This window comes from Balaenoptera ricei, chromosome 4 (assembly GCF_028023285.1).
Source record: "Balaenoptera ricei isolate mBalRic1 chromosome 4, mBalRic1.hap2, whole genome shotgun sequence".
In the NCBI taxonomy this organism is placed as follows: Eukaryota; Metazoa; Chordata; class Mammalia; order Artiodactyla; family Balaenopteridae; genus Balaenoptera; species Balaenoptera ricei.
This window is the reverse complement of record NC_082642.1, coordinates 33068020-33347517: the sequence shown is the minus strand read 5'-3', so window position 1 is coordinate 33347517 and position 279498 is coordinate 33068020. Positions and strand designations below refer to the sequence as shown.

General features: G+C 40.8%; 4 protein-coding genes and 1 pseudogene across 5 annotated transcripts; 2 read left to right on the top strand and 3 right to left on the bottom strand.

The window, feature by feature from the left end:
- Positions 1-50685: 50685 nt before the first annotated feature.
- On the bottom strand, positions 50686-153808 carry KAT2B (lysine acetyltransferase 2B). The gene is made up of 18 exons (XM_059920402.1): positions 153417-153808; positions 120258-120384; positions 105223-105368; positions 99946-100038; positions 98478-98659; positions 90741-90932; positions 84558-84664; positions 79103-79228; positions 76747-76883; positions 74090-74298; positions 72748-72874; positions 66132-66242; positions 63297-63440; positions 58504-58618; positions 56916-56952; positions 56610-56673; positions 56427-56511; positions 50686-52747 (listed from the first exon to the last, which is right to left on the bottom strand). Exons 1-18 carry the CDS (start codon positions 153711-153713, stop codon positions 52554-52556), a joined length of 2493 nt encoding a protein of 830 aa, XP_059776385.1. The 5' UTR covers positions 153714-153808; the 3' UTR covers positions 50686-52553.
- Positions 124934-125202, bottom strand: LOC132365256 (small nuclear ribonucleoprotein E-like; annotated as a pseudogene).
- Positions 153712-194109, top strand: PP2D1 (protein phosphatase 2C like domain containing 1). Its single transcript, XM_059919946.1, has 3 exons — positions 153712-153782; positions 176432-177489; positions 193301-194109. Exons 1-3 carry the CDS (start codon positions 153712-153714, stop codon positions 194107-194109), a joined length of 1938 nt encoding a protein of 645 aa, XP_059775929.1.
- Positions 194110-194269: 160 nt separating this feature from the next.
- RAB5A (RAB5A, member RAS oncogene family) lies at positions 194270-225303 on the bottom strand. Of its 2 annotated transcripts, XM_059920400.1 has the most exons (6): positions 224916-225301; positions 221630-221885; positions 200758-200909; positions 200328-200450; positions 198773-198866; positions 194270-195716 (listed from the first exon to the last, which is right to left on the bottom strand). In XM_059920400.1, the coding sequence occupies exons 2-6, from the start codon at positions 221790-221792 to the stop codon at positions 195601-195603; spliced, it is 648 nt and encodes a 215-aa protein (XP_059776383.1). In that variant the 5' UTR covers positions 221793-221885; positions 224916-225301; the 3' UTR covers positions 194270-195600. The 2 variants fall into 2 exon arrangements, with proteins under 2 accessions (XP_059776383.1, XP_059776384.1); XM_059920401.1 differs by lacking the exon at positions 200328-200450 and having other exon boundaries at positions 224916-225303.
- A 5477-nt stretch (positions 225304-230780) lies between these two features.
- Positions 230781-278585, top strand: EFHB (EF-hand domain family member B). Its single transcript, XM_059921946.1, has 13 exons — positions 230781-231701; positions 245399-245461; positions 245920-246063; positions 246758-246938; positions 249224-249334; positions 252912-253041; positions 258993-259076; positions 259669-259736; positions 263660-263814; positions 269877-270084; positions 273063-273275; positions 275154-275335; positions 278371-278585. The coding sequence occupies exons 1-13, from the start codon at positions 230781-230783 to the stop codon at positions 278542-278544; spliced, it is 2634 nt and encodes an 877-aa protein (XP_059777929.1). The 3' UTR covers positions 278545-278585.
- The last annotated feature ends 913 nt before the right edge of the window (positions 278586-279498 follow it).

Genomic DNA, 279498 nt, shown 5'->3' with positions numbered 1-279498 from the left:
AATTCAGCCCTCTGCCTGCTTTCATATGGTCTGAAAATGTTTTTTATGTTTTTAAATCAAAAACTTGCTATCGATTCTGATGATAGAAAACACTAACTTTGAACCCCTATTAGTACTTACATAATATCCTTCATTTTGCCTCTTGCAAAGGCTTGCAAAATCTTAAAATATTTACTCTTGAGGCCTTTACCCCAAAAGCTTGCCAACTCCTGCTCTACACCTTTGACTGCCTTTCCTATTACTTTATAGATCTTTCTCTTCTGGTGTTTTTTCATCTATCTGATCCTCACCTTCCCTTCATCTCCAAAATCAATTATTTTTCTAAATTTGGTGGTTTTATACTTTTAGAGTTTTCGTATTTTAATATTTCTTTATTCTCATTGTAGCGTTTATCCATAGACTTAAGATTGTTTTGTGTTTTAACATTTTACATGAATGTTATATGGTATATATCTTTTTGCAACTACTTTTAGCTCAACATTGTGTTTTTAGATTTGTCCACATTGGCAGATATAGATTATTTTCATCAGTGTACAGAATTTTATTATATAAATAAACCAGACTTATTCTTGTTTTGATAAACATTTTGCTTCCACTTTTTCATTATTATAAATTAGTGCTGCACTGAATATTCTACATTCTTGTATGTGTGTAAATAAGTTTCCGTGGAGTTAGTACCTAGAAGTAAGGTTGCTTTCTAAATGGTTGTACCAATTCTCCAGACACAAGGAGTATATCATTTTCCAAACAGCAAATTTTTTTAATTTAAATATGTATTTACTTTTTTTTTTGCAGTATACTTGATTTACAATGTTGTGTTAGTTTCAGGTGTACAGCAAAGTGATTCAGTTATATATATAACCTATAATGGAGATTCTGCTTATAGGTTATTACAAGATATTGAATATAGTTCCCTGTGCTATACAGTAGGTCCTTCTTGTTTGTTTTATATATAGTGTGTATCTGTTAATCCCAAGCTCCTAATTTAACCCTTCCTCCCCTACCTTTCCCTTTTGGTAACTATAAGTTTGTTTTCTTTGACCGTGAGTCTATTTCTATTTTGTAAATAAGTTCATTTGTATCACTTTTTAGATTCCACACGTAAGTGATATCATATGGTATTTGTGTTTCTCTGTCTGATTTCACTCAGTATGATAATCTCTAGGTCCATCCATGTTGCTGCAAATGGCATTATTTCGTTCTTTTTTATGGCTGAGTAATACTCCATTGTGTATATATACCACATCTTCTTTATCCATTCATCTGTCAATGGACATTTACATTGCTTCCATGTCTTGGCTGTTACAAAATAGTGCTGCTATGAACGTTGGGGTGCATGTCTTTTTGAGTTAGACTTTTGTCTGGATATATGCCCAAGAGTGGAATTGCTAGATCATATGGTAATTCTATTTTTAGTTTTTTAAGGAATCTCCATACTGTTCTCTATAGTGGCTGCACCAATTTACATTCCCACCAACAGTGCAAGAGGGTTCCTTTTTCTCCATAGCCTCCCGAGCATTTATTATTTGTAGACTTTTTGATGATGGCCATTCTGACTGGTGCGAGGTGATACCCCATTGTAGTTTTGATTTATATTTCTCTTGTACTTAGCAATGTTGAGCATCTTTTCATGTGCCTTTTGGCCATCTGTATGTCTTCTTTGGAGAAATGTCTATTTAGGTCGTCTTCCCATTTTTTTATTGGGTTGTTTGTTCTTTTTGATATTTAGCTGCATGAGCTGTTTCTATATTATGGAAATTAAGACCTTGTCTGAGGCATCCTTTGCAAATATTTTCTCCCATTCCATAGGTCGTCTTTTCATTTTGTTTATGGTCTCCTGTGCTGTACAAAAGGTTTTTAAGTTTAATTAGGGCCCATTTGTTTATTTTTGCTTTTGTTTCCATTACTCTAGGACAGGGGTCCCCAACCCCCGGGCCGCACAACAGGAGGTGAGCGGTGAGCGAGCAGAGCTTCATCTGCCACTCCCCATTGCTCACACTACCACCTGAACTATCTCCACGCACCCTGCCCCAGTCTGTGGAAAAACTGTCTTCCATGAAACTGGTCCCTGGTGCCAAAAAGGTTGGGGACCACTGCTCTAGGAGACTGATCCAAAAAAAAATTGCTGCAGTTTATATCAGAGAGTGTTCTGCCTATGTTTTCCTCTAGGAGTTTTATAGTTTCCAGTCTTACATTTAGGTCTTTAATCCACTTTGTGTTTATTTTTGTGTGTGGTGTTAGAGAATGTTCTAATTTCATTCTTGTACATGTAACTGTCCAGTTTTCCCTGCACCACTTATTGAAGAGCCTGTCTTTTCTCCATTGTATATTATTGCTTCCTTTGTCATAGATTAATTGACCATAAGTGCATGGGTTTATATGTGGGCTTTCTATCCTGTTTCATTGATCTATGTATATGTTTCTGTGCCAGTACCATACGGTTTTGATTACTGTAGCTTTGTAGTTTGCTCTGAAGATAGGGAGCCTGATTCCTCCAGCTTCATTTTTCTGTCTCAAGATTGTTTTGGCTATTTGGAGTCTTTTTTGTTTCCACAAAAACTTTTAAATTTTTTGTTCTAGTTCTGTGAAAAATGCCATTGGTAATTTGATAGAGATTGCATTGAATCTGTATATTGCCTTAGGCAGTATGTCATTTTAACAATATTGATGTTTCCAATCCAAGAACACGGTATATCATTCCACCTGTTTGTGTCATCTTCAGTTGCTTTCATCAGCGTCTTAGAGTTTTCAAAGTGTGGGTCTTTTGCCTCCTTAAGTAAGTTTATTCCTAGGTACTTTATTCTTTTTGATGCAATTCTAAATGGGATTGTTTCCTTAATTTCTCTTTCTGATAGTTCCTTCTTAGTTTATAGAAATGCAACAGATTTCTGTATATTAATTTTTGTATCCTGCAACTTTACCAAGTTCATTGATGAGCTCTAGTAGTATTCTGGTGGCATGTTAGGATTTTCTATGTATAGTGTCATGTCATCTGCAAACAGTGACAATTTTACCTCCTCCTTTCCCAGTTGGATTCTTTTTCTTTTTTTATCTGATTGGTGTGGCTAGGGCTTCCAAAATTATGTTGAATAAAAGTGGCAAGAGGGACTTCCGTGGTGGTCCAGTGGTTAAGACTCCATGCTTCCACTGTAGGGGGCACGAGTTCGATCCCTGGTCAGGGAAGTTTCGCATGTCACGTGGTGCAGCCAAAAAAAAAAAAAAAAAAAAGGTGGTAAGAGTGGGCATCCTTGCCTTGTTTCTGATCTTAGAGGGAATGCTTTCAATTCTTCACCATTTGAGTATGTTGTTAGGTGTGGCTTTGTCTTATCTGGCCTTTGTTATGTGCAGGTTGTTTCCCTTTGTGCCCACTTTCTGGAGAGTTTTTATCATAAGTGGATGTTGAATTTCATCAAAAGCTCTTTCTGCATCTATTGAGATGATCGTATGGCTTTTCTTAATGTGGTGTATTGCATTGATTGATTTCCGGATATTGAAAAATCCTTGCATTCCTGGGATAAATCCCACTTGACTATGGTGTATGATTCTTTTAATGTATTGTTGGATTCTGTTTGCTAGTATTTTGTTGAGGATTTTTGCATCTGTGTTCATGAGTGATATTGGCCTGTAATTTTCTTTTCTTGTGATATCTTTGTCTGGTTTTGGTAGCCTCATAGAATGAGTTTGGAAATGTTCCTTCCTCTGCAACTTTTTGGAATAGTTTCAGAAGGATAGGCGTTAACTCTAAATGTTTGGTAGGAGTCACCTGTGAAGCCTTCTAGTCCTGGACTTTTCTTTCTTGGGAGTTTTTAAATTACTGACTCAATTTCAGTACTGGTAAATTGTCTGTTCAGATTTTTTATTTCTTCCCAGTGTAGTCTTGGGAGATTGTACCTTTCTAAGAATTTGTCCATTTTTTCTAGGTTGTCCATTTTATTGGCATATAGTTGCTTGTAGTACTCTCTTATGGTCCTTTGTATTTCTCTGGTGTTGGTTGTAACTCCTACATTTTCATTTATGATTTTACTGATTTGGGCCCTATCCCTTTTTTTCTTGATGATTCTGGCTAAAGGCTTATCAATTTTGTTTATCTTTTCAAAGAACCAACTTTTAGTTTCATTGATTTTTGTAATTGTTTTTTTAGTCTCTATTTCGTTTATTTCTGCTCTGATATCTTTGTGATGTTGTTCCTTCTACTAACTTTGGGTTTTGTTTGTTCTTTCTGTAGTTGCTTTGGGTGTAAGGTTAGGTTGTTTGAGATTGTATCTCTGTAAATTTCCCTCTTAGAACTGCTTTTGCTCTATCCCATAGGTTTTGTATTGTCGTGTTTTCATTTTCATTTGTCTCTAGGTATTTTTTGATTTCCTTTTTAATTTCTTCAGTGATACATTGGTTGTTTAGTAGCATATTGTTTAGCCTATATGTGTTTGTGTTTTCTGCAGTTTTTTTTTCTTGTAGTTGATTTCTAGTCTCCTAGTGTTGCAGTCGGAAAAGATGCTTGATATGCTTTAAATTTTCCTAAATTTACCAAAGACTGTTTTGTGGCCTAGCCTGTGATCTGTCCTGGAGAGTGTTCCATGTGCACTTGAAAAGAATGCATATTCTGCTGCTTTCAGGTGGAGTGCCCTATAAATAGCAATTAAATACATTTGATCTAATATGTCAGTAAAGGCCTGTGTTTCCTTATTGACTTTCTGTCTGGAAGTTCTGTCCATTGATGTAAGTGGGGTGTTAAAGTCCCCTACTATTATTATGTTACTGTTGATTTCTCCTTTTATGTCCGTTAATATCTACCTTATATATTAAGGTGCTCCTATTTTGGGTGCATATATATTTACAGTTGTTATATCTTCTTGAATTGATCTCTTGGTCATTATGTAATGTCCTTCTTTGTCTCTTGTAACAGTCTTTATTTTGAAGTCTATTTTGTCTGATGTAAGTACTTTTATATACTTTCTTTTGATTTCCATTTGCATCTAATAGCTTTTTCCATCCCCTCAGCTTTCAGTCTGTATGTGTCTCTAGATCTGAAGTGAGTCTCTTGTAAGCAGCATATATATGGGTCTTATTTTTGTATCCGTTCTGGTAGTCTATGTCTTTTGGTTGGAACATTTAGTCCATTTACATTTAAGGTAATTATTGATATATATGTTCTTATTGCCATTTTTTAATTGTTTTAGATTTCTTTTTGTAGGCTTTTTTTCACCCTTTTATTCTCTTGCGATTTGATGACTGTCTTTACCTTTGGATTCCTTTCTGTTTTTTCTGTGTATATCTATTATAGATTTATGTTTTGTCTGTACTGTGAGGTTTTTGTTTTAAGTTGCTGTTCTCTTAATTTCAAATGCATTTTAAAATCCTGCATTTGTACTCACCTCCCCTCACGATTACTGTTTTTGATATCATATTTTACATCTAATTGTTTTCTGTATCCCTTAACTGCTTATTGTGGATACAGATGATTTTACTGCTTTTGTCTTTTAACCTCCCTACTAGCTTTGTATGTGGATGATTTCCTACCTTTATGTTTGCCTTTACCAATGAGCGTTTTCGTTGGGTAATTTTCCTGTTTCTATTTGTGGCCTTTTCTTTTTTCCTAGAGAAGTTCCTTTAACATTTTTATAAAGCTGGTTTGGTGGTGCTGAATTCTTTCAGCTTTTGCTTGTCTGTAAAGCTTTTGATTTCTCTATCAAATCTGAATGAGAGCCTTGCTGAGTAGAGTATTCTTGTTTATAGGTTTTTCTCCTTCATCACTGTAAATATATCATGCCACCCACTTCTGGCCTGCAGAGTTTCTGCTGAAAAATCAGCTGATAGCCTTATGAGGATTCCCTTGTGTGTTATTTGTTGCTTTTTCCTTGTTGCTTTTACTATTCTCCCTTTATCTTTAATTTTTGTCATTTTGATTACCATTTGTCTTGGTGTGCTCCTCTTTGGGTTAATCCAGTATGGGACTCTCTGTGCTTCCTGGACTTGGCTGACCTTCCTTTCCCTGGTTAGGGAAGTTTTCAGCTTTCTCTCTTCAAATATCTTCTCAACCCTTTCTCTCTTCTCTTTCTGGGACCCCTATAATGTGAATATTAGTGTGCTTGATGTTGTGCCAGGAGTCTCTCAAACTGTCCTCATTTATTTTCATTCTTTTCTCTTTTTTATGTACAGCAGCATTGAGTTCCACTATTCTGTCTTCCAACTCACTGATCTGTTCTTCTGTGTCATTTAGTCTACTATTGATTCCTTCTAGTGTATGTTTCATTGCAGTGATTTTATTCTTCATCTCTGGTTGTTCTTTATGATTTCTAACTCTTTGTTAAAAACTTCTAGGGCTTCCCTGGTGGCGCAGTGGTTGAGAATCTGCCTGCCAATGCAGGGGATACGGGTTCGAGCCCTGGTCTGGGAAGATCCCACATGCCGCGGAGCGGCTAGGCCCGTGAGCCACAACTACTGAGCCTGCGCGTCTGGAGCCTGTGCTCCGCAACGGGAGAGGCCGCGACAGTGAGAGGCCCGCGCACCGCGATGAAGAGTGGCCCCCGCTTGCCGCAACTAGAGAGAGCCCTCGCGCAGAAACAAAGACCCAACACAGCCATAAATAAATAAATAAATAAATTAAAAAAAAAAAAAAAAAACTTCTAACTTCTCACTCTGTGCATCCATCCTCCTCCTGAGTTCTTTAATCATCTTTATGATCATTACTCTGAACTCTTTCTCCAGTCAATTGCCCATCTCCACCTTGCTTAGTTCTTCTGGAGTTTTATCTCGCTCCTTTATCTGGAACATATTCCTCACCCGCCTCATTTTGTTTAAGTTGCTCTTTCTATTTTTATGTATGCGGTAGGTTGATTATCGTTCTCAACCTTGGAGCAGTGGCCCTCTATAGGAGGCATCCTGTGCGTCCCAGCAGGGCACTCCCCTCTCATCCCCCAAGCGATAAGCTCTAGGGGTCCCTCTAAGAGGGCTGCCTGGGTCCTTATGTTGCGGCGGGCTGACTATGTGGGTGGTCTGGTAGGCTTGGTTGGCCCCCACTCTGGTTGCCAGGCCCTGCCTTGTGAGGATGCTGCTGGCTGCTGTTTAGGGGCCTGGTTACAGGGAGGCTGGTTGTGGAACACTAGGGCGCCCCAGGCCTAGTACTGGTCCACTGGTGGGCAGAGTTAGGGTCCCAAAGACTCTGGGACTTTTGCCCACACACTGGCAGTTGAAGCCACACCCTGGGGTTAGTGCCGGACCACTGGCAGTCAAGGCTAGTTCCTGGAGTCTGGCTGCAGGGCCCTGGGGTCCCGAAACTCATTTCAGATCGTTGGGGGAGGGAACAGCTCCTGACACTTGGGTATGAAGTCCGGGGTATCCTGAAGGTTGCTTTGACCTGCTAGTGGGCAGAGCCACGGCCCAGCTGTTCCCAGGGAAGGGTCTGGCCTGAATTGGCAGACTGGCTGCACAGGCTGCAGGATCATACTTTTCTTTCTGCTGGTTCTACCCCCTCACGGTTGAGGTTGAAATAGAGGCTTGAGTAGGCTTCCTGGCAGGAAGAGCCAGTGCCTGCCCATTGGTGGGTGGAGCTGAGTCCTGGCCCTCTGGTGGGCCAGGCCATGTCTAGGGGCGCTTCTAGAGGAGGCTGTGTGCTTAGGAAGTCTTTATGCAGCCTTTCTGCTTATGGGTGCGTCTATGTTAGTAATTTGGCCTGAGGTATCCCAGCACTGGCACCTACTTGGGTGGGGCCAGGTCTTGGCACTAATGAGCCAAGACGTCAGCCACCAGGAGAGTTCATGTGGTTGAACGTTCCTAAATGTATCTGCCACCAGTGTCTATGTCCCCAGGGTGAGTCGTGGCAGCCCCTGCCTTGCCAGGAGACTCTCCCAAGACCAGCAGGTAGATCTGTCCCAGGCTCTTATTAAGTCACTGCTTTTGCCCTGGGTCCTGGTGTGCGTGAGATCTTGTGTGCACCCTCCAAGAATGGAGTCTCTGTTTTTCCCAGTCTTTTGGAGTTCCTGCTATCACGTCCTGCTGGCCTTCAAAACCAAATGTTCTGGGGGCTTGTCTTCCTGGTGCCAGACCCCGAGGCTGGGGAGCCTGACATGGGGCTCAGAACTCTCAGTCCTGTGGGAAAACTTGTGATATAATTGTTCTCTAGTTTGTGGGTCACCCACCCAGGGGGTATTGGATTTGATTGTATCGTGAGTGTGCCCCTCCTACCTGTCTTGTTGTGGTTCCTTGTTTATGTCTTCAGCTGTAGAAGATGTTTTCTTGTAGGTTCCAGTCTTTTTCATCGATGGTTGTTCTTCTGATACTTGTGATTTTGGCGTGCTTGTGAGAGGAGATGAGATCAGGGTCTTTACTCCACCATCTTGGCCACCGTCCCTAATAGCAATTTATAAGTTCCAGTTTCCCCCAGGCACGATCACTTGGTATTATTGAACAATAAAATTAGCCAAGCCAGTGAGTGTGAAATGATTTCTCATTAATTACTTATGAGATTTTTATCTCATTGAGTTAGTTGTGACAACTCAAGTGTCAATGGTCATTCTCATTCCTTCTATGAATTGCTTATTATAACTCTTGCCTACTATTCTACTAGAATGTATTTTTCTTAATAAATTGTATGCTTTCTTTATATATTCTAGGTACTGTTCCTTGTCTTTGTTTACATGAGTTATAACTGTCTTTCCTCAGTTTTTACCTTTTTTTTTTTTTAACCTTGTTTATAATGTCTTTTGATGTTCAGGAGTTTTATTTATTTAATTTGTTTTTGGCTGTGTTGGGTCTTCGTTGCTGCATGTGGGCTTTCACTAGTTGCAGTGAGTGGGGGCTACTCTTCATTGCAGCGCTCGGGCTTCTTATTGTGGTGGCTTCTCTTGTTGCAGAGCAAAGGCTCTAGGCACACGGGCTTCAGTATTTTCAGCACGCGGGCTCTAGGGCATGCAGGCTTCAGTAGTTGTAGCGAGTGGGCTTAGTTGCTCTGCAGCATGTGGGATCTTCCCAGACCAGGGATAGAACCCATGTCCCCTGCATTGGCAGGCAGATTCTTAACCACTGCGCCACCAGGGAAGTCCCAGGAATTTTAAATATTAATATCCTCTATCACCTTTTTCATTAAGGTTTTTGTCTAAAATTTGTATTGTTTTGCTTTTCACTTGGGTCTTTAAACCACATGGCGTTTTGAGGAGTAAGGATCTAGTTTTTTTTCCACACATGGGAATAGCCAGTTGTCCCAGCCCTATCCATTGACTAATCTATCCTTTCCCCACTCAAGAATATTGCCACCTTTGTCATATACCAAGTTTCTTTCCATTGGTTTGTTTACCTTTGGGTTGGGTACTGTATGGTGACAATTTTTTTTTTTTTTTGGCAGTCATAGATAACTAACTTAAAATCTATTTTATTATTTGGATCCTGTTTAAGTGTACAGTTCAATGACATTAAGTACACTCACATTGTTGTGTAATCATCATTACCCATCTCTAAAACTTTTTCATCATCCCAAACTGAAACTCTGTACCCATTAAACAGTAACTCCCCATTCACCCCTCTCTCCTTTCCCCATTCCCTGGTAACCACTATGCTACTTTCTGTTTCTATGCATTTGACTATTTATTCCAGATGCCTCACATAAATGGAATTAGACAATGTTTGTCCTTTTGTGTCTGGCTTATTTTACTTAACACGGCATCTTCAAGGTTCATCCATGTCATAGAATGTATCACAAATTCGTTACTTTTTAAGGCTGAATAATATTTCATTGTATGTATATATCACATTTTGTTTATTCATTCATCCATCAATGGGTATTTGGGTTGTTTCCCCATTTTTGCTATTGGAAATAATGTTGCAATGAACATGGATGTACAAATATCTGAGTCCCTGCCTTCAATTCTTTTGGATATATACCTCGAAGTACAATTGCTATATCATATGTTAATTCTGTTTAATATTTGATGAACCACCATACTGTTTTTCAGAGCAGCTGTACCATTTTATATTTCCACCAGCAATGCACAAGTGTTCCATTTTCTCCACATTCTTCCTAATACTTGTTGTTTTCTGTTTTTTTAATAATAATTATTCTAATGTGTGTGAAGTGGTGTCTCATTGTGGTTGACTTGCATTTCCCTAGTGATTAATGATGTTGAGCATCTTTTCCTGTGCTCATTGTCTATTTGTATACCTTCTTTGGAGAAATGTCTATTCAAGCCCTATGCCCATTTTTGAATTAGGTTGTTTATTTTTGTTCTTAAGTCTTAGGAGTTCCTTATATATTTTGGATATTAATCCCTTATCAGATGTATGATTTACAAATGTTTCCCCCACTATATGGGTTGCCTTTTTACTCTGTTTTCCTTTGATGCACAAAAGTTTTTAATTTTAATTAACTGAAATTTATCTATTTTTCCTTTTGTCACCTGTGCTTTTGCTTGTCATACCCAAGAAATCATTGCCAAATCCAATATCATGAAGCTTTTCACCTATGTTTTCTCGTAAGTCACATTTTTAAAAAAATACATAGATGGAGTTGGTTTGCTAGTATTTTGTTTAGAATTTTTTGTATGTATGATCATAAGTAAAAGTTGCCCATATCCTTTCCCATATATATCTTGTATTTCTGGTAGCAAGACTACTAGCCTCATAAAATTAGTTGAGAATCTTTTCTTTCTTTTTGCTTTATGGAACAAATGGGACTTATTGAAGATTTGGTAAAACCTACCACTAAAATTATTTTGTCCTGTAGCTTTTGTGAGAAAATTTTTGCCTCATTTTTAAAATTATAAGTCTTACAGTTTCTCTAATTCTTTTTTTATTTTAATTAAATTAATTTTATCAGGAATTATGTATTCCATCTGTTCTATTTAATGGTATAAGTTATTTATTGTACTTAAATATTTTCTAATCTCTATACTCTCTGTAATTATGTCACTTTTAAAAATTGCCTGTGCCTGCTTTCTCTTGTATTTGATCCATTTTTTTCATTGTTGTTAATCATTCTTAATCTTTTCTGTTTTCTTAATCTTTTCAAAGGACTAGCTTTTGTTGATCCTCAGTTTTTTCTTAATTTCCTACTTTATTACTTTCTGCCATTGTTAGTTTTCTTTGTTCACATTCTTTGTGCCTACATTGTTGTTTTTATAACTTATAACCTAGCCCATTGATAATGTCTAGCCTTCCTTACTAGAACTAGTTTTTGTTTTTTGGGGTATTTTTTTGGCCTGCATTGTGTCTTCATTGCTGTGTGGGCTTTCTCTAGTTGCAGAGAGCAGGGGCTACTCTTCATTACGGTGTGCAAGGTTCTAATTGCGGTGGCTTCTCTTGTTGCAGAGCACAGGCTCTAGGCACACGGGCTTCAGTAGTTGTGGTGAGTATTCTCCATAGTGGCTTCACCAATTTACATTCCCACCAACAGTGTAGGAGGGTTTCCTTTTCTCCACACCCACTCTGGACATTCTGACCGGTGTGAGGTGATACCTCCTTGTAGTTTTGCTTTCCATTTCTCTAACAATTAACAATTTTGAGAATCTTCTCCTGTGCCTTTTGGCCATCTGTCTTCTTTGGAGAAATGTCTATTTAGGTCTTCTCCCATTTTTTGATTGGGTTGTTCAGTTTTTTGTTTGTTTGTTTGTTTTTTCTATTGAGCTGTATGAGCTGTTTGTATATTTTGGAAATTAATCCCTTGTTCTCACATCATTTGCAAATATTTTCTCCAATTCTGTAGGTTGTCTTTTTGTTTTGTTTATGGTTCTCTTTGCTGTGAAAAAACTTAAATTTAACTGGGTCCTATTTGTTTAGTTTTGATTTTCTTTCCATTACTCTAGGAGACAGATCCAAGAAAATATTGCTGCAGTTTATATAAATATATGTTCTGCCTGTATTTCCCTCTAGGAGTTTTACAATATCTGGTCTTACATTTAGATCTTTAATTCATTTTGAGTTTATTTTTGTATATGCTATTAGAGAATATTCTAATTTCATTTTTTTTACATGTCACTGTCCAGTTTTCCCAGCACCATTTATTGAAGAGACTGTCTTTTCTCTTTTGTATACTCTTACTTCCTTTACTGTTGATTAATTGATCATAAGTTCATGGGTTTATTTCTGGGCTTTCTATCCTGTTCCATTGATCTGTACGTCTGTTTTTATGCCAGTACCATACTGTTTTGATGACTGTAGCTTTGTAGTATAGTCAGGGAGCATGATATCTCCTTCTCCATTCTTTGTTCTCAAGATTGTTTTGCCTGTTTGTGGTCTTTTGTGTTTCTATACAGCTTTTTTAAATTTTTGTTCCAGTTTTGTGAAAAATGCCATTTCTAATTTGTTAGGAATTGTAATGAATCTGTAGGTTGCCTTGGGAGTATGGTCATTTTAACAGTATTTATTCTTCCCATGCAAGAACATGGTATATCTTTCCATCTGTTTGGGTTGTCTTTAGTTTCTTTCATCAGCATTTTATAGTTTTCAGAGTACAGCTCTTTTGCCTCCTTAGGTAGGTTTATTCCTAGGTATTTTATTCTTTTTGATGCAATCATAAATGGGATTGTTTTTTTTAAATTTCTCTTTCTGTATTTTGTTGTTAGTGCATAGAAATGCAACAGGTTTCTGTATAATTTTGTATCTTGCAAAGTTACCAGATTTATTGCACTTTTCTGGTGGCATGTCTAGAATTTTCTATGTATATATAATATTTTGTCATTTGTAAACAATGACAGTTTTACTTCTTTCCCATTTGGATTCCTTTTATTTCCTTTTCCTCTCTGGTTGCTGTGGCTAGTACTTCCAAAACTATATTGAATAAAAGTGGTGAGAGTGCACATCCTTGTCTTTTTCCTAATCTTAGAGAAAATTCTTTCAGCTTTTCACCACTGAGTATGATGTTAGCTGTGGGTTTGTCATATATGGCCTTTATTATGTTGGGATTGTTCCCTCTGTGCTCATGTTGTGGAGAGTTTTTATCATAAATGGATGTTGAATTTTATCAAAAGCTTTTCTACATCTATTGAGATGATCATATGGTTTTTATTTTTCAATTTGTTAATGTGGTGTATCCCATTCATTGATTTGTGGATATGAAAAACCCTTGCATCCCTGGGATAAATCCCAGTTGGTCATGGTATATGATCCTTTTAATGTATTGTTGGAGTCAGTTTGCTAGTATTTTGTTGAGGATTTTTGCATCTATGTTCATCATTGAACATATTGGCCTATAATTTTCTTTTTTTGTAGTATCTTTGTTTGGTTTTGGTATCAGCATGATGGTAGCCTCATAAAATGAGTTCAGAAGTGTTCCTTCCTCTAATTTATTGGAATAGTTTCAGAAGGATAAGTGTTAACTCTTCTCTAAATGTTTCATAGAATTCACTTGTGAAGCCATCTGGTCCTGGAGTTTTTTGGGTTTTTTTTGTTTGTTTGTTTTGGTTTTATTTTTGGCTGCACTGCGCAGCTTGCAGGATCTCAGTTCCCAGACCAGGGATTGAACCCGGGCCATGGCAGTGAAAGCACCAAATCCTGACCACTAGACCACCAAGTAACTCCCTGGTTCTGGACTTTTGTTTATTGGGAGTTTTAAAATTATTTACTCAATAACAGTACTGGTAATTTGTCTGTTCATATTTTCTATTTCTTTATGGTTCAGTCTTGAAGATTGTACCTTTCTAAGAATTTGTCCGTTTCTTCTAGGTTGTCCATTTAATTGGCATGTGGTCGCTCTAGGTAGTCTCTTAAGATTCTTTGTATTTCTGTGGTGTTGGTTGTAACTCCTCCTTTTCATTTCTCCTTTTATTGATTTGGGCCCACGTCCCTTTTTTTCTTGATGAATCTAGCTAAAGGTTTATCAATTTTGTTTATCTTTAGAAGGCTCCAGCTTTTAGTTTCATTGATCCTTTTTATTGTTTTCTTCATCTCTCTTTCATTTATTTCTCCTCTGTTTTTATATATTTCCTTCTACTAACTTTGAGTTTTGTTTGTTCTTCTTTCTGTAGTTGCTTTAGGTGTAAGTTTAGGTTGTTTATTTGAGGTTTCTCTTGTTGCTTGGAGTAAGCTTGTATCTCTAAATACTTCCCCCTGGAAACTGCTTTTGCTGCATCCCATAGGTTTTGGATCATCGTGTTTTCGTTTTCATTTGTCTCTAGGTATTTTTTTTTATTCTCTTTTTGATTTCTCCTGTGACCCATTGGTGGTTTATTAGCATGTTTTTTAGCCTACTTGTGTTTATGGTTTTTGCAGGGTTTTTTTGTAGTTGATTTCTAATCTCATAGTGTTTTCATCAGAAAAGATGCTTGATATGATTTCAGGTTTCCTAAATTTCCTGAGGCTTGTTTTCTGGTCTAGCATGTGATCTATCCCGGAGAATGTTCCATGTGCACTTGAGAAGAATGTGTATTCTGCTGCTTTCAAGTGGAATTCTCTATAAATATCAGTTAAGTCCATTTGTTCTGATGTGTTATTTAAGGCCTTTGTTTCTGTATTGATTTTCTGTCTGGATGATCTGGCCATTGATGTGAGTAGGGTTTTAAAGCCCTCACTATTATCGTGTTATTGTCAATTTCTTTTTTTATGTCTGTTAACATTTGCCTTATATATTGATGTGCGTCTGTGTTTACAATTATTATATCTTCTTAATTTATCATTATGTAGTGTCCTGCTTTTTCTTCACCAGTATATAGGGTCTTTCTTTGTCTCTTGTAACAGTCTTTATTTTAAAGTCTATTTTGTCTGATATAATAAGTATTGCTACTCCAATTTTCTTTTGATTTCGATTAGCATGGAATACCTTTTCCATCCCCTCACTTTTGGTCTGTTTGTGTCTCTAAATCTAAAATGAGTCTCTTGTAGGCAGCATATACACAGATCTAGTTTTTATATCCATTCACCCAGTCTGTGTCTTTTGTTTGGACCATTTAATCCATTTACATTTAAGGTAATTATCCATATTTGTGTTCTTATTTTCAGTTTGTTAATTGTTTTGAATTTGTTTTTGTAGGTCTTTTTTTGCCTTTCTTACTTTGGTCTCTTCTCGCGATTTGATGACTCTCTTTAGTGTTGTGTTTGGATTCCTTTTTCTTTTTTGTGTGTATATCTATTTTAGATATTTGGTTTTTGTTTACCTTGAGGTTTTTGTATAGAAGTCTCTCTCTGTATATATACGTTTTTGTTTTAAATTGCTGATCCCTTTATTTCAAATGCATTTAAATACCTTGCATTTGTACTCTCCTCCACTCACAATTATTGTTTTCTATATCATATTTTACATCTAATTGTTTTCTGTATCCCTTAACTGCTTATTGTGGATACAGATGATTTTACTGCTTTTATCTTTTAACCTCCATACTAGCTTTCTTTGTGGATGATTTCCTACTTTTACTGTATGTTTGCTTTACCAGTGAGCTTTTTCATTCCATGATTTTCTTGTTTCTAGTCGTGGCCTTTTCTTTTTTGCCTAGAGAAGTTCCTTTAACATTCGTTATAAAGCTGCTTTGATGGTGCTGAATTCTTTCAGCCTTTGTTTTTCTATAAAGCTTTTGATTTCTCTGTCAAATCTCAATGAGAGCCTTATGGATAGAGTATTCTTGGTTGTAGGTTTTTCCTTTCATCAAATATATTGTGCCATTCCCTTCTGGCCTGCTGGGTTTCACCTGAAAAATCAGCTGATAGTCTTCTGGGGATTCCTTTGTATGTTATTTGTTGCTTTTCCCTTGCTGCTTTTAGTATTCTACCTTTATCTTTAATTCTTATCATTTTTATTACAATGTGTCTTGGTGTGTTCCTCTTTAGTTTGATCCTGTATGGGACTCTGCACTTCCTAGATGTGGTTCACTGTTTCCTTTCCCATGTTAGGGAAGTTTTCAGCTTTTTTCTCTTCAAATATTTTCTCGACCCTTTCTCTCTTCTCTTTCTGGGACCCCAGTTTCTGTTTCCCCCAGTCCTGTGGAGCTCCTGCACTAAGTCCCCTCTGGCCTTCAAAGCTAAATGCTCTAGGGCTCCTCCTCCTGTTGCTGGACCCCCAGGCTTGGGAGCCTGACATGGGGCTCAGAACTCTCACTCCTATGCTAGAACTTCTGTGATATAATTGTTCTCCAGTTTGTGGGTTGCCCATCTGGGGGTGGGGGCAGGGGGTATGGGATTTGATTATATCCTGAGTGTGCCCCTCCTACAGTCTCAGGTTTCTTGTTTATGTCTTGGATGTAGAATACCTTTTTTGGTAGGTTCCAGTCTTTTTCTTCAATCGTTGTTCTGCTGAGAGTTGTGATTTTGGTGTGCTTGTGAGAGGTGAGTTCAGGGTCTTTTTACTCTGCCATCTTGGCCTCAGTCCTTTGCCCTCAGTCTTGATTGTTGAGTGTAGGTTGACCATTACCTCCCCCAGTATTTAATTTTCTTATGGTCTTAATTTTCTGGTTGAGAAGTTTTTGTCAGTCTTATCTTTGCTTAGATTTTGTCAATTTATCCTAAGTGTTTCATGTTCTTGACTTATTATAAAAGTATTTTTAAAGTTTGCTTTCACTTGTTTGCTGCTAGTTTGTAGAAATGCAATTGATTTTTATTTATAGAACTTGCTAAATTTACTCACTTGTTCTAGTACCTTTTTTTGTAGATTCCTTGTAGTTGTTTTTATGTACCTGATTTTATAGTCTACAAATATAGTTCATTTCTGTATTTTTAAGTTTATGCCTTTTCTTGCCTTATTGTGTTGACTAGACCCTCTGCTATAATGTTGAATAGAAGTGATGAGAGTGGACATCTTTGTCTTGATCTCCACCATGGAAACATTTGGTCCTTCAGCATTACTATGACGCTGGCTGTAAGTTTTTATTCATAATCTTTATCATATTGAGGAAGTTTCCTTTTATTCGTTGTTTACCAGGAGAGTTTTTTTCTTCTTTCTTCTAAATCATGAATGGATTGAATTTTGTCGATGCTTATTTAATTAATTAATCTGCATCTATTGAGATGAATATGTTTATTTCTCCTTAATTCATTCATATAGTTAATTACATTAATGGATTTCCACTGGTAAACCAACCTTCATTTAATGTGATGAACCCCACTTGCTCACAGTCTATTATCCTTTTTGTATATTGCTGAGTTCCATTTGCTAATATTTGTTAAAAGATCTTCTCACCTATGTTTGTGATGGTTATTGCTGTATTGTTTTCTTATAATTTCTTTTTTTCTGGCTTTTGTACCAGGGTAATAATACTGGCTTCATAAAATAAGTTCAGAAGTCTTTCCACCTCTGTTTTCTGAAAGCTTTTGTGTAGGATTGATATTACTTTTTCCTTAACTGTTTGGCAGACTAGTGAAGTCATCTGTGCCTTAAGTTATCTTTGAAGAAAAGTTTTTCATTATGAATTCAGTTTCTTTAATTGATATAGGGATTTTTAGGTTTTAATTTCTTCTTTAATCAGTTTTGCTAATTTGTGTCACACAAGGTATTTGTTCGCTTCATCTAAGTTATCAAATAGACTGGCATGATGTTGTTGACAGTATTTCCTTATCCTTTTAACATCTTGCATGAAAGACCCTAGTAATATCCTCTTTCATTCCTGATATTGGTAATTTGTGCTCTTTTTTCATCATCAGTCTAATGAGAAGTTTATCAGTTTTTCAAAGAACTAGTTATTAATTTCATTGATTAATCTCTTTTTTGTTCATTCATTTCCTGTTTCATTGACTTCTACTCTTTCATTATTCTTCCTTCTTCTTTGGGTTTAATTTGCTTTTTTCCTACCTTAAAGTAGGCAGAATTAAGACCTCTCTTATTTTAGTGAGTATTTTAATTCTGTGATTTTTCTTTTAAGCACTATATTAGCTGCATCCCACAAAGTTGATATGTTGTGTTTTCACTTTCATTTAGTTCAAGATATTTTCTAATTTTGTTTATGACTTTTAGTCATTTTTCCCTCTATGCTTCATTTTGTATACCTTCTATTGCTGCATCTTCAAGTTTACCTGTTTTTTCTGCTTTGTCAAATCTTCCATTGATCCCACCCAATAAATTTTTTATGTTTGACACCATATTTTTTCACCTCTAGAAACTCCATATGGGTCTTTATATATATATTCTATTTTCCTCCTCATTATATTCATGTCTTTATATCCTTGAGCATATTTATAATGTTTATAAAAGCTGTTTTAACATCCTTCTCTGCTAATTCAATTATCTCTGTCATTACTGGATCAGTTTTTATTGGTCAATTTCTCTTTTAGTTATGTATCACAGTTTCCTGCTTCTATCTTGTAATTTTTTTTATTGGATACTGTACATTGGGAATTAAACATCCTTATAAGCTGTATTTTATTATAGACCTTTAAAGAGTTTTGAACTTTGTTTTGTTGAGCAATTAAGTTACTCGAAGATCAGCCTGATCTTTGTAGGCTTGGTTTTAGGCTTTGGGGGGCAGGTCTAGGGTAGCTTTTACTCTAGGGTTCCTTTAGCCCCAGTACTAAGCTTTGAAGCATCTGAGGTCTCCACTGAATGTGCCATGTATCCAACAAGATCTGTCCCCTCTGTCTGCTGAATGCATGAATGACTCCCAGGCCTGTGTGAACTCTTAGAGTGATTCAGCTTATGTAATTGTTCTTTACTCCACAGCTGTTCTTTCTCTAGCTTCATGAAGTTTCATCCTACACATATGCAGACTAGTATTCAACTAAGACTCAAAGACCCCTGAGTAGAACTCTGGAGCTCTTTCTCTGCATGGCTCCTTCCTCTCCAGTACTTTGCTAGCAAATTCTAGCTTCCTTGAAACTTCAGTCTCTATCTCCTCAACCCAGCGATACTACTGGACTATTTGGACTCCCCCTCCTTTGCTACAATTTGGGAAATTGCTTTGGGAAGAAATTCATAGGGCTTGCCCTCCTTATTTTCCGTCTCTCTAGGATCATAATCCTGTAATACCTATTGCCCAATTTATAAAAACAATTGATTAATATACTAAGCCCAATTTTCTCATTTATAGTGGGTAAAGAAGTCCTATAGTCATTATGTCTTCATAATGATATAATGGATTCAACTGATTATAAATATTCATGCCTTTTATTGATTGTAAAAAAAATTCTTAGTTCATTAAATATTGCCTTTTCCCCATTCTCTCCTTACCTCTTATAATTACTAGACTTTGATTTAACTAATATTCAGCACCAACTGTGCCAGACACTGTTCTAGGCATTCAGGATACTTCAGTGAGCAAAGCACATACTCTGCTCTAATGGAATTCACATTGTTTACAGCCTATCCTGCCCCTTAACTCCTTTTTCCTATTTTCATCACTTTAGCTGTGTTCTTTCTGTAATATTTTATCAGCTCTGCATTCTAATTCACTCACTGTATTCTTGGCTGCAACATAGTCTATTTAACCAGTCCCTTAATGTTTTCTTCTCGTTTTAACAATTATAAACACTTATTTTCTTTCAGCGCATTGGTGTGTTTTCTCACTTTAGGTGTCTAAACCTGGTATTTGTTTGATCTTCTGACTTTTGATTATGATTTGTTTGCACATGTTTCCCAATTTTTTGTGAGCTCATCTTTCAAGGGACTTATTTTTTCGTTCTGAGGAAAATCTGTGGACTAGGTTGTGGAAACATCCCTGTAGATTGAGTTTGTGTTTTACCAGGAGCCCTTAGAGATATCATCTGCCCAAGAACTAATTTTTACTTTATGTTATGCTTGGGGATTTTTTAGGGATTCCTAGATCAGGTAGGAAAAGTAAACTTGAAGCCCAAGCCTGGTTGAGGTACAGTCTTAGGGCTTCAAATCCTTAGGAAACTTTTTAGCCCATGCTTTCACTAGTATGTGCAGACCTTTATAGATTCTGTCTTTATGTGTCTGGGGTGGTGGTGGTGGTAATAGCTTGTTTTGATCAGTTCACAGACATATTAAAACCTAAGACCCTTAATTACAGAGATATCAATTTTCCCAGAGTGACCAAAGAATTAGTACCAGTGTTGATGCCCCTGTTTTTAATTTCCTATTAGTTATGTCACTTCATGATTGCCTTTTCCTCCTTGTAAACTCAGCTATGTCCTTAAATTTATTTCATTTTTATCCAGCATTTCCAGGTATTTTTAGGGGGCAAGGGCTTTCGTTTTTGAAGTATAGTTGATTTACAGTGTTGTGTTAGTTTCAGGTGTACAGCAAAGTGATTCAGTTATACATATACATGTAGTCATTTATTTATAGACTCTTTCCCCATATAGGTTATTACAGAATATTGAGTAGAGTTCCCTGTGCTATACAATAGGTCCTTGTTGATTACTTATTTTATACATAGTAGTGTGTATACGTTAATCCCAAACTCCTAATTTATACCCCTCACTTTCCACTTTGGTAACCATAAGTTTGTTTTCTATGTCTGTGGGTCTGTTTCCGTTTTGTATATAAGTTCATGTGTATCATTAATTTTGGAGGGGTGGGATTCCACATATAAGTGATATCATATTTCTCCTTATCTGTCTACCTTACTTCACTTTGTATGATCATCTCTAGGTCCATCCATGTTACTGCAAATGGCATTATTTCATTCTTTTTAATGGATTTGTCATATTCCATTGTACATATATACTACATCTTCTTTATCCATTCATCTGTCAATGGACATTTAGGCTGCTTCCATGTCTTGGCTATTGTAAATATACTGATATGAACATTGGGGTACATGTGTCTTTTTGAGTTAGAGTTTTCTCCAGATATATGCCCAGGAGTGTGTTTGCTGGATCATATTGTAGCTCTATTTTTAGTTTTTTAAGGAAACTCCATACTGTTCACCATAGTGGCTACACCAATTTACATTCCCACCAATGGCATGGGAGGATTCCCTTTTCTCCACACCCTCTCCAGCATTTATTATTTATAGACTTTTTAATGATGGCCATTCTGACCAGTGTGAGGTGGTATCTCCTTGTAGTTTTGATTTCCATTTTTCTAACAATTAGCCATTTGAACATTTCTCATGTGTCTGTTGGCCATCTGTATGTCTTCTTTGAGAAATGTCTATTTAGGTCTTCTCCCATTTTTTGATTGGGTTGTTTGAGTTTGGTTTTTTGTTTTTTGTTTTTTGATATTGAGCTGTATGAGCTGTTTGTATATTTTGGAAATTAATCCCTTGTTGGTCACATCATTTGAAAATATTTTCTCCAATTCTGTGGGTTGTCTTTTCATTTTGTTTATGGTTTTCTTTGCTGTGCAAAAGCTTTTAAGTTTAATTGGGTCCCATTTGTTTATCTTTGTTTTTATTTCCATTACTCTAGGAGACAGATCTTAAAAGATACTGCTGTGGTTTATGTCAAAGTGTGTTCTGCCTATGTTTTCCTCTAGGAATTTTATAGTATCTGGTCTTACATTTTGGTCTTTAATCCATTTTGAGTTTATTTTTTTGTGTGGTGTTAGAGAATGTTCTAATTTCATTCTTTTACGTGTAGTGGTCCAGTTTTCCCAGCACCACTTATGGAAGAGACTGTCTTTTCTCTATTGTATATTCTTACCTACTTTACTGTCGATTAATTGACCATAAGTGAATGGGTTTATTTCTGGGCTTTCTATCCTGTTCCATTGATCTATATTTCTGTTGTTGCGCCAGTACCATACTGTTTTGATTACTGTAGCTTTGTAGTATAGTCTGAAGGCAGGGAGCCTGATTCCTCAAGCTCTGTTTTTCTTTCACAAGATTGCTTTCGTTATTCAGGGTCTTTTGTGTTTCCATACAAATTTTTTTTAAAAATTGTTCTAGTTTTGTAAAGAATGCCATTGGTAATTTGATAGGGATTGCATTGAATTTGTAGATTGCCTTGGGTATTATAGTCATTTTGACAATATTGATTCTTCCAATCCAAGAACAAGGTATATCTTTCCATCTGTTTGTGTCATCTTTGATTTCTTTCATCCGCATCTTATAGTTTTCAGAATACCAATTTTTGCCTCCTTAGGTAGGTTTATTCCTAGGTGTTTTATTCTTTTTTATGTGATGGTAAATGGAATTGTTTCCTTAATTTCTCTTTCTGATAGCTCATTGTTAGTTTACAGAAATGCAATAGATTTCTGTATATTTTTTATCCTGTGACTCTACCAAGTTCATTGAAGAGCTCTAATAGTTTTCTGGTCACGTCTTTAGAATTTTCTATGTACAGTATCTTGACATTTGCAAACAGTGACAGTTTTACTTCTTCTTTTCCAATTTGGATTCCTTTTATTTCCTTTTCTTCTTTGATTGATTTCTTCAGTGATCCATTGGTTGTTTAGTAAAATATCATTTAGCCTCCACATGTCTGTCCCAACTGGTCTCACAGTAGGTTCTGATCTGTGTTGCAGACTCAGTTCTGCAGGCAACTGGAATGTAGTTTTCTTGCTTCTGGTGTCTGGCCCCTGGTGGGTGATGCTGGGCTACAGGCTTGTGCAAGGTTTACAGGTGGGAGGGCTTGGTGCCTGTCCACTGGCGTAGCTGGTTCTTGGCCCTGTGGTGGCCAGGGCCATGCCTAGAATTGGCTGTGGGCTCAGGAAGTCTTTAGGCAGCCTGTCTGCTGATGGATTGGGCTGTGTTCCCACCCTGTTCCTTGTTTGGTCTGAGGCATGCCAGCACTTGAGCCTACAGGCTATTTGATGGGGCCAGGCCTTGGTGCCAAAATGGTGGCATCCAGGAGATCTCACACTGATGAATATTGCCAATTACTTCTGCCACTAATTTCCTTGTCCCCACAGGTCATCACAGCTACCCCTGCCTCCCCAGGAGACCCTCCAATACCAGCAAGTAAGTCTGGCCCAGGCTTCTATGAAATCACTGCTTTTGCCTTGGGTCCTGGTGCACATGAGACCTTCTGTGTGCCCTCCAAAAGTGGTGTTTCTGTTTCCCCCAGTCCTGTGGAGTTCCTGCACTCAATCCCTGCTGGCCTTCAAAGCTGAATGCTCTAGGGCTCCTCCTCCTGATGCTGGACCCCTAGGCTTGGGAGCCTGACATGGGGCTCAGAACTCTCACTCCTGTGCGAGAACTTCTGTGATATAATTGTTCTCCAGTTTGTGGGTTGCCCATCTGGTGTGGGGAGGGGGATTATGGGATTTGATTATATCATGAGTGTGCCCCTACTACAGTCTCATAGGTTTCTTGTTTATGTCTTGGATGTAGAATACCTTTTTTGGTAGGTTCCAGTCTTTCTTTTGATGGTTGTTCAGCAGTCAGATGTAAGTTGGGTGTTTCTTGTGTGAGGAGGTGAGCTCAAGGTCCTTCTACTCAACCATCTTGTCTGTGTAAGAGCAAGGGTTTTAAGTTATTCTTTGCTCTCTTGCAATCAGAAGTCTCTGATCCAATGTGAAGATTTTTTTTTAATCACAAAATTTGATTATTTTAACAGCCATTTCCTATTTCCTGTGAAATTAAATCCCATCTTCTTCCCATGGCCTATCATGGTCCTATACCATCCCACACCACACCTCTTTGCTCCTCATATTCCTGTCCTGTTGGATTTTCTCAGTTGATTTTTGACTCCCTCGAGGATTTCTCACCCTGTATTGTTTCCACCTGCCTTCCTCCAGATTGTGCCTCAGTCACTCCCCATTCACTTCAGCACACAACTTAAAAGACACATCCTCTGGGAAGCTCTCCCTTAATTCCCTCTTAGCAGACTGTGCCTTCCTTTCCATAGCCTCATAGCACTATACTAGTGGAAGCTCCAGAATTTCTCTGTAGATGGGGCCCAGAGGTGATGGTTTTGTGAGGTTGGGGGTGAAGTCACATTTGCTTTACAGGTATCTTTTTAACTTGTATATATATTTTTTATTGTTGTGTTAGTTTTAGGTGTACAGCAAAGTGATTCCATTTTATGAATATGTATAGATTCTTTTTCAGATTCTTTTCCATTAAGGTTTATCAAAGTACTGAATATAGTTCCCTGTGCTATACAGTAGGTCCTTGTTCTTTATCTATTATTTTTGAATTTTTGAATTTTATTTTAGTTATTTTTTTATAAAGTAGGTTCTTATTAGTTATCCCTTTTATACATATTAGTGTATATATGAAAATCCCAATCTCCCAATTCATCACACAACCACCCTCCATGACGTTCCCCCCTTGGTGTCCATACATTTGTTCTCTACATCTGTGTCTCAATTTCTGCCTTGTAAACTGGTTCATCTGTACCATTTCTTAAGTTCCACATATATGCGTTAATATACGATATTTGTTTTTCTCTTTCTGACTTACTTCACTCTGTGACAGCCTCTAGATCCATCCACGTCTCTACACATGACCCAATTTCGTTCCTTTTTTATGGCTGAGTAATATTGCATTGTACATATGTACCACATCTTCTTTATCCATTCGTCTGTCGATGGACATTTAGGTTGCTTCTATGTCCTGGCTATTGTAAATAGTGCTGCAATGAACATTGGGGTGCATGTGTCTTTTTGAATTATGGTTTTCTCTGGGTATATGTCCAGGAGTGGGATTGCTGGGTCATATGGTAATTCTATTTTTAGTTTTTTAAGGAACCTCCATACTGTTCTCCACAGTGGCTGTATCAATTTACATTCCCACCAGCAATGCAAGAGGGTTCCCTTTTCTCCACATCCTCTCCAGCATTTGTTGTTTGTAGATTTTCTGATGATGCCCATTCTAACTGGTGTGAGGTGATACCTCATTGTAGTTTTTTTGTTTTTTTGTTTTTGTTTTTAAATTTTATTTATTTATTTATTTGGCTGTGTTGGGTCTTTATTTCTGTGCGAGGGCTTTCTCTAGTTGCGGTGAGCGGGGGCCACTCTTCATCGCAGTGCGCGGGCCTCTCACTGTCACAGCCTCTCTCGTTGGGGAGCACAGCCTCCAGATGTGCAGGCTCAGTACTTGTGGCTTACGGGCCCAGTTGCTCCGCGGCATGTGGGATCTTCCCAGACCAGGGCTCGAACCCATGTCCCCTGCATTGGCAGGCAGATTCTCAACCACTGCGCCACCAGGGAAGCCCCCTCATTGTAGTTTTGATTTGCATTTCTCTAATAATTAGTAATGTTGAGCAGCTTTTCATGTGCTTCTTAGCCATCTGTATGTCTTCTTTGGGGAAATGTCTATTTAGGTCTTCTGCCTATTTTGGGGTTGGGTTGTTTGCTTTTTTAATATTGAGCTGCATGAGCTGTTTATATATTTTGGAGATTAATCCTTTCTCCGTTGATTTGTATTGCAAATATTTTCTTCCATTCTGAGGGTTGTCTTTTTGTCTTCTTTGTAGTTTCTTTTGCTGTGCAAAAACTTTTGTTTCATTAGGTCCCATTTGTTTATTTTTGTTTTTATTTCCATTACTCTAGGAGGTGGATCAAAAAAGATCTTGCTGTGATTTATGTCAAAGAGTGTTCTTCCTATGTTTTCATCTAAAAGGTTTATAGTGTCTGGTCTTACATTTAGGTCTCTAATCCATTTTGAGTTTATTTTTGTGTATAGTTTTAGGGAGTGTTCTAATTTCATTCTTTTACATGTAGTTGTCCAGTTTTCTCAGCACCACCTATTGAAGAGACTGTCTTTTCTCCATTGTATATCCTTGCCTCCTTTGTCATAGATTAGTTGACCATAGGTGCGTTTATCTCTGGGCTTTCTATCCTGTTTCATTGATCTATATTTCTGTTTTTGTACCAGTACCATATTGTCTTGATTACTGTAGCTTTGTAGTATAGTCGGAAGGCAAGGAGTCTGATTCCTCCAGCTCCTTTTTTTTTCCCTCAAGACCAATTTGGCTATTTGGGGTCTTTTGTGTCTCCATACAAATTTTAAGACTTTTTGTTCTAGTTCTGTAAAAAATGCCATTGGTAATTTAATAGGGATTGCACTGAATCTGTAGATTGGTTTGGGTAGTATAGTCATTTTCACAATGTTGATTCTTCCAATCCAAGAACATGGTATATCTCTCCATCTGTTTGTATCATCTTTAATTTCTTTCATCAGTGTGTTATAGTTTTCTCCATATAGGTCTTTTGTCTCCCTAGGTAGGTTTATTGCTAGGTATTTTATTCTTTTTGTTGCAGTGGTAAATGGGAGTGTTTCCTTAATTTCTCTTTCAGATTTTTCAGCATTAGTGTATAGGAATGCAAGAGATTTCTGTGCATTAATTCTGTATCCTGCAACTTTACCAAATTCATTGATTAGCTCTAGTAGTTTTCTGATGGCATCTTTAAGATTCTCTATGTATAGTATCATGTCATCCGCAAACAGTGACAGTTTTACTTCTTCTTTTCCAATTTGTATTCCGTTTATTTCTTTTTCTTCTCTGATTACTGTGGCTAGCACTTCCAAAACTATGTTGAATAATAGTGGTGAGAGTGGACATCTTGTCTTGTTCCTGATCTTAGAGGAAGTGCTTTCAGTTTTTCACCATTGAGAATGATGTTTTCTCTGGGGTTGTCGTATATGGCCTTTATTATATTGAGGTAGTTTCCCTCTCTGCCCACTTTCGGAAGAGTTTTTATCATAAATGGGTGTTGAATTTTGTCAAAAGCTTTTTCTGCATCTATTGAGATGATCATATGGTTTTTCTTCTTCAGTTTGTTAATATGGGGTATCACATTGATTGATTTGTGTATATTGAAGGATCCTTGCATCCCTGTGATAAATCCCACTTGATCGTGGTGTATGATCCTTTTAATGTGTTGTTGGATTCTGTTTGCTAATATTTTGTTGAGGATTTTTGCATCTATATTCATCAGTGATATTGGTCTGTAATTTTCTTTTTTTTTAGTATCTTTGTCTGGTTTTGGTATCAGGGTGATGGTGGCCTCATAGAATGAGTTTGGGACTGTTCCTTCCTCTGCAATTTTTTGGAAGAGTTTGAGAAGGATGAGTGTTAGCTCTTCCCGAAATGTTTGATAGAATTCACCTGTGAAGCCATCTGGTCCTGGACTTTTGTTTGTTGGAAGATTTTTAATCACAGTTTCAATTTCATTACTTATGATTGGTCTGTTCATATTTTCTATTTCTTCCTGGTTCAGTCTTGGAAGGTTATACCTTTCTAAGAATTTCTCTTTCTTCCAGGTTGTCCATTTTATTGGCATAGAGTTGCTTGTAGTAGTCTCTTAGGATGCTTTGTATTTCTGCAGTGTCTGTTTATTTTTTGTTTTTGTTTTTTAATTTATTTATGGCTGTGTTGGGTCTTCGTTTCTGTGCGAGGGCTTTCTCTAGTTGCAGCAAGTGGGGACCACTCTTCATCGCGATGCGCGGACCTCTCACTATCGCGGCCTCTCTTGTTGCGGAGCACAGGTTCCAGACGCGCAGGCTCAGTAGTTGTGGCTCACGGGCCTAGTTGCTCCACGGCATGTGGGATCTTCCCAGACCAGGGCTCGAACCCGTGTCCCCTGCATTGGCAGGCGGACTCTCAACCACTGTGCCGCCAGGGAAGCCCTGCAGTGTCTGTTTTAACTTCTCCTTTTTCATTTCTAATTTTATTGATTTCAGTCCTCTCCCTCTTTTTCTTGATGAGTCTGGCTAATGGTTTATCAATTTTGTTTACCTTCTCTAAGAACCAGCTTTTAGTTTTATTGATCTTTGCAATTGTTTTCTTTGTTTCTATTTATTTCTGCTCTGACCTTTATGATTTCTTTCCTTCTACTAACTTTGGGTTTTGTTTGTTCATCTTTCTCTAGTTCCTTTAGGTGTAAGGTTAGATTGTTTATTTGAGATGTTTGTTGTTTCCTGAGGTAAGCTTGTATAGCTATAAACTTTCCTCTTAGAACTGCTTTTGCTGCATCCCATAGGTTTTGTACCATCGTGTTTTCATTGTCATTTGTCTCTAGGTGTTTTTTGATTTCCTCGTTGATTTCCTCAGTGATCTCTTGGTTATTTAGTAACATATTGTTTAGCCTCCATGTGTTTGTGTTTTTTACGTTTTTTTCCCTGTAATTGATTTCTAATCTCATAGCATTGTGGTCAGAAAAGATGCTTGATATGATTTCAATTTTCTTTAATTTACTGAGGCTTGATTTGTGACCCAAGATGTGATCTATCCTGGGGAATGTTCCTTGCACACTTGAGAAGAAAGTGTAATATGCTGTTTTTGGATGGAGTGTCCTATAAATATCAATTAAATCTCTCTGGTCTGTTGTGTTATTTAAAGCTTGTGTTTCCTTATTAATTCTCTGTTTGGATGATCTGTCCATTGGTGTAAGTGTGGTGTTAAAGTCCCCCACTATTATTGTGTTACTGTCGATTTCCTCTTTTATAGCTGTTAGCAGTTGCTTTATGTATCGAGGTGCTCCTATGTTGGGTGCATAAATATTTACAATTGTTATATCTTCTTCTTGGATTGATCCCTTGATCATTATGTAGTGTCCTTCCTTGTGTCTTGTAACATTCTTTATTTTAAAGTCTATTTTATCTGATATGAGTATTGCTACTCCAGCTTTCTTTTGATTTCCATTTGCATGGAATATCTTTTTCCATCCCCTCACTTTTAGTCTGTATGTGTCCCTAGGTCTGATGTGGGTCTCTTGTAGACAGCATATATATGGGTCTTGTTTTTGTATCCATTCAGCAAGCCTGTGTCTTTTGTTGGGAGCATTTAATCCATTCACGTTTAACGTAATTATCAATATGTATGTTCCTATGACCATTTTCTTAATTGTTTTGGGTTTGTTTTTGCAGATCCTTTTCTTCTCTAGTGTTTCCCACTTAGAGAAGTTCCTTTAGCATTTGTTGTAGAGCTGGTTTGGTGGTGCTGAAATCTCTTAGCTTTTGCTTGTCTGTAAAGCTTTTGATTTCTCCATCGAATCTGAATGAGATCATTGCCAGGTAGAGGAATCTTGGTTGTAGGTTCTTCCCTTTCATCACTTTATCATGCCACTCCCTTGTGGCTTGTAGAGTTTCTGCTGAGATATCAGCTGTTAACCTTACGGGAGTTTCCTTGTATGTTATTTGTCGTTTTTCCCTTGCTGTTCTCAATACTTTTTCTTTGTCTTTTTTTTTGCCAATTTGAATACTCTGTGTCTCGGCATGTTTCTCCTTGGGTTTATCCTGTATGGGACTCTGCGCTTCCTAGACTTCGGTGGCTATTTCCTGTCCCATGTTAGGGAAGTATTCGACTGTAATTTCTTCAGATATTTTCTCGGGTCCTTTCTCTCTCTCTTCTCCTTCTGGGACCCCTAAAATGCGAATGTTGTGTTTAATGTTGTCCCGGAGGTCTCTTAGGCTGTCTTCATTTCTTTTCATTCTTTTTTCTTTCTTCTGTTCCACAGCAGTGAATTCCACCATTCTGTCTTCCAGGTCACTTATCCATTCTTCTGCCTCAGTTATTCTGCTATTGATTCCTTCTAGTGTATTTTTCATTTCAGTTATTGTATTGCTTATCTCTGTTTGTTTGTTCTTTAAGTCATCTAGGTCTTTATTAATCATTTCTTGCATCTTCTTGATCTTTTCCTCCATTCTTTTTCCGAGGTCCTGGAACATCTTCACTATCATTATTCTAAATTCTTTTTCTGGAAGGTTGCCTATCTCCACTTCATTTAGTTGTTTTTCTGGGGTTTTATCTTGTTACTTCATCTGGTACGTAGCCCTCTGCTTTTTCATCTTGTCTATCTTTCTGTGAATGTGGTTTTTGTTCCACAGGCTGCAGGGTTGTAGTTTTTCTTGCTTCTGCTGTCTGCCCTTTGGTGGATGAGGCTATCTAAGAGGCTTGTGTAAGCTTCCTGATGGGAGGGACTGGTGGTGGGTAGAGCTGACTGTTGCTCTGGTGGACAGAGCTCAGTAAAACTTTAATCTGCTTGTCTGCTGATGGATGGGGCTGGGTTCCCTCCCTGTTGGTTGTTTGACCTGAGGCAACCCAACACTGGAGTCTACCAGGGCTCTTTGGTGGGGCTAATAGCAGACTCTGGGAGGGCTCACGCCAAGGAGTACTTCCCAGAGCTTCTGCTGCCAGTGTCCTTGTCCTCACTGTGAGACACAGCCACCCCCCGCCTCCACAGGAGACCCTCCAACACTAGCAGGTAGGTCCAGTTCACTCTCTTATTGAGTCACTGCTCCTTCCCCTGGGTCCCGATGTGCACACTACTTTGTGTGTGCCCTCCAAGAGTGGAGTCTCTGTTTCCCCCAGTCCTGTTGAAGTCCTGCCATCAAATCTCGCTAGCCTTCAAAGTCTGATTCTCTAGGAATTCCTCCTCCTGTTGCCAGACCCCCAGTTTGGGAAGCCTGACGTGGGGCTCAGAACCTTCACTCCAGTGGGTGGACTTCTGTGGTATAAGTGTTCTCCAGTTTGTGAGTCACCCACCCAGTAGTTATGGGATTTGATTTTGTTGTGATTGCGCCCCTCCTACCATCTCATTGTGGCTTCTCCTTTGTCTTTGGGTGTGGGGTATCTTTTTTGGTGAGTTCCAGTGTCTTCCTGTCGATGACTGTTCAGCAGTTAGTTGTGATTCCGGTGCTCTCGCAAGAGGGACTGAGAGCACGTCCTACTCTACCATCTTTGTTTATCTATTTTATATATAGTAGTTTGTATCTGCTAATCCCAAACTCCTAATTTATCCCTACCCCCCCTTTCCCCTTTGGTAACCATAAGTTTGTTTTCTGTGTCTGTGAGTTTCTTTTTGCTTTGTAAATAAGTTCATTTGCATGTTTTTTTTACATTCCGCATATAAGCAATATCATATGATATCCGTCTTTCTCTGTTAACTTGTATGTTGATTGAAGCCACCCTTTGTGCCACCTCTGCAAGCTCCACCTCCCATTGTAGCTCTCCTGACACTTATAATTTCTCTTCCAATGTCTGACCTCCCTGTGAAAATGTAGTTGCAACTTTGATCATTTGGTATGTACACACACTCTCGTGGGCCTACTATTTCAGCAGCTCTCATGGTCCTACTATTAAAGTCCAGCCTCCTTAGCAAGGTGTCTCATGACCCATCCAACCTGACCCCCACAACACGTTATCAGCCTTCACCCCAACCTCACATTAATCTCACCTCTGAATTCACAGATGTTATACCCTGTCACATGGCTTACATTTCATGTCCAGTAATAGATTTTAGTCTTAAAAAGCTGGCAACTCACCTTTGTATCCTTGTCATTTTATACACAAGAGATGATGTTTAATAAATGTGGAATATGGTAAGAATTCATAGTATAAAAGGAATTGGAACTACAGTTACTATCTAGATACATAATATCTAGATACTTCATGCAACAAACTAGGATAATTACTCTTTAGCTGTACGTGTGGTTGGTGTTGCACAGAGTTTAAGAATACTGACTCTGGATCAAGAATCCCAGCATGTTACTTCTTAGCAAAATTGCTTCTCTGTATCTGTTTTTATTAAATTGTTGCCAGGATTCAGTGACTTAATATGCTTAAGTAAAATGCTAAGAAGAGTGCCTGACACCTAGTCAGTGCTTCATAAGTGGTACATAGTGAGGAAATTACTTGATTATATGAAGCCAAGTAGTATTCACAGATTGACAATCTGCTAGTTCAAACCTACTTTGTACCAATGCAGATTTTTTAAAAATTCGCATTATGTTAACAATATTCTAAAACTGTTTTAGGTAAAAGGTCTTTCTAATTTGTAAATTTGTACTATTAGTTTAAACATTATATAATGTTTCACATTTATTTCAAAACATCTTCACATACATTATTTAAACACATCCTCACTACAGCTTTGAACAAAAAGGTGTGTGTCTAATAAGGCAATAGACACAGGAAGGTGAATTGGCTTCCCCAGAGCTATACATTGTGCTGCATATAGGAAGTGTGCTGAAAATCCATTTATGTGATTCAAAGAACAGATGAAACTGACCTATGGTAACTGGAGATGGGGTTGAGAATTGACTGGAAAGGGGCACAAGGAAACTTTCCTTCGGTGAATTGAAATGTCTTCTTTAGGGTAGTGATTACAGTAGTGTATACAACTGTTAAAAGTCATCAAACTGAACACCTAAAATCTGTGTATAATATTGTATTGTTAATTATGCTTTGATTTTTTTTAATGTTAAAAAGATATAGGAGGAGGGACGATCGAGATGGCAGAGTAGAAGGATGTGGAGCTCACCTCCTTCCACAAATACATCATCAAAAACACATCTACATGTGGAACAATTCTCATAGAATACCTACTGAACGCTGGCAGAGGACTTCAGAATTCTGAAAGGCAAGAAAGATCTCCACATAACTGGGTAGGAAAAAAGAAAAAAACAAGAGAGAGAGAGAGGAATCAGGAGAGTACCTGCGTCCCTGGGAGGGAGTTATGAAAGACTAAAAGTTTGTGTACCCTGGGAAGCCCCCTCACTGGCAGGGAGATCAGCCGGGACAGAGGGGGAGTTTCAGAGCCTCAGAGGAGAGTGCAGCAACCAGTTTATGGCAGGCAGAATGGAGAGAGACCCGCACAGAGGGTCTGTGCTGCTGCCTGCCACTCCCCAGCCTGAGACGCACATCTGCAGGGATGGGCGGGGTCTGGGTGCTGAAGCTCAGGCTTCAAAGGACAGACCTGGGGAGAGGACTGGGGTTGGCTGTGCAGAGACAGCCTGAAGGGGCTGGAGTGTGATGCCACCGCAAACAGGAGGGTACACAGAGGGAGCTGGGACCCACCACAGAGGCAAGGCTCCATTGTTGGGTGCACAGAGGGAGGGCCGGGGCCCACCACAGCAGCCTCTTTCTCCACACACATGCAGCCAACAGGGCACCACCTCCACGAGCTCCAGGAGTGCCCACCAGCTGTTGCCTCCTTGGACTCCAGGAGCTGATGCCAGCCGCCACCACCACCATGGGCTCCAAGAGCAGACACCAACTGCTGCCACCACCACTGCTGTGGGCTCCAGGAGACACCTCTGCACATCCCCATCAAGGGGATAACGGCCAGCACAGGCTGAGGTAACAGTGGAAGGCATCCACTAAACAGTCCTCACACCAAAAATATTAAACCCACACAAGCTACACAGGGACACTGCCGCATAAAAATAGCCCTCCAAGACCACAGTAGGTAATTTTTTCTCCAACACTCACAGAATAAGGGAAATATAAGTAAAATTGAGAGGGACTTCCCTGGTGGTCCAGTGGTTAAGAATTCATCTTCCAATGAAGGGGACATGAGTTTGATCCCTGGTTGCAAAAGTAAGATCCCACATGCCATGGGGCAACTAAGCCTGTGTGCTCTATAGCCCGTGCACCACAACTAGAGAGCTTGTGTGCCGCCACTACTGAGCCCATGTGCTCTGGAGCCCACGCACCACAACTAGAGAGCCCACACACTGCAACTACTGAGCCTGCATGCTCTAGAGCCCACACACCACAACTAGAGAAAAGCCCGTGCACTGCAATGAAAGATCCCGCATGCTGCAACAGAGATCCCACGTGTCGCAACTAAGACCCAACACAGCAGAATATATATTAGGAAAAAAGAAAACAGCTTTTGCACAGGAAAGGAAACCATAAACAAAATGAAAATACAACCCTCAGAATGGGAGAAAAATATAAAAACAAAATAAAGTAAAACTGAGGAGCAGAGGAACACTCCCAGTTAAAAGACCAAGAGAATTCCCCTGAAAGAACAACAGTGAAACAGACCTCTTCAGTCTAATAGACACAGAGTTCAAAAGGAGATAATAAAAATGATGGGATTAAGAAAGGCTATTGACAGAAATGCAGATTGTTGTAAAAAGGAACTAGAAACTATAAAGAGGAGCCAAGAAAAATTAGAAAACTCATTCGCCAAGACAAAAGCTGAGCTAAAGGCAATGAATAGCAAAAAAAAGCAAAATGAAAGCAATACAAGAGACCTATGGGATAATATAAAGCATGCCAACCTACACATAACAGGGATTCCAGAAGGAGAAGAAAAAGAAAAGGTGATCAAAAATGTATTGAAAAAAAAATGTATTGAAAGAAATTATGGCTAAAAACTTCCCAAACCTAAAGAAGGAAACAGATATCCAGGTACAGGAAGCACAGAAGTTCCCAAACAAGATGAACCCAAACAGACCTACACTAAAACATATTAAAATGGCAAAAGTTAAAGAGAGGATTCTAAAGGCAGCAAGAGAAAAGCAAAGAATTAATTATAAGGGAACCCCCACAAGGCTATCAGCTGATTTCTCTACAGAAACGTTGCAGGCCAGAAGGGAGTGACAAGATATATTCAAAATTCTGAAAGGGGAAAAATCTGCAACCTTGGATACTCTACCCAGCAAGACTATCATTTAGAATAAAAGGAGAGATAAATAATTTCTCAGACAAGCAAAAACTAAAAGAATACAGCAATACTAAACCTATCCTAAAAGAAATATTGAAAGGTCTTCTCTAAATAGAAAAGAAGCAAGAAGATATAGGAAAGAGAAAAATCACAACTGAAAAGCAAATCACTTAAATAAGCCAGTATACAGATTAAAAAGGAAAAAAAATTTTTTTTTAATTTTGTAAAAGTGATAACCACAATGAACAGCAAAAGGATGAACATGAAGATGTAAAAGAGGACATAAAAACCATAAAATGTAGGGGAGGAGAGTAAGAAAATGTAGATTTTTTTTTTTTTTTTTAGAATGTATTTGAGCCTATATGACCATCAGTCTAAAGCAAGTAGATATAGGAAGGGGTTAACATGCTTGAAAAACAGGGTAACCACAAATCAGAAACATACAACAGATTCACAAAACCAAAAGGAAGAGAACAAAAGCATAAAATAATAGGAAATCAAACCACAAAAGGCAAAAAAGAAAAGAAACACAAAATCAACTGGAAAACAAGGTTTAAAATGGCAATAAATATATATCTATCACTAATTACCTTAAATTTCAGTGGACTAGGGACTTCCCTGGTGGCACAGTGGTTAAGAATCTGCCTGTCAATGCAGGGGACACAGGGTCAATCCCTGGTCTGGGAAGATCCCACATGCCGCAGAGCAACTAAGCCCTTGTGCCACAACTACTGAGCCTGCACTCTAGAGCCCGCAAGCCACAACTACTGAGCCTGTGTGCTACAACTACTGAATCCTGCGTGCCTAGAGCCCATGCTCCACAAAAGAGAAGCCACTGCAATGAGAAGCCCGTGCACCACAACGAAGAGTAGCCCCCACCCACCGCAACTAGAGAAAGCCCATGCACAGCAACAAAGACCCAACGCAGCCAAAAAATAAAAAGTAAAATAAAAATTAAAAAGAATATATATTTTTAAATGTCAATGGACTAAATGCTCCAATCAAAAGACACAGAGTGGCAGGTTGGATTAAAAAAATAAGAACCTACAATATGCTGCCTACAAGAGACCCACTTTAGGGCAAAGGACACACATAAATTGAAACTGAGGGGATGGAAAAAGATATTTCATGCAAAACAGAAATGACAAGAAAGAGGGGGTCATAATACTCATATGAGACAAAATAGACTTAAAACAAAGGCCATAAAGAAAGAAAAAGAGGGGCTTCCCTGGTGGCGCAGTGGTTGAGAATCCGCCTGCCAATGCAGGGGACACGGGTTCGACCCCTGGTCTGGGAAGATCCCACATGCCGTGGAGCGACTAGGCCCATGAGCCACAATTGCTGAGCCTGCACGTCTGGAGCCTGTGCTCCGCAACAAGAGAGGCCATGATAGTGAGAGGCCCGCGCACCGCAATGAAGAGTGGCCCCCGCATGCCGCAACTAGAGAAAGCCCTCGCACAGAAACTAAGACTCAACACAGCCATAAATAAATAAATAAATAAATAAATAAATAAATAAATAAATAATTTTTAAAAATAAATAAATAAAGCAAATAATTTTTAAAAAAAGAAAGACAAAGAAGGACAGTATATAATGATAAAAGGATCAATACAAGAAGAGGATATTACACTCGTCAATATATATGCACCTAATATAGAAACACCCAAATACATAAAACAAATACTACAGACATAAAGGGAGAAATTGATGGGTATACAATAATGGTAGGAGATTTTAACACCCCACTCACACCAATGGACAGATCCTCGAGACAGAAAATCAATAAGGCAACAGAGATCCTAAAGGATACGACAGAACGGTTAGACTTAATTGATATTTTTAGGATGTTACACCCCAAAAAACCAGAATACACACTCTTTTCAAATGCACATGGAACACACTCACTATGATCACATACTAGGGCACAAAACAAGCCTCAACAAATTTAAGAGTATAGAAATTATTTCAAGCATCTTTTCTGACCACAACAGCATGAAACTAGAAATCAACCACAGAAAATGAAATGAGACAAAAACAACATGCTAATAAAAAAACCAATGGGTCAGTGTTGAAATCAAGAGGAAATTATCAATTAAAAAATACCTTGAGACAAATGACAATGAAAAGACAACCATACAAAATCTATGGGATGCAGCAAAAGCAGTTATTAGAGGGAAGTTCATAGTGACACAGGCCTTCCTCAGAAAACAAGAAAAATCTCAAATAAACAACCTAACCTACCACCTAAAAGAATTAGAAAAAGAAGAACAAGAAAAACCTAAAGTCAGCAGAAGGAAGGAAATAATAAAGATTAGAGAGGAAATAAATAGAAATTAAAGTCAAGAGGTGATTTTTTGAAAGGGTAAACAATATTGACAAACATCTGGCCAGGCTCACCAAGAAGAAAAGAGAGAGAACCCAAATAAACAAAATAAGAAATGAAAAAGGTGAAATAACAACCAATACTCCAGAAATACAAAAAACCATAAAAGAATACTATGAACAGTTATATGCCAACAAATTTACTAACCTAGAAGAAATGGACAAGTTTCTAGAAACATACAGCCCACCAAAATTGAATCAAGAAAAAATAATTTGAACAGACCACTCACTAGAAGTGAAATAGAATCTGTAATTTAAAAAAGCTCCCTACAAACAAAAGTCCAGGACAAGATGGCCTCACAGGCAAATTCTTCCAAACATAAAAAGAAGAACTTATACCGATCCTTCTCAAACTCTTCCAAAAGACTGAAGAGGAGGGAACACTCCCAAAGACATACTATGAAGCCACCACCACCCTGATACAAAACCAGACAAAGATACCACCAAAAAAGAAAATTACAGTCCAATATCTTTGATGAACATAGATGTAAATTTCTAAACAAAATATTAGCAAACCGAATCCAACAAACACATAAAAAAGACCATACACTACGACCAAGTTGGATTCATCCCAAGTTCACAAGGATGGTTCAACATATGCAAAATCAATGTGATACACCACATTAACAAAAGAAAAAACAAAAACCAAATGATCATCTCAACAGATGCAGAAAAAGCATTTGATAAAATTCAACATCGATTCATGACAAAAACTCTTACCAAAGGGTGTATAGAGGGAACATATCTCAACATAATAAAAGCTATTTATGACAAACCCACAGCCAATATAATACTCAAGAGTGAAAAGCTGAAAGCCTTCCCACTAAAATCTGGAACAAGACAAGAATGCCCACTCTCACCACTTCTGTTCAACATAGTGTTGGAAGTCCTAGCCCCAGCAATCAGGCAAGAAAAAGATATAAAATTTATCCAAATTGGAAGGGAAGAGGTAAAACTGTCATTATATGCAGATAACATGATACTATATACAGACAACCCTATAAACTCCACACAAACACTACTAGAACTGATAAACAAATTAAGCAAGGTAGCAGGGTACAAGATTAACATACAGAAATCAGTTGTATTTCTTTACATTAACAATGAAATATCAGAAAGGGAATGTAAGGGAAAAATACCTTTTAAAATTGTACCCCAAAAAATAAAATACTAAGGAATAAACCTGACCAAGGAGGTGAAAGACATATACTGAGAACTATAAAACATTAATAAAGGAAATTTAAAATGATTCAAAGAAATGGAAAGATATCCCATGCTCTCGGATTGGAGGAATTGTTATTGTTAAAACAGCCATACTACCCAAAGCAATCTACAGATTTAATGCGATCCCTATCAAATTACCCATGACATTTTTCACAGAACTGGAACAAATAATCCTAAAATTTATATGGAACTATAAAAGACCCAGAGTTGCCAAAGCAATCCTGAGGGAAAAGAACAAAGCAGGAGGCATAACCATCTCAGACTTCGGACAATACTACAAATCTACAGTAATCAAACAGCATGGTATTGGCACAAAAACAGACATATGGATCAATGGAACAGAATAGAGAGCCCAGAAATAAACCCACACACCTATGGTCAATTAATCTTTGACAAAGAAAGCAAGAATAGAGGATTAACCAAGATGGCGGAGTAGAAGGACGTGCTCTCACTCCCTCTTGCGAGAGCACCAGAATCACAACTGGCTGCTGGACAATCATTGACAGGAAGACACTGGACTTCACCAAGGAGGATACCCCACATCCAAGGACAGAGGAGAAGCCACAGTGAGACGGTAGGAGGGGCGCAATCAGAGTAAAATCAAATCCCATAACTGCTGGGTGGGTGACTCACAGACTGGCAAACACTTATACCACAGAAGTCCACCCACTGGAGTGAAGGTTCTGAGCCCCATGTCAGGCTTCCCAACCTGGGGGTCCGGCAACGGGAGGAGGAATTCCTAGAGAATCAGACGTTGAAGCCTAGTGGGAATTGATTGCAGGACTTTGACAGGACTGGGGGAAACAGACACCCCACTCTTGGAAGGCACACACAAATTAGTGTGCGCATCGGGACCCAGGGGAAGGAGCAGTGACCCTGGGGGAGACTGAACCAGACCTACCTGCTGGTGTTGGGGGGTCTCCTGCAGAGGCAGGGGCTGGCTCTGTTTCACCGTGAGGACAAGGACACTGGCAGCGGAGGTTCTGGGAAGTGCTCCTTGGCGTGAGCCCTCCCACAGTCTGCCATTAACCCCACCAAAGAGCCCAGGTAGGCTCCAGTGTTGGGTTGCCTCAGGTAAAACAACCAACAGGGAGGGAACCCAGCCCCACCCATCAACAGTCAAGTGGATTAAAGTTTTACTGAGCTCTGACCGCCACAGCAACAGTCAGCTCTACCCACCACCAGAGCCTCCCATCAAGCCTCTTAGATAGCCTCAAACACCAGAGGGCAGACAGCAGAAGCAAGAAAAACTACAATCCTGCAGCCTGTGGACCAAAAACCACAGTTACAGAAAGATAGACAAGATGAGAAGGCAGAGGGCTATGTACCAGATGAAGGAACAAGAAAAAACCCCAGAAAAACAACTAAATGAAGTGGAGATAGGCAACCTTCCAGAAAAAGAATTCAGAATAATGATAGTGAAGATGATCCAGGACCTCGGAATAAGAATGGAGGCAAAGATTGAGAAGATGCAAGAAATGATTAACAAAGACCTAGAAGAATTAAAGAACAAACAAACAGAGATGACCAATACAATAACTGAAATGAAAACTACACTAGAAGGAATCAATAGCAGAATAACTGAGGCAGAAGAACGGATAAGTGACCTGGAAGACAGAATGGTGGAATTCACTGCTGCGGAACAGACTAAAGAAAAAAGAATGAAAAGAAATGAAGACAGCCTAAGAGACCTCTGGGACAACATTAAACACAACAACATTCGCATTATAGGGGTCCCAGAAGGAGAAGAGAGAGAGAAAGGACCAGAGAAAATATTTGAAGAGATTATAGTCAAAAACTTCCCTAACATGGGACAGGAAATAGCCACCCAAGTCCAGGAAGCGCAGAGAGTCCCATACAGGATAAACCCAAGGAGAAACATGCCAAGACACATAATAATCAAAGTGGCAAAAATTAAAGACAAAGAAAAATTATTGAAAGCAGCAAGGGAAAAATGACAAATAACATACAAGGGAACTCCCATAAGGTTAACAGCTGATTTCTCAGCAGAAACTCTACAAGCCAGAAGGGAGTGGCATGATATACTTAAAGTGATGAAAGGGAAGAACCTACAACCAAGATTACTCTACCCGGCAAGGATCTCATTTAGATTTGATGGAGAAATCAAAAGCTTTACAGATAAGCAAAAGCTAAGAGAATTCAGCACCACCAAACCAGCTCTACAACAAATGCTAAAGGAACTTCTCTTAGTGGGAAACACAAGAGAAGAAAAGGACCTACAAAAACAAACCCAAAACAATTAAGAAAATGGTCATAGGAACATACATATCGATAATTACCTTAAACGTGAATGGATTAAATGCCCCAACCAAAAGACATAGACTGGCTGAATGGATACAAAAACAAGACCCATATATATGCTGTCTACAAGAGACCCACTTTAGACCTAGGGACACATACAGACTGAAAGTGAGGGGATGGAAAAAGATATTCCATGCAAATGGAAATCAAAAGAAAGCTGGAGTAGCTATACTCATATCAGATAAAATAGACTTTAAAATAAAGAATGTTACAAGACACAAGGAAGGACACTACATAATGATCAAGGGATCAATCCAAGAAGAAGATATAACAATTATAAATATATATGCACCCAACATAGGAGCACCTCAATACATAAGGCAACTGCTGACAGCTATAAAAGAGGAAATCGACTGTAACACAATAATAGTGGGGGACTTTAACATCTCACTTACACCAATGGACAGATCATCCAAAATGAAAATAAATAAGGAAACAGAAGCTTTAAATGACACAATAGACCAGATAGATTTAATTGATATATATAGGACATTCCATCCAAAAACAGCAGATTACACGTTCTTCTCAAGTGCGCACGGAACATTCTCCAGGATAGATCACATCTTGGGTCACAAATCAAGCTTCAGTAAATTTAAGAAAATTGAAATCATATCAAGCATCTTTGCGAACCACAACGCTATGAGATTAGAAATGAATTACAGGGAAAAAAGCGTAAAAAAGACAAACACATGGAGGCTAAACAATACGTTACTAAATAACCAAGAGATCACTGAAGAAATCAAAGAGGAAATCAAAAAATACCTAGAGACAAATGACAATGAAAACACAACGACCCAAAACCTATGGGATACAACAAAAGCAGTTCTAAGAGGGAAGTTTATAGCTATACAAGCCTACCTAAAGAAACAAGAAAAGTCTCAAGTAAACAATCTAACCTTACACCTAAAGAAACTAGAGAAAGAAGAACAAACAAAACCCAAATTTAGCAGAAGGAAAGAAATCATAAAGATCAGAGCAGAAATAAATGAAATAGAAACAAAGAAAACAATAGCAAAGATCAATAAAACTAAAAGTTGGTTCTTTGAGAAGATAAACAAAATTGATAAGCCATTAGCCAGACTCATCAAGAGAAAGAGGGAGAGGACTCAAATCAATAATATCAGAAATGAAAAAGGAGAAGTTACAACAGACACCGCAGAAATACAAAGCATCCTAAGAGACTACTACAAGCAACTCTATGCCAATAAAATGGACAACCTGGAAGAAATGGACAAATTTTTAGAAAGGTATAACCTTCCAAGACTGAACCAGGAAGAAATAGAAAATATGAACAGACCAATCCCAAGTAATGAAATTGAAACTGTGATTAAAAATCTTCCAACAAACAAAAGTCCAGGACCAGATGGCTTCACAGGTGAATTCTATCAAACATTTAGAGAAGAGCTAACACCTATCCTTCTCAAACTCTTCCAAAAAATTGCAGAGGAAGGAACACTCCCAAACTCATTCTATGAGGCCACCATCACCCTGATACCAAAACCAGACAAAGACACTACAAAAAAAGAAAATTACAGACCAATATCACTGATGAATATAGATGCAAAAATCCTCAACAAAATATTAGCAAACAGAATCCAACAACACATTAAAAGGATCATACACCACGATCAAGTGGAATTTATCACAGGGATGCAAGGATCCTTCAATATACACAAATCAATCAATGTGATACCCCATATTAACAAACTGAAGAAGAAAAACCATATGATCATCTCAATAGATGCAGAAAAAGCTTTTGACAAGATTCAGCACCCATTTATGATAAAAACTCTCCAGAAAGTGGGCATAGAAGGAGTCTACCTCAACATAATAAAGGCCATATGTGACAAACCCACAGCAAACATCATTCTCAATGGTGAAAAACTGAAAGCATTTCCTCTAAGATCAGGAACGAGACAAGGATGTCCACTCTCATCACTATTATTCAACATAGTTCTGGAAGTCCTAGCCACGGCAATCAGAGAAGAAAAAGAAATAAACGGAATACAAATTGGAAAAGAAGAAGTAAAACTGTCACTGTTTGCGGATGACATGATACTATACATAGAGAATCCTAAAACTGCCACCAGAAAACTGCTAGAGCTAATTAATGAATATAGTAAAGTTGCAGGATACAAAATTAATGCACAGAAATCTCTTGCATTCCTATACACTAATGATGAAAAATCTGAAAGAGAAATTATGGAAACACTCCCATTTACCATTGCAACAAAAAGATAAAATACCTAGGAATAAACCTACCTAGGGAGACAAAAGACCTGTATGCAGAAAACTATAAGACACTGATGAAAGAAATTAAAGATGATACCAACAGATGGAGAGATATACCATGTTCTTGGATTGGAAGAATCAACATTGTGAAAATGACTATACTACCCAAAGCAATCTACAGATTCAATGCAATCCCTATCAAATTACCAATGGCATTTTTTACGGAGCTAGAACAAATCATCTTAAAGTTTGTATGGAGACACAAAAGACCCCGAATAGCCAAAGCAGTCTTGAGGGATAAAAATGGAGCTGGAGGAATCAGACTCCCTGACTTCAGACTATACTACAAAGCTACAGTAATCAAGACAATATGGTACTGGCACAAAAACAGAAACATCGATCAATGGAACAAGATAGAAAGCCCAGAGATTAACCCACGCACCTATGGTCAACTAATCTATGACAAAGGAGGCAAAGATATACAATGGAGAAAAGACAGTCTCTTCAACAAGTGGTGCTGGGAAAACTGGACAGCTATATGTAAAAGAATGAAATTAGAATACTCCCTAACACCATACACAAAAATAAACTCAAAATGGATTAGAGACCTAAATATAAGACTGGACACTATAAAACTCTTAGAGGAAAACATAGGAAGAACACTCTTTGACATAAATCACAGCAAGATCTTTTTTGATCCACCTCCTAGAGTAATGGAAATAAAGACAAAAATAAACAAATGGGACCTAATGAAACTTCAAAGCTTTTGCACAGCAAAGGAAACCATAAACAAGACGAAAAGACAACCCTCAGAATGGGAGGAAATATTTGCAAACGTATCAACAGACAAAGGATTAATCTCCAAAATATATAAACAGCTCATTCAGCTCAATATTAAAGAAACAAACACCCCAATCCAAAAATGGGCAGAAGACCTAAATAGACATGTCTCCAAAGAAGACATACAAACGGCCACGAAGCACATGAAAAGATGCTCAACATCACTAATTATTAGAGAAATGCAAATCAAAACTACAATGAGGTATCACCTCACTCCTGTTAGAATGGGCATCATCAGAAAATCTACAAACAACAAATGCTGGAGAGGGTGTGGAGAAAAGGGAACCCTCTTGCACTGTTGGTGGGAATGTAAATTGATACAGCCACTATGGAGAACAATATGGAGGTTCCTTAAAAAACTAAAAATAGAATTACCATATGACCCAGCAATCCCACTACTGGGCATATACCCAGAGAAAACCGTAATTCAAAAATACACATGCACCCGAATGTTCATTGCAGCACTATTTACAATAGCCAGGTCATGGAAGCAACCTAAATGCCCATCAACAGACGAATGGATAAAGAAATTGTGGTACATATATACAATGGAATATTACTCAGCCATAAAAAGGAACGAAATTGAGTCATTTGTTGAGAAGTGGATGGATCTAGAGACTGTCATACAGAGTGAAGTAAGTCAGAAAGAGAAAAACAAATATCGTATATTAATGCATGTATGTGGAACCTAGAAAAATGGTACAGATGAGCTGGTTTGCAGGGCAGAAGTTGAGACGCAGATGTAGAGAATGGACATATGGACACCAAGGGGGGAAAACTGCGGTGGGGTAGGGATGGTGGTGTGCTGAATTGGGCGATTGGGATTGACATGTATACACTGATGTGTATAAAATTGATGCCTAATAAGAACCTGCAGTATAAAAAAACAAACAAAACAACTAATACTAAACTTTCATTGGGTTATTTGTATGGAAATATGTTAATATAAATGTTTCAGACATTACATGAAATTTCTAAAAATCTTATATTTGTATTTGTATGGAAATATGTATGGAAATATGTTAATATAAATGTTTCAGACATTAAAAAAAAAAAAAGAAAGCAAGACTATACAATGGGAAAAAGTGTCTTCAGCAAGTGGTGTTGGGAAAGTTGAACAGCCACATGTAAATCCATGAACTTAGAACACACCCTCACACCATACACAAAAATAAACTCAAAATGGCTTAAAGACTTAAAAGGAAGGCATGACACCATAAAACTCCTAGAAGAGAACATAGACAAAACATTCTCTGACATAAATCATACCAATGTTTTCTTAGGTCAGTCTCCCAAGTTGATAGAAATAATAGCAAAAATAAACAAATGGGACCTAATCAAGCTTTTGCACAGCAAAGGAAACCATAAACAAAACGAAAAGATAACCTATGGAATAGGAGAAAATATTTGCAAACAATGTGGCCTACAAAGGCTTGATTTCCAAAATATACAAAGAGCTCATACAACAGAACAACAAAAAACACAACCCAATCGAAAAAATGGGCCGAAAACCTAAAGAGACATTTCTCCAAAGAAGACGTACAGATGGCCAACAGGCACATGAAAAGATGCTCAACATTGCTAATTATTAGAGAAACACAAATCAAAACAACAATGAAGTACCACTTCATATCAGTCAGAATGGCCATCATTAAAAAGTTGACAAATAACAAATGCTGGAGAGGGTGTGGTGAAAAGGGAACCCTCCTACACTCTTGGTGGGAAGGCAGGTTGCTGCAGCCACTACGGAAAACAGCATGGAGGTTCCTCAAAAAACCAAAAATAGAACTACCATATGATCCTGCAATCCCACTGCTGTGCATATATCCAGACAAAACTATTAATTCAAAAAGATACATGCACCCCTATGTTCATAGCAGCACTATTTCCAATAGCCAAGACATGGAAGCAACACAAAAGTCCATCCACAGATGAACAGATAAAGAAGATGTAGTTTATATACTGGGTTGGCCAAAAAGTGCCTTCTGTTTTTAAGTAAAAATAAAAGACACATTTTTCATTTTCGCCAAGAACTTTATTGAACAACATATTCACCCTTTTGTTCCACTACCTTCTGCCATTTCTCAGGCAACTTCATAATTCCATCTTTCCAAAACTTTTTACCATTTTGAGCAAAGAACTGTTCCAGGTGCATTTTACAGTCTTCCAGGGAATTGAAATTTTTTTCATTAAGACCATTTTATAAAGACCTAAATAAATGGAAATCCAAAGGTGCAATGTCCAGTGAATACGGCAGATGAATCAGAACTTCCCAGCCAGGCTGTAACAGTTTTTGCCTGGTCATCAAAGAAACATGCAGTCTTGTGTTATCCTGATGGAAGATTATGCATTTTCTGTTGACTAATTCTGGACGCTTTTCATCAAGTGCTGCTTTCAGTTGGTCTAACTGGGAGCAGTACTTGGAATTAATCATTTGGTTTTCAGAAGGAGCTCATCATAGAGGACTCCCTTCCAATCCCACCATATACACAACATCACCTTCTTTGGATGAAGACCGGCCTTTGGTGTGGTTGGTGGTGGTTCATTTCTCTTGCCCCACGATCTCTTCCTTTCCACATTATTGTACAGTATCCACTTTTCATTGCCTGTCACAATTTGTTTTAAAAATGGAACATTTTCATTACGTTTAATTAGAGAATTGCATGTGGAAATACAGTCAAAAAGGTTTCTTTCGCTTAACCTATGTGGAAACCAAACATCAAAGTGATGAATATAACCAAGCCGGTGCAAATGATTTTCAGCACTTGATTTGGATATTTTGAGTATGTCGGCTATCTCCCACATGGTATAACGTATTGCTATCAACTTCAACTGATCTACCTGATGGTAGAGCATCGTCCAGCGAGAAATCTCCAGCACGAAACTTTGCAAACCACTTTTGACACATTCGATCAGTCACAGCACCTTCTGCACAAATCTTTTTTTGTGTTTCAGTTGTGTTTTTACCTTTCTTGAAATAATAAAGCATAATACGTGAAAAATGTTTCTTTTCTTTCATCTTCAATATTAAAATGGCTACACAAAAATTCACCAATTTTGATGACTTTTTTATTTTTAAAAAATTTTTTATTTATTTTTAAAATTTATTTATTTGGCTGCATTGGGTCTTTGTTGCTGTGTGTGGGCTTTTCTCTAGTTGCAGCAAGCGGGGCTTCTGTTGTTGCAGAGCACGGGTTCTCGGCACGCGGGCTTCAGTAGTTGTGGCTCGTGGGCTCTAGAGTGCAGGCTCAGTAGTTGTGGCACACGGGCTTAGTTGCTCCACAGCATGTGGGATCTTCCCGTACCAGGGCTCAAACCCATGTCCCCTGAATTGGCAGGCGGATTCTTAACCACTGCACCACCAGGGAAGAGCTGATGACTTTTTTTAAATGCACGCTGATATGACAGCTGTCACATACAATCTAACAAAACCGTTTCAAATGAAGTTAAAGACAACTAAGTGGGGCTTCCCTGGTGGCACAGTGGTTAAGGATCCACTTCCCAATGCAGGGGACACGGGTTCGAGCCCTGGTCCAGGAAGATCCCACATGCCGCGGAGCAACTAAGCCCGTGCGCCACAACTACTGAGCCTGTGCTCTAGAGCCTGTGAGCCACAACTACTGAAGCCCGCGCGCCTACAGCCCATGCTCTGCAACAAGAGAAGCCACCGCAATAAGAAGCCCGCACACCACAATGAAGAGTAGCCCCCGGGCTTCCCTGGTGGCGCAGTGGTTGAGAATCTGCCTGCCAATGCAGGGGACACAGGTTCGAGCCCTGGTCTGGGAAGATCCCGCGTGCCGCGGAGCGACTGGGCCCGTGTGCCATAATTACTGAGCCTGCGCGTCTGGAGCCTGTGCTCCGCAACAAGAGAGGCCGCGATAGTGAGAGGCCCGCGCACCGCGATGAAGAGTGGCCCCCGCTTGCCACAACTAGAGAAAGCCCTCGCACAGAAACGAAGACCCAACACAGCCATAAATAAATTTAAAAAAATTAAAAAAAAAAAAAAAAAAAAAGAGTAGCCCCCGCTCGCCGCAACTAGAGAAAGCCCGCACGCAGCAACGAAGACCCAACTCAGCCAAAAATTAATTAAATAATTAATTAATTTTTTAAAAAGACAACTAAGTGCTACTACAGCCATCTTACAGAAAAAACTGAATGAACCTTTTGGCCAACCCAATACAATGAAATATTACTCAGCCATAAAAAAAGAATGAAATAATGCCATTTTTAGCAACATGGATGGAACCAGAGAGTATCATACTAAGTGAAGTAAGTCAAAAAGAGAGGACAAATATATTATATCACTCATATAGGGAATCTAAAATATGACACAAATGAACTTATCTATGAAACAGAAACAGACTCACAGATATAGAGAACAGATTTGTGGTTGCCAAGGGCAAGGGGGTGTGGGGGAGGGATGGTGTGGTAGTTTGGGGTTAGCAGATGCAAACTATTATATACAGGATGGATAAACAACAAGGTCCTACTCTATAGCACAGGGAACTACATTCAATATCCTGTGATAATCATAATGGAAAAGAGTATTAAAAATGTATATGGGACTTCCCTGGTGGCACAGTGGTTAAGAATCTGCCTGACAATGCAGGGGACACGAGTTTGATCCCTGGTCCAGGAAGATCCCACATGCCGTGGAGCAACTAAGCCCGTGTACCACAACTACTGAAGCCTCCGCACCCTAGAGCCCGCGCACTGCAACTACTGAGCCCGTGTGCTGCAACTACTGAAGCCCACGTGCCTAGAGCCCGTGCTCCACAGCAAGAGAAGCCGCCGCAATGAGATGCCCACGCACTGCAACAATGAGTAGCCCCAGCTCGCTGCAATTAGAGAAAGCCTGTGCACAGCAACGAAGACCTAATGCAGCAAAAAAAAATAAAAGCATATTATCTATCTATCTATATATATAGATATAACTGAATCACTTTGCTGTACAGCAGAAATAAACATTGTAAATCAACTATACTTCAATTTAAAATATATATATAAAAAATAAAAATAAAATAAAATATATATATAAAATATATACATAAAATACATATATTATATATATATATGGGATGTTAAGTTGTGCACAGAGCTACAGCCATACAAGTGTGTTTGGGTATGTTGAGGAGAAGCGGTGCTGATGCACTGACTTACTTAATAGCACTCTGTGGGAAAAGATGCGAATCAGAGCTTGACCACAAACTCAGTATGAACCAAGTGTGTGTTCTACTCAACTCTAAAACAGCCAACATCAACCCAACCTAAGGACTTGATCACCTTTGCCTGTGTTTGTTGTTGAACTGCCCTATCGAACAAAAAGGCAGATTCTCTGTTCCTAGATATTTTTAGCATAAATTAGATATCCACCTAATAACTGTCAAAAATGGGAAGTTAACAGAGCAAAGAAGAGAGACCAGTGAATTTCAGGACGGGTCCAAGAACCAAGTGAGCCAGTATGCAGAAGGTTTGTGAACATGTGCATTATTTTGAGAAGGTCCTTTGGTGCAACAAATTCTCCAAGGGATTTCTTTAAAAGAACTTCAAACCTAGATAAACAAAAACTGATAAACCTTCGTTTCAGCTCAGAAAATTACACACACGCAAATAACATTTTTTAAGCTAACTCTGCCAAGGTGGTACTGGGCTTCCCAGTAACAAGAGGGGGCAGGAAGGTTGACTTGTGCTTTCCTGGCTTTTCTCTGCTTTGTTGAAATTATTGCTTTTAATAAACCCAAAGAAAATCTCCAGCTTTGACATTGTTAGCTTCCTTTTTCCACAAAAAAAGCAAAGATGCTCCCACACAGAAACCAAGGCATAAATATACATGAATTACATCTGAAAACTTTTCCTGATACTTACAGGTGTTCTCTCACCTCTGAAGTCCTCTGCTTACTTTGTCGAGAGTCTTCCTCCAAAGTGCACCTGAAAACCTTCTTCCAGTTGTTTTTGTTTTTCTCTTTAACTTCATGTTCATCTCTTGACCTAACGGGGACGTTACTGACACTATTTTCCCCTGTCAATCTCCATCCAATACTAATATTAATAGCACCGATGCATCCAAAGGAGAAAGTCCAAGAGCCTGAAGACTCAAGTAAAAGCACCGATTTCTCTCCCTGCTGCCACCGTCCCCACCCACAGACACCACCTCTACCTTCTTTTCTGCCAAGAAAAAAAAGTTTGAATAGTCAATAAATCTAAACATATGTTTCAAGACGATTTAAGAAAAAAAAAAGTCATCTTAATTACTGCCTCTTAAATAAGAACATGCAGCCAATATGACCTTTGATATTCCAGAGTAGTTGCCCTCTTCTCTTGGGGTTTTCTACTTTGCTAAGTAAAGGTAAGGGCCAGAGCAGAACAGCTCAGAACAAATGGGAAAAGGCCAAGGGCTGCCACCAGTAACCCTTCCTTGCGCAGCTCCTAGAAGCTTTTAAATAAACACCAAGGGGCTGGTCTGAAGAATATCAGCTTAAAGGGATGACACATTATTAACCTGTCCATAGTACCTCAGTCTGATCCTGTTTCTACTCCTTAGGTTCCAAAATTATAAATTTTACTTCCAGGTAACGTGAAAACCACAAAGTCGTCTTTTCACTCTTTTCTTCTGATGAATACAACCAGAGTTGAGATTCTTGACCATGCATATATGGGCTGGGATGGGAGGGCAACTTAGTCTCCGTTCCGGATGTTTACTTTTCCGTAGAAGGACGTCCCTCAGCCCTGGTTTCCCTCTGCCCTTCATGCCTCCCTCCCCCGGGAGGAACCTGCCTCATTGATGAATTAGGGGAAGAAAGTGGCCTAGTTCTGCTCCTTCCCCACCTGTACCTCTTTGGAGGTGACCTGCCTTCAGACAGCATCATTGTCCTGGGCCGTGCACTAAGCTTAAGGGTAAAAGGCCCTGCCTTGGTAGGGGGACGTCTGCAGTGGTGCAAAGCTGCTGGCAGCTGGCGAGTCAACCACATCCTGGGGTTCCATATCAGAAAGCCCATTTTCCATAGATACACAAGTCACAACCTCCAAAATGCATTTTATTATTTATAAAGATGTTTTGGCCATCATGTGCCTTAGTCTGTTGACTGCTTAGCCGGTTCAGAATTCAGAAAGGAAGCGGTGTGCTCTTTGGTGGGTACTCACACCCCAACAGGATAAAGTTTACTTTCCTACACTCAGCACTTTGAGTAACAGTAGAAGCTCATATGGGAGATGTCTAAAAATCAGCTGTATTTTTGTCTGTCCCTCTCCTCATTCATCTTTCTCACAGATGCAAAGTAGAAAAACTGGGGGCGAGTGCGGGACTGTTTCTAAAACCATAACACTCTTCTTTAGCTAGATTTTTTTTCCTGAGTGACAATGGGCAAGATGCAGTGGATCACTCCAGAGACACAATAAGTGTCTCTCCTCTCGAAAATCTCTCACCGATGGGCTGTGGATTTTTATGAAACTTCACACAAGTGCAACAATTCTGAACACCTTCCTCAACATGCTTACGACCTAAGAACTAAGGATGTAATCAGTCATCAACCAGATTGTACATTTGCCTTGTAAACTCAATCTGCCAGAAGAAGAAAACACACCACCAGATTAAGAGCTTTTTAAAATATAATTTAAAACTATTTTGTACCAGTACAATATATTAATTTTACAAATGTAAAATTTTATCTGCTGTTAAAGCATTTGCAAAAAACCACACATCCTACTTCAGCTTTATTGCACAGTATCTATAAGAAAATATTAATTTTTAAATTAGAAAACATAAAAATGCTTTCAATATAGAAGAGACAATCTGATTTTAAAGACAATACTCTATAAGGAGGTCTACCCAGAAAATAACAAACTTTCACAGGATACCAAGCTGGCCAGATGCTTCGGCAGATCCAGTACAAAGCACTGTTGAAAACCAGTCCAAGTTACTTAATCCAAACTGTATCATCCTTCTTCATTAGAAATCCAGATGCCACTCAAGGTGGTTTCTTATACTTTAAAAAGTTGAGGCATTTCTCAGTTGTGAGCATTCTGAATATATCTTACATATGAAAAACAATCCTTCCAACTTCACAGCCATCTGCAGGGTTTTTTCCTTCATGCAGATTATCTCTGGCAACTGTGTTTAATGTCTATCAAATAATCATTTCAATTCTTTTATGCTGATAGAAAACATCAAGTTAAATATACCTTTAAACCTAGTCCTTTACAAAAATCAGTTTATAAATTTGTATCATAAAAATTAGTGTCGAGACCATCAAGGTGGCCTTCGTTTGTTTTATATGAGTTGGTTCTCCCAGAGTTGGGATGGTGGATGTCCCACTTTTCAATGTAGTGTTAATCAGGAAATAAATCCAAGCACTAAGCTGGAATCCCAAGATGGGTTAATGAGGTTGTATGATGGATTTTAGTGGGATAGTATTACCCTGGGTATATATACCAATGTAGGTATTAAAATACTGACAGCAAATCTTGGTGGTAATTTAATTCATCTCCGACAATGAATATAATCTGGAGATGCAAAAGGAAAAATGTTCATAAGTACATATCAGTTGTGTGTATTGTAGAAAGGGAAAAAAATCCTTATTTAGTAGAACAAGGATTCAATAAATTTGATACATTAAATAGATTATACATCTTTTTTTATTAAAGTATGTTAATTCAATCTCAAGTGTTTGCAAATGGATGCCTTTGTGGCCCAGAAAATTGCCTTTTGGAAATTATGGCCTGCATAAGCAAAGTCAAATATAGTACTACACACTCGTGTAGAGAAAGTAATTATTAAAATAGTGGTTATGCACTCACAAGTTTGTTGTAGGTAGACAGAATTATCAAAAACCCAGATGCTTATAAAAAAGTTTGCATTATTTAGAATTTCTTCCTTAGGAATCAAAGCAGTTGCTTTCTGGAACTGCATTTTTTCAGAACTGTTCAAAGCACCTCATCTAGATGAGTGTTTTTTAAAAATATATATAAAAAGTCTACCATGAGACTTCAAACATCACATATTTCACCTTTTACGGGCTTTTTATCATGCATCCCTTCCTTTAAAGTCCTTCAGAATAAAATAAAAATAAACTCTCACATTCCATTAGAAAAAAAGGGAAACATTCACGGTCTGAAAATTTTCTGCATTCCCCCAAATCTTGGTACTATGTGCAATTTCCTCATATACAAGTTTTGAGGAAACCCCTGATCATCTATTACTGAATATTCAGCTAATGGACATGACATAGAAAGTTGACATTAATTGTAGTGAATAGATTAAAATCTATTCCATAAAACAAAAATGTTCTATGACTTCAATTTAAATACATATCTAAAAAGCTAAGAGGAGGTGTTCTGTTTTGTTTTTTGAAAGTGCTAATTATTACAAGTATCTTCAATACATTATGTCCAATTCTTTGTAAAACTAAACCATGCTTTAGGCACACTGCTTGATGAGTTTCTAAGAAGCAGAGGAAAAAAAATATCACTTGTCAATTAATCCAGCTTCCTTAATTTTACTGAAGAAGAATTTCTCCAGGATATTGGCACATTTGTAGTATTCACTCTCAGGGGGGTTGTACTCTTTGCAATTGGTAAAGACGCGCTGTAAGTCTGCCATGAATAATTTCTTAGACACGTAGTACCTATTCTTGAGGCGTTCGCTCATGGTTTTCAGATCTGCACAGGAAAAAAAAATATTAGCCATCTTTGACTCCTTTTAAACACCAGCTGACAAAAGTGAGATCGGGAAAGAAATCTATGTCATCAGTTTGATCACATTTGCACCATCCCAATGCCTTTCTTTAAGAGAAGTTCATATGATCAAGGAAAACAGTTCTTGAATCTTATGTTCTTCCTTTTGTGAGGGTATCCTGTGCAAAATCACAGTGTTTTAACATTGAAGGGACCATTATTAGTCATCTGGCCCAATCCCCTCTCCAGCACGAGGAAGCTAAGTAGATTAGCAGCAATAAGTACGATGAACTAAGTACTGTTAGCTCTTCATTCAGAATTATACAGAAGAGGCTTTGTCTATACATGGAGCAGAGCAGGTGGAACATTAGTATCGAATCATTTCATTACTTAAATCAAAACAATCAGACTGAGTTTGTTTCTCTAAATTCACAGTTGTTCTGGTGCTGCAGAGGTAGAACTAAAATGGAGAAACAGATCATAAATACATCTGCAAATACACCAATGACCTTGCAAGTAAAATGGTTCCGGTGAATTTAGTTTCATGCTCCATCAATGAAATAAGAATGACAAACTTTACTTAATAATCTATTTTCTAAAGCAAGTAAGCCTTGCGAGACAATTGTCAAAAAAGAATATTTTCCCAATATATCTACTTGCTTTAAATTATTTTACAAAGGAAAACAGAGCTTCATCTAAACTTATAAGAATATAATGGGGCTTCTTTCGTCCTCACTCTCAGAACCACTTTAAAGAATTCCATGAAGATTAGAAGATGCTAACATTTGTCTATTTATAGGTCCCTAGTTGTCTCTAAGCCTGGTTCTATCATTAAAAATTATATCAACTATTAAATTGGATTAGCAGATACACACTACTATATATGAAATAAACAAGGTCCTATTGTATAGCACAGGGAACTGTATTCGATATCCTGTAATAAACCATAATAGAAAAGAATATGAAAAAAATTATATAAACTATGCATGAAAAAATAAGTCAAAATCACTAAAGAAATACTTCTGACTACCAACAACCCAAATTCCCACTATATTATCAAATTTTCCAGAGGGAGAGAAACTGACAACCAAATACACTGGGATTATCATTTAATAAGATAAATAAACTTATGTGCAACATCCCAAAATGGGGAGAAATTCATTTGCATCAAAATCCTAAATCTACCACAAAACTCCAAAGGAAAAATAGGAAATATCTGCTTTCGCCTATTTCCTTTGACTAAAGCCTTTTTTTTTTTTTTTTTTTTTTTTTTTAATAAAGCCTATCTTGGTTAGAAGTATGTCATCACATCTGTGAATTCAACTTTCCATTTTCTTTCTTCTCTAACTGAAACAGTTTGGAGGGAGAGAAAAACTGAAAAGTGTTGAGCTACACAAAGGCTTGACAAACAGCCCAGTAAACGTGTCACCTGAGTGTAACTGAACAGCTGAAGAGGTGCTCTCATTGAATAAAGAAAGAGCAGTGGCACCGGCCTCTCTGGGTAAAACTGTATGCTTACCCTCCCCCCACCTAAATGCCCACCACTTAGGATGTGCTGCCTGATACCATGTTTACCATGTTTAGAAGGAAGAGACGTGTGACCGAAAAAACAAAAATTAAAAAAAATAAAGGGGGAAAAAAGAATGAAACCTGACACAAAGAAGTTTATGCAAAAGCTTTCCCCACTATTTTTTGGAAGGCAGGAGGAAAGGAGCGATGGGGAGAGCCTCAAATACAGCAGAAACAAATCATGAAAGTGTCTGGAGCTTTCTGAATAATTACAACCAACTCTGCATGTTTCCTTTCTCTATTTCCTTTCCATTCTGAAGTTATAGATAACGGCTTCCTTCCTCTGGCCTTCTTAGAAGCTTCTGGTTGACCAAATGGCCTGGGTTACAAAAGAAGGTGACTGAACACTAGTGAAAACAAACATGGAGACACCACGAAATTATTCATTAAATCCCCAAAAGTTGGCAATTCTGGGTAAATAGGAAAGCCCTGCCTAGCTATCCATGTGTGGGAAGCTTGGGCCGCTCCTCAGACGCTGTACTGAATGCCATTTCCTTAATGAAACAGGTTGGATCTCATCCATATGGAAGAAAAGAGGTTTTTTTTTTAGGGCATGGGGGGGAAGAGAAGAAATGTTTTTTTGAAAAAGCCATGAAGGCAATGGCAGAAGAAGCGGACTTACTGATTGTCAGTCTTGTCCTCAAAGACATGACCATCTTAGGGGCAAGGGCATCCCAAGAAAAAAAAAGCATTGCTCCAAGCAAAGAGTACCATTTCCTGTTTTCATTAACGCTGCTTACACACACCTCAGCCCACCACTGGCCTTGCTCAGTGGGGTCGATTGTCCCCTCACGAGCATTCAGCTGTGCGCGCAAGTGGTGTCCAACTGGCGAGGTTCCCACCCTCCTCTGGCTGGACCAAGCAAAAAAATTCCAGAGAGCAGGCTGTGAGTAGGCTATGACAGACAGGACCCACGGGACCTGCCACCGCAGGGCTTCAGAGTGCACGTGGACAGGGCCGAAGACCGTTCTCCCCAGGCTCACGCAACCTCCCGTGAGCATTTCACAAAAGAACCTGAGGCAGCCCAGGTGACGAGGATGTAAAGGTCAGGTAAGTCTGGAAATGGACTTGAAGGGTTTTAGCATATTTTTCACATCCTGGGAGATAGTGATTCCCAAGTCACCCTTCCAGTCAGAATTCTACACTCCTTCAACCCTTACTCTGATTTTCATGTACTGAAATACACAGAAGCGAGGCATAGAAAAGGGAAAGAAAAGCGTATGGATGTGTGTCCACTTTAAGGACCAGAGACTACTGAAATCATTACCACCACTATGTAAAACATTCGTGTGATAATGCCACAGAAAACATCTACAAATAACTCTGTTATCGGGGAGCTAATGGGTCCCTTTCACTCTTCCTTTCACATCTTAATACCTTCTTAAGCACCAGGTAGAAAAGGGACAGAAGATACAGGCTCTCTCCAGAAAAATGGCCACACAGCTGATTGGAAAAAAAAAAAAAAATTCAGCTAGTGGTCTGTCATCTGCACAATGCCAAATTAGTTTAATTTGGGGATTCTCAATTGACTCAATTAATCATTCCTTTTAGCCTGGTGCAGACACAGCAGCAAATTCCACAATTCTACATTTCTAAAGGCATTTTTTTGTTTTGGGATGTGGGACAAAGCTTAAAATAGGAGTATAATTAGTGACACTCAGTCTCCTTCAGGAGCATGGAAAATCAAGAGCTGCATTAATGATGACTTCTCCATCGAAGAGTACAGCAGCCAAGCGGCTTGATCTAACTTCGTCTGTTTACCTTCAAAATTTCTCAGACTCTCCAAGCATATCAAGAGGACAAGCTGATGTTTTTCCATTTGCAACCAAACAGAATATAAGCAAGGTTATGTCCACACAGCTGACTCTCATCCCTAGTGCTGTCTGCAGCTGGCACTGATGGTGTGGGCGCCACAGGGCAGCAGCAGGAGCCTAATGAACACGGCCATCCCCATCCCTTTACCCTCCTGCTCTGATTCCACCGGCCCTCCACCCTACAACGGAAGAGTGCACATCAACCTCGGCACCCTTTCTGTCCCCCACACCGCCATCCAGAGAGTTTTAAATCTATACTTAGAAAATGTTAATGGCATTACCCATGGGGAACCTTATAACTTCATAATATCCCGGAGCTTCTGTTCTCTTCACGGGTTCCATGAAGGGCCAAGCGCTTTGATGGCTCTTGGGTAAAGAAAAAAGTAAGGTATCTAATATGGAAATGCCATGTGGGAAATCATTTCAAAACATTTGCATGAGGTGAAGGAAAAGAAAACACCCACCTTCACCTGCTGGAGAATGCTCTTGAGCGTGCTGTAAAGCTGGTCGGGGTCTCTGGGCTCTTTACTTGAAAGGAAAAGAATAAACAAGAAGGAACAATGATTAGTTTTCTCTTCTCTTGCCAAGTGGTTCCAGCTCATGTTTACATAAACTTAAAATCAGAACCATTCCAGAATTTTTCATGAAAATTGAAAGCTAACAAGTGTTGTGACGGTGACTACAGTCAGTTTGCCTGTTTTCTCTAAGTTTCTGGGAGGGGGAAAAAAAAAAAACACTTGCATTAATATCCTCTGGCCCATCATACTTACCTTTTCTCTTTTCCACTCGGTTTCCAGCCTGTCTCTCCTATATATCAACAAAATTAAACACTGAATGAGAACTGCTTTTGGTCAAGAGAATAACATATTTAATAGTTATCAAAAATACAATAAATTATAGCCACGACTCAATAAATGTCTGTATCTGAAAAGAGACTGAACTTAACTACAGTTAATTCTTTACTTCCTCATACACCTAACAATACAAAACATTTCCAAGACTGACACTGCTCTGTCGGTTAGTACTTTTTAAAGCAGGAACTTCAACCTTTCGGAGGAAAGCATAAAAGACAAATATGTCTGATACTGTGGGTGTGCATTTTTTTAAAACCCTAAGTTGCTGACCACCCTGTGAAAGAGTTAAGCTGTTGTTTGAGGTTGGAACAAACTCTGTCCTGGTCTCTAGTTTATTTGGGGCAGACCCTGCTTGTAATGCAAGATGGTTTAGTGTAGCAGAAAGAAGACACAGCCTGGAGTCCAATCGACCTGGACTGATTTCTTGTTCTCTCCTTAAAAGCTAATGTACCCGAGATAAGTTAGTCAACCTTTGCCTCTGTTTATCAACCTATAAAACAGAACTCCAAAACTGAGCTGATGTGATTCCTTTTGAGATTAGTTGATATATGTAAAAACACACAAAACAAACAAACAAACAAACAGAAGAATGCCTGGCACATGTAGGCATTCAGTGACAGGGTAGCTATTAATAAGGATAATACATGGAAGCAAAATTTCCAGGTCTGACAAGGAAAGTAAGATCTGCTGTAGGGTGTACTCTGTAATGAAGAAATATATCTTGCCCATATAATGTCTTATTTTCTCTGGAGAATTTTAGTTTGTTTGCTTTGGTTTTGTTTATATTAAATCTTCAATATACTGGATGATCCTGGATTTGAACCCAATGAAAGCACCGATATTCATAGCTTTTGATCTACAAAAACAGCTATTTTATATGTTTTAACCCAATACAACTCACCTCTAATATACTCACAGAGAAGAACCCTTGGGAAAACTACTCTAAAATAGGGAACTTGAAACAAAGTACATGCTTTGCAATCATCTTGTTTAGAGGTTTGCAGAAACTAATTCAGCCCAAGCACAGTTCTATGCAGGTTGCACCCAGGAGGGCAGTGAGGCAGGGTGCCAACAGCAAGATGTCTAGAAGAGGCCAGGATGGGGCTGCTACTATTCCTGGCGGTCAGTGGCCACGCGCTGTTTAAGGTTAAAGGGCTTAACCATCCTGAGGCTCAACCTTCCCCTCTGAGTAGAATTCCCTGCCATCAAGGTCACATACGGGGAGTGTCCAGCACGGTGCCACAAGTAACAGGCTCTCATAAACGATGGACATTAACGGCTACAACAAGAGGTCGACTACGTTCTCTTCGATTTGCTTGCACTGGGAAACAGAGAAAAGATGTAAAAGGAAAGCATCTGCTCCCTTCTTAAAGACTACAGTAACACAAATGGAGACGGACGGGGGGAAAAAGCTTTCCAAATCACTGCATTCTGGCATAACTGTTTCCAACACCCTCATGGCATTACCAAAAGGTTTTGCTTTTAGAAGAAGATCTATACATACGAATTCCAGGAATGCTTTCTATCGGGATCTGCCGGACTCCATCTTTAAAACAGGAAAGTCCCGGGTAGACTTTCCGGATCTGGGCTTGTTTTCTTTCTATCAGCTTTTTAATGATCTGTAAAGTACAAGAAGAAAATATGTTTAGTGACAGAAGTCTGTGGCTACAGTTTAAGTCAGTCAGTCTAAGGAGTCATTTTCCTAACAAAATTAAGTCTTCAGGAAACAAAAGGGTGAATGCTATTAAACAGTAAGACATGAAAGCGTTCTATTATACCATGCCTTTAATGTCATTCACCCAGCCGTCTTTGAATACTTGTCCTCTGCCATTGAAAAGAAGCCAATACTGAGAGAACACACCGTCCCAAGGGCCCACTGTCCTCTTTAGCATAAGCGCCAAATGTTTTGCCCCCTCCCCTGGGAGCCTCGGCTGCAGCAGCCCAGGCAACGTCGGAACCTCTTCACATCCCACGACCAGGAGCTGTTCCCTTCTACTCGAGGGGAGGACAAACTCACGAAGTCCCCAAAGCCTGGGAGGACGGCCTTCCTATTATTCACATTTTTCAAGGCTTGAGCCCCAACCTATGCTGTCCGCATCCAAAAAGCAGCTCTAAAGAGCAAAGGCAACACAACCAGGATGGGGGCCACCAGAACTGATTAGGGAATTTTGAGAGGTATCCGTTTGTTTCATAAAATAATTCCTAATGCCCTGAGGTAACTATTTCCAGAGCAGTTCTCCCTTTAAAAAAGGAAAGGAAAAAATAAAATAAAATAGCCCTCAAAAATCACCATCTTGAGATTAACCATATCATAACTGAATTTTGGAAAACACAAAACAGTAGCAGTCATTAATTGAATTCACAAAGGAAAACAAAAAAATTCTAGTTCCTAACTGCTTGATCTCAGACATAAGGCTGGTAAATGCCATAGCATGAATGCATAATCTTAACAATTAAACATAGGACTCCATAAAATGAATGGGACTGACAAAATATATTCCTGGTAAATCTACTCAGGGCTGTCCAATAGAAATATCATGTAAACCACTCATGTAATTTAAAATTTTCCAGTTAACTACTTTAAAAAAAAGAAAAAAAAAGTAAAAAGAAACAGGTGAAATTTTAACAATATATTTTTATTTAACCCAATATATCTAAAATATTATCATTGCAGCATATGTTCAAGAGAAAAAAATTATAAGATATTTTACATGTTTTTATTCACACTAGGTCTTCAAAATCAGAGTGTATTTTACACTTACGGCACGTCTCAGTTTTGACTGGCCATGCGGCAAGCACCCAATAGCCACGTATGGCCAGTGGCTACCACCTGGGACAGAGCAGATCTAAATGGATGCTCTGCATTTATTTGTAAGTCCAAGTCTTTTTAAAAAAGAATCTCTGGAAACAACCTAAATGTCCACTGACAGATGAATGGATAAAGAAAATGTGGTACATACATACAATGGAATACTACTCAGCCATAAAAAAGCATAAAATAATGCCATTTGCAACAACATGGATGGACCTAGAGATGATGATACTAAGTGAAGTAAGTCAGACATAGAAAGACAAATATCATATGATATCACTTATATGTGGAATCTAAAAAAATGATACAAAGGAACTTATTTGCAAAACAAAAACAGACTCACAGGCACAGAAAACAAACTTATGGTTATCAAAGGGGAAGTGGGGGAGGAATAAACTAGGAGTTTGGGGTTAACATATACACACTACTATATATAAAATAGATAAACAGCAAGGTCCTACTCCAGAGCACAGGGAACTATACTTAATATTCTGCAATAACCTATAATGAAAAAGAATCTAAAAAAGAATAGATGCGTATAACTCACTTTGCTGTACACTTGAAACCAACACAACACTGTAAACCAACTACGCTTCAGTAAAAAAAATTTTTTAAAGAAAGAATCCCAATGACAATTTCTTATCTGAAGGCCTTCAGAAAATATAATTTCAAATATAATTTTGAAAGTTTTTTCTCTTCACCAAGGATGCCCTCAAATGTGCCAGCCTAGCAGGTGGCTTCCATACCCTCAGGTAGCACCTTGAGGTGACTGGTAATGGAGGTGGGGCGCGGGGGGCTTCGCAACCTCTCTGCGCCTCTGAGATCACTTTGGAGAAAGAAGACATTTCACTTCCGTTCCAGTCTCTTACCTTCACCTCCCTAGAAAATGTCTTCACTTCATCACCATGTTGTCATCTTTCTCTACTCAAACCCATCTCTCATTCCACCGCTGTTGGTGCTAGTCTTCCCAAACAAAAAATTGGGGGGAACGCCCCCATCTTTAATATTTCACCAAGTTTTAGGATGTCTTCCTACAAAGATCCCATTGCTTTTCCTCACTCTTACTTTGGCCCCTCCAAGCCCAGTCTCAGGTAGCCTCACATGTGAGCTGAGAATTAAGAATTACCCCCGCTTCCCAGCCCCCCAGACACACCCACACTCAGTCCTGCCTGCTCACGGCCTGTTCACACTTTCTCAAATAGTGGCCTTCATCACCCACACACCTACGGTCCCAGGTGTGCAGGTCCCCGTGAATCCACTTACGTTGGACTCTGAATCTCTGCTCATGCTTGATTCCCGTCCAGGCCACCCCGCTCTAGACGCGTGTCCCATGACGCCACCTCCGAAGATGCGAGACGATGCGAGGGTCGCTGCATCCCACCCTGCCTTGGAGTCCTCACTCCCCACAGCACTCAGCTCCCACCCGCCGCTCCGCCTGTGCAGCTGCACTGGTTCTCTCTCCACCCCCGCCAACCACAACCACAACTGACTGCTCTGTACGCTTCCACGGCGGGGAAGGCCGTCCACCTCCCTACAGTTTGTTCCTTCCCACTATTCATCCCTCCCTTCCCCAAGGGGGTTTCCAGAGTTGGAATGAATGACACTTGTAAAACATCACTTGAATTCTGTGGAAGAAGATATTATGTGAATCCAAATACCTTCTTAGGGCGACCTCCGATCTCTCATGCATTCAGTGGTGCACCTGTTAGGGAAGGCTGGAGGCTGAGAGGGAGGTGGCGGGGGAGGAATCCAAGGGGAGAGAAAGGGGAAGGGGACGGGGCACTGTCTTCTCAAAAGCTGAGGCTTTGCTGCCATCTAAAATAGCTCTGCGCAGAGGGCTTCCCCTGCATGCAGGAAGGGCCCCCTGATCTGGACTCTGAATTTGCAAACCCCGCAGGGGGGATCCTGCTCTTGGCTTCTACTGCGGAGATGAGCTGGAGAAGGAGGAGCACGGTGACAGGGGACAGCATGAGGACGGCTGCCCTCGGCTGGCAGCCTCTGATTGCTGCACAAGGGGCTGCGAATTCGGACCTGCTCCTTAAGCCCAGTGGAGAACAGGGAAAGGAGCCTTCTGTGCTTTTATTAACTCTCCAAGCACCCTATGTGGAATTCTGTCTTAGGCTGACGTCTCTGACCAAGAAACAACAGAGGTTGTTTTTATTTTCTAATTTAATAAAAGCCTTTTGCTCACTTCCACGGGAAGCATAAGAACAACTCTGAGCTACTTTAAGTAAAAGGAAAATACTTAGTGAGCACCTACTATACACCAGACACTGCGTAAAGAGCTTTACATCTGTTATGTCAGTGACATCTGACAAGTAACTAAGAACTGGGATCAGGGAAATGAGCAGAAACCAGAAAACAAAGATAGGTTTAAGGCAGAGGTCTTTTTTGTTACTCGCTAGAGAAAAGTACACTCGAACGAGTAACAGAAGTATAAAGTGGGACTGATGTGGGGTGACCCAGGTGCAAATTCCCAGTTTTTGAACTCCAAGAACTAGGGGGACCAAGGGGATGATCCTGGGCTCAACACATAGAGTTCCTTCATTTAATAAACGGCTTCTGTTACACTCCCCTAATTATGATCTCTGTAATGTTTCTTTTCCCTGACTTAGAGAAATGTAAAAATTCCTATGTAGTCAAATCTATCAACGTTTCCTTTTACTGCCTCTCTTTTAGTTCATATGCATAAAAGACTTCACCCCAGCATCAGATACCAAATCACTTGGTACTTCCCTTGGCAGTCCAGTAGTTAAGACTCCACGCTTCCACTGCAGGGGGTACGTGGGTTCGATCCCTAGTCGGGGAACTAAGATCCCGCATGCCATGCAGTACGGCCAAAAAAAAAAGAGTCCTCTCCAGATAACAAATCACTTACTATCCGGAAGTATAAGCCTTCAGAACTTGCAATGCAGAAGGAGACGTGAATACAAACTAAGGCAAATATGGAAGGTAACGACTAACTGAAATTCAAATGAGTGGATCAAACTAGTGCTCAAGAAGTTCAAAGAGGAACGGAAAACAGGAGGAAGTGGTCCCATCTGTGTGTGTGTGTGTGTGTGTGTGTGTGTGTGTGTGTGTACACGCATTGGGAGAGGAAGTGGGTAAAGGATGAAGATACGAAGCAAGAGGGTTAAAGCATCAGTAACAGCCTTTGGAGATTAGTTTAGAAAGGGAAATAAAGAGGTGGGTTTGAGAAAGATGCATGAGGCCAGCATGTAAGAGGCCTTGAAGGTGAAATTAAGATTTACTATCATATTTTACAAGTTTTGTATTTTACACCAATTTAACAGGTACTGACCCCCTTAGAAGTGGTGATTTAGAGAGGAGATAAAGGATACCTTCAAAGAAGAAATCTAGACAAAACAGAACAAACCGAGGTTATGGTACCCAGCAGACCCACACCCACAGAGCCCAGGGACGCACACTTCACCCCAAAAGAGACCGGTCTGCACAGAGGGAACCCGAGTCAGTCATGTACTTACCTCCTTCTGCTTCTTAATGATGACAGAAAATTCCGTGTATGGGATCCGTGGATTTAGCTCACATCCCATTAAAGTGGCTCCTTCATAATCCTTGATGTAGCCAACATATTTGGTTTTAGGGATTTTAATTTCTTTGGAGAAACCCTGCAAAGTCAATAACTTCATTTATACAGGGTTGTGCATCAAACATCCTCTGAGTGCTAACTATGTGCTAGGCCTGTCTTGGTGCCCAGCACACGTCCAAGCTCTCATCCTATTATCCTGGGGAGGATTAGCAGGAAACCCTTCCAAGAAGTTCAGAAACATCAAAAATCAACTGTGCAAACAGGAAGCAATTCAACATAAAAAATAAACCTAGTAAAACACCAATAATATTAAAAAGTCTTTAACAAAAATGGCTATTAAGTAAAAGTAAGGTTTAATTTTGCATTAAACTGCACAATTTCTCCCAAAGTAGAGAGGGGGGCCTCTAGGATGCTCCACAAATCAATAACTAACATTGATCTAAATTCTGAAAGCAAAATTTGTCCAAAAATATAAGAATAAGAACCTTGATGTTGAGGAAATGAAACAACTACTTGACAGGCAAAAAAATTCCAGACGGGCTTCCCTGGTGGCGCAGTGGTTAAGAACCTGCCTGCCAATGCAGGGGACACAGGTTCGAGCCCTGGTCCAGGAAGATCCCACATGCCACAGAGCAACTAAGCCCGTGAGCCACAACTACTGAGCCTGCGCTCTAGAGCTCGCGAGCCACAACTACTGAGCCCACGTGACTAGAGCCCGTGCGCCACAATTACTAAGCCCGCATGCCTAGAGCCCGTGCTCCACAACAAGGAAAGCCACCGCAGTGAGAAGCCCGCGCACCGCAACGAAGAGTAGCCCCTGCTCCCCACAGCTAGAGAAGGCCCACATGCAGCAACGAAGACCCAACGTAGCCAAAAATAAAATAAAATAAATAAATTTATTAAAAAACAGAAAAACTTCCAGACCATCACGACAGTGGTTGTTTCAGTGGTATTAATGCTTTGCAGTATATTCATTTACATACTTTAAGCTGTAATAATATAGTTATACAGGGCATACAGTCATATAACGACTTTCTTTATGGTGCCTACTTCAAATTTTTGCAGAAAATTACTTGGACTTTAAATTTCCTGCCTCCTCTTTCAGCAAAAACTTATTTTCCAAGCAATTATTGACATCAGCCTCAAAGAGGACCACAGACAAGTCATTTATTTAAGAAGCATGGCTGAGATTTCAGCTCTACAATGTCGTTACTGCCTAGGAAAGCTGACACTCAAGCCCCTAGTAAAACAAACCCACTGAGTTCTCTCTAGTGAGTTTTATTATGAAAGTCACAAAGGCATCCTAAAGAATGAGGAGAAAATAAATAGGAGGTTACTTATCTGACATCAGAGGAGTGAAAGCTTTCTAGTCATATAAGGACTTGTATTTTAAAAAGAGGTTAATAGATTTTATGTAATAAAATCTTTAAAATTCTGTACATTAAAAAAAAAATCCATAAGCAATGTGGAAAAACAAATGACAAATGGGAGAAAAATCATAAAATAAAAGGTTACTATCTTTATATATATGAGTTCTCATAGATCAATATAAAAATAAATATTTTAATAGAAGAGGCAAAATGCAATGAATTGGCAATTCAAAAAAAGAAGAAATACAAAGGGTCAATGAACAAGGAAAAACAAGTCAAACTTCACAATAATCAAATAAATGCAAACATGCACAATTTGTCACCTAGGAAAGGGGTAAAAAAAATTTTTTTTTTTCAATTATGAACTTGTTTCCTGAGCCCCCTTATACACTGCTGACAAGAGGAGAAATTATTTGGCAGGGCATGACAAAACCTTAAATACTTCTGGAAGCGCACATTCACACATGGACACTTAGTTAAAAAAAATACCTAAATGTCCCCCAAATGTGGTATTGGTTTAATAAATTATTCTCCATTTATACAACAAAATTTCAGAGAAGCATCAAAAATCACATTTGAAAAATCAGACTATATTAAGTTAAAAACGTAAGTGATTAAATTACATGCAATAATGAGCCAATTTTTGTATTTATATACAGACAAACACACACAGAGAAAAAATATTAGAAGGGTATCTGTCAAAACGTTAACAGTAAATTTCTCTGAGTGGTAGAATTACAAGCAATTTTTCTTTTTTTCTTTGTGCTTCACTTCATTTTCCAAAATTTCTACAGTAACTCTACGTTACTTTTGTCATCAGAAAAGTAAATGGAAAGTGTTTAGGAATTTAGAATTACAAAGCACTGTTAAAAAATATGCAGCAAAGTATAATCCTCAGAGTGCCGAGACGGAAACTTCTGACAGAAAGAACTAAGATGCAACCAAGCTCCCAGCCGCCTGTGTGCTGTTGCACCAGGATTGTCGGGAGCCCTTTGTAAACATTAGAATTTCCTCTCTGCTGTCATAAAGGAAGGTCTTCCAGAGACTGAATCTATTTGTCTCATTCATGGAGAACTCTAGTCCCCCAGCAATGGGAATTTCTCCTTAGCCTGGGGATAGCACATTTTAGAATGTCCGGATGTAACATTACACTTCACCTACAGATGACGTTCATTCATTCACTCAACAAACATTTATTCAGTACTTACAATGTGTTGGTCATACCCTCTAGTCCAGAGTGAAGCTTACCTCTGGCTTAAGGCTTGCAAAATAAATGGACGCCCCTCTTATAAGCAGAAAACAGTGGGGGGCGGAGGGTGGGTACTTATTTGCATGAAAGCTACCTGAGTGCGTATTAAGAAAAGGAATGACAGAACAGGGTTGCACGTGAAAAAACCCACCTGCTTCTTGAAATATCCAATTGCATATTCATCTGCATAGGTGAGAAAGTTCAGGATGTCATGTTTTATGTGATATTCCTTCAAATGGTTCATCAGGTGTGTTCCATAGCCCTGTGGGCAAGTCAGTATGCAGACAAATATATTAGGTTCTGGAGAAAAGAAAAGTCCCATATTTTCACCGGGAAATACTGGTAAATTTAGGAGTATGTATTGCCAAGGTAGCACCAACACCCTTCTTGCATTTCTGAACTTTGAAAATGGGCTGTAAAACCAAACAAATTCAAAATCCTTGAATGGAGATACAATCATCTTTTGAAAACACAAGTTTCTGGCTCTTCGAAAAGAACACACCAAGGCTACAAGCTGCTCATTCAGTCCTAGAGATTACACGCTGAATATTAATAAAGAGGTTTCTGGAATAAATACTGATTATGAATTTCTGCTTATGTTTAAAGTATTTGAGAACCTGAGATGAAAAGAGCAATGTAAATGAGAAGGGCTAATCTCTACTAGAATATTAACTAATCCAGGTGTTTCCTGCATACAACAAATCAGCAGTCCTTCCAAAGAACTGTATCAGCACGTACATAGGATTTTCAACCTGGTCTTATCAGACCTTTCCAAGCAAAGTCTGAGAAGCCCCGAACCTCTAAGTCAGCCAGAAGACATTAGGAAGTAACTAAAAATAGTGAACAATGTTAAATAAATTAATGATTGAAATATGAAAAAAAAAGTAAGTACCAGGTTTTTTGGTGATGTACAATGCTTAGAGAAAAATCTATAAACTTAAAGGGATGGTTTTAGAATCTCATAAAAAGAAGATGAAAGTAAATCCAAGCATCCAGATACAAATATCTTCACATCAATATTTTAGAATTTGGTGACACGCTTTTCTGAAGAACTCAAACATGCTCATAGGTATGTTATCATGGAACTATAGGCCCACAGGGGAGAAGGATCTTGGGAAGTCATCTGGTCTGATTCTATCCCATGTGACACTAGAAGTCTCCTGCCATCTACCCTGGACAGGTGAGCTGCTAGAACACCTGCAGTTTAGGGTGCTTGCTCAGTCCTTAGACCAATTAATTTTCAGCCACTGTTATGGTTGGGAAGTTCTTCCTATGTTCACCTGAGATCTGACCCCTCGTTCCTTCTACCTATTGACCTTAGTTCTACTCCTAGAATAACAAAGACTGGTCCCCGCTTTTAACAACTCTCCAAACCCTTGAAAATTATCCTCCCTCACCCATGCCAATTCCTACCTCCCAGGTCCCAAGCCAAGCTTCAGTTGTTCTTCATATGGCATGATCGGAAGACCCTTTCTCAATCTAGTCACACTTTTCAGGGTTTTCTCCTGTATAAGAGGGGTCTCCAACCCCTGGGCCGTGGACCGGCACCGATCCGGGCCTGTTAGGAACTGGGCCGCAGAGCAGGAGGTGAGCGGCGGGCGAGAAAGCGAAGCTTCATCTGCCGCTGCCCCATCGCTTCCCACCGCTCGCATTACCGCCTGAACATTCCCCCCACCCCTCCCACGGTCCGTGGAAAACCTGTCTTCCACGAAACTGGTCCCTGGTGCCAAAGAGGTTGGGGACGGCAGCTGTATGACAATACCCTTCTAAAGCATGGATCCCAAGACCAAGCATAATAATATTCAGGGGACAGTCGGTCCAGTACATAGGAGAAGAGTATTACCATCTCCCCTATTCTGGAAATTATTCTTCCATGGATATTACCCATGGACATGTTAGCTTTTCCCAAACATATCACAACACTGACACATTGTGAGTTTGAATAAAACTCGGATAAAAAGACGAATGAAATCTCTCTCTTCTTGAGAAGACAGTAAAATGGGGAAGACAGACATATAGAACTCATAATTACATATACAACTGGCTGTTCAATATGGTAAGCACTAGCCATGTGTAGCTTTTGAGTGATCAAAATGTGACAAGTCCAAATGAGACATACAGGTGTAACATACACCCAGGGGAAAAAACTCTCAGTAATGACTTTTAAACTTATTGCATGTTGAAATGGCAGTATTTTGGACACATTAGGTTAAATAGAAAATATCAAAATTAATTTCACCTGTTTGGTTTTACTTTTTTTTTTAATATGACTATTGGAGATTTTTAAATTACACATGTGGCTTGCATTTGAGGCTCACAGATGTATTTTTATTGCACAGCACTGGTACAGAGTGAGGTATTTGTACCTATAACAGAGGAAGAGGCTATAAGATATTTAAGAGGGAGAAGGAAAAGAAGATGTGTAAGCTAAGCCTTAAAGAAGTTTTGTCAAGTGGTAAGAAGACAGATTGGAAATCTAAATGTAAGGAAAGGGCTTCCCTGGTAGCGCAGTGGTTGAGAGTCTGTCTGCTAATGCAGGGGACACGGGTTCGAGCCCTGGTCTGGGAAGATCCCACATGCCGCAGAGCAGCTGGGCCCGTGAGCCACAATTACTGAGCCTGTGCGTCTGGAGCCTGTGCTCCGCAGCAGGTGAGGCCACGATGGTGAGAGGCCCGCACACCGCGGTGAAGAGTGGCCCCCGCTTGCTGCAACTAGAGAAAGCCCTCGCACAGAAACAAAGACCCAACACAGCCAAAAATAAATAAATAAATAAATTTTAAAAATAAAATAAAATAAATGCAAGGAAAAATAAACCTATACAAAAGTATTATAAAAAGATACAGGAAAGTGGGTTTATAACCTAGGGATACAGAAAGGCTTCTTAAAGAAAATATAAAATGCGAAAGCATAAAGGACTGATTATTAAGTAGACTACTTCAAAGGTTAAAACTTCATCAAAGGAACAAGCAATAAATATAACCAAGAAATTAAAAAAAAAAAGATGTTTGATCCCAATAGTAATCAGAGCACTCCATCATGAGATGCAGTATTTCACTCAGCACTATGCAAATTTCTTTAAGGTTGACAGTACCCAGGGAAATGGTACTCTGCAGCACCACTGGTGAAAGTGTAAATTGGTAAACCCACTGAGAAGGGTGATCTGGAAATAATTTTTTAAATTGAGACTCTGGCCATAGTCATTCCTACAGCAATGCCACTTTTCAGCGTCTAGAAATCATTTCCAAACAGAGCACTGTTAGTGATAGAAAATAAACATGAATGTCTTCCATAGGGAACAGTTACATAAATTATGGTCCGTCTACATTAGGCAAATCTATATAAAAAGAATAAAGTAGTTCCATATTAGCACTGTACAATAGGGATTTCTGCAATGATGGAGATAACCTTCATCTATGCTATCCAATATGGTAGCCATTAGTCACATGCAGCTACCAAGGACTTGAGTGACTAAGGAACTGAATTTTAAATTTTATTTAATTTTAATTGATCTAAATATAAATTTAAATAACCACGTTTATGTACTAAAGTTGAAAGATCCCTAAGATAGAATGGAAAGGCTTTTTTTCAATTATGTAGAGTATGAATTCTAGTTATGTAAACAACAACACACCACACAGGTACATGTTCATGTACATAATATAGAGAAGCACCTAGAAGGATGCACACCAGGCTGACAATGGCTGGACGGCAGGGGGAAGGGGGGATGGGATTTTTGCTTTCTCTGAAAATGTATCTGTGCATGACCTATGTAATTAAATATTATTTTTAAAGAAAAGTGGGGGGGGAAAAACTGGAGAAAAGGGAAGGGTTGCCTACTGCATGTGCACAAGAATAGTAATATCTAGGAATCAGTAAGAAACGTGTCTTCTGATGAAACTCACTCTAACCTAGATGTGAGTTTAACCTAGATGTGGTTGATGGAAGAGAGTTAGGCTTTCACTGTATACACCATCTTGTAAGGAGCTAACAGAACTATACATTTTCTCCCCTTCACCCACAATCCAAGGATTTTACTCACGAAGAAGAATAATGGTTCTTTTGTAAATAGCTTCTCAAAACCTGCATAAGATATTCTTCATCAACAGCCACTAATCTGTCATTTCTCCAAAGAAATTTTCCAGATTCCAACTGCTTGTGAGTAGGGACTGTGCCTTTTAACGTGAATCCTCTCTGTGTATTTCCTTGGTTAAAGAGGCACTAACACTGTTAAGCTATTATAGGCAAATGTTTAGATTTTTCACCCCAGAACTATTTCCCTCCTTTGTATGCCTTTATTTTCAACTATCACCAAAAGGATTCCTTTCCAAATCCACTTGGTAACTTCAGTGTTTATTTAAATACTTACTATGGTAAATAAGTATTAGCCATGTAACTTTAAAGTTGCATATAATGTCAAACCCAAGTAGTTCTTAGATAAGCTATTCTAAAACCAGGTGAGGAGCTTTAAGTAAATTCTCAAATGTTATCTTGCATGTGTTTTGAGCAAGATAAATTCATATACAAATCTTATTTAAAGCATTCACAGGAATTTGTATATAAGCTTAAGTCTCCAAAATGAAAGTATCATTTAGCCAAGATTTTTAATATCTCAAATCAAAACTGTAAACCTCCACTTATGAACTTTCTGTTTTCACAAATAAGTGCTACCAGAATTGACTTCCATCAGATGCATCCATTCTATCCAGTTTTGAAAGATTAATCTTCATTTTCTAAAACTAGTTAAGTCACTTACAAAAGGTGTCTTTTCTTTTAGTTTTTCCTACTCAGTTTGTGATGTTTGGCCACCTTCCTTCAAGTCTTTAGAAAATTATATGGTTTGGGGAAAAAATATACACTGCCCTTCTGGGAAGTAGTAAGACAAAGCATCCAATTCATATTAAACAGCTTTAGTTTCCCTCTGGTATCCTAAAAGTGTCCAAGGCAACCTTAACCAACCTTTCCAAACAAGCTGCTTGGTGTAGCTTTCTTTGCAAACAAAAATTAGGCAATCTTCTTCTGAAATTATAAACCAAGGACATATTTTCCAGCTCCTCTCCCTATGAAAAGCCAAACCAAATTTTTCTTTTAAGTAAGTTCCTAAATTCTGGACACTTATTGTTTCTCACTTTGGCTAGGGGGAAATAAACCTGTGATAAGCACAGCAACAGTACCATCTAAAGACATATAGTCAAAGGTCCTTGAAAAAGAGCCAGAGATCGGTTTCAGGTAAATGTTTAGGGCCCTCACCTTCTCCAGTCAGAATGATGAATTTGATACTGATGAATTTTGTCTGCCCTTGGGTGTTGAGTGCTGTGAGTCAAAGACAAAAGCCCCATTTGTGCTTTGTGAGAGGAAACCACAGCAGCTGTAATTGGCACCGTGACCATTACACAGAGGAGAGCCGTTAATGAAGCCAAAAGCACCCATGGCCCTGGTTTCAGCCGGCAGGCAGCGCATGACTCCTTCCAGAGATCCATTTTTGGTTTCTGTAACTGGCATTGCTTCATTGTAGCTGAAGAAGGCAACAATGTCCTTAGGCCCGCACTGTCCAAGCCCAGCGAGCACCTGAAATGTGGCTAGTCCAAACTGACACAGGTGTGAGTGCGGAATACACTCTTGATTTCTGAGACTTAGTACAGATCAAAGAATGTAAAATGTCTCAATAATTCTTGGACGCTGAGTACCTGTCACAATGACAACACTTTGGATATACTGAGTAAAATAAAGTATATTTTTTTAGAATTATTTTTGCCTATTTTCTTTTTTTTTTTTTTAATGTAGCACTAGAAAATTCAAAATCACATACATGGCTCACATTTGCACGTTGCATGATATATCACTGGACAACGTTGCTTTAGACCTGCCAATAGTTTTTCTCAGCAGCCGTTAGATCCTGAGCTACTTATCTTTCCACCAACTGCCATATTTTTGCATGATTTTAGGGCTCCCAAAGTACCAAATGAATTATAGTCTGAAGACACATTTCTGGTTCCACTTTCACAAAAGCAGCAGAGGAGGACACAGCACAATCTAAATCTTTCTGACAATTGAGAATCTGATTTATTCCAGTCGGACTGCAACGCCAACCACGCTATCAATAAGACAGTCTGGTTCCTGGGGAGGAAGGGAGCCATGCCAAGGACAATCGGGAAGGCAAATCAGCCACACACGCATACATACACACACACACACTCCAAAAAGACTCACATTCCAAACGTGCATGAATATTTCTGAAACTCAGTCATAAATTTATTCAAATATGTCATGACTTCCCCGACAGAATTTCTTTAGTCCTTGTCCCCCATTAGGCACAAGGTCGTAAGAAATCTTTCTGAGGTGTGAGCCACCTAAATCATCTCCCTAATCCACATCGCACCACACCCCTTCTGGTGGTGCAGTGTCCCCAGGGGTGTGTAGATATGTCTGCACGTGGAAATGATCAGTAACACTGAGACGTGTTTTCAAACATCTCTTCACTGGCTGTAAACTTTGCCTGAGTTGTACCAGGGGCTGTGTGGTGTCCCCAGACCCTGCGCCCAGGTCCAACAAAGCCCGGTAGAGCCTGACTGTGGATACAAGGAAGCGTGTACGCTACACACACACACACACACACACACACTCATCCACCCGCAGTGAGAGGGTGCTCCTCGGAAAGTCCTGGGCTCCACTTGGAACCTTCTCTGGACCTGGAGACCCTGCCCAGCTCTGCGGCTTTCGTGAGAAGCACCACATTCTGCATTTCTTCTAAGACCTTGGGTCACTCTTACCTTGACTTGCTCATTTGAGGTTACAGCACAGAAAACAATCTCTGTGAATCCTTGGGATGGGAACATTCGGAAACAGATACCACCAATAACACGGCCGTCTTTAATTAAAGCAAGGGTTTTGTGTTTCCTGCAAGAATAAGATTAGGTCAAAGTTTTACTTCTCTTGGTTATACAAATATACTGTTTGGGGTGTCCCCCTCATGAACCAGCCAGGAAAAGCAGGGGGTTGTTTCTTCTTGATTTTTCCATGGAAACCTCCTCTCTCTGGCCACCATCTCACCAGACCGTTCTTTACTGTGGACTTCTTAGAGCAAGCTTGCCTGCCTGAGATGGCACCAGAGCTTCCGTGAGGACAAAGGCCGGCCACCTAAGGAGGCTCTGAGGTTACAAATAAAGAACAGAGCATGTGGGGAGGTGCTGACTGGTGCTGGAACAGGGCCACCCCTGATGCCCATGGACCCACAGTGGGAGTCCAGAGGGAGAGCACAAAGGCAGGGACAAACATGGGATGTGTTTCTGAAGAGTTTAGTCTCACTCAAAAATAGCACGGAAACAATATGGAAAAGAAAACCAAATCCACAGGTACAATTTGCTGAAACCTGCATTCCAGAATCCTATCGGGCCTGCAGTCTAAAACGTCACTCTGAATAGTCACATGCACGGATCACAATGCACGTAGGCTACTGGGTTCCATGTGTTAAAATACATTCAAGTAGGGAAGTTTACTTTCTTGTTTCTTGCTTTTTTTTTTTTTTTTTTTTTTTTAATGTAATGGATTGTCAAAGTTAACCTAATACCCCAATAATCTTCTCAGGGCTTACAGACCCTGGCAACAATGGTACCTAGTTAAGATACCAAAATCAAGAATATTTTGACTATTGAAAAAGTGGGACGCCTGCTTAGCGTTTATATATTCCTTCACTGCTATAAGGAACGAAGCACAGGATGGTCACCCGCAACTTAAAATATAAAGCCTCATTCACAAAAAATTGACGAACTGTTGAAAAATTAATCTTAATGCCTTTAGCCATGGCAATTATCGTGATGCCACTCTACATCCACAGTGTGACGAGAGGCCGCAGGACTCGGTGGGTGACTACGGCTGACTTTCACTGTCTGAGTAGCTCCTCTTTCATTTAAAAGGGAAAAAAGGGGACAGGTGATCCCTGGTGATCCAGCGGTTCAGACTCAGGGCTTCCACTGCAAGGGGCACAGGTTCAATCCCTGGTCGGGGAACGAAGATCGCATGTGCCACGTGGCACGGCCAAAAAAATAAAAAAAAAAAAAGAAAGAAAGAAAGAAGAGGGGAAAAAGGGAGAAGGAACAGCAGAGCACAACTTACGGGTCAAAGACAAGCCGTGTGATGTACTCCTTTGGCATCCGGGGCAGCTGATGGGAAAACACATTCTGCAGCCCCACCAGCCAAATCAGTATCTTCTTGTTGGGCTTCTGGTTCAGGGAATTGCCCACTACGTGAAATTCAATCACACCCCTGCGCTCCTCCATCCTTGCCGCTTCGTCCCTGGCTGAGTGTGCTGACAGAAAATTGGTCTGGGACGCGGGAGACAGGAAAACATTACACAGAGCTCTTCTCTTAAGACAGGAGGGATAGGACATACCAATGCCTCTCTTCTGTGTTCTAATAAGACGCACGTTTGTGGATTTTCAGGGTCCCAACCAACACACACAAGTTATGAAAACAAAATAGGTAGGTAGAGCATTTTGAGGGACCAGAGTTTTCTACGTGTACACGGAGATTTGGTGTGGATCAGGAGCCACCAGACTTTCTGTAAAGGGCCAGGGAGCTCATATTTTAGATCTGCAAGTCATGAGGTCTCTGTGCCAACTCGCCAACACTGTTGTAGGGTGAAAGCTGCCGCAGACAACACATAAATGACTGGGGCAGCAGAATTCCAATAAAACTTTGCTTAAAAGGGGGGAAGGCAGACTGGATCTGGCCTGAGGGCTATAGTTTGCCAGTCCCTGGTTTTTAGGAACTCCATCTGGCTGAGCATTATAGCACCCTCGGGATGACAGATCCCAGTACAGGCCCAATAGTGGCAGTCTTATACTGTCAGCACCTCTTCTTGGAAGATGGTTTTCTTTGCACAGGAGTCGCCGTTGACCACTCTCAACCACAGCTCGCAGCACAACCTTGTGCCAGCACTCAGTGGGGTGCAGGTCAGTGTTCAACCAACAGCTCCCCAAGGGAGAAAAGCCCACTGGCGGCACGTGCTCATTTCACTGGTCTATGGCCGGTGCCCAGGTGCCCGGATGCCACTGTGGTCAATTTCAAGCTACCAACGTATTTAACAACCAGCACACAAAATTCCTGAAAATGTAACAGTTGCCTTGCACACACCAGTACAAGTCAACTCCAGGACACTACTAAATCCACCCAACACATCCTGAAATGTGTGACTACATCCACACTTTATAGCTGAAAAAAACTGAGCTAAACTAATCCGTGAAGTTACTAAATCCCCGAAAGACAAGTACACAAAAGGTACTATAGTCATAAGTCCCCAGGACTGGATACCTAGAAGGAAATGGAAAGAACAATTTTATAAGAAGATCTCTCTCTTAACAACATTCTGGTTCTCTGACTTATCCTCACTACCATGAAATAAACCTCTAAGGAAACATGACAAATTAAAAATGGGTACTTTGATCTAGCAGAGCCATACTAAAAAAAATTTTAAAGATGTTTTGCAAAATAATCTCCGAGCCATTCCTTCATTTTCTGGAAGCTGTCAGAAACGTCTTAAACTGCTTTGCCCCTGGATAGGACACAATGAGACTGACGGCAGTACTTTTACCAGGATTGCTTTACTTGAATCTAATCATGGGTAAACAGACAAATCCAGGTAGAGGGACATTATGCAAAACCAGTGACCGGGACTCTGCAATAACAGTGCTGGCACAAAAGACCAAAAGAGGGCTGGGGAACTGTTCTAGAAAAAAGGAGACTAAAGAGGTGAAGAGGGGAAGTCCCTGGTGGTCCAGTGGTTAGGACTCCATGCTTCCACTGCCGGCGGCACAGGTTCAATCCCTGGTCAGGGAACTAAGATCCCGGAAGCCACACAGCGTGACCAAAAAAAAAAAAAAAAAAAAAAGAGGTGAAGAGATAAGAACTAAATGCAGTTTATGCTCCCTGACTGATCCTCCAACAACAGCAGCAAATGTTATAATGGACAGGATTTGGATATACGGGAAATTTGGATATGGGCTGTATATTAGGCCAAGGGTCTAATATAACTTTGTCTAAGCAAACTTTTCTATAAAGGGCCAGGGGACAACTATCTTAGGCTTTGCAGTCAGACTTCCCCTATCTTAATAATTCAGATCTGCTCTTGTAGTGCAAGGCAGACACAGACAATACACTTCAATTAAACTTTATTTACAAAACCAGCAAGTGGGCTGGATTTGGCCCGCAGGCTGTAGACTGCCAACCCAGACATTAGATTATACTGTAACCTAGCTAAATTTGCTGGAGGTGATAAGTGCATCGAGGTCATGTGAATGAACAGTCTCAGTCTTAGGAGACACATGCAAATATAGTTAGGGGTGAAGTGTTATGACATCTGTATTGAATTCTGAAATGGTTCCTAATGCTTCACAGGAGAGAGAGCGAGACAGAGGGAACGTAAATGAGGCATGTTAACAACTGGTGAATCTAAATAAAGAGTCTCTGGATCTTTATCATGGAGTTTTTTGCAACATTTATGAGGGTTTAAATTTTTCAAGATAAAAAGTTGAAGGAGGAGAAATGCCTTCAACTGCATGAGATTATGTTTCCCCGTGATGTGACAGTCATCAAGGGGAATCAGCTCTCCATCAGCTTTTCTTGCCTTTCCGACCCTGACCACCAGGCAAAATGCAAACCGGGGTAGCATGACATGCTCTCTCTCGGCAATACCATCCCCATTCCCAGCAGCTGGAGTGGCCCGGAGAGCAGAAGGGGTCCACCAGCTGGCTGCCTAGGTTCACCCTGCTGACCTCTGGCCCGAGCATCGCTGCAGGGTCCGTGATGGTGGACATGACCTCGTGGATTAATTCCAGTGGAATATCGCCCATCACTCGGGGTTTCTTGGCCTCCTCCAAAACATGAGAGTCATTCATTTTCCTCTTTTCTCCTTGAGGATCAAAATAAAAGGGTAAACGATGGGTTATTTTAACCACAAAGCACATGCCAACTAATCCAACTAATTTTCTAATAACACTGACAGGTGTGGACGTCAACCCTCCGTGTATCGGGGGAGGGGCGCAGTGGAAGGCGGGAGAGAGAAGGGAGGAGGTCTCACAGTAACTGCCAACCGTTGATCTATTCTAAATAGTTTCTATTTTCCATGATAATTTTTTAACTTGACATATGAGTTATTAAGGCATGTGTCTCTTCACTTGCGTATTAAGGGGTGAGTCTAGTTATCACTTAGTGGTCAGAGAACATGGTCCATATGATACCAAAGGTCAAAATTTTTCGAAACTTGCTTTATGGACGAAGACTTGACCAATTATTTGCAAATTAAGCGTCTTCTTGGAAAGAATGTGTATTTTTCCGATTTTGAGTGCTCTCTAGATTAATCTTGTTGATCGTGTTTGCAGGGCTTCTGTCCTGACAGTTTTGTCTGCTTGATCTATGAATGAATCAGAGATGTTTCTTCCAGACTTCAACTGTTGGTTGGTTTGAAGTGATTATTTCTCCTTGCAGTTCTGTTAATTCTCCCTCTTTCATATATGTTTGCATGTACGTATGTCTAGATATATGTGGTCGTATGCATGTCATGTACATATGTCTATATGTTTGAAATATACTCATGAACTGTTTTATTTTCCTGGTGAATTTAATTTTTTCATCACCAAATGACCCTCACTATCTCTCACGATGCTTTTTTGCCTTAAAATGGTGCCTCAGAAAGTGAGCAGGGCCACTGGTCTCTGAAGTGGATACACTCTCAATATGTCACATGCTGGGAAAGGCCGGGCAAAGGCAAGGAGAACTCTCTCCCACCTTCCTCCTTAGATTACATGGTGGCTTTCTGTCCCTTCTACTAGCATGTTTGGTTTTTCTTTCTTTCTTTTTTTTTTCCTTCTGTCATAATGCATTTATTTTTACAATTAAAATTTTTTTAATTTTTAGATGTTCAAATCTAATTTATTCCTCAGGTGCGAATCCCACTAAACATGTTGCATATAGCATTCCCATCAACTTTAGCTAAAAAGGAGCAGAGCAATGGCAAGTATCTCGTCTATACAAGATGCTTCTCCAAATATTACATGTTACTTACTAAACAGTTTTGGTTGAGTTCTTGTTTTCATAACTTTTTACTTGTTGTGACTGGAGGTGAGTGAGAATATTTTCAGTCATTTGACCAAGAAGCCTTCAAATTCCAAGATTTCCCAAGATTGGCATTGTGAACTATTTATTTTGGAGCTAAGGCTTATACCCAATATGCCCCAAACTTGATAGATTGCTAATAGTGATGTGATAAGAAAGCATCTTAGGCTGCATCCAAGCTCACTCGCAAAGAGTTTGCAGATTAATTAGTGATGTCTCCCTTGGAAGTGGGAGAGACAATGGTGGCACCAATGCTAAATGCTTAGTACTTCATACAAAATCCTCTTCTCTCCCCCTTTTATGTCATTTCTTTAATGTCAAACTTTGGTCATGCCCAAGATTTGTCTGAGGTCAAGCCTGCAGACAGAAATGCAACCTTCAAAACATTCTGTAACTGTGAAATGCCTTTAGGATTAAGAGATGTTTTTGCCCACATGGCAGATTACATTCAAGGCCAAATTCTTTCCCCTCTTGTATCCACGCTCTGCTATGTGATTTTGCAGCTCTTCCTATAAAAGGAGTAGGGTACATTTCCCCACCCCTTTACTCTGAGTTTGACCATGTGACTAGCTTTAGATGACAAAATGAGGCAGGTGTGATGGGGTACCAGTTCCGAGTTTAGGCTTCAAGTAAGCGTATTTCTTCTTGCTTTCTGGTGCTTCTGCCACCATAATAAGGACATATTCTGCCCCAAGGGAAGGAGAAGAAACCCAATGGTCCTAGAAGGAGGATGAGAAATACGCAAGCCCCGCCTGAAGGAGACCAGCCAGGATTAGCCACCTCCCAGGCAACACACAGGATGAGTGAGCTATGATAATAAAAGATTACAGTTTTAAGACTCTGCACTTTGAGTGGGTTTGTTACATAGCAATAACTAACCAATACAGCTCAAAGTGAGTTCCAACCATTGAGATCCTGGACATGTACAATCTGTTTAAAGTCTACCTTTGGCACGCCTCAGAAAATAGAGCTTCTAGGGCAAATTGCAGTCCTCCATGATGCCCTCGAAGAGCTTACCTGGGTTTGCCTCAAGCCCAGAAGCGCCTTTACAGGAAGGACTGTTGCTCCCTCCATTCTGTTGCTCAAGGGACGCTGAGTTTGAATTGAAGGTAACTGTCCCGGCCACAGGAGGTGGATTGATAACTGCCCCCAGGAAAAGGAAAAGAAGGTATTAAATGACTTCTTTCTTAGGCAATAAGGAACCAAGTGCACATGACACCATCCCATTCCTGCCCATCACCCCGAAGAAGTCATCTTTAAAATAAAAACTATGGGGCCAATGTGGGCATGGTAAGAAAGATAGGGATGGATTATAACCCGCTGGATAGAATAAAGATAAACGAGTCCAAATTGATAAGATAATAAATGCATAAATAAATAAGTGGGGAGAAGGTGAAACTCTTCGTACAGGAGAATGCCAACAAATAAGAAAGGAATGATGGAAGTTGGCAGGGGCCAGGGGAAGCAGCCAGTATATAATAATTGATTCAGGGAAGAATCATCTGTACAGTCTAAACCTTGTGAATATATATTTTTTTGTATTTATTTTTATTTATTTTTGGCCGCACTGGGTCCTCGTTGCTGTGCGCGGGCTTTCTCTAGTTGTGGCAAGTGGAGGCTACTCTTCGTTGCGGTGCGCGGGCTTCTCATTGCGGTGGCTTCTCTTGTTGTGGAGCACGGGCTCTAGGTGCGCGGGCTTCAGTAGTTGTGGCACGTGGGCTCAGTAGTTGTGGCTTGTGGACTCTAGAGCGCAGGCTCAGTAGTTGTGGCGTGCAGGCTCAGAAGTTGTGGCTCATGGGCTCCAGAGCACAGGCTCAGTAGTTGTGGCACACGGGCTTAGTTGCTCCGCGGCACGTGGGATCTTCCCAGACCAGGGCTTGAACCCATGTCCCCTGCATTGGCAGGCGGATTCTTAACCACTGCACCACCAGGGAAGTCCCAATGAATATAATTTTGATAAAGACAGGGTAGTCTCAAAGTATCTCCCCACAAAAGTACTTTTTTTTTTTATTACAAAAGGAGAAATGATAACACTGCAGTGGAGAAACCTCATCAACCCCACCCTAAGCCAGTGATCAAACTGCACACCAGCAACAATGGGAGAGGCCAACGTTACGTGCCTCCCGATGTGACACAAAAATTGCTATAAACCACATCACTGAGATGAGGGGCAAAATGGAAAATAGCACATAGATTAGATAATAATATTGCATCAAGGTTAAAATCCCGTACTTTGATAACTATACTGCGGTTAAATAAGAAAACGTCCTTGCTCTTAGGAGATACCCACTGAAGTCAGTAAAGGGGCATGACGTTTGTAACTTTCAAATAGTTTAGAAGACAAAAAACATACACATATGCACACATATATATGGAGCGAGACAGAGACAGAGAAACAGGAGAAAGGATGAAGCAAGTATGGCAAATGTTAACAATTTAACAAAGAACATACAGCACACAGGACTGCTTTGTCCTAGTCTTGTAACTTTTCTGTAAGTTCGAGAGTACTTCCAAACAAAACCTTTTTGTTTCGCCTTTTTTCAAGAAAGCCATCATAGGAAGCAGGACGTTGTTCGCTAGTGTGTTGCTGATCTGTAGCTGATGAGGCGAGACTGATGAGGGACACGGGCATTCCCAGTGCAGACAGATGCCCAGAGAGCACGTTCATCCTGGTGTCAAGGCAGCCACAGTGTGGTCTACTACGGGGGACCTTCCCCGCAGCCAAGAGAGTGATGGAGTAAGTAAACCGAGCCACGGAGAGACATGGACCCATAGCACTCCTAACTGAACAGCAACTGGTATGTAAAGAATCAGAATACACTGATTTACAACGGTGTGTTAGTTTCAGGTGTACAGCAAAGTGAATCAGTTATACGTCTACATATACCCACTCTTTTTTAGATCCTTTTCCCATATAGGTCATTACAATAAAAAATTTTTTTAAATAAAACGTAGGTGAGGAAACCACACCTCCCCCAGAAAAAAAAAGAAAAAAATGGGGGAGCAGAATATACTAAAGCACCAGGCTGTATGGCTTTCCTCCCAGCAAACAAGCCTTCCGAATTTCTAAGTACACTGGAGCGATTCTACACAAAGGGGAAGGAAGCTCTGGTGATTCAGAAGACATCTGAGTACCTTGCAAAAGTTCAGAGCCATCATTATGAATGTCATTTATCACAGTTGCATAGATATGCAGACATGCCAATTAAGTAGGTGATTACACTTGTCTTTTCCCCCAGAGAACACACTGCAATTACTGCAGAACAGGAGAAGACAGCCTGCTTCCGACGGCGGCAGGTAATCCTGACAGTCCAGCTGAACTGCGTGACAACCTGAGACACAGAGATGAATCTGAAATTCCCAGAGGGTCAGAGACGACCCGCCTTCTCCACCTTGTGTGATGACAGACAACACAACGGAAGTGGGACAGACTGGGATGCGTCTTGAGCAGGTGAGGGTCAAGGGAAGTCTTCACCCAGAGAGGAATCCTCTCCAGAAGTCCCTCCAGAAAAGAACTAAGTTGACCCTGCCGAACAGCTCTGGTGTCCCCGGCCCATGTTCTTCACTCATTCCTTCCACACGTGCTTGCCTGCACATTTGCAAAGCACACTGGGGCCGTGCAGAGCAGCGGTTAGAGCTCTGGCTCTTAACGCAGTGCAAGAGACAGGAATTAGACCCAGTGTGAAGCTCAGTCCCATCACTCACGAGCTCTGCTTTTGGGCAACTGGTTGGTCCCCTCTGAGCTCTCATTTCTCATCCACGTAAAGGGGATAATCACACCAACTTCTCATGGTTTGTGCTAAGGCTCAAAGACAGGAAAGCAAACCTCAGGGCAAGCACTTACTGGAAGTATCAGCTATTCTCGCGGCAAAACTGGGTCTCTGACCATGCGGGAGTCACGCTCACAGGAGACAGAGACGTACAGAGAAAAGGGGGCGAGGGTAGCAGGAGGTGAGTGCTGTGTGACTCACACTGCTGTACATCAGGTCACCTGAGGAGCTTTTAAAGTCTCGATGTCCAGGACACGTCCTTGGCCACGTCCAGGCCATGCCCTTGGCCAATTACATCACACCCTCTTGGGAGGGGCCTCAGAAATCAGTAGTATTTTTTTTTTTTTTACTTAAAATAAATCATTTTGTTTTATTTATAGCTATTCTCAGTATCTAAACCAGTGCCATAAATACTATAGAAAATCAGGAGATAAATGTGGGAAGGAAGGAAATTACTTTCAAACATACAGAGGCATCTACTGGCAAAAACTGATAGAAGCAATTCTTAACTATTTATTGAAATAAGAACCTCTATATGGCATATTTTACTGAGTCACTAAGAGCCAGGCTATAAATTTAGGTGGTTTCTAAACTTTTTAAAAATTTTTTCTAGATTTTTAATGTAAATTTTCTTTCCTTCCTTGAGAGCATCCCAAATTAATAAAGTTCTATAATTAATCATACCACAAATAAATAACACTATTCGAAATCAGTAGTATTTTAAATCACATGGGTGATGCCACGGTGCAGCCAAGTTAAAGAACCGGCGATAGGGCTTCCCTGGTGGCGCAATGGTTGAGAATCTGCCTGCCAATGCAGGGGACACGGGTTCGAGCCCTGGTCTGGGAAGATCCCACATGCCGCGGAGCAACTAGGCCCGTGAGCCACAATTACTGAGCCTGCGCGTCTGGAGCCTGTGCTCCGCAACAGGAGAGGCCGCGATAATGGGAGGCCTGTGCACTGCGATGAAGAGTGGCCCCCACTTGCCACAACTAGAGAAAGCCCTCGCACAGAAACGAAGACCCAACACAGCCATAAATAAATAAATAAATAAAAATTAAACTTAAAAAAAAAAAAAAGTTAATCGATAACATTAAAAAAAAAAAAAAAGCTTCCTTAAAAAAAAAAAAAAAAAGAACCGGCGATAGGATATTATCAAGGTTCCACGAACGTTTGGAATAAAGGAGATCCAGCCCTTACTAGAAGGCGTGGGGAGAATTAGGAAAGGGTTTGTGGGAGAGATGCCATTTGAAAGTTAGGTAAGATAAAGACAGAGACAAAGTGAACAACATGGGGACAGAGAGAGAAATACAGAACACACATCCAGGTGCTACACACAGCACGTCCAGGAAATGCTGACACTCTGGTCTGGAGTTCTGTCCATGCACAGAAGAGCCCCAGAGCGCTACAGGCTTTGAACCAGAGAAACATGAAATTATATTCTACGACCTAAGGAAAAAACAGCACAGAAGATGTTTCTGGTAACAAGAAGCCAAACAAAGATGGTTTGATCCAAACCAAAATACCTCATTCCCTAAGTACACTGCTTGGAAGGATTTAATTATATGCATCCAAACTTGGGCTCTAGATGAAAAAAAAAAGTTTTAATCACCTTCTCAAATGCAGTATGCTGAGTGAAAGAAGCCAGAGTCAGAAAGCTATGATTCCACTCATATGGCATTCTAGAAAAGGCAAAACTACAGGAACAAAAAACAAATCAGTGGTCGCCGAGGCTGGGGGTTACAGCACCAAATGGACTACAAAAGGGGTACAAGGGAATTTTCTGGGGTGATGCAGTTGTCCTATATTTTTTTTTTCTATATTCTGATGGCAGTGGTAGTTACACAACTAACTATGTGTGTTTGCCAAAATTCACAGAACCACATACTAAAAAGGTTGCCTTTCATTGTACGTATTCAATTTAAAAAATTGCGGGGTGGGGGAATGGCGAGAATAAAATTACCCTTTGCTGGAGGCAATACTTAAGAGCCCCCATGTTACACATTGAACTAGATCTACTAAAAACTCGACATCAAAATTCTGCATTCTATCTTTCCCCAAGGCCACAAACAAATTACTGCCTTGGCATCTCTTGACAAACTTCTCCAAATTTTCCGAGCATCCAAGGCAGAAATTCAGACCCTCTTTCTAGGGTCAGTGTGACTCCAGAAGTTACACATCTTCCTTCCTCACAAAATGCTCGCTGAGGCCACTGGCTGACCCGAGGCAATGCCGGCTGACGCCCTGACCCCACTTCACGTCCTGAGACTCACCATCCTACCATTATCCATGAGAGCAACTTGATGCCCAAACCAGACCCCACAGATTCAGAAACCAGACGGAGACATGATTCCTGGGCATATGTGGCCATTGACCGAGACTGTAAGTGTCTTCAAAAAGAGCCAGCATTGACTGCAGACCTGAGCCGCCTGGGTTTAAACCTCCCGTACAGCTGTGAGGCGCGGGCTGAGCAAACTCCCATAGCAGAAGCAGCAGCTGTTGTTATTTTAACTGTTTGGTTTGCACCTGCTCTCCTCACCAACAGAGATGTAGACGCAAGATTTGCCAGAGCTTTTACTTTTTTTTTGGCTGGTGCTAGTCTTCAATTCTTGATGAAAAACACAAATAAATGCAGAGTGAACTGCAACGAACACTTCCTGGTTGTTTTCTGATTTATGCAAAACAAAAATTTTTTTTTTTACCTGTTTGGATTCCTAGCTGGCTGGTTCTGGAAGAAGCTGAGAGAAAATCCTGATCCCAGATGGGAGAGTTTTGACTATAAACTTCTTCTTCTAACATGGACAGAAACCTAGGCACAAGAGTAAAGGCAAGCATGAGATCAAAACTAATGCATTACTAGAGGGACGAAAGCCCCAACCACCCACGGCAATCACATGAACACCAGCATCCTATCTTCAATTTAGAAATATGCTAGTCAATTATGACTCAAGTGATGATTTAGTTGGGCAGCCCTGGTATATTCTAATAACAGAATGCATTTCTACAGATGTATTCTCTTTGGGCTCTGCATAGATGGATACGAGCTAGACTACACAGAGCATTACATGAGTGGAAATGCATTCCACCCAGCCTCCCTCAGGGAATCTCGGAACCAGATTCCAGCCCTCCATGGATCGGTCACTGTCACTGTCATTTCCATCACAAAAGCCGCTATAGTATTTATGGAATCCTTGCCATGTGCCTGCATTGTCCTAAGAACTTCTTTTTTTTTTTTTAATTAACCTTTATCGGAGTATAGTTGCTTTACAATGTTATGTTAGTTTCTACTGTACAGCAAAATGAATCAACTATACACATACATATATCCCCTCTTTTTTGGATTTCCTTCCCATTTAGGTCACCACAGTGCATTAAGTAGAGTTCCCTGTGCTACATAGTATGTTCTCATTAGTTACCTATTTTAGACATAGTATCAATAGTGTATACGTGTCAATCCCAATCTCCCAATTCCTCCCAGCAGCCCCCCTTTTCCCCCTTGGTATCCATACATTTGTTCTCTACTTCTGTGTCTCTATTTCTGCTTTGCAAATAAGATCATCTATACCATTTTTCTAGATTCCACATATATGCGTTAATATACAGTATTTGTTTTTCTCTTTCTGACTTACTTCACTCAGTATGACACTCTGTTGGTCCATCCATGACTCTACAAATGACCCAATTTCGTTCCTTTTTATGGCTGAGTAATATTCCATTGGATATATGTACCACATCTTCTTTATCCATTCCTCTGTTGATGGACATTTAGGTTGCTTCCATGTCCTGGCTATTGTAAACAGTGCTGCTATGAACATTGGGGCGCATGTGTCTTTTTGAATTACGGTTTTCTCTGGGTAAGAACTTCTTATTGAATCTTCACATCAACCCAATGAGTTACGTATTTTAGTTTTATTTATCACACACATACATAGCTCTTACTATAGGATAGACACTGCTTTAAGTAGTTGGTGTATATTAACTCGTTTGATCTTCCTAACAACCCTATGAGATAGGATCCATTATTGTACCCATTTTACAGATGGAAAAACTTAGGGCACAGAGAGGCTCAATAACTGGTACAAAGTCCCACAACCAGTAAATTGCAGGGCCAAGATCAGAACATGTGATTAATTACTATGTTATTATTTCCTGTCGTGTTATAAACAAACAGATCTCAAGTTTTGGGGGCCCACAGAAATCACCCGAATACCTTGGTAGGAGTATAGATACCCAAAGCCCACCTACGCTTACTGAATCGGAGTCTGGGAGAATGGTCTGGGCAACTGATTTTTGATAAGTACCTTGGACAGTTCTTATGTGCCCCAAAATAGAAGAACTATGATTAAAATACCAACACAAATCTATACTTCTGGTACTGGAATGTCTTCCTGAAAGCCTCTTTTTAAGGCACATTAATTCTCATGGAGGGGTATAGAATAATGGCTAAGAGCTTGGGTTCTAAAATCCAATTACCAAGCTCACCACTTATTATTTGTGTGACCTTGGAACAAGTTCTTAACTTTCCTCTTCCTTGGTTCCACTTTTATAAAATGGAAATATCAACAGTAACTCCTGCAGAAGGTGGTAGTGAGGAGTACACTAATGCCATGCTTCAAATGGTGCTGACCCCTTAGGAAGCGCTCATTCATTCACTCAACAAACACTGAATGCCCACCACATGCCAGGTGCTGTGCCAGGTGCTGGAGGACAGAGGGAACACAACCTCGTCTTGCCCTCAAGAAGTTTACACTGCAATGATGTAATAAAGGTTAGCTACTGTATACGTCTACTATCCTGTCTCTGAAATTTTGAAATCCAAAAGCCCTTAAAAAAAGTATTTTCCCTAATCCATTTGGCAACAAAACATACGTAAGACTACTTATAGTCTTTATAATTATAAATGGATTTGCTTCGGGGGACTTGCCCCCGCCCCTAAAGCTATGATAATGTATAGTCCATGTGTTATGTTACCTTTATAAAGGTGTCAAGTTACCTTAAAACTTGAACTGAGAAACATACCAAGTATGGATAACTGATCAAGGACATACATTCACATCATCATCAGCATCACAATTACTGAAAGTGCCACTAGTCTTCTCATTAATCAAATCCGGCAACACTGTTGAAGGTCTCGGGGTGGGAGAGGTTGGGTTTTTGGAAGTGAAGACAGGTGGGGAAAGGTCCTGAGGATCTTCTGACGTGCTACTCATACTCAGAAGATTTAAGAATAAGGTACCATTTGCGTGAACATCTACCTGCACTCAGTTGTGTAATTCATGGTTTACAGAAATGACATGAGTTACCTTTGCCAAGCAAGCCACCATTAACTTATGCTTTAAAACACTTTAGTATGCTTCTTATCTAACACAGAAAGACGGACAGCAACAGGAGGTAAAAATCCTTACTAAGATCACATTCTGACCTTGCTGACAAGAGGGAAGGTTCTTGATGCATTTCCCCCTTTTGCTACGCAGACCCTGCCTTCACCTCACACAGCCCTCAAGATTTCCCCAACTGCCCTTTATCACAGAAGTAAATTTCCTTTCCTTTTCCAGGCTCCTTCTTTATCAGTAATTATATAATGGGAACACTTCACAAAGCCCTAAAGAGACTCACCAAAGAAGAATGCCATTAATAATTTAGGAAAATAATCATGTGTGTGTTATATAATATATATATACATATATTTAGTTATTTCAATAAAATAAAGAACAGGCTCATCTAATGCTATGAGAAAACACTTGTTTTATATACAGAGGATACAAAATTGTATGTAGAATAAAAGAACACAATAAATTGATTCTTTATCACAGTCCACTATTGGTTGAGGCCTTGTCATGTTCTCATCTAGTTCTTTGAATATAGCATCTTTCAATATAATCTGATTACATTTATTGGATCTGCTTTAAAATCATTGCTAAATTTAACAGCTGGGTCCCACTCGGAGACAGTTTCTTTAGACTGTTTCAATTTCCAAGTATAGATATTACGTCCTTTTTTCTTTGTACATCATATAATCTTTTGTTAAAAACTGTGCATTTTACAAAATATATCTTAGCAAATTTGGATTCTGATTTTTTTTCCCCTGAAGTTTGTTGTATTGTTGGGGATTTTGTTTTTGAATAATTTACTTGGACTTAATCTGAGGAATTTCTCTCTCCTGGACTGTAGCTTTAGGCTAGCAGAACTCTATTTCCCCATTCATTTCTTACAGAGTTTGCTCTTTTTATTGAAATCTTCCCTGGGTGTTGGTATTTAGCATGTTGCTACCAATCAAGTCAGCTTCCTCAGCTTAAAACCGTGGTTTTCATGGGCATTCCCAATCCTGCTACCTCCACCACACCTGCTGCTCTGGGTTTTAGGGTGTTTGAAGGGGTTATGTCCATTCAAGAATGCCATAGATTTTTGCTGTTTTTGGCCCAAATTTCATCAGCTTTTTATGAGTAAATACTTCTCAACTTTTTTGAATTAATTTCCAGAAAACTAAAAAGATTGTTTTTGTATTTTGAGTTATTTGGGGGGACGGGAAGAAAGGTGTTTTCTCTTAGTATAGAATCATAGGTTCTATACATGGAGAAAATATTGAAATATCTAAAAGCACAAAAAGTATATCACAGTGGTAGGGTTATAGTGGTCTTTTGCTCCTTTGTTCCCTGTGAATCAAATTTTCATCAACATGTCCATTTATCACTTTTAGAATGAAATGTACATACTAAAGTTTTTAAAAGCAACCGTGTAAATAGGTGGATGGGGGTGGCGTGGGGGAAAGGCACACGTTAAAGCCAAGCAGAAGAAAGGGCAACATATGAAGAGCAGGAAGATAAGGATGTAAGCTCTGAAGATGCATCTGAGAATCACGGCGACCTCACCAGGTGTGAGAAGCAGTCTGCAGCCCTCGCCTTGAGCTGGTGCCCAAGATCCAAATGGCACCTCCGGCTTCAATATGAGATTCTGCCGCCAAATCTGCCCGTATAAATCCCTAACAGCCTCAAATGTTGTCAGATTCAATGAAAAGGGATTAAAAGGAGAAGTGGGTGGTAGTTTTACCCTACCATTAGTAACAGAGATACAAAGAAAGCAACATTGATTTTTCAGCTGAACAGCATAAGCATGCCAGAACTATGGGCTGAACGAACAAAACACTATAATTAGCAAATATCTGTAAGAAGCAAAATGAGTTTGCTATGGGAAAAAAAAAATTGCTACTATGCAAGGTAATTAAAATTTCTCTTTAAGCACCACAAAAGGTGTGGGGGGGGAGGGGAGAGGGGTCCTCTTTGTCCCTTGGCTTAGAGACAGAATGACAACTATAATCTGAACACATGAAATGCTACTTATGTGGCAAATGTAATAGAGAAATAAGAAAACTGCTTTACTCTCTATGGAAAGAAGCTTAGAACAGTTAAAAGGCAGCCACTGAAATACATGAACTTGCCCAGAGTTCATTACCCATTGAGGGGCAACATTCAAACTGCAGTTTAAGTGCTTCTGAACCTTCCTCCCTGGAGGATACCAAAGGGTCCATGTCCTGCCTCAGTCTCGTGTGCTGGTTGCCTTCAGGAAATACTGAAAATCAGGTGGCTAGGACTTATGTGCAAATATTGGACGTTCAGCTAAAGCTCATTAGAATTATCCTCTACCTAACGTTTGAGATTCGTGTTAAACTGCAAAAAAAAAAAAAATTTGTTCGGTCCATTTTCATCAGAAAACCATTTTTGTTGTTGTTTTGGGCCTCACTTATTTTTAAAAATTAAATCATCTTTCCTGAGATACAAATTGGGTAAACCAGAAATAGTAACAATAATAAAAATCCAGTTTCTCAGATAAAACAGGATTTCATCAGTCTTTGCTCAAAGACTATAATATAATGGCTCCTCTCTGAAACTCTGCTATCTCGCAGTTCTCCCTGGCAGAACCCTATCAGACCTAGAATGCCTTTTCAAATGATACCTTCCATCCCCGCAAACCAGTGCTACTCCAGGCAGAATGAACTCCCTCCTTCCTGTCACTGCTCCGTGACAAGTCATCACCTGCGTCCCCAGGCTCTCAGCAGCACCCAGCCTCTTAGCTTAAATTTTGGGTCCTTCGCGCTGAAAATTCATTTCCAAGGCCAATGGTGTGGCACTGCAACTTCCTATCCCTTTGACACGTTTCATGTATTTGAAAAATATTTAAATGATTATTCACATGTTGGAGTTCTGGCAGGTGCGAGAAGCAAGGTGCACAAGAGCATGCACATTCTACAAGAAACTGAGTACAGAGGCACAAAGATCATTCTGCAGGAGGCCTCTCTGTTCCCGGCCGGCCCCGCTCTTGGGGTCTAGTTCACTCTAGCTGAGACGGGACTGATCCGCCAATCTTAGCAAGGGCTGGATGGGACTTCCCTGGAGGTCCAGTGGTTAAGACTCCGTGCTTCCAATGCAAGGGGCGTGGGTTCAATCCCTGGTCGGGGAACTAACATCCCATGTGCCGCATGGTGGGCCAAAAAATTAAAAAAAGGAAATGGCTGGAGACGTGGGACGGAAGAAACAGCCACGTGACTTCTCCTGCACCACTTCTGGGAAGATGGAAATTGCTTCTGCACCACCTTTCCCAGCCCCCACTAGCATCCTGGCAGCCGAATATACAAAACAAAGCATCCCCCCACCCCCCTGCCTCATGAGACTCAGGTGGGATGAGGCGAGGCTGAGGCAGCAGTTGCACAGAGTCAAACTCATCTCAGATGGGCTGGAAAGTACCCACGGAGCCTCCCAGAGGGAGCTGAGAAGGATGGGGTCCCGCTTTCCTACCCCTCCTGATCGTGTCACTGAGGCAGGCTTTGCTGTGTGCATCCATCAGTCTCAAGCCCTTGCATCAAACAAAGACCCACAAGAGCACTCCCTTACTTTGGGAAATGGGTGAGGATTAGAGTCCGTTTCTCGAGTGGCAGTTTGTCTTTCTCCTGCCTCGCCTGTTCCAGGAGCTGTCGTCTCATCACGGTGAAGACAGAGCGGAGCAAGGTTCTCCCGAACACCTGGGCGGTCTCGTACCGAGGCAGACTGTCACAGAACTGGGGCACGTTGCAGTAACACAGCCACCTGCAACCAGAGGAGAGCACGCCATCAGTATCCCTTAAGCCCCAGACCATGTGGAACACCCAAGGATGGCTACTCTGTATCCTCAACCTCAGCAGGAGAAACCAGGTCTGCAGTGACCAGCAGAAGTATCACCACCAGCTAGTAAAACGTGGGAATTAGGTTAGCTCACCCTGCCATAGCCACTTGGGTCCGATTCTACTAGAATCATTCCATTCTGCAGCATCCTTTAAATAGGAGGAGGAATTAAAGGGGAAACCGAGGAAGTCCCTTTTGTAGAAGAATAAGAACTCCCCCATCTAATCCTCTAAGTAAAATTTAAGGCTTCTTTAAAATGCCTACGCAGCATTCACACACCTCCACAGCTTTGGTGGGAAGATAAAGATCTTCAAGACTGTTCAAAACTCAGTCAAAACGCAGGAAGTAATGAGCTTCCACCATCTGTGGCTTAGGTACGTTTTCAATGACTCAGACTCAAAGTCAAAAATGCATTTCAGCGTTGCACACGGCTGGAGGAGTTCCCGGGACCCAGAGGGAAACCAGGGCTTTCCTGAAACCTGGTCACAGTTCTGGGGCACACGGGCTACGTAGAGCATATGATTGAGAAAGCTCGTTCAGCCAAGAGAAGCTAGAAAATGAGCATCCATCCACAATGGACCCACCTTCTCCAGGGTCTCCCAGAGATGCAAGCCCTGAAATTCCCAGCAACATGGGCACACAGTGGGGCCCAGAGGGCAGCAGAGACCAGGGTCAAGGGTCGAGGTTTCATTGCCCAGCTCCCGCTCCTTGGTAGCAGATCCAAACATCCGCTTCCAGGACAGGACTGCTTTCCCCAAATAAAACCCTCTCCTCCCTGTGTGCCTTCCTGATCTCGTTGAAGATGGGGGGCCGTGCTCCATTGTGCCCAAACTGCTGAAGGACGCCCCAATGAACTGTCAGCCCCTCAATAAAGAGTGGAACAATATTCACTTACTCACGCTTCTTGACTTATTTTTTATCTTATTCTGTGTTACTTCTTAGTTCTCCTGTGTATGGGGTGGGACTGTTTCATCTTTGGGGAAGAAACCTTTCATCAGTGTTAGTTCATCCACCTAGATTCAAAATTAACCTTAAAACCCTGCAACGATTTCTGTTCTCCTCTCAACTTTTCTGTCCTAATAATTCACACCCAAATGTCATTTTATGACGCGATACCCAGATGGGCATCTTAAGGGCTGCACTGTATCTTGTCAAGTCGGAAACAGTGACCTTGGGAGTAGAAAAAGCTAGGAGGTGCATTGATTTTGTAATTCATAAGGCACTTCATATAGAAATTCATCACCTTCGAAGCCAATCTTTGCTGGAAGTTAGCCTGTGGCCACTAAATGAAGTTAAAATATTTGGAGTGGAAGGGAGGCCAGCTCCCAGGGAACTAATGATGAAACTACAAATGTAATCACAAACCATAATCATCAGTTCAATTTCATGAGACTTAGGCTATCATAAGATTGTTTGTAAATGTTAATGATATTAAAAGTATGTCCAATCTGCTGCAATGGAAGATATATAAGGATTTAAGGATTTAGACCAGTACTGTCCAATAAAGCCTCTATGATGATAAGATTGTTGTATACCTGTGCTGATAGCCACCAGCCAGGTGTAACTACTCAGCACTTGTACAAATGAAGAGCTTAATTTCTTTTTTCTTTTTTTTTTTTTTTTTTTACTGAAGTACAGTTGGGTTACAATGTTATATTAGTTTCAGATGCACAGCAAAGTGATTCAGTTTTATATATACACATATATGTGTATATACATACATGTGAATATATAAGTCTTTTTCAGATTCTTTTCCCTTACAGGTTATTAGAAAATATTGAACATAGTTCCCTGTGCGATACAGTAGGACTCTGTTATTTATCTATTTTATATATTGTAGTGTGTATATGTTAATCCCAAACTCCTAATTTATCCCTCCCACTCTTTCCCCTTTGGTAACCGTAAGTTTGTTTTCTTGAAGAGCTTAATTTTTTTTTTAATAAATTTATTTATTTATTTAATTTTTGGCTGTGTTGGCTCTTCGTTGCTACGTGCGGGCTTTCTCTAGTTGCGAGAGGGAGCTACTCTTCGTTGCGGTGCGCGGGCTTCTCATTGTGGTGGCTTCTCTTGTTGTGGAGCACAGGCTCTAGGCACGCGGGCTTCAGTAGTTGTGGCGCACGGGCTCAGTAGTTGTGGCTCGTGGGCTCTAGAGCGCAGGCTCAGTAGTTGTGGCGCACGGGATTAGTTGCTCCGCAGCATGTGGGGTCTTCCCAGACCAGGGCTCAAACCCGTGTCCCCTGCATTGGCAGGCAGATTATTAGCCACTGCACCACCAGAGAAGTCCCAAAGAGCTTAATTTTTAATGTTACTTAATTTTAATCAATTTAACATTAACTTTCAACCAACAAGGGCCTACTGTAGAGCACAGGGAACTAGCCTATGATAAACCATAAGGAAAAGAATCTGAAAAAGAATAGATTTATATATATCAATATATCTGAATCACTCTGCTGTACACCTGAAACTAACACACCATTGTAAATCAACTATACTGAAATTAAAAAATACATAAAGGAAAAAATAAAAATAAAATAAATAAAATTTACTTTCAAATGGAAATGCTGTGAAATATTTTTCCATTAAACAAAACTTTACTGTTTTGGTAGAACCCCATTTATCTTTAACCACTTAAAATTTAGTGAATGAATTTAAATGTGCTGTAAGTATAAAACACACACTGGATTTGGAAGACTTAGTACCAAAAATACAAAAGTAAAATACATCATTAGTAATTGTTCATATTGATTCCATGGTGAAGCGATAATATTTTTATATATTGGGTGAATAAAACATTATTAAAATTAATGTCCTGTGTTTATTTTTTTAACTGTAGCTACTAGGAAATGTTAAATCACATATGCGGCTCACTTTTGTGGATCATATTATATTGTATTTGGCAGTGCTGATTTTGTGTCTAAAAGAGCATTTCCATCTATAGGGGTCACAGATGTCAGAGACCCTACTTAAAGACAGATGCTCTTTCTGCTATGGCAATGATAGGCTATAAATATTATCATAAAATCATAAAATGTTGTCCCAAAGTGCTTAATAGGTCATTCACTCTCCCCAGAGTAGAGGAAGGCAGCATAGATTATCATCTAGTAAAAATTTTCAAAGAATAGGTTGCCATTCATTTCCTCTGAGAATTATTTTTATAGACCTCAGTTTACACTTTGTAGTTTAGTTTTGTTTTTACTTGCAAGACTAATCTTATTTTATAAATCTGTAAGGGCACAGTATGAAAAGACAGGAGATGAGTCAGCGTGTGGTGTTTCGGGGACTGCTCTAGTAACTGACACAGTCCAGGCGTGTGGTGAGACAGAAAGAAGGAAACGAGAATGAATGTGTGCCTTGTCACTACTCACACGCTCCCCCAAAGACTAACCTAGAGGAAGAGATTATACCTAAACGACTGGTTTCAGGTCTTCTCCAAAGAAGTGAAAGGACAGCTCAGGGATCTTTGTACGCCTAACGGTGACGGCATGGGCGTGCAACTGCCGGACTGTTCAAACAACTGTCTCTGACTTCTTAACGGCATCGTGATTTGCAACCACCTTGCTCTCTTTAAAACGTGAATAGAATTGGAGAACTTGACTGCAGAAGACCATGTCATCCTACTTACTTGCTGGACTGAAAATCCTAAGGTTTTCAGGAATTAAGTGACCTCTCCCAGTTCTCCCAAACTAAAAGGCTAGTTACTTTTAGAGACCAGACTAGAAGCTAGGTCTCCCGAGTGCCAATCCACTGTTCTTTCCACGCTCCATGATAAATACTGCCCTAGATTTACACACCTAATTATGAATGCCCAGGAAGCATGGTGACAGGCTATACCTCATACAGCAGTAGTTATATACAACTGTTTCACCAAAATCAATTTAGTTATATCTAACTTGCTCAGTATTCTTACAAAGCATCTCCCCAATATAGGCATGACCTCTAATTCTGAGAAGGTCTGCACAACCGAGAATCTAAGGCTAATTATTTGCCACTTTCCTTTAGCATATTCTGTTGGTCAGATGTATTTTAAGAAGTCGTATTCCTTTGACACTTTATTTTCCAGTTATTTCCTCGTGAAATTATATTAGCACACCATCATGGAATTCAGGGAATTTCAAAATATTTGTCCAGATTTTTTTCCAACACCACAGTGATTTCTGGGGGACGTATAAAGGTATACTTAATTTATACTTATATAAATTATTAAGGTTAAGTATTTTAACATTACTATACCAGATATTTTTAACATATAAAATATTTACGTTTTTCCTTAAGTCAGAACAGAGAGGATAAGTAATTTAAGCAGCTCTACTGTTCAGTCTGCATTTAATTTTTTATTGGCTAGATCCTCACAGGTTAGCTTTGTGAGGGATATAATCGTTTTCTGAGTCTATTCTCTTCCACGGAGAATCCTGTTTCTCCCCATCTTCATGCTGATGTGCACGCCACGAGTTTTCCGCCCCTCAGTGCTAATGGCTACAACTGCTATAAATTACATGCTGAACCAGCAGTCCAGCGCCTGACGTTCACTGACACGTCACCTGGTACCTGCAGCTGTAACAGGACCTATTTTGGAGAAGATGGTATCAGGGAGACACCATGCCTCGGCGGCGTGTGGTTTTTTAAATTCCCACGTGGTCGAAACAAGTCTCGCTTCTGATAATGTTCACAGGTTGTTCCTCTCTGCTTCCCTTTCTTCCTCAACACGGCGGTGGGGGGGAAGCCCGGGGCGGGGGTGGGGGTGGGGGGGGGCGGTTTGGGAGGCACATCTACCTTCATTCCCTTATTATTCAGACAGGCTCCTGATCTCCGGCCCGCCTAGAAATCGGCAGGTTGCAGGACGCGCTCACTCGAGGACCTCGCCGCTTCTCTTCCCTACATCCGACTCCACCCTTCCGACTCCACCCTTCCGACTCCACCCTTCCGACTCCACCCTTCCGCCCTCGGCTGGGGCGAGGAGGCGGGGCCAGCCAGGACCCTGAGGCTGTCTCCCGGCGCCCTTTCTAAAGTGACCCTCAGGGCTTCCCTGGTGGCGCAGTGGTTAAGAATCTGCCTGCCAACGCAGGGCACAAGGGTTCGAGCCCTGGTCTGGGAAGATCCCACATGCCGCGGAGCCGCTGGGCCCGTGAGCCACAACTACTGAGCCTGCGCGTCTGGAGCCTGTGCTCCGCAACAAGAGAGGCCGCGATAGTGAGAGGCCCGCGCACCGCGATGAAGAGTGGCCCCCACTTGCCACAACTGAAGAAAGCCCTCGCACAGAAACGAAGACCCAACACAGCCATAAATAAATAAATAAAAATTAAAAAAAAAATAAAGTGACCCTCAAATCGCTACCCTCTCATCCCACTGCACACACTCCAGCAGAAGAGTCGCACGCTGGCAGTGACTGAGCTTTTGGAGGGCGTGTGTTGGGGGGAAAGCGTGACTAGCATCTTCCCAGCGCCTGTGCTGTGCGCCAGACGCCATGCACGGGTCACTTCAGGGGACACACAACAGCCATGGGACCGGGCAGAGGAAGAAACAGGAAGGTCCAGGAGGCGAGGTGAGAGCTCTAACACACACACAGAACTGGGGAGGGATGGAGCCATGGTTCAAACCCATCGCTCATTCCAGAACTCGACTTCTATTTTTTACGACTCCTTGAGTATTCATAAGTGCCGCCCATTTCTTGGTAATTCCCAAAGTGCTACATAGTATTTTTATTCTGTTTTCTAAAATACAGCATTAACTCCCGTGCTGCTTCACAATTAATTCTCCTTCTTGATGAAACAATTTTTCCTCTCTTAAGGGCGGCAAATATTGGGAATTCCCTGGCGGTCCAGTGGTTAGGACTCCGTGCTGCCACTGCAGGGGTCACGGGTTCAATCCCTGGTTCAGGGAACTAAGATCCCACAAGCTGGCACGCCCAAAGGAAAAAACAAACAAAGACAGACAGAAAAAACGACAGAAAGAGAGGCAAATATTTTCAGGGATTTGGCTTTGACAAATATTCAGCTTTGTCAATCGTTCACAGATGGAGTTAAAAGACACGTAGAGTTCTATTATCTCAACTCATTTTAAACAAGAGTAACAATACTATAGGAACTATTGTTAATATAAAACTCTGAAATGAAGGTGTGAAAATGAAGACATAATTTAAAAAGTTGATTTTGAAGAAATCTGTAAATCTTTACAATTATTAAGATAAAATACTTTTATAACTCAAATTATATATATTGTAAAAGGGGAGAAAAAGAGGGAAAGGGGGTTTTAACTCATGAAATCAGGTCAGTGATCAGAGAGAAAAGCTTATCTTCAACTACACCCATTCCTCTTTGTCATCCGCTGTTACAGAAAATAACCTGGGTACAATTGGTCTTTACGAGCTGTCAAAAAACACTGCCTATTTTAAATTGGGGGCGGGGGAAAAACCCTGAAGCAAGCTTGATGTGCCTATAAAATATAAATGGGAAAAGCTATAAAAAAGGTGAACAGAATGGATAATACAAGTCCCTGTCTTACTTAAATAAAAATAAATGTAAGTCATTCTATTTTGTAGGGCCCGTGTTTATGACTCTTAAGTCAATTCTATTATTCTGCAAGTCATAAGTAATAAAAATAAATTCCCACTTTAGAAAAATGTGTAATTCTTGGATGTGTAATCCAAGAATATGTTTGATGTCCACCAACAGGGACATGATTAGGTAAATTACATTACATCAGTTCAACAGACTGTAATACAACCAGTAAAACGTCTGAATGCGGGACAAAAAGGATGCAAATTTTGTATTTTCTTTCATTCTAACAAATGGAAAATATCTATTTAAAGGGACAATGGCTGTAAGACAATATGTGTAATGATACTATTTATACCATGCTGCTGGGACTATGGTGATCTTTCCTTCTTTAAAAAAAAAATTTTAACACTATTATATTCACAGTCATTGCTTTTTTTTTGTAATGATGTCTCTATATAACAATTACAGAGTCATAGTATAATTATCTAGATCAGCAGTGCTCGATAGAAATACCATGCAAGCCACACATGTAAATGTAAGCCACGCATTTAAATTTCCCAGTAAGTCACGTTAAAAAAGTAAAAAGAAACAGGTGAAATTAACTTTAACATATTTTATTTAATTCAGTATTTCCAAAATATTACCATTTCAACACGTAATCAATATAAAAAACTATTAAACTATTAATGAAATACTTGACATTCTTTTTTTTTTTTTTGCACAATCTTAGAAGTCTCCATTCATGCCAGCCACACTTCAAGGGCTCAGTTCAGGTCTAGATGATTTGGATCCCTCACCCTCCAAAACATCATGCTATTAATGAAGAGTAGGAATCTGGGGAGTTAAATTAGACGTTCTCTCTAACTGATGGAGTCCCGTGATAACCGGGCAACCCTCTGCTTGCAGAGGCAAGTAGCAATGTTATGTCTGCAATGTACTTTATGGGCCAGAGAAGAAGAACCGGCCATCTGCTTACCTTGTATAGTTCTCCTTGTATCCAGAAATATCATCGTTGGGAGATCGCAGTCTTCGTTGAGATGGAGCCTCCAGATGCCAATAGTTGATGCGGTTCAGGAACATTTTTGCCAACTCAACTATTGTTTGCCTTTCTTTGGATGGCAGGTGACTAAATTTGTACTGTACAAAGTTATTCACACCCTTAAAAGGAGGAAAGGCAATTTATTCATGCAGCTGTGCAGTCCTGAACACTCACACAGTCAGCCCCGTTGGTGGTCATTAGCAAAAGAAAAGACATTTCTCTATTCACAAAAAGCTCTTCCTTTTTCCCTGTTAGAAAACAGGCACGCCCAGAAGGAATCATGCCTCAGATCACAGTCTATGAAAAGTGACAAGACACAGAGGCTGTGAGTTGCAATTCTATGCCTGCTGCAATCGTGACGTGCTGAAGGAAAGTTCAAAATCGCGGACCGAAAAAGTCAAAACCCCATAAACAATAAAATATGGCTATCTTGCAGCATAACGCTTGCTGTACTGTCAACACAGTAGCTCACATGTAATGCGATTCTTGGATAAATATATAATGTTTTTACATTCGTAAAATTTTAATTTCTGAACTAAACCACTAGAATTTGAACTTTTACTATCACTCTGTCGGTTTCAGTAAACCTACCAAAAGAAAATTCTTATTCAGAATTATGGCCTTTTAAAATAATCTGTGGATTTGTGGATTAACTTAATCTTCCTTCAGAACACTCCCATCTAATTTAATTTCAAATAAAGGAACTATGAATTCTTATTTCGTAGGGATTGAAGACAACGTTTTTTCTATGAAAAACTGACTGATAAAATACATTTATTTGTTTCTGATATCATGTCTTCTGTAATTATTCTTATCAAGAAATGCAGTCCAGAGTATCTGAGATTTACTTAGGCGAACAATGATGGGCCAAAAAATTGATACTGATGAGAGATACTGACAACACCTAATAGAAAAGGTCTATACATATCAACAGATTCCCCAAGTAAATCTCGGCTTCTTTGCAGGAATCATAATGTACCAGGAAGCCAATTTCTGGAAGCAAAATCTCATTTCTTTTCTGTGCTTTTTACTTGACTTACAATGTTTTTCACATTGCTCCTGAATTCCCTCGCCTCAGTAGACTTTTCAACAGTGCAAACAGAGGGACAAAGACTTAATTTTAAAACATCAACACCAAGAAAAAGCCCATTTCATGTGTTCTGACGAACTACATGCTCTACCTAATTTTTTTCTTTCCCAAACACACAGTGAATTCTGAGCATTCAGCAACCCTAAGAGACACAAGCTAGATCATTTATTACATTAAGTATTCACTTCTGATCCAAATGGCCCAAGACAATTCCTACAGACTTTGAACATCTCTAAGCCAGCAATGAGGATGAAAATGAAAACGTTTGTTCAGCCTTAAAGCAATAAAAAAGGGGCTTCTCTTGTATCTCTTTACCTGTTCAATGCTAGGTTTCTCAAATGGGGGTTTCTTCTCCAAAGAGCCTTCAACCACAGGTTTTCCTCTTTGTAAAATAGACTTTCTCAAGAGCTGTAAGGAAATCATTTAAAAAAAATCAGTCAGTGTCACATACACACACACACACACACACACACACAGACACTATGGAGTCTCCAAGCTTACAGTCTTGCTGGGAAAAAAAGGCCACATTAATCTAGAAAAATTGTACAGATGAACTGGTTTGCAAGACAGAAATAGAGACACAGATGTAGAGAACAAACTTATGGACACCAAGGGGGGAAAAGGAGGATGGAATAAATTGGGAGATTGGGATTAACATATATACACTAATATGTATAAAACAGATTACTAATGAGAACTTGCTATATAGCCCAGGGAACTCTACTTCACTTCACTGTACAGTAGAAACTAACACAACATTGTAAAACAACTATACCCCAATTAAAAAAAAAAAAAAAGATTACAAACATTTTCTCCCATTCTGTTGTTTGCCTTTTAGCTTTATTTATGGTCTTTATAATTTTTTTTAATTTTAATTTACTTAATGTGTCAACTCTTCCTCTTTTTGTTTATCAGAATTTAGGTCTTAACGATATTTCTAAATAATATTAATAATGTTGTCTTGTTTAATACTAATAATATCATAAAAGTATTACAAAACATTAGAAAAAAAAAAAGAGGCCACATAATGGAGCTGGGCCAGGCCATACCATGCTGTCTTCCCACATACAAAAGGAAAAAAAAAAAAAAAAGTTTGGAAGAAGAGAAATTCCAAATAAGTTGCAAAGGCAGTAAGTGCAGTATAAAGCCCAGAGGATGAGAGCTCAGAAGTCTGCCTTACCGAGGGAAGATGTCACAGAAGAGGAAGGGTATAAACTGAGTCTGGAAGGGAGGACAAACATGAAACACAACAAGAGGACGGAAAAGCATTTGCAGGAAGGTGAGGTAGGAGGTCAGCCTTGGAGGGAAGTTAAGGGCTCAGTACAGTTGAGGCTACATCAGTTGGAGGTTAGAAGCCCCGTTTAAACTTTGATGTTATTTTTTTCCTAAGATATTTAGTCAACCAAGATGTGGATTAAAAGTAATAAGAGTAGGGCTTCCCTGGTGGCGCAGAGGTTGAGAATCTGCCTGCCAATGCAGGGGACACGGGTTCGAGCCCTGGTCTGGGAAGATCCCACGTGCCGCGGAGCAGCTGGGCCCGTGAGCCACAACTACTGAGCCTGCGCGTCTGGAGCCTGTGCTCCGCAACAAGAGAGGCCGCGATAGTGAGAGGCCCGCGCACCGCGATGAAGAGTGGCCCCCGCTTGCCACAACTAGAGAAAGCCCTCGCACAGAAACGAAGACCCAACACAGCCATAAATAAATAAATAAACAAATACTTTAAAAAAAAAAAAAGTAATAAGAGTAACAAATTTAGTATTCTTTTTTGTTTGTTTGTTTTTGTCTTTTTGCTTTTTTTTTGGTGGTGCGTGTGGCATGCGGAATCTTAGTTCCCTGACCAGGGATTGAAACCGCGCCCACTGCAGTGGAATGAATTCCACTGGACCACCAGGGAATTCATTTTAACATCTTATTTTGAGACATTTTAAGCTTAGGCTTTTCTCTAAAGTACACAGTGTCTCACACACACACACACACACACACACACACACACACAGCCTTCGAAGGGAAGCTACCATATTCTATTTATCTTAATTACACGTTAGTAAATCCTGAGATCAACAAAATGGGTGACTACCAGGTAACCCAATTTGCCTTCACGCCCATGACCAGAGCTGTGAGGAGCTAAACACTTTTCGTGTTCTGGGCAGCCGGAAGCACACAGCGGCGCACCACACACCTTTCCTGCTCACCCTCCCTTCCCCACTCTGTTCGTGGCTTCTGCTGGCCCAGAGGCTGGTGGACACTGCGGCCTCTGCACACGCCCATCCAGGCCACTGCAGGTGTGCTCACGCTCTGGATGGCCTGATTTAAACCCCTGAAAGGCCGAGGTCCACTGCGTACGCAGGGGCTGTGTGTGACGGCTGCGTGTCGCACACATAATCCAGGGCCCAGGCTCTTCGGGAAGGAATTCTGTAGGGCTCTCAATTGGCAACTTTCACTGTTGAGGTCTTTTTTCATTTCCTCTCCATCCACAGAATGTGGGCCAAGTGTTCTGGCATCTCAACGCCCATAAAACAAAAACGTTGCTCTTAATCCCTGCCATTGGAATTTAAAGCCCTCAAAGAGCAAATATCACAGAGAAAAAAGAACGCGGAACTACTCATTAAGACCTAGTTTGAAAATAAATTTGATCTTGAAATTCTTTACCTTCAACCTTTGCTTGAACCTTCAGTAACCTTTACACATGGGCCAGTTATGATATACGACCATGCATTCATTCATTCATTCACTCACTCACTTATTCATTACATATTTATTTATTTATTACACATTTATTTACATCTTTCTCTCCTTTGTCCACTGATTGCCTTTTCAATGGAAACAAAACATGGCAAACTTTCTCCCAGGAGTTAGTGGAAATAGACGAACCCTCAAGGTTGAAGAACACCCTGTGTGCCCCCTGAGCCGGGTCTTATAAGGGCCTCATTTCCTTCTAGAGGTGCCATATAAATTACTCATATGTAGTATTTGCTGATCTTATCAATGTATCATGCCCATCTTTACAAAAATAAAGATGCCATAATGATAAGTTATTGTATGTGTTTCTAAGGATATAAAAAGACTGATTACCAAATTTAGATACAAATAATTCTGGCTGCCTACTTTTTTGTCCAGTTAAAATAAGACCTTTTGGGAACTTGACCCACTGGCGGTTTCAATTTGGAGGTGGACTGATGAACTGGGGAGATGTCGAATCTCCACTTCTTCATCTACAAAAGGATGAAGCTGGGATAAATAGGTATATACGAAGACTTTAATAATAGCAGCAAGCATTTGCTTCCTGACTTTTGCCAGGCACTGTCTGTGGTTCTTTATCTGTATTACCTCATTAATCCTCCTAACAACCTCTCAAAGTAGGTGCTATCATTGTCTATAGATAAGGAAACGAGACTTGCCTGAGGTCACATTCACTAAGTGATGAAGCCAGGATTGGAACCCAGCTAGCTGAGCTCCAGAACCACGCTGACAAGCCCTAGGATAAAATGAGCTTCAGGAAGCAGCTTTTCACCGAGTTCATTTTCAACCTCTAAGGCAGAAGCTCCCAAAATGCTACTAAAATGCACAATAACATTTTAATTTAATTATGGAGACATAAGAGACACAGGAACTGCTTTTCCAAAACTAAGAAACGGATGATTTATAACTTATTTGCCCGAAGAATGACTTTGGGGGAGGAGAGGGAAGAATGCTGAATATTTTGGATTTTGTTCTCAAGAGCAAATATATTTGCATGGCTAAAGATGAGAGAGGTAAGAAAGGGAGAGAGAAAACATACTTCAAAGCGGAGCAGTGTTTTCTGGCCTGTTGGTTGGTTATAAACAGAACCTAGAGGAGGCCAACAGGATGGAAACCTTCCCTTCCAGCAGGGCGGTGAGGAACCGCCCGCCAGGGAGCTGAGTTCCAAGACAAATAATAGCTGCAGTCATGCAGACGTTGTTTTCCTTCAACTAAGGCCTTTTTCCAAAGAAGCTCTAAACAGTATGAACCTGCCAGGGTTCAGTCCAGATGACTCAGGCCTCACGGTCATGTCAACAAGTTGTCACCTGGAGCAGCCTGGCGCCTGCTAATGGCTGTGGTCTCTCTCCCTTGCCTTTTCCTCCCCCCCCCCCACACCCCGCCCCAACATTTACCGTTTCAGTGTTAATAGCCCCACATGACTCCAAAAGTTGAAAATATAATTCCCTCTCCCACTGCTGTCCCCCATTGACCCCAAAAACCCCAGTAGTACAATAAAAAACAAAAGTTAATTAAAGGGGAAAAGGGAAAATTACATATTTCAAGTAAATTCAGACCCCTCCGCCCTCGCCAAAGTTCTAAGAATTGGGCATAAAATTTGCCCTGAGATTCCTAGCAGCCAAAGCAAAAGAGGAAACTCAAAGGAAAATGGATCTCTCCTCGTCACATAAAATGAAGCCCAGCCCTCATTAGGAGATGCAAACTTTTCCTGGCTGTAAGCCCCGAGGGGAAGGGGAGTGTTTTGGGTTTTGTGTTTGTTTTTCGAGATCCTTATAAGGGTTACACAATACAACATAATCAACAGTGCCCTGGGTAGCAGGTTCTGGGGCTTTTTAAATGATTCCTTCTGTCTGCCTCCCTTGTGAATCTATTTTTGGCAACCTCTCCATTCTCCCACCCCCGGCTTCCCTCCCCCATCTGTCACTCCTGATCGCCATCACCAGCGTGGGGAGACCCGTATCAGTGGGAAATGAGGGGCTGGGACCCAGTGGAGCTGAGGCGGAGCCATGAAGAGGCAGAGGCGGGGAGTGGCAGCAAGGCTAGGTGACTGGTGTCAACAGGCACAGAGAACAGCGGTAAGACGCCAAAGCAAATCTGGAAATTCCTGATTCCTCCCGTTGAAGAGTCTAAGTCTTAGCAGCCTCCCTCCAGCCACTGCTCCCGCCTCCCCCTGCCGCCTGGGCCCCACCATGCTGGGCGTCACATCCAGCTCACTCGGTACATGGTCTACACGCCCCTGCCTGGAAGGCGCTTCCCCGGCCCTTTTCAGGGGTGGCTCTCATGCCCCCGCTGTGGTTTCTGCTCAACTGGCATCGCAGACAGGCCTTTCCTAACTGCTCTTCCTTAGTACCACGCCCCCGCAGCCCCCAGCATCCCTGACATTCTGATGCCACCCACCCTGCTTTGTCTCTCTTCACAGCACTTATCACCACCTGCAAACATACTGTTGACTTGTTGATTGTCTGCCTCTCTTACTGAAATGTAAACTCCATGAGGGCAAGGACTTTGTTTTGCCCACTGATCTATCCCTCATGCCTACACGAGCGCCGTGCATAGAGCAGGTATGTGGTAAGTCCTTGTTGGATGGATGGATAGGCAATGGAAAGAAATCTATAAGCGCATAAAGATATTCAACTCTGTGTACAAGCAGGAAGGCTCTCGAGGAGAGTGATGTGCTCAAAGTAGGGTGGGTCATTTTAGAGAGTCCCTCACGGAGAAACACATGCTTCTGCAAACCCGAGGGCCAGACGTATCTAAGCTGAGAGCCTTCCCACGTGACCTGGCCCATGGATAATGAGCACATTTGAACAGTGAGAGAAAGAAGAAAAGCCCTTCAAAATGTGGAAGTCTCACCTTGAATAGGTAGAAATAAACTTGTTTGGTATCTGCATCTTCTTCCTTGTGGACACAGGTAAAGAGATATTCCACATCCAACACGATTCCCAGGAGTCTGTTCATTTCTTCCTCTGACACATTCTCCAGGTGGGAAACGTGAGCGGCTTAAGATAAAGATCAAAGGAACACAGGTGAGAAGTAGATGGAAACCACGAACAGTCTCCATTTTAAAATGGAACATTCGGGAATTCCCTGGCGGCTCAGTGGTTAGAACTCCATGCTTTCACTGCACAGGGCCCGGGTTTGATCCCTGGCTGGGGAACTAAGATCCCACAAGCCGAGTGGAGCAGCCAAAAAATAAAAATAAAATAAAAATGGGGCTTCCCTGGTGGCAAAGTGGTTAAGAATCCGCCTGCCAATGCAGGGGACACGGGTTCGATCCCTGGTCTGGGAAGATCCCACATGCCGCGGAGCAACTAAGCCCGTGCGCCACAACTACTGAGCCTGCTCTCTAGAGGCCTGCGAGCCACACTACTGAAGCCCGCGCGCCTAGAGCCCGTGCTCCACAACAAGAGAAGCCACCGCACTGAGAAGCCCGCGCACTGCAACAAAGAGTTGCCCCTGATCGCCGCAACTAGAGAGAAAGCCTGCGTGCAGCAACGAAGAGCCAACGCAGCCAAAAATAAATAAATTTTTCAAATAATAATAATAAAATAAAATAAAATAGAACATCCTCTCCCAGGAACCTTCTGGAATGTCAACCCATCAGACTGCACTGTCAAGAGAGGAACTTTCTGAACCCCTATAAGACTGATATCATCACACAAAATCGACTTATAACTGTAAGAGACCACCACCTTGTTAAGCACGAACTGCCCCTCCAACACTGAAAATGACCAGAGGCTAATGTACGGTTTTAAGATCTGGAACTTGTTGGCACCAAGTCTGGGGATGACGGTGTTAAATTCTTATATGTTTCCATATAAGCCGATTTTCATCGTGCCAAGAGGGTCCTGTGGTCCTACAGGCTGGATCCAGGATTTGAGGACTGTGGGTTCAGAAGGACCCCAAAACCAAGCTCCCTAAAGGTTTAGCTCTAAGTCCTGTGAACAGTTCTGGTGGCCAAGAATATCACGTGTCAGGAAAGACCAAAAAAGAGTGTCAGTAAAAACTGAATGAAGGCCCTTTTCCTCAGCCCTCCTGAGATGCAGTGAAACCTCACTATCTCTGCAGCAAAGCCCCAAGGCCTGTCTGAGTTTGAGATTCAACGTCCTGCACGGTCACGCTCCAAACCCACCTTTCCTACCTTTATTCTGTTGTCTCACCATCATTAAGTGGCATATCCATCACCCTCCTCCCCTCCCACACCCCTGTCCTCTCTTCTTCCCAAATCCAGCCCATTTTCCAAGATGAACGTGTTTTATCCTCAAATAATCCTATGAAGTAGGAATGAGTAGCCCCATTTTACGGTTGAGGAAACAGGCTCACAGAGACTGAATGCTGTTTCCTCCAATGTCAATTGGCCAACAAGGCAGAGCTGGGGTCTGAAAGCAAAGGATGTTTGACCCAAATTCTGAAGCACCCACACACATATTTTTTGGATGATTAGGTGATTCACTTCAAGCCCCTTTCACTTGAAAGGGGCTCTCTCTAGGTAAGCCATCCAATACCCAACCAGGAGCCTAGGTGCACCTCTGGGCGGGACCGTGGCTCTCAGGTCTGTGTCCCCAGAACTTATTACTATGCTCACTGTGCTAATAGGCACTGTCCTTCAAGAGCGATCCTTTCAGGTATGTTGACTGAAAATGCTTGGACCTAGAAGTGCTTGAGATGACTTCTAAAGAAACATTAAACCGTGGAGAAGGGTAGGCTTTTCCTTGCCTTTTTAAAGGGAGATGGAATTAAAGATTCTCGAGGAACAATCCAGGTGTCAAGCATGGGTCAGGCTACTCCAGAGACCAAACCATGAAGCCCAGTCCGAAGTCTGGGATAGAGAACGCAGCTGGTACCCCACCCAGATCCCCTTCCCTTACCGCCTCAGAGCACATCTCCTGGCCTCCAACTGCCAGCAGCTCTGTTCCCTCCTGTCACCATAATCTGCTCTGCCACCTACACGCCCCTCAAGTGCAGCCTTCAAGTTAGCGTATAAAGACCCCAGTTGCCTCGCCGCTCGGGGGGAATAACTCTGAGCTAAGTGCTCCAGACCAGCTCTCACATCTTCCCCACAGAATTACCCACCTGTTGCCCACAGTGGGGACTGGCTTAATAATGCACCCATATCGGCCGCCTTTTCCTCCTGGTCTCACTTTCCCACTCCCCTACCTCCATCCCAAATAAACTAGGACTTGCACTCAAATCCTTGTCTTTGACTCTGCTTCTGTGGGACCTCAGACGAAGATATCCGGTCAAAAGCATTTTCAGAGAGTTAAGAGGATTACACACCAAGAGGGTGGGCCTTCCACGCGTCCATGAGGAAGCCAGATTAAAGGGGTTCAAGCTAGAGGGGCAGAGGCCCCTCATTCCTTTCTAATGCGGAAAAGCAATGGAAAGGCAGAGGGAAGGGCCCAAGTCACGGGCCGTTGGTGATGAGTGTAGGTGTGCACACACCTACATGTGCACGGGTGTGCACCTCTAGACAGCGTTTCTAACAGGGAAGAGGGGAGGAAGGAGATTTGGTGAGGTCTGCCTTAGGTACCATAGATACATCCACAGATACACCTCAACTTGACAACGCCAACACTATATTACTACATTATGTACACACGAACGTCAGTATTCAAATCTATTACTTTCTACTTGGCTCTACGATATGTGGCTTCATCACTTTCTAATAGATGCCCTTTTAGGTAGAACATTGGCTGGGTCATCTTGTTTTCTCAGGAATGCAAGATTTTCTTTGAGGTTAGTCCGAAGCCTTTGGGAGACAGGCCTTACTCTGACAGGTAGGTCAAAATTTTTATGTCACTTATTTACAGAAACAATTTTATTTAAGACTATTTTGGTCTTGTAATGTTTTAATCTCTTTCCAGTGATAAGTTAGGAAAACAATCAGTCTCCAATATAATATAAATGCCTGCAGATTCTCCAAAATATGAAACAGTCTAATTAAGGTGCTAACATATAGTGGCTTTAACTCTAGAAGTATATGCCATGATTCATTTTTGAAACCAGTGGTTCACTTTCTTTAAGCCACGAACACTTTGCCCAGATAAATCCTTAATCAGAATTTAGAAAGAGTTGCTCTTTCTAAACAGAGGTTGAAACAGAGGTTGGAAGCTCCAATTTTCAAAATGGGGTGGGAGTTGGGGGGGCCCAGCATCCCCTCCCCTTACTGGGGCTCTAAGCTGCATGGTTTGAAAACCACGATATTCTGAAGAGTAGACTAGATAAAACTTAAAATGCTTAAGACATGAGACCTGAGGAGGTCCATTTCCTTCTGATTCTGCGCATAAGGAAATCCATAATCTCTCCTCCAAGCTCTGTGTGTGACCCCAAGTACAGAGGACTAGACCTGGAGATACGGGGAAATGGAAACGAAGCTGCAGGTTCCCAGAGGGGGGAAGGGAGAGGCTGTGCTGGAGAAATGGGGGTGTCCCTCACAGCCGAGAGGGTGGGAATCTTCCTCCAAGAATAAAGGAAGGGTGGGCCGGGGGTGAAGGGAGCTATACTGAGGCAGAAGGATGACAGTGCATGAAAAGGGTTAAGCTTCCTAGAATGAATGATGGAGATGATGCGGGACGGGGGGAAGATCAGATGAAAATAGAGGGAGTGGACCATCTACTTGAGAAGGAAAAAAGCAGCTCTGGACAACTTGCCATGAAACAGAAGCTTCCGTATAATGAGAAAGCCGGCACAGGCAGATACGACCCCACTGCATCAACGCTTAGTTGCCTGCACCTGCCCCGTTCTCAGACTCTCCAAGCATGGGCCCCTTTCACCAACACTCCTTTTCAGTCTCTGAGCATCTAGCACTCAGCTTTTCCCTCTCACCAAATCCACATCACCAGCTAACGTCTCCTCCAACCCAAATCATCCATCCCCACACCCTACCTCACCACCTCGCCATCCCAACAACCAGTGCACCACCATCCTGGCAAACTTGACTCCAGGATTAAAATCCTCATGGCCATCCTCAAAACAGCAACTCCCTCTTGCCAAGGAGCCCGGCACTCGCTCCTTCACTGTCCTTCATCCCCCAACCAGTGCCACCACCAGACGCAGCTGAGCTTTCCCACCCCTACCTTTGTGATCACTGGGATCTCAAGTCCACGGCACAAAACAACCCCCAGACTGCTCTGCTGCCATGGGAGTCTCCCTAAAGCCCCACTGTCCTCATCAACCCCATCTCCACCAAATCCAGAGACGTCTCCTGACCCTTGGGGGCTGCTGAGCAGAATTAGATAGACCCCACAGTCAACACCACGTCATGCCAACACCCAGATACACTTCACTCTAACGGTAAAGCGAAACTACTTATGAACTCGTATTTAACTAAAAAGAGCCACTTATTATTGAAAAAAAAAAAAAACCTCTTAATGTTTTCCAAAGAAACCTTTTTGATGCAAATAAGCTCCCTTCGATGAACCAAAAGCATATTTTCTTGAAGAGATAGGCCTCTATTATTTACAAGCCTGGAGGCCTATATTAAAAAAAATAAAAATCTGTAAACTACAATGTACAGATCTATAGCAGTTAATCGGCCACAGAACTCATAACACTGAGTCAATGCTATTTAAAGCTTTGATACATGTTCCCTAATGTATCTTCCCAATAAAGTTTGCATCCAAGTCCATCATATCAGCAGTGTGCTAGAATACCCCTTTCCCCACGCTTGCCAACAGTGAAGAATCATGCTCAGTCATTTAATCAGTCTTTTGAAAATTAATCAGGGTCCCCCACTGTTTTGATTTGCACTCGCTGGAACGCCCTTGGAGTTGTTTGTTTTTCATGTTACTGGCCATTTGTATTTGCTCTTTTGTGCACTACCTATTCATGCCCTCTGCCTGCTTTTTTAGGATGTGGGTCTTTTTCTAATTTCTTGAAAGAGCTTTCTTGTCTATCCTCCTGGATTTCATTGGGGTTTTTGTTTGTTAGGTTGTGGTTTGGTTATATAGGAATTTTACATTTTTCAGAAAGTCACATCTATGTCTGGCATTTCTTTAAGGTCTTGCTTGCAAAGGTCTCTCCCATAGAACCAAAAGATGACAAAAATGTATTTTCTCCTAGCTCTTCCACAGGTTTGTTCTTAACATTTAAAACATTCCTCCACTGAAACATCAATATCATAAAAGACCAAAAAAAAAAGAAAAAAAAAAAGGCAGAGGAACCGTTCCATGTCCGAGAAGACTAAAGAGGCCGGATGTGATGTTGTGATTTATATAAAGAAGCATATATTTGGTCTTTGTCCTCTTTCCTAGCACAGTGCTCCTAATAAAACTCTTGGAATTTCATAAGTAATTCCAAAACTCTTGGAATTTCATAAGTAAAGGTGAAAGGACTGTCTGTTGTTATTCCTAACGTGTCCCTTTTGACCACACCTGAGCTTCTGTGAATGGGCTTCTGGAAAGCCCCTACTGATGGGGGCTGGTTGCCAGGGGAACCAAACCAGTGATAAGAAGGTTGGAACTCAGCCAGCCCCGTCCACCTCCCCAGGAGAGAAGGGGGTCTGGAGGCTGAGCAAATCACTAATCGATCACTATGCCTACGTTAACAAGACCTCCGTTAAAACCCCTAACTGAAGGGCATGTGAAGGTTCCAGTAGTTGAAGCCTGGAGGTGCTGGGAGGGCAGCTTGCTTGGACAGAGCAGAGGACCTTTGGGCTCCTTCCACCCAACCCTGCTCTGTGCATCTCTTCCATCTGGCTGTTCCTGACTTGCATCCTTTTTATAAAGAGCCAGAAATCTAGTAAGTAAACTGTTTTCCTGAGAACTGGGAGCCACTCTAGAAAATTATCCAACTCGAGGAGGGGGCCGTAGGAACCTCTGATATACAGCCAATAGGTCAGAAGCACGGGTTAGGACCTGAACTTGGGATCGGCATCTGAGCCCTTCCCCTGTGGGGTCTGTGCTAACTACAGGCAGATAGTATCAGAATCCAGTTAAGTCGCAGTGTCTGCTGGAGAGCTGGAGAACCGCTCGGTGTGGAAAAACCTGCACATCTGGTGTCAGAAGCCTTCCGGAAGTGCTGGGTGTGAGAAGACTCACTGTTTTCCGTTCACATGACAACTAAATACATATGTAATTCTAGACTGGGTGCTTAATGGAGAGGAAAATATGCTCTAAAAGACATTTTGGGGTCAACTATAAAACTGGAATACAAGCAGTAGATTAAGTATTACATTAATGTTAATATTTACTGAAGTTGGTAACTAAACTGAGGTTATGTAAAAGAATATCTGGGAATTCCCTGGCGGTCCTGTGGTTGGGACTCAGCACTTTCACTGCCGTGGTCCAGGTTTGATCCCTGGCCGGGGAACTAAGATCTTGCACGCAGTGTGGTGTGGCCAAAAAAATTAAAAATTAAAAAAAAAAAAAAAAAATCCTTAAATTTAGAAAATACATACTTACGTATTTAAGAGGAAAAAACCATGATGTAAATGCAACTTATTCTCATATGGTCCAGGAAAAAAGTATAATACACACAAATACACACACACACAGACTCGTATATATATCAGTCTGTGTGTGTATCTGTGTGTGTGTGCACACGCACGCACACGCAAACACACATATGAGAGCAAATGACAAAGCAAATAGGGCAAAATGTTACCAATAAGTAAAGTTGGGCAAAAGGTACATGGGATGCTCCTTGTTACTATTCTCATGACTTTTCTGTAAATTTGAAATTATTTCCAAATAAATAGTTTTTTAAAAAAATCATTCTTCCATCTAGAATTTGATAATCAAATGTAAAATGACCCTACTTTCATTTCAAATTGTCTTCCAAGAGCCTGGTACAAAGCATCCATATAATTACCCAAGAATGGCCAACCCCTGACTTGTGGGAGAAGCTCCCTTCCGCTCAGCGCTGTTGCCCACAGCGTCCAGGGCATGGGGGCGCCGGGGGACGCGGTGGGAGGGGTGCGTCAGGGACTGGGAGGCTCCACCACCTTGCATCTCCCAGCAGGGTGGACCCTACCACCCCGCAGGGCTGAGTCAGACTTGCAGACACCCAGGGTGCCGGAGCGACCTGCCAAAACCTGCTGCCAGGAATCACAGTGCAGCTGTGGCCTTGCTGGGAACAGGAGATGCACTGTCACTGCAGGCCGTGACCTTCACTCACTCCGCTCTGGCCCCGTAGATCTGTCCTGCACGTCTCCTGCGGACAGCCCGCCAGCCGTCACACGCCCTGCGGCGGGAACCGGCAGCTGCTGGGCAGGCTGTTACCACAGCTCCGCTCCCCTGGACCGGCAAGAAAGCAAACGGCACAGCACCTGTAGGGTCTGTGAGCTGTTCCAATACGGTTTTTGTTCATGGGGATTTGAGGTCAAGGCTAGAAGAGGTCAAATGAAGTCTTTCCATGAAAGCTTCTGAATTGACTATGTGCAAAAGGCTTATAATTTAACAGTCGTTTCCTAAAATGGAAAAGAATCTGGAAAAGAATAGATAGATAGATAGATAAACTGAATCACTTTGCTGTACACCTGAAACTGAGTCGACATTGTAAATCATCTATACTTCAATAAAAAATAAGTTTTTTAAAAGGAATTTTTTTAAAAAAATTAAATAAATAAAAGTGGTTTCATCTTTAGTCATCTCAGATCTGGAATGGAGAAAAAGGGTAGTTTAAGAGTAAGAACCTTAAGAGAGTTCAGTCCAACAGAAATATGATGTGAGCCACATATATACTTTTAAATACTCTAGTAACCACTTTACTTTTTCTTATAATAGATGATCAAGAAACACTTATTTTTTTTAATTTCTTTTGGCCGCTCCACGCCGCTTATGGGACCTTTGTTCCCCGACTAGGGATTGAACCCGGGCCCCCGGCAGTGGACGCACGGAGTCCCAACCACGGGACAGCCAGGGAAGTCCCTAGTAACCACTTTAAAAAAGGTAAAAAGAAACAGGTGAAATTCGTTTTAATATATTTTATCTAACCTAATATGTACTAAATTATTTCAACATGTACTCAATCTTAAAAATATTTTACATTCTTTTCTCACACTAAGTCTTCAAAATTGGTGTGCATTTTCCAAGGGCAGCACATTTCAACTCGAGCAGCCACAGGTGGCTACTATGTTGCACAGGACAGGTACCGACCATAAACCGTGAAACCTCCCCCGGCAAATAAATGCAACCAGCCGTCTCTTTAGTATTACTGAATGTAATGGATATCTACTCATGAAGAAACAATCCAATTACGCCCAAGGAACTAAATGTATTAGGAACTAGAGAAACAGTCAGTCCTTCATCTCAGTCCAGTATAGAAAACCAACAAGGGTATAGAGAACTACAGTCATACAAGCAGGCACACTGCAGTGCAGCTCCAGGAAGTCCTTTATTGTCTGTACCAAGGGCTGGGGTAGTCAGGCCTTGGAGGTGAGTAGGGTTCCCCCAGCAGAGAAAGCAGGAGGGGCATGGCAGGTGCTGTGCACCTCCACATCCAAGGCAGAGGTGGGAGGACGTGTGAAGACCCTTCAGAGAAGGTGGAGCAGCCCCGGGACCAAAATGCAACCCAGGAGGAGGAAAGGCCTGACCCACCTCGCACGCTCAGCTGAAGTGGGCCTTCCTCCCGAGAATGAGAGGCCGCCCAGTGGGCTGAAGCAGGAGAATGTGACCACATTAGGTCGCTAGTGCTTTCTTGGGAAGCCAGGTGCGCAAGCATGGAGATGGGGCCTCCAGGTGCTGCTGCAGATGCGACCACAGAAGGCAGAGAAGCGGCCTGAATCCAGGCAGAGCTGGCGGGAGGTGCACTCAGACAACATCCACAGGACTTCGTGACCCGAGGAGCACGGGGAAAAGTAATAACCTACATCAGGTGAGCACGAAAAATGCTACCAGGTTTATCCCCTAACTGCGGCTGTACCAGACTCACAGCTCCTGACAACGCTGAAGCCCATGTAGAAAAACAGAGGACCCCCCAGCCAAGAGGAATATGCAGACCTGACCCAGGCGGCTCTGTCCGTGTGCTGGCCAGGCCCCGTACTTCTGTCACTTGGCATCTGCCCGGGACATGTGTAAATGCGGACCAGGTGTGACTAAGTGGTGAAGGGGTTTGCAAATGCGGCAAAGCCAGAGAAGAGGTGTTGGATCAATAGTCCATGAGAAAAATACTGGTAAGATACTTCATACTGTTCAAGAAATAAGCTCTGGTGTAATTGTTAATGCTGGTCTTTACTTTCCTTGGAAAGTTTCTACCGTAAATAAGCAGGTAAGCAGAGGTAACCATAGGAATATATACCAATTTCCACTTCTGTGATGTTTAAATATATGTGTGTGTATCAGAAAAAAACTGATGACATTAAATAACAGTCAGAAACCGGGACTTCCCTGGTGGCGCAGTGGTTAAGAATCTGCCTGGCAATGCAGGGGACACCGGTTTGAACCCTGGTCCGGGAAGATCCCACATGCCACGGAGCAGCTAAGCCCATGAGCCACAACTACTGAGCCTGCACTCTAGAGCCCACGAGCCACAACTACTGAGCCCACGTGCTGCAACTACTGAAACCCGTGCGCCTAGAGCCCGTGCTCCGCAACAAGAGAAGCCACTGCAAAGCGAAGCCCGCGTACCGCAACGAAGAGTAGCCACTGCTCGCTGCAACTAGAGAAAGCCTGCACGCAGCAACGAAGACCCAATGCAGCCAAAAATTTAAAAAAATCAAATTTAAAAAAAAAAGGAAAAAAAAAATCAGAAACCTTCATAAAACTGCAAAAAATGATCAATAGTCAAATTTAATAATCAGTATGTTCAGACACAGTTCAGAACAATGGACTCCAAAATGACAACAAAAATTCCAATTGCGTTTTGATCACAATGGTGTTTCCTACTGTCCTGGTCATAAAAGGAGGTTGCTATTTAAACAAGCAGTCCCAAAATAAGAAATTTTGATTAATACTAAAGTAAGGAGATGTGTTTGGGCCAACTGAAGTACTTTGTTAGTATCCTTCACCAAATTTTTAAAAACTGAATGTACTTATACCAATCCCAAATATCAAATAATTTCAGAGAATGGAGTAGAATGTTCTAGACCAGCACTATACCATAGAAATATAATGCAAGCCACACATGTAATTTTAAGTTTTCCAGCAGCAACACTGAAAAAAGAAACAGGTGAAATTAATTTGAATAATACATTTTATTAACCCAAAATACCCAAAATATTATCATTTCAACATGTAATCAAAATTAATGAGATATCTCACTTTTTTTTTCATACTAAGCTTTCAAAATCTGGCCTGTGTTTCACACCTAGAGCTCATCTCAATCTAGAGCAGCTACAATTCAAGGGCTCATTAGGCAAATGTAGCAAGTGGCTATAGTATTAGACAGCTGTAGGTCTAGACTAACAATTGCATTCTGTGGATGAAGATACTGAACAGCAAAGCGGTTAGGGGACTGGTAAACTGCCAAGCCAGGCGTAGAACTGTGAGTTTCTAACTCCTGACGGAATGTTCTTTCTATTTAATCAGCCCATCAGCCCTGCGGTAGCCCTGCGTTTGACACCCAGGAGACACAGAAGAGTATCAAATTAAGGCAGGCCAAGGACTCCTGGGATGCAAGTCACTATCAGGAGACCGCATGAAACCAGAGCTCACTGTCAAAAGACCGTGTATGGCTGAGCCAAAGGACACCCAGCAGCAAATCAACAGACCAGACACCACCATCTCAATCAATACGCCTGAGTGTTTTGTTTTGACAAGTCCAAGAACACTACATATACTGTAGGATCTAAATTCATCATACTCAGAATAGTAACTGTGAAAATCGCACAGTGCACACAAATTGAAATGTTGTTGAGAATTCAAGCTTGCATGACACTGGACAGAATTCCCTAGACCCCGACCTCTACTTTGTTGGTAATATTTAAGAAGTCATGTGCAGGAATAAGAAAAGATGCCTGGCCAAAAAAAAAAAAAAAAAAAAAAAGTGGGGAGGGAAATTGTCAAATGCTAATCATTGTTAAAACTGGCTGATGGAGACAAGGCTGTTTATTAAATGATTCTTCCTACCTTGATGCATATGTGGAAGTTTTCACAATAAAAAGTTTTTAAAGGGAATTCCCTGGCAGTCCAGTGGTTAGGACTCCAGGCTCCCACTGCTGGGGGCCCGGGTTGAATCTCTGGTCAGGGAACTAAGATCCCGCAAGCCTTGCGGCCCGCCCAAAAAAAAAAGGGTCTTTTAAAAAAAAAGCGGGTGGGGAGGAGGCATAAGCCTCCTTCTAGAAGAGGAAAAAGTTTTCTTGAGCCCCGGCACTAAGACCAATAAATAATCTATGGCATTCGGGCAATAATTCCAAGAGCACTTGAAAATATGCAGACATCCCAATTCTAAGAAAGCAAACCAAATAGAGAGGAGAAAGGAACCGACAGGGGGAAAATATTTTTAAAACGCCTACAACCCCAATACCCTGAGAAAATCATTGTCAGCAATGCAACACATATCCTTCCAGATCACCTCCTGTTCATATGTATTAAAATATTATCTAACCTAAAGAAATGAGATTATCTTCATGGTGCTGTTCTCAAGTCAGCAGCCCTGCATTTGGGAATGACCACCTTCCGGGTAGTTCTCACAGGATGACACTCAGGGCTTGGCGAGTGACAGATACCACACTAACCAATCAGCCCCTCCTCTGAGGCTTTAAATCCTGAACCAATACTCCCAGGGACAGAGGTTAATGGACCTGAATCATACAGAGTCCTGGACAGAAGGCCCATGAATTCCTGCAGCTGGGATCCAAGGACCTGACTGATACCGGGTTTCCCTCTGTTTCCAGCTTGTGGAAGCGACCAGTACTCTTCTTATGAACACGGTTTTCTCATTCAAACTGGACAGAGTTCCCACCTGTTGTTTTTAGTAAAGAACCCTAATGAGAGTAATAAGAACACATTTATCTTCCAGGTATTGTGCTAAAATTCTGATAGGCATTCATTCACTTAATCCTCACAACGCTCCCAAGAGGTAAATACTAGTATTAACTCCATTTCAGAACTGAAAAACTGGAGGGCCAGGCTGATTACATAATATGCCGCAACTCACAGCTACTGGCTGTTGAGCAAGGATTTGAACTTGCGCTGGTGGATCCTGTCATTCAGTCCTCCAATTTAGCTGCTTTCTGACCTGCTTTTTTCATTAATAATACATTAAGAATATCTTTCCATGCTGCAAAACACATCTTTTGTTAATAGCCATATTGAATTTCATAATATATATTTTCATAATTCAACCAAGGATCTCCTTCATTGGGATATTTAGATTGTTCCTAGTTTTTTTAATATCATGAATATGGCTATAATAGCTGTCCTTTTAATCTGAAGGCACATCTTAATTTATATTTAGGTTAACTTTCTGGCATGGATTTGTCAGGTCAAAGGATATGTACCCTTTTTTTCCATTCTCGATTATGTATTGTCAATAAGGGTACTTGTTTTCAAAGCTTGTTAAGAAATATAAAAGGGAACAAAGTTGGCTTTTCTTTGAGAAAGGCTGTTTCTGCCTTTGGGCATTCCTGTGTGTTGACCTGCTCAGAAAGGAGACAATCTGTGCAGCTAACAAAGAAAAAGGACTCTGTTTTTAAATGTTAATTGGCGTAGGATAATAGGATTTCCCAATCAATACCAAATACAGTTCAAGTCCAGTGTTTAAGGAGTTCTCTACTGCATCATATTTCCTGAGGCAATTCTAAAGGGATTCATTACTCAGGGATCGATTTTGCGGAAAAGGTGAGTTAAAAGCAAAGATATTCCTGTGACTTCTGGCATCTGTCCTTTGCACTGGTTGCTTCAAAAATCAGAACTTACATTATCTGAGACACCAGTTAAATCAACACATAGATGTGATTATCAATGCTTTTATTTCTCTTGTGAGATTGATGTTCTCTATTTCCTTTTCTCAGAAGGTCACTCCAGTGCAGTAACTTCCTGAGGAGATCACGCTAGTATCTACTTTTTTGCTCTATAGGGACTGAAATCCTCTCCAGCTGAGGACAAAATAACACTTCAGACTAGACCTAACTCCAGGCTAACGAAGGCTGATGCTCCACCATCTGATATCAGCAGGAAGCTTGAGGGAAAGATGATGGCTAAAAGGAGCCACCCATACCATATGACCCTGCAATCCCACTCCTGGGCATATATCCAGACAAAAACATGATCCAAAAGGATGCATGTACCCCAGTGTTCACAGCAGCACTATTCACAATAGCCAAGACATGGAAACAACCTGAATGTCCATTGACAGATGAATGGATAAAGAAGATGTGGCACATGTATACAATGGAATATTACTCAGCCATAAAAAAAGAATGAAATAATGCCATTTGTAGCAACATGGATGGACCCAGACATTGTCATACTGAGTGAAGTAAATCAGACAAAGACAAATATCATATGATATCGCTTATAGGCAGAATCTTAAAAAAATGATACAAATGAACTTATTTACAAAACCGAAACAGACTCACAGATGTAGAGAATGAACTTACGGTTATCAGAGGGGAAGGGTGTGGGAGAGGGATAGTTAGGGAGTTTGGGATTGACATGTACCCACGTTATATTTAAAATGGATAACCAACAAGGATCTACTGTATAGCACAGGGAACTCTGCTCAATATTATGTAGCAACCTAAATGGGAAAAGAATTTGAAAAAGAATAGATATATGTATAACTGAATCACTTTGCTGTACACCTGAAACTAACATGACATTGTTAATCAACTGTACTCCAATATAAAATAAAAAGTCTAAATAAATAGAGACTTCCCTGGTGGTCCAGCAGTTGAGAATCCACCTTCTAATGCAGGGGACGCAGGTTCAATTCCTGGTCGGGGAACTAAGAGCCCACATGCCACGGGGCAACTAAGCCAGAGCACTGCAACTACAGAGCCCAGGCACTCTGGAGCCCGTGCACCACACCTAGAGAGAAGCCCGCGTGCCACAATGGAAGATCCTGCGTGCCGCAACTAAGACCCGACACAGCCAAAAATAAATAAATAAAGTTTAAATAAAAAAATAAATGAACAAATGGAGCCACCCCCTTATAAAGGGTCAGATGGAAAAGGCCAAAGTACATTAGTGAGAATGTTTGGCGCTGCGTCCTTGCAACACTGGACAGTAAACTGGACACAGAGACGTTCTTTGGGAGACCGGATAGCTGAAGGCAGAAAAGTAAGTAAAATAAGTACAAGAGTCCCAGATCCCTTGGGAACTGGAATTTTAATATCTCGGGAAAACGAATTCCTCAGTAACTCTTACCCACTCAAACAAGATGCAATTTAAAAAGAAAACCTGTATCCTAAAACTAGGATCAGGACACAGAAAACATATTAGCACAGGCCTGTTGACTGATTCTGGCAGAGTCTATCTGGCCAGGCTGACAATGATTATCTTGCAGGGACAGATAAGAAAGTTGAAAGGGAAAACACAAGTAAATATTTACCAAGCACAACCCCAAGGAAGAAAAGAGCCAGCAGACACAGGAAACTAAAGAATATGAAGATAAAATGAAGCATTCCCAGAAAGTTCAGGGAATCAGAAAATAATAAGAAAAATGAGAATCAGAATCAGGACATGTTACGTGTTCATCTAAGTAGCTTGGCTGCCACGTTTCATCTTATTTGGCAATCCCCTTCTCCCTCACTCCCCCGCCAACTCCGTCCCAGTCAACCAGCTCTTAGGAAAAACCGGGAAGAGACAGATGAGGAATCCACGCAAACAGTGCAGGATTTGTCTCCCACGTGAAGCCTCCCCAGCAGATTCACGAAGCTGAAGAGTCTCTTTTGTTGCCTCATATGGAGGTGAGGTGTGCAAGTCTGCTCAACCCACGAATTCAGTAATTTAGAACTTGCAGGCAACAATGACGTCGTTGGTCTCCTTGAAGATTTAGGAACTCACCGAGGGCATGGCTACAGCTCCGGCAGGATTCCGTCAGACTGACAATTATTTGCTGCAGGTCGGCTCTGGGGGGAGTGGGAGAAGGGTTGGGGTTTTTCCAGCCATTACATTTACAAGATTCCTCAGCCTAGAAAAAAAAAAAAATGAATAGAGAAACAACGTTATGTAACAGGCAGCAATGGACTGAATGTATTACACGCGAATAATACACTCTAGTCACGTGACAGCTACCCTCCCCGCTCCAGACTTAATAGTATTCTCTATATTCACAAGAAACGAATACAGAAAGAAAGCAAAGAAGGTGTGCGACTTGGGCCTTTGGGTTTTTTGTTGTGTTTTTGGTTTGGGTTTCTTTTCTGCTGGCTGGAATCCAAGTACTGCCTCAGAAAAAGGACCGTCCCATCCACTTGGGTAACACCGCCCCAAACGGGCCTCCATGGAGGGTCAATTCCAAGGGAGTCCATCCATGAAGTTTCCCAAAGGGATGAGCCAGACTCCTGAGGTCCCTGCAACACAGCTGGGGCTCCAGCTGCAACTCTGCCCCGCGGGACTGAAGAAGTCAGCAATCCTGGGGACATGAGGAGGGATACTGCAGTTGAAGCCACACGTGCAGGTTCCTCCAGGTCCTTTGGGGGGTCCCAGCTGTAGAATTGGACAGGGCTCGCCACGTCGTCTGGGATTTCTACCTCTGTGTATTTCCCAGGCCGCCTGTACTAGAATACTATCATTTTAGCAATGCTTGATAGAAATCTTCCTTAACCTCTTCCACTTACTTCACACCTCCCCACCTTCTTAGAGAACAGCGAACATGATTGAGCATTTCAGTGATGACTTGGGTTGTGAAGCAGAGGACAAGGATGGAAAGATATCGATTATTCCCAATTACTCTACCAAGCTACCATGCTGGGTATTCAGGGGTTGTAAGTTGTGGAAGGCAATGTGGAAGGCTTGCACTGAATGACTCAAGCCACTTAGAATTCTGCCCACTTCTGGTGTATCCTTCACCATTTCATCCCTCTCTTATTTACTGCTTCAAATCTGCTGTGGCTGGGAAACCAAAAAATGAATTGTTAGAACAACATGAGACACGAGCTGATTCATTCTGGGCCTTCTACGTGCTCTGTCCAATACGGGAGTCACAAGCCACGTGTGGCTATTGCGCACGTGAAATGTGGCTTGTGCACGCTGAAATGCATTGGAGGCGTAAAATAACACAGAGTTAGAAGACGGGCGCGAGGGAAAAAAAGTCTCAGTAATTTTCATATTCATTACATGTTGAGATGTCAATATTTTAGATACATGGAGTTAAATAAGAGATATTAAAATTCATTTGACCTGCTTCTTTTTACTTTTCTTAACGTGGCCACCAGAACATTCAGAATTACACATGTGGCTCACATTACACTTCCACTGGACAGCACTGGCCTTGAAACAAATCGCAGTAGATTTCTGTGCTTGGGCTTCGTGTTAGATCTTTTTGTTCCCTCAGACGTCTCTCCTCCCTGCTTTGGATCCCGCCCCCCACCCCACCCTCCATCCCCTCGTGTACCAGATGGCTGACGTTACCAGGAATCTGATTTGTAGAAAATTCCAGAATGGCTGCTGCCTTGACCTCACACAGAAAACTCTCCAAGAGAGGAACAGTTTCTGAAGTATAGGCGTGTATAGGAGAGTAAGAAAAGAAAGAATAAATAATTGGCAAGGCAGGAAGGGTCAAGGTGGAAGAAGAAAAATCTGCTTTGGATGGTAAGTCCTCTCCAGGGGGCCCTGTGAACCTGGCAAGCCCAACCCGACGGCGCCTCACATTTCATCACAGCGCGGATGGGGAAGGATGGGCCCGAGGAAGGGCCTTACACCAGTAACCCCAACAGAGCAGCCCCCCGCGAGTAGCCCCCGTCACCCTCCTCTGTTTGGCCAGGTACCAGGCAGGACCTACCGTTACCCCCATTGCTCTGCTACTAAGCTGAGCCGGGCCCTGAAATTCTCTGCCGTGAGCCATCCGCCTCCTTAGAGACTTGGAAAGGTCTCCGAGGCCGTGTTCTTGAGGGGGACACTCATGAGAACCTGCTCTCCGGAAAGCAGCCCGACAGTCTCCGGAGGGCTGGGGGAGACCACCCCCCCCGGGGACCCCTCCTCTTCTAATCGTGGGAGAGCTACTTGAAGGGGCTCCCACAGCCCCCGGCTTCTCTGAGCGCTTGGTCTGATCCTGCTGCCCTTTCCGAAAAGGCCTTTGGTTGGAAAAAGAAAAGTGATGACAAAACAAGTTAATTAAGGAGAGCAGGACAAACCTAAGAAGAGAAAACAGTGATAGCCAGAAACGCTGAGTTCGGAGAACTACATTCTAAGCCAGACAAAGACTATTATGCATACCGAGTCACTCACTACCACAGTACGTGCTGAGGGCCTACTATGGGCTGGGTACTTTTGCTGGGTATGGAAGGGAACGAAGAAAGATCCCGCCTGTCCTCAGGCAACACCAATAAGCACATCTTACAGTATGTCAGAGAGTGACGGTGCTCGGAAAGAAAGATGGAGCGATGGATACAGGGGGGTTCGGGGAACAGTGAGATCGAATGTGCAATTTTAACCAGGCCTTTTAGAGAAGGTGGCATTCAACCAAAGGCTTGACCATTAGGGACCTGGCGGAAGAGCATCCCAGGCAGAGGAAACAGCCGGCGCAAAGGCGAGCATGCCTGGTCTGCTCAACACAAAGGCCAGCACGGCTAGAGCACAGCAAGTAAAGGAAAGAGCCGCAGACAGCGAGGTAAGGTGGACGTGGCGGGGAATCCTATAAGGCCTCCCGGGCGATGATAAAGACTTTAGCCTGGTTACTTGATCTCTTCCTTTCCTCTCAAACAGAAGCCTCCAGGCTTGAAGCAGGGACAGGAGTGGAGCGCAAAGACATGAGGCAGGGTGTCTCCAAACTCATTTCTTTCTCTTTCACTTTTTCCTTTAGTCATGAGGGTCAACCATCCCCACTTGCTTTTTTCTTTTTCTTTAATGGCAATCACTAAGGCAAAAAAAAAAAAAAAAAAATCCATCCATTTACCTGTCCCTAAATTACACAAGCAAATCATCCTATTTCCTTCTTCTGTTAACTTTCAGTCCAGGACCAATGATGCATTCATTCTGTCACACGGAGAAACACCATAATTCCTAATACAATCCAGAACTTAATCAATCTGTGCTATCTGGATAGAAAGGAACGCCAACACCTTCACCGAGACCCACCGAGGGAACACGGGATTGTCATAAATGTGCCGAGTTGCCTAGTCAAGGGTTTCCTAACTTAGTAAGGCCGAGGATTTATGTCAGGGTTTGGGGTCAGTTGGATAAGGACTAAAGTTCAGAACGCTGCGGAATCATGTGACTTGGGAGTCTGTCCTCAGCAACCCCTTTGGCTTTTGACAAACATGATGGATTTTGCATCTTGGCAGGTTAGCAAACACAGCCTAAGTCTCCTTCTTTGGCAGGCTGGCTCGGGGCAGGAAGTAAAGCTGGCAGGAACTCTGTATAGACCAGAATTAAACCCACCAGAGCCAGCATCTGTCACTCCAGATTCTCAGAGAGACGGTGACCTAGTTAAGCATGAAGTTCCTCGTTACAGGAAGCTGAGAAGCCAGCGTGCTCTGAATCAATCCCATACACTCCACATCTACGAGAAGAGCCATCAGCTTGGACAAAACAGGCTGGACAAAAAGGTCTGAGTCCACAGGTAAGAAACCCCTCGGTATGTGCTTGGGTCTGATGGGACCTCCCCACTGCTGTTCACACAGTGTGCGGACTGGATTAGCTCAGAAGACACTGCTAATGGGGTGGGTTCTCTCTGCATTTGCAGGGTGGTGGGAAGAATGCACAGGGAGGAGAAGGAAAAGAGTAGATAAGGGACTTCTCTGGTGGCGCAGTGGTTAAGAATCCGCCTGCCAGCACAGGGGACGTGGCTTCGAGCCCTGGTCCGAGAAGATCCCACAGGCCGCGGAGCAACTAAGCCCGTGCGCCACAAGTGCTGAGCCTGTGCTCTAGAGCCAATGAGCCACAACTACTGAGCCCGCAAGCCGCAACTACAGAAGCCTGTGCACCTAGAGCCTGTGCTCCGCAACAAGAGAAACCACCGCAATGAGAAGCCCACGCACCACAACTAGAGAAAGCCCGCGTGCAGCAACAAAGACCCAACGCAGCCAAAAATAAATAAATAAATAAAATAAAATAAATAAAGAGTAGATAAAACACGAGCCTTTCCTGCTTTCTTTCCTGCGCCATCTATCCATTCTTCAAACCCTGAGTGCCCACTGCACGACACTCACAGGCCTGGATACTGAGACACAAGAAATCCCTGCAGAGCACGGGCTCTAGGCACACGGGCTTCAGCAGTTGTGGCACATGGGCTCAGTAGTTGTGGCTCACGGGCTTAGTTGCTCCACAGCATGTGGGATCTTCCTGGACCAGGGCTCGAACCCGTGTCTCCTGCATTGGCAGGCGGATTCTTTTTTTTTTTTTAGAAGGAAACAATGTAAATATTTTAATAAAAACAATTCCACAGCATTTATTGTCATCTGGTAATAACATAAAGGTGAGCAAAACAATATGAATAAATGCTTTAGAACTACACTTCTAACAAAGGACACCTAAAAAAACTGTATTGCCTTCTCAACAACTTCTCACTTCATTGATCATTTCTAGTTGGAGACACTTTGGAGCAGAGTAATGTTAGCATGATCCGACCCAGTTGTTTTCTTGAGTGTGTTTTAGAATGAATCTCTTCTGCATCATCTAATACGAGGTTCATATACTCATCAATACCAATGATACAGCCCTCTATCCACATATTCACTTGCTCGTAAAGCCACACCTGAATCCGAGATCTATTTTGCAAGTATCTGAAGATGAGATTGATGGGCTGCACCATCACCTTCTGCACCTTCTGGCCCTGGCCCCGGTACACCATGGTGGAAGCTCACAAAGACCACACTATCCCGCACACTACCTCAAAAAAAAAATGGCAGGCGGATTCTTAACCACTGCGCCACCAGGGAAGTCTGCCCTTGCTTTTTTTATGTCATAATACTTACCTTAAAAATTCAACCTAAATTACAAACAAAAGGTTGAACCATTGGCCTAAAATAGATAAGACTTTGGGATTGAATCAGAGAGGTAATGCATACCTATTCCTCCTGAAGCTCTGCTTAGCAACGAGATTCCTGGAAATTTTCCCAGATAACCTGGGAGAATGAGACTGGATGTTCCTGCAGCAAAGCCCTAGGACTAGGATGTTCTTTCATGATATACTGCTTCCTCAGACTCTGGAGGAGCCAAGGGGGCAGGGATGGAGAAAAGGGGCAGAGGAAAAAGGGAGCCGGGAAGGTTGAGGCAATCCTCCATCACAAGAGGCTGGCAGGAGACTGGGGAAGGGGTCCTTTCTGAGCCCTCCTGCAAGGACTTGTCCCCTTCCTCCGCAGCCCTTCAGCACCCTGCCCTCGACAAACCCACAGCAACAATAGGGGAAGGAAGGGAGGCAAACTCACGGTCAGCAAAATGTTTCATCTTTGGTTGAAGCTGGTAGAAAGGCTGCAGGTGACAGTACACAGTATCAAAGCCGTGGTCAGAAGGGTGGGCCTCACAGTGATATAAATGTGGTTTCAAATCTTAGCTCCAACATTTACTAACTGTATGAACCCGGGGTAAACCCCTTAACCTCCCTAACCTTCCCAAGCTATAAAATGAGTATAAAATACCTATCTCACAAGACTGGTGGGGGCATTGAGTAATGAATGTGGGTAGGCACTAGAGTGAACACAAGTGGTAATAAAGATGATGGTAATATGCTAGGAGTGCCCTGTTAGGTGAAGGATGAGCTGGAACAAGAGCTCTGTAAGTCATGATGAACTACAACAGTTAATACTTTAAAGCAAGGACCTGAAGAGGATGCAGCCAATGAAAGTAGCTTCAGGATACTGGCCCCAATCACTAGAGAATCACAGCTCTTACTGAACAAAAGATTGGACAGCTTACAAATGAAAAGTTATGCCCCTCATACATATGATCCAGCAACCCCACTCCTGGGCATTATCCAGACAAAACTCTTAATTTGAAAAGATATATGCACCCCTATGTTCACAGCAGCACTATTCACAATAGCCAAGACATGGAAGCAACCTAAATGTCCATCGATAGATGAATGGATAAAGGAAATGTGGTGTATATACACACACACACACACACACACACACACACACACAATGGAATATTACTCAGCCATAAAAAGGAATGAAATAATGCCATTTGCAGCAACATGAATGGACCTAGAGACTATCATACTAAGTGAAGTAAGTCAGACAGAGAAAGATAACTATCATATGATATCGCTTATATGTGGAATCTAAAAAGAAATGATACAAATGAACTTACTTACAAAACAGAAAGAGAGTCACAGATGTTGAAAACAAACTTATGGTTACCAAGGGGGAAGGGGGGGAGGGATAAACTGGGAGATTGGGATTGACACATACACACTACTATATGTAAAATAGATAACTAATAAGGACCTACTGTATAGCACAAGGAACTCTACACAATACTCTGTAATGACCTATATGGGTAAAGAAAATTTTAAAAGACTGGACATATGTATATGTATAACTGATTCACTTTACTGTACAGCAGAAACTAAGACAACATTGTAAATCAACTATACTTCAATAAATATTAAAAAAAAAAAAAGTGATGCTCCTTGCAGAGTCAATCAGCTCCCTTCCCACCACACGTGAGAACAATAGGAAGTCACTCAAAAGGCTCATGGGGTGACCTTGGTGGACATTTTTATAACAGAGTGGATGTGAAGAGAAAGAAATGGCAAGGTTACATATACACAATCACTCAGTAAGAACACAATATATCAAAACCTACGGGATATGGTTAAGGCAACACATAAAGGAAAATAAAGACCCTTAAATGCATTTATGGGAAAAAAACAGAAAGATTAAAAATAAATGAACTAATCATTCCACTCAATAATCTAGAAAAAAAGTAACAAACTCAAGGAAAATTTTAAAAAACTCAAGGAAAATAGACAAAAGAAATTAATGCAAAAAATATTTAAGGACCTCAGTAATGAACAAAAGCATATACCTACCCAGTATAATAAACGGTTGGTTTTTGAAAAGACCATTAAGTTAAACAAACTCTTGACTAACTCTTGATTAGTCAAGGGGGAAAGAAAAAAGTGAGAAAAGACATAAAACTACAGATTTATTTTATAGCTTAAATAAGTACTCTGTAGAACTTTATACCAATAAATTTGAAAAACTAGATGAAACAGGTGACTTCCTGACTTCCCTCAGAAAATATAAATTATCAAACCTGATTTAATAAGTAGTAAAGTTTCTAACAATCCTAGAAGAAGTGAAAAGGGTGTCAAAAATCTACTCCTAAAAAAGGACCCAGGTCCAGATAGTTTTATAGGAACATTCTAGTTAACTCTCAAGGGTCATCCAACATAAATATTATGTGAACCACAGACAAAATTTTAAATTTTCTAGTAGCCAGATTTCAAAAAGTAAAAGTAGGTGAGATTAATTTAAATAATAAATTTATTTCATAACATCTAAAATGTTACCATTTTAACATGGAATTGGTATAAAAATATTATAAGTAATATATTTTACATAGTTTTTTATGCTAAGTCTTCAAAACCCAAGGGATATCTGACATGGCACATCTCAACTCAAACAAGCCATGTTTCAGGTACTCAATTGTCATTTGTGGCTAGTGGCTACCATATTGGACAGCAGGAAACCAGGTCATTGGTAATGCAAACTGTGCCAAAGCATTAGAAAAAGATTAAAAAACACATACCATTCTATGAATTCAGTATAACCCTAACAGTAAATCAAAATACAGAGAGCAAAAAAACAGAAAAAGTCACCAGTTCAACCTCACAAAAACAAAAATGAAATACTTGTAAATCAAATTCAACAATACAGGGGGACTTCCCTGGTGGCCCAGTGGGTAAGGGGAACTAGATCCTACATGCCACAACGAAGAAGCCCTCATGCTGCAACTAAGAAGTCTGCATGCTGCAACAAAGATCCTGCATGCCACAACTAAGACCTGGTACAGCCAAAATAAATAAATAAATAAATATTTTTAAAAAATTTGACACTATACAATCCAACAACATGCATCTTGACTAGTACATAATAACTAAAGTTTATTACAGGAATGCAAAGACAGATCATTTGAAACAAATCAATTGATACATTAACAAATTAAAGGAAGAGAAAATAATTACGATTGATGCCCAAAAAAGCTTTTCAAAGCATTCAACATTAATTTCTGATTTTTAAAAAAACAGCAAATTTGGTATAGAAGAAAATTATATTAACTTGAAAGCAAACATTGTACTAAATAGACATAAAATCATTCCTACTGGGACTTCCCTGGTGGTCCAGTGGTTAAGACTCCGCACTTCCAATGCAGGGGGCACAGGTTCGATCCCTGGTCAGTGAATTAAGATCCCATATGCCGCGTGGCGCAGCCAAAAAAAAAAATCATTCCTATTAAAGTCATCAAAACAAGAAAGCCCTGAATATGCCCAGAGTTCAACACTGTACTAGTAGTACACAAAAACTATGAAAATTGGTAGGCAATTCTTAAAGATTATCAAAACTAATAAAGAAATTAATAAACTGGCTGGATATAAGAGCAACATAAAACTCAGAAGCTTTTCCATCACCAATAGCCACTCAGAAAATGTAATAGGAAAAAAAAGATCCTAATAGCAAGAGCCATCAAATACTTAGGGACAAAACTTCAAGATGAGTAAGACCTATATTCAAAAAACTACAACTGTCTACTAAAGATGAATAAATGAAGAAATATGCATTGTTCTTGATAGGAAGACTTAACAGTGTAAAGATATCAATTCTCCTTAATCTATAAATTTTGTAAATCAGGATCAGTTGAGAGAGTATACACTTAAAACCCATAATCAAAGTATTAAGATCCAGAGCATATATAAATCATCTACAAAACAATTTGAAAAGGCAGTCTGATAGAAACAAAATGGCAAATCCAAGTGATTCCAAGAAAAATGAATGCTAATAACAAAACTGTACAAAGTGGTCAAAGTAACTATTAATGGGGAAATAAAAAATTAAAAGCCCTGTGATGAAATTTTTAAAAAGCAAAAACAAGAAAAATAAATAAATAAAAGACAAAAACCCTGTGATATATTTCCTCACGCTAATTAGTTTGCCAAAAAATAAAAACAAAAGGTTGACATCTTGGGGGGGAAACATGCACGTCGTACACATGTGTGGGAGGAAACACTGGTGCAGCCTTTTGGAAGTCAAATTGGAATGTTCCTGCCCTTTGGCCCGACAGCACAATGAGGAAGGGCACCTACAGAAATATTCACATGTGCTCAATGATATTTGTATGCTGTTTATTAAAGCAAAATATATATATATGTCATCTTATATATATCATATATATGCCATCTAAAATTTGATCAAGAGAAGAATTTATTAAATTATGTAGCTTGTTACTACCGACTATTGTACCACCTTTATCAAAAATAAGGCTAGGGACTTCCCTGGAGGTCCAGTGGTTAAGACTCTGCGCTTCCAATGCAGGGGCTGCATTCGGAAGCGGCAGGTTCGAACCCTAGTCAGGGAACTAAGATCCCACGTGCCACGTGGTGTGACCAAATTAAAAAAAAAAAATAAGGCTTACTCAAGACATGGAAGAAACCTAAGTGTCCATCGACAGATGAATGGATAAAGATGTGAGATACATATATATATTTATATATATATATAAAGTAATATCCCATTGTGTATGTATATATATTACATACACAATGGAATATTACTCAGGCATAAGAAAGAATGAAATAATGCCATTTGCAGCAACATGAGTGGACCTAGAGATTATCATACTAAGTGAAGTAACTCTGACAAAGACAAATATCATATGATATCACTTATATGTGCAATCTAAATAATGATACAAATGAACTTATTTACAAAACAGAAATAGACTCACAGATATAGAAAACAAACAAAGTTACCAGAGGGGATAGCGGGGAGTGGGGGATAAATTAGGAGTTTGGGATTAACATATACACACTACTATATATAAAACAGATAAACAACAAGGACCTACTGTACAGCACAGGGAACTATATTCAGTATCTTGTAATAACCTATAAGGGAAAAGAATATGAAAAAGAATATAGGGACTTCCCTGGGGGCGCAGTGGTTAAGAATCCTCCTGCCCATGCAGGGGACACAGGTTTGATCCCTGGTCCAGGAAGATTCCACATGCTGTGCAGCAACTAAGCCCGTGAGCCACAACTACTGAGCCCATGAGCCACCACTACTGGAGCCCGCTCCTAGAGCCCGTGGTCTGGTCTGAAATGAGAAGCCACCGCAATGAGAAGCCCGCACACCACAACGAAGACCCAACGCAGCCAAAAATAAATAAGTTTATTTTAAAAAGTATATATGTATGTATGTACAATATAAACTGAATCACTTTGCTGTATACCTGAAACTAACACAACATTGTAAATTAACTATACTTCAATTTTTTTAAATATGGTTTAAAAAAAAAAAAAGAAGGCGGCTAAATATTTGTGCTGATGTGGAACCTCTCTAGGTCCCGGTAAATGGCAGAAAAGGCAAACCACGGAACAATATATACCATAATCTGATGTATGTTTTTTAAAAATAAATGAATAAGCAATTTAAATATATACGAATGTGGGGAATTCCATGGTGGTCCAGTGGTTAGGACTCTGCACTTCCACTGCCAAGGGCCTAGGTTCGATCCCTGGTGGGGAAACTAGATCCCGCAAGGCAGGCGACACAGCCAAAAAAATGTGTGTGTGTGTGTGTGTATATATATATATATATATATATATATATATATATATATATATATATGAATGTGGGTGGGTATACAGAGGACCTAGACAGATACATACTTATGGGGGATGGCGCAAAAGTTGGGGAGGGGAAGGGACATTCCCACTGTACTCTATATTCTTCTCTGTGGTATTCATATTCATGGGTTGCTTGCTAATTTTCTTTAACATTGATTCCTCTGAAGGGAAAACATAATTCCGGAGAGATTCCAACAACAGTAACAGAGGCTCAGTATGCATCAGTTGTGTGAGGGAGGGTGGAAACCGCCTCCTTATCACAGACCACATTTAAGAATTCAAGGATCCAAAACTCTTCTCCCTGTGGGGCTGCTTATAAACTAGCCCCTCCCCTCACTGAGGTTCAAGCCAAAAAGTAACACGCTTGCAACTCTTGGAGAAGACAATACAGATTTTTAGAGATATTAATCTTAACTTCGTGATTGCAAAAGACTCAGAGCAATCAGCCCAGAAAGGAAAGTTTGTGCCTCTTCTTGTCTTAACAGGACAGAATAATGCCACGTTCATGGAGGGGCTGCTAAAGGGGTGGGTCACAAATCTCATGGCAGGGAGATTCCTCCCAATAGCCTACTCAGTAAAAAATGTTACATCCCAAATATTAACCACATTTATTTTAGCCACTTGTGATAGAAGTGCTTAATAAGCTGTACAACAATGAACCCCGAAGCTTAAAAAGGTAACTGAATAAAGGACTTTTCTTTCAAAACTGGCTAACTCGGCCTCCTCCACTGAGTCTTGGGGACCCAGTAGCTTTTACAAAGTAGGTTTTTATTTCTTAAACTAAGAGGAGGGTAAAGGGAGGGCGAGGAGAGAGGAGAGAGGGCGAAAGTACAGGGCAAAACACTGAGAAGCATAAAAGCTTTGTCAGCGTGTTGGCCGGCACATGGCAGTCAGCCACAAGCCGCTACGCAGCCCTCAGAGAAAGTCCAAGTTGAGATGCATTGTAACTATAAGATATGCACTGGATTTCAAAGACTTAGCGTCCAAGGGGGAAAAAAGAATGTTAAAATATCTCGTTAAGAATTCTGTTATATTGATTACATGTTATAATGATATTTTGGAATATTAGATAAAAAATGAAATGGAATTGTTTTCTCTCATTTTTTTTAATGTGGTGTGGTGGGTCGAATAGTGTCCCCCCAAAGTTTAGGACCACCTGGAACCTCACAAAGGGAACTTATTTGGAAATAGGATTACTTCAGGATCTTTTTTTTTTTTTTTTTTAATTTATTTTTGGCTGTGCTGGGTTTCTGTTGCTGTGCGCGGGCTTTCTCTAGTTGCGGCGAGCGGGGGTTACTCTTTGCTGCAGTGCGCAGGCTTCTCATTGCGGTGGCTTCTCTTGTTGCGGAGGACGGGCTCTAGGCACGTGGGCTTTAGTAGTTGCAGCATGCAGGCTCAGTAGTTCTGATGCATGGGCTTAGTTTGCTCCGCAGCATGTGGGATCTTCCCGGACCAGGGCTTAAACCCATGTCCCCTGCATTGACAGGCAAATTCTTAACCACTGCACCGCCAGGGAAGTCCTACTTAAGGATCTTGAGATGAAATTATCCTGGTTTAGACTGGGCCCTAAAACCAATAACTGGTATTTTTATAAGAGAAAAGAGAGAGGGAGATTTGGAAACCGAGTCAATGACACTCAGGGAAGATGCCATGTGAAGACTGAGGCAGAGACTGGAAAGACACAACTATAAAACCAAGGAAGGGGAATTCCTTGGCGGTCCAGCGGTTAGGAGTCCGCGCTTTCACTACCGTGGGTGTGGGTTCAATCCTGGTCGGGGAACTAAGATCCCAAAAGTCGCGGGGAAAAACAAAAACAAAAACAAGAAAGGCCAAGCGTTTCCAGGAACCACCAGATGCTAGAAAGGGCAAGGAAGGATTCTTTCCAGACCCTTCAAAGGAAGCATGGCCCTGCTGACACCTTGCTTTCAGACCTCTGGCCTCCAGAACTGAATTAAAGGAACTTTCTGACCATTTGTTTGTGATCATTTGTTATGGCAGCCCGAGGAAGTTAATATAAGTGGCATAAAATAGATAATAAGGACCTACTTTATAGCACAGGGAACTCTACTCAATACTCTGTAATGACCTATATGGGAAAAGAATCTAAAAAAGAGTGGATACATCTATATGTATAACTGATTCACTTTGCCGTACAGCAGAAACTAACAACATTATAAATCAACTATACTCCAACGAAAATTTAAAAAAAAAAATTCAAGTGGCTATTAGGAAATGTCAAGTTACAGATGTGGGCTCACATTCTACTTCTGGTGACACTGCTGTACTAGAGTTTAAAGGGAATTCACCCCCCTCAAACCCAAGTCTTCACTATGGACCCTAACAGCTTAGGCATAGAATAGTCCCCATATTTCTTAAGTGGTTCTAATTGATGAAAGTTATACCCCATTGAGGTATCTGGAAGTCTCTCGATTTTGCTCACTTGTTTCTAAATTTTTCATGTTGGTAGGATATGAAAAATACTTCCTAACATGTGTACAAGCATCATGGGACACTAAGAACCTAAGTGCACAACATTTTTAATATGTATGGGACTTATTACCCAATTTACTGAAGGGGACATATTATGTCCTTGGAAAACATTCAACCATTATCCTCAACTGCCAGCGAAGCATTTTCTGCCAAGCGTCCCAAGCTGCTGCCACCCTGCCCTCTGCCTTGGCCTTCCTATCTCCCTTCCAGATGCTCAGGCCCAGCCACTGTGCTTTGAGATAAGACGTCTCCCTTCAAAACACCTTTCCCATGTCTCTCCTTAATAAGACAAGACAGCTGCTGTTTCAGGGAACTCCCAAGGGGGTTGGCCTTGCAGCTTCAACAAAGTATCAGCTGCAGCACAACCTTTTAGGGCGTGCACTGCCAAGCCAATTACCACCGCAGCTAGCAACCCAGGCACAGGCGGGGAGGCTGCCAGGGGGAGCGCATCTCCCCTCCCCCCCCCCAACCCGGGGGCAAGTCTCTGCAGACGTGGCGGCACCGAGAAAGGAAAGGCCACCTCATTGCTAGGAATAAACAGGCCTAGGATAAACATGGTTTTTGCCCCAACAGGATCCAGGGGGGAGAGGTCAAGAGAATGCACCAGATTTTGTCAGGGTACACAGAAGCCAGGACGGATGAAGAGAAGGAAGCAAAACCGGATAAACAAGTGATCACGACCCAGAGGACAGGCAGACAAGGGAGCAGGGTATTCCCAGTTCACGCCGCGTCGATGAGAGACAAGAGCGTGAAGATATTTGGGTTGCATCCATTGGAACCAGAGAGAGGTGGCCAAGCTGCTAGCGGGGCTCTGTTATGCTTAAAATGCTGGAAAGTCATATTTGCTGGAAAAGTTAAATCAGGGACAGGGCTGTCCCACAGCAAAATCACACAGATGGGAAATGTAGGCAGTAAAACTGTGAATCCAACATTTATTAAGCACCAGAAAAAAAAGGCACTTGTATACTTGTTCGTACCTCACCTTGTGTGAGAAAGCGATTTTTTTTTTTGGCCGTGCCACATGGCACGGGTGAGATCTTAGCTCCCCAACCAGGGATCGAACCCACGCCCCCTGCAGTGGAAGCTCGGAGTCTTAACCACTGGACTGCCAGAGAAGTCTCGAGAAAGGGATTTATTATTCCCATTATTCAGAAGAGAAAGCTGAGGCGCTAAGATGTTAAGACACTTGCCCGAGCTTATTCAGTCTACCCTGCAGAAGGACTAAGTGTGTTCAGGCAGATAACTGGTCCTGTGGTTGTGTGTGTGTCGGGCGGAGGGAGGGAGGGTTTCCTCACTCCGTTTTACTACCTCTCTGTTTCAGGCTGGACAAAGGCAGAATGTTCAAAGGTCAAGAATCAAAACCATAATGAGATACAACTTCACACCTACGAGGACGGCTTTAATCAAAAGAGCAGGTAAGGGGACTTCCCTGGTGGCACAGTGGTTAAGACTCTGTTCTCCCAATGCAAGGGACCTGGGTTCAATCCCTGGTCAGGGAACTAGAGTTCTCATGCCGCAACTAAGGAGCCCGCCTGCTGCAACTAAGGAGTCCTTGAGCCACAAGTAAGGAGACTGCCTGCTGCAACTAAGACCCAGCACAACAAAATTTAAAAAAAAAAAAGAGCAGGTAATAAATTTTGTCAAGGATATGAGAAAGTGGGAATCCTCACACATTGTTGGAGGGGATTGTAACACGGTGCAGTTGCTTTGGAAGCCGTTTGGCAGTTTCTTAAAAAGTTAAACCAATAGAAAACCCCAAAATAAACCCTCACATATATGGTCAAATGATTCTCGACAAGGGTGCCAAGACCATTCAATGGGAAAAGGACAGTCTTTTCGACGAATGATGCTGGAAAAACTGGACATTCACATGCAAAAGAATGAAATTGTTGGACCCTTACCTTACACCATATACAAAAACTAACTTCAAATGGATCAAAAACCTAAACATAAAACCTAAAACTATAAAACTCTTAGGAGAAAATACGGGGGAAAGCTGCATGACATTCAATTTGGCAATGACTTCTTGGATATGACACCAAAAGCAAAGGCAACAACAACAAAAAATAGGATTTAACTGGGAATTCTCTGGGGGTCCAGTGGTTAGAACTTGGCACTTCCACCGCAGGCGGCCCGGGGTTCGATCCCTGGTTGGGGAAATAAGATCCCGCAAACCGCACAATGCAGCAAAAAAAAAAAAAAAGGACTTAATCAAAATTTTAAACTTCTGTGCACCAAAAGAACATAATCAACAGACTGAAAAGGAGTCAAATCATAGAGACAGAGAGAATAATGGAGGTCGGCAGGAGATGAGTGGACAGAGCCATGGGGAGTTACTGTTCAGTGGGTACAGAGTTTCAGTTTTGCAGGATGAAATGAATTCTAAGCAGAGACGGTGGTGATGGCTGCACAACGTAGTGAATTTCTCTGTGCCGCTGAACTGTACACTTAAAAATGGTTACGATGATAAATTTCATGTGATGTGTATTCTGCCACAACTTTAAAAAATAATAATCTTTTTAAAGTTAAGCGTAAATTTATCACCTGACCCAGCAAACCCACCCATGGGTATCTACCCAACAGATTTGAAAACATCCACAGTAACGTGATTCATACTAGCCAAAAAGTGGAAAGAAACCAAAAGTCCATCAACTGGTGAACTGGTTCATACACAAAATGTGGCATATCCATACACTGGAATGTTACTTGGCAGTAAAGAAGAATGAAGTGTTGATACAAGCTACTGCATGGATGAACTTCAAAAACATTATGCTAAGTGTAAGAAGCCAGTCGCAAAAGACCATGTATTGTACAATTCCATTTATATAAATGTCCAGAAAAGGCAAATGTATAGAGATAGAAAGTCAATTAGTAGTCTGGGGCTGGGGGGTGCAAACAGGGTTGACTGCAAAGGGACACAAGGATCTTTTTTGGGGTAATGGAAACCTGGATTTTGGTGATGACTGTACAACTCAATTTCCTAAAAATCACTGAATTGCATGCTTAAAACCAGAGGAATTTATGGCATGCAAATGATACCTCAATAAAACTGTCTTTTAAAAGGGCAAGAACTTGCTATTAAATTATCACTTCAAATATGAGTCTTCTACGGAGTTTCCCCAAAGCGCGTCCCAAAATTGAGGCTTATTTTCTCAAATACAAATTAAAGAAGCTTAATAAGCTACATTAAAAATCATCATCATAATAAAAGACCAGCACATGGGGGTCTCCACCTCTGTCCTTTCAGATAGAAAAAAGCAAAAGAACTCAGAGCATCTAGGTGGCCACACCTCTGCTGGCAGAATCTGTCCCAGCAAAAGAGAAACAGCAAATGACAGAAATAAGTCATTAAGTAGGCCGCCCTGTTTTTAAAATTAGTGGAGAGTGTGAAACAATTAAAACTTGCTAATAATAAAGCCGTGTTGCTGGCGTTCCTTTCAGACTCCCTCACCCAACACCTTTGACCTGCTGCCATGCAGTTTTCTGGCCTGTTTACAAATTCATTCGAGCCTCATCAGAATCGAAAATGGATTTCTGTACAGTGACTCTAGTTCCCCTCCTCGAATTCTAGTAGAAAATGTAAGATGCAGCCTCAGGAGGGTGGCGGAGGGGAGACCAACAATTTCTGGAAATTAGTCCAAGGGACTGAGGAGTGAGCCTGGGGCTGGGGAAGGCTGGGGTGAGTGTCTAAATTTTCATTGGCCACCATTGCGAGCAGTCTGAATTTTGCTCTTAACTGTGTGCATGCATTCCTTCCGGAAGAAAATTCTTTTAATCCTATTTTAAAACAGCAGCAACACCCAGAGTCTGCTGTATGAGCTGTGATTCCAATAAATGTTCCCTTTAGAAGTGAACTGCTGTGGAAGTAGTCTGAATAATGCTCGTGGGATTTGCAGCAGTGCTTCTCAAACTTTACTCCTGAATTACCTAGGCGATCTTGTTAAAACGCAGATTCAGAATCAGTAGGGCCAGGGCGGGGCCCAAGATGCTGCATTTCGAAAAAGTTCCCAGGTGAGGACCACACTTGGAGTAGCAAAGATGCAAAGGAAAAAGATGGTCTCGGGCGTGTGGGTGTTAACACCTCTCTCCTCTCCCTGGATTAACGTGAGCTTTCCATATACAGTTTAAATTTAACGGGCTAAGGAATCCTTTCTGGGACGTGAACACTTTTTCTCTCTTCACTGTGTGATAATCCTTCCAGCTGACACAGCTGCCCACGGACAGCCAGCAGACACCGTAAAGTTACGACTGGAAACCGGGATTCTTAAAATTTGGTGACTTTTAGTACAAGTGAAAAGAATGAAGTGGGAGTGGGGGAGGGAGTCTTCCCTCAGGAGATCAAATGTGCCTGGAATTGAGAGTGAAAACAGAATCGGAAGGGGAGACTAGATAACCGGCGAGGTAATTCAGAGCAGAAGCGTCTCTGAAGACCTTAATTAAGGGTGCCATTTTGGTCTGGAAAGCCACAAGGAACCAGAAGAACAAATATTGAAGAGAGGGGTCAAGGGTACAGAGGAGAAGAGAGTGGTCGAGCCTGAGGAAATGACCCAGGACAAGACAAGCAGGTACGGACACCCTATTCAAACAACATCCTTGCAGGCCCTCCACGAGGCACCAACGTCCAATCAACAGAAAACCTTCAGGAGGAGACCTCTGGGTCTGGAAGAAATCCCTGTGTCTGTGCTGGACTTCAATAAGGAACTGCACTCTTTATGCTAAATAATCAGATTTGACTGAACCCAAGGCCCAGGACCCTCAGGCATGGTCTCAGAAGGTGCTAGAATGACTCCAGTGCTACCAAACGGCCTAGGGGTGGGCCAGACCCTTCCTTATGTCTGAGTCATCTCTCCAGGGCCAAACCGAAACATGCATCACCCTTGGAAGGGCCTCAAGAGGTCCTGAGTGGTACCAGGGCCAAGAAACTCGTGCCCCGGAACCCTGAAGCCCAGACAATTCCTGGAGTCTTTTCATACACGCACCCTCCATCTCGGACTTCACCGGTGAAACCTGCCAAAGCAGTCAGCTCAGCCTCCAACGCAGTGGGAAGATTCCTCAAATTGCTTGGCTGGCACTGAGCAGCCCGGGCAACCAGCTGACTGACAGAATGTCTCACTCCTCAGCCTGCTGTCTTGACACCAAATCAATCAGGACGAGCAAAATAAACAGCGCCATATACGCTGCATCCTGGGCCGGCTCACGCTCTTAAGAGTGTCAGCCAGTATCTGGGCTGATGCCTCGCAAGTCCCCTTAACCAGCACAACCTGCAGAGCAGAGCGTCCAGCCCACGTTCCCAACTGCCCACACCTGGCATCTCGGCCCAGGTTTTACTTGAAGGCTTGCCCCCAACTCCAACACCCCCTTTTCAACGATGCTATTCCCTACACAGGCATTAGGCTTTTCTCCCAGCTCCTGAAGGCAATACATCTGCTTTCAAGGCCCTCACCCAAGGCCACCTGATTCTCCTTTCAAAGTCTTTGCCAGATTTATACCTTCTCCTTTCTCACTGCCAAGGCCCTAGGTCAGGCCCTTACTAGCCAGTTAGAAGGACCAGCCTCCTCCTCACCTTCAATCTCTTCCCACTCCCACCTTCCATATAACACCTACTGCACACATGGCTCTACTCTAAAATGCCATTGAATAATGTCAAACACTTCTGTCTGATACTTCCCAAGGCAATTTTCGCCTACATCATCCTATTTTCCCCACCCAATAGCCCCGTAGGAAGGGCCAGTGATTCAGTCCTTAGAGAAGGGTGTGGCTTTGCATTCACCCAGCTGGCAGAGGAGCAAAGACCAAAACCTAGACCTCCTTGCTCTAAAATATCTCGTCTCCTCTGTCTTAAAGTGCAAAGACTCACTATTAGTAAGTGGATTCAGTTTGACTTTTTCTACTTGAAATTCAAGACCTTCTATCAACTCTTTTCTTCTTTACCCAGTGGATCCTATTTCCCACGATTTCCATTTACTCGTTTTTCCTTTTTCCCCAGTTGGGCTAGTTGCTTTATTAAGATCAATAATTATTACTTAGCACTGCTTTTTTGTTTGTTTGTTTTTTTAAGTACAGTTGACTTACAATACTGTGTTAGTTTCATGTGTACAGAAAAGTAATTCAGTTATACATATATATGTATATATCTATAGTCTTTTTTTCTATTCTTTTCCACTATAGGTTATCACAAGATATTGAATATAGTTCCCTGTGCTATACAATAGGTCCTTATTGTTCATCTATTTTATATATAGTATTGTGTATATGTTGAAACCATACTCACAGCTTATCCCTCCCCCTGCCTTGGTAACCATAAGTTTGTTTTCTATGTCTGTGAGTTTGTTTTGTAAATAAGTTCACGTGTACTATTTTTTTAGATTCCACATATAAGTGATATCATATGATATTTGTCTTTGTCTGACTTACTTCACTTAGTATGACAATCTCTAGGTCCATCCATGTTGCTGCAAATGGCATTATTTCATTCTTTTTTATGGCTGAGTAATATTCCATTGTATAATGTACCACATCTTCTTTATCCATTCCTCTGTTGATGGACACTTAGGTTTACTTAGCATTGCTTTTCACTATAATAGTAGATACCATCTGCTGAGCATTTAGAATGTTCCAGATATTGGGCTTCCCTGGTGGCGCAGTGGTTAAGAATCCGCCTGCCAATGCAGGGCACATGGGTTCAAGCCCTGATCTGGGAAGATCTCACATGCCACAGAGCAACTTAGCCCGTGCGCCACAACTACTGAGGCCACGTGCTACAACTACTGAAGCCCGTGCGTCTAGAGCCCGTGCTCCGCAACAAGAGAAGCCACCACGATGAGAAGCCCACGCACCACAATGAAGAGTAGCCCCCGCTCGCTGCAACTAGAGAAAGCCCAGGCACAGCAATGAAGACGCAATGCAGCCAAAAATAAATTAAATAAATAAATTTATTTAAAAAAAGAATGTTCCAGATATTATACACAACTGCTAAATGGACTACCTCACTTTATCATCAAAACAACACTTGACTAAGAGATATATGTTAACACATCCGTGAAAGAATTCTTGACTCTCACCCACCCCAATATGCTTCTCCCACGGTCTCACCCTTTTTTTTTTTTTTAAACATCTTTATTGGAGTATAATTGCTTTACAATGTTGTGTTAGTTGCTGCTGTATAGCAAAGTGAATCAGCTATACGTATACATACATCCCCATATTCCCTCCCTCTTGCGTCTCCCTCCCACCCTCCCTATCCCACCCCTCTAGGTGGTCACAAATCTTAATAAATGGAACTACCATCCTTTCAGCTGCTCAGGCCAGCAACCCAGACATTACATTCACTTCTGTCTTTTCTTCGCATGCCTCCCACCCACCCTGCCAATAAATCAAATCCTGTTGCTTCTAAACTCATAACACAGCCCCAAACTGTCTCCTTCTCACCCCTCCACTGCTACCACCCTCATCCAAGCCACCATCCACTTATACCTAGACTGCAATAACTTCAACTGGCCCTCTTTTTCCACTCTTTCTCTTAAACACTTTATTCTTCTCAGAGCAGCCAAAGGAGATGCTTGAAAATGCAGGTTTTCTCTGAATCTACTGGAAACAGCCCAGATGTCCGTCAACAGGTAGACAGATAAACTGTGGTACATCCGTACCGTGTAGTATTTCTCAGCAATAAAAAGAAATTAACTACTGATGCATGCAACACCATGGATGAATCCCCAAAATCCTAAGCGGAGTGAAAAAAGAATAGTGTGTACTATGTGGTATCATTTATAAGAAATGCTAGAATATCAAAACTAACCTGCGGTGACACAAAGTAGATCAGTGGTTGCTTCTGGGAGGAGAGGGATACGAAGGTCAAGGAGCAGTAGGGAACTTTCAAGGGTGACGAAACTGTTTGGGTCTTGATATGCATTTGTTGAAACTGCTCAGAGGTGGAGATTAGATCATTTCACTGTGTGAAAATTATACTCTGGCAATCTGGCCCCATCTACTTCTTCTTCACCTCATCTATGCTCATCCCACGCCCACCCCCAACCAGCCACGCTGGTCGCCTGGCTGCCCTTGACCCTGCCAAGGCCTCTCGGGGCCCAGGGTCTTTGCACCTCCCTCTCCCCTCGCACCCCACGCAGAGCTGGCTTCCTGTCATCATTCTGGCCCAGGATGTGTCCCCTCTTCAGAGAGAGCTTTCCAGGCACACATCTGAAGGAGCTCCCCAGGGGTTCTCATCTATGTCTCTGTTTTCATTCTCTGTGTGTGCGGCACTTACCACTTTCTGTTATTTTCTTGTTTACCGTCTGCTTCTGCTACCAGAAAGCAAGGTCTCCAAGAGCGAGGACCCATCGGTCACTGTATCCCCAGCATCTGAATCAACGCCTGACACATTCAAGAACAAGTTGTTGGATGAATGGGAAAAAGTTGACAATAACGCTCTCTCCACTTTACAGCTCTGAAATTGAGGCTTGTGAAGGGTACGGAATCTCCCCACAGTCTCAGAGCAAGATAGCAGCACATCAGGATTCCAGCTGGGCCAACCTGTTGCCCAGGTCCGCGTTCTAAACCACTCTGCTGCCTTGCTCCCTTCCGCTCTGCTTTCTACCGTTCGCTCCACCTGGGCTGGGCCCCTCACCTCCGCTCCCACCCGCCCCAGCTCGTGACGCTTTCTCTTTGCACGGACTTCGTGCCTGATTATTCGCTTCCATTTTTCTTTCTGTTCCTGTCTGTCTCCCCAGCGAGACGAGGACTCCTTGTGGCTTGCACGTCCTTTTGTCACTCACCACACACCTAGGACAGTGCCGGGCACAGGCAGCTGGCCACTACATGTTCCCCTGGAGGTGGGCGAGTCAGGTGCTCCTGTGGGCATGTGCAACGTGCAAGTCCTGGCTCCCGTGACTCACTTCGCTGTTTCAGAGTACGCTGACCTTGGCTTCCCTGGCATTCTGCCAGCCAGTTTCAACACCAGCTTGTTAGAGCGAATGCAAACAATAGACGGAGCGGCCGCGGCCATCAATCACTAGAGTATTAGTCAGGTATCATCCCTGTACTTCTGGAATCTCCTGTGTACCACAGAAGCCTCGTAGACGGCTGCGCAGGCCCAGGGCACGCGGGGGCTTCTTAGGATGGTGTCGAGTTCATGGAAATATCTCCACACACCTGAGGTCACTGAAGAGATTACAGAAAGCCTCCTCCTGAGGTTAGGTGGTGTGTCAGGCCAAGGGGATCACTAGCGACATCGTTCCCACTTTTTTTCCAAAATCAATGCATTTGTCTCCTGATTAAAAAAAATAAGCCCAGGGCTTCCCTGGTGGCACAGTGGTTAAGAATCCGCCTGCCAATGCAGGGGACACGGGTTCAAGCCCTGGTCCGGGAAGATCCCACATGCCGCGGAGCAACTAAGCCCATGTGCCACAACTACTGAGCCTGTGCTCTAGAGCCTGCGAGCCACAACTACTGAGCCAGCGTGCCACAACTACTGAAGCCTGCGTGCCTAGAGCCCATGCTCCAGAACAAGAGAAGCCACCGCAATGAGAAGCCCGTGCACTGCAACAAAGAGTAGCCCCAGCTCGCTGCAACTAGAGAAAACCGGCACGCAGCAACGAAGGCCCAACACAGGCAAAAATTAATTAATTAATTAAAATAATAATAATAATAATAAGCCCTGTGTCTGGGCCTCTGGGTACAAACAGAAGAACAAATTAAAGAAAGCCTGTTGTAGCCTTTAGTTTAAGTGGACAGCAAAGGAACAAAAAATATAAATAGTAGTTAGAAAACATACCTTTATAGGCGATCTTTTTAGTTCACTAGCATAATTTAGACTTTTAGAATATACAGTAGGGCCTTTCCACCCCCCCGCCCCCCGTAGGTTTTAACCCGCTGGTCTTACAATATTCACAATCCCCTTGTGCAAATTTCATTTTAATTTGCAGGCGAGGAAATGCAGGTCAGAGAAGTTCACATCATTCACTCGGAGGAGGATTAAAAGTGGGTTTGATTCCTTCTTGCTCTGTCTTGAGCAGAAGTCCAGGCCATCAGACAAGTACCGCGTGTCATCAGGTCCCCGTGAGCTGAGTATCAGGAGATGCTGTTCCAGCCCCAGCTCAGGGCTGCCCTGCTGCTGACCACATGGCTGTGGGCAAGTTACCAAACCTCCCTGGGCCCCAGTTTCCTTGTCTTTAAAACAAAACTTCCTCTCCTCCAACCTCACAAAGCCTGTGAATATGACCCACTTAGTCAACAAATATGGATTGAACACCCACTGTGTACATGGTCCATGGACCTGGGATACGGAATGAACCAAAGTCCTTGCTTCAGGGAACTTCCATTGTCATAAGGGAAACAGACAAGAAACTATATGTGATTTCCAAGTATTGGCAAATGCAATAAAGGAAAGCAAACCAAGGTAAAATTATAGAGTGATGGGGTACTGCTACTTTGGCAGGGTGGGGGAGCGGTCAGGAGGCATCTCTGAGAAGCTGGCATTTGAGAACAGACCAGAATGAGTTTTAACAACAAGCCACACCAATACCTGGAGAAGAAAAGTGTGCGATGCAGGGGGTACCAGCATGCCAATTAGAAGCCCGAGATGAAAGCAATTCATCATTATAAAGGATTTGATTCTATTTCAATGATAACTAGGTAATGAGTTGTCATAAGGGGTTTGGGCAGGAGCTACCTGAGTGGCAATCTTCCAGAGCAGCCCACGGAAATAAATGTTACATGAATAACTACATGGTACAGGTATAACACCTCCGTGTACATGCACACACAAGTAAAAAAGATGAAACTCCCGTTGTGTTAACTATATCAACTACAGAAAAGATTACTTTACGGTCCATATGATCCCATTAAATAGTAAGCTTATCTTAAATATTTAATACAAGTTTTCAAGGATGGGCTGCTACGGAAAAACTGTAGGCTGTATAGTAATCTGTGTCCCTCACTGCCACTCCTGGGGAGAAGATGGCCCTTAATGGCCTCAGCACACAGTTCTGGAGATGGTGTGGGGATAAACCAGAAGGAACATTCTCTGTCCTGCATCTCCATCCCCTAGGCCAATAACAAGGGTGTCAGCACCCACTGGAGCTTTCTGGACCTGTCTCCAGCCAGCCTTCTAGGAACCCCGCCACTGCACCCAACACGTACGACTCTGCGTGGTTTACAGGACACAGTGTATAACTCCAGTCAACTTCCAGAACCAAGGAAGGGTAACAGCAGGACTTAGCATGATATTTACCAGTAAGGGCTCACCAACGCAGACTCCAGGGGAGAAGGAAGGACGCAGGCTGGGCATTCCGCAGCTGTGACATCACAGCCCCCAACATTCTGGCTCTCCTTTCCAATCCTTCTCTATGTCTGCTCGGCCAGTACGCCTCCTGCATTGCCCGTCCACCTTCCTGCCCTCGTGGGTTCTTCCCAGTACACCCGGAGATCAAATTCCCATCTTTTCTTTCAAAAGCCTAATTAAAATTCATCTTAGGAAGCTGTCCACATCCCATGACTTCCATTCTGGAAATGGTTAGCAATTTTTAACTTGTTTTTTAGCTTAAACACATGTGTCTTGACAAACTAGGGCTATAGGAAACAAGGCACATGCAGCGCACAGACGCCACGTGGAGTGACAGAAGCCAGAGGCAAAGGAGCCCAAACCGTGCGATGCCACTGATGTGAAGCTTCAGAGAGGCAAAGCTGACCTCTGGCAATAAACATCAGAATAAGGGTTACCAGAGGTGGGGAGGGGGCACAAGGGGGCTCCTGGGGTGCTGGAAACACTCTACAGGTGCTTTATCTGGACCGCAGTTGCATAGACGCATATGCATATGTAAAAATTCATCCCCCAAATCCTCACACATAGCGATGATTTGAGCACTTTAACTGTCTGCATGATAAAAGTTTTTTTTTAAAATGACTCCTCTGGGGCTTCCCTGGTGGCGCAGTGGTTAAGAATCTGGCTGCCAATGCAGGGGACACGGGTTCGAGCCCTGGTCTGGGAAGATCCCACATGCCGCGGAGCAACTAAGCCCGTGAGCCACAACTACTGAGTCTGCGCGTCTGGAGCCTGTGCTCCACAACGGGAGAGACCGCAACGGTGAGAGGCCCGCGCACCGCCATGAAGAGTGGCCCCCGCTCGCCACAACTAGAGAAAGCCCTCGCACAGAAACAAAGACCCAACACAGCCAAAAATAAATATAATTTTAAAAAAAAAATGACTCCTGTGGATTGTGCTGAAATACTGCTGTGCGTGAAGTCTTATACAGAGCTATTTGGGGACTTCTGAACACCAAGGACGGGCAATTCCTTACCTCTCTGGCACATCTGGCACCTTCGACAGCCCAAGCAGATAGATATCTGTTTTATCTTCTTTCAGCAGGGAACTCTCTCGGGCCAGCCCAGTGACCATTCTTGATTGTCAGCTTTAAAACCATCAAGGGCATGCATCTGTCTGCCCTGGGCCAGTCATAAAGAACACATTTTGTTTGCTTTATGGCCTGCACGGTTTCAATGAACTAGAAAAGCCTTTGAACATACCTCCCAATAGGAGTACAATAAACATCAGATGAGAGCAGGAGAATGCCTGCCACAAGTGAAGTCCCCTCTGCAAACCATATGGAAGGACAGCATCCTCTCCACCCCATGAGAATGCCTGGGAAGAGGGTGCAGAGGGCACGTTGGAAAGAGAGCCTCTGTGGGCAGCTTCCCCCATGAGCCACCCCTGCAGCTGGACGAAGCTGCTGAACCTCTTTGGGTCCCGGTTCCCTGCTAGTAACATGACCTTCCCTGCCTTTCTCTTACCCCAGGTGCGGTGGCAAAACACTAACGACAAAACTGCCGATACCAATGGAAAGTTTTTAAAAATTAAAGAGACATCTGTGGAATGCCTGTGTTCTGAGAACTGTCACATAAGATGATTTCATCTTCACGGTAAATTGACGCCTCCCACTTCACCAATGAGGAAACTGAAAGATAGGCAGTTAAGAGACTGCCCAGGGGCACCCGCCGGCCGGTGGGGTGGGAGGAGTGATCCTCCAGGTTTTCTCCAGGTCGCCAGGCGGTCGGCACAGCCTGCAGTTCTACCACAGGTGCTGTGGCAGATTCGAACACTCGAATCGAATCAGATTAGGAGTAGGGAACCATCCAGAGCCAGAAGCCGTGGACAACCGTTCCCAAATAGCTATCTTCCTCTCATGGAGAAACAAACGAACTCCATCAGAAGCCACTGAGCCTTGGAAATCCAAGTCTTATTGACACTGCGCTGAGTATCCAGGTCTTTCATCTGAGAAGCAGATGTTCTGATTGTTCCAAGGTACCTGGCGTGAAACTGTATATTTTACCCTTTTACCCTCAACGTTCCCTATGACGGGTCAGACCTGTGGATTTACAGAATTAAATGGACGCAGAACTAAATCCTGCCTATGTGGACAGGTAACTAGGTTTAGATCTACTGAATGGTAAAAACAAAGAAACGAAATCCCACGAGCACTGCATCACAAAATGCTATACGCAAGCACGCGCTTCCTAAAACAAAACAGTCCTCAGCAGATTTTGTACTGTTCTGCCCTATAAACAACTTTTTTCGGTTACAGAAAACTGCAAACTGCAATCCAAAGGCTTTTTGCAGGCTTGCATTTCCATCTTCCCTGAAAGTTTAGGAGGAAACATAATTCGATTTGGTCATCTTTCTCCCTTTTTGCACGGTGCCTGCCAAATGAAACGTTTCACCTGTGTGCTTGGCTCCGTGATACCACCTTTTGGAGAAGTTACCACATGTGAAATAATCGTCTGCATTAGATTTATGTGGCTAGAGACTTGAGTTTTTAAAAACATTTAATCTACGCCCCCTCCTGTGTTGTGCTTTGCTGTAACAATACTGATGATCTAAGAGTCTCCAGAAAGATACTTTCAATTGGGTTTCTGTTTGCAAACCAACAATCAACTGATACAAAATGTCACCTTAAAAAGTTGCCCACGGTGGGGGGATCTGGGGGGGGGGGGGGCGGGAACCACCAGACCTTTGCGGAGGTAGGGGGGCGGGGGGGAATGGTAGAGTTATAAAACTGGCCTGTGGTAATGCACGCACAGTTGTACACATTTACTCAAGAGCATCTGACTGCACACCTACAGTTGCTGAGTTTTATGATCTATAAATTATACCACAATAAAGCTGTTTAAAAATATGCCCAGGGCTTCCCTGGTGGCGCAGTGGTTGAGAATCTGCCTGCTAATGCAGGGAACACGGGTTCGAGCCCTGGTCTGGGAAGATCCCACATGCCGCGGAGCAACTAAGCCCGTGAGCCACAACTACTGAGCCTGCGCGTCTGGAGCCTGTGCTCCGCAACAAGAGAGGCCGCGACAGTGAGAGGCCCGCGCACCGCGATGAAGAGTGGCCCCCGCTCGCCGCAACTAGAGAAAGCCCTGGCACAGAAACGAAGACCCAACACAGCCATAAATAAATAAATAAAACAAATACTTAAAAAAAAAAAAAAATATGCCCAGGATTCACAAAGCGAGATTTTTCAGGTTTTGAGTGTTATTCAAATTAACGTGAAAAGCATTCGTTTCTCCTCCTTTGCAAATGTATTTACGGTATTTGGGGGCAATACGATTTTCTTCCAAGGCAGAGTTTCTCAACTTCAGCACTACTGTCACGGGGGCCAGATCATTCTTTGTGTCGGCGGGGCTGTCCTGGGCTGTCCTGTGCATCCGAGGATGTTTAGCAGTATCCCTGGCCTCTGTTCACTAGCCGCCAGCAGCGCTCCCTCACCCCAATTACCATGACGAAAAATGTCTCCAGACCTTGCCAAACATCCCCTGGGGGGCAAAACAGCTCCTGGGTAAGAGCCACTGCTCTAGACACTGAACATTGCAAAAGAAACTTGCTCTCAGGAGGAGTGACTGACAAATACAAATACAGGCGTTCAGGACTCCCCCCCTAACGTGAAGGCTGGGTCTAGTGCCCCATTCGCAGCCCCCTGGCCAACGTAGGAAGCTTTTTCTCTTACGGTGGTGCCTCTGCCTGTGCTCGCTGCATATTCTACAGCTAGTGTCACTTCTAGATTATAAACCATTATTTGTTAAATGAAGACTAATTTTCTAGTCCTGTGCCTATGTCAGTCTCTAAGTAAGGCACTCAGCCCAGAATCAAAGCAAAGTTCTCCATAACTGCTTTGCAGCCCCTGACTGGGACACTGAGTACAGCAGCAAGCAATTTCTTTTCTTTTCTTTTCTTTTAATTTTTATTGGAGTGTAGTGAATTTACAATGTTCTGCTGGTTTCCTGCTGTACAGCAAAGTGAATCAGTTATACATAGACACATATCCACTCTTTTTTAGATTCTTTTCCCATATAGGTCATTACAGAGTATTGAGTAGAGTTCCCTGTGCTATACAGTAGGTCCTTATTAGTTATCTATTTTATATATAGTAGAGTGTGTACAGGTCAATCCCAATCTCCCAATTTATACCTCCCCCCCCCCTTTCCTCCCTGGTAACTATAAGTTTGTTTTCTACATCTGTAATTCTATTTCCGTTTTAGCACCAGGCAATTTCATTTTGCCAGCATGAACCCAACACATTTAGGTTCCAGGAACTCTGGGGAACCTTCCACCTTTGAACTTCAAGGTTGAAGTCATGGTCTCCATCTTAGAGATGAAGCAATCCAGGCTCAGAGGAAAACTAAGTGACTTGTGCCCAAGACTATACAAGTGGCAGAGCTGGGATAGGAGACTAAGCCCCATGTTCTTTCTTGGCTCCCAAGTTTACAGGGTATCCCCTACTCTGAGCTGCTGAGAAAACGTAGGGTGCACTAGACACCTGCCGGATGCCTCATACACAGGAGCTCATTTGAAATCCTCACTGTTAGGCTGTGAGGTGAGGGTTATTATTCCTACTTAACAGACAAGGAAATGGAGGCTGAAGTAAAGTCCTTGTCCAAGGTCACACAGCTGGACCTGAAATGTGAACTCAGGTGGCTCTCGGCCACCACTCCCTCCGGCCTCCCCTCATGTAAAGATGGCTTATTTCACTAGGAAGAGTCAGTCATTGGTTTTTGGTTTTTTACTACCTAAATTACATTTTCATTCAAATAGATGTGGATTTGGGCTACTCATAATTTACTCGGGGCTCCTTTTATAACACTAAAAATCCAGTCCTATGCACATCCGTGAGAAAAAATGCTCTCTGCCCAGTTGTCAATAAGTGGTCAGGCTAAAATTTCACTACTGCTCTTCTAACAGTTAATCATTTCCTCCGTTTTCTCTTCTCTCATTCATTCATCCAGTCAATAACCACATCACTTAGGATCTATTCAGAGTGACAAACACATATCAAATAATCACACAATTAAAAATCATGATGAAAGCACCAGTTAGGAAAAGTAAGTACAGAGGGGGTTCCGAAAATTTAGAATGGCAAGGCTGGCCAGGGTTGTAAAGGACATGCAAGGAATCTGAGATTTGCAGGAAGAACTGGGAGTTCGTTTGAAAGTGAGGCAAGGGACTTTCCTGGCGGTCCAGTGGTTAAGACTCCTTGCTTCCACTGCAGGGGGCGCAGGTTCAATTCCTGGTTGGGGAACTAAGATCCCACATGCCGCGCAGTGCGGCCAAAAAGAAAAAAAAAAGAAAAAAGAAAGTGAGGCGAGAGGAGCTTTTGGTCCTAGTAAACAGTGTGTGCAAAGGCCCTGAGGTAGAAAGGAAACATGCACGCAAGGCCCTGAAAGGGGGCCAGAGATAGCAGTGGCCAGGCCACACAGGGTCTTATAGACCCCTCGTAAAGAGAAATTAAGGGTCCTAAGTAGGGGCAGAGCATGGTCAGATTTACATTTTTAATGATCAGTCTGGCTGTGTCACATGAGCGACCTGTGCCAGGACACAGTTCAAAGAGCTCTACTCTGGATCCTGCAAAACAAGTTTGTTTGTTTCTTTTTTTTTTTTTTTTTTTCCCCCCCTTCTCTCCGGGGTGTGGTGCACCTCCCTGGCTGTGAGCTACCTCCCTTCTTTCTCTGTTTCATTTGTGAAGTTTAAAGGCCAGATCTTTTATCAGGTCTGGGACCTGTTTTCTTTCAGTAGCCCCCCCAGTAAAGTACTTCATCTCTTCCCAGAGCCCTCCCCACTCCCTAACTTCTCTATTCTCTCCAACTTGCTAAGTGGCCAGTCAATGACAAAAGGTAGGATAATCTGTCCTTTGGGGCTTTCTTACATAAAGGGTAGAGACAAGCTGAGAAAGAAATACAGATTCCACTCTCTTGCACCTCCTCACACTCAATCAAGCACAGTTGGAAGAAAAAAAAAAAAAAAAGCAAATCTGAGATAATGTTAAGATTCCTGGATTCCCTCTTGGCCACGCACACCCGCCTCCACCAATCTAGTGGCCGCCGCCAATGGACTTTAGCTCCCGCTGGCCCAACTCCAAGCTTTCATAACTACTTTCAGTTTCTCCACTACAAGAAGCTTCATCTGACCGCACCCTGCCCCGCTAAGAGTCCTTAGCAGCCACTGACACTTCTTCCAGGAAGCCCTTCCTACCCCACCCACCCTTCGTGCCTCCTGCCCGTGAATGCCCTGCTCTGAGTTCCAACAGCACTCTAAGAAAGCAGGTTCTTCGAACTTCATTGTAATTGGTTCACCCAACACATGTATGCAAGTGCATGCACACACACGGTCAGTAGGTCCAGAAGGACAGATTCTGGCTGTCACTGTCCCAGCATCTAGCACAATGTCTGGCATCCGGTTGAGAACCCCTCTAAATACTTACTGAATGAATGAGCAAATAGAAGTGGACACATTCAGAGTCTCCCAGGGGCAGGAAGAGAGACCTTAAATGAGAGAGGTTTTCCCTTCTTGTAGGTTTGGTTGTGAAGGTGAACATGAAACACTGAAGTTACAAATTTTAGAAAAGGCGCTACATTTCACTCAAGGAAATTTGAAAGGATCAAAAATATCAAAGCAGGGCACACATGCTCATGGTTTTAGACAGGACCAAAAACTGCAGGAAAGTTTTCAGACGTTAAGGTGGGAGCAGGGAAAGAAGATGCTCAGGATGGGAACCCAATAAAAAGCCAGAACAGAAACACAGAGCTGACACGGCTCCCACCTGAGCCCACTCTGGCTGCAAAACGCCACGGCAACCGAATAACTGACCCCGTTCTTATCTCTGTACAGTTCTCCCTTCCGCCCACTCCTCTCCCGGTCTTGTTCTCATTCGTCAAATGCCCTTCATAACCAACTCCTACCCCTTCACCTTTCTTAAAAGCACGCTCCCCACTGGATCATTTTTGCATTCTGTCTTCAGAAATGCCAACCATGTGGCATTAGTGTTTCACAGTTTCACTTTCTTGGCTGAATTCAAATGGGCTAATCTTATATTGTCCAGGTCTGAACTAGGGTCTTGCTAGTCGGCGGACTAACATCACATCACCTGAGAGTCTGTTAGAAATGCAGTCTCTCAGCCCTATCCCAGACCTCCTGGTGCAGAATCAGCATTTACCCAGCTCCCCAGAAGAGTCCTGTGCACACGAAAGTTTGAGAAGCACTGGGCTAGATCCTACGTTCACTCAACAAACATGTATTGAACCAGTGCCGGGTCTACAGTGGGTGTTCAACATGCACAAGAGGATGTGAATGATGTGGAGAAAGGAAGTACAGATATTCCACTGAGGTTGAGAAGCTCCTGTAAATACTAAAATCAGCATCACCGGGGTGCGAGGTTCTAGCAGGATTAATAACCTTACGCCCAAATTCAGACGTGGCCAACCGCATCTGGGCTGTGGGAATCTGGAATCTGGGAACTTGACCCTGTCTGCAGCAGGCGGGAGGAACACGGGGGAGGTGTATGAGTGTGTGTGTGTGTCTCTTCCCCGCTTCAGCCACAGGCCGCAGAAGCTGACAAGGCCAAGTCCCCGCCCCCCTCAGCTGTCACCCTGTCAAAACAAAGCCGCTGCTGACAGCGCAGGGCCAGCCTGCCCCGCGGCCTCGGGCAGTCCTCCCACCCCGGGAGCACGGCGCCCACATCTGGATCCGCAGCTAAGGGGCGGCGGGGTGCCCGGAGCTGGGGTGGAGAGGGGATGGCCAGAAACGCGCGTCCTCAAACTGAGCAGTAGCGCCCGCCGCACTGGGCCGTCACCTTGCCAAATCCTGTTTACACCCCGAGAGGCTGGGGCAGCGTTTCAACTAAACAAGTAAAAATACAGTAATGACTGGGCTGTCACCGCGCGCCGCAGCGCCTCCGCCCCCGGCCGAGGGCGCCCAGAGCTCCAGGACCCTAGCTTGGGGCTGCGCCGCCCACCCCGCGCATTCCGCCCCTTCGAGCTCCCAAAGCGCCGGGAGTCCGGAATCCTATTCCAGCCTCACTCCTTCCACCCAGCTCCGCCCAGTGGGACGCGGGGAGAGGAGGGCGGAGAGGGGGCGCTCAGGTCCCCCAAAAGATGTTGCCTTGGCCCCGCTCCACTCCCTGGGAGGCGCCTCCGGCGAGCTCCTACAGAGCAACAAAGCCCCAGGGCAGCCCAGGAGCTCGGATGCGGAGGCAACTCCTTCCAAGGGGGAGGAAGGAAAGGCTCTCGGTCGCGGCGATCCCTCCTTCCCACCCGACAGCACTCTGGTCCGAGAAGCAGCTAATTGGGCGCGGGCGACAGCAGCACTTCCGCGGTGCCGCGGCCCCGGGCGGGAGGCGGGGGCGGGAGGGGGAGGGGGTCCCGCGGGCCCGGCCGCGGCCCCTCGGGCCGGCCGGGCGCCGAGCGCGTACCTTGCAGGCTGAGTACACGCCGAGTTTCTCCAGTTTCTTGGCCCGCGGAGCGGAGCGCAGCTGCGCCTTCTTCACTGCGATCCGGGCCGAGCCGCCGCCTCCCGGCCCCTCGGCCGTGCCCGCCGCCGCCACCGCCGTCGCCGGTCCGCAGGCGCCCGAGCCCCCGGCGGCGGCGGCGGCGGCGCCAGGGGAGCCCTGCGGCGGCGCGGGCGGGGGCGCGGGGGGCGGTGGGGGCAGCGCCCCGAGCCCGGCCCCCGCCCCGCCGCCGCCCGGCCCGGCCCCGCCAGCCTCGGACATGCCGCTCCGGAGCACGGCAGGAGACGCCGAGTGTCAGGCGCCGCCGCCACCGCCGCCGCCGCCGCCAGGGTCTCCCTCTCGGGCTCTGGTCGCCAGGAGCGCGAGACCCTCCCCCCGCGCCCTCCCGCCCCTGCGCCCACCCCCCTCCCCGCCCCCGCCCTCCCCCGCGCGCCACCCGCCCGGCTCGCTCCGGCCGCGGCCCGCGCGCTGACGGTGGCGGCGGCGGCGGCGGCGGCGGCAGCTGCTCCCCCAGGAGGGAGGGGACTAGCGGCTCCGCGGCCGCCGCCGCCACTGCACACGCCCTCCCCCGGCTCTCCTCCCCGGGGCCCCGCTCGGCGCCCGGGCCGCCGACATGGCCCTGGGGTGCGGGCGGCGGGTGCCGGCCTCTCGGTAGGGTTGGGGGCCAGCCCCCCGCCCCCACCCCTCGGCTCTGTCCCGCTGTCTGCCGAGCGTGCGCCCCCCACCCCGCGCCTGGCACCCTGCGCTCGCCCGCCAGGGGGCGAGGCCAAGCCCGGGGGAAGGGGGAGGGGGAGGGGGGCAGGGGCCGGAGCCCAGGCACCTGCTGGCCGCCTCCGTCTCGGCAGCCCACCCCGCGCCCCACAAGCTGACCCGGCGGAGGGAGGGGGCGCGGCAGGAGCGCGGGGGAGACTCCCATCATTTGTTCCTTCGCTCCATTCCACCCTCTCTCGGAACAGAGGCAACTTCCTCCACCCTAGCGGGAGCCAGAGAAAAAAAAAATATTTTTGAAAAGTACCCGTCCATGCTAATCCTTTTCTTTGTTGCCAATTCACCAAACTAAAGGCGTGATGTTTTCCATTTCTCTTTTTAGATACTTTTCCGTCCACCTTCTCTCTTTTAATTGAGAACGCTTTCATCCTATAATCAATTTCTGGATTGCATCTGCCAGAGGAAGGAAAAGACTGTTAATCGATATTTTCTGTAATTTTTGTATGAAAGTGCTGGTTGTTAAAAGAACTGTCGTCCCAAAAGCAGGGTCACAATGAAAACTAAGCGCAGTGGGAAAAGTTTGCTAATAGGTCTCATCTCTGCAGAGTTGGAGTATAACCTCACTTTCTTTTCTATAATGTTCCATAGTTTTCAATTTTGATATCACCAGCATGCATATTAACCATGAAAAAAAAATTAAGCAGCATCCAAAAGAATGTGTTGATTTTGGCCTCAAACTTAAAAAAAAAAAAAAAAAAAGGAAAAAACTCGACTCAGCGTTTTCAACTTTGTTGAAACTGTTGCAAACTGTCGTTTTCATTGTTGATGACAATGAAGGTGGTGTTTAGTAATTCGGAGACCACGTTTCAGTTTTTTTCATTTGAAATTGTGCACCTTTGGTTGGCCTCTCTAAAGCAGTTTTTGAAAACCTAGCACTGTATCTCAGGACCCTTCACAAGTGCCCTGCTTTTGTAATGTGAGTCATAATTTCTGTATAATATGGGTCATAATGTGCGTATTAATCAACTTCTTTACATACAGTAAAGCTCTTGCCCAGCTCCGGCCAGACCGCCTGCAGAAATGTGCTTTTCCCTGGAAATATTCCCCTTCCCATCCCGTTTTTTTCCAGTTAATTTTCTCTATCCTTTTTCTAGTTTCTCTGTGTTCTTTTGACTTTTAATGCAAAGTGATATGTAAAAATGAACTTTTTTTTTTTAAGTTTGTAGATCCAGACAGTGACATTAAACAGCACAAAAGGAAATAACCTCTCCCAACTTGAGTCCCGTCTCAAGGTCTGAAACTGTAGACTCTCTGGTTCCACCAGGACAGTTACCTGGGGCTTCTTTTCTTAGCTTGATATGCTCCGCTTTACTACTGTTACTTGCTTCTGGCTCTACTGAGGTGTTTTGCAGATTTTTATGATTCTTGCCTAAGCTGGATGGGAGTCTTAAAGACTGAGATCCCATGAACAAAGTCCAATATCATGATGTCAGCAGATATTGATAGGGGTTTAGGTTCCACAATGTAGGCATTTGTCAAACTGATGGCCCCCTTGAGATCTGTGCATTTCACTGGATAAAAATATCCCTCATATATTAAAAAATTTTTAAATATTAAAGTCTAGTTGGTGGTGCACCTGCTGAAAGTTTAGGGGTGCAGTGTCCTGATATATGCAGTATGCTTTAAGAAGCATTAAAAAAAAAAAAAAGATGGGGTGGGATAGGGAGGGTGGGAGGGAGGGAGATGCAAGAGGGAAGAGATATGGGGACATATGTATATGTATAACTGATTCACTTTGTTATAAAGCAGAAACTAAGACACCATTGTAAAGCAATTATACTCTAATAAAGATGTTAAAAAAAAAAAAGATGGATTGATGCATCTGTGAATGTGCTAATAGGCAGATGAACAGATAGATACAAGATAAAGCAAGTAGAGTGAAATGTGAAATGTTAAGAGTTGAATCTAGGTAGTAGGTATAAGAGTGTTCACTGTGCGGTTTTTAAAATCTTCTATGTTTGAAATTTTCATCATAAAATGTTGGGGGGGGGGCAGCCCAGCTTCAATATTAACTCACCCATCACCCCTTCCTCCCAAGCTGTCCCCAGAATTCAGGAGGCAGGCTATTTCCAGGATGTTCTGAAGCAGAAGAAAACAACCTCATTTCAACCGGCCCTGAAAACCATCACTGTCTGAATGGTGAATGGCTTGTGACATCGACTGAACATTATTTTTCATTATTTCCCTGCTCAGAGCACCCAGATGACATACTGCCTTAGGCTGAAGGCCCACAGTTTCAAGGCCTTATTCAAAGTGTGTTATGAGCACCAGGCAAGGACAGTTCAAGGGCAAAGGATTCGGGAGGCTTGTTGCCTCTGCATAATCAGGCTGCTGTGAGCATTTAGTGAGCTCCTGTGTGCAGTCCTTTTATGAAGTGAGCACCAAGAAAAGAAAAGGCAATGTTTTCATTTACAAAGTATTCACAACTGTGAAAGGATGTCCATCTAAAATGGAAATCTCCTGCATGTGCCCTGAAAAGAACGGAACTTGGAACTTAAGAACGGAGAGACTGATTTGCCCTAAAGGCTGTTATACACAAGACCCAGATTTACCTCCTGACCAATGAAAAAGCGCCAAGAGTCTCTTCCCGTCCTCAAGCCAATGAACTTACTGCTGAGACTGCAACCAGACTCCTCGTCTTTGCTCTCCCCCACCCCATAAATACAGCCCACCCACACACCAGCACAGTCGCCCTTAGCTTGCTGTGGTTTGCATTTCCTTAAATTGCAATTCCCATGCTATTCCTGTGTAATCTCAATTTCTGGTAGTTCAAGCTTGCCTCAGTTTACCTCTTCATTTAGTTTAACACAACTTGCTGAGGTAAGCAAACCACAATTAGGAAAGAAAAGGCTTGGGGAGTAGGAATTGAGGGAGCAGGTTGACTCCTGGAGGTTAGTTCTGGCTTATTAATACTATAGAATAGTATGCAGCTATCACAAAGAATGACTTTTATACAAATGTAATAGCACAGGTAGATCTCCAGGAAATGCTGCTGAATGAACCCTGTACAGTATAATACCATCTATATTAAAAGCAAACTCACGCTGGCATGTAAGTACAATTCTCTATGTGTTCAGTCAATGCATATAAAAATGCAAAAGCCAGAGAAAGATTTAGAAAGATCCACAGCCGACTCCTAAATGTCGTTGCCTTTACTGGGCTCCCTTGAGAGTAAAACTTCTTTTTCTCATTTTTATATTCCCAGTGCCTCACTCAAAGAAAGTTCTCAATAAATAGTAGTAGTTCTTTCTACCTGCAAACTGGACTCTCTGCTTCCCTTGCTCTACCATGATCCCCCTCTTCGTGGTAGAGTTTTAAAATTGTAAGTGCAGGGACTTCCCTGGTGGCGCAGTGGTTAAGAATCCGCCTGCCACTGCAGGACACAGGGGTTCAATCCCTGGTCTGGGAAGATCCCACATGCCGCGGAGCAACTAAGCCCGTGCGCCACAACTATTGAACCTGCGCTCTAGAGCCCACAAGCCACGACTACTGAGCCCACGTGGTACAACTACTGAAGCCTGCGTGCCTAGAGCCTGTGCTCTGCAACAAGAGAAGCCACCACAATGAGAAACCCGTGCACCACAACAAAGGGTAGCCCCCACTTGCTATAACTGGAGAAAACCCACGTGCAGCAACTAAGACCCAATGCAACCAAAAATAAATAAATAAAAATAATATTAAAAAAAAAAAATTGTAAGTGCAAACCTGATCCTACAACCCCCTGCTTGAAACCCTCCAAGGGCTTCTCATAACATTGAAAATACAATCACAACCCCATAACCTGATTGGCAAGGCCTACCTCTCCAGGCCCTTCTCCCAGTTGTGTGTGGTTTACTCCAGCCTAACTCAGGAAGCTTTTTCCTGCCTCAGGGCCTTTGCATTTGCTGTCTTGCCCGACACCTTCCCCCAGACAGCATGGCTGGCCCTATTCATCTAGTATCCTTTGCCTGGAGATGCCTTCCCATCTAAGAAAGGAAGGATGGAGACCATCTGCTGCTACTCCAACGTCTAGTACCTCTTTGCCATATTCCTTCTTACCCACCTCCTATAATACACCAACATCCTGAAGCCCACAGATGGATTGAAATTGTCCCCACTGAGGATGCAGACTCGAAGGACTAGTCTGGACAAGGGGGTATCACAGCCGGTTTAGCCCAGTGTGGCCAATGGCTGGCACCCTTCCCTCCCAGCACAGCCACCTGCTTATTTAGAGACAACAGCTCGATGAGAATATAAAATAAAGAAGGAGGAGAAAGATGCCTTAGAAAGTGGCTGTGATCACTGGACATTTATTTTAATAACCTCTAAAATAAAATCTATCACCTGTCTAAGGAAAAATTACTGGAAAACAGTTATGAAATGAATCCTAGGATGGGGAAACATAAAATCTCCGTCCCTGGTTTTCAAGCATCTTTGCAATTAAATCATGATTTCCAGTGTGAGTCTTAACTATGCACCAAATACCATTAGTGCCATTTTATTCATTTTTATTTTTAGTTGTTCTTAATAGCAATCTTCATATCTAATGTGAATAGGCCTAAATGTGTTTGGCTGAGCACTGCCCTTGTAAAGAGAGAGGGTTTTTTCCCTTTTGTTTTCTGTTTATAATTACTAACACATATGACTGTTTTCCCAGCCTACCTACCATTTACAATGAAGGTACAAAGTAAGTAAAAGAAATGAAGTCTCCTTCTTCCGAACTCCGGCTAAATGGCTGACTGCTTTTCTAAAGCAATATGTGAGTATCTATCTCTTTGAGCAGCTTGAAAATTATATAAGAAAATCAAATTTCCAAAGAACCAAACTTTGGTATGACCTAGATTTTCTCTAACAGTCTGAATATCATGAATTTTACTAATGTTAATGCCAGATTATTGTTTAAAATAAACGTTAAGAGGGAGTCTAATTCCCTAACTCTATAAAAGTGTTCATACACATAATTTCACAAATTAAGAAAAAGATTTTTAGGACAGGTTTTCTAGTTTAGGGTCTCCTTATCAAGGGAAAATCTGTCTCCTCAAGTCCTTAATCTTAAGTCCTGGCTGGCTGACCCTCTGGGTCTAAAAATCAAAGCTCAGGGTGGAGTATTTCAAAATTTATAAAGTAGATGCTAGGGCTTCCCTGGTGGCGCAGGGGTTGAGAGTCTGCCTGCCAATACAGGGGACACGGGTTCGAGCCCTGGTCTGGGAAGATCCCACATGCCGCGGAGCAACTGGGCCCGTGAGCCACAACTACTGAGCCTGCGCGTCTGGAGCCTGTGCTCCGCAACAGGAGAGGCCGCAATAATGAGAAGCCTGCACACCGCGATGAAGAATGGCCCCTGCTTGCCGCAACTAGAGAAAGCCCTCGCACAGAAACGAAGACCCAACAGAGCCAAAAATAAATATAAAAAAATAAAAAATAAAGTAGGTGCTATACAGCAGCAACCACTTTGGGTGAAAACAACAAACAAACAAACAAAAAAGTGTGAAGCATAGTAACATGACATCCTCCCAAAGCACAAAAATGTGTATGTTGTTATAAAATATTTCAAACGTATAGAAAAATAAAGGGAGTGATTTAATTTCTGTACATTCACCAACCACATTTTCTTAATGTTTTCATTTGCCGGCGAGATATATATTATTAGTTTAAGAAATCCTCCTTCCTAACTCCCTTTATCTCAGTTTCCCAGTGCCTGCCTCCCCAGAAGTGAACATTCTAAGGCAGGCTGTATCCTTCTTGTTCATGTTTGTCAACATTTACAAACTAAAACCTGTAGTAAGCACACTAATTAAAAAAAATTTTTTTATTAAAGTAGAGTTGAAATACAATGTTGTGTTAGTTTCTGGTGTACAGCACAGTGATTCAGTTGTACATAAATATCTATTGTTTTTCAGATTCTTTTCCATTATAGGTTATTACAAGATACTGATTATAGTTCCCTGTGGTATACAGTAGGCCCTTGTTGTTTATCTATTTTATATATAGTAGTGTAAGGTATATAAGTTAATCCCAAACTCCTGATTTATCTCTCCACCTCCCGTCTCCTTTGGTAACCATAAGTTTGTTTTCTATGTCTGTAAGTCTGCTTCTGTTTTGTAAATAAGTTCATTTGTATCATTTTTTAAGATTCCACATATAAGTGATGTATGATATTGGTCCTTCTCTGCCTGACTTACTTCACTTAGTATGATCATCTCTGGGTCCAGCCATGTTGCTACAAATGGCATTATTTCATTCTTTTTTATGGCTGAGTAATATTCCATTGTATATATGTACCACATCTTTATCCATTCATCTGTCGATGGACATTTAGGTTGCTTCCATGTCTTGGCTATTGTGAATAGTGCTGTTAGGAACATTGGAGTAAGCATGCTTATATTAATTGTCTAGCTCAATGAATTTTTATATATGCATATACTTGGTCATCCACCATCCAGATTGATATAACAATATATTCCCAACACCCAAGAAGGCTTCTCTTTGCCCCTTTCTAGTTAGTACCCTAAGGCAACCATTATTCTGGCTTCATCATCATAGATTAGTCTTGTCTGTTCTTGAACTTCATGTAAATATGCCCATACAGCATGGGCTCATGTTGTCAGGCTTTTTTTTTCGAATACCATTATGTTTATGATATCTGTCATGTTGTTCCATGTGCCATATGTCACTTAGTTTTATGGTTGTGTAGTATTCTATTCTATGACTATCACAGTTTGTTTATTCATTCTCTTGTTGATGAGCATTTCCAGTTTTTTACTACTATGAATAAAGTTGCTATGAATATTCTTATAATGCCTTTTCGTTGTCGTATATGCTTATTTCTCCAGGGTATATACCTAGGGGGGACAGTTGCTAGATCATAGGGAAAGTGTATGTCAAGCTTTAATAGGTCCTGTCCCTCCCAAAATGATTGTACCAATTTATACTCCTGCCCACAGTGTGTGAGGCTGACAGCGCCGCCCTCCTCATAAAGCTTTGGTACCGTCGATCTCTTTAATTTTCACCATTTTGGTGGTTGTCGAGTAGTATATTTCTTTGTGGTTTTCATTAGCATTTACAACATGCATAATAACATTGAGCACACTTTCATTTGCGTCTTGGCATCTAGGATGTCCATCTTTTGTGAAATAAATGTCTGTGCTAGTCTTTTACCCATTTTTTATAATTTTGTGGCAGATTTTTAATGTACAGTCTGGATTGGAATCCTTCGATGGATATATATGTTGCAAATCTCTTAGTCTGTGACTTGCTCTTTCACTCTTTTGCGTGTCCTTTGATGATCAGAAGCTTTTACTTTTATGGGTTTGATTTGTTGGTATTTTATTTTATGTTTAGTGCTTCCATGTGTCCCATTTAAAAACTCTTTGCCTAGCCCGTGTTTGTAAAGATACTCTCCTATGCGTTCTTTGAGTTTTATTGACCTTATCTCTCACATGTACATCTCTCTTGCAACTCAGTCAATTACTGAGTATAGTGTGAGGTGGCAGTGGTCATGGTCACCATCTTATTAAACTTTCTCTTTGTATTTTATTTCTAAACTATCGTGTGAAATGTTTGGAGCATAAGGATTGCCTTAGAGCATGGCCTTCTAGCTCAATCTTTACTGAGAGTTCCCTGTAATATTGCCTTTTAAGAATAGTCTTGATACTCCCATTAAAGACTGCAGGCTCTTTAATTCGTTTTTAAAGCAGGACCACCCTTGGCCTCAGGCAAAAGGAGCCCCTACACTGGGGTCCACAGTTTAAAGAATCGCTCGTGTCATAAACGCTCAAAGACAAAGTGGAGGCGGGGGCATCTCTGTCACTTGTCACTTGTCACCTGGTATGAGCTTCAGACAGGGCAACCCCGTAAACCTAGACTTCACCCTTCTACCCAGCAAGATCAAGCCCTTGCCTGAGACGCACTCCCTCGCATCTGTTGTCCTTGAGCCTGGAAACAGAAGGCGCCTGCATCGGAATACTGAGAAGTTTTGCATGTGAAAGAGGCACAGTTTTGGAGTGCAGGAAGGATTTGAGTGGCAGGAATGCTTAGGTAAGAGAAAAGACAAATTAATTAACTTGTCAAATCCTCCTTCTAAGCATGAATGCAAAAGATTCTTGCATAACAAAGTATTCTTTCCCAGAGTACCAAGCAGCCGTTTTCTTTCTTCCCTTTGTGTTCCAATTCATGGTTCTGAGGGTCCTCATCAACTAGCGCCACATTCACTAACGCTGCCCAGTGTCTGAGGAACATTTTGTAATGTTAAGGAATTCATTTTACCCTTAAATGTATATGTCTATAGATCTAAACGTTATCTCCGGGAAGCACGAAATAGACTTTTTCATTGGCAAATAGATGAACATTGAATGCACAGAATGTGAACAGTTTTATAAAATTATTTAGGAAGACGTCATTGAATTTTCTAAAAAGCTAATAAAACATTCAGCGTATTTCAATATCTTTGACTAAAAATTTGATAGTGATTAACTATAACTTCATTTTGCCTTTTAGTTTTGAAAGGGCGCTTTGACTATGGCAGAAGAAAGAGCATTTTTTGAAACATAAAAAATAATTTGAATTTTTAAATGTTTTTACATTCATGTCATTCACCTTTTTTTGGATGAACATACATTTACATTTTGTACACTTTAAATACGATTACATTTTGACCGGGTAGTTATGTATAATTTTGAATTAAAAAAATAAAGAAAAAGAAGAAAAAAAAGTCCATGAGAAAAAAGTGCTTAGAATATCGTCTGGCAAATAATGTGTATTCCATAAATATTAGGGATCCCTTTCTGCCACCCACCCTTTTCCTCTCTTGGTTTTAACTTGATATCAGATTAAACATCCTTTCCCTCCCTCTTTTTCCCACTCTCCACCCTCCAAATACAAACATACATATCCTGTTTGGAATGTGGTTGCCTTATGGAAACAAGTCTAAAATTTGGAAGAAAACAGAGCCAGCAGAATTGACAGGAGACATTAGGGGAATCTAGCTGAGGCCAAATTAAAAGCTCAGTTGTTAAAGATACCTAATTCTTTTTGCAGAATTCTGACCTACCGCATATGTCAGGCACTTCTCAGCCTAGTGAGAAGTTTTGGGCATCTCAGGAATGTGGGTCTGACCAAAGGGAATTTAACCGATTCTTGCTAATCATTTGACTTACAGGTTGGGCTGCCAGCCCTCAGCAAACCAAATGAAAGCTTCAGGAAGTTAACACTGCTGGCCCCATCCTCACAGCTTTAGACACACACCTGGAACGTTTTAACAGCTGGAATCCAATTTCTGAGTTGATCTAGGAGAAAATCAAATTTGTTGTAGCACTCAACAATAATAAAAGAAGAATAACTAACAGTTTGGGGGTACTTACTACATGGTAGGCACTGTGCTAATCCCTTTCTGCGAAATGTTCCTTCTAATCCTTACCAGGACGTGAGGGCTATTATCTCCATTGTAGAGATGAGGAACTTGGGGCTCAGAGAAGTTAAGTAACTTATACCAGACTCTCTCCTGATTTTAACCCCTTTAACTTACAGCTGATGACAATGGTGGCTACTGTTTTTTTGTTTGCTTGTTTTTGTTTTTTTAAATTTTTATTAGAGTATAGTCGATTTACAATGTTGTGTTAGTTTCAGGTGTACAGTAAATTGAATCAGTTATACGTACATATGTGTGTGTGTGTATATATATATATATATATATATCCACTCTTTCTTTAGATTCTTTTCCCATATAGGCCATTACAGAGTATTGAGTAGAGTTCCCTGTGCTATACAGTAGGTCCTTATTAGTTATCTATTTTATATATAGTAGTGTGTATATGTCAATCCAATCTCCCAATTTATCCCTCCTCCCCCTTACCCCCTGGTAACCGTGAGTTTGTTTTCTACATCTGTGACTTTATTTCTGTTTTGTAAATAAGTTCATTTGTACCCTTTTTGAAGAGTCCACATATAAGCGATATCATATATTTGTCTTTGTCTGACTTACTTCACTCAGTATGACAATCTCTAGGTTCATCCATGTTGCCACAAGTGGCATTATTTCGTTCTTTTTTATGGCTGAGTAATACTCCAGTGTATATATTTACCACATCTTTATCCATTCCTCTGTCAATGGACATGTAGGTTGCTTCCATGTCTTGGCTATTGTCATAGTGCTGCAGTGAACATGGGGTGCATGTATCTTTTCGAATTATGGCTTTCTCCAGGTATATGCCTAGGAGTGGGATTCCTGGGTCATATGGTAGCTCTATTTTTAGTTTTTTAAAGAACCTCCGTACTATTCTCCATAGAGGTTGTACCAATTTACATTACCACCAACAGTGTGGAAGGGTTCCTTGATGTTGGCTACTGTTTACTGAGAGCTGACTAAGGGCCTGAACATGTGTTATAACAAATTTCATCTTTATAAAAACTCTGATGGGAAGCATTTAGGAGTCCCAGCTACAGATAAAGAACATTCAGCTGCAGCACCTGGAATTATGTGGAATACAGACGATAATAATAATAATAGGTGCAGAGTCTGTTCCCCACCTCCTCTTTTCTGTGCAGAGGAGGCTATTTTTCATTCTAGGGCCGTACTAGTCAATATAGCTTTCTGTGATAATGAAAATGTTTTACTTCGGCACTATCCAGTATGGTAGCTACTGACCACATGTGGCCATTGAGCATGTAAAACATGGCCGATGACACTGATGAACTAACATTTTAACTTTCTTTTAACTAGTTAACCTTAAATAGCACACGTGGCTAGTGGCTACCATTTTGGACAGCACAGCTGTAGAGGGTAAAACTGCTTGGTGGCCAAGTTCCCAACAGAGTCTAAGAGTTTCTCACACTCCACTCTTCTTTCTCTTAGCTCTGCTCTTGGTCAGCTTCTGGGGCAGGATCCTCAGACTAAGGCACTGCTAAGAACTGAGAACTGAGGGAAAAGGATCAGGATCTTTCTTACTCCCTTTATTCAAAACTAAATATTTATAGGGAATTCCCTGGAGGTCCAGTGGTTAGGACTCTGGGCTTTTCACTGCTGAGGGCATGGGTTCAATCCCTGGTCGGGGAACTAAGATCCTGCAAACTGTGCGGGCACAGCCAAAAAAAAAAAAAAACACCTAAATATTTAAGTGCGCAAACACTTATTTCACGTGTTCATTTATTTATCTGACAAATATTTATGGAACTCTTCCCACATGGCAGGTATATCTGCTTATTATAAATCTATGCATTGGCCCCCGGGTGAAAATGGCAAGCAAGGCAGGACTGGAGAGACAGACATTAATTAAATCATCACACAAATGCATCATTAGAAACTCAAATAAAGGAAAGTATCAGGAGTTGTGAAGGCGTTTAAGGACGGAGGATTCACGTGAGGCATCGGGAAACACTTTAATTTTTTTTTTTTTTTTTTGGCTGCGTTGGGTCTTCCTTGCTGCGCACGGGCCTTTCTCTAGTTGCGGAGAACAGGGGCTACTCTTCATTGTGGTGCGTGGGCTTCTCATTGCGGTGGCTTGTCTTGTTGCGGAGCACGGCCTCTAGGCACGCGGGCTTCAGTAGTTGTGGCTCACGGGATTAGTTGCTCCATGGCATGTGGGATCTTCCCTGACCCCGGCTCGAACCCCTGTCCCCTGCATTGGCAGGAAGATTCTTAACCACTGTGCCACCAGGGAAGCCCGGGGAAACACTTTTCTGACGGTGCTCAAGTTCAGCTTGTGGAAGTGATGTTTTAGCTGAGAAACTAAGAATGAGTTAGAATTAACTGAGTGACAAGGAAGGAAAAGCATTCAGAGTGGAGGGAATAGCATGTACAGGCCTGAGGTGTGCAGAGTGTGGACATGATTGAGGAACGTTAAAGAAAGGGTCAGTGGGGGAATTCCCTGGAAATCCAGTGGTTAGGACTCTGCACTTTCACTGCCGAGATCCTGGGTTCAATCCCTGGTCAGGGGAACTAAGATCCCACGAGCTGCGTGCGGTGTGGCAAAAAAAAAGAAAAAGAAGAAAAAGAAAGGGACAGTGGGAAGAGACAGGCTGGGGCTTTCTACACAGCTTCATCTGCCATATCAGGGCTTTTGACCTTTATCCTAAAAACAGTGGCTGGCTACTGAAAAGATTTAAGCAGAGGAGTGACCTGATTAGAAAATAAACTTAAAAAACAAAACCAAACACACAAAAACCTTGGCTTTTCACAAGGGCGTCATTGTTCCCTGTTCCTTCCTTCCCTCTCCAGCAGGCAGGCAGGTGACTTCCCCAGACACAGGGCTGCAGCTGGCTCAGGACAGACTAGAAGAGCTTGGTCCTGGGCCCAGCGGATGAATGGAGCTGAGCTGTGTCCTTTCCTCTCATGCTCTGTGTGTTCTGTGTGTTTCTGCCATTGAATAAATACTGGGTATTTATAAAAACTGTCAGCAAGCCACCCACTCCCTTTTCTCTGCCTCAGGCCCAGAAGCCCTCAAACAGTAACAGGCTGTACCAGAATCTCTGTGATATCCAGAGATCCAGCTCCTAAAGGACAGCTAAATATAACTCTCTTCCACACAGGCTGGTGACCGTCGTCCCCACTTTTATGATCCTAGCTGTGGAACATCCAGGAAACTTGAACTTGACGGGTGGTTTACACCAAACCAGGGCAGAGGGGTGTCACTGGGGAGGTGGGGTGACTTTCAGTATTTTCTTTTCTGGCCACCTTTCCATTGAGCCACAGGTCATGGATTGGCCTTCAGAGGAGAGAATGACAAGTGAAAGAATTTATTCCAGTGAAAGAAAGACAAGAAGAGCGAAAAGGAGAGGAAAGACTTGTGAGTGTATTTGAACTTCAAAATAATGAGACTCCAACTTCCTTCACAAAATGCAACTGTTACGGTCCTCTTCTTCCAAAATGAATTGATTTTACCTCTTTCCCTGGCATCGTAGAAAAGTCACCCGTTTTGCTGGTTAACACACTTGACCTTGATTCCCAGCTCTGCTGCTTACTCAGGGCAAGGTAACTCACCACCCAGAGCTTCAGGGTCCTTGTCTGTAAAATGGGTTAATGGTGCTAGTTTGCAAGGTTGTGCGGCTGTGAGACAATGTGGATGGAATGCTTAGAAATAAGCAGGGACTTCCCTGGCGGTCCAGGGACTCCGCGCTTCCAATGCCGGGGATGTGGGTTCGATCCCTGGTCCAGGAACTGAGATCCTGCAAGCTGTGTGGCACAGCCAAAAAAAAAAAAGAAAAAGAAAAAGAAATAAACACCGGCTTTGTTATCACGCAGTAATGCGTCTGTGTGTCTCTCTTCCCCATGACACTGAGCTCCTCAAGTGCAGAGAACTCTCATTGGCCTTTATATCTACTACCTACTCCTGCAAGTGCTCAAGATATAAAATGAATGGTTGATGTAGGTATCTAATAGTGAAGGAATTCCTCTCTTCCTGCCCAAGATGGTCAATCTTCTAATTTCCTACGCCCTTGACTGTTTATTTAGACACAAATTGGGAAAATAAAATTAGTGGATACACTTCCAGAAAGATATTTTCCTACAATGTTTCTACTTACACATACACATACATATTTTAAATTAAATAACTTTATTTTTAAAGCAGTTTTAGGGTTACAGAAAAATCAAGCAGAAAGTACAGAGATTTCCCACATGCCCCTTCACTCCCTTCCCTCTACTGTATTAACATCTGGCAATAGTGTGGTACATTTGTTACAACTAATGAGCCAGCAATGATACGTTGTTATTGACAAAGTCCATAGTTTACATTAAAGTTCACTCTTTGTGTTGTACATTCTATGAGTTTTGACAAGTGTATAATGGCATGTAGCCACCATTACAGTTTCATACAGAATAGTTTTGCTGCTCTAAAAAGCCCCTGTGCCCACCCATTTATCCCTCCCACCCCCCAACCCCTAGAAACCACTGATCCTTTTACTATCTCCGTAGTTTTGTCTTTTCCAGAAGTTGTGTAGCCGGAATCATACAATATGTTGCCCTTTCGGATTGGCATCTTTTACCTAGTAACATGCATTTAAGATTTATCCATGGATGCAATGTTGGGAGGCCCACATGGCAAGAAGGTTGAGGGCAGCCTCTGGAAACTGAGGGCTACATCCAGTGAACAGTCAGCAAGAAGCCAGGGTCCTCCGTCTTGGAAATGCAAGGAAATGAACTCTGCTATCGACCTGAGTGAACTTGTGAGTGTATCCTGCCCTAGCTGAGCCTCCTAATGAGGACCTAGCTCTGACCAATATCTGATGGCAGCCTTACAGAAGACCCACCCAAGCTGTGCTGCACAGAAGTCATGAGGTAATAAATATATGTTGATTTAAGTTACTAAGTCGTGGTAGTTCACTATGCAGCAATAGATAACTAACATACTCTTGTTGAGAGATATTTGGGTTGTTTCCAGTTTTTCCTGACTATCAACTATGCTAATATAACTGCTCTGATGCATGCCTCCTGGTGCATACCCACAATTGTTTCTATAGAGCAAATTACTCGAAATGGACTTACAGGCATAAGGCATTGGGCCAGACAGAGGGTGGCAAACTTTTTCTGGGAAGGACCAGGTAGTAACTGTTTTAAGCTCTGAAGGCCCTGTAGTCTCTGTTGCAGCTATTCAATTCTGAAATCGTATTACGAAAGTGCCAAAGACAATCCCTGTGAGAACGAGCGTGGCTGTGTTTTAATATTTCATTTGTGAACACTGATACGTGGATTTTGAATAACTTTCACATGCTACAAAATATTGTATTTCTGGTTTGTTTCAACCAATTAAAAATGTAAAAACCATTCTTCGCTTGCAGGCTACATAAAAACAGGTAGAGGCCAGATGGGCCCACAGGCCATAGTTTGCAGGTCCTTGGGATTTTCAACTTACCGGGTAGGGCAACGCTGTTTTCTGGAGTGATGGTCCTGATTTTCCCTCCCATCAGTAGTGTATTGTTTAGGAGTTCTCATGGCTCCACATCCTCGGCCATGTTTGTGACATCTATGCAATATTGAGTTTTCCAATCCAAAACATAGATGAGTCTTTGCCTTTATTCGTATTTTCTTTTATGTTCTTGGTAGTGTTTTACAGTTTTTTCATATGAATTTTTCCCTCATACTTTTTTTGAGTTTATTTCTTTTTTTTTTTTAAACGTTCTTTTTGGTTTTTTTTTTGGCTGCGTTGGGTCTTCATTTCTGCGTGCGGGCTTTCTCTAGTCGCGGCGAGCGGGGGCTACTCTTCATTGCGGTGAGCGTGCTTCTCATTGCGGTGGCGTCTCTTGTTGCGGAGCATGGGCTCTAGGCACGCAGGCTTCAGTAGCTGTGGCTCACAGGCTCAGTAGTTGTGGCACACGGGCTTAGTTACTCCGCGGCATGTGGGATCTTCCCGGACCAGGGATCGAACCCGTGTCTCCTGTATTGGCAGGCTGATTCTTAACCACTACACAGCCAGGGAAGTCCCGGGTTTATTTCTAATTAAATTATTTTCTTGTTGTAATATCTAGTGGGTTCTCTTTTCTCTTGTATTTCAAATTATTTTTTGTACATTAATTATGTAATCCTCCACCTTAGAAGGTTGCTTTGTTTTTTCTTTATATTTGGGCAAACTTAGTACAAGTTGTCATTTTAGTGGACACATGATGTTCTCAAGAATATTAAAGGCTTGGGACATCCCTGGTGGTCCAGTGGTTAAGAATCCACCTTCCAATGCAGGGGATGTGGGTTCAATCCCTGGTCTGGGAAGATCCCACATGCCGCAGGGCAACTAAGCCCACACAACTAGAGTTGAGGCCCGCGTGCCACAACGAAGAGCCTGCATGCCGCAACTAAGCTCTGATGCAGCCAAAGATAAATTAAAAAAAAAAAAAAAAAAAAAAGACTATTAAAGTCTTAAGACTCTGAAATAGCTTTGCATCGTTTCCTGCCCACTCTTTTAAGTTGCTTTTGAAACATGTATATGTACATATTACATATGTGTGTGTGTGTGTGTGTGTGTGTGTGTGTAAAGGTGACATGGAGCTAGGGTGGTGAGGATAGATATAGACATAAGCAGGGCCGAAAGTGAGCAGAAAGAAACAAATAGGTGAAAGTAGATCATGGGGAGAGAATTTAATGGAAATGTTTATGCAGAGGTGGTTGTGGAACGTGGGGAGACTAAATAACGTTACTAAGTTAATATTAATGATAATAACAATTACGTATTGAGCATCTATGCTGTACACTGTGCTCAGTGTTTGACAGACATCGCTCATTTCACATCAGCCAGCAAGGTTCCTAATATTATCTCTATTTCACCACTGACAAAATTGGGGTCCCAAATGGCTAGATAACCTAAGAGCACCAACAAGCCAGCAGCAAGCTGGGATTCGAGTCCAGCCGGCGTGCTCCTAAGCCTTTGCTACTTCCATTCTGCCGTGTTGACTCTCCGTGGGTCGGACATCCCTCAAGCAGCAGCACCACATGAAGAGGCCTGGACCGCTGTGTTCATGTTCATTGTAATGTTATTATAGCAAACAAAACAGAACAAAAGCAACCACTTCCATCATTACAGGTAAATGGTTCAATAATCTATGTTACATGTTTACACTTACTGTAGAATATAATACAGTGGTTAAAAAGAATGGGGTAGGGGGAATTCCTTGGCGGTCCAGTGGTTAGGGCTCAGCACTCTCACTGCCGAGGAGCAGGGTTTGATCCCTGGTCGGGGAACTAAGATCCCACAGGCCATGCAGCATGGAAAAAAAAAAAAAAAAAAAAATGGGGTAGGTTGATAGGTACTGACTATCAACCTAAAAAATCATCACCCCATACTAGACCCCATACTAGTAAGTGATGGGAAACATTTACAGAATAATATTATGATTATGCTGCCATGTTATTTTTTAAGATACAGAAAACAAGACTTGGGGCTTCCCTGGTGGCGCAGTGGTTGAGAATCTGCCTGCCAATGCAGGGGACACAGGTTCGAGCCCTGGTCTGGGAAGATCCCACATGCCGCGGAGCAACTAGGCCCGTGAGCCACAACTACTGAGCCTGCGCGTCTGGAGCCTGTGCTCTGCAACAAGAGAGGCCGCGATAGTGAGAGGTCCGTGCACCGCGATGAAGAGTGGCTCCCGCTCGCCGCAACTAGAGAAAGCCCTGGCACAGAAACGAAGACCCAACACAGCCAAAAATAAATTAATTAATTAATAAAAAAAAAAAGAAAACAAGACTTAATGGAGTCTACAAGTGTATTCCTGTATAAAAATTCATCAAGCTGTACATTTAGAATTTCTGCAACTGACTGTAAGCAAATTAAACCTGAATTTCAAATTAGACTGTGTCTATGTTTTCATGCACATACATATGAAAATACATAGAAACCGGTCTGGAACAATTTACACCCAATTTTTGGCAGTGGTAACTTTGGGGAAAGGAAGATCTCTTCTTTTCCTCTACATACTTCTGTACTGTTTGACTATTTTAAAAAGGTGTCATTGGGTGTCTAATAAACAAATAGAAGTACATGTTTTTGTCAATAAAAGAAATAACATAAGATAATTAATCAATTAATAGACAAAATTAACAGACAGCAAATACACTTTGGAAGAAAAGAAGCTACTGAGAATCCACGTAGAGATAGACCCAACTGCTCCCTTGCAAAGTATTTCAGGAATATGTTTTCTCTATTTTTGCCTCTCAGGAAAGAAGTTGATCCTAAGCCACTTTTGTAAGGAGGTTTTCCTACAACCCTAATCACCAGCGGGCCTGAGGGCTGCATGTGGAGATATGAACACTCAGCCACCCCGAGAGAGATACCTGACCCCGCCCGGGAGCTGGAGCTGACAGGAGATTCAGGACTTGCTTGAAAGAACCGCCTCGGTAAGCTTCCCACACTGACGTGGCATGGGTGTGATACAGCTGCTGGGAGTGAGCAGGCAGTACACCTGCAGGAGTGGTGTGAAGGAATTATGGAATAAGGAATTCATTCTGGGGGACGTCCCTGGCCGTCCAGTGGTTAAGACTGTGGCCTTCCAATACAGGAGGCATGGGTTTGATCCCTGGTTGGGGAACTAAGATCGATCCCACATGCCGTTTGGCGCAGACCAAAAAAAAAAAAAAAAAAATGAATTCATTGTTGAAATCTGACCTCACACGATTTGTGGAAGGAGCCGGGCAACTGAACATCTGGGAAAGGGAGCTGGAAGGACCAGAGGAGTCCCTAGCCAGTCTGAGAAGCCAAGGATATCCAGCCACTGAAGTAGGACCACAGAAGGCATGCTGATGGAGGAATCTGGAGGGAGTATTTGCCTTTGGGGGTCCACTTGCTGGTGGATCTGGGGCTGCTGTTGGCAACGTAGAGGGAGCGAGGACAAGCTGGACCTGCTAGGCACCTCTGCATCTGGGGTCATCTCATTGAACCATAGCGGAGTTCAGATGTCCTGCCCCCAAATTCCTTTCTTGCAAGTCTAACCTGGAACCACACAGGGAAAAGGATTCTGGAAAACATAATTTCTAGCCTAACCAAGTTAATGGTGGGAGATGATTCTGGAGGAAAGGTGGTGAGTTCCATTTTGGACATGTTAATTTGGGGTTGACTGGGATACGTGCTTGTGGTGATGTCCGGTAAGTAGTCGGGCTTGTTCAGTCTTCTTCAATATGCAAACAAGCTGTTCTAAGACTCTAGTTCTAATCCAGGCCTGGGGTGAGAAAGTGGAAGGCCGCTGTGGATTAAGAACCTAGGAACTAAAGATATCGACCAGGAATAAAGTCAGCCTCAAGAAATAAAGACAGTCCAAAAAACAAAAAGCCTGTACCTTTCAAGCAGTGACTTGGGGTGGCAGGATGGGAGTGGGGATGGGGAGACCCTCCAGGGCAGGTAGGAAGGGGTGTCCTGGAGAGATGGCTTGAGATACCTTACCCCTGAGTGGGAAGACAGCTGTACATTAATTGATAGTCACTCTTTTCATTTTTTAAGTCTTAGTATGCAGGCATAAGGCAGTCTATTCAATGAATGATCCTTCTTTCAGAAATTTCAAAGACAAGTTTGTTACTTAACACAATTTGCGACCTTATTGCTTCACAGTGCTTCAGAATCATAGAGTGAGTTCTGACTGAGGTTCCAGGTGATGTAGCAAACATTCCACGCAGAGAGGTCCACCAGCAAGTCAGGGGACCCTCCCACCAGCATCACCACCATCACCACCATCACCCACCCCTCCACTCCTACCACTGCCAACACTAGCCAGGTTGGAGGAACAGAGGCTGGGAAAGGTGGTAAAGAGAGGGCAAAGGATGGTGGCAATCCCAAAGGAACATGGAAGTTAATAGTGCTTTCAGGTAACGTTTCTTCATTTGTACTGGATAACAAATGTAGTCAACGAACAATTATATCTGCAGTTTTCTTTTTCCTCCACTTTCTCAGTCATCAAATGAAACTTTGGCTTCCTGTTAGACTATGTACGTGGAGGAGTGGTATATTCCTCTGACTACCTAATACAAAAAGGGCTTCCGTCTCTCTCTACTTTTATTCTGCTATATTTTTCATGATAGTACTTATCTCTGATATTACATGTCTCCATGTTTCCTTAATTTACTGTCTGTCTTTCATATCAGAATATAAGTTTCATTACAGAAAATGCCTTCGTTCACATTTCTATCCCAAGCAAATAAACCAGTACCTGGCAAATTGCAGACATCCAAGTGTTTGTTGAATGAATGAATGAATGAACGATTATATGAAGATGCATTACCTTCTAAGAATGGCTCCATGTGAGAGGGAGTTGTATTATGGCTATATATAGGAAAATAAAATTCTGATATAACTTTATTTTTGTCTGATGACTCTAGGTCTAACTATAGAATTGGTATGCCTTATATATTGTCCCAACAGTTCCACAAGCCTCAGAAAAACTGTATCCTTTATATGAATATTACCGAATAATAGCAACTTAAAAATATTTGATATACATTTTGGTCAGAAGGGCTGGAAAGCTTTGCCGGTACACATTTTTTCCACTACTTCTCTGCGTGCCTGTCCACCTCCTTGGCTGGGTCCCCTTCCTCCTTCTGCCTGCTTACTGGTCATCCCTTTGGTTTGGCCTTGGAGCCCTTGCTACTCTTTCTCAACTGAGCTTTTTTCTAGGTCAGCTTCTCAAGTGTCATGGCGCCATTCCTAGCCAGATGAAAGTTGGGCCCCTGGTTGAGCCCTGTCATGGGGCTCTGTCCTGGCTTCATCTGACCTGTCTGGTTCTTTGTATGAGCACATGGGTGGAACTATAGACTCCTCCCCTCATAGCTTCAAGGGCAAGACACCAGCCTTATTTGTAAGCTGCACTGTAGCTGCACAGTAGCTGGCCTGTTGTAGGTATTGAAGGAGTGAATGGATGCTGTCTAAATACTGAAATATCGATGAGTGAGATTGATAGAATTGGGGGATTTGCTTTAAAATACTCCAGTAAAAATGAGTAAAATGAAATAACGTGGCTGAGGACCCAGAGGAAACGAGAGTGAAAAAATGTTGGTAATGGTTGAAGCTGGTGATGGGTACATGGGGCCTCATTATATGTTTCCATTTTTGTGTGATTTTAAAATTTTCCATTAAAAAAAGAAACAAGTTTCTTTTAGATTCTTAGGGAGGTTTTCTGCTGCTAAATTCAAATATTTGTACATTTTGTAGACAACATTAATAAAATATATTGTTTTAATTAAGATAACTGAATAGAGAAAAAGTTAAAAATAGAAAAACAAACAGAAAAAAGAAACCAAAATTGGTTGGAGAGGCAAAGCCAGGAAAGCTTGCTAATAGGCTGATAGTTCAATGAGCATGTATGAAGTGGAAATTTGTAAATGAAATTTTACTGTAGGGATGAGTAGCTGTATCCAATAGAGTTGTGCACATCAGGGAATTAAATACACATAAGGAAAGGAGCAGACTAAATATACCCATATCAAATACAATTCATATGTGAGTTGAGTTGAAGTTAGCTAATTTTTTTAAATTAAATTGAAGTATAGTTGATTTACAATGTTGTGTTAGTTTCTGCTGTACAGCAAAGTGATTCAGTTATACATATGTATACTTTTTTAATATTCTTTTCCATTAGGGTTTATCACAGGATATAGAATATAGTTCCCTGTGCTATACAGTAGGGCCTTGTTGTTTATCTATTTTATATATAGTAGTTTGTATCTGTTAATCCCAAACTCCTAATTTATCCCTCCCCCACCTCCTTTTCCCTTTGGTAACCATAAGTTTGTTTTCATTTTTTAAATTTATTTTATTGAAATATAGTTGATTTACAATGTTGTGTTAATTTCTATTGTACAGCAAAGTGATTCAGTTATACATACATATATTCTTTTTCATACTCTTTTCCATTATGTTTATCACAGGATACTGAATATAGTTCCCTGTGCTGTACAGTAGGACCTTGTTGTTTATGCATCCTATATATATAATACTAGTTTGCATCTGGAAGTTAGCTGGTTTTAAGATATCACATTTCATAAACATTTAAAGTCACTAACTTTGATTTTTCAGGTTTTAAAATATTTTGTAACCAAAGCATTTTTTTTCAGGTCTCTCATACCTCCACAGGCCCTTTCAAAGATCTCCTGCCCTAGGAATTGCCCATAAAAATGGATACAAATGGCTTCATGTGCTGAGTACTGTTGTAGATGCTTCAGATAGGAAGGAGTGTAAGAAAGGGTGTCTGCTTTCTGGAAATTTATCATCCAGCTCCTTTCCTTTCCTCAGGCCATACCTCTTTCCCTTTGCAGTCCTAAAAAATTCTGTCCTTACTATCTATTCTTTTCATCATTCTGCTTGGTTTTGGCATCTCCCATTCATTTTCTTGAGAACTCTTTAATTAGGACAAAAGTGTTTTTTTAAAAATTATTATATTTCTTTATATAATATTATTATATAAATAAAATTATTTTATTATTAGGACAAAATCAAATACAAAAATAATTATGCTTTTATTTGAAATCACATTCCTAGGTCTCAAGCATATACCTTCACTTGCCTAGATAAAATATTGTGCTGATTTATCTGAGTATTTGTTCTTCGAGGTCTAGCTGACCTTCTGGAGATTTTGCCAAATTTCATTTGGGCCTACACAGGCCAATCACCAATTCCTTAAGTACTTACTATGTGTTTTGGGGGGGAATCATAGAAAGAGGAATAAGAATATTCTAGGCCGATATAAAATCTCAAGGAGCCAAAGCAAATTGCAAAGATAGGGGCCTGCTTGAAGAGATTTTCAGTGCATGTAAATATCTTTTATCCTTTTTGCAGAGTGTTTTGGAAATCAAGGCAATTGTACACAAGAAAACTGACATATGATTCAGATGAGGGAGTCCCACTTACATGGAGAAGAAAGCATTTTAAAAGGAAAAAGAAGAGACCATCAAAAGACTCTGAAAAACACGAAGTGCAGGTCTATAATGAGATGATCACATTTCCCTGTTCCATATGCAAGCATGAAATTGACCTACCTGGAATATTCCTCCATAAAAAGCAGCATGTAGCTCTGGCTACATTGGGCTTTCAGTGGATGGGTGGGAAGAAACCAGGGCTCTCAACGATTGCTGATCAGAGGCAGTCCATCATTGCTAAACTATTGTCATCTTTTGCATTTACTGAAAAAATCTTACAGAGCATTAATAATGCTTTTGAGCTTCTTTGGAAGAAACAAATACCAGCATACTATAAGATTATTGATAACATTCACAAGAGCTCAATATATCCTCAAAAAATCTGTCACCTATTAATTAAAGGAGCAGCCATTTGCGAAGACAGGAATTCTACATGGAGAGCTGACATGAATGATAAATTCACTGTCGTGAATAATTTTGGCAACAAACCCAACGTGTGTTTTTTTGGTTTGTTTGATGGACATCACGGTGCCTCGGCAGCAGATTTGACATCAATGGAACTCCCAGTTTTACTTCTCCACCAACTTTCCAGACTTGATCCTTCCTACCAAATGACCCCTGAAGAGCAAAAAGTAATCAATTCTTTTCACACAGTGTTTAGAGAAGACTACAGAGCTATAGAAGACTCCTTCTCCTCCATAAAGAAAAAGACAAAAGCATTGAAAAGTGAGTATGAGAACATACACAAAGCCTTTGCAAAAGCATTTTGGAGAATGGACAGGCTTTTACGTCTTGGAAGGAAGGAAGTGTCCAGGGCTCGATGGAGCGGCTGTTCTGCGGTTACTTGCATATTGGAAGGCAACATTAAAAGTCCCAAAGCTAAGAAGTCTTGGAGAAGATTCAGTGACCTTGATGCTTTGGTCCCTTTCCAGGGGATGCCGAAAATAATTTCTGGAGTGCTACATATTGCAAACACTGGTATGTATATTGAATGGTACCAGGTTACACCTTAACATGTTTTATTCCTGGCAGCAAAACCTCTCTTGCTTCCAGAATTATCTAGTGACCTATTATTTAATGACTTACTAGTGCCTAGATATTTCACTGACCAATTTAAGAAACGATCAATAACCACAGTTTAAATGTAGATTTGCAGGCACAAAACGAATTGTAATTATGTCTCAAGGAGGCACGTACATGAAATAACGTGACCAAAACATGACGTTTTCTAAATGGGGTAGCAACACAGCTATTGATAAAGGCAAAGCAAATCTATTACATTTGCTCAGATCGGAATGAAACCAAAACATTTCCCACACTTCCCTTTTTCGGGAGAATGGAAAGTTCTTTGAGTGTTATTAGTATAGCTGCTCAAACTGGTCAGTTTTTCTGGTAACTAACATATTTGCAACAGGTCATTCTTGTGCTCACTGGCCAAGTTGCATCGATTTCATCTTAGGAAAAACAATCGTTCATGATTCAGTTTTATAGGCGTGTATTTCCTTCTCCAAAAATTTTGGCTGGATTCTTTTAATTTTATTTCAAGAAGCAATTCTTTTGACATGCGGTGCTAAAGTTCTAGCTAAGGAGCTTGCCAAAATGGACAGCCCAGAGGTAAAACAGTTTTAGCCAAGTTAACCCGAGTTCCATGCTCATTTCCATGAGATGCTTAACTAGGGTTCCACCACCCCTTTCCTCGGTAGAATTATTATTAATGACAGTGTCCACTCACTGAATATTGCGTACAGAGTAATTTCTCATGTAGTCTTCCAAGAACTCTGATATCTAAAGATATCTAAGTATTGTTTTTAAAAAAATATATTTGACATGTAACATTGTGTAAGTTTAAGAAGCACAACATGTTAATTTGATACATTTTTATATTGTAACATGATTGCCATTGTAGCGATAATTACCACTTCTATCACATTACATAATCATCATTTCTTTATAGTGATTGAAAAAATTAAGTTCCAGTCTCTTAGCAAGTTTGATGATTAAAATATATACGTTCTCTCTGTTCCCAATATTGTGCATTAGACCTCTAAGATGTATTTACTGCTTGTTGCAAGTTTGGACCCTTAAACCACATCTGTTCTCCTTCCCAACCCCTGCTGCCATTTCTAAGTGGTGTTGACCCAATTGCCCAGATGAGAAAATAGAAACTCGGAGAGGTGAAATTATTTGTTCAAGGTGTCAGAGGTAATAGGAATTGGAGCTGGAAATCAAACTGCCTCTGAAGGGGATTGCTTCCAGAGTCTGAGGAGTCTGGGCCTCAGGGAGTGGGACTTTGGCCCACACCAGGGCCAGATGTACTCACCAAGACCATCACAATGTCAAGGTCCCTGGAAGCCGGCCTGTTTCTGATCTAACTCTGGTTGTGAGCCCAAAATGAGCACACCAGATTAAGCAATACCATGGAGCCAAGTGCAATGCCAATTTCCTCGGAGCATTTGCCATTTCTCAGGCTCTGCTCTGAGGTTCCAAAGTGCTTCAGAGCAGGCCTACTTCATGGATGGAGAGTTTTCAGATTTCAGACTAATCTGGGAACTGACCCATATCCTTGGACTTGGGACCTTTATTAGAAAATATCATTTGATATCATGGTTCCTGGAAAATTAAAGGAAAATATATGAGATACTCAATAAGTAGATACTATCATCAAATGTTCAGTTTACTATGATTCATTACTTCCAAGCTCACTGTTGTTTGGCAGGTTCTAATTTCCAGGTCAAACATCTTTTGGATCTAATTTACAGGCTTACATACATAACTGTGTTAAAGTGTTTTCATTTGGGCATCCTTCATTCTAATAGAAACAAATAAGTAGGGGGAAAAAATCCAACTTGTGAAAGGGAGGTCATGGTTTATGATACAAAAGTGCTCCTAAAAGAAAGTAATTTAAATGAGTTACAAAAAATAAATGTTCGCACAAATTTATCAAGGGCATGTTTTGTATTTTATAAAACAAGACCTATAAAGATAGCAAGGGAATTCATTTTTCTTGTTTGAAATTTGTCAAATACCAGTATCATCACAACTCTGGAATTAAAACCAAGAAAAAAACTCCACCTCACTTTATAATGAAACATGAGTGTGGTGATACAGTCATTGAATAAGTGTTGAATTTGTGCATGTGGAAAAAGATCCTTCCAAACAGACATTCTTGACTTTTTGTTCTTAGCACTTCTCATTTATATTGCATTTTATCACTTCTCCTGGTGCTCTCTTATTTTACTTCAGTTAATCCTCACAGGCTTAAAACTCAAACATATTAATACAGCATACATAATTACACTTTTCTCATAACATCAAATAAACCACAAATTTTTACATTTCTAATTAACCACACTAGTCCCTTATAAACATATGGGATTCTTATTTGATCCCTTAAATCCTTTTCCCCAGTGATTTTATATTTAATAGCTTTATTGAGATACAATTCACAAAGCACACAATTCATCCAGGTAAAGTCTATAGTTCAATGGTTTTTAGTATATTCACTGATATAGCCTTTTCTCCCCATCTTTTTGTCTTTGAATCAAGTGTCTTCTTAGAGAACATATAGTTGGATCTTGTTTGTATTTGTTTCCTGTGGTTGCTGTTACAAATTTACCATAGATTTTGTGGCTTACACAACAGAAATTTATTCTCTTACAGTTCAAGAAGTTCTAAACCAGCATAACTGGCCCAATGTCTTCATGGCAGTGCTCCCTCCAGAGGATGTGGGAAATAATTTGTTCCTTGCTCCTTCCACCTTCTGCTTGGCTGCCAGTATTCCTTGGGCTGTGGCCACATCACTCTGATCTCAAATGTGCATCCATATGCACATTTCCTTCTTCTGTGTCTGTAGCCAAATCTCCCTCTTGTGGTTGAATTTAGAACCCACCCAGACAATCCAGTGTTAAGCATCTCAGGATCATTAATCACATCTTCAAAGTCTTTGCCATATAAAGTAACATTTACAGACTCCAGAGATTAGGTTCTGATATCTTTGGGGATTCTATTCAGCCTGCCACCATGTTTGTTTGTTTGTTTTTCCATTCTGCCAATCTTTGCCTTTTGATTCAAGTATTTAATTCATTTACATTTAATGTAATTAATTATAGGGTAGGATATATGTCAGACATTTTGCTGTTTGTTTTCTATATATATCTCTTTTGTTTTTCTATTCCTCTGTTACTGCTTTCTTTTTTTCTTTTTCCTCAACTAAGATTAGTCATCCTTTTTTTTTTAAATTTAATTTTATTTATTTTTTTATACAGCAGGTTCTTATTAGTCATCCATTTTATACACATCAGTGTATACATGTCAATCCCAAACTCTCAATTCATCACACCACACCCCCCACTCCCCACCACTTTCCCTCCTTGGTGTCCATATGTTTGTTCTCTACATCTGTGTCTCAACTTGTGCCCTGCAAACTGGTTCATCTGCACTATTTTTCTAGGTTCCACATACATGCGTTAATATACGATATTTGTTTTTCTCTTTCTGACTTCACTCTGTATGACAGACTCTAGGTCCATCCACCTCACTACAAATAACTCAATTTCATTTCCTTTTATGGCTGAGTAATATTCCGCTGTATATATGTGCCACATCTTCTTTATCCATTCATCTGTTGATGGACATTTAGGTTGCTTCCATGTCCTGGCTATTGTAAATAGAGCTGCAATGAATATTGTGGTACATGACTATTTTTGAATTATAGTTTTCTCAGGATATATGCCCAGTAGTGGGATTGCTGGGTCATATGGTAATTCTATTTTTAGTTTTTTAAGGAAGCTCCATACTGTTCTCCATAGTGGCTGTATCAATTTACATTCCCACTAACAGTGCAAGAAGGTTCCCTTTTCTCCACACCCTCTCCAGCATTTGTTGTTTGTAGATTTTCTGATGGTGGCCATTCTAACTGGTGTGATACCTCATTGTAGTTTTGATTTGCATTTCTCTAATAATTAGTGATGTTGAGCAGCTTTTCATGTGCTTCTTGGCCATCTGTATGTCTTCTTTGGAGAAATGTCTATTTAGGTCTTCCGCCCATTTTTGGATTGGGTTGTTTGTTTCTTTAATATTGAGCTGCATGAGCTGTTTATATATTTTGGAGATTAATCCTTTGTCCGTTGATTCATTTGCAAATATTTTCTCCCATTCTGAGGGTTGTCCTTTCATCTTGTTTATGGTTTCCTTTGCTGTGCAAAAGCTTTTAAGTTTCATTAGGTCCCATTTGTTTACTTTTGTTTTTATTTCCATTATTCTAGTTGGTGGATCAGAAAAGATCTTGTTGTGATTTATGTCAAAGGGTGTTCTTCCTATGTTTTCCTCTAAGAGTTTTATAGTGTCCGGTCTTACATTTAGGTCTAGAATCCATTTTGAGTTTATTTTTGTGTATGGTGTTAGGGAGTGTTCTAATTTCATTCTTTTACATGTAGCTGTCCAGTTTTCCCAGCACCAATTATTGAAGAGACTGTCTTTTCTCCACTTTATATCCTTGTCTCCTTTGTCATAGATTAGTTGACCATAGGTGCGTGGGTTAATCTCTGGGCTTACTATCTTGTTCCATTGATCTATGTTTCTGTTTTTGTGCCAGTATCATATTGTCTTGATTACTGTAGCTTTGTAGTATAGTCTGAAGTCAGGGAGTCTGATTCCTCCAGCTCCGTTTTTTCCCTCAAGACTGCTTTGGCTATTTGGGGTCTTTTGTGTCTCCATACAAATTTTAAGATTTTTTGTTCCAGTTCTGTAAAAAATGCCATTGGCAATTTGATAGGGATTGCATTGAATCTGTAGATTGCTTTGGGTAGTATAGTCATTTTCACAATATTGATTCTTCTAGTCCAAGAACATGGTATATCTCTCCATCTGTTGGTATCATCTTTAATTTCTTTCATCAGTGTCTTATAGTTTTCTGCATACAGGTCTTTTGTCTCCCTAGGTAGGTTTATTCCTAGGTATTTTATTCTTTTTGTTGCAATGGTAAATGGAGTGTTTCCTTAATTTCTCTTTCAGATTTTTCATCATTAGTGTATAGGAATGCAAGAGATTTCTGTACATTAATTCTGTATCCTGCAGCTTTACCAAATTCCTTGGTTAGCTCCAGTAGCTTTCTGGTGGCATCTTCAGGATTCTCTATGTATAGTATCATGTCATCTACAAACAGTGACAGTTTTACTTCTTCTTTTCCAATTTGTATTCCTTTTATTCCTTTTTCTTCTCTGATTGCCATGGCTAGGACTTCCAAAACTATGTTGAATAATAGTGATGAGAGTGGACATCCTTGTCTTGTTCCTGATCTTAGAGGAAATGCTTTCAGTTTTTCACCATTAAAAGTGATGTTTGGGGGCTTCACTGGTGGCGCAGCGGTTGAGAATCTGCCTGCCAATGCAGGGGACGTGGGTTCGAGCCCTGGTCTGGGAAGATCCCACATGCCGCGGAGCAACTGGGCCTGTGAGCCACAGTTTCTGAGCCTGCGCGTCTGGAGCCTGTGCTCCGCAACGAGAGGCCGCGATAGTGAGAGGCCCGCACACCGCGATGAAGAGTGGCCCCCGCCTGCCACAAGTAGAGAAAGCCCTCGCACAGAAACGAAGACCCAACGCAGCCATAATTAAATAAATAAATTAATTAATTAAAAAAAAATAAAAAAAGTGATGTTTGCTGTGGGTTTGTTGTATATGGCCTTTATTATGTTGAGGTAGGTTCCCTCTATGCCCACTTTCTGGAGAGTTTTTATCATAAATGGGTGTTGAATTTTGTCAAAAGTTTTTTCTGCATCTATTGAGATGATCATATGGTTTTTATTCTTCAATTTGTTAATATGGTGTATCACATTGATTGATTTGCGTATATTGAAGAATCGTTGCATCCCTGGGATAAATCTCACTTGATCGTGGTGTATGATCCTTTTAATGTGTTGTTGGATTCTGTTTGCTAGTATTTTGTTGAGGATTTTTGCATCTGTATTCATCAGTGATATTGGTCTGTAATTTTCTTTTTTTTGTAGTATCTTTGTCTGGTTTTGGTATCAGGGTGATGGTCGCCTCATAGAATGAGTTTGGGAGTGTTCCCTCCTCTGCAATTTTTTGGAAGAGTTTGAGAAGGATAGGTGTTAGCTCTTCTCTAAATGTTTGATAGAATTCACCTGTGAAGCCATCTGGTCCTGGACTTTTGTTTGTTGGAAGATTTTTAATCACAGTTTCAATTTCATTACTTGGGATTGGTCTGTTCATATTTTCTATTTCTTCCTGGTTCAGTCTGGGGAAGTTATACCTTTCTAAGAATTTGTCCATTTCTTCCAGGTTGTCCATTTTATTGGCATAGAGTTGTTTGTAGTAGTCTCTTAGGATGCTTTGTATTTCTGCAGTGTCTGTTGTAACTTCTCCTTTTTCATTTCTAATTGTACTGATTTGAGTTCTCTCCCTCTTTTTCTTGACGAGTATTAGAGTATTTTGTATTAGATATTTCCTAGTACTTCATTTTAATTCCTGTATTTCTTTTACTATATATTAAAAAAAATATATTTTTAGTGGCTATTCTGAGGATTATAATAAAATCTTAACTTAAAAACAATTTGGCTTGTATTAATGCCAACTCAACTTCAAAAGATATATATGGCATCTTTGCTCCAATATAGCTCTATTTCCTCCAGCCTTCTTTTTACTTTATAGAATTACATCTTTACACATTACAAGCCTATAAAGTTTTATATTATTGTTTTATGCAGCTTTCTTCTAAATAAGACAGGAAAATAAAAGTGTTAAAAATAAAATACATTTTTTACTGTTTTATATTTACCTATATACAGTTGACCCCTGAACAACATAAGTTTGAACTGTGTGGGTCCACTTATATGCAGAATATTTTCAATAGTAAACACACTATTACACAATCCATGGTTGATTGAATCAGTGAATGTGGAACTACAGATATGGAGGGCTGTCTATTGGACTTGAATATCCACAGATCTGTTGTGTGTCCTAGGACAGTGCTCCCCAGATACTAAAAGACAACTGTAGTTACCTTTCTTTTTTTGTGTGGGTTTGAGTTACAATCTAGTGTTTTCATTTTTGCCTGAAAGACTCCTTTAGTATTTCTTGTATGGAAAGTCTGCTAATGATGAATTCTCTCAGTCTTTTTTTAACTGGGAATGTGTTAATTTCTTCATTTTTAAAAGGATAGTTTTGCATTTTGAATATGTCATCCCATTGCTATCTAGCCTCCATGGTTTCTGATGAGACATAATTGTTGATCTTATTGAGTATCCCTTTGCTGTAGGTAATGTACCACTTTTCTCATTCTACTTTCAATATTCTTTCTTTCTCATTGTCTTTTGACAGTTTGACTATGATGTGTTTAAGTACTGACCTCTAATTTATACTCTTTGGAGTCTGTTGAGCTTCTTGTATGCTTTTATTCCAATTTGGGAAGTTTTTGGCTATTAGTTCTTCAAATATTCTTGTTTTCCCACTTCTGTCTTCTCCTTCCATTATGCATATGTTGGTATACTTGGTGGTGTCCCACAAGTCTCTGAGACTCTGTTCACTTTACTTCATTCTTTTTTTTTTCCTATTCTTCAGACTGGATAATCTCAATTTATCAATCAAGTTTGCTGATTCTTCTGCCAGATCAAACCTGATGCTGAGCTCATTCTAGTGAATTTTCCCTTTAAGACATTGTACTTTTCAACTCCAGAATTTCGATTTGCTTCTCTGTTATAATTTCCATCTCTTTATTGATAGTCTCTAGGTTGGTGGATCACTGTTCTCATGCTTTCCTTTAATTTTTAGCCCCATTTTCCTTTAAACATATTGATAAATTTTAAAAAATTTTTCGTCCAGTTAATTCTAATGCCTAGACTTCCTCATGGACAGTTTCTATTGACTTATTTTCTTTCCTGTGTATGGGCTATGCTTTCATTACTATGTTTCATTACTCTCTCATTACTCTTTTTTTGTTGAAAACTGGACATTTAAAATAATATAGATCCCCTCCCTCTCCAGGGTTTGTTGTTGCTACTGTTTGTTTTGTGACTTTTATGAACTAATTCTGTAGAGTCTATATTCTGTCGTGTGCAGACACAAAGTCTCTGCTTGGTTGGTTATCTTAGTGTTCAGCTAAGGACTAGATGGAGATTTCCTTAAATACCTACTACTAATATGTATGTCTTCCAGTCTTTGCTGAGGCACTGTCTTTTTTGAGGCTTGTCTTGTAAAAAATGGCAGGCAGTTTACAACTCTGCCTATGCTTTTACTTCCTACTTGGGTCAATCATCAAGATTAGCCATAGGTGAGAAATTAAGGCTTGTTCAGGTCCTGGGCATGTATACAGCCTGCACATGTGCATGCTCTTCTGTTTTCCCAGGAGTATGTATGAGCTTTTCAAAACCCTCTGTAGGTTCTCATTCCTCAGCTCTTTCTTATACTTTTTGGGGGGTCAGCCTCTTGTCATCCCCAGATGCTTTCACTGCCTCAGGCAAGTGTGATTTTAAACAATTGCTGCTGATTGTTCTTGGCAAACACACTGAGGATGAGTTATTTGCATAGAGTAAGCTCTGAGTCAAGTCAAATGATGACAAGATTTGAGAATGGAGCTTTCTTCAGGGAATTGCAAGATAGTTCACATAATGACAATTCTCCAGGGATAGATATTTTTAGGGAGGTCCAAAGCCATCCTTTCTCCTGCAGAGGCTGCTAGACTGTAGATTTTCAGAGCTAGCATCACTATAGAATGTTTGGTTTTCAAGGCTATTGCAGAGCTGAAGAGAAGTGGTTGGAAGTAGGCCAAGTTACAAGGCCATGACCACTTGGTTTTACCTACTTTTTTGGGCAGTTGTTTCTCTTCAATGTTTCTCAGATTTTTGCAAGCCTTTGGTTAATTTCCAGCATTTTAGAAAAGTTGACTTTAACAATTTTTGCCAGTATTCTCATTCCTTTTACTGAGGAGTAGATTTTCAGAGATCCTTACTCTGCAATATCTAATCTTTTCTTCTGCAATATTGAATCTGCTGTTAATCACATCCAGTGTATTGTTCATTTTAAATTTTGTATTTTTCATCTTCAGAAGTTTGATTTTTAAAATTATCTTCCATGTCTGTATTTAACTTTTTGAACACAGGCAATGCACTTATAACATTGAGAGTTCTTGCCTACTAATTCCATCATCTGCGTCAGTTCTGGGTTGGTTTCAATTGATTTTTCATTTTATTATGGGTAGTATTTCCCTACTTATTTGCATGCTTGCTGTTTTAGTTTCTTAGGGCTGCCATAACAAATTAGCTGAAACTTGGCAGCTTAAAACAACGAAAATCCATTCTCACAGTTCTGGAGGCTAGTTGACCAAAATCAAGGTGTTTGCAAGGCCATGTTTCCCCTGAAATCTCCAGGGAAGAATTCTTCCTTGCCTCTTTCAGCTTCTCTAGTGGCTCCAGGCACTCCTTAGCCTGTGGCTGCAAAAAACTCCTCCAATCTCTTCCTCTATCTTCACTAGCTTCCTACTCTTCTCCCTGTGTGTCTCTTCTCTTTTCTGAGGACACTTCTTGGGTTTAGGACCAACTTGGATAATCCATCTCAAGACCCTAACTTAATTACACTTGCAAAGACTCTTTTTTTCCAAATAAAATCATACTCACTCTCTCTAATCCTTCTCAGATAGTTCTTTCCCAGTGTTAGGTGGTTTCCTCAAACACACACATTGATCAGTAACCTACTAAACACTTGAGGAGGCTTCTCTTCAGATCTCTGGCAGTCTCTGTGCAACATCCTTCCCTCTGGTACTTTTTCCTAGGTGAACTCTAGGTGCCTTGCTCTCCCTGGACTCTCAGTTCTGTCTCAACACAGATGAAAGGGTAAATCCAGTCACTGTTATTTTATCTTGGCCAGAAGCAGAAAAATCCCCTATAATTTATATTTGGGGGGATTTATTTGAAGCCTGTGTCATCCTGACTATGCACTGACCACTGCCTGATCCCTGCTTGTTAATACTATCAATCTGAGTTAAATAATCGATTTGAGATTTTCCAGATTACACATACACAAAGGTCGGTGGTTCCAAATTCTTTGTGGTTCCCTTTCTTTCCTCCACTGCTCAGCATCAGTTTGAAATAGTCCATTATTCTGGCAGTCTGCGTGGTGGGTGAGAGGCATATATTTATTTTTGGTTCAGTGTTTCAGTCAGGGCATGGTTCTTTGGGCTCCTAGCTTTGTTGGGGAGAACCACTAGTTTTCCCCACCTTGAACAAGCCCTAGGTTTTGCTTCCTGTTCCATAACCCCGTGAAAAGTCTAAGCTCATTTATTCAGCTCAATAAATGCTCTCAGGTAAAAACTGGCTTTTGCTCTCGGCATACTCTGGGATTCAGCCATTATTCTTTTGATGGGAGAATTCTTTACTTTCTTACTAGCTCATCAATGTATATGACTTAAAAGTATATACATTATCCAGGATATTTTCCTACTGTCAGTGGGAGAGTCAATCCAAGACCCACACTGGCACATTACTGCTCCTTTATAATATTTGAGTGTTTTAGTGTATCTGCTATTCCAGTATCTTTATGTCTAGATTATACATATTTGTTAATACTTTCTTTTAATGAGGCCCAAGAAACTACCTTTTTTCCCCTAGTGTCCTTGTTCTCTGTCCTGTGAGCTCACTCTAGATCCAGAGGCCAAGCATGACTTTACCCACTACTTCCCTATTACTCACAATTCTTTTTAAAAATTTTTTTTAATTTTTAGCTGCGTTGGGTCTTCGTTGCTGTGCATGGGCTTTCTCTAGTTGCAGCGAGCGGGGATTACTCTTCATTGTGGTGCGCGGGCTTCTCATTGCAGTGGCTTCTCTTGTTGTGGAGCACAGGCTCTAGGCCCGTGGGCTTCAGTAGTTGTGGCATGTGGGCTCAGTAGTTGTGGCTCACGGGCTCTAGAGCGCAGGCTCAGTAGTTGTGGCGCACGGGCTTAGTTGCTCCGCAGCATGTGGGATCTTCCCAGACCAGGGCTCGAACCCCTGTCCCCTGCATTGGCAGGCAAATTCTTAACCACTGTGCCACCAGGGAAGCCCTCACAATTCTTTATTTGTTCCTCAAGCCCCCTTTCTTCTCTCTTCTTCTCAAGGTTACCAATGACTCCTTTATCTAATCCTCACAACCTGCGAGGTAAGAATAATCCCATTTTAATAGAAGCTTGAGGCTTATTATATATGGTTATATCATTAGTAAGTGAGCCAGAACCCATGTCCTTTAAAGTCTCATTACTTCAAATGAACACCAGCAGCTTCCTGTTTCTAAGGTGTCCCTTCATTCTTATGTGTCTTCACCTTCCTCATTCACAACTGATGCTGTGTTTGCAGATCTTTTCATTTGTTGTGATTTTCCTTTCTAGATGTGATTGTCCTTAGTGGTTTAATAAGTTGCTTTTAAAATTACTTCCAGCCCCATCTTTTTCCCCTAAAACCTAATTCAACTCCAGAATCATTTTATCTTAAGCAGGGAAAAAAAAAAAAAAAAAATATATATATATATATATATATATATATATATATATATATATGTATATATACACACGCATATACATATTCTTAAATAACACTGACCTTTATAGACTTTTTCTTCCCCATCTCCCTTTTTTGGGGTATGTTGGTTTGTATATATGTGGACTCACATATATACAAACTGGATTCTGAGAATATAATCAACAAATATTTGACAGATAGTTCAGACTGATGTGTGAAGTAGTTAGGTTCCAGTTGGAAAATGGTGAACATGAGTTTCATGCTCACACATCTTACAAAACAATCAAAGGAATCTTTTGAACATACAGTGAAAACTAGCTCCACATCAATAAGGCTCTCATGCTAATCACCAGTAGGTAGAGTCAAAACCTGGCACCCATGCATACAATTTCAGCCTCTTTTGCCAAAATCAGAATCCTGAAAAAACTGGATATAAGTTGTTTTCCTAACCTCATCTACAGGTATTTCTACTATGCTTCCATTTTAGGGATACTTCACTAAGGTTTAAATTCCCTTAGTTTATGCTGCTTTTCAACTGCTCCTTTTTCTTTCTCCAATAACTATTTCCTCATTTCCCAAGTTCCAAGTTCCTGCTCCCTACTCCCTTAAGCCTATAACTCTTTGTAAGGATTTTATGTTTTTTTTAAATGGGTCTGAAATGAAACATCCATAGCTTCATCTCAATCTCTTTTGGATAGACTCTCTTCACCTGCTTTCCCCCTTCATGGAACACAAAGGAAAATAACCTTTGTCAAGTGTCTACTTATTAAATTACCTCCTTAAATATAAACTCGACAAAAAATATTGCAGGTGGTAAATTGTTACTCACGGAAATAAAGTGACTTAATGAAAGTCACACAGACAAAACTGGGATTGAAGTCCCAAGTATCGAGCTCTCAAGTCTCTCCTCTTCCCCATGCTGCTGCTTCTAAGCCAAGCCATCTTTTTATCCAGGGCACTCATGCATCCTAGGGATGTTTCCTTTTCTCACCACCATATAACATTTCTCTTTCCTCCAGTCCTTTCCTAAAACTTCCATTATTTTCAACAGTAGATGACCTTCATGGCCTCATCTAAAAAAAAAAAAAAAAAAGATCTTGCCCATTCAGATCTAGAATTCTGTTTGGGATTCTAGAGGTCATTCTGAAGTTGACAGGCACACTCCTCCTTTTCACAAACTAAGAGACAACCCAGCAATTTCAGAAGGCAGTTATGTCATTGCCTTCTGCATAAGGAACACTTTGCCTGACTATACGTATCATCTATTTTATTTTATTTTATTTTATTGCTGAGTTGGGTCTTTGTTGCTGCGCACCGGCTTTCTCTACTTCCGGCGAGTGGGGGCTACCCGCTGCGGTGCGCGGGCTTCTCATTGCGGTGGCTTCTCTTGTTGTGGAGCAGGGGCTCCAGGCACGCGGGCTTCAGTAGTTGTGGCTCGTGGGCTCTAGAGCAGGCTCAGTAGTTGTGGTGCACAGGCTTAGTTGCTCCACAGCATGTGGGATCTTCCTGGCGCAGGGCTCGAACCCGTGTCCCCTACATTGGCAGGCGGATTCTTAACCACTGCGCCACCAGGGAAGCCCCCATACGTGTCATCTTAAAAAGGCTTAAATATCATCTCAAAGCAGTTCATTTTAGTTCCCATTAATGTCCTTAAACATGTTGCCCTTCCAGTAACACTATTCCGTTTTTTTTTTTTTAATTGGAGTACAGTTGATTTACAATGTTGTTAGTTTCAGGCTCCACTTTTGTTCGATAACATTTTTCTGAACAGCACCATCTCTCCAACTACTGAAAGCTGGTAACTTTGTGTCTAGGAATTTAAATACTTCTTTATGCTCAGATTCATTATGTTTTTGTGTAAAGGTCTTTTTCATCACAGTTCACTGCTTAGTTATTCTCATTTCCACCAAACAGATATTACAGGAACCCTTCTTTAAAGCCAATCTCTCTCTCAAACTGTCATGTCTTGCTCCTCTCTCTTCCTTCAGTTCTCCAAGACACACGGATATAGTGTTATTTTTAAATCTCCCTCCAATTTCCCATCTTCCTTGAAGCTCTTTGTTCATTATTCTATTCTAGCTTTCAGCTTAATGTAGACAACCACTTTCAACAACCCCGATTGCAACTGACAGCACATGCAACCCGAGGTTCAGGAAATAGAACTATTAACTCTGCATATCCACTTTTTCGCCATGTCTATTCCATTGATACTCTTCCAGGGCCTCTTATTATCCTCTATTTCCTGAGCTATGCACGAATAGTTGAGAAACACTGGGTACTTCTCCTTCACTTTCTTCTTCCTTCATGCAAATTCACACAGGTTAAGGATGTGAGTTAGTCAGAAGGCACCATTTATCAGGATGAATAAACTGTCCAAGTAATTAAATAACTCAAAAGTCAGATAGCAAGTCAATGGCAGGGCAAAACCTGCAGCCATTACTTACTGTCCTCATTTTCTAGAAAATTTTATTGTGCTGAGCTTAAGGGATGTTCACAATAATAAAATCAACGAAAATGGCATTTCCTACTCTGTAGCACAGCAATTAAAAAAAAAAAGGCAGAGTAGTACATAAGGTATGTTTGCCAAGCTCTCTGCAGAGGCAACTAAAATCAAAATACCAATGTATTACCCTTCCACTGTAACTACATAATCATATTAAATGCTTTTCAAATCACACAGAAGAAACACAATGCTTTTTCTTTTTGCTGAGTGAGCTTTGGCTTGCCACATGCAAATAAAACATTTAGAAGTCAGTTGATTGACTATTTTGAGCCCCTGTGTTTCCGGAGCTATGGTCGCACTATTTATACGTGTAGGTACACAAACAAAGAAATTTTCTAATTTAAAAGAGGAATTGAACCGTATGTTCTCCTAAGAGAACAATTCAGTCTACCCAGTTGGCATGTTCAATACCAACCCATGCTGCTTTGCTGGTACAATAATAACTTAAAACTCAGCAGAAGTCAAGAATTATTTTACTGATTTCTCTTCTGCAGAGTGTAAACAGTATGACCAGCAAAAAAGTTAATAGAAAATATTAATAACCAAACCACAAATAAAAGAGGTCATTCAGTTTTGAGGACTATCATTTATACAGCTATCAGGTTTCCAAAATATTTTCCACACAATCATCTTTTGGTCCCATCCAACAGCTCAGATATTAACAACTGCCATTATGAAAATGAGCCAATAGGCTCACTCTATGCCTGACACTAATGCTTCACCAGCTCAGGCTCTGTCCAACATATTAGGTATGTGAACCTTACCTTCTGAAACCTAAATCCCTTTACCTAAAACGTTAAGGGATTAGAAATGAAGGCCTGCAACAACAAAATTCTGATTCCAAGTACGGTGCCATGTCTGAAATCAGAATATTCTAACGTAAATTTTGCCTATGATTCCAGCAATATTAACTCTCATAGGTATTATAAATATACAATTACGTTCCTAAAAACTTGGGAAAGTCAATTTTTCCTAACAAACTAAAAGATTCTGCGTCTTTTTTTGTATACCAAAGAAAATTTTGGTAATACAACCATCCTTCAATCTGTTCAGAGCATTATGTTCAGATTTTCTTAAGATTTTAATAAAGCACACATCACAGGTTCATCTGAACCATGAACAAACTACAATCAGATTTTTAATACCTGAGTTTTCAATCAAAGGGTTTAATGTTGGTTAGCTATTATCCATTTAATACATTAATAACACGCTATTTTTTTCTTCACGGGGCTGACTTAATTTCTTTTTAACACACATAACAAACCTAATAAGATGGACATTAACAGTGGCTTTCTAGTTTTTTAATCACCCATACCTATAATACATTCAGGTTTTAACTTTGACCAGTTAAAAATTTACCAAACTGCACTCTTAGAAAAAAAATCAAAGTTTGTATTTTTAATTGAAAAGGCATTTATTAAAACATTTTTAAAATGTCTGCTCTATGGAATATGTTGGTTATAAAAAAGTTCAATTCTTGATTCTACAAATATGTAACACTCAGAAGATGCTTCATAAAAAAATTACTTATTTTTCATTATCTGTAGTTTCAGTTATTTTAATACTAAATTCAGTATTTTAAACACTAAATTGCTTGAAAATGAGGAATAAATTAGCCCCCCACTTTGAAATCTGAATTACTGTAACTCTTCTAATAATGATATCAATACTACATATATTTAAAAAATATTTTTAAGCGGCCTGATTTCTATTTATGAAGTTAACAGCATGCTTTGATATAAATGGTTATAAATCTCGAGGATCAATTTTTAAAAATAATCTTTTAGGTAATGTGCAAGCAGTCTTATGCAGAAGTGGGAAAGGCTTCTGCCTAACCAAAGAACACACTACACGAAACACAGATGAAAGAAGAAGAGTACTTCAGAACGGAGCAATAATTAGTTCACATGAACCATACGGGCTCCTACAAGGGCAAATAAAAACCACACGAGGACTTGGATTTCATGGAGATCTCAAACTGAAAAAATTCATTATTCCAGCGCCTCAAACTATTTCTGTGCCTATAGATGACTTATGTCAATTCCTTATCTTAGCTACTAATGGACTCTGGGAAGTTCTGGATACAAAGGAAGTCACTGCACTGACAATGACAGCTTTTCAAGTATATAAAGAAGCACAGTGTTCTATCACAGGAGACAAACTGTCACCATCCAAAGGGTCTCTGCTTTTCCCAATCGATGAACGAAACACATCTAAACCAGAAACTAACATCCACATAGTGTTTCAGTGCAAACCTGAAGAACGTGCGTCAACTATAAATTCAAAAGAAAATTTGTCAGATTCAAAATATTCTATTCGTAACCTTAAAAATATAGGAACATTTCCACCAAAAATGACTAAGCGTGATCCTTGCAGTGAGAAAGAAACTGATGGACCGACCAGTGTAGATGGTGTGCCAAAAGACTCAAGTGAAAAAGAGAAAGGATCATGCACTAAGAGTTTCTATGGAGGTGCTGCTGAGTATATCAGCCGTGAACTTGTAAGTGCTGCTTTGGCGGCTGGCTCCAGAGACAACATTACAGTCATGGTCACGCTTTTCAATGGAAGTGAGTATCTCCAGAGAGCAAAAACATGAAGACAATTCTTCAGTGAACCAGATGCTAGGATAACATATCAACACCACACAAATCATTTTTAAGAATGTAGTAAAGGAAATATAAAAGCAGATTGTGGGTTATACAGTACCATTTATATATGTTCACTGTTTCATGCCAAAAAAGAGAAAAACCAGTACCTGCTTTTTATACCACTTTATTCCAACCTGAGCACCTCAATATAAAACTAAACACTGGTGAACTGTTTTCCTTACTAATTTTGAATTACTGTAAATGTACAAGTTCTGCTAGCAGTTCAACATTTAAATAGATTAAATCATCTCTGACACATGGTAGATTTCATATAATGAAAATACCTAAAACAATTAGTGCAATATACTGAACTGATCAAAATAAAATGAACTTTGGAAAACAAGGCTGCAAGATTGTTACTAACATATCCAATACTTATGTTACAAATTACTGGTACATTGTTTATTATGGTTCTAGCCAGGTAGGAACAATTCAAGCCCCTTCCTTTCAAAGGGGGAGAGAAGGAAAAAATTAGCTGTTTTAGTAACTGTACATTTTGTATACTTTTAAGCAACTCTTAAATATTACAGAAAAGTAATAAACATATATGGAGACTACAATGCAGTACCCTATTTACAGTACAGCTGAAGATCGAATTTGAAATAATCAAGTTTGAATGTACATAATTGTTAGTGCATTGACTATTTCTATGTCCAAAGGGCACAAAAGCCCCTCCCTACTCCCAAACAACAAAAGCTATGTAATGGCCAGCAGCGATTAAACAGAAATCACAGACACCTGGTTTGTTTCATTTTTGTTGAAGAACTTACATGTTTGAAGGGAACACTATTCTTTAAGATGCATTTTATCAGTTTTCATATTCCTAAAATAAGACAGGGTTACATATGATTTTTTTTTTTTTACCCCATTTAAAAAATAACAGGACTAGCTATAATTTAGATGCCACTAATGTTCATTTTTTTCCCCCTGAAGATGTGGGACTGTTTCCTTGTGGCTAACTTGTTAAAATGTGGAATGTGTACTTTAAATAAGGATACTAAGAGAAATTACAGGTGGCCTGAATATCGTAGCTAAGCATAAATACCTTTAGAACCTCCTTCCAAAGAAAGAATTTTTTTTGAAAAGCCCAAATGAGTAAGTTCCAAATCTTTTTCACAGAACTGGCTGGTTACCTGTGGGTTCAGAGTCATCTGTTTATATCCCTGGTGAAGAGACATGAGTCCCACTAACATTCCAAGGAAGTAAGTGTACACACAGCTCTCATTTTCCCCTTTCACTGCTGAAACATTAGTCAGAGGGTCACATGCATGTTATTAAAAATTAAGTTCAAAACACTTAAAATAATTCTGTATTAGAAACTTGACTATCGTTAAGTCTCTTCTTTTTGGAAGTCATACTGGGCTGGTTAAATGCTCCAATTCCACTGTTATTAACAATTAGGAAGCAGAAGAACATTCCAGTTAGTTTAAACTGGAGGTTTAGTTACTACAGCACTGACTCCTGGTTGGCTGCGTGGGTTCAGTAAGGTCTACTCCTCTTCCTCTGGCAGAATTTGCTCCTGGATTCTGTGGTTCATTCTTCGGCAACTTTTTAGCTGAGAGATAAATTATCAGAATAAACACAATTAGAATAGCTGTATTTAATTCTTTATATAGATTCACTTAACAATACCAGAAAAGTTGTACTTTAAAGAAAATCTAAGTAAGTTCCTAAAAATAATGGCCAGCCATTATGTTTATAATAAAGAAGCTCAGCTCCAACCCATCAATGTTCTCTGGACTGCCACAAACTTTCTGGAACAAGTCAGGATATAAACAAATACCATCACCCCAGGAGAACTTGTCCTCTACTGTGCAAATTATTACCCCATATCATGACAGACTGTACCTCCTATTTTCTTCACTTATAGACTTTACCCTTCAAACATCTATCATTTTCCTCTCTTGTGGCTGATTAAGAATCCTAATCTGATTCAACAGTAGCTCTGCCTGATATACATGGACTTGATCCTGAAGGCACTATCTCAAAAAAACATTTTCCAATCTTGAGCCAGATAAGCAGGGCTTGCCACACACTTGGACAAAGCCCCACAACTGGCAGTTATGGCTTTAGCTTTGCTAACTTCTATGGAGCTTAACAGCTGTTCTCTGCAGTATGGCTCCCACTGATGAGAAAATGTACCCGCTATATGTAGTTTGCTTGGATCCCAAAGATCCTTGATGTGTTGGGATTCATTAAACATTAAATATCTCTAAGAGCACCGACTGTAAGGGTGGCTAGACACACTGGTTTCTATCAGCCTTGGGGATACATCACTGAGGTAAGACTCTAGGTTTTACCTTAGCTGTGACGTTACACAAAAGCTGAACAAGATCTACTTCAAAATCTAAATGTTGTAATATTCCACGATAGCATTAATCATCTTTAGAATCCTAGATGCTGAGCTGGGCACTGGATCTGGGAGCCAGGAGCACTGAGGTTTGGGAAGAAAAGCGTTCCCTTGGGCCACTTCTCTAGGAATGGCTCTAGGGATGGTAGTGTAAATGGTAATAAAATGGTAAATTTCCAGTCAAATGTATTTACAAACAAAGCCCTGCCAGGACAAAGAGTAGGCTAACATTACAAACTTTATTATAATTAATACCAAATTAGGTTTTGGACTAAGTGATCATTTCTCCCTTTGGCATACTTCTGCAAGGGCTTTTTGTAATTAGATCTGAGTGAAATTAGGAGGCTGAAAGAAATAAACTGGAATGAGGAACCTTTAACTTGTATTGGTTAATTTTTATTGTGTGAAGATGAACTAAAACATATCTTCAGGGGGTCTCAAAAGAAGTAGTCTCCTGTCTCCTATCTTAGTGAGTGCTACCCAAAGCGAAGCTGGTACTATCTGCTTTGTATATAAATAATTGCAGCTTACCAACCTGACCCTGAATTGATTAGGACTGTGAGAAGCTAAAAATCCTGAATCAAGTTAAGGAAGATGTGCAATGAAAAAAGCCACTGAAGACCTTATCAAATTAAAAGCAGATGATAAATTTATTGTAGACTCTCCCACTAAACAAGTGTACTCTACTTGGGAACCCATCAAAAGTACAAATATGAGTTCACTGTGTGATTTATTTAAGTTACTAATGGAGAGGTTACAACTCACTTTACACTTGCAGTTTCTTTCAAGGAAAGAAACATTCTAATTTTAGAAAAGCAAATGAAAGCTCTAATACGTAGGCTACTTTCTGATCGAAAGAAATAACCTTATTAGCAAGTCTAAATAAAAGGTACAAATTAAATAAAGCCCATCTGGTGGAGTCTTAATAGCATCAGAAAGGTTTAAAAGTTCAGCCTGATCTGAGGGCCCTATTATCTCTCCTTGTTTCCTAACTTTTCAGATGTGGTTGTGGGTGTGATCTGTCCCATTTATTAAAAAAACAACAACAACTATATATTGTCTCATAATCCTTCACAACTATGCTAGTATTTCCCTAATAAAATGCAAGCCTGAGTTTCTCAGGAAAATATTTTACACAGTACACAGGCAAGTTTTTCCCTAAATGAAGCCGCCACTAAACTCTCTCATCTAGTGAAAGATAACATGACAGTACCTGCAGCTCTTATTGGGTTTTCTTTAGCCTCCGAATCAGCTGTTAACTGGTTAATTTGTATGACTTCAGTATAAAAGAATACTTATTTGGGACCAAGGATGTGGACACCCCAGGTAATAATCACTGCTGTATAATAAAAGGTGTTGTGGGATGGGATGAGCGCTTGGCACACAGACAGTGTGGACGCAGCAGACTGTGAGAGCCACCACAGTAGACCCCTCCCATGGGATCTGCACCTGAAAACTACTAGGAGGCGGCTAGGGTCAATAAAAATATTTTAATTGTTGTTATAGAAAAAAGGAGGCTTCAACTTCATTACCTATAATCAACAACTGTGCAACAGCAATCATTATTAGTTAAAAGTACTTAGGGGAAAGGTAAGAGCCCAGTGTAGGATCAAATGACCATGGAGGCAATAGAAAGCCTGGATATTGTTTTGCTTTCCCTTGTTCTCTCTGTGCCTCAGTGCTTTGAAACTTTCTCCATTACAGTATTTGCGTTAAAACAATTTGTTAAATCTGTATGTACGATATACTTGTCTGTGTTATAGCTGTCAGTAATCAATGATTAAAAAGAACTTGAAAAATAAACAAAAATAGTGTTCAGAGCAAAGGAGAGATGAAAATAGTTATTGATCGGTAAGAAACAAATCTCATCATGCCTATATGTTGCATTGAAAAACATTACTGAGTTTATCTTCCTTTTATATAAAAACTATAATCTAATAGAAAAACATGTATTTATCCAAAATTTTCAGTGAAATCTTTAGAAAATCTATCTGCTTGAACTATCAGCTCCAAGTTCAGGCTTTCCACTCACCTAGAAGAAACTTAACTAAACTGAAAGCACTGCAACCTAATGGGTAATAATTTTTCAAATTTAACAATATGCCTAACAAAGTAATGCTTCTGGAAGAAATCTAGGATAGTAGTATAATCATTAAAAACAAAACAAAACAAAATTCCAAGAATTAAAAAAAAGACAGTCAAAGCAAATATGCCCCCAGTGTAACTAATATTTTTACTGTTTGCAAAAAAGTTAATCTTACCTATTGCCATGAATATTTCATTTACATTCATTGATGTTTTAGCTGATGTCTCCATAAATAATAAACTGTTGTCATCTGCATAGGACTGTGCTTCCTGTTTACAGAACAAAAATTGAGATATATCCTTTGCACATACTATTACTATACCTGCCTTATTTTTGTTATAGAAAAAAAGAGGCTTCCTTATTACTACTCCAACTTGATCACCTATAACCAACAACTGTATAATAAGCAATTATTTATAGTTAAAAGTAAAACAAGGGTAAGAGTACTGCGTAGTTTATAATTTCCCTTTTGCCTTAACTTCTTGCACTATCCCATCCTACTTTATCTGGTCTCACATTAAATCTACTTTCAGATGACGAGTTTCAGAGAGAGGGACGACAATCCTAAATATAAAACTCTCTTTGATCTTTATGGCAATTTTACCTATGCTCGTTATTTGCAAGGAAGGTAAAGGGAAACCAAATATTTAACACTGGCTTCAACCACTAAATGGTACCCTTGTATTTAATTCTGAATGACTTCTACATGCAACATTTTAATTTTGAATATGTCATGAATCATTCCTTTGAAAATTCTATTACTACTTTACGTTGTCATGCTTTACAGTTTACGTGTATTATCGCCTTTGATCCTCACAGCTGTTGTGAAGAACAACCAATTATCATTCCAATTTGATAAAGAAAAAAAAATGAGGTTCCTTTGAAATGTTATGTGACAGGGCCACTTGTGACTATAATGTAAGTGCGCTATCTGCCTCTCTATGCTGAGGAGGTAACTATCTTAGAAAGAGTAATAGATACTATACCTCACATGGTTGTCACCAGAATTAAATGAAACCACATGTGTAGATGCTCAGTTTACTACCTAATGGTGCAAGAAATATTAGTGCCCTTTCTCCCAGTACGTGTACTCCATCATCAAAAAAGAACATTAACCCATCACTGATATTATACATATAATGGCCACAACCAAACTTCTCTAGTAGAGAAGCTGAAGAGCCAGAGGAGGGCAAGTTTTAAAATGTTTAACTAGAGACATTGCTTTATTTTAAATGACTGTACTTTATTTTGCAGCTGGGAACACTCTTAATTAGCTATATTAGATAACATACACACTGGATTTTTTAAAGCTTTTATTTTTGAAGGCCCTTTTAAGAACCACCACATATATGTATGTGTGTATGTAGGTATGTATATGTGTGGTGATATATATATAGGTAGATAAAAAAAGTTAGGAAGGATACTAAAGTATACGTGGGGTTGGAGGGATTAGGGTAGGAGGCAATCACCTTTTGCTTTACATATTTCCACACCGTTTGTGAACAATTACTTCTTTTGTAATTGTTTAGGTCAACAAAATCTTTGAATCAACTTATATATTACAATTAAATATATTTAAAAGTTCAAGTTTATCATGAGATTTTATTACATAGTACACATCTGTCTAAAAATTTTCTATCATTTGCAACGTTTTAAAATTGTAACTGTAATTCAAGTGTGGGTACAGAAGAAAAATATGCGCCTCCAAGTGAAAGTTAAATTCAACATACCTGGAAATCGACAGCTCTTTTATTTGCGAGGTCAGCCTTGTTTCCTGACAAAGCTATAACAATGTTAGGGCTGGCCTGCCTCTGAAGCTCTTTAACCCAGTTTTTGGCTCTGGCAAAGGACTCCTGGGAAACAAAGAAACAGCTATTCGGCACAGGCTCAAAGAATGGCTAGGGAGCGTGTCTGTGAGGCGAGGCTTTAAAGACTGTCCAGTGTGACTCCTGGAAAGCAATTCTTAGCACTACTGTAGTAGCTGAGACAACTGCATCTTATTTTTTAAAATCAGCCTCTCTATTTCATAAAAGCTTTGGCAGAAATGTCATGCTTGGCTAACAAAAAAAGATTAAGAAAAAATCTTTTCTATCATTGAAATTCTGAATACAAAAAACGGATATTCAAACAAGTTTCACTGTGGAATGCATTTTCACTTACCTCGTTTGTGATATCGTATACAACTATGGCTGCTTGTGCTCCTCTGTAGTACATTGGTGCTAGGCTATGGTATCGTTCTTGACCAGCTGTATCCCATATTTCAAACTTTACTGTTGTGTCATCAAGACACACCGTTTGGGTTAGAAAAGCAGCTGAAAGAAGAAAATGTCTGCAATAAGTTTATCATTTTCCTACTAATATTTTAATACTGTAGTAAAAACACCTAGAAACCTGATATACTGCGTACCCACAGTTAATAGTGGCTTTAAATACCTGTTAAGATCTATGCTTCAAAGCTAGATAAATATATGCTTACATATAAAACCTTCATAGTAAAATCACAGCTTTAAAGTGTTTCCTACATTCTTAAAAAGTGTGTTGTAATATTAAATAAGTTTTTTAAAGTTCTTAAATTGTTTTACAAATTGTGTATTTAAAAACTTTAAATTGTCACATGATTTAAGAAATATATATACTGATATTCTTGAAAAAACGGGGGGAAGAAGGTGGATCAGCATACCTATAACTACCATCTATACTGACAACAGCATACCTCTTGCTCCATTCTCCTGGGTTTAATTGGCATAATCTGGGAATTTAGTCCCAGTCCATTACCACTAATCAATATATTTTTTATATTATTCCATCAAAACATCGACACTAATTTTTGTAATCGTTATTACCTCAACCTAGACTTAATTTTAATTAAGTGTTAATGTTTTATGTTTAATGTGTTTATGTTTAGTTTTAATGTTTAATAGAGATTCAATATTAACTCCTAGCTTTCATTCCTTGCCTTATGGATTTTGTGATTTGTACTTTTTCCATCTGTTCTTTTCTGAGATTTTAATCTTAATAAGAAAGTAGCATTTTATAATGATATTCCTCCTTTTAAAATTAAGAGATTGCTGTCACATCTTGCAAAGAATTACTGTATCATTTATTTTCTCAATTGCTTCCTGAGAACAATATGAAGTAAAATGTCTATTATAAGTATGATTCTCTAAGAATAAACATCAGGAAAGACACCACATGGATACTTCTGAAAATAAGAAATTGATTTATAAGAGGTACATTATAATCAAGTGAATTGAACTTTAAAATATAACTCTTAGAGTAAGTTTTTAAATGTTGTTAGCTGCACCAAAGAACTACACACAGCCATTTTCCCCAGCATGCTGGCCAACAGTAAGCACACCTTACAGTTCCTTTCCTTCATTAACTCTAGTAGTTAAACCCTGCTGCTCTATCACTCAATATTAGTTGGTATGCTCCTTCTTTTTTCTTTCAGCTCAAGGTGTATTCAACTCCTCTGAAACTGGCATAGAATTAAGTTATAAAGTTTTCAAAAACTCTGTCCTCCCATGCAAGAGAATTATGATCCAATCCTGTAAACTGTAGCAGTTTACGAGCGATGTCAATCTTAAGAGATTTACTAGTTAATACCAATGTGCTGAATAAACCAAGTCTAATTTGATTTACATCTCTTTCATATTAGACATAACATTTATCTTCTGTGCTATTTTTATTAGGTCAACTGACTGCTGTACTGGCTTTGGTATCAACAAACTATAATCTTCTCAATTTTGCAACCATCATGATTGGAAATTTCTTTATTTTGAGTTAATTCTATTAAGGGTTCTGTGAATTCTCACAATTGGCTAGTCATATTTAAAATATACTCCAATTCAAACTTCTTTTACCGTCCAAAATTAGCAAAAATATCCATTTTTAAAAATCCTGTATTTATGATAAAGGATACCAAGAAAGTACTATGTCACTTTTTCCCAGTCACGAAAAGTTCTCATGCAGAATCAGTATTTTTAAACACTTAAAATTAAGCCCTAAGACAGAACTCCTTTTTTAACAAAAGGGGATAAAAGGTAAGGAATGGATCACAAAATATAATCCCTTTCTCAAGTATAGTTTGATGCAACTTGAAAAAAACTGGATTATAATTTGCATTCAAACTTTGTTTTCTCTGTTCCATAACCACAAAGTACACTGGTAGCAAAAAGATTCATTTACACTTCCATAAGTCAATTCTAGGCTTAGGGAAAGAACTATTAATTATGCTGCCTTAAAGGAAATATAATCTGATTCTCAAACCAGTTAAAGATGTCACAAAAGGATACCAATTCTTTTTTATAAAGGCACATACAAAAGTGACAAGATACAGGAAAAGAAATTCCAACCAATATATTAAAAGAATAACAGCCAATGACCACTTCTTTCAGAAACATAAAACTATTACACCAGTAGGCTAAAAAAGAAAAATCATGCATTATTTAAATAAATTACAAAAGGGTATTTGAGTCAATATTCCTAATATACACGCAGAATTCTTCCTTAAAATTTATCAAGTGTCGGGCTTCCCTGGTGGCGCAGTGGTTAAGAATCTGCCTGCCAATGCTGGGGACACGGGTTCTAGCCCTGGTCCGGGAAGACCCCACATGCTGCGGAGCAACTAAGCCCATGCGCCACAACTACTGAGCCTGCGCTCTGGAGCCCGCGAGCCACAACAACTGAAGCCCGCCCGCCTAGAGCCTGTGCACCACAACAAAGAGTAGCCCCCACTCGCTGCAACTAGAGAAAGCCCACGTGCAGCAACGAAGACCCAACACAGCCAAAAATAATAAATAAATAAAATAAATTAAAAGAAAAATGTATCAAGTGTCCATTCTATCCTTAAGCCTGAAACCTGCATTTTGCACAAAGCTCTTAGGCAATCTCTCTAAACCTAGAAACAAGAAGAGAATGTCCACCATAACGATTATGTAATATCACTTCAGATATTCTTATAATAATTAAAGTAATAAATTATTGGAAAGAGACATTATTTGGAAGAGGCAAGAAGACTGAAATGAAAATCCAAAGGCGTCAGCTAAAATAAAGCAGATAGTAAATTCTTTAAATTGGCTGGAACAGATCAAAGAAACAGCCTTACAATACACAGGCAGTGACCAGATTTCAGTGTTATGCTGGGAGGAGACTGGATCCCTATCAAATTAACAAAGAACAAGAACAATCAATTCACTCAACTCCTCTCCGAAGCCATCCTTCATCACACCCTTTTAAGCAGGTCCTACCTTTGTGCTCCCAGAGTTCCCTATGCAAGAACATGTTTCACACTTTATAATCACTGGTTTACATTATCTTCTCCTAGACTGGGAAGTTCCTTGAGAAACTAGCTATTCTTGCCCATATTCAATATCTAAAATAAATCTCAGTTCATATAAATGTCCAAAAAGTTTGCTGAAGTCCATGAAAGATATGTACAACTATTTGGGGGCTATTTTGACTAGATACAGTTCTCAAATGGGAAAAGATAGGTATTTCAAAAGGCCTCTCTCTACTCAAGTTATTATGTAACAAACACAATCGCAAAGTACCAACAAGATCTTTTTACCTGGGTAACACCATACTGTTAACGTGATATGATAAAAAGAGCATAATTGGGGGGGGAGGAGAAAAAAGACCAATATTAGAGGCCAGTGGAATGAGTTTTAGGGTACAATCAAAAACACATTAGAACTACTTAGAAGTGCTGTAGTGCCACAAGGGCAGAAATATTATGGGAATAGGATAACCCAGTATTATAAACATTATATACCACAAAGACCATCAAGATTTCCCAAAGTTCTCAAGTTTTCAAATACTACCAAAGTATTTAACTTCCCCCATAAAAGTCAGTGAAGTACAGCTGACATCTTCAAATCCTCAGTGCTTCTAAAAGTACATTACTAGTCATTTACAAAGCTGTAAAAATAAATTCTAGCACTCAAAATATAAACTACTACATAAATACTGTAACAACATTAACCAACCACCAACTTACCTGAATCTGCAAAACCACTTTAATTTATCCAAAACGTCTATTTTCTGGCTAAGAACCATCACTTTCTTAGACCTCTTCATTTTCTCTTCACTTCCATCACCAGCACTAGCAGTTGGTTTTCTTTTCGGGCCCATATTTCACAAAGAAACAGCTTTTATCACTTCGAGAGTTACTGCGTACGCGACGACAAGTAAAGAAAAACAAAGCTGCGTTGAGATGCAGGTGCTGGCCTGTCTAATAGGCTCCCTCTTTGGGCTTCCACGATCAGTTCCTATTTGCAAGCTTGGCAGCAAGCAAGTAACACTTCAGTCTCAGCAAAACTACAAATTACTGAATGACAGACCTTGGGGTCAGCTGAGAGTTGGTGAAACTGTAAATGTTAAATCTGCAAACACCAAAGGCCTATAATGTGTAAGACCTTGATAAACAGTAAGCAAGGAGGAGACACTGCAATACACTGGGCAAGGGAAAGAACATCCAAAATCAATAGCATTAACCAAAGGTTAACAACTCATAAAAAAAAGTTTAAACTAACACCTAAAATGATTCTACACGAACTAAACAGAAGGGCAAAAAAGGAAAAACCAAGGAACCAATATCACCCCAACCGTCAACTTATTATTTTATCAAATTTGATAGGAAAGAATTACTTTATTAGAACTGACCAAAAATCCTATAAGACTATCAGGTTTGATTATATAAAAATTAAAGACTTCAGGTTTGTAAAACATGTATCATACACTCAAAACACAGGGACAAACCCATTTAGAAAAATTTCTATAGTGGATGTTATGAGATTAATTTTTAATATGTAGAAAGCTCATATAAATCTTAAGATAACTCCAAAAGCATCAAAGATAAATGTGTAAGAAAATCCACAAAAGGCATGTAACACAGAAAAAAATCAACACCACTAGTAATCAATGAAATCATCCTCACAGCAAAAATAGTTAAGTATTATCCCTTAACTTAGCAAAATTAAAAAATGAAAATAAAAGAGTGTAGCAAAAACTCATGCTCTGCTGGAGATACTGTACAACTGTTTTGAAATAATTTTGCCAACATGTGGCAAAGCCATGAAAACTCTATATGTTAACCTAATATCTCATGGAATCTCTAAAAGATGATATGGGAGGGCTTCCCTGGTGGCGCAGTGGTTGAGAATCTGCCTGCCAATGCAGGGGACACGGGTTCGAGCCCTGGTCTGGGAGGATCCCACATGCCACGGAGCAATTAGGCCCGTGAGCCACAATTACTGAGCCTGCGCGTCTGGAGCCTGTGCTCTGCAACAAGAGAGGCCGCGATAATGAGAGGCCTGCGCACCGCGATGAAGAGTGGCCCCCACTTGCCACAACTAGAGAAAGCCCTCACACAGAAACGAAGACCCAACACAGCCATAAATAAATAAATAAATAAAAAATTAAAAAAAAAAAAAAAAAGATGATATGGGAGCAGGAGCGTAGGGAGAACACACCTTTAAGTTCAAAGTATTTTTGTATTTAATAATAAGAAATAACCTAATGTATAAGTGAAAAGGCACTGATGCCTTGGTTAAGTATTAAGAAGCAACTAAATTTAAAATACTAATAAAATGACCTCTTAATTGCCAAAAAGTAAAAAAAACCCAAAAAACCCCACATACATACATACACACACACATATTATATATATAATTTTTTTTTCCATGACTATGTTCTCCCTTACATAAAACTTGCACGGAAGTGGTGGATTTGATGCCCTATTAAAATTGAAAGGATATAGTTGTTAGAGAGGGGAAGAGCCTTTGTTCAACATCTCAGATGCTGATCAGGGGCTTGTGATCATAAAATCCAAGTTAGAGGTTGTTTGGAAGCGATGTGTAGGGGAAGCAAAGGTTTTTAGAGCCAAGTATTTCAATGGTTGAGTTCGATGGATCTGGATCAAACTTCAGGGAGAAAGATGGCAGAAACTGACCAAGTGGCATCAAGAACAAGGTATCAAAGTTATCTGTGAAGGCAGAAATTGGTTTGCTGGGAAAATGAGTATCAGTGGCAGTAGTATTATAATACAATATAATGAATTTTATCAGACAGATGAGCACTGACTTCAGATGATAAAATCAGACACAGACAAGGATATATGGATGGTCTATGGCAGTGGTCCCCAACCATTTTGGCTCCGGGGACCAGTTTCATGGAAGACAATTTTTCCACAGATTGGGGGAGACGGGTTCAGGAGGTAATGCGAGCCATGGGGAACGACGGGGAGCAGCAGATGAAGCTTCGCTTGCTTGCCCGCCGCTCACCTCCTGCTGTGCGGCTCGGTTCCTAACAGGTCACGGACCGTTACCGGTTTGCAGCCCAGGGGTTGGGGACCCCTGGTCTATGGGACTTCCCTGGTGGTGCAGTGGTAAGAATCCACCTTACAATGCAGGGTAGGTGGGTTCGATCCTTGGTAAGGGAACAAAGATCCCACATGCCGTAGGGCAACTAAGCCCACGCACCACAACTACTGAGCTCACGCGCCTCAAGAGAGCACGTGTGCCGCAAACTACAGGGCTCACGCGCTCTGGAACCCAAGCGCTGCAGCTAGAGGAGCCCACGCGCCACAATGAAGAGCCTGCGAGCCGCAACGAAAGATCCTGCATGCCACAACTAAGACCCAAAGCAGCCAAGAATAAATAAAATAAATAAATAATAAATAAATGATAAATCTTTAAAAAAAGAATATATGGATGGTCTAAAAGCCAACAACAGCCAAAATAAAAGCTGAGGCCATTTTTTATTTTCAATTGTATATTTGTATAGAAGAGAGTACCCAGTAGACCATGGCAGCAAAGAAGATGAAGACCACATATTCTTGGAAGTTAAGTTCAACTAACGCAAGGAGGAAGGTAAGAAAGGGGATAAAAATAGATTGGGGCAGAAAGGAAAGCGTACACAGTGATTAAGCCCAAACAGAAAACACTCCAAAAGCCTGGGAACAAAGTAAAAATTTAATATAGAGATCATATATAAAAGATGGCCATACAGATGGCCAAGAAGCACATGAAAAGGTACTCAACATCACTAATTATTAGAGAAATGCAAATCAAAACTACAATGAGGTATCACCTCACACAGTTAGAATGGGCACCATCAGAAAATCTACAAACAACAAATGCTGGAGAGGGTGTGGAGAAAAGGGAACCCTCTTGCACTGTTGGTGGGAATGTAAATTGATACAGCCACTATGGAGAACAGTATGGAGGTTCCTTAAAAAACTAAAAATAGAATTACCATATGATCCAGCAATCCCACTACTGGGCATATACCCTGAGAAAACCATAATTCAAAAAGAGTCATGTACCACAATGTTCATTGCAGCTCTATTTACAATAGCCAGGACATGGAAGCAACCTAAATGTCCATCGACAGATGAATGGATGAAGAAGATGTGGCACATATATACAATGGAATATTACTCAGCCATAAAAAGAAATGAAATTGAGTTATTTGTAGTGAGGTGGATGGACCTAGAGTCTGTCATACAGAGTGAAGTCAGAAAGAGAAAAACAAATACCGTATGCTAACACATATTTATGGAATCCAAAAAAACACAAGAAAGGTCATGAAGAACCTAGGGGCAGGACGGGAATAAAGACGCAGACCTACTAGAGAATGGACTTGAGGACACGGGGAGGGGAAAGGGTAAGCTGGGACAAAGTGAGAGAGTGGCATGTACATATATACACTACCAAACGTGAAACCGATAGCTAGTGGGAAGCAGCCGCATAGCACAGGGAGATCAGCTTGGTGCTCTGTGACCACCTAGAGGGGTGGGATAGGGAGGGTGGAAGACGCAAGTGGGAAGACATATGGGGATATATGTATATGTATAGCTGATTCACTTTGTTATAAAGCAGAAACTAACACACCATTGTAAAGCAATTATACTCCAATAAAGATGTTTTTTTTTTTTTTTAAAAAAAAGACACATGCACCCCAATGTTCATTGCAGTACTATTTACAATAGCCAGGTCATGGAAGCAACCTAAATGCCCACTGACAGACGAATGGATAAAGATGTGGTATATACATACAATGGAATATTACTCAGCCATAAAAAGGGACAAAATTGGGTCATTTGTAGAGACGTGGACAGATCTAGAGACTCATACAGAGTGAAGTAAGTCAGAAAGAGAAAAACAAATATCGTTTATTAACGCATGTATGTGGAACCTAGAAAAATGGTAGAGATGAACCGGTTTGCAGGGCAGAAATAGAGACACAGATGTAGAGAACAAATGTATGGACAACAAGGGGGAAAAGCGGTGCGGGGGGTCATGGTGGTGTAATGAATTGGGAGATTGGGACTGACATATACACACTAATATGTATAAAATGGATAACTAATAAGAACCTGCTCTATAAAAAAATAAAATAAAATTCAAAAGTTCAAAAATAAATATGCCATAAATTAATCAACCAAAAAATAAAAAATAAAAAGATGGCCATATTCCCAAAGTAAATCCAACTTATGAGATGATCTATATAAATACTCATCATATTGAACTCAAAGACCAGTAAGCATCTGATAAGGACTGATATCCAGAATATATACAAAACTCCTACAACTTAGCAACACAAATACCCAAACTACCCAATTAAAAAAATGGACAAAGGACTTTAATAAACATTTCTCCAAAGATAAATGGCTGGGAATTCCCTGGTGGTCCAGTGGTTAAGACTTGGCACTTTAACTGCTGGGGCCCAGGTTCGATCCCTGGTCAGGGAACTAAGATCCCACAAGCCATGCAGCATGGCAAAAAAAATACACACACACACACACACAAATGGCCAAGAAGCACATGAAACGACGCTCACCATCACTAATTAATAGGAAAACGCAAATCAATACCACAATGAGATACCACTTCACACCCATTAGAATAGCTATTATCAAAACGGAAAACAAAGAGTTCCCAGGATATGGAGAAATTGAAACCCTTGTGCACTGATGGTGGGAATGTAAAATGGTGCAGCCACTGTGGAAAACGGTATAGAAATTCTTCAAAAATACTAAACACAGAATTTCCATATGATCCAACAATTCCACTTCCAGATATATGTCCAAAAGATGTGAAAGATATTTGTACACCAATGTTCACAGCAGCGTTATTCACAATAGCCAAAAGGTGGAAGAGACCCAGGAGTCCATCAAAGGATGAAAGAATAAGCAAAATGTTGTATATACATAAAATGGAATATTATTCTGCCCTAAAAAGGAAGAAAATTTTGACACGTTTACAAGATGGATGAACCTCGATGACATGCTAAGTGAAAAAAGCCAGTCATAAAAGGACACTATCGTATAATTTCTCTTATATGAGTGAGGTTCCTAGAGTAGTCAAATTCAGAGACAGAAAGTAGGATGGTATTTGCCACAGGTGGGGGGCGGAGTGGGGAAATAGGGAGTTATTGTTTAATGGATAGGGTTTCAGTTGGGCAAGATAAAAAAGTTCTGAAGATGGACATGAGTTTGCACAACAATGTGACTATACCTAATGCCATAAAACTGCACACTTAAAATGGTTAAAACTGTAAAATTTTTATTATGTGTATTTTATCACAACAAAAATCATTAAAGCAACATCTAAAGATAATTGTTGCCAAATGAATGCAATCTTGGAAAATGTTAATGATACATAAGGAAGTCTGCATGAAGTCATGCAAAATGAGGATCAGTTTTTCTCCAACATTATTTAGGAGGAAGATATACTTTTAAAAAGACTAATTCATGCAATTTTTTTCAGAAATAATATAGGAGTAACAGAGGTCAATGTGTTTTTCCTTTACTATCATAGCTTGACAGTTACTCTTAAAGGACACCCAGCTCTTCTAAGGGAATCTACTAGCCAGGACATAAGCTAGTCACGTGTCACTAGCTGAACATTATCATACTAATATTTCTGATAGTACATTAATGTACACTGTTTTAAAATTAGTTGTAGGAGTTTGAACTTGGTTAGTATTAAGTTAGTACCCCAAACCCAATCACCCTAGAATGAACTGATAAAACCAATATTTGAAACTTCAAGGCTGAGAGTCTGTGGTTACCACACCAAGGGCACAATCCTTAAAGTCTTTACTCACCTGACTGGTTTTATATAACAATCATGTTCCAAATACTAAAGTGGGAAGCAGAATGAAGGCACATGTCACAAAGAGGAAAGGTGAAGAAATGGGAGAAAGGGGAGAGGTTGTTACAAGCTATTAGCTAGTATCAGACAAATGCTCCCCAACAAACATCAAGAGAAAAAGTTAATGAAATTAACTCAGCTTTAAGGGATATATGTCCATGAAAGACATTTATGGACAACAGATACTTTGTTAAATAGTTTAAACAGCACTTTAAAAAATTCCTATAATGTGCAAGCAAAGATGACTTCTGGTTTTGCATACAAGGAACTTAGAAGTCACCACTCCATCCTGACAAATGAAAAGCTAAATAAACTGAAAAATCAACAGTTATTCTTAGATCTAAAAAGTAGTGAGGTCACACAGGGCAATCTGTTGTCCCCCAACTTGGAAAGACAAGCCAGGTGGATACAGAAAACCACAACACATAAGAGCAGAAACCTGAGGAAACCAGTGCTGGTGTAGGAAACTGTAATTGACAAATTGCTGGAGGTTAGGTATGGACAAATCTGAGTTAAAAACTCCAGGGGAACCCACCAGCCATGGGGGAGGAGGGGGGCACCACACTTTTGTGAGTTTTACATCCAGGAACTTGATCACGTTCTCACAGTACATAACAGAGAAAAATCCCTGCCTGCTTCTGGCAAGGTAAGAGGAAAAGGAACCATTTTGAAATAAACCAGACTACCATGTTCTTAACAAAGCCTGTCCCCATGAGAAACTAGTTAATCCGAGAATAACCTGTTGGAGTATTATCAGACTCTTAACTGGCTCGGGGGAAGAAATATCCAACTCAAGCCAGTTCTATCCTTCCACGTGGGAGAACAGAAATCTCTAATTCCAGCCCATTCTAGCCATCCTGTCTCATCTAAGGGGGGGGAGGAAAAAACCGATGACCACTTGTGAAGTTCACTGTTTAGACAAACAGGCTCACTAAAAGACAGACCTAATCACAGGACTATAGAATGGTCCCCCCCCAACACACACAACTCTTTACTGCACTACTAAAGGCCTATTTATGGCACTTGCTTTTACCCACTATATCATATCCACCTAGCAAGAAAAATCACAAGGCATACTAAAAGGCAAAACACAGTTTGAAGAGACAGAGCAAGCATCAGAACCAGGAACAGCAGAGATGCTGGAGTTACCAGACCGGGAATTTAAAACAACTAGGATTAATGTGCTAAGGACCCTAATGGTAAAGACAGAAAACAAGAATAGATGGACAATGTCAGCAGAGACATGGAAATCTTAAGAACACCCCAAAACTGCCAGAGGTCAAAACCACCACAAGAGAAATAACGAATGCCTTTGATGGGCTTATTAGATAACTGGACATGGCTGAGGAAAGAACCTCAGACCTTGAGGTCTATCAATAGTAACCTTCAAAACTGAAATATAAAGAGAATAAAGACTGAAAAACACTGAACAGAATATCCAAGGACTGTGGGACAACTACAAAAGGTGTACTATATTCATAACGGGAATACCAGAAGGAGAAGAAAGGAATAGAATATGTGAAGCAATAAAGATGTAGAATTTCCCCAAAATAATGTCAGACACCAAATTACAGATCCAGGAAGCTCAGAGAACACCAAGAAAGAGAAATGCTGAAAATTCTACACCCAGGCATATAATTTTCAAACTAAAGAAAATAAAAGATAATGTGCAAGGATTGTGCCCTGGCTATTTTGCAAAGGAGGCCTCTTTCCCCCTTCTCCTTAGTGATATCCCTTCTCCATTTGGTTTAAGAACCTAGCACTTAATACTTCCCAAGTCTCAAGGAAATCTACCAGACTTTAAAAAAATTACTGGCCTTGAAAGTGACTCTTTTAATGCTTAGCAATAAGCCTATCCACTAAGTGAGCTTAAAATAAAAGTTCTGATATCTGAGTATTTTACAATATAAGACTGGAAAAAGCCAAGCTAAAGAAGGCAGAAGAGACAGAGAAGACTAAGCCCCAGAGTAACAATTACAGGAAACCTGCAATCCCAGAATATAATTATCTATGCCAAGCAAGGCTCAAAGAAATCACAAATATCTATCTTTAAGGGAAGAAAAAAGTGATGAAGAGACTGGAATCCCTTTGATTCCATAATCATTAAATAAAATTACTTTGGTTCAGTAACCACATCTAGAAATTGATCCTACAGAAATAATAAGTCCAGAGAAGAAAAAATTCCAAGAATACATCCACTATTAGATGATTACCTAAAACAGCAAACAAAAATGCAAACATTATATGTCTAACAATAAGGATATAGTTAAAAAATAGGAGACTGTCAGTTACTAAAATTAGTATGAATACAATATAATACAATACAGATATTGAGTATTATCGTTAATAAATGAAACAATACAACAGTAGGACTATTATAAATGATTCTATATAAACATATCATGAAGTTATAAATAGTTCACAGAGAATGGAAACATAATGGGCTCTAAAAATATGAAAAGATGCTTGACCTGGCCCCTATTACGGGAAAAACATACATTAAACAACGCAGAGATCGAGGCACCTAAGCACGGCAAAGATCCGTAAGGGTGACACCACCTTGAGTTCGTAAAACAGGGTGACAGGCATTCTGTGCATTGCTGGTCGGAGGGCAGTGTGGAAAAGTGTATCAGAATTACAAAAGTCTATAACCTAAGACACAGCAATCAACTTCGAGGAATTTATGTTACAGAAATACTTGGAATATGTGAGAAATGACTATGAATTAAATTATTCAATGCAGCGCTGTTAACGCCCCAAAATATAAAACAATGTGCAAATCTGAAACTAGAACTGATAAAGCGTACTGATTGTGACCCATTCAAAGGAATGCTGATACAGCCAAGAAAAATGAGGATGCTCTTCATAAAATGATATGAAAAATCAGATTGTATTTTCCAAGATGGCCAGAAGATTTCACACACATTCTTGTTACAACATGACACTGACATTCTTTCCTCAAATCTGTACAAGCCTGTGATATGAACATAATTGACGCTATCTATGTGAACTTCTGGGGGGTAGGTCATAAAAAGCTACCCAGCCTCTGCCTGGTATTTTGGGGATATTCATGTTTGAACCCAGCCATCATGCTGTGAGGAAACCCAAACCAGGTGGCAAGGCCACATGCAGGTGTTCTGGCTGACAGCCCCAGCTGAGGTCCCAACCAATAGCCAGAGTGAGCTGCCAGATGTGTTGAGATGATTCTAGCCCCAGCACTGACTGCCACCCATGACATCAGAAAATCACCTAAGCCCACTCAACCCCCAGAAACAAAAGAGATAATAATTGTTTTAAATGACTAAGCTTTGGGTTCGTTTCTGAGCAGTAGATAACTGGGACAGTATTAAAGTGAAAAATAAAAAGTATACTACAGTAGGTCTGGTATGTTTCAAATTGCATAAAAAGGAGAAAATACACAGATTTAAATATAATGGTAACTTTGCAAGGACAAAGTAACACTACCTCTGGGAAAAAGAACTAAGTGGGTAGAAGATAGGAGGGACATTTTTCGATGTCAACCATTTGAGATTTGACTTATAAGGACAAATCAATGAAATAATAAAAATGTGATACATGTGGATAGCATAAAAATGAACACAGTGGTGCTCACTTTGGAACATGAGTGATTTGAATTTTTATTTAAAAATACTTTCACATTGGGGCTTCCCTGGTGGCGCAGTGGTTGAGAGTCTGCCTGCCAATGCAGGGGACACGGGTTCGAGCCCTGGTCTGGGAAGATCCCACATGCCGCGGAGCAACTGGGCCCGTGAGCCACAACTACTGAGCCTGCGCGTCTGGAGCCTGTGCTCCGCAACAGGAGAGGCCGCGATCGTGAGAGGCCCGCGCACCACGATGAAGAGTGGCCCCCGCTTGCCACAACTAGAGAAAGCCCTCGCACAGATACGAAGACCCAACACAACCATAAATCAATAAATAAATTTTAAAAAAATGTATATATAGTTATACAATTAAAAAAAAAAAAGTTAAAAAAAAAAAAAAGTGCTCCTGAGTGGAAGACATTACCTCTTAGGATGTCAGGAAACTTCACAAAAAAAAAAAAAAAAAACAAAAAACTTTCACATTATTTTCCTTATATCAATAAATCAATATATAAGGGGCTCCGTACCTGCCAAGTACCACACATTTTATAACAGAATGCTTATGTCATGCATATCCTGACCCTAAACTTTATCAATTCCAGAATACAGGTGGCAATGAAGAAAGATCTGTCTTTAATCCCAGCTGTTACTTAGTTGCAAAACCTCAGGCAAATCACTTTTGTTGCCTCAGTTTCCTCATCTATAAGATTAGTATTTCCTCATATAGCTATGGTAAGGTCCAGATGACACTGTGAGAATGCCGTATAAGTTCTATGACTGCATCATATGACATGTAACTAACTTAAAAATTACCTTACAAGCTATCCTAAAATTACCCTGTATTTCCTTGAAGTCACATTTTTCTAAAATTTACAAATGACTTATGAATACAATAGATGAGAAAGTTAGGATTGTCTAAATTCACGTTCAAGCCCTCTAATATTAAAGTACCCTATGTGTCCAAGATACATTCACGTTACACCTCAAATAGAATTGATATCAACAAAGTGGAACCACTCCTGGCTCTCGTTCTATGTGAGGATAAATAACTTTTTTTTTTTTTTTTTAAATTTCTTGGCCGTGCTACATGGCATGTGGGATCTTAATTCCCCAACTAGGGATCGAACCCGCACCCGCTGGCAGTGGAAGCAGGAGTCCTAACCACTGAACCACTGAAGTCCCTAAATAACTATTTTTTTAACTGAGAAACGCTGAAGGTGTCTGATAATTAGAGTGACTACAGTCCCATATCATCACAGTATCTCTTCTTTTTGAATCCAAAGAGTGCCTGCTATCTTCAGCTTTGCAAACAGGCTAAAAACCCGCGAATGACTGGTTCCTCATCCTGCTGTTACCCTTCCTCATCTATATTACCTGGAAAAGAGGGTGAATGTTGTTCACCAGCACTTCCCTCAAATACTGTTTTGCAACACTTGTAAAACACTAAGGATTATTTCTTATTTTCAAAATCCAGTATGTGACTTCACTCTCATCTTGAGGAATTTAGTAATTTGGAAGTTGCAGTTCATGTTTACATCAAAATAGCCAATGATCAAAAATCAAAAGCCTCTGGAATTACTCCTGTTGCTTTTCTCCCTCTAATACATCCCTATTTGCCACCAAGAGGCCTGGTAACAAAAGGCTCTCAATGATGACTCCAAATGATGAATTAATTCAGCATGCATCGTAAGGAAGACTGCATATAAGTAACCTCAGATTACTATGGTGTAAGACCCAAAAGGGGGAAAGGTTAACTCTGATTTCTAATATTTAGCACAGTGCTAGGAGCTTGGTAAATTTGTTGAGTGAATGAATTTCAGAAAAGCTCAATAATCTTATTTCCCAGTAATAGCAGAATAAAAGCAGCAAATTAGTGAATCAACAGAGGTAGTTCACCATAGTTAGAGCTAATTGGCAAAATCATTCTACCAAACAGCTTTGAATACTTCAGCAACACCAGAGGGCATCGATGAATTAAGTAAGACAGGGCAAAAACAGACGTTCATGATCCCAAATTGTGAAATAAATTTTAAGAGGAAGAAAAGGTTTAACTATATTGATTGCATTGTTTAATGTGGAGGAGAGTACACACTTTAAAAAATGTCTGCCCTAAAAGAATCCTTATTTAGCTCACTCTTCTCATTTTATAAATGTGTAAACAGTGCTGTTTGTAAAAGGAAGCCAGGATTGAAGCTAAGCTTATTGGCTAATTCACAGCAATGCTTCAGTAGCCACATATGATAACATTTTAAACTGGAACATTGGGGAATAACTGATGTTAAGACTATTAAAATTTTTTAGGTCAGAACTGGTACAAACATATAAAATACCAAATCTTTACCAATTTCTCCTAGTAATACAACCTATCTCAAATACTGAATATGTACTTTCTAGAAGGAAATATTATTATGCATAAAGGTAATATTCTTTCACTTAAAACCAAAAGATAAACTCCCACAAATTTTAACTCTCACTGTAACAGAAAGAATATGAATATTTCAAAAACCGTTTTTCTCATGAATTGAAAACTATATGCTGGTGGTTTGTCCCTAGGTCTTCTATCCTTTCTCAAAAGTACTTTTAATTGAAAACAATATGCAGATGCAAAAAGATAAAGGAAGTAAACAAATGCACAGATTACAATTACACAAACAAGTCTTTCTTACAGCTAACAAATGAAGGGCAATAGTAGAAAGCTTACTACTACAGGAAAAACATAAGTTATTCAGATTTAAATTTTCTAGCTGCTTTTATTTCTCAGTTTAGGAAGCAACTTTAATATCTACATACATGTCATATTCTATATAACTGTGTAATTTCTCTCTCTGAGAAAACTTCCAAAATATCTTAGTTGATGTGGGGAGCAGGCATTTAATGTAACATACATGAATAACCACTTTTTTGAAAATCAACAAATGGTGGGAGGGTTAAGCAAGAATCTACCATATAGAATTTAAAGAAACTTAGTTGTATATGCTCATGTTATTTCCTTGAAGGAATCTGCAAAAACTCCATTTTTGGAAAGGCTCAAATTTAGGAAGTACCTGCTCATAAAGTTTCTTACATCTTATTTGTTCCTATAATTTTTAATAAGAAACTTTATCTTCCAAGAGGAGAAAATCTGGACATAAAATTCTTTAACACTGTCAAATCCTAAATCGAATGCTCTGCACTAGGTGGAAAAGTCACGGTTCTAAAATAATGTCCTATGACTATACAACAAAAATATCAACAGTGATAAAAATGACTCAGCAAAAAGTAATGGTGGTGATGGTAATGGTAATAGCTAATATTTAATAAGCATTTTACTCCATGCTAGGCATTGTGCCAAGAAATGTATATGCACTTTCATTTAATCCTTACCAAAAACCTCTCAAGTAAGGTACTTTTATTTCCATTTCATATAAGACGCAAATAAAGCTGGGCATGACTTGCCTCAGATGATACGTGGTATGTGCTGGAGCTAGAGTTTTAAATCCTCAGATGATACGTGGTATGTGCTGGAGCTAGAGTTTTAAATCCTCAGATGATACGTGGTATGTGCTGGAGCTAGAGTTTTAAATCAAACAATGTGGATATAGAGCCGCCCGCCACCCCTTTCTTAACCATAACGCTCGACTCTTAAGAAGGTCTTGGTGGTAAATTGATAAGGTAAGGTAAAAGACTGTTAATAATAACTTTGAAACCAACCTTGTTTTTCTTAATTTTAATAATTTTTCCCCCAGATGTTTTTGAATCTGAATAGAAAAACAAGTCCTGGTAGCCCCTTAGAGGAAACTGGATGGATGTTAAATATAGAATAAACTTTGTTCTTCCAGTAAAAACAACCCTGAAATAATTATTTTAGACACTCTACTTAGGGTTAATAACTGCTGAAAATAGCTTAAAAAAGAAGACACTTATCTCTTTAATTTCGTGTATAACCAGTCCTTGATTATTTGTGGCAATGAAAGAGAGCAGCATCGGTACAGATAACTGAAAACTATGGATATTCTAACTCCCGTAAGTAAAGACAAGGCAGGGTATCCTTGATGGAACAGAGAAGGAAAGGAGCCATGCTCTCTTAAAGAGGCCTAGCAGGTTAAAAGGAAGGAGTTCCCATACAAAGAAATAACAGGTAATACGTAATGTAACCAGTACATAATACTTGTAATTCTCAAACTGGAGGAGTTAGATGAACAGTAAGTTTTAAAAAAAATCCTACAGTTTAAAAAAAAGAAAAGCAATTATTCCATTTGTGGGAGAACTTTAATATGTAGTGTAAATGTACTACTGGCTCCTCAGAACACAGAAAGCAGGTGTTCTCAAACTTTGGCATGTATTAGAATCACGTGGAAGACCTGTTAAAACTTAAGATAAATCTTCAGGTGTTCAAGGTGTTAAATGAAAGATGGCCAGTCCAAACATCCAACAGGTATTTACTGAAGAGCTATGAGCCTCCAGGTGAGCTAGCAAGAAGGATGACAACCCTCTGAGCCTAATGCTCCCTGCTAACCTTATGGGCTCGTCTTAGACAAACAACAGGAACATAAATGTCATGCAGACTTTAAACCCCTACAAATAAGCTAGAACTCCCCAAAGCACTAAACCCACCACCTAACTACCTATCTCATTATGAGTGCTATAGAGTCAAGGGGCAGGGGTGTGGGGTATTGTGAGACAACATGGATTCTTAAATCAAGCTATCATGTTTAGGAAGAACCACAAAAACTAAAGAAACCTTGATGTTCTTGATGAATATAAGGTTCTAGAATACACAAATTCAAGAGTGCAGTATATGATTTCCACCTTACAACACAAGCAGAGACGAAAATTTTATGTGAGCTCTTCAGACCGCAACTAATGTTATTAAACATAAACAGTTAAGTAAAAAATAAACAACCGATGAAATGTAAAACATCTGGCCAGGTTCATTTTTAGATAGCTCCTACCACACATCAGCCAAAACAAAAAGACATATTACCTACAAGTTACAGACCTTAAATAGCTCAAACCTTGAGATCCTTAAATGCTTAGATTCTACTCTAGTCCTTAAGGGTGAAGAGCTGCTAGCAAAGAGCACAAAAAAACAGTGCTCACTTTGTAGGCAAGTTAAACCAATACGTCTTACACCTTAAACTTACACAATATTATGTCAGTTATCTCTCAAAAACAAACAAAAAAACCAGGGCTCACAGCTGTAGTCATAGTGGCACTGTCATACCTCCTAAGGATATTAATATGTGGTCAACATAGTGGAAAGGTATCCAGCCAGTTAACCATTAACACAGAAATTGGGATGTAAAGTGCTTCTAAAGTTGGTTTAAAAAGCCAGCTCAATCTGTATTCGTAGAAAATATTAAGGAAGTTTTATGTGTTAGAATGAAAACCTTTTGACAATTTCGTTAATGAAATGTAGACAATCTAATTGGTATTAAATAGAAATGGAGATTATATATATATACACACCCATACACACATATCAGAGGATATGTATATTTATGATGATGCACTGATAAGGGGTTAAATTTCTCTTTTAAATGTCCTTCCTGAGATGTCATTAGGAAAAAATACACTTCGAAGATAACTGGGAGTATCCAAAACAAAAACAAAGTTCTAGTCTCAGGCTACATTTCCCAGGAGTTAAGTCCTTCACTACGGTACTTCAGTGTTTTTGTTATTTTAATATGTACTGTGAAGGGGGGCAGGGTTAGCACATAGCAAGTCCCAAACATATCGGCCCAGGTATTTTGCCTAAGATGCATATGTACTTTGGAAAATGCTGCAACTGACAATCACTTGCCAAAAAGCACTTATAACAACTAACTTTTTGCACCAGTTTAAGGTGGGTGGACATAACCTCAAACTCTTTAAAACTCTTCCTACCATGTGGGCTAGTTAACTTTGGCCCAATTTGCTTTCTGGAGGAGGCTAAAGCTTGAGAGGTAATACTTCATTATTAAATCATACGTATATATATTTTTATATTTCATTATTAAACGGTATATACACACACACACACAAATGTATTAACAAAGAAACCACAAAGAACGTGTGATACACTTCATTAAAATTTTTTAAAATACCAAGATTTCTGAATCAAAATAAAAGCTGCATGATATGGACTATATTTTTGATGCTCATCCATTATAAAAACCATAAAATACTAAAATGGGATCACACTGTAACATGATATACAAATGGAGGGGGTTGACAATCACTGTTATACTGCTGAGTCTATTAAAGTGGAAATACCACTTATCTACTGTATTTCCTATATGTAGGGAAAAGCCAGGAGATACTAGAGTTCTGTAATTTATCTTATTGCGAGGATCTGAAACTACAAATAAAATTCTCAAGTGTACTTACTTGAGAACATACACTCAATGCATAGCATAAAGTTATGCTCCTGAAAGACGGACTCCAAGAAGTTGCTACATGCCAATGGGTATCTGCCTTACATATTTCAAAAGTATGACTTTAAAATGTATAAAATACCTGGAAAAAACATGGTACTGCTTAGTTACACACCCCCTGCAAAATACTGCGAATCTTAAAGCTGTCCACACAGTATCTAATTCAAAAGCTTCATTTGGCAGATGAAACTGACGCCCAAAACAGGCTGTTTTGCCCCTTGCTATATACAGTTGTGGATTTCTCTGATGAGGTTCAATTATCTAATTTCTTGTCTTCTATTCACAACAATGCTCTGTTAGTTGTCTCCTCTTTGTCCTGCATCTTACCGTCCCCTTGCCTCAGTCTTACCAAAACCACTGTAAGCAGGGCTTACTCTACCTCTTTCCCCTCTCCCTCCATCTTTCTCTTCAGGTCCCATTTCCCTTTCATGTCCCTCTTCATTAATCACTCACTTTTTCTCTTCCCTCAGTTATTTAGAATTAGAATTGTAATGTTAACTCTTTTACTATTTACTTTTACTATTTTCACTATTCATTCTAAAGCCAATATAATTCAGCACAAACATGTATTAACTTGAAGAAGCTTCTAATCATTATCAAGAAAGATACCAATCAAATCTTATACTTGAGGACACTGATTCCACTCATGTTTGCATCTGTATTTTAGCTTCCATACAACTGTCTTGGGGATAACCAGTAAATCAAAATATTAAACAACATTATCTTAACAAAAATCAAGTTATAAAGCTTGAGTCTGCTGCTCAGCTCTTCACTCTGTGACCTATTTAGTACCCATCATCATACAATCAGAACAGCAAAATCTTATTTGTCAACGTATGATTCAATTAAATGAAAAAAGGATAAAAGAAAATCTTACCCCCAATGGTACTCTCTTGAAATTCATGAAATTGGCCCTTCACAAAACGAAGCACCAGGCTCGATTTGCCAACAGCAGACTCTCCCAGAAGTACTAATTTGAACTGGCATATTTTATTTCCAGTATTTGGCCCATTGGGTCTTGTTGCTCCTCGATTAGCCATGTCCAAATTTGAAAGAAGTCCCTAATTTCAGTCTCTTAAATGAACTTCCAGGATGCAAGGTGTCAATTTTTTTCTTTCTGGAGGTAGAGAAACCTGTAAAAAAACAAATACGAAGTAATTAAGTATACAAATCAGCAAAACAAAGCAAATCTACTATTAATCACTTTGGTAAATTCTGCCTGTAACACATTATTGCATGACAATTATAACCTCTAATAGACACTGAATGTCATTTACTTTAATTCACTACCTTTGTCAATACCGTAAAGGCATGAGATTTGAGCCTAAAGTCATGCTGTAATTTTCAAGGCTTTTAAAACATTTTAAAGCTAACCTTTATCAAAGACTCCATTTTGTGCCAGGTGGTTTTAAGTACTTAACGCAGCCACTCAACAATCCTGTAAAGTTGGCTATTACAATCCTTAAAAATGAGGAAAACAGGCACAGAGAGGTTAAGTAACTTGAGGTCACACAGTTACTGTGACGGAGCTTCAACAGAGCTGAGTTTCAAACCCTGGCAACCTGAGAGGTGACTCAAGTACTTAGGTTAAAACAGTTTTGAGTAAAATTAAGTTAATAAGTGGAAAGCTCTTAGAATAGATCTTAGAACATAGTAACAGCTCAATAAATGTTGGCCATTATTATTTGAAGGCTTCTGTTAAACGGTACATGTTTTTTGTTTATTTAACGGTAGCTTTGGAGCAACAAATATATTAAGTAGGTGGTGTGTCTGGTGCCTAAAAGACTTAAAACTGTTTTCTGATGTGCTCAAGTACATCAGACGTGGAACTGTTAACTGTGGTTCTCTATGTGGTGAGTGAATTAGTGTCTTATTTAGTTATACTTTTCTGTAGTTCTGGAGCTAACAAATGTGTCGTTCGTTACTTTCTATTTAACAGATTTAGAAAAAACTAGCCTGAAGGGCAACTTCTATGTCTTCTACTATTATCTAAGAACGCTAATTTTCAATCTCAAAGGAATTAGGGAACTTTCAAAGAACTCTTTTCCAATCTACTCACAAATCAATCATAATAGTTTTCTTCCATCTTTAATCAAAACCTGATCATGTGCTAATAACATTAAATCTGATGATTCCTCTTCTCAAATCACTGTTCTATTTCATTTAGGTACCTAATAAGAAATTTGCCTTACCCATGAAATGAGTTTATACAAGAATCCCTCTTGACCATGAACTCATTAATAAACATATCCATGAGAACTTACATTCATGGCAGTAAAATCACCTCTGCCTTACCTGAACAGCAGCTTTGAAGAGTCCTTATCTTTTAGTAGTACGTACTGAAATATTGACAAATGAAATAATAGGTCTGAGTTGCTTCCAAACAATGGGGGCGTAAATAAAACAAGATGGGCCATAAGATAACTGAAGCTAGATGATGAGTTCATTATACTATTCTTCCTACTTCTGTACATTTAAAAAATTTTCTGTAATAAAAAAATGCTCCAACCCCACATCTACCCTCCTACCACCCCCAAAACATACAAGATTTGGGGATCTAATCCTGGCTAGTTATACCAATTTCTGCTGGAGCAAGTGCTTTCATTTCAAAGCCTCTATTTCCAGTATACCTAACTTTCACAGCTGCTGTGGGAAGTAAACAAGAGACTATATATGTAAAAAGTTTCTAATACAGTGGTCAACACACAGCAGGGATTGAAAATTGGCAATTAAAGTGCCCCTTTGATGAAATAATGACCAAGTATCAATAGAAAGTCAGGTAGACTGAAAATGCACCTTCCGATAGTACACACGATAGCAACTAAAACACTTCCCAACTGTCTGATTACCTACAAAACAGCAAACTGAATTACTCATCAAGGACAACATGCTCCGAATTTCCACAGTCCTCCCAAAATTTCAGGGAAAACATCAGATGCCCATTAAAAAAGATTATGATTTAGCTTTGTCTTTTAAGGTTTAAAGCCTTGCATTATAGTTCCCTCCAAGGATCTCAAACAAAACATAACTAAATCTAATTATAAATATACAGTTAGCATAACATTAAGGTTAAAAGTTACGTTTTGTAACAGTTGCATTCACTACTTAAACTTCTGTTTCACAAAAGCCCAAGATTTTGCATAAAGTGCATTTTAAATCTTTGGAAACACCTGGCATTCTAGAGTTAAAGTCCTCCTGGGTGCTCTTTGATCAAAACTAACAGCAGCTTACATTTCTGGGTACTTATTTTGTGCCAAGCACCATCCTATGAATTAGGCTCACAGCAACCCTACGAGCTCTTTTTATTATCCCCATTTTACACTAAGAATAAAGTTTCTGAGCTGTCCTAAATTATCGCAGTCATGTCCATGTGGGGTTTTTTCCTCCTAGTTATGTGAAAGGCAATTGACTGGACACTTAGGCACCACTTCAGCAAAACACAAAAACCAAATATGTGAATTATGACGTTCAGAGCTTGAAAAAGTCTCAGGAGAGTAACCAGCTTCCAGGGAGGCGAACAACAGAGCACGTTTAAAGGGCTCTACCCACTGAGTGTGTTCAGCGACCTAGCTGTGCCGAGTTGTTTAAGGCTGCGGTTCACCACCTTCCAACGATGAGACAAGAGTCCCTAGACAGCCCGGCTTCCCGAGCCGCCTCCTCCCTCCATTACCCGGCTCAGGGAGTCGGGGGGTAGGCGGAGCTCCCCAAATTCACACCTGCTGGAGGCCCCAGTTCCTCCTCCGAGAGCACCTGAGCAACTGACACCCAGCTCCGATCGCCCGAGCAGGCAGGCCCCGCCAGGCCCCTGGGCCGTCTCTCCCATCCTCCTCCCCCGAATCCGGCCTGCTTCTGGCCGGAGACCACCCCCCCAACCCCGGGCTGCCAGGACGGAGCAGGCGGAACCGCGGCCTCCGGCCCTCTCTCGCGGCGCCATCTTGAGAAGGGAACAGGGTGACACCCGTCGCTCCCTCGGCCGGTCCCCAAATCCTGGCCTCGAAGGATGAGTCACCAGGGCCGGCGGGTCGAGACGCCGGGTTCGGCCCATCTCTGGTCCCGGGCCCCGACGCGCGAGAGAGAAGGGCGGAGGACTCCGCGCCGGCAGGGCCCGCGGGCCACCCGGGGTCCCGACCCGCTCCGCGCAGGCGGAGGGCCGGCTCGGTTACCTGAGTCCGCAGCGCGCGAGGCCGCGGCGCCGAAGCTTCCGGCTGCAGGTCCCAGGCGGAGCCCAAGAGGAGGCTGAGGCTGAGGCGGCGGTGGCGGCGCGTCTCCTCGTCTCGCCGCTCCCCTCAGACTGGACGGTGCGGGGCTCGTGCCGCGGTGCCGCCCCCGTTGGTCTCCGTCTCCGCCTCCCGCCGCTCCGCCTTCCTCTTTGCTTTTTCCTCCTCCGCCGCCGCCGGCGCTCGAGTTCCCACTAATTCTTCCTCCTCCTCCCTCCTCCCCTCAGGCCGGCCGTCGGCTCCTTCGCTAACCAAAACACAAACACTCCAGTCCCAGCGCGGTAGCCACTTCCGCCGCCCGGCGCCGGCCTCGCCGCCACGTCGCCGCACGTCGCGGATTACGCCCCTTCGTCACTTCCGGTCGTCCCCCGTCCGCCCGTTCCATCCGCTCCCCCGCCCCTTCCCAGAGCCTTAAGAGTCCGGGCTGGGCCGCGGGGCGGGGCGGCCGCGTCACGTGACCCCAGCGAGCCGTGGGGTCGGGTACGGCCGCGGGCCGCCTCCCCTCCCCCGCTTCCCCGGGGCGCGCGCGGCCCCGCCCCCGCCGGCGCCATTGTTATCTGGGCGGCGGTCCGTGGCTCCCAGTGGCCGAGGGCGGGGACGGGGCGGAGACGGGGCGGGGGTACTACTCGGCCGGCCTGCTCTAGGGGGGAGCTCAGGAGAACTTGGGTTTGTTGCTCCCAGCAGGTGTGGGGCGGCGAAGTTCCCTCTGTGAATATTAGCTCCCAGTTCCCCTTACCCTACCTCTGCAACACCCCAACTCTGCCAGCTCGGCTAAGGGGCCTTTTTGTGGGGGCTTTTCTAGCACAAGAGAGCCTTCCAACACGTCCCTGGGGATGGGTGGATAGGTAAGGGGCATTTACTCCAGGGAGGAGGATGCGATCCTCCCCACCCCCCCGAAAGTTGTCTTTAGGCGGGGACATTTTCAATAATAACTTGCTTTTCTTGAGAGCCTACCTGTTTTGGGTGCGGAGGGGCAAGTTATAAAATAATAGGTAGCTTTTACAAAGATTTCCCGTCGCGGGTTACTGCACGAAACGCTTTACAGGAATTATCCCATTTTCTTCCTACGCTATGAGGCTCTCACTCTGAAACTAGCTCTATCGTCCGCCTCCCTACATTGGAATATTACCTCCCCAAAGTGGTCCTCGCCGCTGTCTAGCACAGCGGCTGGCAGCCAGGAGTCTTCAGTCGTGGCTGTGGAATTCACGAATGTGCCGTGCCTGTTTTACAGGTAAAGAATTTGAGGCACAGAGATTGTGTAACTTGTCCAAAATCACCGCGGAGTAGGTGATGAAATTGTGTTCTAACCTGCAGGCTGGCTCCAGAATCTGAGTTCTTAAGCACAATTCCAGTAAAAGAATCCAAGACATTCATTAGCCTCCAGTGCAGACCTACTTAAGACAAGCTGTTTTGGCTCCATCTCACACAACAGTCCCTGGCTGGGCATCTGAAACAAAACAAAACAAAATTCCTTTTGGAATTTGGTAGAATGTTAAATCGATTTTTCCTCAGGATGAGGGTTGCTTTTTCAGTTTGCTGTTTACTATTTATAGCCCTGCCATGAGGCCATCAGTATTGATCGTCTAGATGTGTACTTGGCCTAAGGTATCCTGTCGGTGCTCAGTCAACATTTTGCAATGAAGGTGATTTGAACCCTTGAACAGCCAGCCTTTCAGATCAACCTCCCAGTTACTAACCCCAAGAACATGATGTGTCATGTGCAAACGGTGTCTGTGGCATTTTACCCCAAGGGGTGGTTCCAATATGGTATGTTAGTCATGGTGATACCTCTTGGACAATCCCAGGAAGAATCAGGAAACAGGATATGTCACATCAGTTTTGGCATGTCAACAGTATGCCCCAAACCAGACCTATTCCATCCCAAACGTGCTTCTGCTTGGTGACTGGTATTAACAGCCTCCCAGTCACCTAGACTTGAAAGAGCAGAATCATCTTCAGCTCTTCGTTGTCCCATTCTGTCACCCAAAATTCTCTAATCCCAAATCTAAGCTCTAATCCCAAAGCCTGGGCCATGGTAGTATTTGTATAAGCTGAAATTAATGCACACTCCTGCCTTTTCAACCCATTCTTTACACTTTGGCCAGTCACTCTCCTACTCAAAAATATGCAATTGCTAAATAGAGTACAAAGTTCTTCAACTCTGGTCCCAACCCATGTTTCTTTCGTTCTATTTCTAAAGACTCCCTCTCCCCAAACTCTTGCCTTGTGACCTAATCATACCAGTCTACTCTGTGTTCCCAGAGTGTCGCCTGTGTGTTTCCATCTTGGTATCTTTGATCACTTTGTTCTCTGCACCTTGGAATACCACTACCTCTCATCACTGCAGGTCTCACCTTGGCCAGGATGCCAACTCCTCTGGATGGCATCTGAGGCTACTTCTACTGGATTTAGTGGTCTTTTTCCTGTAGTTTCATGATACTTTACTCTCTGTAATAGTTCTAATATGTATCTGCCTTCCTTTACAGTTAGAGAGTACCTGCCTAGACTTTCCTCCTCAGGCTTTCATTCCCATTAGGATTTTAAAGTTCTTAAGGACCAGGACCATAATTTATTCATGATTTAAATTCCTCTCAGAGGAACTTTGATTGATATAATAGGGACTCCCCAAAATTTGTGAGCTTAATTGCATTTTTTTTTTTTTTTTGGCCGTGCCATGCAGCTTGTGCAATCTTAGTTCCCTGACCAGGGATTAAACCCGGCCTTTGGTAGTGAAAGCACTGAGTCACTAACTACTGAACCACCAGGGAATTCCCAAGCTTAATTACATTTAGAATGGTGAACATTTGACTTAAGTCCTCACAAATAACACCTGGATGCTGAAATTTATACATTGTTAGGAACTCCCCATCATTGTTCTAGGGTATTGCTTCCTCATTCATTTCTTTCTACCAATTTTTAAAATATTTTTTTTATTTATTTATTTTGGCTGTGCCGAGTCTTAGGTGAGGCACACAGGATCTTTGTTGCTGCATGCAGACTTCTTAGTTGTGGCATGCATGCGGGATCTAGTTCCCCGACCAGAGGTCGAACCCTGGGCTCCCTGCGTTGGGAGCGCAGAGCAGAGTCTTACCCACTGGACCACTAGGGGAGTCCCACTTTCTACCAGTTTTGTCTTTTAATTCACCTCCTTCGTGAGGGAATTCCTGGCGGTCCAGAGGTTAGCAGCGCTTTCACTGCTGAGGCCTGGGTTCAATGGTCAGGGAACTAAGATCCCGCAAGCTGCGGGGCAAGGCCAGAAAAAAAAAAACCAATTCTCTGTATTCATGAATACATTCCACAGTATTTTATAGTTTAGTCATAATGTTTGCCTGGGGAGTGCTGCTCCAGTGGCTGGTACCTCTAAGATCCAGTAGTAATTTTGGAGAGATGAAAATGCCACAGTAAAGCTTTGCTCTTGTACTGCCACTCACAATAGGCCTGTGTTTTTTTTTTCCCTAACCCTGGATAACTGAGGAGGACTGATAATTGGATACATTCTAGTAGCAAATGAGAGATCCTACTGAAGCCGTGTAACTTGGAGTGGGACTTGAACCCACAGGCCGGGACCCAAACCCAGCCAAAACCCAGATTGGGACTTGAACCCATGGTCTTTTAACGGAGATCACACCTCGTCTCAGGACTTAATGAAGTTCAGGTTCTTGATGTCTCATCGCAGAAAGAATTCAGTGAGAGACAAAGTGATAGGTAAGAAGTGGATTTATTTAGAGAGAGACACACTCCAAAGACAGAGTGTGGGCCATCTCAGAAGGTGAGAGCAGCACCAGGGTACGGGGGTTGTCAGTTTTTATAGGGGTGGGTAATTTTCATAGGCTAAAGAGTGGGAGGAGTATTCCAGCTATTTTGGAGAAGGGATGGGGATTTCCAGGAATTGGGCCACCGCCCACTTTTTGACCTTTATGGTTGATCTTGGAACTGTCATGGCGCCTGTGGGTGTGTCATCAGCTTGCTGATGTGTTACAATGATCGTATACTGAGGCTCAAGGTCTAGTGGAAGTCGACTTGTCCACCACCTTGGACCTATTTGGTTCTAATCTGTTTATGTCGTGTCCTCCGGCTATGTTATTCTTTTAAAGGTTGTGCCCTGCCCCCTTCTCTCCTGTTTAACTACTAGGTGGTAAAATTTCTTAAGGAAGCTACAAAATGGTTGGAGCCTAAATAAAGTCATGCAGAACTGAACACTGCCCTTAGTGCTGCCTTTGCCCTCAAATCTCTAAACACCGACTCAGGAATTCCCAACACCTTGCATCTCTCAATCATCCACAACACTCCATGTCTTCTACCTTCTCCTCCAGGAAATCTTTCCATTGTGTACTTGAAGAATGACTCTTTGCATAGATGGTAATGAATGGTAACACTTACTTTTAACTGGGACTGTCTGGAGACAAACCGAAAGGTAATTCTGGCATAAGGAATTGTAGGCATGGTGGCAAGGCAGTGAGAAAAAGACTATGGAAACTTGAGCTATTCAGGTTTAAAAGCTAGTGTCTTTGCAGGGCATCAGGAAAGCCTCAGCTCAATGTCACATACCTAAGGGATTTCTAAGCCCATCAATTCTAAAGTAGCTTCCCTCCATATCAAAGTCTTCTGTTTTCTTCATGATACTCATCACTCATCATGGGAAATGATCTTATTTATTGGTTTACTTGATGGTTATCTATCCCTACTAGAATATAAATTCTATGAGGTAGGGATTGGCTTAGTCCATTGCATTCCCAGTACTGACACAAAATGAGGACTCAGTACTGTAGATATTTGTAAACAAAAGAATCGAATGAACACTTATACAGACATACCTTGATTTACACACAATCAAGTCATTTAAATTGCTTAGGGGGAGAAGAATATTTATATTAGCTATCTAGAAAATTACAGGACACTGTTTTTACAAATGTAAAATAGTATCCCTTAACCACTTTTTAAAAAAATTTGGATTTTGCAAATTTTTCATTTGGCTTTCTTAAAAAAGTGGAATCTCATAAATTTCATTCAAATTCTAAGCGAGGTGTTCTGTATCCCCTATATGTGTAGAACATGACAAATATTCACCAAATACACATTCATTAAAACTTGAGTTTAAAAAAAATCCCATACTTAATTTTGAGTTCGCCACATTATTTTAAAAATTCAATATGCATTATTGTGTAACGCATTTCAAATTTTAATATATTTACTTGAAGTGCTATTTAAAGCCTATTTACTGAAGTGTGTTTTCAAAGACTTTAAGATGTTCCTTACCACAGCTGCCAGATATAGTAACTTTACAGAATTTTTAAAGAATGTCTTAAGCGCTGAAAGAACTACATGCAGTGTGCATGTACTTTCACAAGGAAGGGTCTAAAATTGGTGGTCACCACCAGAAAGAGGGTTATTTATTCTCTGATCGCCAGTAAATTTAATAGGCCCGTGGCCAGGAGGAGGCCCCTGGCTGAACCCATCCTAATGGGACTGCGTTGCTTGGGAAACCAAAGAGAAGTTTGCGGTCATTTGCTCTAGAGCCCAAGACCACATCCTTCAAGTTTTCCTGCCCTCCAAATCTACTAAAGAAGGGGGAAAAAAGAGAGAAGGAATAAGGGAGGATGGGGGGAACGAAGGGGAGAGAAAGAGGAGGGGGGGAGAGGAGAAAGAGGGAGAGAGATGGGCGGGGGCCTGCCCTGGAAAGAGCTGCGCTCCAAGCCCCGCCCCCGTTTCCCAGGTAACCGGGTAAACAGACCTCCATCTCCTTTTCCCCAGTGAACTCTGCTAGGTGTGAAGTGGCGGGCAGGAAGCAGTGGGCAGGGAGTCCGAGTGGAGATGTGCTCTTTCGTGAGAGTGGGGTCCCCCAAAGGGTTGGGGCCCTCCAAGGGATTGGGATCTTCCCTCGAGCCAGGTACAGTTTACCCCTTAGAGATGAGTGCCCTTGGAGGAATGAGGGTATCTGAGAGGAAATCTCCCCTGAGCATGGACGTGGCACTCACCCAGGAAGGAAAAGATGACTTAGGAGAGAGAAGGGTCTTCATGGGAACAACATCTCCCACGGAGTTGGGGCTTAGAGTGGGATTAGGAAAAGAAGATTCTCCATGCAGTAATAAATATGAGGAGGGGATGGCTTCACCGGAAACAAAATGTCCATCGAGCAATGGGCTTGATATAAGATTAAAAAGACAGAATATTTCTAGGACTTTCATGGACGGGAGTAATTTAGGAGTCAACAGAGTCTCAGCCTCACAGGAAACAAAATTTCCTCTGAGAATGTTGCCAGGAAGAGCGGGTTTAGAAAATGAGCGTTTCCTGGCAGGGTGTTGTCCTCGAAGGGTAACACAGTCTCCACTGGGCCTGGTGTGTGAAAGTCCACAGGCTCTAGGGAGCAGGAGATGTCCTGTGGCTGGTGACCCTGAAGAGTTAGGGGCTTCAGTGGGGAAGCAACCTACTTTGGGTATGGAACCTAGACAGGAACTGGAAAAAGAGTCCACCTGTGTGGTGATGAAGCACAGCACAGAGATACAGCCTCCTGTGGAGGTGGACCTGGGGCTCCCCCAACTAGAGGATCCAGATGAAACGAAGCCTACAGAGCCCCAAATGGGCTTGGTGATAGGACCTTCTGAGTGCCAGTTGGCTCAACAACCTGAAGTGCAAAGGGAGACTGAGAACATTGAACCAGGACTAGAACCTCCAGATCGCATCAGACCCATCTACTCTGGGAAATTTTTTGATCGGTTACCTTGCTTGCCAAGTGTAAGTTTTTTCCTACTACTTTCCCTAGGAACTATGTATAGCCATGTCTCTATCAAGATGATAAATTAGTGAGACTTGTTAGGATTTGCGGAGTCAAATTGCAGAGATTTTGTTGAGATTCTGATATTCCTTGTCCCAAGAGACTCTTTCCAGCTGTTACTTTGTCCGATCTCCTCTGACTCTCTGCCTCCTTTTCTAATGTCAGCTTTGTTTTCTGTGCACACGAATGGTTCCTTTTGATTTCTCCCTCCTTTCTCCTTTGACCTACATTTCATTCCTCAATCTGCATTTTCTCAACCCTCCAACTGCAATACATGTTATATCCTAATATTCACGTACTTTTTTCAAAAACAGTTTGCTTTTTCTATTCATTATTCTGTGAGTTATTTATTCTTTCAGCAAAGACTTGTGGTGGTCCTTATGCTGGGTCCAGGGCACTATCAAATGAAAAGCATATGATTCTTATCCCATGGGTTTAGGCTCTCACTCCAATGCTGGAGACAATAACTAAACAAATATTATATAGATGTCTAAATGCATAGAAAACAAATTCTTCCTTAATAGAAGTACACTCTAAATATGAAGCGCAATGGAAAGTTCGGGCAATTTTTTTTGGAGGAGATAGGAAAGGCTTTACAGAGCAAGTAATATTTCAGCTAATTTAGAAAGGTGTCAGTATTTGTCAGATGGAAACGGTTGGAGCATCTTGGGCAAAGAATGGCATAGAGTATGACCAAAGCTTCTTGTGTTGGGAGGTATAAGCAATGCTGTTTAGCCAGCATGGTGGTAAGAGATGAAGAAGAAATCTAAAGGTCCAGAATGCAGGGGTAAAATGTATGGGTACAGAAGCAATGGTGGATCTTCATGAGGGAAGAAATAAATAAAATTTGCCTTTTGGAAAGATAATTCTGATGTGAATAATAATGGTGGACTTGAAGGGTAAGATATTGGATGACAGGAAAAAGTTAGAAGGCTATTTCAAGGTAATGATGGCCTGAAATTAACATAGAGTTGGAAAGAATTGGAGAGGAGAGAGCAATCCTGAGAACCTTTTAGGAGATGGTATTGTTAAGAATTGCCATCCAGTTGTGGATCTATGTGGTGAAAGAGAGGGAAGTTGATGGATGACTTAAGAGTTTCTAGGTTGATAATGAGACATCTTCTGGTTTGGTGACACACGAATATCTGGTGTTGGCCATCCTGAGTTTCAGATATTTACAGGATATCAGATGAAAAAGCCAGGGAGACAGTTGGAGCCATGGGTGGAAATGGGACAAAGAAGGTCTAGGCAAGATCTTACCTTGGGAAACACATGAGATGATCAGAGAAAGAAATGTCAACTAGGTGAGTTCTTGAGGACAAGGATTTTCTCTTATTTATCATGTAGCTTCATGGCATATCACAATGTCCAGCTTATACTGGTCATTCAGTAAATATATGTTTGATAAATGGAAGGAAGGCTGGATGATTCGTGGGAGAACAAACAGTCAGAGAAGAAAGAGGTGAGTCTGAGAGGGTGGTATTGAGCAACATAAGGGGAGCATCCTTAAAGTATTCTGGGAATAAAGGAGAGATTAGAGAACACAATTCTGCTGAAGTGGTCACAGGGATTCTGCAGAACTGTTTGGTTTTTTTTTTTGGCATCTGCAGACTTTTGTTCCCCTTGGGACTCAGGGTGTTCTTTTGTCTTTGACCCACTTTGCTTTCTGGTTCCGTTACTGGATTTCCCCAGCCACTCTCTTCTCACTTGACCATGCCTGCTTCTCCTTTCTGGATCGGTTCTGCAGTCTATGGGTCTATGGCTTCAGACCTGATCTCACGCACGAGCAGAAACCAGCTTCCGGTTTCCAATACAGGCAGTTCTAAAACCTCTGCTTCCTGCTACCTCTCACGTCCTCCTTTCTAAATGTGAGAGGACAGGGAAGAGAGCTTCAAGGAGAAAGTGACCAACAGTGTTAAAACGTCTCTGATAGGGTAAATAGAATAAAGATGAATTAGCTTTGGGCATTAAGGGAATTAGCAACATAGTGAGAATGCAGATTCCAATATACTGAAGAGTGAAATTAGAATTGGAGAAAACTATTGTAACTTTTTTTTTCCCTTAAGAAGTGTGACAGTGAAGAGAACAGAGTAAAGATTCCATTTAGGAATAATTTTATTTATTTAGTGAATCAGTAGGGGAGTTTGAGATAACACAAACGAGATGGGTGGAACCAGACCCTAGATAAGCAGGAGGCAGTGGAACCGGGATCACAGGCCAGAGGAGAGATTAGCCTAGACTAGAAAAAAGGTTCCTTTTAAAATAATTTTTTAAATATTAAAATATCTACTTTCACTATAAAACAAAGATAATAACATAGAAAATTTAGAAAACAGGAATGAAAACACAATAATGTTATCACCCTAACACTATGCCTACTGGCACTTTGCTGCCCTCACATTAATTGTTATCAGTGGCTTTACTATATCAACATCACTACCCATGGAGCTTTGCAGGTATTAACTCTTTACCGGTGAGGAAACTGAGGAAAATTAGATAATTTGGCCAAAGTCTTACAGCTAAGAAGTGGTAGCCCCAGGATTTGAAGTCACCACTTCCAATTTAAGAGTCTGAGTTCTAGACTGTACTATACTTCCCATGACACTTTTCTCCTAATTCATTTTTATGTAGTTGTTACAGCAAGCATAAAAATTGTCTTGAGTTTTCACTTACTATTATTTAATAAATTTTTCAGTGTTATTACAGAGAACTTAAAAGATGTTTTAGTGATAAAAGCAATATTTCCTTAAGCCCATATATGATTCTTTAGATAACTCATTTCCTCTCTTTTTGGACAATAGATTTTTTTCCAGATTTTTCTGTAAAAATAGTCTATGAACTTCTTTATGTATATGTCTTAGAATATTTCCTTAGGATAGAGTTTCAACAGAAGCCAAAGGATGAATCTTTCTCTAGTTCTTGTTGCCAAATCCCTTCCTAAAAGATTGTACCACTAAGTTTTAAAAACTAATAATGATTTGTAAGGCATTGTTTTAATTCACATTTCTTTGATTTATAATGAGATTGAAAATTGTTTCATATGTTTGTTTTCATTGTTTTTTTTTTTTTATTCTTACATCTGGTCATCTTGCTGAACTCTGATTGGTCTTAATTGCTTATTATTTCTTTTGGATTTGCTAGGTAGACAATCATATTGACACTTCTTTTGTCTTTCCTTCTTTAATATATATAACTCTCATTTCAATTGCCTATCTCACTGCATTGCCTACGATCAATAATACAATATTGAAAGGTCGCTTTTCAGACTTTAATGGGAATGATTCTAATGGTTCACCATTAAGTATTATTTTTGCCATATCCATTCCCAGTTTGCTAAGTATGTTTAAAAGTCAGGAATAGAGCTTGAACTATGAAGAGCTTTCCCCACGTTTGTTGAAATATATCTTTCCTGAATGAATACAGTTAATTTTCTAATAGCAAACCATCTTCATATTTTTGAGCTAAACCCTACTTGGTTGTGATATATTATTATTATAATATATTCTAGGATTTGATTTGCCAGTTTTTAGTGGGATTTTTGCATCTATGATCCCATGTAATATTGGACACAGTTTTCCTTTTTGTGTTATCTTTCTGGGAGTTTGGTATTAGGGTAATGCTAGCACATGAAAAGAATTGAGAAGTCTTCCATATTTTCATTTTCTTTATGCTTGTAACAGTTTAGATATTGTGTGTATTATCTACTTCTCGTAGGCTTAGTGGAACATATACAACTGAAAGGAAAAGAATAGGAGATCCCCAGCATCCTGATCAAGGGATAGGATGGTGAAGTATTTGATGCCCCTGAGTTCATCCAGTTTCAGAGAAGGGAAGAAGTTCATTTGGGAGAGGTCAAAACCCATTTTCAAGTATGACAGTGAGCAGAGTTCAGATGGAAATACCTATGTGAAGAGCCTGCTAAAATCAACCTGCGTGGACACTAGCTTTTCATCAGGGTGCACTCAGGAAACTGTCATCTCCACGAGAGGCTGTTCCAGTGTTGGGGGGAGGGGAACAGATGCATCTCACTGTAAGGACACTCATACTGTGGTTTGAAGTTGCTGCCCAGAGTTGGCTGCAAGTGAAGGTCTGCTCTGATGGATTTATGAGACCCCATTAGACCTTCTCGTCCTGCTGGTAAAACAGTCATTGGTATAGCAGCAAGGACCTGTATTCAGGAAAAGCCAAGAAATGGTGGCCCAAGAGGAGAGTTTTGGAGTGCTCTTCAAGAACTAAAGAGTCTGGTAAAACGAGGTCCTCTCTGTGTAGGCCCTTGAAAGGGCTCTTGGACAGCACTCTGGTAGAGATCAAAATCTCTCTAATGGTCATTTCTCCAAGACATCCTGACGCTGTCCCTTGATTGACATTAATGCATTGACTATGGCAGAAACCTTGGGGTTATTAAGACTAAACAACTGAACCTTAAAAAGTGCATTGATAAATGGTATTGAGGCCTGAAGTACAAAGAGGAGGAAGGAAGGAAAGTTTCAAAGAAAGGTTTTAAAAAGATAATATTGTCTACAATGACTAGACAGTATGTTAGGCGCTAGGGCTACAAAGATGAAAAATGATACAGTACCGTCTTTCCAAAAACCTTACAGTCTAGAGACTTGAGACCAATAGACCAATGATTTTACAATGTAGTAAATGTCATGCAAAGGGATGCCTTATTTTCTTCCTCTTCTACACAAAGAGACCCTGATAGCTATTTGGGGGATGGGTAGAGGCAAAGGGGTCACCTATTTGTAAATCTTGTGAGAACCTGATAGTCATGCAAGCCCTGATACTCAAAAAAAAAAAAAAAAAAAAGTCACAAAGATTCATTTTGTCTGAATTTGCAAAGAGCCAATCTCTGCAGAATTCTGAGAAGTGGGTGGTTTTATTTGCCTAATGGGTTCAGGGCCTTCTGGGCAGAAAGATTGATGCCATCATTCCTAACTTTTTTGCTGAGATATTCCGAGTTAGGAATATCTATGAGTAAAACAGCGTGATCTTGACCAAGGGAGAGATTGGGACCATTATGCCAGCCCACACTGAGTTTGGAGAGTGGATGATTATGGGTCAGTGGGTCTTCAGCAGCTGAAAATGGTCTTGTATCAACCTTCCTGAGTTGACTTGAATCATACTTGGTCACTGAAACCTGTAATATTGGGGACCAACTGACGAGGTGGCCAAGGGAGATGGCACTGCTGTGGCTGGGAACTGAGGAAGGAGGTGCCTGAGTGAGGAGGTGGTCAGTGCAGTTGGGAGTTTGATTACAGACAGAGGGCCTGAGCAGATAAGTAAAGACTGAGGACAGTAGGAGCTAGGTTTCTAACTGGTAGAGAAAAAACTTACTAATACGAAAAGGAGAAGGATAGAAGGAATCCTGTTGTGTTGGATTGTAATTGGAGGTATTGGTGGAAACTCATGGTATATCTATGTCTATGTCTATGTCTATATCTATATCTATATCTATATATCTATGTCTATATCCATGTCAATATCTAAGCTAGATACATTTAACTAAACAGAGTATCATAGAATTGATATAGATGTAAGTGTGTGGGGTGTGTATACACCACACATTTCCTAGCTCCATCCTCTAAGAGGATCTAGAAACAATGTTTACTTAGTAGCAATGAACACACCAGAACCGGGATCTTGGTTTCTAAATATCATTCTCTACTAAAAGGAATCAGGACTCTTCGGGGGAATGGCTGACTCTAGGGCTGGTGTAGTACGCTATGAACTTGGAACACCTTTGAGAATGAAAAAGTAAGAAAATGCTCAAAGAATAATGCAGATATGTCAAAGGGGTGCAGAAACAAGCTTGAAGGAGCTCCCAGTGGCCCAAACTGTTATACTTTGAGCACTGAATAAAATTAACATTGAATAAAAGGGGAAGGGAGGGAGAGATAAACTAGGAGTTTGGGATTAACAGATACACACTGCCGTATATAAAATAGATGAACAACAAGGACCTACTGTATAGCACAGGGAACTATATTCAATATCTTGTAATAACCTATGGAAAAAAATTGAAAAAAAATAACCAAATCATTTTGCTGTAAACTGGAAACTAACACAATATTGTAAATGAACTATACTTCAATTAAGAAATTACCATTGAATAAAACAGAAATCCATGAGCCCATACTGATATAAATACATGAGTGTTTGAAAAAATAGCAAGAAAAAAAAATTTCCTTGCAGTATAGTGTAGATGGAATGATGGAATTAGAAAGTCACCATTTGGCAACCATCATAGTAGTAATGATTTAGGTAAGAGTCATCAATGGATGACTCTTAAAACAGTAGGTAAAAGTTTAGTGAGGAACTGGATATTTACACAGAATAATTTTTTAAATTGATACATAGTTGATTTACAATGTTGTGTTAATTTCTGCCTTACAGCAATGTGATTCAGTTACACGTATATATAAATCTTTTTTATATTCTTATCCATTATGTTTATCACAGGATATTGAACATAGTTCCCTGTGTTTTACATCAGACCTTGTTGTTTATCCATTACATAGAATAATTACTGATTACAAACTTTACAGTGGAGAAACCTAGCTGGCTTTACCTTCCTTTAGTGATCAAAGTTAACACTATCAGTAATAGGACAAATTGACAGCGTGTGCTTCCTGATAGAAAAACACAGCATTGTTCCTCTGATAGCCCTGACAAAAATGTATAACTTTCATCATAAGAGAACACTAGTCAAACCCAAACTGAGGAACATTTAACAAAATAACTGACCTATACTCAAAAAATGTCAAGGTCATGAAAGATAAGAGAACATTAGGAACTGTTCCTGACCAAAGAAGACAGAACAGACATGACAAGTAAATGCTATGCATGTGTGCTGGTTACCGAGGCACTTGGATCCTGACTCCCCTCAAGAGGACCTGCTGGGTGCGGGTCTGGGCCGGGGTCAGGGGGTGGGGAGTGTAGCCGGTTGACAGCCTTCACCTGCTGCCCCATAGATCCCCTGCAGCATTCCTTCACCAGGCCTCACTCCCCAGGACAGAGCAAGGCAGGGACTCTTGAACTGAACTTGTTCGGCCAACACAGATTCCTTTAATGGGAAACGTAGTCTCAGAGACCACACACTGGCCTGGCCAAAGTGTTCTCAGAACTGTGCTGTGGCCTGAAGCTCTTCTTTTTTTTTTTTTTTTTTAGTAATCAATTTTATTTATTTATTTTTATTTTTAACGTGATAATCCATTTATTTATTTATTTATTTATTTATTTATGGCTGTGTTGGGTCTTCGTTTCTGTGCGAGGGCTCTCTCCAGTTATGGCAAGTGGGGACCACTCTTCATCGCAGTGCGCCGGCCTCTCACTGTCACGGCCTCTCTTGTTGCAGAGCACAAGCTCCAGATGCGCAGGCTCAGTAGTTGTGGCTCACGGGCCTAGTTGCTCCGCGGCATGTGGGATCCTCCCAGACCAGGGCTCGAACCCGTGTCCCCTGCATTGGCAGGCAGACTCTCAACCACTGCGCCACCAGGGAAGCCCTGAAGCTCTTCTTAATACTTCCTTCCTGCTCTCCTTTCACAGGTGACATGGTCTGAAAGCTCTCCCTGCCTACCCTCCTCCTCCCCCTTCATCTTTCACAGGTGTTTCCCTTCATAAATCTCTTGTATGGCTAATGGAGGTTGTCTGGTTTTCAGGGGAGCCGAGCACTCACGCTGTGACCTTGGATTTACTCCTTTTTCTAGAAAGGACTATACTGGGGCAACTGGTGATATCTGAATCTGGTCCTTATATTAGATACTAGAATTATATCCATGCTAATTTCCTGACTTTTGTGGCCTGCAATTGTTTTTTTTTTCTTAAGATAATAAACCATGAGGAAAAAGAAAATAAAAAAGGACACAATCGTTTAAAAATTTCAATAAATTTTAGAAAATAGGAAGATGGAGACATGGCCACTGATTTTGCAGGGGGAAATGAAATATGAGGGAAAGCAGGTGGTAATTTCCACCAGAAATGATCCCATTTGCCTGGAATAATCCCTGAGAAGCTCAGCCCATGGAAGAAGATGTAGTAAAACTTGGATCTGAAAACTGAAGGATTGGTTGAAGGTCCAAATTCAGTGTAGCTGGGTTTCCAGTTCCCCTCCTCCATTCTATGCTACCATGATTCCTACCTCTCTCCACCAGCTCCCACGCCGTTCTACCAAAACTGTGGGTTTATTTTCCCAAAGTTGTTTTTGGAGTCAAAAGACTCCAAGCCAAAGATAAGGCAGGAGGGCAGCTCCAGGCTGAAAATGGGACGTTAGTAAGTAAAAGTATAGTTTCTGTACTGCAGTTTCCCTAGCTTCCTCTCCCAGTGGGTCCTTCAAGGGCCAGCAGCCGGGGGTAAAGCCCACCCTCTCACCAGGAGGCAGTGATTAGAGAGACAGAAGGGCATGACCGATAAGAGTATAGACTCAGAAGCCAGCCTGCTTGGGCTCAGATATCTGCCAATATAGGAGCAGTGTAACCCTGTTACTCAACCTCTCTGTGCCTCAGTTTGCTTACGAGGGAGATGATAATAGTACCTACCTTGTGGAAACCATTATGAGTATTAAATGAAATAATACATAGGAAGCCCTTAGAATGGTATCCAGACTATGTGATGTGCTTTATTATCGTCAGTTATTATTACCATTATTATTAGTCTCTGGAAATTCTGAATAGCCTAGAGGAAAAAAAAAATTTATACTGGGGACTTTACCAAAATAAAGACTGCCTCATTAACTGATCATATTATAGGAAAGCCTGAGAGTCAGCAAGCCCTGTAACACACAGAGCTCCATAATCATCTCTGTGGAGTCTTAAACTTTGTGATGATCAAACACCAGCTTGAAGGGAGGGGCTGAAACAAGCTAACAGAAAACCCAGAGAGAACAGTGGAAATGTAAGCACACAGGAAAGTTACTTGAGAGATAAAAGATGTTGCATTAGTAAGACAAGATTGGAACTTTTAAAAGAACAGCCAGAAGCTAACACAACACTGTAAAGCAACTATACTCCAATAAAAAAAAAAAAAAAAAAAAAAAAGAACAGCCAGAGAAGAAGAAATGACATTTTAGAACTTAAATATAAGTTATTTAGAGAGTCTGAATAAAAATTCAGTAGAGGATTGGAGGATGAACTCAAAGACATTTCCGAGACATTAAAACAAATGCCCTTGAGGCAAAAGAAAGAAGACTCAGAGAAGATCATTGTTCCCTTTCTCGGGTTAAGGGGTCCCTAGGATCAGCAGAGGTCCCCCCTTTAGAGCTGAGGAAGTAGAACTTAAGGTGACCGTTAAAGCTGCTCTTAAGTTCTGTCCTGGCTCTGCATATACTTGATTCTCATTCTTATTTCTAGTGCTCTTGCAGCTGTTTCCCTTCTATTTGATATTGTTTATAGATTTTTTGAAAGCCTTCATTGCTTTCTTTTGCTTAATAAAGCAGTACGCAGTAAAATATTGAGAAAAAAGTACAAAGAAGAAAATAAAAGCACATGTAATCTCACCACTCAGAAATGGCGATCACAACTAACAACTTTTTGTCTATGGTGTTCTGTACATATTGCAGATAGAGATGTGATTCTTTGAATTTGTACGATGCAAATTTACGTCTTTGTTTTAAATTCATGAACATCTTCCTATACCATTAAAATGATGTATATACATCATTTTAAATGATTCCACGATAGCATATCTTTTGAAGGTACCATATTTTATTTAACCATTTGCCTGTTGTTGTGTATTTAGTGTGTTTATATCTATATAAATAAAACAAAAGTTCATTCCGTTTGTCTCTTACTGGACCACATGAAAAATTCCACAACAGATTTTCACCAAACTTGGGAAGTATGTTTGGGATAGCCAGATTCAAAGTGTAGGCTATGAAGAATAGAGTATATTCATGTTGTGGAGCTTGATGGAGAAACAATAGGGGAGGGAAAATAATTTTCCCTCTACCTTTCTGAGTTCTTGGCTGAGACTTCCTGTGACAAAAGACAGATTAACAAGAGAAAAGCAAACACATTTATTAACATGTATACCTCATGTATACATGGGAGATACCCAGGAAAACTGAGTAAGTCCCAAGATGGCCCAAGTCACCACCTTAAATACCATCTTTAGCTACAGACAAAAAAGGATGTTGGGGGACTTCCCTGGCGGTCCAGTAGTTAAGACTTCACCTTCCAATACAGGGGGGTGCAGGTTCGATCCCAGATTGAGGAGCTAAGATCCCACGTGCCTCGTGGCCGAAAAACCAAAAACATAAAACAGAAGCAGTATTGTAACTAATTCAATAAAGACTTTAAAAATGGCCCATATCAAAAAAAAAATCTTAAAAAAAAAAAAAGGATGTTGACAGAAAACTATATTAACCATAATGGAAAAGAATATCAAAAAAATAACTGAATCACTTTGCTGTACAGCAGAAACTAACACAACATTGTAAATCAACTATACTTCAACAAAAGAAGAAAACATCTAACTATGAGAGAAAAAAAAAAAAGATGTTGGGGCAAAAAGAAGGCCAGCTATGGGAGGTTACCAGGGAAAGCATGGTAAACAAAGGTAAGGTTTATTATGCACATTAAATCGGTGCCTTCTCCATTGATAAGAGTTCCTGGACATTTAGAGTCAACCTTCTCTTCCTAGTACAGAGAGGGAAACACCTTTACAAGCGATTTCCTTTGTAAAATGTACATGTCCCTTACAAAAGGGTAACTTCTACTCTGTTTTCAGAGCTTCTGCTGTTTCTTAGAATAATTGGTTCAAAACAATCCTTATGCCAAAGAGGCATATTTGGAGGCGGCAAGTTCTGCTATCCTTCACACCTCAAATTGATGAACAGGCATCCTTGAAAACAACTGAAATAAAAAGAGATAAAAAGAGATCCATGGCTGGAGCGAGACTTGTCACACATAATATGACACTGTAGATAGAAATCAGACATAATGGCTTCCATCTTTGTGTCCCCAGTCAAATGGCCTGAGAACATCCAAACCTGATTACAGCTACTGATTTGGAATCTACTGATTTTCAAGTAGGCAACTCGATGAGGAATACCGAGGGCATTTCTGTCCAACAGAATGTTTACAGTGATAGAAACCTGGAATATCCACTGTCAAACACTTGGAAGGTCAGCAGATGACGGACAAGTAAAGTCATCTCTCAGGCCATGGACTGATTGATCTGTCAATCAATCCATCCTTCCTTCCATCTCTCTCATCATGTAGCATCTGGCGAGTAGCTGCCCTGGGTATCCCCAGCCTTAGGAGTTAGTCTTTTTTCTTTTTAACTTTTTATTTTATATTGGAGTATAGTTGATTAACAATGTTGTGATATATCGTTTCAGGTGTAGAGCAAACTGATTCAGTTATGTATATGCATGTATCTATTCTTTTTCAAATTCTTTTCCCATTTAGGTTGTTACATAATATTGAACAATAGTTCCCTGTGTTATACAGTAGGTCCTTGTTGGTTATACATTTTAAATATAGCACTGTGTACATGTTAATCCCAAACTCCCTAACTATCCCTTCCCCCAACCCTTCCCCCTGGTAACCATAAGTTTGTTCTTTAAGTCTGCGAGTCTGTTTCTGTTTTGTAAATAAGTTCATTTGTATCATTTCTTTTTAGATTCCTTTCTCTTTCTCTTTCTCTGTCTGACTTACTTCACTCAGTATGACAATCTCTAGATCCACCCATGTCGCTGCAAATGGCATTATTTCATTCCTTTTAATGGCTGAGTAATATTCCATTGTATATATGTACCACATCTTCTCCATTCCTTATGAGTTAATCTTTACATTAAATATTTAAAAGAATGGCTGGAGCTTCTATAACATGTATAGCAAGAGAGACTTTATGTTCCCTGATATCTCTGAGATTTCTTACAATTTCCAGCTGAATTAAAAATCACTTGTATCTCAAAAAAAAAAAAAACCAAACAAATAAATAAAATAAAAAACAAACAAAAAGAAATTTTAAAAAATCACTTGCATCCCTCCTCTCTTTTCCCCACCCTGCTTCAGCTCAAGTTAGAGCACAGCCCCTTTCCTTTTTAACCCAAGGTTCTTCTCCCATTGTGTAGTTGTGTAAGTAGAATTTACTCAAGATTTGGCATTAAGGTTGGGCTGCTTGTGACTGGCCAGTTTCGCATCTTGGGCCCCCTGGTGTCTGACCTTGTTGCTAGATCATTCCCTCCTCCCACCTCTTTCTCAGTCTTTCTCTCATCTCTCTTAATCCTTCTTTAGTCTATCCCATCAAGAGTTCATATTTTCTCCCATTTTTTAGCAAAGCAATTAACTTCTCTGTCTGACCATGTCTACAGGCTTCCTCTTTTATACACAGAGATGTCATCAAGATACTCTCTTAATCTCTTTTTTTTAAATCAATCAATCAATTAATTTTTGGCTGCGTTGGGTCTTTGTTGCTGCGTGCGGGCTTTCTCTGGTTGCGGAGAGCAGGGGCTACTCTTCGTAGAGGTGCACAGGCTTCTCATTGCGGTGGCTTCTCTTGTTGCGGAGCACAGGCTCTAGGTGCACAGGCTTCAGTAGTTGTGGCACACAGGCTCAGTATTGTGGCACGTGGGCTCAATAGTTGTGGTGCGCAGGCTTTGTTGCTCTGTGGCATGTGGGATCTTCCTGGACCAGGGCTCTAACCCGTGTGCCCTGCATTGGCGGGTGGATTCTTAATCACTGAGCCACCAGGGAAGTCCCTACTCTCTTAATCCTTGATGGTTCTCCCTCTAAGAGGAATTCCGCAGTTAACATTTAACATAATAAAAAACTTTCACCTACCCATCTATATCCATCTGTCTTTATTGTCATCCAGTCATCCCTCATTTATCTAATTGATCCATCCCCCTGCCAACACCTACACATTCATCCATTCACCCAGCTCTCAGCCTCTCTGCTTTTCACTGATTTCCTCCCATCCTCCTCCAGAGACCTAGAACATTCTCTATGGGAAGTTTCTTTCTCTCTGTTTTTTAAAGAGAAACTTATGCTTTGCAGAAATAACTATCAGCTGCCTTGAAATGATAAAGGGGAAATAGATAAGAGGTGCATTGCTGGGAACGAACTGTTATAATCTTTGCTTGGGCAAGGGAAGGGCAGATAAGACCCAAATTAGAATTAAGTGAACAAAGCCAAGTGAGGTTTGGGCCATTCACTGAAGGAGCTTGGCCAGGGGTGACATGTTCGCATATATCAAAAGTTAGGGTGTTGGTGGAAGTACACCCACAATGCAAACACACCCACACTCACTCAGAAATACTTAATACTTTGAGTTTAGCTTGAATTCAGCCACACTCTCATTGTACTGATGACAATAAGACAGCCGATAATTAACCTGTGAACTATGACAGGATTATTTCTGAAAGTTGAATCCCTCAGCATGTTGCAGAGGTCCTATAATTGATGGATCACTAACAATGCTGCACTGTAAAAAAAAAGGTATGCTTGAATATATGTAGCATCTAATGTTTATATTATACATCAGGATTGTCTTAGATTTGCTAATTGTTCTTACTACTTTTCTTAATTGTGTTAAGTAGTTGAAAGTAACTTTTTAGCATTAGATACATAGGCCAAATTTGAAATACATTCCATTCTTCAAAACACTCCCCCTGGACCTGACAATGACCAATTATTGCTTTTTTTCTCTTTAGGCAGGGAAAGTTCTTCCGATTGGATACAGAGCTGCAAACTGCTTGACTGAAAAACTTCCCAGGGTGAGTGTTTTCAAAATGCATTTGTGTGAACGTAAGATAAACAACGCTCAACATTCCTTCTGAGAGTTGCATAAATTTAATGTGGTCAATTTGGATTATTTTTACTGTATTTTGGGGCCTTCTATTGAGTTTGTCCAAGGAAGTGAAAATTCCAGGCTTACAATTTCCAGCTCTACAAAAACTACTGGAGATTCCATTTATTTCGATGGGAAATAGTCATTTATGGTATGCTTCCTAACCTGGATACTTCTTGGTTGTTTTCTAAATATAACTTTTAAAATATGTTGTTTATTTCCATTAAAAAAATTTCAGGATGTTTCATTTTTTGGAGCTGTAGATCCCCAGGTACTGATTAAACTCATGTAATGAAGGGTGTTCATTGATTGGTATAGATCAGTCTTGCTAATATCTAATCGACTGTACTTAATAATTCTATTTTCTTCTCTCCCTGTTGGTAGCTAACGACCCCACCTGAGGCAAAAAAATTTTTCAACTTCAGATATCCACCTGCTGGAGCCGAAAGAGTATTTTACGGCAGAGCAAATGATCCCCAAATTGCACCTTCTTTGACACATGGAATAAGATCTAAAATTTCAACAGCGGTAACTTCTTTTCTATTTTTCCCTGTGCATTATTCACTTACCAAGGTGAAAATGCACAAATGAGGTATTAGTGAAATATCTCCTTCCCACTCTTAATCTTGGGCAGTGAAAAAAATCCAAGCAGCAGCAGCCAAGAGGGTGAGTGTAGAAAAGTCGATGGTTTAAGCCACAGACTAATATTCTCCCCTCAGGTAATAAAAGCCAAGCTGCACTTAATTTTCTCACAGTAAAGAGAAGTGCTGTCAAGGTTTGTTAAAGCATGGTGAGGACAAAGGCTGGGTGATATTGCTGGAGATGCTAAGAGCACTTGTACATGCATTGTGTGCACGCAGGGTCCCGGTGTTACCTGCTACTGATTGAATGGACAGTCAAGGGTCAGAAGACCTGATCTTATACCTGGAGGGAGCTGGTGGGAAGCACGTGGCTCTTGCGCTTGTCATTCCTACTTTTCTGGAACCTTTGAGTCGAGTAACCAGGGAGTTGCCCTCATAAATGCTTCAGCCCCAATGAAAAGTCATGTTTAGACATGTCTAAGCTGCATAGCCCCAATTCTGATGGTTCATTTGAAGGTGAGCCAAGACAACGATCATGAAATGTTTTCCCACAATCATATTGTCTTCTCCCCAGCTATTGAGTTTCAGACTTTTTTCCTTTTTTTTGGTTGTTACATCTTTGCTTTGTACGATTTCTTTAGGCAAAGGTACTGATCAACCCACAGCCTATTACAACCTTTCAACAGAAAATGAAAGATAAGAAGGAATCAGTATATTTTAGCAATCAACGGGCACCGCTAGGAAAATCTCATGATCAGACGCCAGGATTACCTAAAGGCTTGGATATACTCAATACGACATTTGGGACGGCAGTCATCAGAGGTAGTGAAAATAAAGGGTGGGGAAGGAGTGATAAAATGTCTTCTTAGAAAATGGGATTAAATATCCTGTTGGGATTTATTTAGTGCTGGTGTAAATGTTGATTCAAGAATGAAAGATGGGAATCATAGCAAGAAAGTTACTCTCAGACCCAGAAACCTTAGAGTTGATGTATGTCAAGGCCGTAAGAGTTCAGGGTTTGGAGAGGAGATTCAGGGAGCAGAGTAGAGATGGTGTAAAGGCAGGAAAGAGACTCAGGGAAGTTGATGTTGGGACCAGCTGTGAGGGCTGCTATCTCTTTCCCCTGGACATCTATTTGTGTGTTTTATTTCCACCAAAGCCTCTAATGTGTTCATAACTCTTAATTCTTTTAAAAAAATTTTTTGTATTGAAGTATAGTTGATGTACAATGTGTAAATTTCTGCTGTACAGCAAAGTGACTCAGTAATACACATATATACATACTTTTTTGTATTCTTCTCCATGATGGTTTATCTCAGGATATTAAATATAGTTCCCTGTGCTATACAGTAGGACCGTATTGTTTATCCATTCTATATATACCAGTTTGCATCTGCTAGCCCCAAACTCCCCATCCATCCCTCCTCCACCTCCGCTCCCCCTTGGCAACCACCAGTTTGTTCTCTAGGGCTGTGCATAACTCTTTAACTCTTTATGAAATTCTGTTTCATACAAAGACCACAAAACAGATAAGTTAGGTAAATGCTGTGTACAACACTCATTCATGAAGATCCATGATGTGTACACTTGCTTATTAACCAAACAGGCAGTATCAGAGCAGATTCCCCTCTCATCTTGAGAGGGAGTGGAGCAATCTTTCAACAAACGACTTAGAATAGAATTGGTCACAGGCCATTTTTTCTTCTGCAGCCCCAGCGTCCTGCCACGTTGTTGGGTGCTTTCCCTTTACACCTTCTCACGTTTAGTCTTTTCTGGTCTCTTACCCTCTCCTTCCAGGGATCTTATTACAGGAAAACTCAAATTCCATCTTTTTTTCATCCTGCAGAGGAATTCGCTTCTTTCTTTGTCTTTCTGCAACTACTGAGGCTCTGCTCCAGGAACTTATCTTTTTTTCACCAAAATGTCCATTAGATTATTTTCCTTAACATAGTAACATCCGTTCTGGAGATAAATTATGCCTTTCTTTTGGAATGCAAAATGTGCAGTTGTACTTTAGTTTATCAGATCTAAAGTTAAAACCTGCTAAAATTTGAAACATGAAAAATGTATTTTAGAACAGATAAAATATCTTTTTTTTTCTTTTAAATAGGATTAAAAATTGTATTTAAGTACACCGGGCATTACAGAATTACAGTAATTATATCATAACCGCCATCAAGGATTACTTCATTTAATATGGAAAGTACTGTCTAGGTGTGCCTCATTTAAATATGTAATAGAAAGAATGTTCCAAAATGTGTATATGTGTATTAATAGGTGTAATGGTTCCCACGTCAAAAAGAAGCACTGCTTTACAGGATTATTCTGAGTAGGGCTACCTTCTGATATTCTTAACTGTTTACAGACCCCACTTCTTGGCAGAAAGTCCAAAAGAAAACATCTTAATGTATGTTGTTAGGCTGAAAGAGAAGAGTGAAATTGTAAATGGAATTATATTTGAAAATCATTACATGAAACAATAAAAACAAAATAATTCGCTGTATTTAAAACCAGGGACCACCAGTCCTGGGAAAGCAGCTGTTCAACAAAGATCTTCTAGCTCTAGGTTTGGGAGCAGTAAGAAGAAGAATTTCTTTCTGATTCCAGTGATTTCCCTGGCACTTTGGGCTACTTTGAAGATAGATATTCACATCTAAACAGATTCAGGGTGTGTGCTGTTGTCTACAGCTGCCAAAATTTGCATCAAGGCTTCCCTACAGTGCATCAGGGTTTCTGAAACTGACTTGTGATTCAAATTTGCCTAGATCATCTTGGGAAGTCTGGAGCAAACTAAAATAAAAAGTATCCTGAGATCCTCAAAATTGGGAATTTAACTGGGCTTGGCATATAGCTCAGGACAACCAAAGTGGTTAACCAGTATGGAGTTCTTCAGAATTCTAGGGATTGAATCTGTTCAAGTGGGATCCTTAAGACAGTGATGCCTGGGCTATTCCTGTCTTTGGTGATAAATCTCTATGTATGTTGGCTTTTTACCCATGTAGCTTATGTAGTTAGCATACCAGTTTGTCATTTGCTCTAGTCAACTTAAATATGCTATAAAGAGCTGAAAAATGCCTTAAAACTGATTTCATTAATTCTTCCTTCAGAATTATCTGCTAGAGAGGTGGTGAATCCACCAAAATCCTATCAAGAAGTATTTGAAGAAGGACAGGCAGGACACGATCTGTATATTGTATCTCACAATGATTATTATGCAGGTAAGTCTCCTCCAGTGTAAAATGGGCCTGAGAATATGAGACTCAGATTTGTGAAGAGGAATAAGGGAGATGATGTGCTTAAAGTTAAAATGTCTGGCATATAATAGGTGATCAATAAATAATAACATTACTTATAAGGTTATAAACCCTGATACACTTATGTATTTTGTGTGTAAAATGTAGAAAGATATGTTTCATTAAAATGAAAAAAATAGCTAAGTAAGATTAAATGTTGGGTAGTCTAATCTTGTTTTTTATTCAAATAGTAGGATTATTCTAAGTGCTTCGCTTTACATGAAGAATATTAGATAATGGTCAAGCGCAGAAATTTTCGAGTCAGATCAAGTTCAAGGCCTAGCTTGTCCATTTATTATCTTTTAGACCTTGAATATTTTACTTATCACCATCTATTTTAAATTTCTTAAATAGGGATAATAATGTTGCGAGGATGAAGTGAGTGCCTGCAAAATGCCAAGCATGGTGCCTGGAACATAGTGAGGGCTCAGTAACTATTATCATTATTATTATTATTATTATTATTATTATTATTATTATTATTATTATTATTATTATGTGATCTTGACTAAAAGCCTTATTACTAGAATTATTCTATAGCATAACTAAAAGGCATTGGATGTTTAAGTGCTGTAAACTACAACTTAATTGTTGACGAGTGGGTGTTAAGTAGAATCTTGATCTAACAGAGGATTGACAATTAGACTCTGATACCTGTCCTGAGAAAGCCGATGGCCTGTGCATGATTCACGAACTAATCTGCGTTAGTTAGAAGCAAAACTAGCCCTTCACTGCAGCACATGACCCCTCTCTCCGTCTTTATTTCTTTCCTTTTCTCCTCCACCGCCCCTTCACATCATACTCCTTCTGGGGCTTGTCTGCTATACCCATTGATCTCCGGCTGGAGTCAGCCATTCCCTTCTCCCATGACCAGTCTCTGCCGGTTCCTTACACTGCCCGGTACACCCCGGTCCTGAGATCATCTCCATCCTCCCACGCCTGCTTCCACCCCGCGCTTTTTCACAACCTTGACAAGGCTTCTCTCCGTGTCTCCTCCGCCGCCACTTCCCTGGCTCTGTCCCTCCCTTTCTTTTCTTTAATATAAATTTATTTATCTTATTTTATTTATTTTTGGCTGAGTTGGGTCTTTGTTGCTGCGCGTGGGCTTCCTTTAGTGTTGGTGAGCGGGGGCTACTCTTCATTGCGGTGCGCGGGCTTCCCATTGCGGTGGCTTCTCTTGTTGTGGAGCACGGGCTCTAGGCACATGGGCTTCAGTAGTTGTGGCACGCGGGCTCAGTGGTTGTGGCTCGCGGGCTCTAGAGCGCAGGCTCGGTAGTTGTGGCGCACAGGCTTAGCTGCTCTGTGGCATCTTCCCGGACCAGGGCTGGAACCCGTGTCTCCTTCACTGGCAGGCGGATTCTTAACCACTGCGCCACCAGGGAATTCCCCTCTCTTTCTTCTTTTCCTCCTTTTAGTCTTCCTTTTCTTTATTCCTCCTTCCCTCCATTCCTCTCTTGTGAAAATATTTTATTCATTTTTGGAAAAGTTTAGCATCGATAGCACAATCTAATCCAATGCCATTTGATTGTTTTAAGAAAGAAGGATTTCAATGAATATGTATATAGACGCCCTTTACATGCATTTAGCACTTGGAGGAAAATTTGGAGGAAAATGAGTGTAGTTTAAAAAATTATTTATTTATTTATTTATATTTAAAATTTATTTATTTATTTATTTATATTGGAGTATAGTTGATTTACAATGTTGTGTTAGTTTCTGGTGTACAGCAAAGTGATTCAGTTATACATATGTGCATTCTTTTCCATTATGGTTTATCACAGGATATTGAATATAGTTCCCTGTGCTGTACAATAGGACCTTGTTGTTTATCCATTCTATATATAGTAGTTTGCATCTGCTAGTCCAAAACTCCCAGTCCAATTTTTTTTTTTAATATTTAGAAGACTCTAATGGACTATCACATGACTGAAATTACTTTCATTTGCTGATTTTTACAGAAGTTTCACTAGCCTCTTGAAAAGGAATAGAATCCAATCCTTTAAATATTTATTTTTTACTTTTTCCCTTTAATGAAAGCACTATTTTTTATTATAAAAATGTAATTGTAGAGAATGTAAATATCATGGAAAAATGAAGAGAAAGTAAATGTAACCTTGAAATCCCATTAGCCAGAGATAACTACATTTGATATATTGAACATCTTTCTAACCCCCATCCACGGAGCTATCTTCAGTTAAATATGACAATAATCTCCATGCTTTTGGAGAACCTGCTATATGCATTTAAAATTTTTTACTTGAAATAGTATGTCAAGGGCATCATTCAATAACAATAACAACCTCTTTTAAATACACTTGATTTAAATTATTACTAAAGTAATAGATATTTTCTTTTATAAAATGCAGGTTGTATAGAAATATATGAAATGCAAAGGAAATCTCCCACAATTCCCAGTCTGCCATAGGTGATACTTTCATATATGTTTTTCTTTGCTCATTCATATATGAGTGTATGTCTGTGTTTTGCATCCTACTGTACACACTTTTTTTTCCCCTTTTGCTTCCCCCCACTCCCCACATATGAAATTTCTTGGTTGTCTTTTCAGGTCAGTTATCAATATTGTATTTTTCAGGATTACAAAAATGTATTGTTTATATATCTTTGTGAATGTGATTTGTTTCCATAGGATACATTGCTAGATTTCTGAGCATCTGAAAATTTCACTCTTAGAGCCAAACTCTCCACCTGAATAGCTGCCCCAGTTTGCCCTCACAGGCACAGTGTATGAGAATGTCCATTTCCCTGCATTCTCCCCAATGGCGAGCTTTGCCAATCTTCTTTATTTTTGCTTAACTGAGAGTCGAATTATGACTGTGCGCTATTGTTTTTGCTTACATTATTTGGGTTACTGGTGAGGCTGAATATCTTTTCTCCATCATTTTATAACCTTTGAGCTGATCTCTAGTTTCAGTCTTACTTTCTTATCTACAAATAGAAAACTAATACCACATCATGACTTGAAAAAAGTACAGTACTAGATCTTAAAAATAAAGACCTCCCTGTTGGGTTCTCAGCCCTCTATCACCCTTTGAATGTCTCTAATATGAGATAAGTGATTATAACGAAATGTGAAGGTTGTAACACAAATCTCAGTGAGAGCAAGTATAAAACACCAATCTCTCAAATCTTAGCATAGCTTAAAGCACCACTGGGGTCACAAAGCCTTGCAGTACCTCCCCTGATCTTCAGGATTTCTTTAACATTGATGGGGCCTGAATTTTTCATCAGTTATATGTCTTTCTCCTACATCATTTTTCTACTTACTTTCCAAATATTAACACAAGGAACCCTTGTTCCACCAGTCTCCCAGCTCACATGGGAGAATGCTTCTGTCATCTGTAGCCAAATGTGTGCAGTTTCCTGCGCTGTGACAGTTCCATTCTTTTTCCCACTCTCATTTTCATTGTCAATGAGAACATCATGCGCTTCTTGCACAAGGTTGTGCTGCTTAAGTCAGAAGTCTTCCCTTTTCTTTTCTTAGGAGAAGCAAAGCACCGAAAGTATAACCCATCAAGTTTTCATAGATTTAACTTGTATGGGATCCCAACACCACATTTTAATGATGGACGAAACATGGCAAAAACTTTACATTGGCTTCATGAACTACAAATGTAAGTTTAAGTATGTTGTGTCTCGGAACAAGTGTTAGATATATGGCATATGGACTTGAAAGTTTATTACGTTTATTTTTTGAAGAGGTAATGCAGTGACATGGTTCAAACATAAAAGTAATAGAAAAAGATACACATTGATATGTCTTCTAAACTGTCCAGTTTCCCCAGAGATAACCAGGATACTGTCTTTTTGTTGTTGTTGTTGGGTTTTTTTCTGTTTTATTTTTTGTTTGTTTGTTTTTGACCACGTGGCTTGCAGGATCTTAGTTCCCCCAGCAGGTATAGAACCTAGGCCCCCTGCAATGGAAGTGCAGACTCCTAACCACTGGACTGCCATGGAATTCCCTGTGTGTGTGTGTTTGTGATTCTAAAGTTATTTCATGTCTTTTCAGCAGATTGGAAGACATACATGAATGTTTTTAATCTATGGGATCAACCCTACTATGTTTCTTAAAGATAGTGGGCTTTCAAGTCTCTAAAAAGACAATCATGTCACATATAATTGACCTGTCATTTATCATTCAGCTTTGTTTAATAGTTATTTGGGCACCTGAGCATCTGACTTAACTCTCACAAACTGTGACCTTTTTACACCTGCATTCTACATTTTGACTACTTTCCTAAGAAATTAAAATAAGGTTCCTTAGTTTTTCGTTCCCTGTCTTATATTTTATATCTAAGCCAACAAACAAAATAAAAACCTATATTTCCTACTATGTTTAAAAAATCAGAAGATTGAAAATACTGAGGTACTGGGTTGAATGGTGGCCCCCAAAGATGTCCATGTTCTAATTCCCAAAACCTATGAAGGTTATATTATATGGGAAAAGGGTCTTTGTAAATGCAATTAAGTTAAAGATCTTGAGATGAAGAGATCATTCTGGATGAACTGGGTGGGCCCTAAATCCAATGACAAGTGTCCTCATAAGGGAAAACCAGAGGGAGGTTTGAGACAGAAAAGCAGAAGACATTCAGAGGAGAAGAAGGTGATGTAAAGATGGAGGAGGCTGGAATGATGTGACAGCAAGCTAAGGAAGGCCAAAAAAAAAAAAAAAAAAAAAAGCCAACAGCCTCCAGATGTTGGAAGAAGCAATGAACAGACTCTCCCCTAGAGCCTTTGGAGGGAATGCAGTCTTGCTGTCACCTTGATCTCAGACTTCTGGTCTCTAGAACTGTGAGAGGATACATTTCTATTGTTTTAAGCCACAAGTTCATAGTAATTTGTCTAGCAACCACAGGAAACAAATATACTGGGCCTGCATTTCTATACATCAATGGTGGGAGTGGATTTACTTTGCTCTCTGCCCTCTTTATTTTTTTATTTTTTATTTTTAGTTTATAACTTTTTTAAAATTAATTTTTATTGGAGTATAGTTGATTTACAATGTGTTGGGACTTCCCTGGCCGTCCACTCCGAGCTTCCACTGCAGGGGTTGTGGGTTCAATCCCTGGTCAGGGAACTGAGATCCCACATGACGCATAGTGTGGCCAAAAACAAAAACAAAAAAAACAAAAAATAAAACAAAACAAATACAATGTTGCATTACTTTCTTCTGTACAGCAAAGTGAATCAGTCATACATGTACATCTATCCACTCTTTTTTAGATTCTTTTCCCATATAGGTCATTACAGTGTATTGAGTAGAGTTCCCTGTGCTCTACAGTAGGTCCTTGTTGTTTATCTATTTTATATACAGTAGTGTGTATAAGTCAATCCCAATCTTCCAATTTATCCCTCCCCCCCATTCCCACTTGGTAACCATAAGTTTGTTTTCTACATCTGTGACGTCATTTCTGTTTTGTAAATAAGTTCATTTGTACCATTTTTTACGCCCTCTGCCCTCTTTAAAGGATACACTGGCCCTCCAAGTTTCCATAGACCCCCGGGGTGCACACAGAGTTTGCACATTCCCACAGGCACCCACCTGCCTCGCTCATTTGCCTGTCTGGTTGCTGAAATAAATAACAGCTCCCAGTTATAGAGGCCAAATGCTTAGTACTTTATATATGATTAATTTAATCCTACCAACACCTCTGTGAGGTAGGTAGGTGTACTATAATTTTTTTTCGGGGGGGTATGGAAAAGTTTATTCACCGAACCTATCTATGAAACAGAAACAAAATCAGGGACACAGAGAATAGACTGGTGGTTGCCAAGGGGGCGAGAGGGTGGGAGAGGGTAGGATTGGGAGTTTAGGATTAGCAGATGCAAACTGGTATATACAGAATGGATAAACAACAGGGTCCCACTGTACAGCACAGGGAACTATATTCAACATCCTGTGATAAACCATCATGGAAAAGAATATGAGAAAGAATGTATATATATGCATAACTGAGTCACTTTGCTATACAGCAAACTAACAACACTGTAATTCAACTATACTTCAGGTGTACTATAAGTTTTAGCCTTTTCATTTTACAGATGAAGAAACTGAAGTACAGAGAAGTGAAATCATTTGCCCAAGATCATGCAGCTGAGAAATACTAGGGGTAGGGACGAAACCCTGGCAGTGTGTCTCCAGGGGCTGCCTTTAACCACTACACCAGGGGTATAGGCACTGGATTCTGTGATCACAGGCCTGAAATTTTGATTTCCATTCTTCTCCCACTCCCTTATTATATGAGTTTCTGATACTTGAATTATTGAAAACAATAATGTGAAAACACAAACACAGAAGAAATTCTTTCAATATTATACTAAACCCGTATGAGATAGTTTTTCTTTAGGGTATAGAAGAAGAGCTTATAAAACAAATATTCATTAATTTATCACTATTAAAGTTGTTAAAACATACATAAAGGAAAACATGAAGAAATGATTTAAGTATTTCACTAGATATTTATAATTAAATATAACATAGAAATTGATACTTAAAAGAAGGTGACAAATATGGTTTATCCACTTCTGAAAGCATAGAAACATTAAACCTACTATCCATTTCTTAAAGATATGAAATAAACATATTCACAAGGTGGTCCTTAAGAAGGTCCTAAGAGCAGAGCTTTTGGGTCCTTAACAAGCACATATTTATCAATGATTTGGGATAGTCATAGAAAAACACACTGAATTTATAAAAGCAGGCCATATGCAAGATGCATGTCCCACCAACTTGTCTCTACCCACAAGGAAACATCATTTATGGAACACTGTTTTATTTGATCATTCTTTCTGTATTTCAAAACTTAGTTGGAAAATTATTGCTGAAATGATAGATTCTTTATTCCCTTGATTTGTTGTATTTCAAAAAGGACTCACTACTTCATTCTTCAGTGTGATTTGTATTATAAACTTGGAGTTAAGTATATTCGTTTACATGTCTTTTTTTTTTCCTATTTTCTTTTTTTGTCTTTATTTTTTAATTGAAGAATAGTTGATTTACAATGTTCTGTTAGTTTCAGGTGTATAACAAAGTGATTTATTTATTCATATATATATAAATTTAATCTTTTTCAGATTCTTTTCCATTCTAAGTTATTAGAAGATATGCAGGGACTACTGTATAGCACAGGGCCTACTGTATAGCACAGGGAACTATATTCCCTGTTATATATATTGGTTATCTATTTTATATATAGTAGTGTGTATCTGTTAATCTCAAACTCCTAATTTATCCCTCCCCCACCTTCCCCTTTGGTAACCATTAGGTTTGTCTTCCATGTCTGTGAGTCTTATTCTGTTTTGTTTACATCTCGCTTTGATATGCACTATTTTAACATAAATTTGGTTAACTCTTAACTTTTGAGAGTTATTAGGGATATATGAAGGAATATATTTGCTCCATAAAACTACCTCTATCTATATTCTGTTTATGACCTTTGGTCTGAAGAATCAGTTAGAATGTTGAAATGGGGTGTGTGTGTGTGTGTGTGTGTGTGTGTGTATGTGTCTGAATGAAAAAATTGATTGGCACACAGAGACTTTACTCTGAGTTGGTTAGTGAATACTGTGAGGTGTGTAATGATGTTACAGTTATTGATACTCTGACATACTTGGCTGCTCACAAATACTTCCCGATTCTCCCAGAAACATAACCCAGGCACTTTTAGGCTGAGAAGCATAGGCTCCATGACTTAGAATCCTTACCTTTACCATCCAGGCATATTCCTAATCATGCCCCTTGGAGCTGGTTTTATTTATTTATTTATTTATTTTAAAAAATTTTATTTTATTTATTTTTTATTTTTGGCCGCGTTGCGTCTTCGTTGCTGCATGCGGGCTTTCTCTAGCTGCGGCCAGCGGGGGCTACTCTTTGTTGCAGTGCGCAGGCTTCTCACTGAAGTGGCTTCTCTTTGTTGCGGAGCTCGGGCTCTAGGCGCATGGGCTTCCGTGCTCTGTAGTTGTGGCTCTCGAGCTCTAGAGCACAGGCTCAGTAGTTGTCGAGCATGGGCTTAGTTGCTCTGCGGCATGTGGGATCTTCCTGGACCAGGGCTCGAACCTGTGTCCCCTGTATTGGCAGGTGGATTCTTAACCACTGTGCCACCAGGGAAGTCCCTGGAGCTGGTTTTAGATTGTCAACTTTATTTGTTCAAATTACAGCCCTTAAACTGCCTCTGATTTATTCTGACTTTACCCATATTGTTCTTTTTCTCCCTTTTTGAACTAATGGGAAGTAAATGAAGAGATAAAAGATGAATTACTTTATATTTCATCTTTTGTTTCTCCACAGAGTGTCACTCTTCTCCAGAAATTTATTCAACTCCATATTTCTCCAGTACAGGAAATAGTTTTAAAAGCAAATGGAATCTAAGGGTTTAACGTTCATTGTTTTTAGTCTTAGCAAAACAATAGAGAATTTATTAATTTTAATGTTATTAAATAGCGGTGTTGTAATTTTGCAGTTCTCAAAAGAAATTCTTACTCATTTAATCACAGTGATAGAAGTAATGAAATTATATTACAGAAAATTGGCAAAATAAAATCACCCGTAATCCTGTCACCTTAATTCAACCTTTATTATCTTTTTAATCTATTCCTTTCTAGTGTGGCTTCCTGTGTTGATTTTTGCATAGCTTTAATCAGAGTGCAATACCATTTTATATCCTGGATTTTCGCTTAACATAAAATATTTTTATATTTCTGTGTATTCTAAATAACCAACATTTTGAATGCACACAGAGTGTGTTCTTGTTAATACGACATAATTAATCACCCTCCAGGATTGAACATTTAGATTCTTTTTTTTTTTCCCATCGTAGACAGTGAGGCTACAAGCATTTTTATAAATGTAACTTCTTTTCACACTTAATTATGTGGATTATCTCCTTATGATTGGTTTTCAGATGTGGATAAAAGAAGATGAACATTTTTATGCTCTTTGAATCATGTTACCAAATTATTTCCAAAAGGATTATAGCAATTTGCACTTGCAATCTACAAGTGTTTTACCATAATTTTTGCCAGTGTTAGATATTCTCTTTCTCTGTCTCTCATCTCTCTCTCTCTCTCTCTCTCTATGTGTGTGTATATATATATATATATTTATGTACTGTGTTAAAAGTGGTACTTTGTTGTTCTTTTCTCTTATATTTCTTTTATTACTGGAGAGTATTATAATTTCTCCATATATTTGCTTACTAGATTTGAGTTATTTGTTTATATCCTTTGGCTATTTATTTCTTTGATGCTTACTTTTCCGTTAGCAATTTTAGGAGTTACACTTATAAGAATGATATTAACACTTTTTGTTTACTGAAAAAAATTTTGTTTGCTTGTCTTATTCTTTAATCAAAATTTTATATTCTATTATAAACTTATCTTTATAATAGAATATACATGATAGAAGAATGAACACATAAAGCTTTCTTATTAGCATATCATTTCTTTTGAAACTGGATTTATTTTTTGATGACCCAAATGATACTATGGTATTCCTCACCATATGTATATTTGGTAGCCAAGAATACTTTAGGTAATACAGATACCTGACAATTTTCTAATTTTATAGGAAAAGAGGAGCTAAGGTTGTATCCAAGAGAGTTGATGATTTCAAAGAAAAATTTCAACATAAACTTGGAAGAATTTTAGATCCGTAAGTTCATGATTAACTTAGAGTTGAAAATGTTTTTGGATCAAATTTACAAACTACTCTTGTGGTAAATTTTGGTTTGTGTTCTATTAGGTTCTATCTATTAAATGAGAATCATCCTTTTGTGTTAATCAGGGAACTCTTGTTAGCCTCTATAGCGCTTGGGGTTCCAGGAAAGTATTGAGTCTCCAAAATGGACACGGCATTTGGAGAACAGGGTGGAAGAATTTTGTGTAAAGCTTTATTTCTGGGATCTCAGAAATTTAACTTATTGCATTAATTTTCCTCTCTCTCCCCTTCTCCCCCCACAGCCCCCCATATATATGTATGTACTTCCATAATTCTGCTTTGAGTATGTTCTGTTTTTTTCTTTTTCAGTCTGGACTTTTTCACTGGAAGCCAGTGAAAGCATTCAGCCATTGCTAATGCAAGTGGGAGATTAGGAAAAAGATCTGTTTGAGAACTTCTGTTTGATTCTCATAGTTTGGTTATAGGAGAAAATATAGGCTATTAAAAACATATGGCAAACATATTTTAAATTCCAGGGATGCCATGTGGTGGGAATTTTCACTAAAGGATTTGTTTTCTTTGATAGCATTGCAGAAACAATGAATGTTCCCCCAGACCACACATTTGGGGCTTGTCTCCGTCCTGAGGAGTATGGTAAATATACAAACTTTCTTCTTAAAAAACAAACAACAAAATCCCCCCCCACCCCCCAAATCATGCAGTTAAGTTCACCATCTCCTTCTCTCAAAGCTTCTAATTTTAATGGCTTAAAATATTACATTAACAGTAAAGAGAACAATTTGTAGCACAAGAAAGAAACAAAATTTTCATATTATATTTGAAATAGGAACAGTTTAAAGCCCTTGTAATGAATTCCTTAAGTGTATTTAAGGCTCAGAATTTTATTTAGAAAATAAATAAGGCCTGTTTTAAACAAGCCAAAGTGAAGTGAGGCAGCTTTTTAATGAATTCCAATATTGTACTAGGCCCTTGTTACTCAAAATGTGGTTGCAGATGGGCAGTGTTGGTGTCCCCCGCAAGGTTCTTAGAAATGCAGAATCTCAGGCTCCACCCCAGACCTACTGAATCAGAAACTGCATTTTAACAACATTCCCAGATGAACTGTAGGGACATTCAAGTTCCAGAAAGCACTGTACTCTACAACCACATACTTAAGAACTACTCTTCCCACCAGCCAATCAATTAATCAACCTATAAAGTGGCAGAAGAAACTTCCCAGGATTTTGTCTTTAGTGCTAAGGGATCTAAACAGCAGACTTCCAAAGGGAAAACTATGCCAAAACTTATCAGCATTGGGCTGTATTTTACTGGTTTTCAAAATACAGTCTGCAGTCTTCCTGCATTAAAATCACCCAGAGAGTTTATTAAATATGCAGGTTCCTGGGACCCATGCTCATATATTCTCACGTACACTAAACTTTAAGAACTGCTACTAAAAATGTGTTAAAGTCTACTCACTGACAAATAAAATAAATATTTACTGAGCTTCTGCAACATGGTGTTTCAGAGCACCATGAATCACCACATTAGGAGATTATATTTTGGTTCTGTTTTTAGATCAACTGTTACATGTTTAATGGATGCCTGCCCATCTTAGAGGCTCTTCATACCTCTAGGAGTGGGTAAGGGATGATTTAGGAAACCCATCAGTTAGTCTGAAATACAAGTAGATAATAATGCCCAGCTGCCTACTTGAGGGCAGGTTCATGCTGGTTGGCACCCCATCTTGCTGTCTGTTGGATTCTTGGGGTCTAGCGTACAGTACATTGTTTTCCCCGGTATCTATAGCATGAATCAATGAATCTAACACATAGTTTATCATGTTGACAATTAGGCAACATTGACAAATTTCCTAAGAGTTGAGCTACGTTATCCTTAAAAGTTGAATGATAAGATAGAGCTATAAAATGAAAAAGAAGGACACTGACATTAATTGTTTAAAAAATGTGTCCGTATTGGCCTTGGCACTGTACAGCGTAACTGTAAAAGGGAACTGTCAGCCCTCTCTAGACTTTTCGTGGAGCTCATGGACGGACACAGATTAACCCCAGTGGCCTTTTGTGTCTACTATTGGGGTTAACTAGCAGCATCTATTCCGTGCAAAGCTTCAGGGTCTGCCTGCTTCCGAGAACATATTGGTTTCTTTACTGGGCCTGGATTGCTCCCTTACCCTTACTTAGGGAAAGAAAGGCAACTGCACAAAGAATGCCTCATCCCTCAGGCCTGGGGTTGTTGGTTATGTTACGATGCTTCCAGGAAGAGTGCAAGGGCTGTGTCCAGCTCCCAGAATGCACCAGGGTAGAGGCGATGTGAAGGAGAATCCAGCTCCCAGAATGCACCAGGGCAGAGGCGATGTGGAGGAGAATCATGGGCAGTAGTGCATCATGGGAATTGGTTGCAGGCAGGGTGCAACTGAGGAGCTGGCGTGGCTTTTCTGATGTCCCTGGTGTGGTAGCGAGGTCATGGTTCTCTCTCTTAGGGCCACAGCTTGTACTCCTGATTTCAGCTCTTTAGAGATGGCTCTTGAGTAGTTGTCAGTGATTTTTCATGAGCTTCATAAATATTCTCTCAGGGCCAGGCCAGAAGACGGCATCAGCGTACCTCGCATCCACTCGGCAGTCATATCTGGTAGGGTTGTGGTGGGAAAACCAGGTAGAGTTGGAGATACAACCATTCAAATGGTTATTTTTGGATGTTAATGGAGAGGGAAGGCCTCTCAAGATAAAAAAAAACTCAACCAAGAGCCATCTTTTGGAAGAATCAGTGTGCGGGGAGGTCCTTATACAGAGCAGCCCCCCAGAGGATTGACATCAGGGGAAGGAATGTGGAAGAGAAAAGGAAGCCACACTTATTTGTCAAAAATCACCCCTAACCACTTTGATTTTCTCTCGCAGAGCCTTACTTGGGTTTTGCCTACGTTAGGATGGTCTGATAGTAGCTGACCCCATTTCAGATGATCTTGTTCTGAGGCACTTGCCCAGTTCCTGGAACCAGCACTGGTTGTGGGCTTTTCACCCATACTTAGGGTCTACCCTTAGAAAGAAGGCTTTTATCAGAATATGCAGGATTAACTCCTGATTTTATAATAAACTTAGAGTGCTACGAGTACTTATTAAAAGAGACCCTTGACAGAGCCTAATAATATAGGGCCTTGTACAAAGTAGGTGTGAATATTAGTTGCCTTGAACTGCAACCAGTGTTGCAATTTATTCTTTTTTCAATTTTTAAAAATTGAAGTATAGTTGATTTACAATGTTGTGTTAATTACTGCTGTACAGCAAAGTTATACTTACATATACATATACATTAAAAAAAATTCTTCTCCTTTATGGTTTATCATAGGCTGTTGAATATACTGCCCTGTGCTATATAGTAGGACTTTGTTGTTTATCCATTGTATATATAATAGTTTGCATCTGCTAACCCCAAACTCCCAGTCCTTCCCTCCCCCAACCCCTTCCCCCCTTGGCAACCACCAGTTTGTTCTCTATGTTTGTGATTCTGTTTCATAGATAGGTTCATTTGTGTCATATTTTAAATTCCACATATAAGTGATATCATATGGGCTTTGTCTTTCTCCTTCTGACTTACTTCACTTAGTATGATCCTCTGTAGTTGCAACCATCAATGTTGCAATTTAAATTAACCTACCCAGGATATCACAGCCAACTGCCAGCATGACCCTGTCGCAAGAAAGCATGAAGGGAGGGGTATAGGCCAGGGGAAAAAGAACAGAGGCAGAAGGTTTCTTCTGGTGACATCCACCAAGCCGTCACATCTGAAGCAACATGGTCAACTCTGGTCTGATCTGTGTCACCATTAACATCCAAGGAATGAGGTTTAGAGGTAGTGCATTTGTACTTTCTTTGTGTCATAATTCAGGAAAGTTCCTTTAAGTCATGAAAGAAAAGTGGAAGCAAGGGCCGGGTCTGGCGGTGGTAGCAGGTGGATTGGAGGGGTTATTGCTCGGGGTTGTGGGTCAGGACGCACTTAATGGACTGTGGATGGAGGTCTCTGTGCTGGTAATAGTGTAGGGGAAGCAGGACAGAAATGGGGACTTGGTATGCGGACTGAAGGCAGACTGGAAACTCACATTAGGAAGGAGTATGGAACCTGTGTCCAGTTTTTACAAGGTTTCGCAGACATTTAGTCAACCCCGAGGCACACAGAGTGACTCCCACGTGGAATCAGCCCCAGCTTTCAGATCCTCAGCCTTGTAGACAAATATCTGCTAAGAGGGTGTCAGTCAAGGACTTTGCTGTCTTAGGAAAGGATTTGACAGCTGAGTGGGCTCATGATTCCCCCATAAAATTCATTTTTTCAGATTTTTTTCATTGAGCAAAGAAGTCGCATAAAGCAGAAGTATTCATTTTTATCAATTACTTTGTACTTTTTTTTTTATACAAAAGGATTTTCTGTCATGCTGCGTAATAGTATTGGAGTTAGGCTTTTTCATTCACAGAAGTTGCTAGATCTCTCTCTTTTTTAGTATGGGAATAATTGTGACAGACTTTAAAGTCAGATAAAAGACTTTCTTTTCCCCCTGTCTTCAATAGGAGCTGGTGATCTCATCCACAGAAGACTTCCGGGAGAATATCTCCGAGGCAAGGACAGACAGAGAGCCCTGGTTGCAGCAGTGCGACATCACTTAAAGAAAGTTAACTACCAAAACTTTGACACTTTGCTGGCAGCCTTCAGACACTATGACAAGGCCAGTAGTAAAGTGAAGCTTTTTTGGTCTACGCATGGGCTTACAGGTCCCAGCAGGATGGTGTAGATCAGGATCAAGTCCAGTCCACCACCTGTTTTTGTAAATAGTTTTACATGCCTATATTTTGAAAAATTGGGGTGCATGTATCTCTTTGAATTAGAGTTTTCTTTGGATATATGCTCAGGAGTGAGATTGCTGGATCATATGCATGCCCATTTGTTTTAAGTATTGTCCACGGCTGCTTTTGCAACTACACGTGTAGAGTAGTGCATCAGAGACTGAATGGCTTGCAAAACCTATGATATCTACTTTTTGGCCCTTGACAGAAAAAGTTTGCTGGAGTAGATCTGCATTGTCAAAATGTGGTTCTTTCACCATCATCAGTATCACCTGGGAACATGTTAGAGATGCCATCCTAAGGCCCACCCCAGACCTACTGAATTAGGAATTTGAGGTTGGGGTCTAGCAATTGTGTTTTAACAAGCTTTTCAGTGATTCTGATGCAGGTTCAGGTTTGAGAACCACTGTTGCAGATCATTAAACTGGAGTGTGCTGGGAGCCTGGGGGATGGACAGTCTCTGTCTCACTCTCAATGTGTACACATGGTATTGTCAGTCTGGTCCAAGTCAAGCTTAGAATGCTCTCCCCTGGGGACCAGGTGTGGTTTCAGTTTTGAGAGCAAGATCACTCAATTTTCAAGCTACTCTAAATTTTATTCTTTGATCAAGTCAGATCAACCCGGGGCTGCATAATTACCTGACATCATTTTAGGCCATCACAGGATTTACCAAGCTGCACAGTGCCTTAGGCTTGCACTAAGGAGCGCTACTGCACAAACAATTTGTGAAACGTGGCACATTTTTTATTAGTACGTCCATGCGGCTGTTATTTATTTTTGTCACATGCATCCTCTTTATAAGGAAACCCAGTCTTTCTAAAGCACATAACTGTGCTTTGTCTAAGTATCTGGTTTGTTTTTACTTCATGTACAGCATGACTTTGGACCAATCGTGCATACCTTTTTGACTTGGCTGCCAGGAAGCTTAGAGCCAACGCAGAGAAACACATCTAGTTTGTGAACGTGATCTTATAGCACAAATTCTGTGCACTCTTTTTATTTCAGGTTTCATCTTATTTTAGTCCAACTTTATTTTCTCTTTGCCCTGATTTCCTCACTTTTTTTGGCTCTCATTGTACTTCTTTTTCTAGGCAGCCTCAAACCGTTTTAGAATGAGTCTAACATAAACAAATAAAAGCTCATAAATAAACCCAGGATGATGTAGTGCATCATAATCTTGATAGGAGAAGAAAAGAAAGAGCAGAATAATTTTAGTTTATCTCGAAAGGAAAAGATAATATTCTTATCTCCATTCCAACGCTGAGTACGGTTTTAGAAAAGTGACACCTCACAATTTTTATCTTATAAAAAAATCTTGATCACTCATTGGCTAATTCATTTTAAGCCCATTCGTTTTATTTGATTTTAGATTAGGGGCCTGTGTGCCTGTGATGTACTGGTGAATAAAAAGTGGGTTAAATATCTCAGTTAAGTTTGTACTAATTATGTCGGGACAAACACCAATCAGTCACCAACGACATTTCTCACAAAGTTGTGTTTAAAGAAAATGTAAGTATTCAACTGTTTCTCTGGTTTTTTAGTAGAGACCGATGGCTATTTACAGGTAATTTAAAAATTATTCTGCAGAATTAAATTACGTAAGCAAAAACAAGTATATTTTAAACTTTACTCAACTCCAAGTGTCTACGAAGATGATATTGGGGAAATTTACATGGTAGTAAAGTGAATAAGGAAAACGAGCGGGATGTGTAGTGCTCCTCTTTCTAAAATTCCTCATGTTAAATGTAATCATAGTCAAGACGATCATCTTAATAGCTGTCGATGATCTCAGTGAACCACCAGGCACGTTCCTTATGATAAAATTAAATTAAGCAGGAGGAAATTACTGAGAATTAGTTAATGCTGATATACCTTTTAAATAGTTAACTTTTAATATGTACAATGTAGTGTTCAGTGTCCTTGAGGAGCTTTTTTTTTTCCTGAGTGGGTAATAAGACGTGGGTCTTCCTAGTACAGCTGTAGGATTGTTTTTGATGATTTGAATCTTATACTATTGAATGCCCAGATTTAATTTAATTGAAAAGCAAGACAAAACAGAACAAATAAACTGTGATTTCCTAAATGACTCTTCTTGGCTTAGAGGATTAATTCTGTTATTTGTTGAACACTCCCAGCACATCAAACATTATCCCAGATCATGTGCAGGCTTTTAACTCAGGGAACTTAAAATCTAAAGCGGGGGGAAAAAATAAAGACTCATCATGTCCAATAATGGTCACAGCAGAGTCTCAGATTTTCAAAATAGGTATCTATAATTCCAACTCCTTTTATTCTGCTTATTATCCAGGAAGTAGCTGAGATGGGATGATTCCTTCTGGGGGACAGTTGAATTCATTGACAAAACTGGTTTACTAAGACGTGTGAGCTGAGAGCTGGTGAGGAAGGGAGGTGGTTTTTGAGAAGGCTGTTCCAAAGCTCAGTAATACCAGATTGCTGTGGATGGTTGGGAGCAGAAAAGGTTCATTGAATACCTTGACTAACAGCTCATTGTTGAGTAGCCTTTGTGCTATAAGTCACGCCACTGTCAGACTGAAAGTGGTCCAGAAAACAAAGCACGTGACTCAGATGAATTGCATGGGCCATACTTTTGTGGCTGGAGCTGGCTCATCGGATTGAAATAGCAATTCTATAACTTGAAAATGTGTCAACAGAGAGATGCACCATCAATAGCTCTGAGTGGGGACTAAGGTTCATGTAGTCAGTATGCCAGGAGCATGGGGCAATGCCTTGTGTGTGATGTGTCCTCCCTCACCATGAGACAAATGGGTCAGCTTGTTGCAGGAGTCACAAGTTAGGCATGTGGTGGTAGCCTCTGCCTCAGAAACGTCGACTGCTTTTTTGGCACCTGGTCTAATGGTGCATTTATTGTCATGTCTGCTACAAGGATGGATCCAGGCAGCGATGGTGCAACCTGGGTGGTGCAGGCTCAATCCAAAGCTTGATTCCTGTCATCCACATCGGAGGATGGACCCTTATCCTGGGCATCTATATGAATTACCTGGATGGTTCACTCAGCAGCTGTGATTTGTTTCCATAGTTTTCTTTTTTCTTTTTTCTTTTTTTTATTGGAGTACAGTTGATTTATAATATGTTAGTTTCAGGTGTACAGCAAAGTGAGTCAGTTATACATATACATATATCCACACTTTTTGTTTTAGATTCTTTCCCCATGTAGGTCATTACAGAGTATTGAGTAGAGTTCCCTGTGCTATACAGCAGGTTCTTATTAGTTATCTATTTTATATATAGTAGTGTGTATATGTCAATCCCAATCTCCCAATTTATCCTTTCCCCCCATTCCCTGGTAACCATAAGTTTGTTTTCTACATTCGTGATGCTATTTCTGTTTTGCAAATAAGTTCATTTGTACCCCCTTCTTTTTTAGATCCACATATAAGTGATATCATATGATATTTGTCTTTCTGTGTCTGATTTATGTCACTCAGTATGACAATCTCTAGGTCCATCCATGTTGCTGCAAATGGCATTATTTTGTTCATTTTTATTCCATTGTATATATGTACCACATCTTCTTTATCCATTCCTCTGTTGATCCATAGTTTTCTGTCTCAAAAAGAGGTGTCTTTAATCTTCCAATCTGTAGTGTTCTTTTTTTAAATTTTTTAAATTTAAAATTTTTTAATTTTCTATACTTTTGGCCATGCTGGGCGGCATGTAGGGTCTTAGTTCCCTGACCAGGGATCGAACCCATGCCCCCTGCATTGGAAGCATGGAGTCCTAACCACTGGACTGCCAGGGAAGTCCCCAGTCTGTAGTTTTCTAAGTGGCAACCAAGCAGGCAGGCCATTGGCAACAGTCCAAGAGTCAGTAAAAATATAACAGATTCATCAATGGCAGTATTGGCCAGAGCTGTGATAATAACCTTGAGTTCTGCCCACTGAGTAGAGTGACTATGCCCTTTTTTGGTCCTTAGCTCTCACTGAGGTTGAAAGCCACAGCAGACCAGTGAAGACCATTGGGTTTCAGGTTAGTGAACCAGGCCCAGCGGCTCTACGTGGTGAAATAATTATTCATAGAGACTTGCAGCTCAAAGGGGTCATGAGGGTTGAGGGGCCCCAAAGGTACTAGCATTCTCTCCATGTGGCTTCTCTTGATCATAAGTGCCTGAACATTCATAAGACAGGTATGGAAAGCATCAATACCAATTGACACATCCAGCAGTGGAAGCCACAGAAATAATATATTGTTAACTTTCCTTCTCCACTTTGAACAAACCCTGCCCAAACCCCACCAGCTGATTCCTGACATCTCTTCTTGCTGCACACTCAGTAGGGTGACGACTTTGGCACCCATAGCCAATGAAGCCGTAGTAGTTTCAGTCTCCACCCCCCTGAAGTTCCACAACATACTGGGACAGATACTTGTGGCCTGTGATCCCCCTTGGGGACAAGGAGATCTTGTCCCATACTTAGTTCTCCTTAGAACAGCTGAGGTTGGGGTATGGGGGGAGGGAAACGTCAGGGCTGCAGAGGCAGGAGTGGCTCTGTACCCAGTGAATAAGAAGCATTTTCTTTCATTATCGCCACCATCTTTTTCAGGTTTGGGGACCCTCGATTCAACAGCCCACCACCTCCCCCTTGCTTTTCAGTTAGGGCTGTGGGGTTCGTAGTTTTGGTTGACTTGGGCTGGCAGCAGAGACTTTCATAAAGCAGTCTACTTTAATCCAGGGCATTGCAGCTCCCTGCCCATATAATATATTTTAAAGTCTCATTCTGTTTCAACATGGGGGTTAGGAACATTCTCCAGGCCTATGGGTCTGGCTGCAGGAATTGATCTAAAAATCACTGGGTCAGTTTCTTGTTCTCAAGGGGATTGCCTTCACCAGCATTGTGAATCCATCCCTGGGCCTAGGAGCTGATTGTTAGTGAGTCATTTATGTTTTCCCTTGGAAGTTTAACTATATCGGGGAACTCTCTCTGAGAAGGCCAAAGCTCCCTTATAGCAGCTGGCACCCACTTTGAAAACACTGGGACCTTCCCCTGTCATCTCGGACGGATCTAAGTTTGGCTTGACGGGCTGCAGTAGGGCTGAGTGGTAAGACGCCCAGCTCTGACCATTCTTCCTTAACAAGCATTATGTGCTCCGGCCCCTCACCCCACAAGAGAATCAGTCAGGTTCTGCCCAGAGCCTTTCTAAATTTCCCTCCTTTCATGCTCAGCGTAGGTGCTTCTGTCTCTAACTGTTGTCTGAAAGCGGTGGAAACTTCCCCTCCTCCCGCTTCCAGGATGAATCTGAGTGAATCCTCTTGTTGACGGGAGCATTAATATCCAGGGGCAGCTGCCTTTGAATCCACTCTCTGTGCTTGGTCTGCAGCCACTTCCCTAATTTCTTCTTTATACCAGCCAATGGAGTGTAGGACAATCACTGCCCAGTTGACTTTTTAATTTTTTCCCATACCGCGCGGCATGTGGGATCTTAGTTCCCTGACCAGGGATTGAACCCAGGCCCTCGTGAGTGAAAGTGTGGAGTCCTAACCACTGGACCACCAGGGAAGTCCCTGACTGCCCAATTGGAACACCAACTTTGAAAGCATTGAAAATTGCAGAAAGATGTCAAAAGTACACAACATTGGTCAAATGAAATGTCAAGCACGAATCATGCTTAGGCCTGCTCAACCTGAGTGTAAACAACATGATTTAATGAGAAAGATATTAAAATGAACAAAGGCTGTGAGCCACACTCCACTCCAACCAGGGTTGAAATTACCGCGCACACATCAGATGGACACGATGGGGACAAATCTCGCTTAATATCTGACTCTCCTTATGTGAAAAATAGGACCGATTCTTTGAATTTATGTGATAGAGCTCTTTCTTTTTTTCTTAAAGGAAATAACAGATGTTGCCCACTCTGCTCGTGAAGACAATGCTCACGTCATCTTTTTTTGCTTCGTGTCTAACAGAAGGGAGATGGGGCCATAGATAAAGCTGAGCTTCAGGAAGCGTGTGACCAGGCCAGTGTGCACATAGATGAGAAGCTCCTGGACCAGCTATTTGAATACTGTGATGTGGATAACGACGGGCTGATTAACTACCTTGAATTTGCAAATTTTCTTAACTGGAAAGATAAAACCCCCTTTAAAGAGTATGAAGAGAGGGTCATTATTAAAGGTATTTAATTTCTGAAGGCTTGCTAAATTCTTAAATGGACTTTAGTATGTTCTTTTTCTTAGGAGTTTGACTCTTGTCAACTTTAATATTATATATTTAAAGATATGCACATATACATATATTTGTTTTCGTTTTTATGCATAGAATATCTGTGGAAGGTTAGGAAAGAATTTGATAACATTTATTATTTCTGGGGAGGGGACACTGGTTGCTGAGGGTCAAAGTGGCAGCGAGACTCACTTTTCAATCTATGTTTTTGTATCTTTTAAGTTTGGAACCGTGTATTACTCATTCAAAAGAAAACAATTACAAGCAAAACAATTTACACAGAAGCCCAAAATATGAAAGAGAGTTCCTCAGAAAGCTGTTTGAGAACCATTTTCTTAGAGAAATTAGCTCCCTTCCCTCAGGAAAAGTCAACTGTAAAATAGAATTTGATCTGTTAAATTTTTTAAGAAAAGGAAAAACATAATCTTTACTTTTATTCAAATATCTTCATGTTTACACATTATCTTCCTGCATCACTAACCATATATAGATATACATATATACATATGTGTGTGTGCGTATGGAAGTTTTTTTTTATAAGCTTGTTCTTTGTTTTTAAAATTAATTAATTAATTAATTTTATTTTTGGCTGTGTTGGGTCTTTGTTGCTGCATGCGGGCTTTCTCTACTTGCGGTGAGCAAGGACTATTCTTCGTAGCGGTACACAGGCTTCTTATTGCGGTGGCTTCTCTTGTTGTGGAGCACGGACTCTAGGCGCACAGGCTTCAGTAGTTGTGTCACGCGGGCTCAGTAGTTGTGGCTTGTGGGCTCTAGAGCACAGGCTCAGTAGTTGTGATGCCCGGACTTAGTTGCTTCGTGGCATGTGGGATCTTCCCAGACCAGGGCTCGAAACTGTGTCCCCTGAATTGGCAGGCGGATTCTTAACCACTGTGCCACAAGGGAAGTCTGTGTATGGAAATATTTTTAAATAACTAAAATCACGGTGACTGTACCATTTTTATTTGGCTAAAAAAAAAACTTAGTTCTCAAATTTCTATGGAATGAAGAGATACTTTTATGGTTTTTGTAAACTTCATTCTCAGTTCCCTTAAGCTGAGGTATTATGAATTACTAAACCATTTCCTCACTTTTTAAAACTTAGGTTATTTCCAGATATTTTAAAAGTAATATGGGTGACGCTATAATGATTATCATCTCTCAGAAAGCTTTCTGTTTCTAATTATATCTCATTTCTTATGAATGTCATTTTTGTCCCAGAAGTAACTCCCTCTTTCATTATGCTTTTTTAAATGATTGTACCAATTTGCAATTTTATCAATCACGGTGGTGAGAAGGTTTTACTCCAATCTTGCTACCATTGAGTGTTATTTCAAACATTCTTGTGATTTAGTTGTTATATAATGATACCTCGTTTGCTTTAATTTTCAAGTCTTGATTCTTACAGACGATTAACATTTGAAAGATTGTCTACATTTTTATCTCCTCTTGGAATATCTCTCCTCTAAAACGTGAAGATACTCCTGTTTTCACTTTTATTCCTGCAAAGCCAGTACCACACTTGGGGCTTTACTGATCACGGGAGCCCTTACCGGTTTCTGGGATGGCTTTTCTCTGCTGTCCGCTAGGAGAACAGGAGGATCGTCTCTACCTAATGAAGCTTTTTATAGAAAACAAGTCTACCCTAGTTCTCTCAGCAATAAATAGAGGGTGACAGAGTACTTTCCTTCTTGGTACAACTCATGAAGCAGTGGGGGAAACAAAAGCCTGCTTTCAAACCACGTGGTTCTTCTAATTGTTCCTGGTTGGGGGTGTCCTGACTTGAGCAGCCATTTTCAATGGAGTTCTTGAGGTTTTCCTCTTCTTCTAAGACAGTGGCTGGTGGGTCAGTCAGAAGGGACTCAGGAATGCATTGCCAGGAATTTTCTTATATCAAGTTCCATCTTACTGTTGACGGCTGGAGAAAAAGGGGCGCGTCCTTTCAGGCAGGGGCTTTCGAGCAGTTTTCTGAGAAACTATTTTTCATACTTGGTCCAGATTTCTGCCTTTTGTGGGGAGTGGGTGCAGGGAGTGGGTCCAGAGGGTCTGGAACACTGGGCCCGACGCTTTCACGGAAGCGATTGGCAGGGGCTGAGTCGGGGGGTGCAGACTTTAGATGGGCCTGTCTTTTCTGGTTTGCCACCCCGATCTGGCACTGGGGCACCCTTCGCCTGTGTCACCGGGGCTGGGCTTTGCCCAGCACCTTGAGTTCCTCCAGCGCTCGAGAGACCACAGCGCCGCCTAGTGCTGGCTGTGTACTTAGCGGCTCCGTGAAAAAGCTGTGTCAGGAATTTCCTCCTCAACTTCAGAACTGACTCAGCAAAGCAAATCTGCAAAAGAGAACAGAATCTTACAATCGCAGTTGTACCTCAGGGTTTTCTCTTATACACTGATTGGAAGGGAGTTATTTATAGAATCGGTTCCTGCGCTCACAGCGAGCTCTCATCGCCTCTCCAAATGTCACAGTGCATGGGGGCTCCCTCCCTACCGCGATCAGGTATGTGCGGAATTTACAGCTCCAAATATTTCTTCTCCTGTCCCTCCCCAGGGTACAGTCTTAGGAACAACTCTGGTAATCCTGTAGTTCAAATCAAATATGAAAATAGGCTCTAATTTTAAAAAAGAGGAAAGAAAAAAAAAAAGTTCTCCGTTTTCATTTGGTGTTTCAGATTTAAAAGCTTCATTCTAGCATAAAACGAGCGAAGTGGTGAGCAAAAATATTAGACCTTGTTCAGATTTCCTGGTGTATGACCTTGGCCTGAACTTGTAGTTCCACAGTGGCTACTGGTGTCAGCGGAGGGTCTACACCAGCTCAGCCTCCGTTTCCACCAGCAAGAAGAGACTAAATGGGAAAACTCATCTTGTTACAGGGTGAGCACCAGGTAGTAACTTTGTCCTGTACCTTTTTTTCCCCTTTCCGTCTTTGCTTGAAGGTGGAAAACCAGATTGTGCAAACCCTGCTGAGGCTAATGTAGAAGAATCTGAACCAGCTCTCCTGATAAAGCCAGAAGATATTGTCTTGAAAGAGCCAGGGAGCTCAGAAAAGACTCTGCGGACACTTCTGAGGCCAAGCGATAAAGTTTCTAATCACTACAAGACAACTTCTTCGGAGATCAGTGCAGTTGTAGGCGCTGTTCCTTCTACTTGTGAGTATGTCACATTATTTGCTGAGTGTTAAAAGGATCAACAAACACAGAAGGGGAGTGTCCTTTGTCTGTCCTTGCATTGTCCCCCAGCCTCTATTAGACTCTAACTTTCTCAAAGTCCAGGACCTTTCATTCAGTTCTGTATTCTAAGCACCCAGGAGGGCTCAACAAATGTAGGCTGAATTGAACTAGTGTTCATGGTGACCCAAGTAAAATGATTCTCTCTGTATTAATGAAACTGAAACCATCATAGCTCAGAACCCAGAATGTTAGACCTCGTTGGAATTCAGACTTCACCAAGTGCTAGGAGACTTTGGAACCACGTGATTCTTAGCTACAAACAGATTTGCCTTCAAATATTTGAAGAGTTCTTACAGAACGGTTCCTTACATCTTTATTCCCCGTCTGTTAGTCTGCTAGGGCTATCATAACAAATACCACAAACTGAATGGCTAAACAGCAGAAATTGATCATCTCATGATGGCTGGAAGTCCGAGATCAAGGTGTTGGCAGGATGGCTTCCTTCTGAGCGCTGTGAGGGAAAATCTGCTCCAGGCCCTATCCTGGATTCTGGGGGTTTGCCGGCAGTCTTTGGTGCTACACAGCTTCTGCTGCACCAGCTTGATCTCTGCCTTCATCTTCATCTGATGTTCTCCTGTGTGAGCAGCTGTGTCCCAATGTCCCCTTTTTATAAGGACTCCAGTCATATTGGACTAAGGGTCCACCCTTCTCCCGTATAACCTCATCTTAATTAATTATTCCTGCAATGACCCTCTTTCCAAATAAGGTCACCTCCTGAGGTACTAAGGGTTAGGACTTTAACATAAAAGTCTGTGGAGGATACAGTTCAACCCACAACTGCCCAGATCTCAATATCAAGCATGATGAATTTAGAAAGACTCTTTTACATTGGTCAAGATCCCTTTTTTGGACTAAGGCCATGATTAAGGATTTACATATTTTTCTTAACATATTTTTCTTACATATTTTTCTTGGATTTCATAGACATGCTTTACATTCTGTTGTGATGAGAGCTTGCTACTTGCTTTGGAATAGTGTTGCCCAATAGAAATACAACTGGTGTTGTATGTTTTTTTTTTTAAATTTATTATTTATTTTTGGCTGCGTTGGGGCTTCCTTGCTGCGTGCAGGCCTTCTCTAGTTGTGGCGAGCAGGGGCTACTCTTCATTGTGGTGCGTGGGCTTCTCATTGAGGTGGCTTCTCTTGTTGCAGAGCGTGGGCTCTAGGCGCGCGGGCTTCAGTAGTTGTGCCTCGCAGGCTCTGGAGCTCAGGCTCAGTCGTTGTGGCCCACGGGCTTAGCTGCTCCGCGGCATGTGGGATCTTCCTGGACCAGGGCTCGAACCTGTGTCTCCTGTATTGGCAAGTGGATTCTTAACCACTGTGCCACCAGAGAAGTCCTGGTGTCATATGTATTTAAAAAATTTTAGTAGCCACATTAAGAAGAAGGAAACAGGTGATATTAACTTTAATAGTATATTGGGAATTCCCTGGCAGTCCAGTGGTTAGGGCTTGGTGTTTTCACTGCCGAGGCCCAGGTTCAATCCCTGGTCAGGGAACTAAGTTCCTGAATGCTGCGTGGCATGGCCAAAAGAAAAAAACATTTTTTAAATAGTATATATATATATTTTATGTACAATATGTATCTCCAAAGTACTATCATCTCAACAAGGAATCAATATAAAATGATTAATTAAATGTCTCACATTCTTTTTTTGGGTACTACATCTTTGGAATTGTGTATTTTACACTCAGAGCAGAGCTCAGTTTGGACTAGCCACATTTCCAGTGCTCAGTAGCCACATGGTTGGTGGCGGCTGTATTTAGAATGTCTGTTTTCCTCCCCCATCCATGTCCTAGGTTATCCCATCTACGGTGTTCCAACCATTCGGTCCGATATTCCCGCCCCCCAGATTCGCCGCATCAGTGACAGAACCAATTATGGTGAAGAGGGAAATGCCTATTCATTGCTGCATCCTACCATCTTTGGCCAGAAAGGATTGTTTGAAAGAGACTTCTTCAAGACCAGATCCAAAAAAGAGGTACAACATGTGATTTCAAAAGGGTTGAAAGGCCAACTACACACAAAGGTGGAAATGTTTATTTGCTTGAGCGTTTATATTACAAAAGTCATCAGGAGCACCCCGCCCCCCTCCCCGAATTAGGATTCTTGAGGATAATGTTCAATTTGGTTGTGATATTTGGTACAATTCTTGAAGTAGAATTTACTCTAATAAGAAGCATTACACTCACATCATATATTCACTATGACCTATGTATAAAAAGAAAAATGTTTTCCTAAGATATTCAACACTATTCTTCATTGAGTAAAAGCAAAGAGGCTCAGTCCCTTCCTTGTGTAAGTACCCTTGTGGTCGTGGGTCTCCAAAACCAAAGAGTAAGAGTGAGGAGGGCCACTCTGCATCCTTATGAGCTACTATCTCAGATTATCTGCAACAAGCACTGATTTAAAATGTTCTGTCTTGTTGCCACGTGTCAGCCCATGTATCTTGTCTTTTCACTCAGTAAACATGGTCTTCATGCCCCAGGTGATTTTCTTCCTAGGTTGGTTATAAAGCAGGTGCAACCGGCTAGGCCAGAATAGCCATTGGGGTTCTGAGGGCCGAGGAGTAATGGCAGGTCTTGGTCAGAGCAGCCTGTCTAGATCTGCCATTGTGGAAAGCAGGCTGTGATCAAGGGAGCAATTGCTTCTTCGAACTTTCAAATCCAGAGCTAGAAATGATGTGAACAGATGTGTGATGCTTTCTGGGACTTCACATGCAGGGTTGATGGCTTGCAAACTTGCAAACTTAGTAACAGATTCATTCCAATGATTCATTTCCACTGAGGTGGGGGAGAGGAGGGGAGAAACTCAGAGGAAGATGCCTGCTGGCTGGTCCCAAAGAAGGAACCCAGGATCCACCACAGAGGGTCAGAGAAGAGACATTTGCAGACTGTATTTTCTCTTCCCTCAGTCACTCTAAAGGGCCTATGAAATAGGGCTTCAGGGCCACCAAAAGAAACAAAAATCTCCTGCTTGTTTCCTGATGCCTAAAATTCTTTTAACTAGGAAGTCATCCTTTATCTCACAATTCTAGGTAGGAAGTAAGAACCCAGAGGCCTGCACATATAGTATTCCAACTAAATGACATTCTAGAAAAGGCAAAACAATGGAGAAAGTAGAAAGACCGTTGGTTGCCAGAGAGTTGGAGAGAAAAAGGGAAGGATGAATAGGTGCAGCACAGAGGATCTTTAGGGCAGTGAAACTATTTTGTATGATACCATAATGGTGGATACGTGTTATTATACATTTGTCAAAACCCATAGATTATGCAACACAGAGAGTGAACCCTCACGTGAACTATGGACTTTGGTTAATAATAATGTATCAATATTGGCTCATCAACTGTAACAAATATACCGCACTAATGCAAGATGTTACTAACAGGGGAAAAGAGGGGTCAAGTGATAGAGCATACAGGAACTCTCTATAATTTCTGCTCTATTTTTCTAGAAACCTAAAACTGCTCTAAAAAATAAAGTCTACTAAGAAAATAATAAAAAAAAAAAGAACCCAGAGACCTGGTTGGAGTAATAACGTCACCTTGAGAGTAGATGGGTTTCTGTAAAAGTGTTAGCTAATCAGTACAGGAGGATGGAAAGCTGAATGAGGGTAGGAATGCCTCCCAAAGAGTTGGGAAGGAAGCAGGGGAGAAGGGCTGGGCTGCCCAAGAACGCACCTCAGGGCTTCGCTCTGCAGGGACATTTTTTTGTTTTGTTTTGGCTGCACCACATGGCATGCGGGATCTTAGTTCCCTGACCAGGGATCGAACCCGAGACCCCTACAGTGGAAGCGTGGAGTCTTAACCACTGGACCGCCAGGAAAGTCCCTGCAGGGATTTTCTTTACCTGTCACTGGGTGGAGGAAAATAGCAACTATACACGGGTGCCTTGAGGCGCTTCTGCTGTGTAGCTGCTGCCCTCGACAGCACGGATCTCCTGAATTTCAAGTGTATTTGATTATATTGTTAATTTCCCACAAGGCACATCATATCTAGGGGACCTTTTAATTGTTAAGATTTAGTTTAATAGAGGTATTCTGCAGCTCTTCTATTTCTTTGGCTTTCCTATTCACTGTCTAACCTTTCATTCCATTTCCCTCTTTGCTTCCCTCCTGTATGCTTCATAGTAAATGTCTTTCCTCTTTTAAATTTAGTTTCATTTTTTTTTTTTTTTCAAATCTTTTCTTCCCTCTACTCATTCTAATATTTCTTCCCACTACCGGTTCTTATCTTTCCTTTCTTATATTTTCCCTGGGACATATAAAGCATGTTTCCCCCCTCCCTTTATCTCTTTTACTAATTATCACTGAAGAGAGATGATTAATAACCAAAGTTTGCTGGTTTTCAATACGCTCAGATTTTAGTCTGCTCACTTGCTCGCGCATGCACTATCTCTCCGACATTTGCACACCCCCAGCTATAATTAAAGTTTACAACAGGCCAGTTAGAGACATTCCATAAATGTTCTTTATCTTTTGGCCACGTGGCTCGTGGGATCTTAGTTCCCCGACCAGGGATCGAACGTGTGTCCCCTGCAGTGGAAGCACACTGGACCGCCAGGGAAGTCCCATAAATATTCTTATTTTAAAGAAGAGAAACTAATATGCAAGGGGTTTAGATAACGTACATAAGAGGTGACTGGGATGGAAATCAAATCCAGCAAGTCTTCTAGCTTTAACTCTTTTACCCTTTCTGCTTGAATTTGGCCACCTCCCTTTAAAATAAACAGAAACACTTAGAGTTGAAAGTAATTTTGTATACTGGCTAGTAGAGTTGAACATGCTCATATTCATTCATATTAGCAAAACGATTCCTGAGCTGAAGGTACTGGAATTTTAATATTGGCTTATTATACGTAATAAGCCCTCCTCCCCCACCACACACACACATGCACACATCTTTTTTGGGGATAAATGTCCATAGTCTTAGATATTATAAAGATATTTTTGAAAATACAAACTGAAAAACACATAAATATTAACCTGACTTTCAAAGTTTTTTTTTTTTTCCCCTAGATTGCAGAGATATTATGTAACATTGGTGTCAAGCTTTCGGAGGATGAATTTGAAAATGTATGGAATCTTGCATCAGAAAAACATCACCGGGGAGAAGTTTGTGTTGAGAATATCAGAAATGTTCTGAATGAGTTACAACACGCAGACTGGACCAAGTGCAAAACAGCCGTGTGATCTTTGTGGAGTTCATTCATTTACACCAAAGAATTGTTAAATCCGTGTTCATCTAAAATGTTCAGTCCATTCTGGTTTTAGATATTATAATTCAGCAATCACTGTCATAGGGCTTATATGCCTGGATGCGTTGCTAATAAATGAGATCTTGGACTTTAAACTTTATTTTCTTGTTTTCTATAAAGCACCAAAGAATTTGCCAAGCACTTGGAGTTAACCTTTAAGCTCACCAAAGGCATAGCTCAGAATGATGCTGGAAGTTTGTCATGTTTAGTGTGCTTAAGAATGCTATGTTTGAGTGGGTGGCCTGATATTCAAAGTCTGGTTTGTGATACCAGGTTCACAAAATTCTGCCTTCAACATTTTGTTATTTTTCTCTTTAGGTGTCACTGTGACACAACTGAAGCTTAATGGGCTTTTAAGTCTCTGTCAGCACCTGGGGAAAACAGACTTAATCACAAGGAGCAGAATTTTGGGAATAAAAACTTGAGTTCCAACAACGACATGATGTCTGGTAGCTTTTCACATCTTTTTATGGCCAGAAAAGCATATTGTCCTTGGAGTATCTGAAGAGGACATAGCTGACCACACTGTTAGGTGTAGCTTTAGAGAGTTATTGTAGCAAATTGTGCTGAATCATTCCCTCCCTCCTGCCTCGGCTCTTTGATATACAAATGTGATGCCTGGGCGGGCTGAGATCCAGATGGTGATGGGGAAGTGGGAGCCGGGTCCAGCGTGTTCTTTCTGTGCATCAGGAAAGCCCCAGGGTGGGTTGAATCCATGACCGAAGCTTTCTCAGCAATATCACTTGATGAATTGAATGATCAATAGCATGTATTCTACCGGTATTTCTCTGTGATAGACCTTCACATTTTGTTGTTTGGTTTTTGTCTATTAGTCTAAAAAAATTACTCTTTAACTTAGATGTTGTGGTTATTCTGTAGGCTACTGTTA

Bases quoted from the DNA above. Each gene is read 5' to 3' on its own strand.
- PP2D1 (XM_059919946.1), top strand. From the start codon at position 153,712: ATGCCGCTCCGGAGCACGGCAGGAGACGCCGAGTGTCAGGCGCCGCCG. The intron at 153,783-176,431 runs GTCTCCCTCTCG...TCCTTTTTGCAG, and splicing joins CCGCCGCCGCCGCCGCCAGG to AGTGTTTTGGAAATCAAGGC. The intron at 177,490-193,300 runs GTATGTATATTG...ATAATCTTTTAG, and splicing joins GCTACATATTGCAAACACTG to GTAATGTGCAAGCAGTCTTA.
- KAT2B (XM_059920402.1), bottom strand. From the start codon at position 153,713: ATGTCCGAGGCTGGCGGGGCCGGGCCGGGCGGCGGCGGGGCGGGGGCC. The intron at 72,875-74,089 runs GTAAGTTGTGCT...TTATTCTTGCAG, and splicing joins ACACGGCTTGTCTTTGACCC to GAAACACAAAACCCTTGCTT. The intron at 58,619-63,296 runs GTAAGTACATGA...TGTACTTTACAG, and splicing joins TCATTAAGAAGCAGAAGGAG to ATCATTAAAAAGCTGATAGA.
- RAB5A (XM_059920400.1), bottom strand. From the start codon at position 221,792: ATGGCTAATCGAGGAGCAACAAGACCCAATGGGCCAAATACTGGAAAT. The intron at 198,867-200,327 runs GTATGTTGAATT...TTCTGTAAACAG, and splicing joins AAAGAGCTGTCGATTTCCAG to GAAGCACAGTCCTATGCAGA. The intron at 195,717-198,772 runs GTAAGATTAACT...TTTATCTCTCAG, and splicing joins TGAAATATTCATGGCAATAG to CTAAAAAGTTGCCGAAGAAT.
- EFHB (XM_059921946.1), top strand. From the start codon at position 230,781: ATGTGCTCTTTCGTGAGAGTGGGGTCCCCCAAAGGGTTGGGGCCCTCC. The intron at 245,462-245,919 runs GTGAGTGTTTTC...CCCTGTTGGTAG, and splicing joins TGACTGAAAAACTTCCCAGG to CTAACGACCCCACCTGAGGC. The intron at 270,085-273,062 runs GTATTTAATTTC...CTTTGCTTGAAG, and splicing joins AGAGAGGGTCATTATTAAAG to GTGGAAAACCAGATTGTGCA.